Source organism: Somniosus microcephalus, chromosome 5 (assembly GCF_052327205.1).
Source record: "Somniosus microcephalus isolate GS21.2 chromosome 5, FLI_Smic_1.0, whole genome shotgun sequence".
Lineage (NCBI taxonomy): Eukaryota > Metazoa > Chordata > Chondrichthyes > Squaliformes > Somniosidae > Somniosus > Somniosus microcephalus.
In genome coordinates, this window is record NC_140991.1 from 214,946,270 (window position 1) to 215,234,627 (window position 288,358).

Consider the following 288,358-nt stretch of genomic DNA (forward strand, 5'->3'; position numbering starts at 1 on the left):
CACTCGGGAGACGGCCGGCGCTGCAAAGCAGGTCGGCGTTCGGACCTAGCAGAGAGAGTCCGGCAGGAACGAGTCTCCAAATGTAAATACATTTTTTTTTTTTTAAACCCACAGAAAATAGCGTTGTCAGCAGCAGCAGCGGTGGGAAAGTGCGGGAAGCGCCATATCTTTTCTGCAGGAAAGAAAGAAAAGCGCGGGAAGCGCCATTTTTTTTCCAGGATGCCTAAGGCTGGCAATATTGATGCTTTTGATAATGATATAGAGGATTGGACCACATATGTGGAACGAGCGGAGGTATATTGCACCGCAAATGGAATAGAAAATGATAAAAAGGCGTCAGTACTTCTAAATCTAATGGGCGCAAAGACATACGGGCTGTTACGAAACTTAATCACTCCAGCCAAACCAAAGGACAAGAATTTTAAGGAAATTGTTGATACCCTACAGGAGCACTTAAACCCAACACCGCTGCTGATAGCGGAACGATTCAAATTCTTCAAGAGGAATCAACACAAGAATGAAAGTAACGCTGATTACCTCACCGAATTAAGAAAACTATCAAAGCACTGCCAATTCGGGGCAGGACTGGCAGATTATCTTCGAGACAAATTCGTCTGCGGTCTCCTAAGTGAAGGAACACAGAAAAGGCTGCTTTCTGAGAAAGATTTGACACTGGACAAGGCTTTCAGTATGGCTGTATCATACGAAGCAGCCGCAAGAGGAGCTGCAGAGATACAGCAAAAGACACAGGACTTCGGCACCCATGAAATGACACAGGGTTTCGAGAGATGTTATCACTGCGGCAGATCCACCCATGACCAGAGGGACTGCTGGTTCAAGGACAAAGCATGCAGGCAATGCGGAAAGATTAGACACATTGCACGGGTATGCCGATCTGGACAAAAAAAATCCACGGACAGGAAAAAAAAAATCAATAAACAAAAGTACAGAAAGGTACAAATGATGACGGACAGTAGCTCCGAAGACCAGAAGAGCGATAGTGACTCCGGAAACAAGAGACTAAGCTGTCTCAAATTACATAATGTAATTGCCAAAGAAGATTACCAGACCATTTGGGTTACCCTCACGATAGCAGGGTCCCCAGTTAAAATGGAGCTAGATACAGGATCAGCTCTGACCGTCATAAATCGATGGGATTACGAGCGGCTATTCCCGCATATACATTTAAAAGACACATCCATTATCTTGAAAACATATACGGGGCAGAAAGTATACCCCAAAGGAAAAATAAGGGTGCCTGTTGTATACAACGGCAAGGAAATACAGAAGTTGTATTTATACGTTCTACAAGATGGTGGTCCACCGCTGTTGGGACGTGAATGGATCAGGAAGATACGTTTAGACTGGCACTCCATTCAGGCACTGACGGTGACCAGTAAGGAAAAAAATGATGATGACGTCATACCTGAACGATTAAAAGACATCTTGGCCAACGCCAAGGAAATGTTTCAAGAGAAACTAAGAATCTTGAAAGGCATCACCACCTCAATAAAAGTGGAAGATGCTGCAATTCCCAAGTTTTTTAAGGCAAGGCCGGTGCCATACGCAATTCGTCCAGCAGTCGAGGCAGAGCTGGAGAATTTGGAAAAAGCAGGCGTATTATCCAAGATAGATTGGAGCGAGTGGGCAACACCCATCGTCCCGGTCATGAAGAAAACGTTGAATAATGATAAATCTGAAGAACAGAGAAAAATTTGCATCTGTGGAGACTTCAAGGTGACTGTAAACCCGGTCCTTCACATGGTACAGTATCCTCTTCCGAGGATAGAAGATATTTTCGCCTCACTATCCGGAGGGAAACATTTCACCAAAATTGACTTGGCACAGGCATATCTACAGATGGAGGTTGAAGAGGCCTCTAAAAAGTATCTCACGATAAATACACACAAAGGCCTGTACCAGTACAATCAACTGGTTTTCGGAGTAGCATCAGCTCCAGCTATCTGGCAAAGAGCTATGGAGCAAGTCCTCCAAGGGATTCCGGGGACTCAATGCTACCTAGACGACATCCTTGTAACAGGAGAAAACGACAATGAGCACCTTGCCAATTTGGAGCAGGTGCTCACTAGGCTGAGAGAACGGGGCCTACGAGCAAATCGCCCCAAGTGCGAATTTTTCCAGAATCAAATATCATATTGTGGCCACTTAATTAATAATGAAGGATTGCATAGGTCACCTGAAAAATTTGAAGCGGTCATAAAAGCCCCAGCACCTGAAAATGTTTCACAATTAAGGTCGATCCTGGGATTAATAAATTACTATCATAAATTTTTACCGAACTTATCAACTCTTCTGCACTCTCTTAATGAACTGCTACAAACAGGAGTAATTTGGAAATGGAGCGAAGACTGTAAACGTGCCTTCCATAAATGCAAAGACTTAATCACGTCCAAGGAAGTTTTGGCTCATTACAACCCATCACTGCCAATCAGACTGGCGTGCGATGCATCCCCTTACGGCGTAGGAGCGGTATTATCGCATAGATTCCCTGATGGCTCGGAACGGCGATAGCTTTTGCGTCACGCTCATTGAACTCAGCTGAGCGTAACTATGCCCAAATCGACAGGGAAGCACTCAGCCTGGTATGGGGAGTGAAGAAATTCAACCATTACCTACACGTACAAAAATTTACCTTGTTGACTGACCATCAACCCCTCATCTCCATATTCAACCCTAAAAAGGGTGTTCCCATTATGACAGCGCAAAGGCTACAGAGGTGGTCCCTTTTTCTAGGGGCACACCAATATAACATAGAATACAAAGGATCAAAACAGCATGGGAATGCTGCTGGTTTATCGTGCCTACCGTTGCCAAAGGTAGAAGAGGCACCTACAGTAGACCCAGTGGACATGTTCCACTCTACCATAGTCGAATATCTACCAGTAACAAATTCTGCCATTGAAAGGGAAACGAGAAATGACCCAACTCTCTCATGAGTCTATGATTTAACAGTGAAGGGATGGCCAGCACATGGCGAACAACTGTTGCCAGCATTCTCGCAAAGAAGAGAACAGCTGTCAGTGTGCCGAGGAACCTTGATGTGTGGATCCAGAGTGGTGATTCCACCCAAACTCCAGGATAAAGTTCTAAAGGAGCTTCACGAGGGGCATCTGGGTGGAGTGAAGATGAAGAACCTAGCCAGGGCGTTTGTATGGTGGCCAGGTATCGATGGAGACATCGAAGAAATGACCAAGAGCTGCCTAGGATGCCAGAAGGTCCAAAACGCTCCACCACAAGCCCCTCTACATCCATGGGAGTGGCCCTCATCTCCATGGCAAAGGGTACACATCGACTTTGCTGGTCCATTTATGGACTCAATTTTCTTAATCGCGGTTGATGCACACTCCAAGTGGCCGGAGGTAATAAAGATGTCCTCCACCACAACGGAAAAAACCATCACAGTATTAAGGACCATATTTGCCAGGAATGGGCTGCCTGAACAGATCTGTTCTGATAATGGACCGCAATTTGTGTCCGAAGAATTCAGGAAGTTCTTAAAAAACAATGGGGTTAAGCACTACACGTCCGCCCCATACCATCCCGCCACCAATGGATTGGCTGAAAGGTTTGTCCAGACCTTCAAGAAGGCCATAAAGGCCATGGGTAATGAAGACATAAAACTTCAGCATAAGGTGGATAACTTCTTGTTTGCATACAGGAATGCAACACATATGGTTACAAACCAAACTCCCACCATGATGTTCTTCAATAGAAGCCTAAGATGCCGGCTGGATTTGATCAAGCCAAACATCAGAAGGGACGTGGAGAACCAGCAATTTCAAGGCATGAATGAAAGGCCAACTAGAACCTTCCAGATAGGTCAACAAGTTTTGGCCTGGGACTACCGTACCGAGAAATGGCAGCCTGGAACTATTTGCACACGACTAGGACCGCTGATGTATACCGTGGACATTGGAGAAAGCATAATAAGGCGCCATGCTGACCAAATCATAGAGTCATCCGAAAAGGGACAACCTACACCACAACTCTATACGCCTAATGATGAAGTAGAAATACCCATAGTATCTACCTCCAATCCGGTGATACTGGAACCAGATGAACCCAACACTGGCATTCAAGCCGAAGCAGCCTTGCCAAAAGAACCTACTACACCACCAGAAACTACTACACCACCGAGGCGTTATCCGGACCGAGTCAGGAAGCCTCCAGAGAGACTGATTAAAATTGATTAACTGCAGCAATGTGTAGATTATTGTTCTTGTAACATGTAATTAATGATTACTTAAAATATTATGTACTGGTTGGCTTAAAGGGAAGGAATTGTAGTGTATGTGCCTTTAAGAGCCCCCTGTGTACTGTAATGCCGGTAATGGCCACTCGGGCTATATAAGCCTGTATATTGTGTTGTATCAGTTAATTCACCTCCAGACTTTGTTCAGTAAACACCTGTGAAACCAACTCCTGCCTTCAGTGTCTCTATTAACACACGGACACAACAGGTAGTGGAAGAGTTGGCTAAAGCCGACCATACCTGACCTGGTAGCTGTTGAAGGAACAGTTCCTTGAAGAGGAAGCACGGCGTGTGTGTGCCCAGGAGGGCCAGCATGTGGTCCATCAGCTCCGAGGGCTTGGAGTCGCCAAGCCCAGGTAGAGAGAGAAACCGGCGTGCGCGTTCGGCTTCGATGAGTCCGAAATTTGTAAGAGGTGCACTTTCAGTGTATCGTATTTGTTGAGCTCCGGGGGGTTTTTGAGTAGGCTCATGACTCTGGCTGCGGTGGAGCTGCCAAGAGCAGAGACGACGTAGTTGTACCTCGTGTCATCCACGGTGATGCCCCGGAGTGCAAATTGAGCCTCAGCCTGGGCGAACCAAACGGCAGCCTGTCGTTCCCAAAACTCGGGTAATTTGATGGAAACGGCGTTCGTCGCCATTTTGGATGAGGTCTTTGGAATCGTCCAAAAGAGCAGCGGGGTCACCAATGTTGGGATCGATAGAAAACAACAGGCAGAGGCTTTTGTTTAAGCAAAGGCAAAACGTGTCTTACTTTAATCACTCTCCACGAGGTCTGAAGGGCTCAGCCCCGTGCAGGGGCTATGACGCCATCACGCAACCGACGTCATGACATCATCACACTACCGACGCTCTTAAAGGGACACTGCACCGATAACCCAACCCAGCATGTACATATCACAACATTGCTATACATAGTGAATTGTGTTTAGGTACATATAACAGCATTGGCTGTACATTGTGTTATTGTCCTTATGTGGTCTCCGCCACACAATGAGGTTACACTGACATACATCAGAGAATTAAACTGGCCCAAATGGCCTTTTACTCTGAGTTGCACAGTTCTTTCTTTAGCTTCATAAAATATAACTGTCAATACCATGCAAATGCATTTGGGCAGATCAGAGATAGTGAGCGACATTGTGGTTTCTGGACTGACTTCTGACCCACTTTAATACTTTTGCTTGTGGGAAAGAAACATCTAGGGGTGGTCCTCTCTGTCCGTCCTTACTAACATTACAAAATCAAAACAACTTAAGAGGGGTTTCAGAGGACTTCACCAAATGTATTGGCACGCTGCATAGCTAATAGACTTCTTTTGAAGTTGGATAGTACTCAAGAAGGTGATCGCACCATCTGGAATTTCAACAGCATAAGGGAGGAGGATTTGTCTGTATTGTATTTTTTTTGTTACTGGCTTGCAGTCCACTTCTGCCCCCTCCCCCTACTGCTCAAAGCACTATTACAAAAAAAAACTGGAATTTTTTAAAATCTTATTGTTAACATAAGTGTTGTTTCTCTTTAACTACACTGCTAATAGTCTGTAGCCTTAACTGCTATTGTTCAAGTACTCTTCTATGTAATAGTTATATGATTATTTCTTTATTATTGACCTGTCAATATGTTGTAGAATGGTTATCGTTGAGTATTAAGAAAATGGTTCTATAAGCTTTTGTCTGAAAGAGGCTTTGTTGAGGCCTCTTGTCACTGCCACTGCAGTTCAAAGTTCAATAATCAGGTCAGAGTTACATAATGGCCAGTCACGGCAGTGCAGGCTGCTCCTGAACCCTGAAATGACCTTTATGATTGATCATCCATTTGTAATAGCTGGATTGTTGAAGCTCAGGTTTTGAAGCTAACCCGGGGGGCACTGAGAAGTGGACCTACTACATGTTTGTCAAAGAGGTTGACAAAATGTACCTTCTCTAACCGTGTTTGATGTAGGTCAGCATTTGTAGCTTGTCTCCCAATGCAAATTAGCTTTTGCAAGTTTTCTTCTTATATTTGTGTAGTTTTTTCCCCACTCTTCACTGAGTTCTGCCTATGTAGAAATTCTTAGTGCTGGTTACTGAGTCTTTTAGAAGCTCTCAATTAGTTACTGAGCCCTGGTTATGTGGAAGCTCTCAATACTAGTTACTGAGCCCTGGTATGTGGAAGCTCTGAATACTAGTTACTGAGCCCTGGTTATGTGGAAGCTCTGAATACTAGTTACTGAGCCCTGGTTATGTGGAAGCTCTCAATACTAGTTACTGAGCCCTGGTTATGTGGAAGCTCTCAATACTAGTTACTGAGCCCTGGTTATGTGGAAGCTCTCAATACTAGTTGCTGAGCCCTGGTTATGTAGAAGCTCTCAATACTAGTTACTGAGCCCTGGTTATGTAGGAGCTCTCAATACTAGTTACTGAGCCCTGGTTATGTAAGAGCTCTCAATACTAGTTACTGAGCCCTGGTTATGTAGGAGCTCTGAATACTAGTTACTGAGCCCTGGTTATGTAGAAGCTCTCAATACTAGTTACTGAGCCCTGGTTATGTAGAAGCTCTCAATATGAGTTACTGAGCCCTGGTTATGTAGAAGCTCTCAATATGAGTTACTGAGCCCTGGTTATGTAGGAGCTCTCAATATCAGTTACTGAGCCCTGGTTATGTAGGAGCTCTCAATACTAGTTACTGAGCCCTGGTTATGTAGGAGCTCTGAATACTAGTTACTGAGCACTGGTTATGTAGAAGCTCTCAATACTAGTTACTGAGCCCTGGTTATGTAGGAGCTCTCAATACTAGTTACTGAGCCCTGGTTATGTAGAAGCTCTCAATACTAGTTACTGAGCCCTGGTTATGTAGAAGCTCTCAATACTAGTTACTGAGCCCTGGTTATGTAGGAGCTCTCAATACTAGTTACTGAGCCCTGGTTATGTAGAAGCTCTCAATACTAGTTACTGAGCCCTGGTTATGTAGAAGCTCTCAATATGAGTTACTGAGCCCTGGTTATGTAGAAGCTCTCAATATGAGTTACTGAGCCCTGGTTATGTAGGAGCTCTCAATATCAGTTACTGAGCCCTGGTTATGTCGGAGCTCTCAATACTAGTTACTGAGCCCTGGTTATGTAGGAGCTCTGAATACTAGTTACTGAGCACTGGTTATGTAGATGCTCTCAATACTAGTTACTGAACCCTGGTTATGTAGAAGCTCTCAATACTAGTTACTGAGCCCTGGTTCTGTAGAAACTCACTGTACCAGTTATTGATTCCTTATTATGTCGAAGCTCTTATTGCTAATTATTAAGTCCTGGTTGTGCAGAAGGTCTCAATTCTGGCTACTGGTACTGAATTCTGACTAACTCACAAATATTTAATTCACAGATTGCTCTTGGGATGAATTTTGTTGACTAAAGAGAAAGATTATTCTGAATAGTTACCATCATCTAGAAAGCACCATCAATATCAACTGGTCACCCAGCAAAATAATCCACACAGGTTGATGTTTTTGTACCTTCACACTCTTCCCTTGGAGAATGGTGTGAAGTAGTGGAAGGATTTGCAGACTGACTAACAGTCTGACAGGCTCCTTTGATGGCTGTAACCATCTTTTATACCAACCAATAGAATGGTTAGTCCTATATGGTGGAAAGATTTCAAAAATCGAGAACAGGTTTTGCAGGAAGCCGAGTAGCCTAATTTAAATAAATTATTTCCATCTTTGAATGTTCCCGACATGTGCTCCTGCATCACTTTATCCAATATGGCGGCCGGCACATTTCCGCCTGGAAATGTGCACGCGCTTCCTGCTAACCCTATTGGAGGCTTAGGAAGCCATTTGGCGGCCAAATTTCAAAGGTCTCTAATCCAGACTCAACTTGGCAGTTGTACATTGGACAGTATTGTAACGTTATCTTTGGGACTTTTAAGAAAACAGGAAAATCATATACTCCTCTTGATTGAATTTTGTTTCAGTGATTTTATTTTGTTTCTGGCTTCCCAGGAATTACTTTTCCATTTGATTTCTGGATATCACTGGACAAGAGGATAGCTGAAGTGGTTTTGTGAACGTTGGCCTCTACAGACCTTCCCCACCCTTAAGAAGCAACCCACAGTATTAAAGGGGGTGTTTCTACACACACCACCATTACCAGGTGCTTCCAGTCATGCAAAAATTCACTCACCCAACAGTTGCAATGATAGTTAGGAACTAACATCAAATGCACAAAATAACAGCGATTTGAACAATAGGTCCTAACATTTTTTATTTAAATGCAGGGCAACCAAAAGCTAAAATGTATATAAATTAACAATAAAAGGGAGCATCCTTGAATTAATTTGAGTGGCTTGGAAACCCAGTTTACAACTCAGTTCATTTTCTACCTATATTTCCCAAATTTGAGGCTGCTTCAGGCTCTGCAGACCTCACAGCTACTCAGAAGTTTGACAGAGCAATTCACATATTAGAGAAAAGGCAACTTGGCTGCCACTCTATCTGAAGAAAGGTAAAGATCTTGTCAGATCTTAAAATGTGTTGTGTGTGAGCGAGATTTAATCTGTAATTGCTCGTCAAAAGAGGTGAAGTGTATTAGAGTGTGAAGTGAAGAGTAAATGGGTTTTAGACTTAGGCACCTCAAAATCTCTCAAGTAAGCAGAAGCTTATTAACAGACCATCGCTCCCAAACTGCTCAGTAACAATTCATTACCTTCAGCTTCTGTCTGATGGAAAAGCTTTGGCTGGTGCCTGACAGTGAAAGGCAAGTAGATGAAATGATCAAAGTACTTTCCCTGTGAAATAATTTTTCCTCAAATTTTCTCCTTCTAATACAGTGAACATCAGGTTTTTTTCTGTGGCTGGAAGGGCTGACTAGATAGCTACCAAGTTCTCCATGACCATCACCAGTGATTGCCTGATAGAAGGCTTCAGTCAAATGAAGCTGGCTGGATATTATCCGTTTTTTTCAACTGTTCTTTGAGTTCAAACATTTTGCTATTGCACTGCACTCTGAGTACAATTGAGAACAAAACAGGCACACCAGACTGGATTAGAGTGACAGTCAGGTCTGAGACTCAAATGCATGACTTTCTGGTTGGAAGTCCCTAACCTCAGCTCGGTAAGCATTGGCTCAGTGGTAGCACTCTTGCCTTTGAGTCAGAAGGTTGTGTAATTCAAATCCCACCCCAGAGACTGTCAGCACAAAATCTAGACCGATGCTACATTGCAGTACTGAGGGAGTGCTGCACTGTTAGAGGTGCTGTCTTACTGTTGTAATGTATGAGAAACAGCAGCTAATTTGTGTATAGCAAGGGTCCCACAAACAGAAATGAGATAATAACTAGGAAATCTGTTTTTGGTGATGGTGGATGAAGGATAAATGTTGGCTAAGGCACCCAGGAGAACACACCTGCTCTTCTTTAAATAAAGCCATGGGAGCTTTTACGTCCACCTGAGACATCAGACACTTCGGTTTAATATCTCATCCGGGAGACGGCACCTCTGACAGTGCGGCATTCCCTCCGTACCGCACTGGTATGTTTTACGGCCAATTAAGTACTTCACAAGTCAGCATAATTGTCAGCTGTGGCTCAGTGGGTAGCCCACTCGCCTCTGAGTCGGAAGGTTATGGGCTCATAGTCCCACTCTAGTGACTTGAGCACATAAAGCTAGGCTGACACTCCAGTGCAGTGCTGAGGGAGTGCTGCACTGTCGGAGGTGCCGTCTTTCATTTGAGACGTTAAACTGAGGCCCCACCTGCTCTCTCAGGTGGATGTAAAAGATCCCAAGGCACTAATGCGAAGAAGAGCAGGGGAGTTATCCCCGGAGTCCTGGCCAATATTTATCCCTCAATCCATATAACAAAAAAACAGACGATCTGGTCATCATCACATTGCTGTTTGTGGGAGCTTGCTGTGTGCAAATTGGCTGCTGCATTTCCCCCATTACCACAGTGATTACACTCCAAAAGCACTTCATTGGCAGTAAAGCGCTTTGAGATGTCCAGTGGTTGTGAAAGGTGTTATATAAATGCAAGGGCTGTGTAATGCAACACCTTAGCACCGGCTGTTAAGGCCAGTTTCAGCATAAAAATGGCGGCCGCCTCGCTTCTGCCCGCTTCTGACGGGCCATTGCCTGCGTTTGCCAGAAAAAAGCTAATCAGTCAGATTGTGACGTTGATTAGTGTGCAATGCTGATTTGATGCACGACCTGCCATTTTGGATATCGCCGCTCCATACAACACCCTCTCCAAAACACGAACAGCTGACGGTGCATTCAGCTGCACAAGGGACTGCCTACCTGCGTTATTTCGAAGGCTCTGCTTCATCAAGGAGGTGGTCACAGAACTCTGTGAATCATCAACAACTTGCAGGTGACTTGCTTTTTGTTTTCTACTGGCTCTGTGCAACTATTTGGAGCTTTCTACAGTTATTTAAAGTTGGTGAGGTGACAGGAGGTGGTGCTGCAAGTGGAAAAAACCTACCTTTTGATTTCAATGGCTCTGCTCAGACTACTTGCTCCCAGTCATGGGGGCTTTACTTGCGGTCCCCCTCGCGCTGGAGCATGACAGGGAGATGGAGCAGAGGCCGCAAGAGGGAGGAGGAGGAGAGGCAGGAGGGCTCTCAGCAGGAGGCCTTACCCACCTAGGGTCTTCTGAGAGCAATTCTCCTACCTGCACTTATGCCAAGAACAGTGTATTCGGAGGCTCTGCTTCACCAAGGAGGTGGTCACAGAACTCTGGACCTCCTGCAACCAGACCTGCAGCCTTAGAGCAGGGCAATGGCCCTCAAGGTCACCGTGACCTTCAATTTTTTCACCACCAGATCCTTCCAGTCTGGAGCAGGAGACACAGCTAACATCTCCCAGTTTGCAGTCCATTGTTGCATCCGGGATGTCACAGAGGCTCTGAACAGAGAGAAGCAGGACAAGCGTGCATGTGGCTTTGCCAGGATATCGTGCTTCCCCATGATGCAGGGCGCCATCAACTGCACACATGTGGCTTTGCAGGTGCCGCATATCAATCCTGAGATATACCACAACCGCAAAGGCTACCACTCAGTTAATGTGCAGTTGGTGTGCGATCACGTCCAGTGCATCATGATGGTGAATGCCCGGTATCCTGGCAGCAGTCATGATGCCTTCTTCCTGTGCCAGACCAGTGTGCCAGCAATCTTCTGCTACCACGTCAAACCTGAGGGTGGCTGCTCGGACACAATGGCTATCTGCTCTACACCTGGCTGATGAATCCCCTCTGCAACCCCACCACTCGTGGCCAGCAGTCATATAATCAGAGCCACACTGCCACAAGGAACCTCATCGAACAGACCATCGGAGTGCTAAAGGAATTGTTCCACTGCCTTGACCGATTGGGAGGAGCCCTCCAGTACACACTGGAGAGGGTGTCCCATTTTCTGGTGGTCTGCTGCATGCTCTACAACTAGGCCATCATGAGGGCGCAGCCCTTGGCACCATGGATTCCGTGATCACCTCAGGAGGAGGAGGCGGAGGAAGAGGGGCAGGAGGAGAAGGAGAAAGGGAGGAGGCAGGCAGCAGATCCCCATTCCGGATGGGCTGTCTGTGAGTGCCTCATCAGAATCCAGTTCCCCTGAAACCCCAGATCCCCATTGCTCACCACTTCCCCACCTTACTATCCCTCTGTCAGGGAACATTACAGTGTCCACTTGGGCACAAAGCCGAAATGAAAGCCACCACAAAACAAACATTCCAAACATAATTTATAAATTAATCAACCCAAAACTAGATAACAACATCAACTAATCACCCTTGTGCATTCCCTTAGTGTCTGTCTTTCCTGTTTCTTTGCCTATCCTAGTTCTCTTATGCAGTGCTACCCCAGTGGCTGCAGCATGACTGATGGAAGGCTGCTGACCTTCTGTGGAGGAGACTGCAAATGGTCTTGCAGGACGACCTCGAGCAGCTTTTTTAAAAATTCATTTTATGGGATGTAGGCATCGCTGGCAAGGCCAGCATTTATTGCCCATCCCTAATTGCCCTTGAGAAGGTGGTGGTGAGCCACCTTCTTGAACTGCTGCAGTCCGTGTGGTGATGGTACACCCACAGTGCTGTTAGGGTGGAAGTTCCAGGATTTTGACCCAGTATTAGATGAAGGATCAGCGATATACTTCTAAGTCAGGATGGTGTGTGACTTGGAGGGGCATTTGGAGGTGGTGGTGTTCCCATGCGCCTGCTGCCCTTGTCCTTCTAGGTGGAAGAGGTCGTGGGTTTGGGAGTGGCTGCCGAAGAAGCCTTGGCGAGTTGCTGCAGTGCATCTTGTAGATGGTACACACTGCAGCCACAGTACGCCGATGATGGAGGGAGTGGATGTTTAAGGTGGTGGATGGGGTGCCAATCAAATGGGCTGCTTTGTCCTGGATGGTGTCGAGCTTCTTGAGTGTTGTTGCAGCTGCACTCAACCAGGCAAGTGGAGAGTATTCCACCACACTCCTTACTTGTGCCTTTGTAGGGGGGCATCTTTAACTGGTTTAAGGTAATTTACCTGGTCAGGCAGCCTTTGCCTGCACTCTAACCAATTCCAACCTTTTACCTGGTTTACGGTAATTCACCTGGTCAGGCAGCCTTTTGCTGCTACACTGTAAACCAATTCCCAAACAGCGGTTTCGAATCGCTACCCCACCTTCCAGTTCTGACTGGAGGGCTTATAATTAATGATATTAAAACAGACAAATGGTCTGGATGAGAGAAAAATCAAGCTTTATTAACTAAAAGAAACTATACCACACGAACACAGTAATTACAGTAAAATTGCTTAAATGGAGGAAGGCAGATGGCAAAAACGAGGGGTAAGTGGCTACAATGTTGATTTAACAATCTTAGCAATACCCCCTTAATTACCACTCCTAACTCCTTACTAGGTTGCCTTGCTGAGGAGTCAGAAACCCTGCTCATCTGTGGTCCAGCGAAGTAAGAGAGAGATAGCTTCTCAGGAGCTATCTTTATACCCTGGTGATCTCCTGCTGTTTTACTGTCTGCAAAATTTGTGCCCAAAGTTCCAATATACAAGAGAAAAGCTGTGATTGGCTGATTCAAAGTGGTTGGAATGGGTTAATGTGTCTGCACTGTGGGGCCGAAATGTTCCCGCCCACATCCGGAGCTCACCTGGGCTAAAACAAAAGGGAATGCAACTGCCCTATTGTCCAATAATGGGTAATTCAAAAACCCATTCAATTCTTAAACTGTTCCCTTTGAAAAGTCCGTTCCATGGCTTCAGTATCTCCATTGTGTGTGTAAGGGCTATTGAATGGCTGAATTGCTGTGTAAACAGAAGCAGTTTCAATCGACTGTCCTTGCGGTTAGTCTCAGTGGGTTAATCCCTTATGTCAATAAACAACATCGATTACTTAGAAGGGAAGCTCCCTTTGATTGGCAGATCTTACTCACAGCCACTGCTAGATCCTCCCACACATACATACTCCAAGCTGCTAGCTGCTCTTTTAAGCCTATTTGGCCATGCTTTCTGATGGCCATTTTCAAACCTCTTTGAAATATTCAGTTCAAAACTCAGAGGTACCATTTTTAATAAAATGTAATGTCTTAGATCCTGATGTTGCCCAAGTGCTGCTCTGCTCAATGCAGCTTTTCACAATTCTGGGTATGTTTTAAAAACACTGTCCTACCCAGAGGCAATTCAAAACACATGATTCTTCATCCACGATTTGGACCAATATTTTTCAATCTTCAGGGAAAATAGGGGAATTTTGCGAACCCCTACATTCCCCCCTTTTGATACTCCCAGCTTGATTGAAGTATCAACTCGAAGGAGTGAGCAAAATTTTCAGACCCCCTCACAAACAACCATCCCCTGTATTTACCTAATAGCTATCTGCCACTGATCCCCCGGACCATCTATTCCCCTAAAATTCGAGGAAAAAACCGTGGAGGTGAGACACTCACCACAGAATGCCAAGCCTCTGACCTGCTCTTGTTGCCACAGTATTTATGTGGCTGGTCCAGTTAAGTTTCTGGTCAATGGTGACCCCCAGGATGTTGATGGTGGGAGATTTGGCGATGGTAATGCTGTTGAATGTCAAGGGGCAGTGGTTAGACTCTGGCCCTAGAAAGCCGAGCTTTCGACTGCACCTTCCGGCATGGGCAGCAGCAGTCTGGGCTGGCTGGCTGACAGGCAGCAGCAAGGGCACTGGTGGAGTGGCAGGAGTGGGAGTAGGAATGCTGTCATCCTGAGAGAGGACAGCAGGTTCTTGCTCGACGGAGCCACTGCCACACCCCCGGGGCAGTGCCTCAGCATTCCTAGGCATCTGTTGGTGCACAGATTGCTGGACTGCTGTAAGACTCTGCATCCCCTTTCCACACTCGTAAACCCAGCCATGATGGCATCAGTCTGAGCTTGTGTGGCAGCACTCAGACACTGGGTCGCTTCTGCTTGTGCTGGAATGGAAGCTGCGACATCACTCATCACATCCAGCAGCGTGGTTGGGTCCACAAGTTCTCTAATGGAGTTGCCCATCACTTCCAGCCTGGAAATCATGGCTCCAAGCTCCACGCAAAGCCCCGTCCAATGTTGGAGCCGAACTCCTTCATGCTCCTTGACACTGACTAAAGGCTCTCTGGCAGGCCTGCCATTGCACCTAGCATTTACTTGTGCATGCCCATCACCCTTCTTCTGAAGGTCACCCCATCGACTTCATCATCTGAGTCCTGTGCAGCAGAACTCATGCACAAACTCACCCTCCGGGAAGTTGGCACTCAAGCTACCTTTTCCCCCTGGGCTGGCTGCAGCCCACTCCTGCCCGGTGATACACCACGTGCTGATCCCGCCTCTATATTACCCTCTAAAGTGCATGCAGTGCCATTTTCTGAGCTGGTGCCTGGGAGTGTCAGATCGAGTGATGGTGCCTCTTCTTCTCCATCACTCTCCTCCTCTACTTCTTGCTGCACAGGCTGGGCTGTTGGCAGTTCTTGGTTATCTGAAAGGAGAAAGGCACAAGGGTTGGGTCGTGGTGAGGGGAGGGGGGAAGCAAGATGTCCATGCTTACACCATCAGCAGCTTGTGAGAAGTGAGATGTGAGAAGACGGATTAGTTATAAGGGTCCTATCATCAGCAATGCTTTCAACCTCGCCGCTCACCACGGCCTCAGTGACGGCCCCTCCAATTATCTCCAGCACCACCTCCTCCAGCGCAGTGAGGTTCTGAAGACGTGCTTCCCTCTGCCTGTCTGCTGCTATTCACATCTGTTATGCACCACCTTGGCCTGCAAGAGAAAGGGAAGTGTGGCACTGACGGCTTTTGCTATCTCCTCCCACTGCATTCTGGCATTCTGCCTGGAAGGCCTCCTGCCACCCTGTGGGTAGAGGACCTGTCTTCTGTGCACCCGCAAGACCAAGGCCTCCATTGCTGCATCAGAGAATCTCTTTGCCCTTTCTCTTCCCTTTTGAGCCATGGCTGCATGCAGAGTGACAATGATGAGCTTCTGCAACAAAGCACCTCCCCTTTAAGAAGTGTAGAGAGCCTCGGCAAACTTTTGTCGGCCAGTAGACTGCACCTAATATTGACCCCTCTTCAGTGCTAAGCCAACCAACAGCGCGTTTTCGGGCCTAATCGAATTTCACCCCAAGTTCTTTCTTTCCTTCTTTTTACATGCCAGGATCATATTCCACCTGTCTTGGTTAAAGATTCAAAAACAGAATTTTTGGAAATATGCAGCAAGCCTTGTCAGCATCTGAAAAGCAAATGGATAAGTTAGCCCTTTGTGGAAACTGGAAACTGGAAGAAAAGCAAGCCCCTTTATAGGACTAAACAACATAAGGAAGGGAGGAGGGAGAGAGCAACAGGTGAAAGTCAACACCTGTTAGAACAATGCGCTCATGATTAATGTTAAATTACTTTTTTGTTCACCCTTTTTTTCCTTTTTTCCAGACGCTGGCCGACCTGTAGTGTGTTTCCGCCATTTTTTGTTTTGATTTCTGTTTATTCTTTTTATCTCTATGGTTAAAAGTTAGTTCTCTTGTTGTATTCTAGTTCAATAAATGGTGTAACCAAACATTTATCACATAAACAGAAGCTTAATTTAGTTGATATTCTAAACTAATGGTAATTGTTCCTTGTTATTGTTCATTTCAGTTATGAATTTCAGTCTCATGATTATTTTGTGAATGGAAGGGATCAGAATATGTACTAGTAAATAACAGTAACTTTTTTATCAACTAAAATTTAGCTAAATGTTTTTATTCAATCTCTTGTGGCGGAGACCACATAGGGACAGTAACACAAGTCACTATGTATAGCCAATGTTGTTATCGCTCCACGTTATGTACGGAACTTGGTTGGGTTATCAGGGCAGGGTCCCTTTAAGAGTTGTCGCTTGTGTGATGACGTCATAGCCCTGCGACGAGGCTGAGTCCCTCAGCCCATGTGAGGAGTTAATAAAGCTAACACGCATTTTTCTTTGCTGCTATGAGTTTTGGGAACGACAGGCTGCCGCTTGGTTCGCCCAGGCCGAGGCTCAGTTTGCACTCCGGGACATCACCGCGGACGACACAAAGTATTATTATGTTGTCTCTGCTCTTGGCAGCTCCACCGCGGCCAGAGTCATGAGCCTGCTCGAGGACCCCCCGGAGCACCACAAATTTGCGACGCTGAGAACGCACCTCCTGGAGACTTTTGGACTAACTGAACCCAAGCGCGCATGCCAGCTTTTCTCTCTACCCAGGCTTGGCGACTCCAAGCCCTCAGAACTGATGGACCACATGTTAACCCTCCTGGGCAAGCACAAGCCGTGTTTCCTCTTCAGAGAACTGTTCCTACAACAGCTGCCAGGGCAGGTACGGTCGGCTTTAGCCAACTCTCATATTAGTTATTTCCGCGCCCTGGCCAAGGAGGCCGACAAATTTTTCTCCGCCGGGCAACAGTACTGCGCGGCCATGCGGGGCCCTGCCCCCACTGCCACAGCCCAACGGCAGCAGCACCCAAGCATGTGCTTCTACCACGCGCAGTTCGGCCCCAACGCTAAGCAGTGCCGGCCCCCGTGCAGCTTTACCACGTCAGGAAACACAAAGGCCCACTCATTAGTTACCATGGCTGTCGGCTGTTCAGGTAGTCTGTTATTCATTATGGACACTGACTCTGGACGTCGTTTCCTCTGCGACACGGGTGGCCAGGTGAACATCCTACCCACGTCAACCGTAGACATACAGGGGGGGAACCACGACTCCGCCCTCGAAGCCGCCAACGGCAGTTCCATCCGTACTTTCGGGAAACGGAGCGTGGTGCTGTGTTTTGGCGGGCAGCATTTCGCTTGGGACTTCTTTACAGCGAAAGTGTCCACCCCCCTTCTCGGCACTGACTTCCTCTGCACCAATGGCCTTTTGGTGGACATCAAGAACTGACGTCTCGTCAATGCTGAGACTTTCAGTTCACTCCCGTGTTCGCTCAGTGGTTCCGGCACGACGAAGTAGTCCAGCGCACTCTCGGCCTCCGACGAGTTTTCCCGCCTCCTCGCCGGGTTCCCGGACCTCAAGAAGCCCACTTTCTCGTATGCCGCCACCAAACACGGGGAGAACACCACATCCTGACCACCGGTCCGCCTGTCTACGCCCGCGCTCGGCGCCTCGACCTGGGGAAACGCGCCATTGCTAAAGCCGATTTCGACACGATGGAGCACCTCGGCATCATTCGCCGGTCGAACAGTCCGTGGGCCTCGCCCCTCCACATCGCACCGAAACCAGGCGGCGGTTGGCGCCCGTGCGGTGATTACCGGCACCTCAACGACGCTACGACCCCCGACCGCTACCCGATTCCACACATCCAGGAATTTTCCACCCGCCTGGCCGGGAAAGTTGTTTTCTCTAAAGTGGACCTCGTTCGGGGTTACCACCAGGTCCCCGTTCAACCGCAGGACGTCCCGAAAACCGCAGTGATCACCCCATTCGGGCTGTTCGAATTCTTCCGCATGCCATTCGGTCTCAAAAACGCCGCTCAGGCTTTTCAACGCCTAATGGACACTGTGTTACGGGACCTGCCATTCCTGTTCGTCTACCTGGACGACATTCTCATCGCCAGCGCCTCCAGGGCGGAGCATGTGTCCCACCTCCGGACTCTCTTCGAACGCCTCAGCCTTATCGTCAATCCGGCCAAGTGCCAGTTCGGGCTGTCCTCGATCGACTTTCTCGGGCACTGCATCACGAAGGACGGGGCGGTGCCACTGCCATCGAAAGTGGAGGCCACGAAGGATTTTCCACGACCCCTCACCGTGAAGGCCCTGCAAGAGTTTTTGGGCATGGTGAACTTTTATCATCGCTTCATTCCCCGGGCAGCCCAGCTTATGTGGCCCCTTTACGAGGCCCTCAAAGGCAAGCCTGCCAAGCTCGCCATCGACTGGACCGAGGAGATGGCCAATTCTTTCACGGACATGCAAAGGGCCCTGGCTAACGCGACCATGCTAGCGCATCAGTTGCCCGATGCGCCGATCGCTCTCACCACTGACGCTTCGGACTATGCTGTCGGCGCCGTCCACGAACAGTGGGTCAACAGCACTTGGCAGCCGTTCGCCTTCTTCAGCCGGCAGCTCCGCCCCAACGAGCAGAAGTACAGCACCTTCGATTGCGAGCTTCTCGGTCTCTACCTTGCCATCCGACACTTCCGTTTCCTGCTGGAGGCCCGCCCGTTCATGGCGTTTGTGGACCACAAGCCGTTGACCGTCGCCATGGCCAATGTTTCCGAGCCGTAGTCGGCCCATCAGCAGCGCCAGCTTTCCTTCATCTCCGAGTTCACGACGGACATCCAGCATGTGGCTGGGAAAAACAACCCTGTCGCCGACTGTCTCTCCCGGGCTATCGCCAGCGCCGTACACCTCGGCATCAGCTACACCCGCATGGCGGCCGACCAGGCCTCCAACCCAGACGTCCAGCCCTACAGGAAGGCTGTCACGGGCCTTCAGTTAACGGACGTCGCGTTTGACGATGCCGGCACCATGCTCCTGTGCGACGTCTCCGTTGGGCAGCACCGCCCCGTCGTGCCTGATGGGTGGAGATGGCAGGTCTTCGACGCCGTCCATAGCCTTTCCCACCCGGGCAGGAAGCCGTCACAGAAGCTGGTGGCGGCTAAGTTCGTCTGGCACGGACTCAAGAAGGACGTTCACGACTGGGCCAATACCTGCGTGGTATGCCAGCGCTCGAAAGTGCATCTCCATACTAAGGCCCCGTTGGCGCCTTTCGCCGTGCCCGAGAGGCGGTTCGACCATGTTAACGTGGACCTGGTGGGGCCCCTGCCGCCCTCCCACGGGTTCACCCACCTCCTCACGATGGTCGACAGAACCACCCGATGGCCAGAAGCCGTCCCGCTGTCGTCAACAACGTCTGCCGATGTGGCTCGGGCATTCATCAACACTTGGGTCGCCCGGTTCAGCGCCCCATCTGACGTCTCCTCCGACCGGGGGCCACAGTTTACGTCGGAGCTCTGGAACGCTGTCGCCCAAGGCCTCGGGTTGAGACTCCACCGCATATCACCCTCAGGCTAACGGGCTGTGCGAACGGTTTCATCGCTCCATGAAGGCCGTGCTCCGGGCCAGCCTCCGGGATGACAGTTGGATCGACAGACTCCCGTGGGTCATGCTGGGACTCAGGACCGCCCCCAAGGAGGACCTCCAGTCCTCGTCCGCCGAGCTCGTCTACGGGCAGCCGCTGCGGGTTCCCGGGGATTTCGTCCCCAATGCCATGGACCCTTGGTCCGCAGCCCGTCAGTGGTCCGCCCTCCTGGACAACGCCAAGGTTTTCGCGTCGGTGCCCACGTCGCAGCAGGGTCTCCCTCAGTCCCACTTTCTGCCTGACCATCGTGCGGCAGAGTACGTTTTCGTCCACCACGACGCCCACTGGGGACCTCTTCACCCACCCTACGACGGACCATTCCGCGTCCTGGAAGCCAGGGACAAGGCCTTCGTGGTGGATGTCAGCGGTAAGCCGGACTACATTTCCATGGACCGTCTTAAGCCGGCCCACCTGGATCTAGACCGACCCGTTGGGATGGCTCAGCCTCCATGGCGGGGCCGACCTCCGGCTTCTACACCCTCAGTCCACCACCGAGTGCCCGGGGACCCTCCTGCGACCCCCCCGGTCCCCGCCCCGGACTTAAGGAGCCGTTTCGGCCGTGTGATCCGGGCCCCTCAACGACTGACATTGCCAGTTCTAGTGAATTCTGGGGGGACGTATGTGGCGGAGACCACATAGGGACAGTAACACAATTCACTATGTATAGCCAATGTTGTTATCGCTCCACGTTATGTATGGAACTTGGTTGGGTTATCGGGGCAGGGTCTCTTTAAGAGTCGTCGATTGTGTGATGACGTCATAGCCCTGCGATGATGCCGAGTCCCTCAGTCCATGCGAGGAGTTAATAAAGCTAACACGCGTTTTTCTTTGCTGCTATGATAGTCTCGCAGTCTGTTTATTTCCAGCGACTCCTACACTCTACAGATTAGGATCCCTTAAAAATTACCAACAAGGCATGGTTTTAAGTGATATGTATAAAAGTGATTGAATCTTTGCCCTGCTCTGATCTATGTGCATGCTCACTAGCTGTGAAGATACTCAATCCACAGTCAAGAGACAAAGCAGCAATGTGAGGGATGCTGGTACATTACCATCAGCAAATGGGAAAATAGCAGCTTTAGTCAGGAGACTAACCATACCATTGGGTATGTGTGTTTTAATGTGTTTATTGTAATAAGAAAAACATAAAATAAACTAACTTAACTTAAAATAACAAAATATGAAAACTCAAAATAATTATGTGAAAGAAATTTACCCTTGTTCTTGTAAACCTGTGTTGTAAACACTTCATTAAGACAGTCAACAAAATCAGATTGAACCAGTTAAACTAGAACATCTGGTCTGCTTAATGAAAAGAAGTAGTGAATTATTTCAAATGAGTTACATGCTCTTTGAATGCCAGTTTTTCTATTTGCATCACATGACTCCCAGCACCAGTTACCCTGGACTACAAAAACTCCAATAGTATTGGTGCACCAACAAGTACCCTCGACTCAAGTGATTTTTACTTTCCTCAAAATAAATAGATAATATTGAGGTTCACTCAAGTGTGGGTGGTAGAAGCCAGATACCTAAATCAGACTTGGCTGTTCATTCAGAATCAAACCTCTTGTGAGTTATGCAATCTAATGTTACCCAATGGTTTATTTTTTGGTAAACCACAGCACTCACTGTCATTCTTCTATGTCAGTAACTGACGATTGAATCTTTCAGGGGCTGTGCAAAAAGGATGATGTATCAACAATTTCTGTCATGGCTATGTTGGAGTGCTTTGCCTTACAACCTTGTTTCTTTATTTTCACAAAGCATGCACAGTTTCTTTTTCCAAATCTCTCAGCCTGATTTAAATTATCTGCGTTCTTGATTAATGTTAAATAACTTTTTTTGTAAACTTCAGTATTTCCCTGTTTCCTGACATTTGCTTCTGTTATGTGTCTCTCCATATACTGTACCTGCCTGATACCTAAATGCAAGTGAAAGGCCACCTAGTGCACCATAGACAGTATAACACACTGACAGTCCTGTCTTCTGTTACATCTTAATTCAATCAAAAAATCCAGATGCTATTCGGGACTTCTAAAGTTTCATCCTAATTATTCAGTGGGCCAATGCACTCTAGTCAGTGCAGACCAAGAAGATTTCAGACATGCACTCCAGTCTGTGTTGTGTACCTGATCTCATCTACAGGCCCCGATTTTAACTGCGGCCCAGTTTTGGGTGGGTGAGGAGCAGTGCGAGCTAGAAACTCACCCGTTGCTCCAATAAATCCTGCCGGCTGAGTTCCCATCTGTCCCGGGTGGGAAGTGGTAGAAAATCGCACAGCACGGAGGCTGGCAGCTTACAGCAATTAAGTGATGTAATCAGCTGCCGGGCTGTCCTGGGGGTGTCCTGCAATTGGGGAAGAGAGGGGCAAGATTGCAGTAGGGTAGGCATAAGATCTCCTTGTGAGGACAGGAGGAGCAATCCTGCTTCTCCAGGCCCTACAGAGAAAATAAGGAAAAAAAATTAAAACTTATCTTTTTGGACCTGTTCTGGGCAAGATCAACTTTCTTGCTAAATTGGCCTGGTGGGAAACTCGCTATCGCTTCCCGCTCAAACTGCCCAGCAAAAATTGTAGTTGGGCCCCGATGATGTCAGCGGGGCCCAACATGCATACGTTAAGAATGGACCCTGTCAGCTTTCGCCTGAAAATTGCAGCAAGTCAGCTCCTGGCTGCTCCAGAGCGAGTAAGTGACCCAGGCATGTAAAGTTAAAGCCACCCCATAGAGACCAAATATCTTTGGGCTATAGAGTGGAAATATCAACCATGGTTCTACCACCGATTCTTATATGATGAACTTTGCAGCGAAGTGCATTTATATGGGAGCTGGGTAAAGATGGCATAAGGCTTGGGTGTGATGAACCCCACAATGGATAGCCTGCTGATACTCGCAGCTAATCGTCTGCTCGGCTATAACACCAGCAGAAGTCCAGCAGGGTGGGACTTCTGCTGGCCACAAGGATGCACTCCTTTCCCCAGCCAGGTTGCTAGTTGTCGGAGCCATTTAAGTAATTTTGATGGGCGCTGCCCAGGAGTCTGCCTGGGAGTGGCTGGAAATTTGCTGCACAGGCACCTTTTGCTACCCATAACAATGCTGGGTTTAAAATGTTTTTTTTTATTCGTTTATGGGATCTGGGCATCGCTGGCAATGCCAGCATTTATTGCCCATCCCTGGTTGCCCTTGAGAAGGTGGTGGTGAGCCACCTTCTTGAACCGCTGCAGCCCATGTGGTGACGGTACTCCCACAGTGCTGTTAGGTAGGGAGTTCCATGATTTTGACCCAGCGACGATGAAGGATCGGCGATATACTTCTAAGTGAGGATGGTGTGTGACTTGGAGGGGAACTTGGAGGTGGTGGTGTTCCCATGCGCCTGCTGCCCTTGTCCTTCTAGGTGGAAGAGGTTGCGGGTTTGGGAGGTGCTGCCGAAGAAGCCTTGGTGAGTTGCTGCAGTGCATTTTGTAGACGGTACACACTGCAGCCATGGTACGCCGGTGGTGGAGGGAGTGGATGTTTAAGGTGGTGGATGGGGTGCTAACTTTTGTGTATGTACCTTTAAGGGAATAACTGGTCTCAGACTGCAGTACTGGCAGTGACCACCCCTGTATAAAAGGCCCTAGCAGGCTTCTGTAGTTTCAGTTTCCAGGTTGTCTCCATTCAGTAAAGACTTGTTATAATCAACTCCTGCAGTCCGTGTCTCAATTATACACGGACATAATACTGGTGACGAGTAAGAAACGAACTTACCTGCAACTCGGCAGCACCTCAGACGACGTTATTGAAGGTCGAAGCCAGAAGAAAATAAATAAATAAATAATCCAAAGAAACTCGAGAAATGGGCGTCGACCGTGGGCAACCGCCCTCCAAATCATCGAATTGAAAAGTGCAGGAGAGACTGTCGAGAGCCAGGCTTGGTCTCCAGTCTGTGGTTTCCCAGCTAATCGGGCTGGTGGCAGGTAGTGCACTGATCCTTCCTGGGCTGCGGTGGGCTAGAGCTCGATCGGGTGGCTCTGCAACGGGGCCGGGCAGCGAGTCGGGAAGCAAACAGAGAGAGAGAGGGTGGAGCACACAGGGCGCGGCCGGTGCTTCGCAGCCGGGCAGCGTTCGGACCTAAGAAGAGGGAGGGAAGTGTCCCAGAGAGTCCGCTCCATGACGGGAATGGTTCTTCAATTAACGGAGCAAATATTGAAGCGCGATAGAAAAATAAAAATACCGCGGAGAGCGGCGTTGGCAGCAGTGATCGGGGAGGCGCGAAGACCATAGGGCGTTGCCATTACAGGATAGTAAAATAAATATAATCGCCAGCAACAGCGTTGGCAGCAGCGGCAGCGGCGGGAAAGCGCGGGAGGCGCCATTTTAACTCAGCGGGGAAGAAGGAAAAGCGCGGGAGGCACCATTTTGATCCATCGGGGACGAAGGCAAAGCGCGGGAGGCGCCATCTTAGATTTTCAAGATGCCAAAGACTGGCGATATCACTGCCTTCGATAATGCAACAGAAGACTGGAGCACGTATGTGGAAAGAGTCGAGGTATATTGCGAGGCAAACGAAATAGCCGATGAGAAAAAGGCATCGGTATTGCTAAATTTAATGGGCGCAAGAACGTACGGCCTATTGCGGGACCTGATTACTACAGCCAAACCGAAGGCAAAGAGTTTTAACGAAATTGTTGCTATCCTACAGGAACACCTAAATCCTACACCACTGCTGATAGCAGAAAGATTTAAATTCCACAGGAGAAATCAGCATAAAAATGAAAGCAATGCTGATTACCTTACGGAACTACGCAAGCTATCAAAGCACTGCCAGTTTGGAGCAGGACTGGCAGATACCTTACGGGACAAATTTGTCTGTGGACTCCTGAGTGAAGGAACCCAGAAGAGGTTACTCTCAGAGAAAGAGCTGACGCTAGATAAGGCTTTCAGCGTGGCAGTATCGTACGAAGCAGCAGCAAGGGGAGCTGCGGAAATACAACAAAAGCCACAGGAATATGGCACCCACGAAATGACACGGGGATTTGCAAAATGTTATCGCTGCGGCAGAACAAACCATGACCAGGAGGACTGCTGGTCCAAGGACAAAATATGCAGGCAATGCGGAAAGATGGGACACATTGCACGAGTTTGCAGGTCAGGGAAGAAGACCAACGACAACAAAAAGGCTACTAAGGAACCGTACAGGAAAGTACAAAAGATGATGGACAGTAGTTCCGAAGACCAGATGAGCGATAGTGAATCCGGGAACAAGAGACTAAGCTGTCTCAAACTTCACAACGTAATCGCAAAAGAGGATCACCAAACCATTTGGGTCACCCTCACGATAGCAGGGTCCCAAGTCAAAATGGAATTGGATACAGGATCAGCTCTAACCGTCATGAATCGACGAGGCTACGAGCGGCTATTCTCACACATACCCTTGAGAGAGACATCCATTGTCTTGAGGACGTATACGGGGCAAAAAGTATACCCCAGAGGAAAAACAATGGTGCATGTCGAATACAACGGCAAGAAAATACGGAAATTGTATCTCGACATTCTGCAAGATGGTGGACCACCGTTATTGGGACGTGAATGGATCAGAAAGATAAGTTTAGACTGGCACTCCATTCAGGCACTGACGGTGGCTGGTAATAAGGATGACGACGTCACTCCTGGACGATTGTCAACAATCTTAGCTGATGCCAAAGAGGTATTTCAACAAGAACTGGGCACTCTTAAAGGCGTAACCGCCTCGATAAAAATAGAGGAGAATGCAATTCCCAAGTTTTTCAAAGCAAGACCGGTACCAAATGCAATTCGCCCAGCCGTCGAGGCAGAGCTGGAGAATCTGGAGAAGGCAGGCGTGTTATCTAAGGTAGACTGGAGCGAGTGGGCGACACCCATTGTTCCTGTCATGAAGAAAACATTAAACAATAAGTCTGAGGAGCCAAGGAAGGTTCGCATCTGTGGGGACTTCAAGGTGACGGTGAACCCAGTCCTTCACACAGTACAATATCCTCTTCCAAGGATAGAAGATATCTTCGCCTCACTATCTGGAGGGAAGCGTTTTACAAAAATTGACCTAGCTCAAGCATATTTGCAGATGGAGGTTGAAGAATCCTCTAGGAAGTATCTCACGATAAACACTCACAAAGGTCTTTACCAGTATAATCGACTGGTATTCGGAGTAGCATCAGCTCCGGCGATATGGCAAAGAGCGATGGAACAAGTCCTGCAAGGGATTCCGGGGACTCAATGTTACTTGGACGACATCCTAGTGACAGGTGAAGATGACAGTGAACACCTTAACAACCTAGAGCAGGTGCTCACTAGACTACGTGAACATGGGCTACGAGCCAATCGCCCTAAGTGCGAGTTTTTTAAGAAACAGATATCGTATTGTGGCCACGTGATTGATGAAGAGGGGTTGCATAAGTCCCCTGACAAAATTGAAGCGGTAGTTAAGGCTCCAGCGCCTGAAAATGTGTCGCAACTGAGGTCATTCCTCGGATTGGTGAATTACTACCATAAGTTTTTGCCGAATTTGTCCACAATTCTGCATCCACTGAACGCCCTACTACGAACGGGAGTAGCATTGAAATGGAGCGGTGAATGTAAGCAGGCCTTTCAGAAGAGTAAGGACCTAATCACTTCAAGAGAAGTATTGGCTCACTACAACCCATCACTACCGATAAGACTGGCGTGTGATGCGTCTCCGTACGGTGTTGGGGCGGTACTGTCACATAAATTCCTTGATGGTTCAGAGAGGCCGATAGCTTTTGCGTCACGCTCGTTAACTTCAGCCGAGCGTAACTACGCCCAGATTGACAGAGAGGCCCTCAGCCTGGTGTGGGGGGTGAAGAAGTTCAATCACTACCTGCATGGTCAGAAATTTACTCTACTAACTGATCATCAACCTCTCCTCTCCATTTTCAACCCTCAGAAGGGCGTACCGATAATGACGGCACAACGGCTACAGAGGTGGTCCCTTTTCCTCGGGGCACACCAATATGACATCGAGTACAAAGGAACTAAACAGCATGGGAATGCTGATGGATTGTCGTGCCTACCGTTGCCGATGGTGGAAGAAGAACTGGCAATGGATCCAGTGGAGTTATTCCACTCGCCTATAGTCGAATGTCTCCCTGTGACGAATGCAAACATAGAAAAGGAAACACGAAATGTCCCAACACTCTCCTGGGTCTATGATTTAACAGTGAAGGGATAGCCAGCACATGGCGAACCACTGCTGCCAGCATTCTCGCCGAGAAGAGAACAGCTGTCAGTGTGCAGAGGAACCTTGATGTGTGGATCCAGAGTAGTAATTCCACTCAAATTGAAGGATAGAGTGCTCAATGAGCTTCATGAGGGTCATCTGGGAGGGGTAAAAATGAAGAACTTAGCCAGAGCGTTTGTGTGGTGGCCGGGAATCGATAGAGAAATCGAAGAGATGACCAAGAGCTGTACAGGATGCCAGAAGGTCCAAAACGCCCCACCACAAGCCCGTCTACATCCATGGGAGTGGCCCTCATCTCCATGGCAAAGGGTGCACATTGATTTTGCTGGTCCCTTTATGGACTCGATGTTTTTAATTGCGGTGGATGCACATTCAAAGTGGCCAGAGGTAATAAAAATGTCCTCAACCACCACAGAAAAACTATCACAGTCTTACGAACCATATTCGCCAGGAATGAGCTGCCTGAACAGATTTGCTCTGACAATGGACCACAGTTTGTGTCTGAAGAGTTCCGGAGGTTCTTAAAGAACAATGGTGTTGAGCATTACACATCCGCCCCATATCATCCAGCCACTAATGGATTGGCCGAGAGGTTTGTTCAAACATTCAAGAAGGCTATCAAGGCAATGTGTAATGAAGATATACCCCTACAACACAAGGTGGATAACTTCTTGTTTGCCTACCGGAATGCGACACATGCGGTTACCAACCAAGCTCCAGCCATGATGTTCTTCAATCGAAGACTATGATGCCACTTGGATTTGGTTAAGCCAAACGTCAGAAGAGATGTGGAGAACAGGCAGTTTCACAATATGAATGAAAGGCCGACCAGGAGTTTTAAGATAGGTCAACCAGTTTTGGCCCGGGACTACCGCACAGAGAAATGGCAGCCAGGAACGATCTGTACACGGCAAGGACCTCTAATGTATACCATGGATGTTGGAGAGAGCATTGTAAGACACCATGCTGACCAGATTCTAGAGTCACTGGAAAACGGCAACCCCACACCGCGATCTGATACACCTGGCGATGAAACCGAAGTACCAATTGCATCTACCGCAGAATCGGTAATATTGGAAGCAGACGAACCAAACAACGACATTGATCCCGACTCAACCTTGCCAGAAGAACCTGATATCCCAAAGAGGCGTTATCCAGACAGAATCAGGAAGCCTCCTCAAAGGCTGAACTTATAATTGCTTAACTTCAACCAATGTATCTAGCAACCGTAATTGTAATTGTAATTAGTTATTATTTAGTTGTTAAATGAATGTTATGTACTGTTTATTAAAAGGGGAGGAATTGTTGTGTATGTACCTTTAAGGGAATAACTGGTCTCAGACTGCAGTACCGGCAGTGACTACCTCTGTATAAAAAGCCCTAGCAGGCTTCTGTAGTTTCAGTTTCCAGGTTGTCTCCATTCAGTAAAGACTTGTTATAATCAATTCCTGCAGTCCGTGTCTCAATTATACACGGACATAATACTAATCAAGCGGGCTGCTTTGTCCTGGATGGTGTCGAGCTTCTTGAGTGTTGTTGGAGCTGCACACATCCAGGCAAATGGAGAGTATTCCATTACACTCCTTACTTGTGCCTTGTAGATGGTGGAAAGGCTTTGGGGAGTCTGGAGGTGAGACACTCGTCGCAGAAAATCTAGCCTCTGACCTGCTCTTGTTGCCACAATATTTATGTGACTGGTCCAGTTAAGGTTCTGATTAATGGTGACCCCCAGGATGTTGATGGTGGGGGGATTCGGTGATGTTAATGCCATTGAATGTCAAGGGGAGGTGGTTAGACTCTCGCTTGTTGGAGATAGTCATTGACTGGCACTTCTGTGGCGCGAATGTTACCTGCCACTTATCAGCCCAAGCCTGAACGTTGTCCAGGTCTTTTGCTTGCGGGCATGGACTGCTTCATTATCTGTGGAGTTGTGAATGGCACTGAACTCTGTGCAGTCATCAGCAAACATCCCCATTTCTGACCTTATGTTGGAGGGAAGGTCATTGATGAAGCAGCTGAAGATGGTTGGGCCTAGGACACTGCCCTGAGGAACTCCTGCAGCAATGTCCTGGGGTTGTGATGATTGACCTTCAACCACCACAACCATCTTCCTTTGTGCTAGGTATGACTCCAACCAGTGGAGCATTTTTCCCTTGATTCCCATTGACTTCAGTTTTACTAGGACTCCATGATGCCAGACTCGGTTAAATTCTGCCTTGATGTCAAGGGCAGTCACTCTCACCTCACCTCTGGAATTCAGCTCCTTTTTCCATGTTTGGATCAAGGCTGTAATGAGGCCAGTAGCCGAGTGGTCTTGGCGGAACCCAAACTGGGCATCAGTGAGCAGGTTATTTATGAGTAAGTGCCGCTTGATAGCACTGTCGATGACACTTTCCATCACTTTGCTGATGATTGAGAGTAGACTGATGGGGCGGTAATTGGCAGAGTTGGATTTGTCCTGCTTTTTGTGGACAGGACATACCTGGGCAGTTTTCCACATTGTCGGGTAGATGCCAGTGTTGTAACTGTACTGGAACAGCTTGGCGAGAGGCGCGGCTAGTTTTGGAGCACAAGTCTTCAGCACGATAGCCGGGATGTTGTCGGGGCTGTTAGCCTTTGCTGTACCCAGTGCGCTCAGCCATTTCTTGATATCATGTGGAGTGAATCGAATTGGCTGAAGACTGGCTTCTGTGATGGTGGGAACCTCGGGAGTAGGCCAATATGGATCATCCATTCGGCACTTCTGGCTGAAGTTGGTTGCAAATGCTTCAGCCTTGTCTTTTGCACTCACGTACTGGGCTCCACCATCATTGAGGATGGGGATATTCTTGGAGCCTCCTCTTCCCGTTAGTTGTTTAATGGTCCACCACCATTCACGACTGGATGTGGCAGGATTGCAGAGTTTTGATCTGATCCATTGTGGGATCACTTAGCTCTGTCTATAGCATGATGCTTCCGCTTTTTAGCATGCATGTAGTCCTGTGTTGCGGCTTCCCCAGGTTGGCACCTAATTTTTATGTACGCCTGGTGCTGCTCCTTGCATGCTCTTCTACACTCGTTGTTGAACCAGGGTTGGTCCCCTGGCTTGATGGTAATGGTAGAGTGAGGGATATGCCGGGCCATGAAGTTACAGATTGTGGTGGAATACAATTCTGCCGCTGTTGATGGTCCACTGTGCCTATCGGTTGCCCAATTTTGAGCTGCTAGATCTGTTCTGAATCTGTCCCATTTAGCACGGTGGTAGTGCCACACAACACGATGGAGGGTGTTCTCAGTGTGAAGATGGGACTTCGTCTCCACAATGACTGTGCAGTGGTCACTGCTGCCAATTCTGTCATGGACAGATGCATCTGCGACAGGAAGATTGGTGAGGACGAGGTCAAGTAGGTTTTTCCCTCGTGTTGGTTCACTCACCACCTGTTGCAGGCCCAGACTGGCAGTTATGTCCTTAAGGACTTGGCCAGCTCAGTCAGTAGTGGTGCTACCAAGCCACACTTGGTGATGGACATTGAAGTCCCCCACCCAGAGTACATTCTGTGCCCTTGCTACTCTCAGTGTTTCTTCCAAGTGGCGTTCAACATGGAGGAGTACTGATTCATCAGCTCAGGGAGGGCGGTAGGTGGTAATCAGCAGGAGGTTTCCTTGCCCATGCTTGACCTGAAACCATGCGACTTCATGGGGTCCGGAGTCAATGTTGAGAACTCCCAGGGCTACTCCTTCCCGACTGTATACCACTGTGCCACCACCCCTGGTGGTTCTGTCCTGCCGGTGGGACAGGACATACCCAGGAATGGTGATGGAGGAGTTCGGGACATTGGCTGTAAGGTATGATTCTGTGAGTATGACTATGTCAGGATGTTGCTTGACTAGTCTGTGGGACAGCTCTCCCAATTTTGGCACAAGTCCCCAGATGTTGGTGAGGAGGACTTTGCAGGGTTGACTGGGCTGGGTGTGCCATGGCCATGTCCATAGCCAGTGCCGAGGTTGATGCCGGGTGATCCATCCGGTTTTATTCTTATTATTGTGTTTCGTAGCGGTTTGTTACAACTGAATGGCTTGCTCGGCCATTTCAGAGGGCAGTTAAGAGTCAACCACATTGCTGTGGGTCTGGAGTCACATATAGGCCAGACAAGATAAGGACGGCAGATTTCCTTCCCTAAAGGACATTAATGAACCAGATGGGTTTTTACGATGCCAGGGAAGCAGCAGCATTCCTTCTGCACAGCTTTTTTTGTTAAAAAAATTTCAGGGTGTGGGCAATGCTGCCAAAACCGTGTTTATTGCCCATCCCTAATTTCTCTTGAGTAGGTGGTGGTGGGCCTTCTCCTTGTGGCGCTGCAGTCCATGTGGTGATGCAGTTCCTGCGATGGTGTTAGGAAAGGAATTTCATAATATTGGCAAAAGAAAATGAAAATGGACACATCGGCCGTGATTTTGCGTTCAGTGTCAGGATGGGTGCGGGTCAGCTTGTTTTCGAGTTCCGGTCCCGCCCCCAGCTGTCTCCGCTCCACAGGCTGGATTTTCTCTTGATTGACCTTGTTAAGCCCACCCCGTGGGCTTGCCGGCCAATTAACAGGAAGCGGGTTTGATGACATCATTTGATGATGCGTCATCTGCCTGTTTTCTTAAAGGGACCACGCACAACTTTATTTTGACAGTGATTTCTCAGTTTTTGACAGCATTGAGGTGCTGAAAACACTGAATCACTGCACAAAGGTGAACTCTTGCACCCAGGCTCACCAGTGACTCCCTCCACATGCTGGAATAGATGGCAGCTGCAGGTGAGATGACAGAAGCGATCTGTCACTGGTGAGAGAGGTTCTCACAATGAGGTGGCACTGGACATATAGTTGGATTTAAAAACTTGTAAGCTAAAGAAATCTGTATTTGCTTTAAAAATGCAGTAGCCAACATTTTCTTTGCTCTGAAACTCACCATGTGCAACATGGCATCCTTCACACCACTTCTGCAGCTGTCAACTTTTCACAAACATTACACCAGACTCACAACATGCCACACTTCCCTGGTGTGGTGTCTGGATGACGGGAAACCCGACCCAGAAGCGGGAAAATCAAAAAACAGGCTGAAAACTGCTGACAAATACCTGTTAATAGGCAGGTAATTGCCTTCAATCCATTTCCTGCTGCTAGGTGTCGGGTCTATTTGCAAATCGGGGACCCAACACTTGGGAAGGCTGTTTGGAGGCGGGTTGATGTTGGGTTCGGGACCCGCCGTCAATCAAAAGGACTTTAACCTCTGACCCCGCCTCTCTGAGCGTTGGCAAAATCACGGCCATACACTCTATAAATAGAATATTGCCCAGGACGTTATCCAATCGGAAGTTTATTTTACTTGTGTAGGAGACCTATATAACTCATTCCTGACTTTGTGGCTTGTGAGTTATCTACTCTCAGTTCATGGAATAAAAATTAGCCAATAACATCCTACACAGTATCTTCTGTGTCTGTGGAAAGAGTGTCTGAATGGTTCTTTTGTCTGCTTGTGTCATGGATTTTATGAGCAGAAGTTTAAAACTGTAAAGTCTTGATGCTGGATTTTTGATCTCTGTTAAATTTGGGCAAATAGACAGCAGAAACAGAAAGTGAAGCAAATATTTTACATGATACATTTCATGACAATATATTTCATCCTCTCTTGCCATTACTGCAGTTCCTTCAGTCTGTATTTCCATAATGCATACTTTATAGGATGGATTTCTATTGCTTATCTTTCTGTCTTCATCTGTGGCTCTAATAATTTAATCATTTAGCCATCTCAGCATTCCCAGTGTATTCACATAGTAGGCAAACCAATACACTTCTCCAGAGGCGCTGAATGTTCTGGCTTTGCTATAAAGAAAAATAAAACCAAGAAAAATGGGAGTTGAGAATGACCAGAAATTTCACTTTGAATTTATAAGCTCACCAGGGAAAAAAACAATCTGCTCTGGAGAGAACTGTTGAATGTGAAGCCTCACACCGTGGGTCCAATTCTATTGTTTCATGGTGTACTGGCATGCTGTGGCAGGGTGGATACTAACACACCTGTTCTGTGAGGCACAACTTTGGTTATTCCATTTGGTCCTATTTCTATGGCTGGCAATAAGTACAACTTTCTTAATTTGATTGGACTGCAGACATGCACTGGCATCACAACACTGGAACTTCTGAGAAGAGTAGGGGGCAAATCACCTTGCGTGATTTATTACAGGGGTTCTGTGGCCCATTTATAAACAGGTTAGACATCTTTATAATTATATTATCATTGAAATAAAATAGGGGTAAACAAAAACTTTGACCTTATCCAAGGCAGTCATTTTATTCCATTTTTTTGAACTAGTAGTTTGTTTTGGTGATTTATTGTACTCACCAAAGTGAGAAGTGATGGAATAATGCTGAGAATAGAACCCTTTCCACTTTGTCACTCATTGTCAGCATCAGCGGTCAATGACAACAGGCCAGATGCAGAGTGAAACTCCCTTTGCTCCACCCCAATAATATGATCTTCTTGAACAATGGAGAGGAGATAGCTTACAAAGTCACTATTGCGTTATATAGGTCTCCTTCACAAGTGGAATAAACATCCTAATCAACAATGTTCTACGGAATGTTCTACTGACACAGTGTATGTGTTATATTTTCATTTTTTTAATAGAACTTTTTACCGTTTAATGGTGGAGTTTTGTATGGTGTTGAATTTTTTTTCCAGCATTATCGCTAAAGTTACAGGTCACAGTTGCCAGAACTGCAAGCAAACACACACCTGTTTGAATTGATTGCCAACTACCAGTGGTTCAAAGGGAAATAAGTTTTCTCATGTAGGTGGAATGCATTCTACAAGTCATGGATTTGTAACTATTCTTCATATGCAGTTATTGGCCACATATATACATCTTAGCTAGTTAAACACCAGACATATTACCATGCACACTCGGCACCCAAAGTATAAGCTCTCTGGACTTAGGTAAGTGGGATGTGTCCCCATGGGGAGAGAGTGTGCGGCTCATATTAGGCAAACAGAAACTTGACCTATGTGAATTTCTCAGCAGATTGGCTTTTTTATTATTCGCTTATGGGATCTGGGCATCGCTTGCAAGGCCAGCATTTATTGCCCATCCCTAGTTGCTCTTGAGAAGGTGGTGGTGAGCCGCCTTCTTGAATCGCTGCAGTCCGTGTGGTGAAGGTACTCCCACATTGCTGTTAGGTAGGGAGTTCCAGGATTTTGACCCAGCGACATTGAAGGATCGGCGATATACTTCTAAGTCAGGATGGTGTGTGACTTGAAGGGGAACTTGGAGGTGGTGGTGTTCCCATGCGCCTGCTGCCTTTGTCCTTCTAGGTGGAAGAGGTCGTGGGTTTGGGAGGTGTTGCCGAAGAAGCCTTGGCGAGTTGCTGCAGTGCATCTTGTAGATGGTACACACTACAGCCATGGTACGCTGGTGGTGGAGGGAGTGAATGTTTAAGGTGGTGGATGGGGTGCCAATCAAATGAGCTGCTTTGTTCTGGATGGTGTCGAGCTTCTTGAGTGTTGTTGCAGCTGCACTCATCCAGGCAAGTGGAGAGTATTCCATCACACTCCTTACTTATGCCTTGTAGATAGCAGAAAGGCTTTGAGGAGTCAGGAGGTGAGACACTTGTTGCAGAATACCTAGCCTCTGACCTGCTCTTGTTTCCACAGTATTTATGTGGCTGGTCCAGTTAAGTTTCTGGTCAATGGTGACCCCCAGGATGTTGATGGTGGGGGATTCGGCGATGGTAATGCCGTTGAATGTCAAGGGGAGGTGGTTAGACTCTCACTTCTTGGAGATAGTAATTGCCTGGCACTTCTGTGGCACGAATGTTACCTGCCACTTATCAACACAAGCCTGAACATCGTCCAGGTCTTGTTGCTTGCGGGCATGGACCGCTTCATTATCTGAGGAGTTGTGAATGGCGCTGAACACTGTGCAGTCATCAGTGAACATCCACATTTCTGACCTTATGTTGAAGGGAAGGTCATTGATGAAGTAGCTGAAGATGGTTGGGCCTAGGCCACTGCCCTGAGGAACTCCTGCAGCGATGTCCTGGGGCTGTGATGATTGACCTTCAATCACCACAACCATCTTCCTTTGTGCTCGGTATGACTCCAGCCAGTGGCTTGGAGACCTTGACGCATGATGATAAGTTTCTGTGCATCAGAAATCAAGCTGACTAATAAAAAATGTGCCTTAGCCAAACCTCATAAGAGGTCCCCTGCTGTTCTACCATTTTGGATTTGTTCCTGCCACAGCCTTCCTTATGACCTTTCTGAGTCAAATCGGAGAATGTCAATTTGCACTGAGCACAGTTCTGTACTATGGACTTAAACCCACTTGCAACTTAGTTTATATTCATTTCACATAGGAGCTGGTGGTAAAAGAAGACTGGTCTGGATTAGATTTAAATCCAGTTCTAAGCGGTGAAAGGACAGTGAACTAACTACCACAGAACACACTGAAGTCTTTAAAGCAATAAAATAGCTTCAGCAGCACCTGGGCCCCTGAATTAATTCAATACCTGCACCTTCTTTGTGACATTCCAGACATGAGATGCGAGAGAACAAAGGAGGGGGAATAGAATAATTGAAAACATTTGCCTTGTGGTGAAATGTGATGGAGTACAAAGGCAGTGTTGTGTCAGATATGGCAGAGCTTAGATCTGAATGTTGCAGCTATACACCAAACTGCACTTCCATATTTAAGCACAAATATAAGAACATAAGAAGAACATAAGAACTAGGAGCAGGAGTCGGCCAATCGGCCCCTCGAGCCTGCTCCGCCATTCAATAAGATCATGGCTGATCTGATCCTAACCTCAAATCTACTATCACTCTCCATCCCACCCGAACCCATGTGATCTCCCGGGAGAGGCGAAAAACCAGATTAAAAAACCAATGGCCAATTTGGGAGAAAAAAATCTGGGAAATTCCTCTCCGACCCATCTAGGCAATCGAAACTCGTCCAGGAGATCACTCTGTCCCTGTATTTTCTACAGTACTTACCTTCTGTAAAGGCGATCTCGACCCCAGCCAGGAACAGGAATAAAACCATCCCCTGAAATCTAACACAGAATTAGAACACAAGAAGTAGGAGCAGAACCAGGCTACACGGCCCCTGGGCCCACTCCACTACCCACAGGGCCATGACCATTCCGAACCTAGACTCATGTCCAATTTCCTGCCCGCTCCCCGTAACCCTTAATTCCCTTTACTTCTAGGAAACGATCTATTTCTGCTTTAAATTTATTTAATGATGTAGGTTCCACAGCTTTCTGGGGCAGCAAATTCCACAAACCTACCACCCTCTGAGTGAAGAAGTTTCTCCTCATCTCAGTTTTGAAAGAGCAGCCCCTTATTCTAAGATTATGCCCCTTAGTTCTAGTTTCACCCATCATTGGGAACATCCTCACCGCATCCACCCGATCAAGCCCCTTCACAATCTTATATGTTTCAATAAGATCGCCTCTTATTCTTCTGAACTCCAATGAGTAGAGTTCCAATCTACTCAACCTCTCCTCATATGACCACCCCCTCATCCCCGGGATTAACCGAGTGAACCTTCTTTGTACTGACTCGAGAACAAGTATGTCTTTTCTTAAGTATGGACACCAAAACTGTATGCAGTATTCCAGGTGCGGTCTCACCAATACCTTGTACAACTGCAGCAATACCTCCCTGTTTTTATATTCTATCCCCCTAGCAATAAAAGCTAACATTCCATTGGCCTTCTTGATCACTTGCTGCACCTGCATACTAACTTTTTGAGATTCATGCACCAGGACCCCCAGATCCTTTTGTACTACAGTACTTTCCAGTTTCTTGCCATTAAGATAATAACTTGCTCTATGATGTTTCCTGCCAAAGTGCATAACCTCACACTTTCCAGTATTGTATTCCATCTGCCAAATCTCTGCCCACTTACTTAGCCTGTCTATGTCCCTTTGCAGGTTTTTTATGTCCTCCTCACTCACTACTTTCCCTCCCATCTTTGTATCATCTGCAAACTTTGATATGTTACACTCGGTCCCCTCCTCCAAATTGTTAATATAGATTGTAAAGAGTTGGGGACCCAGCACTGACCCCTGCGGAACACCACTAGTTACTGATTGCCAGCCTGAGAATGAACCATTTATCCCAACTCACTGCTTTCTGTTAGAGAGCCAATCCTCCACCCACGCCAGAATATTACCCCCAATCCTGTGATTTTTTATCTTGAGCAATAATCTTTTGTGTGGCACCTTGTCAAATGCCTTTTGGAAGTCTAAATACACTACGTCCACTGGTTCCCCTTTATCCACCCTGTATATTACTTCCTCAAAGAACTCAAGCAAATTTGTCAAACATGACTTCCCCTTCATGAAACCATGCTGAGTTTGTCCTATTAAATTATGTTTATCCAAATGTCCCGTTACTGTCTCCTTAATAATGGACTCTAACATTTTACCAACAACAGAAGTTAGGCTAACAGGTCTATAGTTTCCAGCCTTCTGCCTACTACCCTTTTTAAATAAGGGTGTTACATTAGCAGTTTTCCAATCTGCCGGGACCTTTGCTGAGTCCAGGGAGTTTTGGAAAATCATTACCAATGCATCCACAATCCCTAACGCCACTTCCCTCAAGACCCTAGGATGCAAGCCATCAGGTCCAGGGGATTTATCCGCCTTGAGTCCCATTATTTTACCAAGTACCACTTCCTTAGTGATTTTAATCGTATTTAGCTCCTCCCCCCTTCGAGCCCCCTCTTTGTCCAGTGTTGGGATATTCTTAGTGTCCTCTACCGTAAAGACTGATACAAAATATTTGTTCACCGTTTTTGCCATCTCCATGTTTCCCACCATTAATTTCCCGGCCTCATCCTCTAAGGGACCAACATTTACTTTAGCCACCCTTTTTCTTTTTCTATAACTATAGAAACTTTTGCTATCTGTTTTTATATTTTTTGCTAATTTACTTTCATAATCTATCTTCCATTTCTTGATCAATCTTTTAGTTATTTTTTGCTGTATTTTAAAGACTTCCCAATCTTCTATCCTCCCGCTAGATTTGGCTACCTTATATGCCCTTGTTTTTAGTCGGATACTATCCTTAATTACTTTACTTAGCCACGGATGGCTATCTCTTCTTTTACACCCTTTTTTCCTCAGTGGAATACATTTTTTTTGGAAGTTGTAAAATAACTCCTTAAATGTACTGATCATGTACCATCATACCCTTTAATCTATTTTCCCAGTCCACTCTAATCAATTCTGCTCTCATATCGTCATAGACTCCTTTATTCAAGCTCAGCACGCTTGTTTGAGATCCAACCTTCTCACCCTCTAATTGAATATGGAATTCAACCATGTTATGTTCACTCATTCCAATGGGATCCTTTACTAGGACATTTTTAATTAATCCTGTCTCATTACACAGGACCAAATCGACGGTTGCTTGCCCCCTGGTCGGTTCATTTACATACTGCTCAAGAAACCCATCCCTAATACACTCAATGAACTCATCCTCAAGGCTGCTCTGCCCAATTTGATTTGTCCAGTTAATATGATAGTTAAAATCCCCCATAATTATAGCTGTTCCCTTATTACAAGCCTCAACTATTTCCTGATTAATACTCTGTCCAACAGAGTTGCAACTGTTCGGAGGCCTATAGACTACGCCCACTGGTGTTTTTTTCCCCTTATTATTCCTTATCTCCACCCAAACTGTTTCACTATCCTGCTCCTTTGACCCAATATCATTTCTCTGTATTATAGTGATTCCTTCCTTTATTAACATAGCCACCCCACCTCCCCTCCCTTCCTGCCTGTCCTTCCTGATTGTTAAATAACCTGGTATGTTTAATTCCCAGTCATGGTCACCCTGCAGCCATGTTTCTGTAATGGCTACAAGATCATACCCATATGTAGTTATTTGTGCCGTTAACTCATTCATTTTGTTAAGAATGCTACGTGCATTCAGATAAAGAACTTTCAAATATCACAGAATCACAGAATCACAGAAACCCCACAGTGCAGATAGAGGCCATTTCGGCCCATCGAGCCTGCACCGACACATATCCCACCCGATCCCCGTAACCCCTACACCAACACATATCCCACCCTATCCCCGTAACCCCACGTATTTAATCCCCCTAACACTAAGGGTCAATTTATCATAGCCAATCAACCTAACCCGCACATCTTTGGACTGTGGGAGGAAACCGGAGCACCCGGAGGAAACCCACGCAAACACGGGGAGAATGTGCAAACTCCACACAGACAGTCGCCCGAGGCCGGATTCGAACCCGGGTCCCTGGCGCTGTGAGGCAACAGTGCTAACCACTATGCCACCGTGCTGCCCACAAAAAATATGTTTTGTGACACTTAGTTCCTGTTTTTTCCCCTTGTACTACTTTACCTTTTACTCCATACCTTCTGTCCCTTCCTGACACGTTCTGTTTTTTTATTCCCCCACTGCTACCTAAGTCTATGACCTTCTCCATTGTCATTTCTATTATTTGCTCTCTAGAAACCTCCCCCCCACTAATTAGTTTAAAGCCCTCTCTACAGCCCTAGTTATATGATTCGCCAGGACTCTAGTCCCAGCACTGGCCAAGTGGAGTCCATCCCAACAGAACAGCTCCTTCCTGTCCCAGTACTGGTGCCAGTGTCCCAAGAAGCAAAACCCATTTCTCCCACACCAGTCTTTGAGCCACGCATTTAGCTCTTTAATTTTATTTATCCTAGCCAAATTCGCTCGTGGCTCAGGTAATAACCCAAAGATTATTACCCTTGAGGTTCTGTTTTTTAATTTGACCCCTAGCTGTTCATACTCCTTTAACAGAACCGACTTCCTTGTCCTATCTACGTCGTTTGTACCAACATGGACTATGACAACTGGATCCTCCCCCTCCCACTCCAAGTTTCTTTCCAGCCCAGAAGAGATGTCCTCAACCCTGGCACTGGGCAGGCAACACAGCCTTCAGGACTCCCGCTCTTGACTGCAGAGAACCCTATCTATCCCCCTAATGATGCTATCCCCTACCACTACAACATTTCTTTTTACTCCCTCCACTTGAATGGCCCCCTGTACCATGGTGCTGTGGCCAGGTTGCTCATCCTCCCTGCAGTCCCCGCTCCCGCCCTCACGGGGCGTAAGAACCTCGATCCTGCTTGACAAGAGCAAGGGCTGTGGCTCCTTCAACACTTCCTCCTGGATCCTTGTACCTGCCTCACTCATAGTCACACCGTCCTGTCCCTGACCACAGACTACATCTGCATTAATTAATTTTATAGGTGTGACCACCTCATGAAGCATAGAGTCCAGGAACTTCTCCCCCTCCCTGATGTGTCGCAGTGTCTGAAGCTCAGTCTCAAGCTCTTTAACATGGAGCTTGAGTTCCTCTAGCAGCAAACACTTATCACAAATGTAATCATCGTGAGCCTCAATGGGGTCCACCGGCTCCCACATTTTGCAACAGTGACACATCACCTGTTCACCCATATCTATGTAATTAATTAAATTTCTTATTAGTTATGAAGACCCTCTGCCCCGATATAGATAATATTACACCACTATTCAATAGGACTTACCAACTTAAAGGTATAAAAGAGAAGGAAGAAAACCAACCAACCAGCTGATCGCCAACCTCCTCCTTGAATACTGTCTGTGGGGCCTGTTTGGTCGACTCGTCTCGCTGCTCCGCCTCTGCAGTGCTGTCTGAGCCTGGGAGCGGGGAACAAAACAGAGCAAAAAACATACCCTCAGCTCCCACTTGCCCGAACTCTCCACTTACCAAACTCTCGCAGCACTCAATGCACAGCAATCTGTGCACCAGCACTAGTCCCGCCACTTTTATACCCGGATTCTACTTCCGGTTTAAACTCCCCAGCAGTCTAATATACACTTAAAAAATTAAACTCACTTCAAATAATTAACTTTTTAACACACTAAAATTCACAAAATACACTTAAATGACTTTTCTCCCACTTACCAAACTCTCGCAGCACTCAATGCACAGCACTCCTTTTTAGGACCAAGATTTAGATTTAAGGGATAGAATTGTGTCTTTCCTGTAATATATGTACCTTTAAGGGGGAGAACTACTTTTTACAGCTCATGTATACTGTAGCACCGGCAGTGACCACACCTGTATATAACGTTGAGTAGTAATCTGTACAGTTCAGTTGCAGTCTGAGCCATGTTGAGTAAACACCATTTGTACCGTTCTCCGCAGTCCTTGTCTGATTATACACGGACATAACAGTGGCGACGAGGCAGATTCGAACCTACCTGCAACTCTGCATCACCTCCCAGGGATTCGCTCCTGGAGAACAGTGGTAGAAGGTCGAGTCCAGAAGCACGGGCGTCAACCATGGGCAACTGCCCAGTCATCCAGCGGAGATTTGAGCATCGCAGGGGAGGCTGTCGAGAGCCAGGCTTGGCTTTCCAGTCACGCTGATCCAGCAAAATGGGCTGGCAACAGGTACTGCGCAGACCCTTCCCGGACAGCGGCGGGCTAGAGCCCAACCGAGCGGCACAGAAAAAGGCCGAGCAGCGTCGACAGGGGAGAGAGAGAGGGCAGAGTGCACAGGGCGCAGCCGGTGTTCAGGACCGAGCGGCGTCAACGGGGGAGAGAGATGAGAGAGAGCAGAGCGCAGCCGGTGTTCAAGGGCAGAGCAGCGTCAACGGGGGAGAGAGGCGCGAAGGAAAATGCGAGGCGCTGCCATTGCCACGAGGACCGCAGAGAATGGCGTTGGCAGCAGCGCGGGAGACACAATTTTAAGCCGCAGCGGGGAAGAAAGGAAAGCGCGGGAGACGCCATTTTAAGCCAGTCTAACCACACCCAAAAATGCCGAAGAGTGGCAGTATCACAGCGTTCGACAATGAAGTCGAAGATTGGACGACATATGTCGAACGCATAGAAGTATACTGCAAGGCGAATGAAGTGCCAGATGACAAGAAAGCGCTGGTATTGTTGAATTCAATGGGTGCAAAAACGTATGGCTTACTACGAAACCTAGTAACCCCAGAGAAGCCAGTAGAAAAGGATTTTGAAAACATAGTGTCAATCCTACAGGACCACTTAAACCCCACACCGCTGCTGATAGCAGAAAGATTTAAGTTTCACAAAAGGAACCAGCATAAAGATGAAAGTAATGCTGAGTATTTAACGGAACTGCGCAAGCTATCGAAACACTGCCAGTTTGGAACGGGAATAGCAGCTACTTTAAGGGACAAGTTTGTGTGTGGGCTTCAAAGTGAAGGAACCCAGAAATGGCTTTTATCTGAAAAGGACCTTATGCTGGAAAAGGCTTTCAGCAGTGTGGTATCATATGAAGCAGCAGCACGGGGCGCTGCAGAGATACAACAGAGACTGCAAGAATATGGCACAAACAAAATGTCATATGGAACAGAGAAGTGCTATCGCTGCGGCAGAATAACACATGACCAGAATGATTGCTGGTTCAAAGACAAAGGCCTAGAAATTCAGTTTGGGCCCGCCAGCTCGCTTGCGCCCAGAAGTTACCGCTGCGCGCGGAGCCACTTGCGCCCACCGGAAATTCAGTTTCAGCGCCCCACGTCGAAGCCGGCCGCTATTCAAGGGTTTTGGCGCCCCCGCTTGGGCGCTGAAACTGAATATCGGCGCGCTAGGTGCCGCAGCGCCACCCGCTGCGGAGCGGCAGGCTGCGGTACTGCAGGCCTTCCTCCCTCTCTTAAGGGGGAAGTGCCTGCAACAGCGAGATCGCCACTCGCTAGTGCCGGCAAATGAGCCCGGCACCACGGAGAAGTGTCGGGCTCCCGGAAAACAGCCGGCAATGCCGCGGGGGGGGCGTGGAGGAGGCCAGGGAAGGAGGTGCGGGCAGGCGGCCGCCGAAAAAGCGGCCGGCCACACATCCGCCTTAACTCGCCCCACTAATGCTACAGTACGGCCCCGTTTTCTGATCGCTGCTTGCGACCGCTGCGGAAGAGGCGGCCGCAACTCAATATGGCGGTCGGGCCGGTAGCGGGGCGGTAGCGGGGCACTGCGCACACCGATGACGTCATCGGTGGTGGCGCAGCGCTACTGGCTAACGCCGCCATTACCGCAGCGCTGAATATCGGCAAAAGCTCAGCAAGTGGCGCAAAAGCCCTCTTTGGCCGAAAACTGGGCGCAAAGCCTACTGAATTTCTAGCCCAAAGTGTGCAGACAGTGTGGAAAAGTAGGACACATAGCACGAGTCTGCAGGTCGGGATAGAAAACCAGCAATAAGAAACCGACCAAAGGAAAGTACAAGAAGGTACATAAGATAACAGAGAATAGTTCAGACGAACAAAAGAGTGATAATGATTCCGAAAGCAGGGAACTGAGTTGTCTGAAATTACATAATGTGATCACAACAGCGGATCACCGAACCATTTGAGTCACTCTCAAGATAGCAGGAGCCCAGGTAAAGTTGGAAATGGACACAGGATCAGCCCTAACAGTCATAAACTGACGGGACTACGAGCGGCTATTCTCACACGTACCCTTGAGAGACACAAAAATTATTTTGAAGACGCACACGGGGCAAAAAGTCTACCCCAAAGGAAAAATAAGGGTGACCGTTATATATAACGGTAAGGAAACACCAAAACTAGACATGTATGTATTGCAAGATGGAGGACCACCATTACTGGGACATGAATGGATCCGGAAAATACAACTGGATTGGCATTCCATACAGGCACTGACTGTGGCTGACAAAAAGGATGACGACGTCACACCTGGGCGACTGTCAAAGATCCTAACTGACGCGAAAGAAGTGTTCCAGCAAGGACTCGGAACACTAAAAGGCATGACAGCGACGATTAAAATTGAAGAAAACGCAAGCCCAAAATTTTTTAATGCCAGACCAGTACCTTATGCAATCCGCCCAGCCGTCAAAGCAGAGCTGGAGAGTCTGGAATATTCAGGTGTACTGTCCAAGGTAGGCTGGAGCGAGTGGGCTACACCCATCATCCCTGTGATGAAAAAGTCGTTGAGCAGCACGCCTGGGGAACCAAGGAAGTTCCACATCTGTGGGGACTTTAAGTAACAGTGAACCCAGTCCTTCACACCATACAATATCCACTTCCGTGGATTGAAGCTATTTTCGCCTCACTATCTGGAGGGAAATGCTTCACTAAGATTGATCTGGCCCAGGCGTATCTGCAAATGGAGGTAGAAGAAGCATCAAAAAAATACCTCACAATCAACACCCATAAAGGTCTCTACCAATACAACCGGCTGGTATTCGGGGTAGCATCAGCTCCGGCTATTTGGCAGAGGGCAATGGAACAAGTCCTGCAAGGGATCCCAGGGACCCAGTGTTATTTGGACGACATCCTGGTCACGGGCGAAAATGACAGTGATCACCTTGCCAACCTGGAGCAGGTGCTCACTAGATTGCAGGAATATGGGCTCCGAGCTAACCGCCCCAAATGCGAGTTTTTTAGAAAACTGATCTCGTATTGTGGCCACGTTATCGATAAAGAGGGGTTACATAAGTCCCCAGAGAAGATTGAGGCTGTAGTCAAGGCTCCAGCACCGGAAAATGTGTCACAACTGCGGTCGTTCCTCGGGCTGGTAAACTACTACCATAAGTTCTTGCCAAATTTGTCTACAATACTACACCCACTGAACACCCTACTGCAAACTGGGGTGCCATGGAAGTGGAGTGACGAATGTAGACGAGCTTTCCAGAAGAGCAAAACACTAATCACATCGAAAGAGGTATTGGCCCATTACAACCCGGCATTACCAATTTGGTTGGCATGTGATGCGTCACCCTACGGTATTGGAGCGGTGCTGTCGCACAAATTCTCGGACGGCTCAGAGAGGCCAATAGCCTTTGCGTCAGGATCACTAACCTCAGCCGAGCGTGACTACGCCCAGATTGACAGGGAGGCCCTCAGCCTAGTGTGGGGAGTGAAAAAGTTCAATCACTATCTGCACGGGCAGAAATTCACCTTGCTGACTTATCACCAGCCTCTTGTCCCCATTTTTAATCCAAAGAAGGGCATTCCGGTGATGACTGTGCAACGACTACAAAGATGGTCACTTTTTCTAGGGGCACACCACTATGAGATTGAATATAAGGGCACGAAACAGCATGGAAATGCTGATGGGCTATCACGCTTGCCACTGCCTACTGCGGAGGAAGCACCAGCAGTGGATCCTGTCGAAATATTCCATTCGACTATAGTTGAATACCTACCGGTAACTAACGCTTGTATCGAAAAGGTAACCTGAAATGACCCGACACTGTCTCGGGTATATGATTTGACGGTGAAGGGATGGCCAGCACATGGCGACTCACTGTTGTCAGCATTCTCGACAAGGAGAGAGCAGCTGTCAGTGTGCCGGGGGACCTTGATGTGTGGATCCCGAGTGGTAATTCCACCCAAGTTAAGGGATAGAGTGCTCAATGAGCTTCATGAGGGTCATCTGGGAGGGGTAAAAATGAAAAGCCTAGCCAGGGCTTATGTGTGGTGGCCAGGAATCGATAAACAAATCGAGGACCTGACCAAGAGCTGCTCAGGATGCCAGAAAGTCCAAAATGCACCACCACAGGCCCCTCTACACCCATGGGAGTGGCCCTCATCTCCATGGCAACGGGTGCATATTGATTTTGCTGGTCCATTCATGGACTCAATGTTTTTAATAGCCGTGGATGCGCACTCGAAATGGCCTGAGGTCATCAAAATGTCCTCCACCACCACGGAGATAACTATTGCAGTCCAACAGACCATTTTTGCCAGGAATGGCTTGCCGGAACAGATTTGCTCTGACAACGGACCACAGTTTGTGTCCGAAGAGTTCCGGAGGTTCTTGAAAAAGAATGGGGTAAGGCATTACACATCCGCCCCGTATCATCCAGCCACAAATGGATTGGCTGAGAGGTTCGTACAAACCTTTAAGAAGGCAATAAAGGCTATGTACAATGACAACATTCCGCTGCAATTTCACCAACCAGGCCCCAGCCATGGTGTTCTTTAACCGAAGGTTAAGATCTCACCTGGATTTGCTCAGACCAAACGTACGAAGAGATGTTGAGAGTAAGCAATTCCAGCACATCCATGAGAAGCCAACAAGGAGCTTCAATGTAGGGCAACCAGTCTTGGCCCGCGACTACCGAACAGGAAAATGGCAGCCAGGAACGATATGCACATGGCAGGGCCCACTAATGTACACAGTGGACGTTGGGGAGAGCATCGTGAGACGCCATGCTGACCAGACCCTAGAGGCACAGGAACAAGTCAACCCCATGCCTCGCCCATATGTACCTGGTGATGAACCCGACGTACAGGTAGCATCTACCCCAGAAACAGTAGCATCGGAAGCTGATGAACCAACCAACGACAGGGGGCCAGAATCGCCTCCGCACCAAGAGCAAGACACTCGGGAAAGGCGCTATCCAGAAAGGATCAGGAAGCCTCCCCAAAGACTGAATTTATAAATAGACTGTATTCAGCTAATGTTGCATGTTAAAAGTGTTAATTGTAATTAGTTTGATATTTAATTGTTAAATGAGTGTTATGGTACTGTTAATCTAAAAGTGGAGGAATTGTAATGTATGTACCTTTAAGGGGGAGAACTACTTTTTATGGCTCATGTATACTGTAGTACCGGCAGTGACCACACCTGTCTATAACGTTGAGTAGTAATCTGTACAGTTCAGTTGCAGTCTGAGCCACGTTGAGTAAACATCGTTTGTACCGTTCTCCGCAGTCTGTGTCTGATTATACACAGACATAACATTTCCCTTTTTCATAACATGGCATCAAAAACAGATTCACTGTCTGTGCCAAGCAAAATTGTCAGTGCTATAAAGTCATTTGCATGCACACAGAGAGAAGTTAACTCTAACAAGGTTAGTAATGATTGGGAGGTGTATAGTCAAGTACTCTTCTCCCCTTTACCTCCTTCTCCATCCCCTAAAAAAAATTGTTAATTTATTCATCTTTATTCAGGCTATACAGTACTCAATTAAAATGGCAATTTGGGCTGTTCAGCAAGAAATCGAAACCTATACTGTCCCGGAACTCAGCAACTGTGTATCTGTGCTATAGACTTGGGCTTCTAAAATACAATGGCCCAGAAATTCGGGTCGGGGGCTTCCCGCGGGTGCAAGCCCCCGACCTACACTTACATATCGCGCTGACATTTGAAGACTGGGCCTGCTTGGATTTCCGGTCTGTGGCCCGGTTCAGCTCCCGGCGCGCTGTGCATGCGTGATCCAGCGGCGTACTTAGTGCGATGAGCCGGCTGGGATCACGTGAGCACTGGGCAACCAATGGGAGTTTACAAAAGTCCATTCATGAGTTAGACATAAGACCTGTCAAACTCATGAAAAGTACGGGCACCCAAAACACTACTTAAACTTTAAGTAAAAGTTAAAAAAACATTCCAATAATTAAACTAACTATTAATAACTTTAAAAAACTAATTTAAACAATTATTCAAATTTCTGCCAAAAATTTTTTTTCAGGAAATCAGGTCCAAAAATACACTTACCTTACTGCAAATTCTTTAAAAATAATAAAGCTGTGGAAAAAATTTTCTAACTTTGATTATTAGACCACTTATACCTTATAAAACTAAGTCCTTACGCCTGCTTTTTACATTCGTAAAAAGTGGAGGCCTTCACGCACAGACAAACCTGTCAAAAAAAACGAAGTTCAACGCGTACGCGCTGCCTCAAACGTCGCTAGGGAACCGCCTCTTAACCCCTTGGTTCAGAGGAGAGGAAATGCTGGTTTTCCGCGCATGCGCTGTGCATGCTGAAATCCGGCATTTCCAACGGGCCCATGTGTGAGTACCCCGTCCGTACTCACGCGTTGGGACCAGAATTACTGGGCCATAATAAATCCAGGTTTGAGTTCAGTGGGCTGAGGTTTGCTTGGGTCAGACCCCAACCCAAACATCCAAACTGAAGCAGATTTGTTCAGTCTACTAACCACTCCCTGATCACGGGTAGTCTATTGGTTGGTATGCCCCTCTTATTATAATAGTATAACATATGTGCATCCATTTTCTCTGACGGCATGAGGGAGGAATATTTAATTTTCAACAATTTACTAGTGAATCTACCCTTTTGCTCTCTGTGTAGTGAAGGGATGGCTGATAGGTGGCAAGTATGGGTCCACTTTCCTTGCTAGTGGTAGTGAATGCCAGTGGTATAGAGCTGAATATGTGCTTAATTTCCTGGCTGCTATGGCACGGTACAAGGTTTGTGTTTCATAACAAACCAGGGAGATTGGATTTGTTTTTGTTTAGCATTGCAAGTGGCTGAATATAAAGGCTACAAATTCAAAACTGAAGCCTGAGGAAAGATCTTGAAGCTTCCGAATCAATTCTGCCTAAAATATATACGTAGAATGTTTTGTAGCTTAGAATTCATAATAGCTCTGAAGCTTTAATTGACATAGACACGATAAGGGAGAAGTAAAACTTAAGGGGAGTATCTTCTGTTCAAAGAACTTCCATATCAGTGTTTGGATAAATATCAAGTTAGAAATTACTAATATTAGTGGGTAAACAAATAACTTGTTCATATGCTACCCCAATCTCTGTTGTTTTACTGGAACATTAACATGTTTATTTAACATTAAAATTGCTGACAGAGGAATATCTTATGAACGCATTAAGTATGTACACACTTGCTTATAGTTGCAATAACTTATAATTTACCTGCTAAATGTTTGGCCTTGTAGAATTGCACTATTTTGCTTTCCCTCCACTCCAGTGGTTTCAGTTTTGAGGAGGGCACATTAGTACTCTGAAGTGGCTCAATGAAGACTGGCGCTTTGCAATGGGTCAGGAGCCGATACCGAGCTGCCCAACTCTAGGAAAACATTCCGCCTTCAGGTAGCCATTGTATGCTCAACTGGTATAAAGCTTACTGACATCAGTTGCTCCAGATTGGCTCCCAAGCCAGTCTGAAGTGCCAGTCTGCACGAAAGTGAATGACGCTGTTATAGAATGCATGTGTCACCCACGACCATTATTAATGACACCAGAATGGCTGAGGAAACCCAAATTTGCAGGTTTCTGGAATGTCAGAAAATGAATGATATTTCATGACAGATAAGATATATTATTGTTAGTGTATTTTCTGAAGCACAGATAAGGACAGATGACATTTTCTTAGGCTTCCCTTTCCCTTTAACTGAACATGTGTGTAAGAGAATAAGTGGATTGGTGAGTCAGTTACTGTCGGGGAGGAGGGTTTATATAAGCTGAAACAGCAGTTCATCTGGAAAAAAAATGTAAGTTCTCCTTTTTTAAACATTTACTTCTCTTATTGAGCCAAATGAAAAAAGTTGATGACAGATACAATTAAGTATAAACTTCTTGTGGGAGTCACATTGCAATATATTTGATTCAAAACGACAGTCAATAAATCAAAGAAAAACACTTTACCGGATATATTTTCTGGAGCAAAATTAGACCGTGTGAATGATATATTACTGACAGAAAGATGAGGGAAAGAGGAAACACTTTCATAACAAAATGTATTGAGACCATCTAAAACTTATAACAGAGCCAACCAGTTAGCTAAAGGGACAGCTTTGTAACGTCAACAGGAATCAAATATACTCCCAGTTTCCATTCCAAACTTGATGAAGGGAGCTATGTGATGCTGAAAGCTTAGGAACTAGAAACCTGGCAAGTACAGATCGCATATACTACAATCAAACTTCCATATATTAGTTTGGCTGACAAGATGGGTGGAAGTTTAACCCCAAAAAGCAGGTGAGTTGGGGTCGGGTGGGAGGTTAAAGAGTTAAAAACCTGAATCCTTACTCAAGCCCAGCTCCAACCCGCCCACTTCCTGTTTTAACGAAGGTGGGACAGAGGGGCGGGCAGCCAACCCACTCGCAGGAGGCGGATTGGCACTTTAAATAATATATTGAGGCTCCATGCTTCATGGTTGTGATGAAATATTTCCATTCATCACTGCCTGTGACTGAGATCGGTTTCAGTGTCATTTCCCTTCCCCCAGACCTCATTGTATTGTGTACTGGAATGTGCTGTATTGTATACTGGAATGTGCTGGAATGTGCTGTGTGTAGGGCTCCGCCCATACCTGGCCCCGTTTGTAAGCTAGCTTCAGTCTAGCCCCAATCTCCAGAAGGACGACATCTCTCTCACTTATGTGTTTCGTTCTAAGTTAATAAAAGCCTTGTTTTGTTCTGCTACCTTCGAGTCTCGGAATTATTGAGGCACATCAATTTTATTAACTTATTTTTTCAACACTATGGATCAACTCCTGAAACCCGAACGTTTGGATTTAGATCAACATGCTCCGGACGCATCAGCACGCTTCGGACACTGGTTTGAGTGTATGGAATTCTTCCTGGACAATTCCGCAGCCGTCAAAGACGCTACGGACGCTGCAAGGATGAGACTCGGAATTCTGCGGAATTGGGTAAGCCACCGGGTTTACCCCCTCATCCAAGACGCCGAGACGTACCTGGCCGCCTGTGACATCTTAAAGGCGCATTACCAGCAGCCTACGAATGAGGTGTATGCTAGGCACCTGCTCGCCACCCGCGCACAGCGACCTGGGGAATCGGTGGAGGAGTTCCTAAGCACCCTGAAAATGCTTGGCAAAGACTGCAAGTGCCGAGATGTAAAAGCCGCGGTGTACACTGACGAGCTTGTTCGCGATGCCTTCATCACAGGCCTCAGCTCCACTTACATCCGGCAAAGACTGCTGGAAAAAACGGGGTTGGACCTGAAACAGGCTGCGGACACCGCGCGATCCCTGGATGTGGCCCAGAGAAACTCGGACGCCTACTCTTCAGCCCACGCCGTCCACGCCGCCACGTGTGCACCGAGGGCGCCGCCATCTTGGAAGGCATCTTCCCCGCCCGACAGCCCGACACCGGCTGGGCCCCGCTCTCCCCCCAGAAGCCCTACGACAGCCGCGACGCGTCAGGGACCCAACTGCTACTTCTGCGGGCAGCCAAAGCACACCAGAAACCTGTGCCCGGTGAAAGGCACCACCTGCTTTAAGTGCGGTAAGAAGGGGCACTTCGGGAAGGTGTGCAGAGGGAACCCCGCCGGAAAACCCGCCACCGCCGCGTGTGCGCCGTGGGAGCGGCCATCTTGGACGCCATCTTGCCCGACCTCGTGGGGTCCGCCATCTTGTGAGCAGACAGCGTGGACGCCATCTTGTATCGATCAGGGCCCTACAGTGGCATCGGTCACAGTGGACCAGACCAGGCCGCACCCGCTATCCAGATCAATGGTGGACATCGAGGTAAACGGGTGCCGGGTTAAATGCTTAATTGACAGTGGAAGCACGGAGAGCTTTATCCACCCAGAACTGGCACAACAACTCTCCCTAAAGGTGGTCCCTACTCAGGGTACCATCTCTATGGCTGACAAAACCCAGACATCGACCATTCTGGGTTACTGCACGGTACAATTGTGCGTTAACCGTACTGTATATGATAATTTTAAAGTATTAATCATGAAGAACCTATGTGCGAGCATGATCTTGGGCCTGGATTTCCAGTGCAACCACCAAAGCATCACGCTCAAGTACGGTGGGTCCCAGCCGCCCCTCACAGTGTGCGGTCTGGCTACCCTGAAGGTAAAGCCGCCTTCGCTATTCGCGAACCTTACCCCTAACTGCCGGCCAATAGCGACCAAAAGCAGGAGGTACAGCTGGGAGGACAGGCGGTTTATCGCGACCGAGGTAGACAGGCTCCTGAAAGAGCGCATTATTGAACGCAGCAACAGCCCGTGGCGCGCCCAAGTGGTAGTGGTAAGGGGTAGCGAGAAGGAACGGATGGTGATCGACTATAGTCAAACGATCAACAGGTACACCCTACTAGACGCCTACCCGCTACCCCGCATATCAGAAATGGTGAACCAAATCGCCCAATACCGGGTGTTCTCCACCATCGACCTCAGGTCAGTGTACCACCAGCTCCCTATCAGACTAGAGGACCGCCCGTACACCGCCTTCGAGGCGAACGGACGCCTCTACCAATTCCTCAGAGTCCCCTTTGGGGTGACGAATGGGGTCTCGGTCTTCCAGAGGGAGATGGACCGCATGGTCGATGACCACCACTTGCAGGCAACCTTCCCCTACCTCGACAATGTCACCATCTGCGGTCACAACCAGCAGGATCACGACTCGAACCTCGAGAGGTTCCTGAAAACCGCACAAAAACTCAACCTCACCTACAACGAGGACAAGTGCGTTTACAACACCACGCGCCTCTGCATACTAGGCAGCATGGTGGAGAATGGGGAAATCGGACCAGACCCCGACCGATTGCGCCCCCTACGGGAGCTGCCCCTGCCCAACACTCCCAAAGCCCTGAAAAGATGCCTGGGGTTATTTTCTTATTATTCCCAATGGGTCCCCAACGACTCCGACAAAGCCCGCCCCCTCTTGAAAGCATCCTCTTTCCCGCTCTCTGCTGAGGCCCACGCCGCCTTCAAAAGCATTAAGCAGGATATTGAGCGGGCCACGCTGCAGGCAGTGGACGAGAACACTCCCTTTCAAGTGGAAAGTGATGCGTCTGACTTCGCCTTGGCAGCCACCCTCAACCAGGCGGGGCGGCCCGTAGCTTTCTTCTCGAGGACCCTCCAAGGGCCCGAGATCAGACACTCCTCCGTGGAAAAGGAGGCCCAAGCCATCGTGGAGGCAGTGCGCCACTGGCGCCACTACCTAGCCGGCAAACGCTTCACCCTACCTACCGACCAGCGGTCGGTAGCGTTTATGTTCAATAATAAACAGAGGGGGAAGATTAAAAATGATAAGATTCTTAGGTGGCGGATCGAGCTCTCCACCTTCGAGTACGACATCATTTACCGGCCAGGGGCCCTTAACGAATCCCCTGAGGCCCTCTCACGAGGGATGTGTGCCAGCACCACCGGGGATCGGCTACAGACCCTCCACAACGACCTCTGCCACCCAGGGGTCACGCGGCTGTTCCACTTCATAAAGTCCCGTAACTTACCCTACTCGATTGAGGAAGTTCGGTCCCTGACCAGGAACTGCCGCACTTGCGCTGAGTGCAAGCCTCGGTTCTGCCGCCCAGATAGAGCCCACTTAATCAAAGCTACACGGCCCTTTGAGTGGCTCAGCTTAGATTTCAAGGGCCCCCTCCCGTCCGTCGACCGCAATGTTTACTTCCTGAACATTGTGGACGAATACTCCCGGTTCCCATTCGCCTTCCCCTGCCCAGACATGACCAGCGCCACGGTCATTAAATGCCTCAACAGCCTGTTCTGCCTGTTCGGTATGCCGAGCTACATCCATACGGATAGGGGGGCGTCCTTCATGAGTGAAGAGCTACGCCAGTACATGCTGTCCAGGGGGATCGCCACGAGCCGTACCACCAGCTACAACCCCCGGGGTAACGGCCAAGTGGAGCGAGAGAACGGGACAGTATGGAAAGCAGTCACTCTAGCTCTAAGGACCAAGGGCCTCCCTATCTCCCGCTGGCAGGAAGTCCTCTCGGATGTGCTCCATTCGATACGGTCGCTATTGTGTACGGCCACTAATACCACGCCTCATGAACGAATGTTTGCCTTTCCCCGGAAATCCACCTCGGGCGTATCCATGCCGTCATGGCTCTCCACCCCAGGTCCGGTACTCGTGCGAAGGCATGTGAGGGGCCACAAGACGGACCCTCTCGTGGAGCCAGTACACCTACTCCACGCCAACCCCCAATACGCATATGTCCGGCACGCTGACGGAAGGGAGGACACCGTGTCCATAAAAGACGTCGCCCCAGCCGGCATCGACAACAACCACGGCAATAGCGGCAACGACGATCACAGCAACTCTTACCCACCCACTACTCTTTCATCACCCCCGGAAGAACACCGACCAACGGCACCCCCACCAACTACCCCTTCAACAACCCTGGCGGCACCCCCGGCAGAGACCCAGGAGGCTACCGGGGACACCCAGCCGACACCCGCGGCACCGCAACAGCCACGTCGGTCGCAGAGGACTATCAAACCCCCGAACAGACTAAATCTATAGAAGGGGTGAATGTGATGAAATATTTCCATTCATCACTGCCTGTGACTGAGATCGGTTTCAGTGTCATTTCCCTTCCCCCAGACCTCATTGTATTGTGTACTGGAATTTGCTGTATTGTATACTGGAATGTGCTGGAATGTGCTGTGTGTAGGGCTCCGCCCATACCTGGCCCCGTTTGTAAGCTAGCTTCAGTCTAGCCCCAATCTCCAGAAGGACGACATCTCTCTCACTTACGTGTTTCGTTCTAAGTTAATAAAAGCCTTGTTTTGTTCTGCTACCTTCGAGTCTCGGAATTATTGAGGCACATCAATGGTGAGCCACCATTTTAAATTTAACTCTGCCTTGTTGAGTTTCCCGGTCCTCAGGGAACCCGCCAGCTAAAGGAAGTGCCTTTCCACTTACCTGCTGGATCCAGCATCCCTGCTTCCCTAACACCCCGCGATCAGACACCCCCCGATCTTTCCGATCTCCCCCCCGAGGCCTCTGCCCCCCCACCCCCCTACAAGGCCTCCGATCTGCGTCCCGAGGCCTCCAATCCCCCACCCCCCCACCACCCCACGAGGCCTCCGATCTCCGACCTCTGGTCCCCTCTTCAGGCCTCCGATCTCCGGTCCCTGGTCCCCCCGCCAGCCCCGATACCCCTTCGGCCTTCCGACCTCCCCACTCTGGCTCTGATCACCCTCTGGTCCCTGATCCCCTTCCAACCGCCCCCCTCCAGCCCCTGATCCCCTTCCAACCTCCCCCCTCTGGCCCCTGATTACACTCCAGCCCCCAATCCCCTTCCAACTGCCCCCTTCCGGCCTCCGATCCCCTCCCCGATCCCTCCCTCCCTCCTCTTTGCGGCCTGGTGCTGCAGGCCTACCTGCCCTACAGCCCACTAGCCTCTCCATTTGGCTGGCTGCAAGAGGGAATCAGTGCTTTGAAATGCTAAATTCGGCAGGGCCTGCATGAAACCCATTCTCCTGGGTTTCCCAACCACTTTCCTGTCCACCCGTTCCCTAACCACCTCCAAATTAAAGTTCCGGCCGATATCGCTGATTACAATTAATGAGAATCAAATGGAACTCTCCTATATGCCCTTTAACAGAGTCCTGCTTTATAAAGACGTGCTGTAAAGATTGACTGAACAAGCATAAATAAAATGCGTGAACTGCAGGTGATGTGGAAGTAGTTCTGTTAAAATAAACACTTAGCCCAGTAGGGCAGAAGGAAAAGATGAAGGAAAAGAACTAGTCAAAATGCATTCTGAGATTTCACAAATCTTTTCATGTTCTTGAATAGGTTTTTCCTACATTTCAGTTTTATTTCTTTCAAAACAAATGATCCTCACTCGCTATCAAACAAAAACGATCAAAAGCTTTTTTGAGCTTTTCTAGGCAATGTTCTAAGACATTATGGGGATTTTTTGCTTTGAGTTTGCAGTCCATTGACCCAATTTACATTAACTAACACTTTCAAACCATATCCAGTAAAATATTCTTAAGGATAAGAGCATTAACATGCAAGAGGTTTCCTTTTGAATGGTATCCTTTGAATAAAGTGGCCCTTGCTGTATTTTTAGGAAATCGTTCCAGCACACAAAATGAATGGAGCTAATGGTAACACATAAAGCACATAGGGAGTGAAGTCGCACTGTGCAATATTAGTGCATTTGAATGAAATTTCATTGAAGGTGTCACTGAGTAAACCAGCAAATGTGCTTGTAGTGTTGATGCCTCAGAAAGCCCAACAGCAGTTATGGGTGCAAGTTGTTATGGTTACAGTTAGTGCCAGCATCCAGCTGTTTCATTTTTTATTTAACATCTGGTTGCTCATGGGAAAGTCCTTCTTGTCAGGTTGTTCACTCATGCACATGGAATAAATTCTGGAAGATACATATGCATGTCGAGATAACTATTCATCACTTGATATTGTTGGCTACATCTGTTGTGTAATAACCTTTCCAATACAACGCTTCATATATTGATGATGCTGTATTTTGTTAAAAGAAAATACAATGGGGCTGAAATGTCACGGCTGTTCCACTAGTTTACTGTCGAAACTCTGGCGGGAGACCAGTGGAACTTCAGTCGCAAGTTCTTTCGCTTAGATCAATGAATATTATATACTGGTTATAAGTAAAGGAGATTTAAATGCAGAGTTTCACTTGCATATCAGGATCATGTGTAAGGTTCTCAAAATTCCCACATTCCCCCAAGGTTATTAATAAAAGGAACCCTGTATGGACAATTTAACAAGGGTACCCAAAAGATGGCGTCTGCACCTCGTGACCAAAAGCCTGTAAGATTTTACAAGCTTGGACTCTGCAGCACAGAACAGGCAGCTTTGGGAAATCGAAACTTAAAATGCATTTCTGTGAAAAGGACTTTTGTGTTTGAAGAGCCAGACAGCGAGGCAAACATTGGATATGCATTACATCAGATCAAAACAGGTCAACCCAGTTAGGCCTAAGCATAAGGCCATTAGTTTGTCCACATAAATAATCGGAAACAGCTTAAGGAAGCCATCAAGGCTGCACAGGCCGATTAAAATGCATTAATGACTGTACTGGCCGCGCTAGACGTGCTCCTATCTAGTTATCCAGCAAGTTAAACATTCTATTCAAAATAATTCTTTCTGAAGCCGTTTGCTGTTTTGAAGCTTTTACTTGAACAAATTTGTGAAACTGTAAACAAAGACAAAGTATGTTTTGTACATAAACTGAGTACTACACATTCGATATTACACAAGATATAAACATATTTACAACAGTAGAATAGGCTAATTGTATAACTAACTAACATTTGAACTAACTTCTGTAACTATTAAATATTAACCTTTTACAAACATAGTATTATCAAAATATTACTCTGACAACATTGCTATTATGCTAAGAACTAAAGATACTCACAGATATTGCATTTGGCCTAACATATGAAGTCAGATTACACTGGATTGAATCCCTCATGGAATTCTCCATTACTTAAGTCAGGTTCTTCCTGGTAAAACTGCTTCCTGGGGTCAACAGGAAGAAAGGTAAGAAGGTCAAATGACCTCACACAGGAAGAAAAGTCAGATGACCTTTCCAGCATACAAACTGTTAACACAATAACCGCCACCAGAGGGTGCTATCTACACACATAAAATGTTCAGAATGTCCATCGGTCCAGAACAATGACAATACAGCCCGGACATCGGGCCATCACGTGCGATAAACGGCCATCTAAAACCAGTTAACTTAGATTGGTATAATCGTTTAAAACAGCCCACCAAAAGTTAAACAATGGACTGACCTGATTTGGCGCACAGATAAGGAGTTGAAGAAATGGGTATAATTGTAGGCCCTCAGTAGCAACACGGGCTCTCTTGCTCCCCTCTCTTGACTCTGACCTCTTGTCTGGTCCTGGGCTGCTGCCGCCCGTACTCGTGCCCTGGCCTCGTGGCGGGTTCTCTTCTCGTTCCCCACATTAAGTTGCAACCAAGGACATCCATACCAAGCGCGGGAGGGGAACGAGACCCGAGTCCAAAGTCATACAGGACACACGGGCCACGAAACAAAACGAGATGAAGAAAAAGGTAAAGACCCGACAAGAGCAGAGAAGGGCAGCAGGAGATGCATTGATAAAAACCGGGCGCCTAGTTATAAGCTGGCGCTTGAGGAAGAAAACATATTGTATGGACAGTGAGAACAAGTTGGCTATTGAACTCTGCGTATAAGCTGGCGTTAAACGCGAGTGTCCACGTCCACGACGAATATGCTGGCGCTTGACGCTTGGGTAGTAAAATCTAAGCAGTAAAGACTGCCAACCGTCCCCCGAATGCAACGTTACTGCCGATGACCGCCCGAGGGAGAAGAAGAGAACCTATCGCAACGAGACGACCATGGTAGCTGAGGAGAAGAAAGGTGTGTCACAGTAACAGCTCCAGCATCGCGCCGTGAGACCACGTGGCGACGGAGTACCCCAAAGGACAGAAGCCCAAACCTCAAACTCGCAACTGTTAAAGCAACAGGCTTGGATTTGGTAAGCATGGATTCCTGGCCCCTCATAGCTTAATCTAGTTAGGTATAGGGGTGGGATAAGGATAAGGGGATTGTTAATGTAGTTGTTTTCCCTCGATGTGCCGTGTGTTCCCCATTCCATGTATAAGTATAGTTATTGTTTATGCCTGTAATTTTTATCAGTAATTTCTCATCAGACTGTGTTTTTATTTCTGTTTTTAATAAAATCTTGGTTTTTCTCACACCAAACCACTTGCCTACTCGATTATCTGTATCGCCGCCTGTACCTAAGTCCGGTGTCTAGAACCCAGGGGTGTGGGAGCGATTCGAACCGCTCACAGGCAGTCAGGGGCAGAGCTGACTGGGTGCACGCGCCACCCGCCACCCCCGCCACATGTATCAGAAATTCTGGCATGATCTCCACTCCAGAGTTCCTACCGCGTTATCCCAGTGAGCTCACCGCTAGGAGCGGAAACTTGAAAAATGTAGACTTTGCGTTTGATTAATCAGTTACGTAAGCTTCCTATATTAAAATGAATGGGAGGACAATAGCAGGCTGGCGAGCACAGAAGTGGAAATGCCCGGCCACAATGTCCCAAGGTACTTTACAGAGAATTAGTAAGGACAACAAGACACTGAACCAGCAGGGAGAATTTAGGAGGGGTGATCAAAGGCTTGGGCAAAAAAAAGGCTTTTGCAAAAGTTTTTAAAGGAGAAAAGTGGAGAGGTAGAAGGTTTAGGACCAGAGTTAGAAGATCAAAGGGTATGGGAGGAAAAGTGATTCTGAGGCAGCTGTAGAAAATTTAAGTAAGTTGAGGGAGAGATAGCCAATACAGATCCACAAGGTCAGAGGTACAGTTCAGCCATGATCTCATTGAATCTACTGAATAGTCTACTCCTGTTCCTATGTTCCTAATGGGAGGGTTAAAGCTCAGCTCAGGGTCAAACAGAATGTAAAGCTTTCACATGGTCCAGCTCAGCCAGAGCAAATAGCCAGAGGGAGGCAGAAGCAAGGAAGCAGAGTTTGTGGTGGCTCACAAGGACAGTGGTTTTGAAGGAAGTTGTGACTTATTCATGTCTTGATGTCAGACAGGCAGTCTGACAGCACAGGGATAGACCTGGATGACATCAGCGTAAATATGAAACCTGACCCCGTATCTGAAGATGATGTTGACTTGGGGCAACATATAGCTAAGGAAAAGAAATAAATGACAAAGGGATCTCTTTCTTATTCAACTTCTTCTTATTGAATTTTACAAAACTGGCATTCATTTTGGGTTATACAATAAAGGATACATGGTATGTATTTACAGAAATTGCTACATTTAGAGTGAAACAATTGGATGGTATTACTTGCTGATAGGGCTGAAGCCAATTCATGGCACGGAGCTTAGGTTAATTGGTAGTGGGGGTAATGGTGGGATAGAGTGCTCATTGGACTTCTGGTTTGGGTGATGCATGGTTCCTGTGAGAATTTGGTTGGGCTTGTGTGCTTAAAACTGCCTTGTCCCAGTCTCCCTTCGTCTGTGGGCAGTCAATGGGGACAGGGGCAGCCTTGTAGTGACTTGAGTTGATTATGCTAGAAGGCAACGGCTCATGCGCCTTGGTGCTTTCTGGGCTCAGCCTGTGCATCTAATTTGCAAATATGGTGCATTTGCTATGTTTGCATATTTGTTCCGGCAGGTGTAGAGTTGCATCACAAGCCAGCAGAGAGCAGGCATTCCTTGCCATGCTGATATCAGGCCGACTGGGCATGATGTTGGGTCTGACTCAATCTGCAAGTACTATATCATTTTATCCATATTTGAATAGCCTGCTGACACTCACAGACAAATGGCCACTTAGGTGAACTACCAGACGGATGCCTGTTAGAAAGCACCTTTAACCTACTGATACTTCACCCGAGTGGCAATTTTTGTTTGAACATTAGCAGGCTATTCAGTTAGGGATAAAGTTAAATAATATGCATGGAATGGGCCAGACCCAATCTTATGTCCACTCAGCAGCGTTACTTCCTGCAAGTGTAGGAGGATAGAAAGGGGAATAACATTGGAGGAAAAAATGCTACATCTTGGGAAAGTTGATAAAAATGTGAAATGGATAGCAAGAAATTATTTTATTGCTGCAGTGATGCATTAGAGCTCTCCCTAACCTAATTGAATAGTTTTAAGGAATAGTTAAAAGGGCATTATTTAACTATAACAGGCAGAAACAAAATGAAATACCAAGAACAAACACATAAAGAGCTCACATTCTCAATTTTACATCTACATCTCTTATGATTAGATTCTTGGACTATATCCAATACCTTTTTGGAGAATTATTGATGATTAAAATCAGTTATATCCCATGTGCGAACTGAACTTATAACCCTGCACACAGTGCACTTACAAAACAACTCTTGCACTGGCAGTCACCAAAATCTTTACCTTCTATTATAAATCTAGTAATTTTATATTCCCTTTATTTTGCTAAACGTTCATTCTTTTTCTAAATTCCTTCCATTATTTCTTAGTTCAATTTTTTTATTTCCTCCCTCATCACTGTCAGTTATTTATTTTTCCTGTATCATTGCTGGCTTTCTTTTCATTTTTACATAGATTGCATTACATCTGCTTTCTCACCATTGATTACTTGGTTTTATTTTTCCATTTTCTTTATTTTCATTTTCTCAGTCGTTCTTGCTTGTTTTCATTATTTAATCTCTCAAATTCCTGATACAGTAACTTGCACAGCTACTAGAAGTAGATGAGTCTGTATTTGTACTAGTGTGACTAAATATTTAGGTCTTCAGCATCTTCTTTTTCCTTACCCTGCTTTAATTGATTGTTAGCATTTTCTGCAGATATTAGAATTATTCCTCACGGTTGTAAACCACTTAAGTGATACAGATTGACAATAATCAGTGAAATAATCTACAGTTAGTGATTTTTGATGAGCTTTCCTAAGCTTAGTAGGCAAATGCATCCCCCAGTCTGTTACTCAGCCAGGATGATTCCAAGTTCGATCTCTGATCTGTGCTAAGTTAGCAAATCGCAGCATGAACATGGGCGCTACAGTATAGCCTCAAAGCTCAGCTTAGTAGGAGGGGAGGTGGGGAATCATCCAGGGTTCCCACTTTCAATTGACCCTTGCTGGAATGTGTGTATGTAGGTGTGTGCATGTTTGTGTGTGTGTGGAAATCTTGGGGAATTGCAGTAACCCTACCTTCCTCTCTCCACAGATGCTGCCTGCCCTGCTGAGTGTTGCCAGTATTTTCTATTTTCATCACAGGTCTCCTTATCAGATGAACTGTGGGCCTCAGTTTGCAACAAAGAAACTGACCACTGTACATCTTATTTTAATGCAAATGAGGTTCCCTGCCGAATTTCACATTTCACTGCTCTGCTTCATTCCTAGCTTCCACCTCGCCAAAATAAGATGGCTGCACGACTAATCAACTGGCCGGGCTTTGCAGAAATCGATTCTTAAAACAATGTTATTAGCGCTAAAATTGAAAGTGGGTTCTGTTTTTTCCCATTAATATTCGGTTGCATTTTTCTCTATTCATTACTTTTTGTTGCTGTGGCACGTGCATTGTTGCAAATTTGTTTTTTTTAATTCATTTAGTTGCTGCTATAATTGAGCTTGCATCTAAGTGCCGAGGATGGGAATTCCTTTGTGAGTTCTGAATATGCTGCGTTAGCCAGATCATAGAATCATAGAAATTTACAGCACAGAAGGAGGCAATTCGACCCAACGTGTCTGTGCCGGCCGAAAAAGAGCTATCCAGCCTAATCCCACCTTCCAGTTCTTGGTCCGTAGCCTTGTAGGTTATGGCACTTCAAGTGCATATCCAAGTACTTTTTAAATGTGATGAGTGTTTCTGCTTCTACCACCCCTTCAGGCAGTGAGTTCTAGACTTCCACCACCCTCTAGATGAAAAAGGTTCTCCTCAACTCCCCTCTACTCCTTCTACCAATTACGTTAAATCTATGCCCCCTGGTTATTGGCCTCTCTCTTAGGGGAAATAGGCCCTTCATATCCACTCTATTTAGTCCCCTCATCATTTTATACACATCAATCAAGTCTCCCCTCAGCATCTTCTGTTCCAAAGAAAACAACCCCAGCCTAGCCAATCCTTTCTCATAGCTAAATTTCTTCAGTCCTGGCAACATCCTTGTAAATCTCCTCCGCACCCTCTCGAGTGCAATCACATCTTTCCTGTAATGTGGTGACCAGAACTGTATGCAGTACTCTAGCTGTGGCCTAACTAGTGTTTTATACAGTTCAAGCATAACCTCCTTGCTCTTATATTCTATGCCTCAGCTAATAAAGGAAAGTACCCCACATGCCATCTTAACCACCTTATCTACCTGTCCTGCTACCTTCAGGAATCTGTGGACATGCACTCCAAGGTCCATCTGTTCCTCTGCACTTCTCAGTATCCTAACATTTATTGTCTTGTCTTGTTAGCCCTCCCCAAATGCATTACCTCACACTTCTCTGGATTGAATTTCATTTGCTGCTTTTCTGTCCACCTGACTAGTCCATTGATATCTTCCTGCAGCCTGTAGCTTTCTTTCTCACTATCAACCACACAGCCAATTTTTGCATCATCTGCAAACTTCTTAATCATACCCCCTACATTGAAGCCTAAATCATTGATATATACCACGAAAAGCAAGGGACCTAGTACTGAGCCCTGTGGAACCCCACTGGAAACAGCCTTCCAGTCACAAAAACACCCATCGACCATTACCCTTTGCTTTCTGCCACTAAGCCAATTTTGGATCCAACTTACCATTTTCCCTTGGATCCCATGAGTACTTTTCTGACCAGTCTGCCATGTGGGACCTTGTCAAAAGCCTTTCTAAAATCCATGTAGACTACATCAAACGCCCTACCCTCATCAACCCTCCTTGTTACATCCTCAAAAAATTCAATCATGTTAGTCAGACACGGCCTTCCCTTAACAAATCCATGCTAACTGTCCTTGATTAATCCATGCCTTTTTAAATGACGATTAATACTGTCCCTCAGAATTTTTTCCAACAATTTGCCCACCACCGAGGTTAGACTGACTGGCCTGTAATTACTCGGTCTATCCCTTTCTCCCTTTTTAAACAACGATACAATGTTAGCAGCCCTCCAGTCCTCCAGCAGCACACCTGCAGCCAGAGAGGATTGGAAAATGATGGTCAGAGCCTCCGTTATTTCCTCCCTTGCCTCTCCTAACAGCCTGGGATACATCTCATCTGGGCCTGGCGATTTATCTACTTTCAAAGATGCTAAACCCCTTAATACTTCCCCTCACTATGTTTTTCTCATTTAATATTTCATACTCCTCCCCCTTAACTACAATGTCTGCATCGTCCCTCTCTGTTGTGAAGACAGACGTAAAGTATTCATTAAGAATCATGCCCACGTCTTCCGCCTCCATACACAAGCTTCCTTGTTGATCTCTAATAGGCCTTACTCTTTCTTAAGTTATCCTCTTGATCTTTATGTATTCATAAAACATCTTTGGGTTTTATACAGTTCAAGCATAACCTCCCTGCTCTTATATTCTATGCCTCAGCTAATAAAGGAAAGGAAAAGAAAGACCAAACGCAGATTGTGTGACCGCTTTGCAGAACACCTCCGTTCAGTCTGTAAGGGGGACCCTGAGCTTCCGGTCGCCTGTGACTTTAATTCTCCACTCCACTCCCACTCAGACCTCACTGTCCTCGGCCTCTTGCATTGTTCCACTGAAGCTCAACGTAAGCTCGAGGAACAGCACCTCATCTTTCGATTAGGCACTTTATAGCCTTCTGGACTCAACATAGAGTTCAACAATTTCAGATCATAACCCCGGCCCCTATCATATATATATTTTTTATCCACACTTTTTGTCTGTGTCTTTTTTTCTTCTCTCCCACATGGCAGCTATCTTTCATTCTGCCAGCACAATTTATACTTCATCTAGAGCCATCCTTTGTTTCTTAACCTGTCCTGTTGTGTCTGTGTGTAATAAGACACAGACTGCAGGAGAAATGGTACAGCAGGTGTTTACTGAATGAGGGTTACTCTCGAACTAATTGTACAGATCACTATTCAGGGTTTATATACAGGTGTGGTCACTGCCGGTACTACAGTATACAGGAGCTGTAAAAAGTAGTTCTCTCCCTTAAAGGTACATACATTACAATTCCTCCCCTTTTAGATTAACAGTACCATAACATTCATTTAACAATTAAATATCAAACTAATTACAATTAACACTTTTAACATGCAACATTAGCTGAAAATAGTCTATTTATAAATTCAGTCTTTGGGGAGGCTTCCTGATTCTTTCTGGATAACGCCTTTCCCGAGTGTCTCGCTCTTGGTGCGGAGGCGATTCTAGCACCCTGTCGTCAGTTGATTCATCAGCTTCCAATGCTATTGTTTCTGAGGTAGATGCGACCTGTACGTCGGGTTCCTCACCAGGTACGTATGGCCGAGACATGGGGTTGACTCGTTCCTGTGACTCTAGGATCTGGTCAGCATGGCATCTCACAATGTACCCCCAACATCCACTGTGTACATTAGTGGCCCCTGCCGTGTGCATATCGTTCCTGGTTGCCATTTCTCTGTTCGGTAGTCGCGGTCCAAGACTGGTTGCCCTACATTGAAGCTCCTTGTCGGCTTCTCATTGATGTGCTGGAATTGCTTACTCTCAACATCTCTTCGTACATTTGGTCTGAGCAAATCCAGACGAGATCTCAACCTTCGGTTAAAGAACATCATGGCCGGGGCCTGGTTGGTGACTGCATGTGTCACATTTCTGTAGGCTAACAGGAAATTGTCCACCTTATGCTGCAGTTGAATGTCGTCATCGCACATGGCCTTTACTGCTTTTTTAAAGGTTTGTACGAACCTCTCAGCCAATCCATTTGTGGCTGGATGATACGGGGCAGATGTGTAATCCCTTACCCCATTCCTTTTCATAAATCTTCAAAACTCTTCGGACACAAACTGTGGTCCGTTATCAGAGCAAATCTGCTCTGGCAAGCCGTTCCTGGCAAAAATGGTCCGTAGGACTGCAATAGTTATCTCCGTGGTGGTGGAGGACATTTTGATGACCTCAGGCCATTTCGAGTGCGCATCCACGGCTATTAAAAACATTGGCCTAGAAATTGGGTTTTGGTCTTGCCAGGGCTGTAGCGCCAGAAAGTTTGCGCCAGCGGTAATGCGGCAGCGCGCGACGAAAATTCGGGTGCGCCGGGCCCAAACGGCGGCGGGCGCTAAAACCCTCCTTTAGCGCCTCAAAACGGGCATGAACTTGGGTTTCCCAGCGCTAATCCCCCGCTGCGGCACCCGATGCGGTGCGGCAGGCGGGGGAACTGCAGGCCTCCTCCTCCTGTTAAGGAGGAGCTGCCTGCAGCCGACAACTGTCCGGCGGATTGACCCGACATCTGAGCCCGGCACCTCGGGGAAGTGCCGGGCTCGCATCAGACACTGATCAGGGCCGCAGGGGGGGAATACAGGAGTCCGGGAAGGGAGGTGCGGGCAGGCGGCCGCCGGGAACGCGGCCGGCCGCCGCTCCACCTTTATGCGCCGGCGCACACTGGGGGAAGACTCTGTTGCCAGAGTCTTAGTTGCGCCTGCCACGGGCGAGGCGGGCGCAACTGAATTTCGGCTTGGGGCCGGGTTACCACGGCAACCGGGACGCTGCGCACACCGATGACGTCATCGGTGCCGGCGCAGCGCTACCGGTGCAACACCGATTTAGGGCCCCAGGGAATTTCTCAACTGGCCATAACTCCGGCGCTAGGCCCTCTAGCGCCTCAAATGCGGCGCTAAGCCTACCGAATTTCTAGGCCATTGAGTCCATGAATGGACCAGCAAAATCAATATGCACCCATTGCCATGGAGATGAGGGCCACTCCAATGGGTGTAGAGGGGCATGTGGTGGTGCATTTTGGACTTTCTGGCATCCTGAGCAGCTCTTTGTCAGGGCCTCGATTTGCTGATCGATCCCCGGCCACCACACATAAGCCCTAGCAAGGCTTTTCATTTACACCGCTCCCAGATGACCTTTGTGAAGCTCATTGAGCACTCTCTCCCTTAACTTGGGTGGAATTACCACTCGGGAGCCACACATCAAGGTCCCCTGGCATACTGACAGCTGTTCTCTTCTGGATGAGAATGCTGGCAACAGTGAGTCGCCATGTGCTGGCCATCCCTTCACCGTCAAATCATACACCCGAGACAGGGTCGTGTCATTTCGGGTCTCCTTCTCTATACCAGCATTAGTTACTGGCAAGCATTCAATTATAGTCGAATGAAATATTTCGACAGTATCCACTGCTGGTGCTTCCTCCGCAGTAGGCAGTGGCAGGCGTGATAGCCCATCAGCGTTTCCATGCTGTTTCGTGCCCTTATACTTGATTTCATATTGGTGCGCCCCTAGAAAAAGGGACCATCTTTGTAGCCGTTGCGCAGTCATCACTGGAACGCCCTTCTTTGGATTAAAGATGGAGACAAGTGGTTGGTGGTCAGTCAGCAAGGTGAACTTCTGCCCGTGCAGATAGTGATTGAACTTTTTCACTCCCCACATTAGGCTGAGGGCCTCCCTGTCAATCTGGGCGTAGTTACGCTCAGCTGAGGTTAGTGACCGAGACGCAAAGGCTACTGGCCTCTCCGAGCCGTCCGGGAATTTATGCGACAGCACCGCTCCAATGCCATGGGGTGATGCATCACACGCCAACCGAATTGGTAGTGCTGGGTTGAAATGAGCCAACACCTCTTTTGATGTGATCAAAGCTTTGCTCTTCTGGAAAGCTCGTTTACATTTGTCACTCCACTGCCATGGTACTCCCGTTTGCAGTAGGGTGTTCAGTGGGTGTAGTACGGTAGACAAATTCGGCAAGAATTTATGGTAGTAGTTCACCAGCCCGAGGAACGACCTCAGTTGTGACACATTTTCTGGTGCTGGAGCCTTGACTACTGCCTCAATCTTTTCAGGGGACTTATGTAACCCCTCTTTATCAATAACGTGGCCACAATACGAGATCTGCTTCTGGAAAAACTCGCATTTGTGGCGATTAGCTCGGAGCCCATATTCCTTCAATCTAGTGAGTACCTGCTCCAGGTTGGCAAGGTGATCACTGTCATTTTCGCCCGTGACCAGGATGTCGTCCAAATAACACTGGGTCCCTGGAATCCCTTGCAGGACTTGTTCCATTGCCCTTTGCCAAATAGCCGGAGCTGATGCTACCCCGAACACCAGCCGGTTGTATTGGTCGAGACCTTTATGTGTGTTGATCGTGAGGTACTGTTTCGAGGCTTCTTCTACCTCCATTTGCAGGTACGCCTGGGCCAGATCAATCTTAGTGAAGCGTTTCCCTCCAGATAGCGAGGCGAAAATATCTTCAATCCGTGGAAGCGAATATTTTACAGTGTGAAGGATTGGGTTCACTGTCACCTTAAAGTCCCCACAGATGCGAACCTTCTTTGGTTCCCCAGGCGTATTACTCAACGACCTCTTCATTACAGGAACGATGGGTGTAGCCCACTCACTCCAGTCCACTTTGGACAGTACTCCTGAACGTTCCAAACCTTCCAGCTCTGCTTCAACGGCTGGGCGGATCGCATAAGGTATCGGTCTGGCCTTAAAAAACTTTGGGCTTGCATTTTCCTCTATTTTGATCGTCGCTGTTATGCCTTTTAGTGTTCCGAGTCCCTGCTGGAACACTTCTTATGCATCAGTTAGCATTTTTGACAGTCGTCCAGGTGTGACGTCGTCATCCTTTTTGGCATCTACAGTCAGTGCTTGTATGGAATGCCAATCTAGCTGTATCTTCCGGATCCATTCACGTCCTAGTAGTGGTGGTCCTCCATCTGGCAATACATATAGGTCCATTTTTGGTGTTTCCTTGCCGTTATATATAACGTTCACCCTTATTTTTCCTTTGGGGTAGACTTTTTGCCCCGTGTACGTCTTCAAGACAATGTTTGTATCTCTCAAGGGTATATGTGAGAATAGCCGCTTGTAGTCCCTTCGGTTTATGACTGTTAGCGCTGATCCTGTGTCCAATTCCATTTTCACTTGGACTCCTGCTATCTTGAGCGTGACCCAGATAGTTTGGTGATCCTCCATTTTGATCACATTATGTAGTTTCAGACAACCCAGCTCCTTGCTTCCGGAGTCTGTATCACTTTTCTGTTCGTCTGAACTACTCTCCGCCACCTTATGTACCTTCTTGTACTTCTCCTGTGGAGATTTCTTGCTGCTGGTTTTCTTTCCCGAGCTGCAGACTCTTGCTATGTGTCCTACTTTTCCACACTGTCTGCACACTTTGTCCTTGAACCAGCAATCATTATGATCGTGTGTTGTTCTGCTGCAGTGATAGCACTTCACTTTTCCGTATGACATTTCATTTGTGCCATATTCTTGCGGTCTCCACTGTATCTCTGCAGCGCCCCGTGCTGCTGCTTCGTGTGATACTGCAATGCTGAAAGCCTTGTCCAGCGTAAGATCCTTTTCTGATAGAAGCCGTTTCTGGGTTCCTTCACTTTGAAGCCCACACTCAAACTTGTCCCTTAAAGTATCTGCTAGTCCCGTTCCAAACTGGCAGTGTTTTGATAGCTTGCGCAGTTCCGTTAAATACTCAGCATTACTTTCATCTTTATGCTGGTTCCTTTTGTGAAACTTAAATCTTCCTGCTATCAGCAGCGGTGTGGGGTTTAAGTGGTCCTGTAGGATTCACACTATGTTTTCAAAATCCTTTTCTACTGCCTTTTCTGGGGTTACTAGGTTTCGTAGTAAGCCATACGTTTTTGCACCCATTGAATTCAACAATACCAGCGCTTTCTTGTCATCTGGCACTTCATTCGCCTTGCAGTATACTTCTATGCGTTCGACATATGTCGTCCAATCTTCGACTTCACTGTTGAACGCTGTGATATTGCCACTCTTCGGCATTTTTGGGTGTGGTTAGACTGGCTTAAAATGGCGTCTCCTGCGCTTTCCTTTCTTCCCCGCTGTGGCTTAAAATGGCGTCTCCCGCGCTTTCCTTTCTTCCCCGCTGCGACTTAAAATGGCGTCTCCCGTGCTGCTGCCAACGCCGCTCTCGACGGTCCTCGTGGCAAATGGTGACACACTGTGGGTTTCGTGCGCTGCTCCTGCGCTGCTGCCAATGGTGCTCTCTGCGGTCCTCGTGGCAATGGCAGCGCCTCGCGTTTTCCTGCGCGCCCCTCTCCCCCATTGACGCTGCTCGGCCCTTGAACACCGGCTGCGCTCTGCGCATTTTCCTGCGCGCCTCTCTCCCCCGTTGACGCTGCTCGGCCCTTGAACACCGGCTGCGCTCTGCCCTCCCTCGTCTCTCTCCCCGTTGACGCCGCTCGGTCCTGAACACCAGCTGCGCCCTGTGCGCTCTGCCCTCTCTCTCTCCCCCGTCGACGCTGCTCGGCCTTTTTCTGTGCCGCTCGGTCGGCTCTAGCCACCGCTGTCCGGGAAGGGTCTGCGCAGTACCTGTTGCAAGCCCGTTTCGCTGGACCACCGTGACTGGAAAGCCAAGCCTGGCTCTCGACAGCCTCCCCTGCAATGCTCAAATCTCCGCTGGATGACTGGGTGGTTGCCCGTGGTCGACGCCCATGCTTCTGGACTCGACCTCCTTCCACTGTTCTCCAGCAGCAAATCCCTGGGAGGTGATGCAAAGTTGCAGGTAGGTTCGAATCTGCTCGTCGCCAATGTTGTGTCTGTGTATAATAAGACACAGACTGCAGGAGAAACGGTACAACAGGTGTTTACTGAATGAGGGTTACCCTAGAACTAACTGTACAGATCACTACTCAGGGTTTATATACAGGTGTGGTCACTGCTGGTACTACAGTATACAGGAGCTGTAAAAAGTAGTTCTCTCCCTTAAAGGTACATACATTACATGTCCCATTGCCATCTCCTTTTGCCTTGAATATCTCTTAATGGCCTAGAAATTCGGTTGGTAGCGCCGGCGTTGAGCGCCTAAAGGGACCTAGAATTGGGGTGATACCCTATGTTGGGGCGGTCGCTATGAAGATAGTGACAACTCGCATATTGACTATACATTTAATGCCTGCGCTAAGTGTTTGCGCGCGCCTGCGAGCGCAAGCAGATCATGACGTCATTTCAGTGTGCAACACCTTTTAGGAGCACCTGAGCGCATATTGGGTGGCGCCCGGAGCCTTAACACCTAGCGCTATTAGTGACAGTTCGAGGGAGCGCTAGCAGGCCCTTCTCAGATTAGGGGGGCGCTATTTAAAGGGGACAGCTCTAGTGCAGATGCTTCAGCCACTTGGCCTGCTCATTGCGATCGTTGCTGTAGGGAGTTGGCGAGCTACTGTGGAGCAGAGTTTTGGGAATTTAGCATTACAGTACTTGGGACCTTCAAACCTGTCTGGAGCAGTTGGAGCACTACACCTAACAGCCTTTTGACCAACTGGCATTGGAATGGGAGCTGCTTTGGAGGGCGACAGTCTCATGGCCGAACACTGTGAAGGGGCAGAGAGACGGCGGGAGAGAGGGCCGGGATTGGGCAGAAGGAGGAGCGGCAATGGAGGTCGGCCAATCCGACGGTATGTTGCGAGGGTCTTTAGGCAGCAGGTGTCAAGCCTTGACATGTCGGAGGAGCAGTGTTTGCGAAGGCTCCGAATCGGGAGGGACATTGTTACTGATCTGTGCCACCTGCTTGCTGAGGATCTGCAGCCGCGTGAACGGCGCAGGACCTCTCTGTCCATGTTCGCTAAACTGACTGATGGCCTCAATTTTTATGCCAATGGATCCTTTCAGTCAGCCATTGGGGACATTGCGACTATCGTTCAGGTTGCAGTCCACTGTTGCATCCGGCAAGTTACAGATGCCCTTGATAGGCGAAGGCGTCAATTCATGACCTTCCCTCTGACCCTGCACAAGCAGGCGGAGCGCGCGCAGGGTATCGCTTCTATTGCGGACTTCCCCATGGTGCAGGGGGCGACTGACAGCACACACGTGGCTTTGAGGGTACCATGCCAGCATCCTTAGGACTTCCGCAACCGCAAGGGGTTCCACTCCCTCAACGTGCAGCTGGTCTGTGACCACCACCAAATCATCATGGCAGTCAACGCGCATTTCCCAGGGTGCAGCCACGATGCCTTTATCCTGCGATTGACCTCAGTTTGTTACCTTTTTGAGGGGCTGGCTCGAACACGAGGCTGGCTTACTGGGGACAAGGGCTATCCTCTCTGCCCATGGCTGATGACAACACTCCGTGTGGCCGACACCCCAGCAGAAGAGCTGATCAACAGCGGCCATCAGGCGACCAGGCACAGTGAACAGCACACTATTGGTGCTCTCAAAAAGCATTTCCGATGTCTGGAGCATTCGGGGGGATCCCTGCAGTACTCGCCGGAGCAAGTGGGACACATCGTCGTCGTCTGCTGCATGCTCCACAACTTGCCGATTCGACGCACCCAGCCAATTCCACCTGTCCCTCAACGACCAGCAGAGCAGGCGGAGGAGGAGGAGGATGAGGAGGAGGAGGAGGAGGAAGAGCAGGTGGAGGAGGAGGAGGAGGAGGAAGAGCAGGCGGAGGAGGAGGATGAGGAGGAGGAGGAGGAGGAAGAGCAGGTGGAGGAGGAGGAGGAGGAGGAAGAGCAGGTGGAGGAGGAGGAGGAGGGGGAGGAGGACGAAGAGCAGGCGGAGGAGGAGGATGAGGAGGAGGAGGAGGAAGAGCAGGCAGAGGAGGAGGAGGAGGAGGACGAAGAGCAGGCGGAGGAGGAGGAGGAGGAGGAAGAGCAGGCGGAGGAGGAGGAGGAGGAGGAGAAAGATGGAAGGGCTCCTGAAATTGGAAGGGCCATACGTCAGAGGCTCATCAGGACTCGTTTCGAGACCCCTCTGGCGGAATGATGAGAGTCTTAACTCCTGCGTACTTTGGATGTTTGATGACCTTTGAATGCCAGCATCACTGAAAGTAGTCACGTGTACCATGCCACATTGATACTTCTGTTTATTGTCACAAAAGTCTTTCATTACAGCAAAACAACGTCATGTCAACAGAAACTGTTGTGTATGTACCTTTAAGAGAATAACTGGTCTCAGACTGCAGTACCGGCAGTGACCACCCCTGTATAAAAGGCGCTAGTGAGCCTCTGTGTTTTTAGTTTCACTATTGACTTCCACCAGTAAAGACTTATTTTGTTCACTCCTGCTGTCCGTGTCTCAATTATTCACGGACGTAACACTGGCGACGAGTAAGAAACAAACTTACCTGCAACTCGGCAGCACCTCAGACGACGTTATTGAAGGTCGAAGCCAGAAGAAAGAAAAAAAATTAAATAAAATCCAAAGAAACTCGAGAAACGGGCGTCGATCGTGGGCAACCGCCCTCCAAATCGTCGGATTGAAAACTTGCAGGAGAGACTGTCCAGAGCCAGGCTGGGTTCCTCGGTCTGTGGTTTCCCAGCTAATCGGGCTGGTGGCAGGTAGTGCACTGATCCTTCCTGGGCTGCGGCGGGCTGGAGCTCGATCGGGTGGCTTTTCAACGGGGCCGGGCAGTGAGTCGGGAAGCAAAGAGAGAGAGAGAGGGTGGAGCACACAGGGTGCGGCCGATGCTTCGAATCCAGGCAGCGTTCGGACCTAAGAAGAGGGAGGGAAGTGTCCCAGAGGGTTCGCTCCACGACGGGAAAATAATAAAAGAAAATGAATCAATATTAAACACGCAAGAAACCGTGGAAAGCAGCGCTAACAACAGCGGGGAAGAAGGCAAAGCGCGGGAGGCGCCATTTTGTTAAATCGGGGAAGAAGGCAAAGCGCGGGAGGCGCCATTTTAGATTTGCAAGATGCCGAAGACTGGCTGTATCACTGCTTTTGATAATACATTAGAGGACTGGACCACGTATGTGGAAAGAGTCGAGGTATATTTCGAGGCAAACGAAATAGCGGAGGGGAAAAAGGCATCGATATTGCTAAACTTAATGGGTGCTAGAACGTATGGCCTATTGCGGGACCTGATTACTTCAGCCAAACCGAAGGTGAAGAGTTTTAACGAAATTGTTGCTGTCCTACAGGAACACTTAAACCCTGCACTGCTGTTGATAGCAGAAAGATTTAAATTCCACAGGAGAACTCAGCACAAAGATGAGAGCAATGCTGAGTATCTTACGGAACTACGCAAGCTATCAAAGCACTGCCAGTTCGGAGCAGGACTGGCAGATACCCTACGGGACAAATTTGTCTGTGGACTCCTGAGTGAAGGAACACAGAAGAAGTTACTCTCAGAGAAAGAGCTGACGCTAGATAAGGCTTTTAGCGTGGCAGTATCGTATGAAGCAGCAGCCAGGGGAGCTGCAGAAATTCAACAAAAGCCACAGGAACACGGCACCCACGAAATGACACGGGGATTTGCAAAATGTTATCGCTGCGGCAGAACTAACCATGACCAGAAGGGCTGCTGGTCCAAAGACAAAATATGCAGGCTTTGCGGGAAGATGGGACACATTGCATGAGTTTGCAGGTCAGGGAAGAAGACCAGCGACAACAAAAAGGCTACTAAGGAACCGTACAAGAAAGTACAAAAGATGACGGACAGTAGTTCCGAAGACCAGATGAGCGATAGTGAATCCGGAACAGGAGACTAAGCTGTCTCAAACTTCACAATGTAATCGCAAAAGAGGATCACCGAACCATTTGGGTCACCCTCACGATAGCAGGGTCACAAGTTAAAATGGAATTGGATACAGGATCAGCGCTAACCATCATGAATCGACGAGACTACGAGCGGCTATTTTCACACATACCCTTGAGAGAGACATCCATTGTCTTGACGACGTATACGGGGCAAAAAGTATACCCCAGAGGAAAAATAAGGGTGCCTGTCGAATACAACGGCAAGAAAATACGGAAATTGTATCTCTACATACTGCCAAATGGTGGACCACCGTTATTGGGACGGGAATGGATCAGGAAGATAAACTTAGATTGGCACTCCATTCATGCAATGACGGTGGACGGTAAAAAAGATGAAGACGTCACTCCTGGACGATTGTCAACAATCTTAGCTAACGCCAAAGAGGTATTTCAACAAGAACTGGGCACGCTTAAAGGCATAACCGCCTCGATAAAAATAGAAGAGAATGCAGTTCCCAAGTTTTTCAAAGCAAGACCGGTACCATATGCAATTCGCCCAGCCATCGAGGCAGAGCTGGAGAATCTGGAGAAGGCGGGCGTGTTGTCTAAGGTGGACTGGAGCGAGTGGGCAACACCCATCGTTCCTGTCATGAAGAAAACGTTAAGCAATAAGTCCGGGGAGCCAAGGAAGATTCGCATCTGTGGGGATTTCAAGGTGACGGTGAACCCAGTCCTTCACACAGTACAATATCCTCTTCCAAGGATAGAAGACATCTTCGCCTCACTGTCTGGAGGGAAGCGTTTTACAAAAATTGACCTAGCACAAGCATATTTGCAGATGGAGGTTGAGGAGTCCTCTAGGAAGTATCTCACGATAAACACTCACAAAGGTCTTTACCAGTATCATCGATTGGCATTCGGAATAGCATTGGCTCCGGCGATATGGCAAAGAGCGATGGAACAAGTTCTGCAAGGGATTCCGGGGACTCAGTACTACTTGGACGACATCCTTGTAACAGGTGAAGATGACAGTGAACACCTTAACAACCTAGAACAGGTGCTCACTAGACTACGGGAACATGGGCTGCGAGCCAACCTCCCCAAGTGCGAATTTTTTAAGAAACAGATATCGCATTGTGGCCACGTGATTGATGAAGAGGGGTTACATAAGTCCCCTGACAAAATTGAAGCGGTTGTTAAGGCCCCAGCGCCTGAAAATGTGTCACAACTGAGGTCATTCCTCGGATTGGTGAATTACTATCATAAGTTTTTGCCGAATTTGTCGACAATTCTGCACCCACTGAACGCCCTGCTACGAACGGGGGTAGCATGGAAATGGAGCGATGATTGTAAGGGTGCTTTTCAGAAGAGTAAGGACTTAATCACTTCAAGGGAAGTATTGGCTCACTGCAACCCAGCACTGCCAATCAGGCTGGCGTGTGATGCATCTCCCTACGGCATTGGGGCGGTACTGTCACATAAATTCCTTGATGGTTTAGAGAGGCCGACAGCTTTTGCGTCACGCTCGTTAACTTCTGCCGAGCGTAACTACGCCCAGATTGACAGAGAGGCCCTCAGCCTGGTGTGGGGGGTGAAGAAGTTCAATCACTACCTGCACGGTCAGAAATTTACTCTACTAACCGATCATCAACCTCTTGTCTCCATTTTCAATCCTCAGAAGGGCATACCGATAATGACAGCACAACGGCTGCAGAGATGGTCCCTTTTCCTAGGGGCACACCAATATGACATCGAGTACAAAGGAACTAAACAGCATGGAAATGCTGATGGATTGTCACGTCTACCGTTGCCGACGGTGGAAGAAGAAGACCTTGAATTGGATCCAATGGAGTTATTCCACTCGACCATAGTCGAATGTCTCCCTGTGACGAATGCAAACATAGAAAAGGAAACACGGAATGACCCGACACTATCACGGGTCTATGATTTAACGGTGAAGGGATGGCCAGCACATGGTAAACCACTGCTGCCAGCATTCTCGCCGATAAGAGAACAGCTGTCAGTGTGCAGAGGAACCTTGATATGTGGATCCAGAATAGTAATTCCGCCTAAGTTGATGGATAGAGTGCTCAATGAGCTTCATGGGGGTCATCTGGGTGGGGTAACAATGAAGAGCTTAGCCAGAGCGTTTGTGTGGTGGCCGGGAATCGATAGAGAAATCGAAGAGATGACCAAGAGCTGTGCAGGATGCCAGAAGGTCCAAAATGCCCCACCACAAGCTCCTCTGCATCCATGGGAGTGGCCCTCATCTCCATGGCAAAGGGTGCACATTGATTTTGCTGGTCCCTTCATGGACTCGATGTTTTTAATTGCAGTGGATGCACATTCAAAGTGGCCAGAGGTAATAAAAATGTCCTCAACCACCACGGAAAAAACTATCACAGTTTTACGTACCATATTCGCCAGGAATGGGCTGCCTGAACAGATTTGCTCTGACAATGGACCACAGTTTGTGTCTGAAGAGATCCGGAGGTTCTTAAAGAACAATGGTGGTAAGCATTACACATCTGCCCCATATCATCCAGCCACTAATGGATTGGCCGAGAGGTTTGTCCAAACATTCAAGAAGGCTATCAAGGCAATGTGTAATGAAGATATACCCCTACAACACAAGGTGGACAACTTCTTGTTTGCCTACCGGAATGCGACACATGCGGTTACCAACCAAACTCCAGCCATGATGTTCTTCAATCGAAGACTACGATGCCGCTTGGATTTGTTTAAGCCAAACGTCCGAAGAGATGTGGAGAACAGGCAGTTTCAGAATATGAATGAAAGGCCAACCAGGAGTTTTAAGATCGGTCAACCAGTTTTGGCCCGGGACTACCACACTGAGAAATGGCAGCCAGGAACGATTTGTACACGACAAGGACCTCTCATGTATACTGTGGACGTTGGGGAGAGCATTGTAAGACGCCATGCTGACCAGATTCTAGAGTCACTGGAAAACGTCAACTCCACACCACGATCTGGTACACCTGGTAATGAAATCGACGTTCCAATTGCAGCTACCGCAGAACCGGTAATATTGGAAGCAGATGAACCAAACAATGACATTGATCCCGACTCAACATTGCCAGAAGAACCTGATACCCCAAAGAGGCGTTATCCAGACAGAATCAGGAAGCCTCCTCAAAGACTGAACTTATAATTGCTTAAACTTAACCAATGTATCTAGCAACAGTAATTGTGATTGTAATTAGTTATCATTTAGTTGTTAAATGAATGTTATGTACTGTTTATCTAAAAGGGGAGGAATTGTTGTGTATGTACCTTTAAGAGAATAACTGGTCTCAGACTGCAGTACCGGCAGTGACCACCCCTGTATAAAAGGCGCTAGTGAGCCTCTGTGTTTTTAGTTTCACTATTGACTTCCACCAGTAAAGACTTATTTTGTTCACTCCTGCTGTCCGTGTCTCAATTATTCACGGACGTAACAGAAACCATAACTAACAAAATAACTGTGAACTCTTCGGCAAAGCCGCAAAACTCAACAAACCTTCTGCAAATATAACAACAGGTGAGGGTGTCCTTGAATTTGGACAAAGAAACGTCTCAGCACCTCCCTCTACAACTGGCCCCTTGAGGGAGAACGACTTCTCTTTCCCGGCCGGCACTTTCCCTCCCTGCTGCTCCTACGTAATTGGACACCAGTGGCGGGCTCAAGGCTGGGGGACGCCTGCTGACTGTGTGGAAGCGCAGAAGCCCCTGAGGGACGGCCTGGCCGACCTCTGGGCTTGGAGGGTGCGGACGCAGGATGCTTGATGTGACCATGGCTGGAAGCAGTGTGCCCTGCAGGTGGTAGCAGCTGCACTGCAGACGTCCCAGCGCTGGCATGTGCAATGGTCTCCTGCCGAGAGAGGACACCTGCACCATGGTCGGACGACACACTGGTTATCTGAGGGGACCGGCTTGGCTCATCTGCCACAATCGCATGCTCCACTGATTCCTGGCCTTGTATGGGACTGGAAGGGCCCGGGGTGATCCTAACTGATGCAGAGAGGGTGGCTGCAGTGAGAGATTGCGTTGCCTCAATCTGGGTGTGGACGAGCCCAGCAAGTGACTGCGTGGCAACAGTGAGGACCTGTGTGCCAGGTGCCAGGGCTTCGGAGAAGCCCTGGACAGTTCTTTCCATTGCTTCGGACAAGGCAGGTGCCGACCGCTCCACTGCCTCAGACAAGCCCTGGACAGACCTTTCCAGGGATTGTCCGAAGCCCTGAACAGTCCTTTCCATAGCGGCCTCAAAGCCCTGGACAGTCCTCTCCATTGTTGGGCCGAAGCCCTGGATAGTCCTCTCCATTGTTGGCCTGAAGCCCTGGATAGACCTGTCCATTGTTGCCCCGAAGCCCTGGATAGACCTGTCCATTGTTGCGCCGAAGCCCTGGAGAGTCCTGTCCATTGTTGCCCCAAAGCCCTGGAGAGTCCTCTCCATTGTTGCCCCTAAGTCCAACATACTCTTAGCCAATGTATCTATTGACTGAGGCATCTTCTCCACTGCAGCCATCATCTCCGTGTGCCTGAGCCGGGCCTGTTTGCTCATTTCACCCAGGCGACGCGCCTCCTCTGCACTCTGAGCAGCAGTCATAACTACCTGCCTTGCCCTCCGGGGAGACCGTGGCCGAACTTGCCTATCCCCCTTGCGTTGCTGCATGCCGCTTGTTCCGGCAACTGGTTCATCCTCAGAGCACCCCCCCTCCCCTCCAGGGGACTACTATCCCCAGTCTGTAGATGTGTCTGCTCCCCGGATTCTGCAACGGCTGGTCCGGATTCCTCCTGCTCCTCGCCTCCGGTGGCACTGGCACTGGCAGCTTCAGTGCGTTGAGCCCGAGTTGGTGCTGATTCATCTGAAAGCAGGGAGGTGGAAGAGTGGCTTTAGCAAAAGGACAGGTTTGCGGAAAGGCATGCCAGATTGCGGCAAGGCTCTGACATGGCTGCACACTGAGGATGCATGCTGGCGGGGGGACCAAGTGGAAGGCAACAGGTGAAAAAGGTGAGAGTCTTACCCTCGCTGTCGGAAATGGGGTCGGCAGATGCAGTGGTCACAGGACCAGACAGACGTCCTCCAAGAATCTGGTGCACTCTCTCCTCCAGATCCGTGAGAGAGACCACTTGTGGAGGCCCGCCACCGGTTTGAAAGTGGTCCCCTTGCCTGGCCGCCAGCTTGGCCTGGAGAGGAAAGAAGGGGAAGTTGTGTTACATGAGGCCTTGAGACATCATCGCATGCCCCCCGTGGTGAAAGAGCCCTTACATGAGGCCTTGAGACATCATCGCATGCCCCCCGTGGTGAAAGAGCCCTTACATGAGGCCTTGAGACATCACCGCATGCCCCCCATGGTGAAAGAGCCCTTACATGAGGCCTTGAGACATCATTGCTTGCCCCCCATGGTGAAAGAGCCCTTACATGAGGCCTTGAGACATCATCGCATGCACCCCATGGTGAAAGAGCCCTTACATGAGGCCTTGAGACATCTGTCAATGTGTGTGCCCAGAAAGGGCCATGGGTGCTTGCTGACAGATGGCCATTGGGGCATCATGGCAACAGGGTGCCCGAAGTCAGCTGCAGATGGACGGAATCAGAAGTTTGCTAAACCATCACTCACCCTAACGATCCGTGTGAGGTCGTTGAATTTCTTCCTGCACTGAACAGGGGTCCTGGTCGACATGCTGCTGGAGTTGACCCTCACAGCAACCTCCCTCCAAGATCGTCGGTAAGCCTTCTGATTCGGCCTCTTGCCATTGTCCGGATACAGGACATCTCGACGGCGCTCAACTGCAGCCACCAACTGGTTCAGAGCCTCAGTGCTGAAGCGCTCTGCTCTCTGTCTAACCTTCACCATGCTCAACAAGTTTCTAACGCCAGAGAAGGGCGAGCGCCGATTCTGAGGCCTACAAGGCGTTGGGTGTGGCAGCTCAGACTGACTGACCCACCCCTTTAAGAGCCGGCCAGCGCCTGGAAGTCTCGTGGTTTCCCGTAATTGAGATCACCTGCGCTGCGCCCGTCCGCGTCGATATTGAGTAGCGCCTGAACTTTTGCGCCTTAGGAGCACCGTGCAATGGCTGAATTAGCGCCTCAATCCCCTTTGGGGGCGATGCAACCCAATATCTCGCCAGGCAGCGATAAGTTTCGTCTGGCTATAAATTTTGCGCACCGCCAGTTCTAGCGCCTCAAGCGGGGCTATACCCAATTTCTAGGCCAATGTCTCTTAACCTCTCTTGCCTTCTATACTATCACAGACCTTCCCTTTTGTTCTTTCATTCCCTCCCCCCTTTCCCAGCCCCTACACTTGCTAAAAAGTCTGTTCAATTTCCTGCTTTTTTCCAGTTCTGATGAAAGGTCATCGACCTGAAACGTTGACTCTGCTTCTCTCTTCACAGATGCTGCCTGACCAGCTGAGTATCTCCAGCATTTTCTGTTTTTATTTCAGATTTCCAGCATCTGCAGTATTTTCATTTTGTATTTGGGTTTTGCTTGATTTTACTTGCCAATATTTTTTCATGCCCTCTCTTTGCTTTCCTAATAAGGAAGATGAGTTCATGAGGGGGGCAACAATAACTGAGGTGTTATATCTGTACCCATCAGTACACTAGGATTCACCTTTACAAAACCCACCATCCCTACCTGGACACATTAGGGAAGACCTGTTGTCATTGCCTCCACTTCATAAGAGAGGTTATCACAGAGCTGTCATCTGCTGCAGGCTGACCTGTCCAACTTCTAGAACAAGGCCAGCTATTCTTGTAGCTGTGAAGATTATCACATAATTAAACTATTATGCTATTGGATCCTTCCAAGCCACCACAGTGGACTTCTGACATGGTCAGCCAGTCTACAGTGCTCAGATGTATCAAGTAAGTGGCAGATATTTGCAACATTTTCATTAGTTTCCCTGTGGAAAGGAGGCAGCTACTGGATATGACATAGTGTGGCGGAGCCACCAGGGGGACTTTGATCTAATGTACATAATTATCTTTAACAAATTATTAGCTACAGAATGAATCTGTATCTTTGTTCATATCATTGCATGTACATAGCGCGGTCCCTTTAAGAATGAGACCAAACGCGATGACGTCATCACGTTGATCACGTGATCCTCCAGCGGCGGGAGAATGTGATAACGTCATGACGTCAGGCTGGGGAGCCGTCCTAGCCAGTCCTCGTGGAGCCAGCAAAGAGTACAGACCTGTAATGTAGTTCTCCTGTGTTTTCATTTTAAACTCTGTTGATTAGTATTAAACATCGTTTGTTTGATAGACTGACTCGACCTCAGTCCTTTAGTTAGGAATCTAGCCATTCCTACAGTGGTGACCCCGAATTTTCATGAACAATTTTCGCGGAAGAAGCGAAGCGCAATGAAACATGGAAGCGAACTCCGTGGCTTTGAAGCTCCCACAGTTTTGGGAACAACAGGCGGCCTCCTGGTTCGTCCAAGCAGAGGCACAATTCGATCTCTGAAACATTGTTGCGGATCAGACCCGTTACCTTTACGTGGTCTCTGCACTCGACAGCTCCACGGCCTCACGGATCATCAGCCTGCTCGAAAACCCCCCGGTTGACAGCAAGTATAATACTCTCAAAGCGCAGTTAATACAGGCCTTCGGGCTCACGAAGGCGGAGCGTGCCCGTCGGCTACTCGCTTTGCCCGGGCTTGGCGATTCCAAGCCATCTGAGTTAATGAGCCAGATGCTCACGCTCCTTGGCTCAGAACCACGATGTTTCCTCTTTCGGGAGTTATTCCTGAGTCAACTACCCGAGCAGGTTCAGGCTGCCCTCGCCAGATCGGAAGCCACAGATTGCGCAGCACTTGCTGCAGAAGCAGATACGATTTATGCGGTCACGCAGCAATCCTGTGCCACCACGAGGCACCCCTCCACCGCGAACGCCGCCCCGACGCCTCCATCCCCCGGCTTGTGTTTTTACCATGCCCGTTTCGGCGTGAAAGCCAGAGGCTGCCGCCCTCCCTGCAGTATTGCGCCTAAAAAAAAAAAACGACATCAACACCAGCAGCAACTCCAGAACAGGAGAACCAAGTCTGAGGGACGTTCCGCGCCCGCGATGGCGATTGGAAAGTCTGGGATGCTCCTCTACATTACAGATTCCCTCTCAGGCCGGTGCTTTTTATGCGACACCGGGGTGCAGTGTAGCATCCTTCCTGCCTCAGCACTCGATATTCAGTTTGGGATGCACGGCCCCTCCCTCGTGGCAGCTAATGGCGGGGCCATTCGTTCCTTTGGCAAACGGCGGGTCCAGGTGTGCTTCGGCGGGCAACGGTTTCAGTGGGAATTTATTACAGCCAATGTTTCGCAAGCCATCCTCGGCGCGGATTTCTTATGCGCCAACAGCTTCTTGGTGGATGTAAGAAATCATCGTTTGGTCAATGCGGCCACCTTCCACTCCATCCCTTGCTTCCGCAGCGCCGCAACATCGCACACTGTCTCCTGCGCGTTGCCCTCGCCGGACGAGTTCACTCGCCTATTAGGTGAATTCCCAGAGCTGACCAAGCCCACTTTCTCCTCCTCGGCCACTAAGCATGGTGTCGAACACCACATTACTATGACTGGCTCTCCAGTTTACGCACGAGCTCGGTGCCTGGAGCCCAGCAAGCTCGCGGCTGCGAAGGCAGAGTTTGCCACGATGCAATGGCTGGGGATTATTCGCCGGTCGAATAGTCCCTGGTCCTCGCCTCTCCACATCATCCCGAAGCCCGGCGGTGGATGGCGGCCATGCGGGGACTACCGACGCCTTAATGAAAGCACTACTCCCGATCGGTACCTGTGGTAAACCACTTTTATCGTTCACTATCGTTACACTATAGTTATCACTGTTATATCGTTACACTATGGTTATCACTGTTTACACTGTTGTATCACTACACGAAGTCGCCTCTTGTCACGCTGTTATACCTGGGCTGACCACTGCTGACTCCGCCCATGGCTCCACCTACTTGCCCAGGTATAAAGGTGGTCGACTGGCTGGTATTCCTCCTTGTTGGATCCGATCACCCACGAGGGTGGGCTCTGTTATTTAGCCAATAAAAACCTATAGTTACTGTCTTAACTCGTCGCTTTTCATTGGATGAATTGATAGGTATATCAATTTTATTGGCTAAATTTTGAAATGTCTTTAACGGAGCAGCCAAACGACCAGTCAGACACCCAGCTACAACAGCCACAGCAGCCGGCCTGGCTGCGAGCCCTCCGACCGCCGTACCTGGATCTAAACCCACAGGCAGCAAACTCAGCCCTCGACTTCAAACACTGGCTGAGCTGTTTCGAATCCTACCTGGGAGAATCCGGCGTGCCTCAGAGATCCAAACTAAGAGTTCTGACCGCCCAAGTGAGCCCTAAAGTATTCGCACTCATACAGGACCTTACTACATACGAGGCCGCCATCAACCTGCTGAAACAGCAGTACCGGAGCCCAGTAAATTCTATGTATGCCAGACATCTCCTAAGATCCCGCCCGCAACAGCCAGGAGAGTCTGTAGATGAATTTTTACGGGCGCTACAAACACTCGGCAGGGACTGTGTCTTTAAAGCGGTAACGGCTGCAGAAAATACTGAAGAGAATATCCGCGATGCCTTCGTGAAAGGCCTTCGGTCCGACTACTCACGGCAAAGACTGCTCGAATCAAAGGACCTCGACCTGAACACAGCTGCAGCCCTCGCTCGCTCTCTGGAAGTGGCCCATCGGGACCTCGAGGCGTATTCCAGGTACTGTACTGCGCGACCTTGGGACTCGGGCCCGACCCCGACCGCAATACCCCTCGCACCGCCGCCTCTGGGACCTAACTCAGCGTCGGCGTCCAGGACCCGATCGGGACTGCCACCCCCGGTACCGGCTGCGACATCAGAGCCCCGCGATCGGGCCGCCGGCTGCTTTTTCTGTGGCCAGGCGAAACACCCGAGGGCGCGCTGCCCTGCAAGAAACGCGACCTGCTCCGACTGCCATAAGAAAGGCCACTTCGCGAAGGCCTGCAGGGGGAGAGCCACAGACGCAAGCAATGCCTCATGCGAGTTGTGGGGGCAGCCATCTTTCATCAAGGCCACAGATGCCAGTATCCCCTCGTGTGAGTCGTGGGGGCGGCCATCTTTAATCAAGGCCACCGATGCCAGCAGTGCCTCATGTGAGTTGTGGGGGCGGCCATCTTCTCCGCCATTTTATTCAACCTCGTGGGCGCCGCCATTTTGTCCACCACACTCGACCGCCACCTTGTCGCCAGACCCGACCACCGCCTCACCCGCAGACTACAGCAGCTCGCTCAACCATACACTAGCCTCCGTCACACTGGACCAAGCTCGCCCGCATCACCTGTCCAAGTCCATGATGGACATCAAAGTAAATGGCCACGCCACGACCTGCCTGTTCGACAGCGGAAGCACGGAGAGTTTCATACATCCAGACACGGTGAGCCACTACTCCCTCACTGTCCGGCCAACGCGCAACCGGATCTCGATGGCGTCGAGGTCCCATTCTACAGACATCAGCAGCTACTGTGTTGTGACCCTGTCGGTTAGGGGCATGGAGTATAAAGATTTTAAACTCCTCGTCCTGCCCCAGCTCTGCGCTGCCGTCCTACTAGGGCTGGACTTCCAATCCCACCTGCAAAGTGTCACTTTGGCATACGGTGGACCCCTCCCCCCACTCACAGTCGACAACCAGCAGCCTTTAAACCGCCCACCGCATACCACCTGCGGCCTATCCACCCTCAAGGTCCCACCCCCCTCCCTGTTCGCTAACCTCACCCACGACTGTAAACCCGTCGCCACCAAGAGCAGGCGGTACAGCGCCGGGGACAGAGCTTTTATTAGCTCTGAGGTGCAGCGTCTCCTGAAGGAGGGCATCATCGAGAGGAGCAACAGCCCCTGGCGTGCCCAGGTCGTAGTCGTTAAGACCGGCGATAAAAACCGCCTAGTCATCGACTACAGCCAAACCATAAACCGGTACACCCAGCTGGACGCATACCCCCTCCCCCGCATATCTGATATGGTCAATCAGATTGCACAGTACCGGGTATTCTCCACCATCGACCTTAAGTCGGCCTATCACCAACTCCCTATCCGCCCTGAGGACCGCCAGCATACAGCCTTCGAGGCGAATGGCCGCCTCTACCACTTCCTTAGGGTTCCCTTCGGCGTCACTAACGGGGTTTCGGTCTTCCAAAGGGAGATGGACCGGATGGTTGACCAGAACGGGCTGCGCGCCACGTTCCCCTATCTAGATAACGTCACCATCTGCGGTCGTGACCGGCAGGACCACGATGTTAACCTGGAAAGATTCCTCCGTACGGCCCAACGGCTGAACCTCACCTACAATAAGGAGAAATGTGTGTTTAACACCTCGCGCCTTGCCATCCTCGGCTGCGTAGTAGAGAATGGAGTCATCGGCCCCGACCCCGATAGAATGCGCCCCCTCATGGAGCTTCCCCTCCCCCACTGTCCAAAGGCGCTGAAGAGAACCCTGGGGCTCATCGCCTACTATGCCCAATGGGTGCCAAATTATGCGGACAAAGCCAGACCCCTCATGAAGTCCACCTCCTTCCCCCTGACGGCAGAAGCGTGCGCAGCCTTCTCCCTCATTAAGGGAGACATTGCTAAGGCCACTATGCACGCGGTGGATGAGTCTATCCCTTTCCAAGTGGAGAGCGATGCATCCGACTTCGCCCTAGCCGCAACCCTCAACCAGGAGGGGAGACCAGTGGCCTTCTTCTCAAGGACCCTCCAGGGCCCTGAAATCCGACACTCTTCGGTCGAGAAGGAGGCCCAGGCGATCGTGGAGGCTGTACGACGCTGGAGGCATTACCTGGCAGGCAAACGATTTACCCTCCTCACCGACCAGCGTTCGGTCGCTTTTATGTTTAATAACAAACTGAGGGGCAAAATCAAGAACGACAAGATCTTGAGGTGGAGAATCGAGCTCTCCACCTATGATTATGATATCTTGTACCGGCCTGGTAAACTGAACGAACCCCCAGATGCTCTATCACGAAGTACATGCGCCAACGTGCAAACTGATAGACTGCAGACCCTCCACAACGACCTCTGCCACCCCGGGGTCACCAGACTTTACCACTTCATTAAGGCCCGCAACCTGCCCTACTCCATCGAGGAGGTCAGGACCATGACCAGGAACTGCCAAACCTGTGCCGAATGCAAACTGCATTTCTTTAGGCCGGACAGAGCAAGCCTGATCAAGGCCACCCGCCCCTTCGAGCGCTTGAGCATCGATTTTAAGGGGCCCCTCCCGTCCTCTGACCGCAATGTGTACTTCCTCAACATTATTGATGAGTACTCCCGTTTCCCCTTTGCCTTCCCCTGCCCAGACATGACCAGCACCACGGTCATCAAATGCCTGAACGACCTCTTCGTCTTGTTCGGGTTCCCGAACTATATACATAGTGACCGGGGCTCCTCCTTCATGAGCGAGGAACTTCGCCAGTTCCTATTAGCGAGAGGTATCGCTGCAAGCAGGACCACCAGCTACAACCCCCGAGGGAACGGCCAGGTGGAAAGAGAAAACGCGACTGTCTGGAAGGCCGTTCTCTTAGCCTTAAAGTCTAAGGGCCTCCCAACCTCTCGCTGGCAGGAAGTCCTCCCGGCAGCACTGCATTCCATCCGGTCGCTGCTTTGCACTGCCATTAACGCCACCCCCCATGAACGAATGTTTGTTTTCCCCAGGAAGTCGACTACGGGAACCACGCTGCCAACTTGGCTGACTTCTCCGGGGCCCGTCTTGCTGCGAAAGCATGTGAGGGCCCATAAAACGGACCCCCTGATCGAGAGGGTGGACCTCCTGCACGCCAACCCCCAGTACGCCTATGTGGCATACCCAGACGGGCGGGAGGACACAGTCTCCTTACGAGACCTTGCACCCTCGGGCACCCCTGAGACACCACCGTTACCCCCCACCACCCCCCCAAATCCAGCCCAGGTAGACGGCATGCCGGAACCCCACGAGCCTTCGCCGACCACGCAGACACCAGCATTAACATCGGATACTGCATCACCGCCGCCGCTGCTGCGACGATCGGAAAGGCTTACGAGGCCTCCGGACAGACTGACATACCCGAACTGGTAGTACACTTCACCCCGCCGGACTCAAATCTAAACAAGGGGTGAATGTGGTAAACCACTTTTATCGTTCACTATCGTTACACTATGGTTATCACTGTTATATCGTTACACTATGGTTACCACTGTTTACACTGTTGTATCACTACACGAGGTCGCCTCTTGTCACGCTGTTATACCTGGGCTGACCACTGCTGACTCCGCCCATGGCTCCACCTACTTGCCCAGGTATAAAGGTGGTCGACTGGCTGGTATTCCTCCTTGTTGGATCCGATCACCCACGAGGGTGGGCTCTGTTATTTAGCCAATAAAAACCTATAGTTACTGTCTTAACTCGTCGCTTTTCATTGGATGAATTGATAGGTATATCAGTACCCGATCCCGCATATACAGGATTTCTCCGCCCATCTGGCGGGAAACTCAATCTTCTCCAAGGTCGACCTCGTCTGCGGCTACCACCAAGTTCCCGTACACCCGCAGGATGTCCAGAAAACGGCTGTCATCACTCCCTTTGGACTGTTCGAGTTTCTACAGATGCCATTTGGGCTCAAGAATGCCGCACAGGCTTTTCAACGACTAATGGACTCGGTCCTGCGGGATCTTCCCTTTTGATTTGTCTACCTTGACGACATCCTGATAGCCAGCTCTACCAAAGAGGAACACGTCTGCCATCTCTGCACCCTCTTTCGGCGCCTCAGCCAACATGGCCTCATAATCAACCCGGCCAAGTGTCAGTTCGGCCTACAACAGATTGACATCTTGGGCCACCGCATTACTTCAGAGGGCGCAATTCCGCTGCAGTCAAAGGTCGAAGCAATTACGGCATTCCCAAGGCCGCAGTCCACCAAGCCTCTTCAAGAATTCCTTGGCATGGTGAATTTCTACCACCGCTTTGTGCCCAAGGCAGCACGACTCATGCAGCCCCTCTATGAGGCCCTCAAAGGCAAGGCCGGAAAGGATACAATAGCCTGGACGGTCGAAATGGACAACGCTTTCGACAACACAAAAACCGCTCTAGCCAATGCAACTATGTTGGCGCACCCTCTGCCAGGTGCCAGCATCGCCCTTACCACCGACGCTTCCAACTATGCCATAGGCGCTGTGCAGGAACAGTGGGTCAATGGGACCTGGCAACCACTGGCATGTTTCAGCCACCAACTCCGGCGCAACGAACACAAATACAGCACTTTCGACCGGGAGTTGCTGGCGCTGTTCCTGGCTATCCACCATTTCCGTTTTTTGTTAGAAGGATGTCCCTTCACTGCGTTTGTGGATCACAAACCACTGACCTTCGCCACGGCCAAGACCGCCGAACCGTGGTTGGCTCGACAGCAGCGACAGCTAACTTTCATTTCAGAATTCACGACAGACGTCCAACACATAGCTGGCAAGGACAACTTGGTAGCTGATTGCCTTTCTCGTGCGACCGTACGGGCGATCCAGCTGGGCATTGATTATGCCCTCATGGCTACCGATCAGGCATCCGACCCTGAAACACAGGCGTATCGCACTGACACCTCTAGCCTCCAACCGACCGATGTGCAATTCCACGCTGCAGGCACCTCGTTACTCTGCGATGTCTCCATGGGAGATCCCCGCCCGATCGTTCCAGCTGCCTGGCGCCGCAAAGTTTTCGACGTCATACATGGGCTTTCGCATCCTGGCATGAAGGCATCTCAAAAATTAATGTTGGCTAAGTTCGCCTGAAGAGGAATGCGCAAGGATATCCGCGACTGGGCTAATACCTGCGTCGCTTGTCAACGTCTAAGGTGCAACGTCACGTTAAGGCCCCATTGGCCACGTTCGCAGTACCAGAATGTCGATTCGACCATGTCAACGTGGACCTCGTCGGGTCGCTTCCACCATCGCAGGGGTTCACACACATCCTCGCCATGGTCGATCGTACTACTAGATGGCCAGAGGCAGTTCCTCTGGCGTCTACTACGTCTGCTGATGTCGTCAGAGCATTCCTCTCCTCATGGGTCGCACGTTTCGGCGTTCCGGCGGACATTTCTTCAGACTGCAGTCCACAGTTCTCTTCCGAGCTCTGGAACGCTGTGGCCCAGGGTCTCGGCACCAAGCTTCACCGCACCACGGCCTGTCACCCGCAAGCAAACGGTTTGTGCGAACGTTTCCACAGATCATTAAAGGCATCGCTGAGGGCCAGCCTCCAAGGTGCCGGATGGGTGGATAAGCTTCCGTAGGTCATGTTGGGTCTCCGCACGGCACCCAAAGAGGACCTGCGATCGTCTGCCGCGGAGCTCGTGTACAGCCAGCCACTCCGCGTACCGGGAGATTTCCTGCCGCTTCCAGCTGAGCCGTGGTCCGCAGCCAAACAACTCAGCAGCCACCGGGAAACAGCGAGGGCTTTTGCGCCTATCCCAACTTCGCATCACGGCCTTCCATCTTCACACGTACCAGCGGAGCTAAAGGATGCTGAATTTGTATTAATTCGTCATGATGCCCATAGGGATCCGCTCAAGGCCCCTTACACAGGCCCTTTTCGCGTACTGGAGACAGGCGACAAGAGTTTCTCTGCAGACATCGGTGGTAAACCCGACCACATATCCATTGACCGTCTCAAACTGGCACACCTGGGCATTGACCAGCCAGTAGAGACTGCGCAGCCACCACGACATGGTTGACCTCCCGCTGCAACCACGCCAGACTGAAGGCTTTCATCCGCCGGCCCGCCCGCTGTTCAACAACGTCCACTCCAAGAATACAGGAGTCGCTCTGACAGGCTTGTCAGACCTCCTAGTCGATTGACTTTTGCTGTTAAAGACAATTCTGGGGGGGCGCATGTGGCGGAGCCACCAGGGGGACTCTGATCTAATGTACATGATTATCTTTAACAAATTATTAGCTACAGAATGTGTAAGGGGTTTGTCTCTGCTAGGTCTCTCTCTCTGGTGAGACCTCTCTCTCTTGCACAGTAATTTACTGAGTGGTTCGACCCACTCACCCCTTAGGTTCTGTACACTGGACTTTGAGGCAGGAACTACAATGCAGAGAATACTCTGTAGACCAAGTTTAATGAATCTATTAAATCCGTGTGTTAATGGAGACACGGAATGCAGGAGTTGGTTTAACAAGTCTTTACTGAATGGAGACAATCTGGAAACTGAAACTACAGATGCCTGCCAGGGCCTTTTATACAGGGATGGTCACTGCCGCTACTGCAGTCTGAGACCAGTTATTCCCTTAAAGGGACATACAAAACAATTCCTCCCCTTTTAGATAAACAGTATATAACATTCATTTAACAACTAAATAATAACTAATTACAATTACAATTACGGTTGCTAGATACATTAGTTGAAGTTAAGCAATTATAAGTTCAGTCTTTGAGAAGGCTTCCTGATTCTGTCTGGATAACGCCTCTTTGGGACATCAGGTTCTTCTGGCAAGGTTGAGTCGGGATCAATGTCGTTGATTGGTTCGTCTGCTTCCAATATCACCGATTCTGCGGCAGATGCAATTGGTACTTCGGTTTCATCGCCAGGTGTATCAGATCGTGATGTGGAGTTGGGGTTTTCCAGTGACTCTAGAATCTGGTCAGCATGGCATCTTACAATGCTTTCTCCAATGTCCACGGTATACATTAGAGGTCCTTGCCGTGTACAGATCGTTCCTGGCTGCCATTTCTCTGTGCGGTAGTCCCGGGCCAAAACTGGTTGACCTATCTTAAAACTCCTGGTCGGCCTCTCATTCATATTCTGAAACTGCCTATTCTCCACATCTCTTCTGACGTTAGGCTTAACCAAATCCAAGCAGCATCGTAGTCTTCGATTGAAGAACATCATGGCTGGAGTTTGGTTGGTAACCGCATGTGTCGCATTCCGGTAGGCAAACAAGAAGTTATCCACCTTGTGTTGTAGGGGTATATCTTCATTACACATTGCCTTGATAGCCTTCCTGAATGTTTGAACAAACCTCTCGGCCAATCCATTAGTGGCTGGATGATATGGGGCGGATGTGTAATGCTTAACACCATTGTTCTTTAAGAACCTCTGGAACTCTTCAGACACAAACTGTGGCCCATTGTCAGAGCAAATCTGTTCAGGCAGCCCATTCCTGGCGAATATGGTTCGTAAGACTGTGATAGATTTTCTGTGGTGGTTGAGGACATTTTTATTACCTCTGGCCACTTTGAATGTGCATCCACCGCAATTAAAAACATTGAGTCCATTAAGGGACCAGCAAAATCAATGTGCACCCTTTGCCATGGAGATGAGGGCCACTCCCATGGATGTAGAGGGGCTTGTGGTGGGGCGTTTTGGACCTTCTGGCATCCTATACAGCTCTTGGTCATCTCTTCGATTTCTCTATCGACTCCCGGCCACCACACAAACGCTCTAGCTAAGTTCTTCATTTTTACCCCTCCCAGATGACCCTCATGAAGCACATTGAGCACTCTATCCTTCAATTTTTGTGGAATTACTACTCTGGATCCACACATCAAGGCTCCTCTGCACACTGACAGCTGTTCTCTTCTCAGCGAGAATGCTGGCAGCAGTGGTTCGCCATGTGCTGGCCATCCCTTCACCGTTAAATCATAGACCCAGGAGAGTGTCGGGTCATTTCGTGTTTCCTTTTCTATGTTTGCATTCGTCACAGGGAGACATTCGACAATAGTCAAGTGGAATAACTCCACTGGATCCACTGCCAGTTCTTCATCCACCGTCGGCAATGGTAGGCGCGACAATCCATCAGCATTCCCATGCTGTTTAGTTCCTTTGTACTCGATGTCATATTGGTGTGCCCCTAGGAAAAGAGACCACCTCTGTAGCCGTTGTGCCGTCATTATCGGAACGCCCTTCTGAGGGTTGAAAATGGAGACGAGAGGTTGATGATCAGTTAGTAGAGTAAATTTCTGACCGTGCAGGTAGTGATTGAACTTCTTCACCCCCCACACCAGGCTGAGGGCCTCTCTGTCAATCTGGGCATAGTTACGCTCAGCTGAAGTTAACGAGCGTGACGCAAAAGCTATCGGCCTCTCAGAACCATCAAGGAATTTATGTGACAGTACCGCCCCAATGCCGTAGGGAGACGCATCACACGCCAGCCTTATCAGTAGTGATGGGTTGTAGTGAGCCAATACTTCTCTTGAAGTGATTAGGTCCTTACTCTCCTGAAAGGCCCGCTTACATTCATTGCTCCATTTCCATACTACTCCCGTTCGTAGTAGGGCGTTCAGTGGATGCAGAATTGTGGACAAATTCAGCAAAAACTTATGGTAGTAATTCACCAATCCGAGGAATGACCTCAGTTGTGACACATTTTCAGGCGCTGGAGCCTTAACTACCGCTTCAATTTTGTCAGGGGACTTATGCAACCCCTCTTCATCAATCACGTGGCCACAATACGATATCTGTTTCTTAAAAAACTTGCACTTGGGGCGATTGGCTCTTAGCCCATGTTCACGTAGTCTAGTGAGCACCTGCTCTAGGTTGGCAAGGTGTTCACTGTCATCTTCACCTCTCACTAGGATTTCGTCCAAGTAACACTGAGTCCTCGGAATCCCTTGCAGGACTTGTTCCATCGCTCTTTGCCATATCGCCGGAGCTGTTGCTACTCCGAATACCAGTCGATTATACTGGTAAAGACCTTTGTGAGTGTTTATCGTGAGATACTTCCTAGAGGATTCTTCAACCTCCATCTGCAAATATGCTTGCGCTAGGTCAATTTTTGTAAAGCGCTTCCCTCCGGATAGTGAGGCGAAGATATCTTCTATCCTTGGAAGAGGATATTGTACTGTGTGAAGGATTGGGTTCACTTTCACCTTGAAGTCCCCACAGATGCGAACCTTCCTTGGCTCCTCAGAATTATTGTTTAACGTATTCTTCATGACAGGAACGATGGGTGTCGCCCACTCGCTCCAGTCTACCTTAGATAACACGCCTGCATTCTCCAGATTCTCCAGCTCTGCCTTGACGGCTGGGCGAATTGCAAATGGTAACGGTCTTGCTTTGAAAAACTTGGGAATTGCATTCTCCTCTATTTTTATCGAGGCAGTTACGCCTTTAAGAGTGCCCAGTTCTTGTTGAAATACTTTTTTGGCGTCAGCTAAGATTGTTGACAATCGTCCAGGAGTGACGTCGTCATCCTTTTTACCAGCCACCGTCAGTGCCTGAATGGAGTGCCAGTCTAAACTTATCTTTCTGATCCATTCACGTCCCAATAACGGTGGTCCACCATCTTGCAGAATGTAGAGATACAATTTCCATATTTTCTTGCCGTTGTATTCGACAGGCACCCTTATTTTTCCTCTGGGGTATACTTTTTGCCCCGTATACGTCCTCAAGACAATGGATGTCTCTCTAAAGGGTATGTGTGAGAATAGCCGCTCGTAGTCTCGTCGATTCATGACGGTTAGAGCTGATCCTGTATCCAATTCCATTTTGACTTGAGACCCTGCTATCATGAGGGTGACCCAAATGGTTCGGTGATCCTCTTTTGTGATTACGTTGTGAAGTTTGAGACAGCTTAGTCTCTTGTTCCCGGATTCACTATCGCTCATCTGGTCTTCGGAACTGCCGTCCATCATCTTTTGTACTTTCCTGTACGGTTCCTTAGTAGCCTTTTTATTGCCGTTGGTCTTCTTCTCAGACCTGCAAACTCATGCAATGTGGCCCATCTTTCCGCATTGCCTGCATATTTTGTCCTTGGACCAGCAGTCCTTCTGGTCATGGTTTGTTCTGCCGCAGCGATAACATTTTGCAAATCCCCGTGTCATTTCGTGGGTGCCGTATTCCTATGGCTTTTGTTGTATTTCCGCAGCTCCCCTTGCTGCTGCTTCGTACGATACTGCCACTCTGAAAGACTTATCTAGCGTCAGCTCTTTCTCTGAGAGTAACCTCTTCTGGGTTCCTTCACTCCGGAGGCCACAGACAAATTTGTCCCGTAAGGCATCTGCCAGTCCTGCTCCGAACTGGCAGTGCTTTGATAGCTTGCGTAGTTCCGTAAGGTAATCGGCATTGCTCTCATTTTTATGCTGATTTCTCCTGTGGAATTTAAATCTTTCTGCTGTCAGCAGCGGTGTAGGATTTAGGTGTTCCTGTAGGATAGCAACAATTTCGTTAAAACTCTTCGCCTTCAGTTTGGCTGGAGTAATCAGGTCCCGCAATAGGCCGTACGTTCTTGCGCCCATTAAATTTAGCAATACCGATGCCTTTTCCCCCTCAGCTATTTCGTTTGCCTCGCAATATACCTCGACTCTTTCCACATACGTGTTCCAGTCTTCTATTGCATTATCGAAGGCAGTGCTTTCGCCAGTCTTTGGCATCTTGAAAATCTAAGATGGCGTCTCCCGCACTTTTCCTTCGTCCCCGATGGATCAAAATGGCGCCTCCCGCGCTTTTCCTTCTTCCCCGCTGAGTTAAGATGGCGCCTCCTGGACTTTCCCGCCGCTGCCGCTGCTGTCAACGCTGCTCTCCGCTGTATTTTTATTTTTAACCGTTCCCGTCGTGGAGCGGACCCTCTGGGACACTTCCCTCCCTCTTCTTATGTCCAAACGCTGCCCGGCTGCGAAGCACCAGCCGTGCCCTGTGTGCTCCACCCTCTCTCTCTCTCTGCTTCCCAACTCGCTGCCCGGCCCCGTTGCAGAGCCACCCGATCGAGCTCTAGCCCGCCGCAGCCCAGGAAGGATCAGTGCACTACCTGCCACCAGCCCGATTAGCTGGGAAACCACAGACTGGGGAACCAAGCCTGGCTCTTGACAGTCTCCCCTGCAAGTTTTCAATCCAATGATTTGGAGGGCGGTTACACACGGTCGACGCCCGTTTCTCAAGTTTCTTTAGATTTTTTTTTTTTTCTTTTCTGGCTTCGACCTTCAATAATGTCGTCTGAGGTGCTGCCGAGTTGCAGGTAAGTTCGTTTCTTACTCGTCGCCAGTATTAAATCCGTGTGTTAATGGAGACACGGAATGCAGGAGTTGGTTTAACAAGTCTTTACTGAATGGAGACAATCTGGAAACTGAAACTACAGAAGCCTGCCAGGGCCTTTTATACAGGGATGGTCACTGCCGGTACTGCAGTCTGAGACCAGTTATTCCCTTAAGGGGACATACACAACAGAAACAAAGTGAAATTTTATTGCATAAAGGAACAATTGAATGTAAGCCAAAATAAGTACATGGGAGGGAAAAACAAATCATAATACAGTACTAACCAATATATTCACAGGCATATTATACTTTACAAGGTTCACCATGAAATAGGGAAACACACGGAACATTGAGGGACAACAACTCATTGTTAATTATCCCCAAAAATGCCCATCCCCTAAACCTAGCTAGATTAGATTACGAGGGGCCAGAAACATGCTCACCAGTCCCAGTTAGAAAATAGAGGTTTTGAAGTCTTCGTTTTGGTGCTCTCAGGCGTCCTGTCTCCACGTGGTCAGCGGAACGCAGCGGGCTGCGACACACTCTTTTCTCCCTCGAGGTGATGGACATGGACAGGCTGGATGTTAGCAGGCCTGGACATCGGCGTGGAGAGAGACCAACTGTTTGACCATTTTCATATAGGTTTCCTCTTGGAGGGTCGCCGTCTTTTCGTCTCATCAAATGGCCCAGGGTTTGTCGATGCTCTCCCAATAGCTACCCCGGGTCTGGGTGCTGACTCGATCTTCCCTCTCGAACCTCTCTCTCCGAACTCGAACTCGATCAGCCAACTCGATCCTCTGAACCCGATCCTCTCCGAACTACCCCGGGTCTCCAATTATACTTCTCATCGAGGCCCTTATCTCCCGCCATATCAAGGTTAGTCTTTGTTTAAATTTTGGCGGGCTTGTAGCACAGAGGGGTAGTCATTGTGTTTAAAGTACTTTCGGGATGGCCGGTAACTTCCATCTCTGGTCTGGAATGACCTTGTATTATCTTTAATGGGTCTTGATGTTCCTCTTTGAATTTGAAGCTGTTTCCCTTTGTCTGGGTAAACATTTTGATGGCCTTTATCTACAGGCCGATCTGATTGGATCTGCATCCAATCCATATGTATGGGGTTCTATCTGGTTTTGCATTCTCCAAAATTGCATTCCAGAACTTACTGTGGGCTGAATCCACAAAGCTGTCTGTGGACTGCAGGAACCATTTTAAAATGTCCCAAAAAGCTGGTCACGGGGTCTGGCGGCCATTTTGTGTGCCCCTTTTTCTGGGCTTCTTTTAAAACAGTCTTTAAAATTAAGGCCTTTTCTGCCAATAGACCCTTATAGGACAATGTTCAATTTTGCGAATCCTACAAATGAATCTGTATCTTTGTTCATATCATTGCATGTACATAGCGCGGTCCCTTTAAGATGAGACCAACTGCGATGACGTCATCTGCGATGACGTCATCACGTTGATCACGTGATCCTCCAGTGGCGGGAGAACGTCATGACGTCATGACGTCAGGCTGGGGAGCCACCCTAGCCAGTCCTCGTGGAGCCAGCAAAGAGTACAGACCTGTAATGTAGTTCTCCTGTGTTTTCGTTTTAAACTCTGTTGATTAGTATTAAACATCGTTTGTTTGATAGACTGACTCGACCTCAGTCCTTTAGTTAGGAATCTAGCCATTCCTACAATAGAACTTTAGTTGGGTGACAATGTTCCCAAGAGAACAGGGCATTGTAGCTAGCATTCTGTGGGCCCAACAGTTCAAGGCATCATAGGTGGCACACTGTGGGCATTTGGGCTCCTCACACCAACCCCATGGCCTACATAAACAGGAAAGGCTACCATTCAATTAATTTCCAGGTGGTGTCTAACCACAAAAATATCATAATGTAATTGAGTGCCTATTACCTAAGAAGCAGATGCTATGTCTTCATTATATAGCAGTCCACAGTCCTTCATTACTTGAAGGCTCACATTGATTACATGATGCCTGCTGGGAGACGGGTGCTATCCTCTACAACCATGGCTGCTGATCTCACTGAGAAACCACCTAACAGCAACAGAATGTAGATACAATGAAGCACAGGCTAGAATTACTGTAGAACACACAATTTGGATTCCACTGTTTGGACCACTCAAGCTGCGGGAATCTCTGAAATATATGAAAGCAGGTCATAGGGTGCCACTGTAGAGTATATAGCCTGCTAACATGGATCGCTCAAGTTAATGTTCCAGCTTGTTTAACCTGATACCAACAGACACCTGTAAGTTGGAGCCTGAAAATCTCAATATTTGAACTAATAGTGTACATGAAACAAATTGTACCTGGGGTTGGCTCCTTTCTCCTTGGGGCTCCCTGCTGGTGGCTGTGAAGTTATTATACATATTAAGGGTGCAAGGCAGTTCTAAAAATCCATGATACATTACTGCTGAGAGGTTGGAGGTGTCCTGCCACACATTCCGTAACAACTTTGCAAGGTCTTCATCATTGTTTTAAAAGATATCATGAATACGTTTTGGTCCTCAATTAATTCCCTTCTGAAGACAGGCTTATGAGGGTGCCAATCCCTGGCCCATTCAGGAGAGGAAAGCCCCAGACCAAAGCTCTCCAAAGTTTGCTCTTACTTGCTTGCTACATCTACTTTCTCCTACTCACTTGATCCTCTGTACTTAACCCAGTACGCCCTCCTCAAACTTGTTATGCAAATGCCCCGGGGGGCTTGAATCTGTGATGGTGCTTGTGCCAAGTGAAGTGTGTGATGCAACATGATGTGAAGTACTCAGGCCCAGACTCCCACCAGCTGATGCTGCATCATTTTCAGAAGAACCTGTTGGAAGAAAAGAGGTAGATATGTTACTTTGATTTCAGGATTGAATGCCTTGTAACAGAGTAAGCTGCTAATATTTAGTCATGCCATTATACAATATATATCTCTACTAAGTAAGAGAGTGAGTAAGAGTAACATTGGGACTAATGAAATGAGAATGCCCATTAGGTGGTGGAACCCCACCTCCAAATTCTCCATCCAATACTACTTCCACAGATACCATGCCAAAAATGCTGAGAGCCATTTCATCAACTCCCAGACAGCTCCTTCACATTAGCAGGTCCCCCAGCAGTATTGTGCACTCACATTTCTGTGAACAGGCTTCTCCTGGAAGCACATATAAGACATCATGATGCTTAACACTAGCACAGAGTTGGCCAGTCCACATCCCTTCTTGTGTGAGTACATTCCAATGCATCATGAATGCTGATTCTGATGGCAGACCTGATTCTCAGCACACCTTTGTAAGGCTCGCAAAATTCTACAGATTCCCCCAAACCAAGAAGAGAAGAGATTTTGGACTGTTTTAAAGAATAATGGGCCAGAAAAGGGCTTAAAGTCATAACCCCAGGATTTTGGCTATTTTAAAAAGGCATGTCCAGGCCTGTGGAAGGCTGCAACAAAGGAGTTGGGATGGGGCACTGCAAAACAAGCAGTTTGAGTATTGGCATAGGCCAGGTTGTCTGGGAATGTTCTGGACCATCTCAGTCATTCATACATAATGACAATAGGCCTACGGAAGGACAGTTACAGAGCCATCAAGAATATGAATAATACAGTACATGCCACTGATCAACAAAAGGGACCCTGACCCCAGCAGTCGAAGACAATCGAACAACAGTGTAACCTACTCACAGAGATATCCAAAAACCACTTCACACGCTTCAACCAATTTCGAAACAATCCTGAAACTAGTTAAAAGTCAATTAAAGATAGATGGGACCAGCCCGAAACTCGATAAAGAATTTAAAACTATTAAAGTTAACGAGCCCGCCCAAAATTTAACAATGAACAGGGAAGATTTGGCGGACAGATAAGCAAGGCCTCAAAACAGTATAATTGAGGCCTACTTTTACACACAGACAGTTGTTCAGGCAGAGAATTGAAACAGCAGTCAGTGAATTGAAGTCAGCAGCACAGTTCAGACAGACACAGACAGAGGCACAGCTCATTCGAAAGACATCAGCCTCGGGAGACTCAATCGACGGAAGTACAACAGAAGGAGAATGGAAACAAACAACCAACAATATTACCAACAACTAGGTAATATTGGGCCACCGCGACCAACAAGAAACCAACTCGGAAGAAACCGAAGATCTGCAAGTTTTTCCACTCTACAAACTATTCCTGCGTTTGGTGAGCATTTCCCTGGTCCTCTGGAATCCAACCTAGTTAGTGTAGTGGGATTGGGAGGGGTGAAGTATTTTGTCTATTGTCATTCTCCCTTGTATATTCCGAAGTGTTCCCCCTTTTAGAGTAATAAGATTATTGTGCTGTGTATATTTTCTTGTCTCAAGTAAAAGCCAAAGTTCTTGTATCAAATTCAGTTGTTTGCTGCAATTTCATTATAACCCCCAAATAAGTCCAGGTCTAGAACAAAGGGAGTGGGAGTGATTCGAACCGCTCAGGAGTCAAAGGCAAAGCTGACCACACACACCACCCCTTACACCTTTTAAAACTTATGGGTCACAGTCATAGCTACTTGTGTACCCCACAGAAAATGTGCCCTACAGCTTTTCTTTCCATAACTAAGGGGTGTATCTAAAATGTAACTATTGCACTACATTATGCTTCCCTGGTGGTGCCACGGCTCACCATTTGGGTTGTACCATTCATAAAAGAAAGAGAAAGACTTGCATTTATATAGCAGCTTTCACAACCTCAAAACAGCCCAAAGCGATTTACAGCCAATGAACTACTTTTGAAGTGTAGTCACTGTTGTAATGTAGGAATATACATGTTAGGTCCCAATAATACTAATAATGATAATGATGATGATAATAATAATGCGCGCAAAACTGGGTACACTTATGTTGGCACTCCTTATACCAGAAAACTTCTTCCTCATTTGCAAACAAGTCCTACCAACCTGGCTGACTGTATTAGCTCTCTGGATCTAAACATCATAGCCATTAGCTTTCAAAGGAGTGTGGTCTGTGCCCCAAACAGGGACACCCTCCTTTGCTGCAACTCTTACAGGAGGACCTTCAAGGCCTAATCAGGAAAGAGGACCAGGTGTTCCTCCCATTTTTCCTTGGTTCCAATGTGGTTTTCAACCAAACAAAAAAGCACTTCCTCCTAGCAAGCATCAATGCCCTTTAAGAGCTGCTGCCATACTCAATTTCCTGCTCCTCCCCCACCCAAATGCACTGCTAGTTATGCTCATTGCACCCATTTATTAATGTCCAGGGAGCTTATCAACTGTGAAGGGCAGGCTAGTGTAAGGGGTCGTTTTAACGAGCTTGTGGTGTGCGAGATCGGTTTTTGTTTTCACACTGCTCTTGAGTGGTTCCGAAGCGCTCCCCCCTCACGGGTTCTAGACACTGGGCTTATTGCCAGACCACCTTGATGTGTTGGCCCAACTTGTGACTCGGAAGACAAATGGATCAGGTGAGACAAGGTAAGTTTTAAATCAAAGGTATCTTTATTTTTAAGGAGAATAAAACATAGAGAATGAAGAAACAATGCAGACAAAAATCATGAACACGCCTCTCAATGGGAACTAAAATTTAACACACAAGAATTACTTTGACTATCATAATACATCAATTCTAGATCAGCGACATAGTAAAACGGGGGTGGAGAAAGCACACGGCACAATGAAGGATGAATAACACTCCCGAATTATAAAGCCCTTAATATTAAAAACCCTCCCGTCTCTAAAATATACCTCAACTAGATCAGCTAGGAGGAGTTGGGCCTCTATGCTCACCGGGGTTTTTAAAACTGTCCTTGACCTTGGTGCTCCTGTATTGTCCGGGATCTCCAATCTTCCTTATGGGACCGGCTCCTGAACCTGCTCTCCTGCTCGAACTTGTAGGCCCTCCGTGCTCCTCAAACCTCACCAGGGTTTTAAAACTGTCCTTGACCTTGGTGCTCCTGTATCGTCTGGGATCTCCAATCTTCCTTATGGACCGGCTCCTGAACCTGCTCTCCTGCTCGAACTTGTAGGCCCTCTGTGCTCCTCGAACCTCACCAGGGTTTTAAAACTGTCCTTAACCTTGGTGCTCCTGTATGAAACTGTGTTTTTTTGAATGTCTCTTTTCCCCCAACAGTTATACTGTTTTCTTGCCCTTATCTTGGCGCCAAATCAGGGGTTTTCTTTTGTTAAAGTAATGGGCAGGCTGCTTTGACAAAAGCGAGTACTTTATTTTAATGTCTTGTAAATGAAACTAATGGGATCTGTCCTGTGTCCCTCTGAGTTTGGTACAGATAATAGGTTTTGTCTGTGCTCTGCAATTTCAGAGATGGGTTTGCGTTTTGCTAGCAATTAACACACCTTGAGGTGTAAATACTTTTGTTTTGACTTCGTTATTGCTGTAACCATTTTACCATATCAATTGCAGTCAGTTCTGGAATCTTCTAATCGGTGGCGACTCAGGTTTCTTTAAGATACTGCAGTGGTATGTCCTTCTGAAATGAGTCATGTGATCTGCCAACTCCATCTTGTGTTCATAAAATGTGGCCATTTCAGGGGTTTTACAATGCAGACTGTATTTTCCTGGATTTTTGCGAATCCTACACTAGCCTTGGACAATTTGGTGGTTAACCCATCCTGCTGCCGACCCCAGCACACCTGTGTCATGCACAGTCCCAGATCTGTTCCGTTTTCTGATTTGAAGAACAGTCAGGTGATTCGCTCCTCACCTTTACCAGTGCTGCTCTACGATTGCTTGATGTGCAAGGACTAGCTTGGTTTACCTTCAGAATCTTCCTTCCAATTTTCTATCAATTCCTTCCTTTCCAGACGGTTCTGACATTTGCTTCATAGCTCCTTGATAGGCCAAGTGGGAATGGAAAGTTATCGTGCACTGATTCTTGGCCAAGGAAGATACTAGAACATGAATATCATCAGCATAAAAATGTCTACAGTACGTTGGATTCACATTTAATGATGCACGCATTAATTTGTCACTGGTAAGTGAAGCAACATGTGACTTAAGGTGCACATGCTTTGTGATGGTCAGGGTAATCATTTTAAAAGCTGTGTTTACATAATGGTCATTCATCATTGTATTGTAACAGAGGTACAGAACCATAGAGCAGCTCTAAATTTTAGTTCTTTACCAGGAATAAATTAAAATGTAATCTTATTCTTTTTCTTTTAACTTGGTGTAGAAATGCTTCTGTCATTTAGATTAATGTAAATGCCTGTCCCTCGAACTTTACAGTTATCTCTGGCAGCTAATTCCCAGCTTAATTAAAGGCTTAACATTCAAAAGAATCAGTCCTCTACTTTAAACAGGACTGGTTAATAAGATTGCAGATTAATTTATTACAGAGGGGCTTACATCGTACAGTTCTCCTGGTCTACCAAAATTAAGAAATATCACGACATCTTTGCTGAGTGTGTTGCATGTGATAGAGAAATGGATTTACAACAGCAGACTCTAAGGAGCATGTATCAATCAAGAAGCTGGCTATTGATTGATGTGCCTTAATAGACTAAAAGTATTTAGGCAAAACTACTATTGATCATTTCAAATAGATTGCACAAACTCAGCCACATCATGGGTGTATTTTATTCTGCAGTAAACCATTCCTCTCTGTGAATAAAATTCAGATGATGTCACCCACCAGTTTTCATTCAATAACTCATTCGGTGCTGCAGTTTAATGTCCTTCAGTCTAAACTCAGAACAACTTAAATATGATAAGACTGCTGTTACTAAGAGGAACAGTCCGAATATCAATGGACTTATGTAGATTTACACAAAAATCTAAACGCAGTCAAACCTCTTTATAACAAATGCTGCAGCAGCAAATCTTCTGTTATATTAACTGCATCCTTGCTCTTCTGAGGAAGCATAAATATAATCAGGAGATGGCTTCAATGCTGGATAAGATGAATTCCTGAAAAGAAAACAAACTTTCCAGTCCCTGTGAGTTAGTAATAATGAGGTCTGGTTATGCTGATCTCACAGTCCTGTTAAGGTAAATTTAAGATAATATTCTACAGGGGAGGCAGATACATTAATGCTCACCTGGGTGTGAGTACCAGCCAGCAATCTAATTGAAAAGTACAAATGATGTTAGAAATCACAAGAGTGAAGTTCAAATTGTTTGTGACTGTCATCTCTAGCCTCCGAGGTATCTGTTATTATTCAAGATACGTGCTATTTCAAATTTAGACAGTTTTTTTTTTCTATTTCAGGTCATTCTTTTAAAATTTGGGCAGGGTCTGTCAATGCAGATATCAACTGTTAATGTGATGTATGTCTTTGATGTATGATGGCATTCGCCCAAGAGGATTAAAATTTTATGATGCAGTTACTGCAGGCTTATCTGTGTAAAGTCTGTGGGTATTATGTTGAATTAATACACAGACTACAAGAGTAACTTTAACAGGACTTTACTATTCGAAGGTCAGGGCGAATCTGCCCAATAAATCCTGCCACAGCACTTATATACCGGTGTGGTCACCGTCGGTATTACAGTATACAGCAGCCAAGATCAAATAGTGCCACACCTAAAATAGTTCTCTTAAAGGGGGACGGTTACATACGATAGTTCTCTTAAAGGTAGAACAGTTACATACACTACAATCCTCCCTTTTTAGCTTACAACATACTTATTCCCCATTAAACATAACATCATAACATATATACAACTTATGCAAAACAGTTCACAGATTCAGTCTCTCTGGAGGCTTCCTGACTCTGTCCGGATAACGCCTCGGTGGTGTAGTAGTTTTCGGTGGAGTCGTAGGTTCTTCTGGCAAGGTCGATTCGGTTTGAAAGACAGTGTCAGGTTCATCTGATTCCAGTATTACCGGATCGGAGGTAGGTGCTCTGGGTATCTCTGCTTCAACATTAGACGTGTAAAGTTGTGGAGTAGATTGGCCCTTTGTGGATGACTCTATGATCTGGTCAACATGGTGCCTTATTATGCTTTCACCAATGTCCACTGTATACATCAGCGGTCCTAGCCTTTTCCCAATCGTTCCAGGCTGCCATTTCTCGGTACGGTAGTCTCGGGCCAAAACTTGTTGACCTATCTGAAAGGATCTAGTTGGCCTTTCATTCATGCCCTGAAATTGCCGGTTCTCTACGTCCCTTCTGACGTTTGGCTTTAGCAAATCCAGCCGGCATCTTAATCTTCTATTGAAAAACATCATGGCGGGAGTTTGGTTTGTGACCGCATGTGTTGCATTCCTGTACGCCAACAAGAAGTTATCTACCTTATGTTGTAGGTTTATATCTTCGTTACCCATGGCCTTTATGGCCTTCTTGAAGGTCTGGACAAACCTTTCAGCTAATTCATTGGTGGCGGGATGGTATGGGGCTGACGTGTAGTGCTTGACCCCATTGCCTTTTAAGAACTTCCTGAATTCTTCGGACACAAATTGTGGTCCATTATCAGAACAGATCTGTTCCGGCAGCCCATTCCTGGCAAACATGGTCCTTAATACTGTGATGGTTCTTTCCGTGGTGGTGGAGGACATCTTTATTACCTCCGGCCACTTGGAGTGTGCATCCACCGCGATTAAAAACATTGAGTCCATAAATGGACCAGCAAAGTCGATGTGTACCCTTTGCCATGGAGATGAGGGCCACTCCCATGGATGCAGAGGAGCTTGTGGTGGCGCGTTTTGGACTTGCATGTTCTGCAATCTTGATTTTTGCCTGAATTCCTCTCAGTGTTCCCAGTCCTTGCTGGAATACCTCTTTAGCTTCGTCCAATATTCTGGACAACCGTTCAGGTTTGACATCTTCCTTTCCGGAATCTACCGTCATTGTGTTTAGTGAGTGCCAGTCTATCTTTATTTTCCTGATCCACTCCCGTCCCAGAAGTGGTGGACCTCCCTCGGGTAGCACATACATGTCCATTCCTCGGTGATCTTTGCCCTTGTGTCTCACCTTGACTTTTATCTTTCCGATGGGGTATACTTTATGCCCCGTGTATGTCTGCAATACTATCTCCGTATCCCGTAGGGGAATATGTTTGAACAACTTTTTGTAATCTTGCTTATTCATGACCGTCAACACCGATCCGGTGTCCACTTCCATTTTCACTTGGACTTTTGCAATCTGTAGTGTGACCCAGATAGTTTGTCGGTCAGCTTCTTTACTCACATTGTGAATCCTCAGACTACCCAGTTCCTTGCTGTTGGAGTCTGAATCCGAATTCTGTTCATCTGTACTCTTCCCAGTCACCTTATGTACCTTTCTGTACTTCTTCTGCTGGTCTTCTTTCCTGACCGGCATACTTTAGCTATGTGACCAGGCTTGCCACATTTCCTACATTCCTGGTTTTTAACCCAGCATTGGTTCTGGTCGTGTGTTGTCTTCCCACAACGATAACATTTCGTTGTACCCGAAGTCATTTGATCCACACTGAGTACCGCTGTCTTCCGCTGCATTTCCGCCGTGCCTCTCGCTGCGGCTTCATGCGATGCTGCAATAAGGACAGCCTTCTCAAGTGTAAGATTGTTCTCTTCGAGCAGTCGTTTTTGTGTTCCTTCCTTCGACATTCCGCACACGAACTTGTCTCTCAGTGCCTCTGACAGATTTACCCCAAACTGGCAGCATTTTGCTAGTCTACGCAGTTCAACCAGGTACTCTGTGTTGCTTTCCTCTTTTAGTTGCGTTCTCACGTAAAATTTAGATCGTTCCGCTAACATCAGCGGTGCGGGGTTCAAATGATCCTTCAGGACAGCAACAATATAAGCGAAAGACTGATCCGCCGGTTTAGCTGGTGATAGAAGATGCTTCAATAACCCGTATGTCTTCACACCCATTGAGTTTAGTAAGGTTAGAGATTTATCATAATTTGCTATCTTATTGACCTTACAATATATCTCGATGCGTTCTACATACGTGGTCCAATCTTCCACATCGGAATCAAAGTTGTTGATGTTACCATGCTTAGGCATCTTCACTATCTCTCACTATCTTTCTGCGAAACAACAACGAATTTGTTCGTTAACTTTTTTTTTCCAAAATGGCGGTTTCCCGCGCTTGTCTTCTTCCCCGCCTACTGGCAAAATGGCGGTTTCCCGCGCTTGTCTTCTTCTGGCGGGAGGGTAAGCTTTTTCCCTCGGGCGACGACCGCTGGCTTTCGGGGTTTGCAGCCTGCGCGTCGGCTTCAGTGCGTTCTTTGTTCCCTTTTCTCGGCAGGGCAACCGGCGCTGGGGACAACCCGTTGACAGCGAACAGTTCCAGCCGCGGGCTGGATCTCGCTCAGTCTCCCTCGCTCGGGCTCTGTCTCTCCCGCTCGCTCGGGCTCTGTCTCTCCCGCTCGCTCGGCTCTCGCTCGCTCTCTCTCGGGCTCTGTCTCTCCCGCTCGCGCGGCTCTCCCTCAGCGGCTTTACACGCCTCTCCCAGACCTCCCGCAGTCCGGTCCTTTCCTCCCCCGGCTGCGGCTGAGTTCTCCGCGGTTTATTTATTTTTATTCCTTCCCGCGCCTTACGATCCCGGTCGCAGCGCCTCGCGGCCTCGGTAGCTGCCCGGCCTTTTTCGCCGGTTGCGGTCGAGCTGTCTCACGACGCTGTTGCGTCTCCCAGCCCACTTGTAGCCCGGTCTCTCACCCCGGCTGCGTTCCCGCTTGTACCGCGGCTTCCGTGCTCCACGCTGCCCCAGTCTCAGTGCCTCCGGGCCCGACTTCTGTCCGGCTCCTTTCCCCCGACCGTGGTCCAGTTCACCGCCCTTATCCTCCGTTTATTCTTTTATTTTTCCCCTTACTCACAGTCAACGTGGCCGACTTGCTTCTCTTGGCTGATCGGCTCACTCACCACCGTGGCAGAAGGGACAATCTGTGCCTGTTGCTGATGGAAGGCTTCGTGTCTGAATTCTTCCTTCTTCCTTGCTCTGCAGACTCGAGTTTTTTCTCAGCAGAACGACGAGGGCGGGTGCCTCTTCTCGACGCTCGTAAACTGCTTCGGATGTATCGTTGCCGCAGGGTAAGATCGAACTCGTCGCCACTGTAAAGTCTGTGGGTATTATGTTGAATTAATACACAGACTACAAGAGTAACTTTAACAGGACTTTACTATTCGAAGGTCAGGGCGAATCTGCCCAATAAATCCTGCCACAGCACTTATATACCGGTGTGGTCACCGTCGGTATTACATTATACAGCAGCCAAGATCAAATAGTGCCACACCTAAAATAGTTCTCTTAAAGGGGGATGGTTACATACAATAGTTCTCTTAAAGGTAGAACAGTTACATACACTACAATCTGGGGAAAATATTATAAAATATTATAAACTGCTGTATGAGGAAACATACTGAAACTACATGATCACATGTCACATGATCATGATTACTCCAGGTCAAAGATCATTATAACCACTTAAAGGCGCCACTTAAATTTGATGATAAGAAATACGTACACAAAACATCAAATGGAACCTTTACTTTTAAACAGCAGTACATTAAGATGTAGTCTGGTGTGCCTGCATTGTCTTGTTTTGCACCAGTTAGGAAATATAACAGGGGGAAATACTGACTAACTATATTGAAGAGAAGTTATAGCGGACCTAAGTTCAGTGTAGAGTGCAGCTATTTACAACCACAAGGCAGCATTACCCATCTCACTTGACTATCTAGAATTAAATAGATGAAAGATTATGGCCTAGAAATTGGGTTGGGGCGCCAAAGTGGCGCAAAAGTCACCTGAGCGCAGGATTTAGCGCAGCGATCGGAGTAATTCCGATCGCCAGAAATTCCGTTTCCGTGCCGCTTGAGGGACACCGGGCGAGGCTCGAGGCGCTCCACGTCCCTCTTAGGGCGCTGAAACTGATTACCGCAGCGCAACGTGCCGCAGCGCCACACGCTGCGGCATGGCACGCTGCGGTACTGCAGGCCTTCCTCCCACTGTTAAGGGGGAGGTGCCTGCAACAGCGCGATCCCCGATCGCGAGAGCCGGCAAATGAGCCCGGCACCAAGGAGAAGTGCCGGGCTCTCGGGAAACAGCCGGCAATGCCGCGGGGGGGGGGTGTTTAGGAGGCCGGAGATGGAGGTGCTGGTAGGCGGCCGCCGAAAAAGCGGCCGCCCTGCACCTCCACCTTAACTTGCGCCGCTGCCGGCACAGTAAGGCCCCGTGAACTGGGCGCGGGTAGCGAGTGACGCAACTGCGGCGTTCACTACCAAATATCGCGAACGGGGCACGAATGGGCGCTGCGCACACCGATGATGTCATCGGTGGCGGCGCAGCGCAAAAGCCTAACGCCACCATTAGCGCCCCTACTGAATATCGCAGGAGACGCAGCCAGTGGCGCTACAGCCACTGACTGCCTCTTTAGGCGCTAACAGGTGGCGCTACTCACCCAATTTCTCCCCCAATAAATTATAGACCTACACATAACCACTGGACTGTCATGGGTGAAAAGGAGGTTGACTTTAAATTTAAAACGTGATTAGAAATGTGCTCCATTAATAGCAACAGAAATCAGATCTAGATAAAAATTTAGAAGAAAAATGAATAAGAAAACAAAACTTCTCATTGTCACCATGTCTCCAGCCCCAGACAGAGCAGCACTCACATAATAATCACTATGATGATAGAGAAACGTGTAGCCTGCACAAAGGGACAGAAACGGGCTCGGTAACATTAAAATGCAAGCCGACAAAGAGCAACAGCAGCAGGATAACCAACATTACTGCAAGCCTGCACAGAGGGACAGTAACAAGACAGAGGCCATTACCATAAGCTTCCAGGGAGGGACTTTTAACCTTCTATGCATGGGTGCCAGCACTTTTTCTTAAAAGACAGAAAGGTACAGTGAGCTAATTTGTCTAAACTGGGCCACATTTGATTATTTGCCAAACTGAAGATGATATTTGGGATGACACTTATCTCTAAAATCCTAACTGTAGGGGAAATTTCTAATGGAATGCGCCAGTCGCCCATGTGTGGAGGCAAAGCAACAGAGATAGCTTTTGGGGTTGTATTTGTTACATTTATTTTGGTGCATTTTATTTCTATCTTGCACTTATTTTCTTTTCATTTTTATGTTTTACTTTCTTTTCCACCTACCATTGAAAAGAATTGCAATCTCAATTTAGCACCTGGTACTGGTACGATGGGCATACCTCTGGATATTCCTCTTGCCCTCAGGGAGCTGGAGGATGAGGAGGCTTTCCACGGGAATATGCAGAGGCAAGAGCACCAGCATTTGAGTCTGTCTACCTAGACTCGCTCTTGCTCAAGGAAGTGGGTGCACAGGCCCAACAAAGATACTTAACCATGCCCAAGGAGGCCTGCCTTTTGTTTATTATACTCCATCAGAGAAGTAGGCCCCAGTTCTGTGGGGATTCTGTCGATGTCCTGCTTAAGTCCAGCAGGTCCCCTTGGAGCCCCCAAGGAAAACAATGTGAATGGCTGAAAATGACCTTATTTAAGCCGTTTCTCTGAGAATCCCGCTGGTCTCCCAACAGAGTTATGGCAGAAGACTGCAGAACCCTCACAGACTTTTGGGGCTGTAGTCTCAGAGTTTTGCTGTCTTCCACAGTCTGACCTGCAGACATCATCACCCAGGACAGCCCATGCCGGTGAAAGTCACTACTGGCATTGAACTTCCTTGAAATGTTCTCCTTTCAAACTGAGTCAACTGATCAGGCAGTCTGCAGTGCACTGCTCCAGTTATCAAGTCACTGTTGCCTTGTTTGCCAGGACTAATGACTTTATTACTTTTTCAAAGAAAGTAGCTTTCAACAGGAGAAGGCTTCTGCATTTTTTAAGGAAAGGTGTATTCATACAATCTCCCCCTCCATTAGTCACCTGATTGTCCATCACGATTCTTCACTGCATTCATACTGAGGATACAGAGCTTTGTGCTGAGCCATTGGTTGTGAGATCACTTAGCTCTTTCTACAGCAGGCCGCTATTTTTGCAGGTAGCCCTATGTTGTAGGTTCACTAGGTTGGTGCTTCATTCTAAGGCATGTGTGGTGTTGCTCCTGGAATGCCCTTTCACACTACCCATTGAACCAGGGTTGATCTTCTAACATAGTGGAGATGAGGAACAAGTGATGTCTAGTCATGAGGTTACAGATTGTGGTGGTTTACAACAATTCTGATACTACTGATGTTCCACAGTGGCCCATTGATTTCCAATGTTGGGCTGCTTGATCAGCCTTAATACAGTGGTAGTGCACACTACAGAATGGAGTGTCATCATTGGAAAGACTAGACTTTGTCTACACAAAGACTATATGGTGATCACTCCTACTAATGCTATTGTGGATAGATGTGTCTGCGAAAGCAAATTTTTCTTTCATGTTGTTTCTCTCACCAAATGACATAGGCCCAATCTAGCAGTTTGTCCTTCAGGACTCAGCCAGCTTGATCAGTGGTGGCACTACCAAGCCACTTCTGGTGGTGGACTTTGAAGCCCCCCCCCCCACCAGAGTACATTCTGTGGCCTTGCTTCCTTCAGTGATTCTTACAAGTGGTGTTAAACATGGAGGAGTAATGATTTGTCAGTTGAGAGGGTGTGGTAGGTCATAATCAGTAGAGGACTCTTCAGCCTTGTTTGACCTAACGCCATGAGGCTTCATGGGATCTGGAGTAAATATTGAGGATTCCTAGGGCCACGTCCACCTGACTGTATACCACTAATCCCCCACCTCTGTTGGGTCTATCCAGCCAGTGGGACAGGAGAAAATAGGGATAGTAATAGAGGAGTCTAACCTTTTACCTGAAATATATGATTCGGTGAGATGACTAGTTTAGGCTGTTGTTTGACTAGTCCACTGGCAAATTCTCCCAGCTTGGGCACCAGTCCCCAGATGTTGATGAAGGTCCTTGCAGGATTGCCTTGGGTGGGGATTGCTTCAGTCATGTTCTGATCCAATGCCCGGGTTGTTGCCAACAGATCTGCCCAATATTTCTCTTACTGTTCAGTTTTGCAGTTAATTTTGCAATTAAATTGCTTGTTAGGTCATTTCAGGGGACATTAACACCTGAAATTTACCTTACCCAAGATCCCTCTGAGATGGTGGTAGGTATGTCAAAGTGTGAGTCTGTGCCTTCCATGGCTAATATGCAATGTGATGTGATTATGCATACTCACTGGTGTACCTCAGAGAAAGCCTTGTGGAGGACTTGCTGACAAATATTGGTTATTTTGCTGTTCAGCAGTGGAATCTGGTTAGTATGTAGCATAGTTTTGGTTGTTGCTACTGCCTCCCTCTCACGCATTAGGTTAATACGTAGGCCGGGACTCGCCACCAGTAATGGTGTTGCACTGGGTAAGTATCCTGGGTTGAGGATCATACTGAATGCACTGCGCTTCCTGTTGCCAAGAGGAAGCTCACAACTGCCCACTTGTGGAAACATTGCGGCAGCACCAGAAAAAGCAACCGGCTGTTGCAGGTGCAGAAGTGCCCTGAGGATGGGAATATCAGCTGTCTTGCAGGCCTACACAGTAGGTAAGTGAGAATTGGAATGGAGGGAAAAGATGCAGCTACAAGGCCCTCTCCCAGATAAAAATCTGAAAATTACCATTTATGTTGTTTTTCCGGGTGTTCTGCTTATCTCCTACCCAAGTTACAGCAGGGGATCAGGACCTCCCCAGCAGAATTCAGGATCACTTTTTCTGGGATTTATTGGCAAAATGCTAGCTGTCCTGTCTGGGCATTAGAATTGTAGCTTGAAAACTCCAATAGACTGCTCAATACTGGCTCTCGCGGAAACATGGAACTGATTGGGGTAGATCTTGACTTTGTGCGATATTGTAAATTGGATGATAGTGAGTCGGCAGCCCATTTTACATCTCTCCTGATTTTTATTTCTATTGACATCAATGTTATAATGTCGCGCAAAGTCAAATTCTAATTATTCTTTGAAGAAACAGGTAATCGGCTCCAGGTTTTCTTGGAGGATGCAATGTAAATCTGTCACTGCCTCCTGGAGAAGCAAAGCCTCATGCATCACTCTTCAAAGGACGTCAAGTTTGTTCTTCTTGGTCTTTACACTCGGTTGGCAGGGTAAGGGTGTCTGCTAGCAGACTTCCTTCTACATGCTGGCCCTCCAGCTACATGTCTATATTCTTCCTTCTCATCCTCCTCCTTCTCTTCCTCCTCTTGCTTCCAGCATACTAAATAACGGCGGAGTCCAAGGGGGAAAAATTGGGTTGATTTGCGCCTCTCATTAGCGCCCCCGGCGTCCCCTGACCTAACGCCGGACGATATATCCGACAGGGTCAGGGTGGTGTTTTTGCAGCTGCGGCGACGCTACTTAAAGGGCCGCCACTTTTTTTTGGCCGACGGCCAGCACCTGCCCTGTTCCCCTTTTTTCTTCGGGGTGCCGGCCGCGATCGCTCAGCCTGGCACTCCCCCTTGAGTGCTGGGCTGTTTTCATGGTACCCCCTCCCCGGTGGTCTAGCAGGGCCCCTGTGCACACAGCGCTAGGCCCCACCCTTTTAATCAGGGGAGGGTGGCCTGTAATGACGCAGTGCTACATGCCGACGTGCGTGGCGCTGTTGTACGTAGCGTCGTGATATTCACTGGTAACGCCCCAACTTCTTCCAGTAGCACCCCGCCTCCTGCTTGGGGCACTACTACTGAACTTACCGCACTGGGACGCTAACTTTTCCAAGTTGCTAAAACAAAGGGGGCACCATCAAATTTTCCCCCCCAAGAAAATCTCCCAAGAAGAAAAAGGCTAGACTTCCTGTTAAATTAATGCCTAAAATTCCTGTGTCAAAATCTCTTCATGGATGGAGCCCATATTGTATAACAGAACATTTGTAGAAAGTCCAGAAATCACGTTGAAATCAATACCTGGGATCAGATGCTGGGCTCCATAAATCCTGCTTGAAACTGTTGTCTGACTTGTACTACCGTCCATGGTTTGTGGTTGGGACCAGGAAATTACATTATGGGAGTGGAAAAATCAGAAACTGGCATCAGCATTGTAACGGCATCACGCTGGGCTGATCGAAATGTATTTGCGAGGCTCCCATCTGTTTCAGGTGGGAGCTCTATGAGGATCTAGCCCTGCCCCCAGAAAATTAGGCAGTTACAAAGATGGGCTAAAGCTAACCGTAGCTCCATTAATTTTATCCATCTTGAGGATTACCGGGCCACACAATATTCTATGGGATATCATGTAAATATGAGGCATATCCAGAAAATAATTTTGTGGCTCCACAGTAGAATAGAAATGATTTTAGTATTTTGCATGTTTAATGTTCAGGCCATTTACACTTAGATGGTTTAAAACATGTTAAAATGAGAGAGCTCCAGATATTTATACAGAGTAAAATAGATAAGAAGAAAAGTATTTCATCATGGCAAATGTCTAGTTCTAAGTATTCATTGAAACAATATCTAATATTTTTCATTATTTTTAGGTGTCCAATAGATTTTCATTCATTTAGAGAAAGTATGGACTGCATTGGAAAAAAATTAAACCAAACTGTGTCACAGGGCTGGGGCACACAAGAACTCATAGACGATTGAGAGTGAAGCAAGACCTGTTTGTTAAAGGGGTATCATCAATCGTGGCAAAAAAATATTTCTCCCTACCCTAATCCAGGGGTGCTGAGGCAAATTGTAGCTCCCCTGCTGCCATCCCAGCTGAGATCAGCTAACTCAGCACAGACTGGGGATTGAAACTGGTGTGTATGGTTTAGCTACTTACTGGATAAACTTACTCAGCCATCGGGGAGGCTGCAGAGCCCTTAATTGCCCACAATCTTTTCTTATTCCAGTTTTGTGAAGACAGCTGTGGCTGTGACCTGAAGGGATGAAAGGCTACACTAGCAGTTGCAATGAAACATGTAAAGCAAGTGATATCACGTGACCAGAAGGATAAGTTATAGCGAAACACATTGTCCTATCAACTCCATTAAACATAAAATGTGACATAAAAGTCCCCTTTGCTACTGTGGCTTCACCATTGATTTATCTGCTGTACTTGCACTAAGCTTTTATCAGCTTATGCATACCTCATGCTGAGATTTGTTTAAATAAATATTGTAATAATGTAATTAATATTTTGTAATATGAATTCATAATTAAAATAAATTTGAAAATGTAATAGAAATTTACTGCATCAAAGATTCCAGTTTAGTCTGAGGAAACGACACAATTATTTCAAACCTCTTGTTTTACAGGCAAAAAATGGATAAATGCAACTTATTCTCCCTGTAGCATCCAAAATAAATCTCTTCTGAGACATCAAGTAAAGAAAGTACTGATCTGAGCTGGCAGAAGGATTGAGGAAGCTCATGGTTAGCTGGTTGAATCTTAACTATTAGGTAACCAACAGCGAGCTTTGTGGAGCATATTATGAGAGCACAGTGAACATTTACTGATGACCCATCTGTTCTTTTGAACAGTGGACTGGGAAGGAACATATGAACGATAAAGGCGATGCATCTGCAACTATTATACTCTGGCCGTAGGTCACAACTATGAGCATTAGGGTCAACTGATACCTGGTGTTATCTGCCCTTTCCATGGCGTCTGGTGTCTCTTATGTAAAGAATCCTATTGTTGGAAATCCCTTACCCTTTTCTACTGAGTTTCTACCACTTATTCAGCTGAAGAGTTGCTGACTTTTGCAAGGTTTTTCTCCTTTTAAAAAAAAAACTAGAGAGATAATAGCCATTCCGCACAGGGACAGATTTGCTTGAAAGAGCACTGTTGCTGCCTGGGGCTATAATGAGCCAATTTTGTTCTCTGAAAATGGGAAAAGCGCAGCAGCTGCAATGTTGTCTGGCTTCTGACAAATGATGCTGTCACTCTTCCTAATGATTGGTAATAGGATGGCATTTCACTTTTCACACAGATGAGACCCTGACATTGACAGAAAGTGAATGAAGCCGCCCACCAGTCCTACTGCAATTCTCTCTAATAATTTGGAAAAGGTTCACATTCACTTTGATTTCCTTGTGCTATTATTGTACCTTTTCGCATTCTCACTGATTGTTTAACCTTTGAAAAGATGTATGGGAGCGTGCGAATGTAGACACCAACTATTGCTAGGAAACAACACAGCTAGCTAGACAGCAGAAAGCATAGCGCAGGCCTACCCCGAATCACTTTCTTCAGGTATTTCAATATGTACTAGCACAATGGAGTAGTATTACACAAGGTTCTTGTCTGCAATGTTCCCAGAACCAGAATGTTCCTGACATTAGCTGCAGCCCCTGGTGGGGTAAAGGAAAATGCTTATCGTAATTTTCTGATGTAATGCCTCTGGCGGGGAATCTCGGTCAGGAATTTGTGCCAGTTTACCCCCAAATTACCAATATGCACGCTTGATGAGGAACCTCACAAAGCAGGAAAATCACCTCTGTTGAGCGACGGTGAGATCTTTTCTCCATAGGGAGGAAACAAAGGAGGTAACTTCAGAATGAGCCAATCAAATAACTCCTCAGTGTCTTCTTGGAGTTTAAATACAAAAGGGTACTAGCGGGGCTTTCAGTGAGCAAAGGGGACATGGCACAGGGGTAGCTAATGGATTGGAAGAAAAATAATTACAAAATGGGTGGGGGTCAAAATACCACCCTAGAAAATGGGGCAATAATGGCCTGAAAATTGCCATCGGAGGCTTGCCACCTGCGTACGCTACTGAACCGCAAGAAAACTCTGTACTTACCTGGTGCCTCCAGAGCTTCGGACTCTTGCGGTCCTGGGCCTGCAGGCGTACGTCTGTGTAAAGGCCCACGTATCCCAGGGGTGCATGCGATTTGTAAGCCTCCCTGGGATCACATGGGCCAGGCCAACCAATGACAAAGGGGGGTTCCTATTATACTTATGGGGATTCCATTTATGTAAGGAATCCCCATAAGCATAATAGAAATCACCTAAAAAATACACTTTCACAACACTGTGATAAAAATAAATCATCACATGGCCAATATTAATTCAAATACAATTTAATTAAACATTTAAAATAAAAATTACATTTTTTGAAAAATAAATGTAAACATTTTTAACAGACAAAATTGACCTGAATAAATTTTAAATGTAAGTGAATGTTTAAATTATTAAAAAAAAATTATTTTAACCTTTATTTTATCCCTTATGATGGTAAAAGAATGCCTTACGCCAGCTTTTACCAGGCATAAGGGTTTAGTGGGTATTCGCTGGGCAGCAGTTGGGCAAAGAGCCCAACCCTGCGCCAGCGAAAGTGAATTTACAGCGGAAGGGTAAGATCTGTCAAGGAGAAGCATGCATTTACCATCATAGCCCCGTAAAATCCGGCCCATAGTGTTTGGAAAAAACTTGTTTTCATAGAATTCCATGTAACTTATGTACTTTATGTCTATTTCCAAACTGTTTACAGCCCCACAATATTTCATTCTGAGCTAGACATTGTTTATTTCATCGTGTGGGGCATTTTCCAAATTCTAAATTGTGAATGGTTGCAGTGGGACATAAGTTATCCTTTTCCATGGATTGTCTATGATCTGTGAAGATCATGTCACGCAATTTGATGTTTACTCACTAAACATAATTGTCAACCACCAGTAACTAATGCAAATCATTATTTTCCAAAATAAGACATATGCCATTTCTAATTTAGAAAACAGGAAAATACATTCAAGTTAGAAAAGTTCTAATTTTATCGATAACATCTATATTTTAAGTAATAAATACAACACACAAAAGGTAGTTTTTAATGTTATGTGTGATTGTGTTTGATGTTGATGATAGCCACTAACTTCCATTTTACGTACCCTTCGACCAAATGCTTCAGAACCCTAAGGCTAAAATGTGAAATTTTTCATTTTGCACATTGACTTTTGCACAGAATTCCAGATTCTTCACAACTGTTTCGAATACATAATTGCAATGTAATGCTGAGCTTACCTGGCTTGTTGGATTTGTTTACATTGGTGTATTACATAAATAATCACTCACAGTTTAACTAAAAGTTTCCAGCCAGAGTATTACCATGTTTCATTGTGTTACGATTTGGAAAAGTTCATTACAGCGTTTTACAGAAGTTAAATAATAATTAAAAATAACAACAGAAAATGCTGGAAATACTCACTAGGCCAGGCAGCATCCGTGGAGAGAGAAACAGGGTTAACGTTTCAGGCCTGGGACCCTTCATCAGACCTGAAACGTTAACCCTGTTTCTCTCTCCACGGATGCTGCCTGGCCTGTTGAGTATTTCCAGCATTTTCTGTTGTTATTTCAGATTTCCAGCATCCACAGTATTTTGCTATTATATTAAAAAATAATTATGTTAGCTTGGCTCAGTTGGTAGTTCTCTTGTCTCTGAGGCAGACAGTTGTGGGTTTGAGTTCCAGAGCAAGGTTTTAGCTTCTAATCTAGACTGACACTCCAGTGCACTACTGAGGCAGCAGGTAGTTCAGCCATCAGATCAACCATTGAATGATGGAACAGGCTTGATTAGCTGAATGGCCCACTCCTGTTTCTATATTCCTAGTTGTCAGAGGTGTTGTCCTGCAGGTGAGATGTTAACCAAAAATCCGATCAGCCTCTTCTGTTGGTTCACTTTAATTATTTTTTTAATGGTACTGCAAAGAGATGAACTGGTTATTTATCTCAGTTCTGGTTGTGGAACTCTACTGGATGTACATTGGCTGCTGTATGGACTGCTGGCTGCAGTCCAAAGATGTGCGGGTTAGGTTGATTGGCCATGATAAAAAATTGGCCCTTAGTGTTAGGGGGGATTAAATACGTGGGGTTACGGGGTTACGGGGATAGGGCTTGGGTGGGATGGCTGTCGGTGTAGGGACCGGGTGCTAGGGTTTGGATGATCAGCCATGATCTCGTTGAATGGCGGTGCAGGCTCGAAGGGCCGGATGGCCTACTCCTGCTCCTATCTTCTATGTTTCTATGTTTCTATGTATTTGCCTAGATAGCAGAACTTCAAAGGGCCAGATTTTGCTGAAAAAAATAAGAGTCTGAATGACGCATGCCGTTATTAATATGCAAATCAGCCAGCAATTTTTGGCACGGGAGAGATCCCCTGTGAATTGCGAATCGTCATAAGTTGATGGACAATTTGTGCTGCTCTGCCGTTAGCTTTGCTAAAATGGCATCCTGTCCTTAACCTCCCGGTGAGTTTCATGAAGTTGCTGCATTTGCACATTATTTGCCCATTAAACTCGCCACAGAAAGTTAAGTCGAGTCATTAGCAGCGCAAGTACCCTTTTAACAATGTGTTAATTGTTAATGACTGCCAATGAACCTCTTTTGCTCAGAAAGTGAAGAATTCTATGTGCAGAGTCTCATTCGTTCAGGTTGTGAATTGTTTTAGGAGATTTTTAAAATGTCAACTTTTTAATTTTTAAATGTTTTTTCTTACTTTTCCTTTCTTTTTTCTCTCGTCTTATTCCAGTCTTTCTTTCCTTCTCTTTACTTCTCTTTTGGTACCTGATTTGACATTGAATTCTTCCACTCTGATTCACCCTCCTTCTCAGTCCCTCCTCTTTTTCTTTCTCAATCCTTAAATCTCATTGGTTAAGGAGACACACTGTTGGTCTCAGCGTTCACCAAGGTCCCAGATGCCCTGTTGCCCCTGCCATGCTGTTATCAGCTCGCACTTCCAGGAGCTTTGTGGACAAAAATTGCCCCGCCCCAGCAAAATCTGGCCCATTGTAATTTGTTGTGTGTGTGAGATGTTTTGATGTGATAAGTTGTTATATAAATGCAAATTTTTTGTTATAATTTGCTCTAAAAATACACAGATCCAGTACAATTTTCTATATCAATGGTGTCTTTTGTTTAAAAAAATAAAATAACTGTTAAAGGTTGGCATTAGATTGATAATAACATGCTTAACATTTTCAGCGATTGGTTCAAAAGAATTTGGTCTTCATACTCGATGATAATGATGATGATAATAATGATGATGATGATGACAATGTTGCCATCTCTGTGAAGGAATTTATAAGCCATTAGTGTTTCTCTCAGAAAACTTGATGCAAACTGGAAAGTATTCCAGTAAAACTTGTAGATTCTAGTTTGATTTTTAGTTAATTTGTAAAGTCTGACACCAACTGCATTTACCACTGACTATAGACAAACCAATAATTCAAGGAAATGGTATTTATTTACAGTGAATTGCAATCAATAAATACTTGATAACATGTACACCAGTGCACACATTTTCTGTAGTTTGCAAAAATAATCATTCATGTCAGCTTTAAGTAGAAGAACAGTTTGAAGGAGATAAGGTTAAGTGAGGTCAGCAGTTTGAAATATTTACTGGACAATGAAAGATTGCAGCCTTGTCATATCTGGTTGACAAAATACTAGTGAGGCTCAGAGAAATCAATTTTCTGAAAGTTTCTTACTGTAGCCTGTAATTAATGTACAACTCTCCAGGATTCTGGCATATTTTACAACATGCCATTGCCTATCTGCTGCCAAGAATCAGAACAGCAGCACAATTCAGGGTTACACACCAGAGTTAACAAGCTGGATGTGAATTTTATTGGTCTATTAAATTAGAGATCACTCACACTCCAGTTAAAGTAATCATACAAGAGTATTACTGTGCTTGTGTTTATATATACCCATGCTTTTTTAACCTCAGAGGTCTTTCTTCAAGTAATAAAGTAAGGCTTCACACAAAGGATTTTTGCAAAGTTACAAAGAAACAAAGCAGCTGCCATAGAAACTATGATGACTAATACCAGCTTTTCACTGTCACACAGAGTGCTGAGAGGTTCAAGGCAAATCTCAGAGCAAGCATTACGCACCAGAGACTCCATAACATCAGACTTCTCCATTCTTTTTCACCCCTTAAATGCCAAAAGAGCTTTTCAGTTTAGAGTATTTGAACAACCTGCCTGTCATATAATATCCAAGTGGATAATTTTCTATACATTTCTAGTGCTAAATATTAAAAAGAGACTGTTCCTCCAAATGAACACCACCACATAAAATAATTTTTATCCCATTGTAGGGAAAATTTCTTCTGTTTGCTAGCTGTTATATAATCATAAATTTGTTTGTGAAGAATGCGTTTATGATTTTACCACAACTGACACAAATCTCCTGTAGTCTTTAAATAAATCTGAAAAATTGCACTGCTTTTTAAAAGAATTTGATGTTGTTGAAAAAGTCATCCTCATGTCTTTGGAAGTTAACTCTCAATGGGGAACAATAATTCGTCATGTTTGCAGATGACAGCCTACACCCAATGTTTCTGACTGAATGAAGGGATTGTTCTCAAAGACAATGGCCTGAAATTTGCGGTCGGGATGATGGCGAACTGATAGCGTTTGCTGTCATTCCACCTTTGAAACTGACCGCAACTTCGGGAATGCGCATGCAGAAATCCTGAAGTTGCGGACTGTCAATAACAGCTCTGAAACTGGCTGTGCTGTGTTCCCCCCACCCCCCTCCACCACCCACAGAGCCGGTAATCAGTGAAATCTCGTAAATCATTGAAACTGACAAAAACTTTGGCTCTTCCGCAGTAATTACGCTGTTAAATTCCCCACTAAAAGCTAGACCCAAAAGGATTAGGTTTAACTGGGTTTTTAACAGCGTATTAACTGCTAAACAAATGTTAAGGGCCTGGAAAACTAATTTCAATTTTGTGCAGTGTGAAATTTGTCCATTTTAATAAGAATTTTAATTTTTAAGAAACTTTTCAAACATTTTTTTTTAAGTTTGTCCCTCTTTATTTTAGGTTTGCCTTTTCCCCATATGAGAATCCCAATCTTTCTTTTGCTCTCTCTAACTATTTAAAAAGTTAGAATTTTAAGAGTTTACTCACTTCCGTGTTTGCTGTCTGTGAGAATTCTGCCTTTTGATTGGCTGCTTAGACAGCCCATTGATGTCACAGCACTTCGCACAAGGGGATCCCCATTAAGTTCTGTTGAATTGAATTCAAAGTTGGAGAATCTGAAGTTCTCAACACAGGGATCGTGAGATCCTTCTGTGGAGCATACTTCGGGGCCAGCGGTGAACGTCTTCGCTTAGCTGCTGGTCACAAATTCCGGGCCATTAATTTTTGTATGTGAGCAGGACCAATTTCCTTGCAATTTGTGCCCACATATGTTGTTCTGGAATTTCTCGGGCTTCCCCCAAGATAGGGGTGGCGTGCCTGCATCTGTAGTAGTCGTAGGCAAGGCATTGCCGTGTAATTGAGGCAGAGGGGTACATTCTCATCTCTTCCACCTCATTTTCTTCCACTTTCAGGGGGCACTCAGTGGGTACGTGACCTGCCCCCAGCTGTTTCCCACTCTTCTTGGTGAGAATTATTTTGAAGAACTGCAACAGCAGAATGGCCATAATTATTACGGTCACCCGGGAACTCTCCTTGACAATGACTTTGACAGAAGGAGCCGATGGTAAGATTTACCTGCTCTCCACTGGAAAGTGGCAGAACTGTAGGGTTCTCAAAATTCCCACATTCCCCAAAAGTTACGGATAAAGGGACCCTGTATGGACAAGTTGGTAAAAAGGGTACCCAAAATGGCTTCTGCAACCTCGTGACCAAAAGTACAGGATTTTAAAAGCAAGGCCCTGCAAACAGGCAGGCACCTTTTTCAAACCTGAAACGAAACATAAGATGCATAAATCTGTGAAGAGACTTTGTGGAGCCAGACAGCTAAAGCAAACACAGAATATGCATTCATTTGCCTTGAAACAGATCAGGTTAGAATGGGCCTAAATCTAGGCCATTAGGTTTCTGCATATTTAATCAGTAACAGCTCACAGAAGCCATCAAGTCAGGAAACCCAATTAAGTTTCATAAATAACAAACAACCAGGACATCGAAACCATTAAACACAGAGACAACCACTCCAGAAATCGTTAAAGTAAATGGCTGTAAACATTTTAAACGAGCCCGCCAAAAGTTAGACAAAGGACTGACCTGATTTGGCGCGCAGATAAGGAATGAAGAATCGGGTATAATTGTAGGCCCATTGGTAGTGATAGGTCTCTTATCTCTTGCCTCTCGTTCTCGTGCCATGGCCTCGTGGCGGGCTCTCTTCTCACTCCCCGTGCCGCTCAATGCCAAGGACGCCCATTACTACACCGAGGGCCCAACGCAGGAGGAGAACGAGACCCGAGTTCAAAACCACACAGGACACACAGGCTGCAAATGGGCAGACGAGACGAGACGAAGAATACGGTAAACCGATAAAGGCAGAGAAGGGCAGCGGAAAGACGCGTTGGGAAACAAACACCTAGTTATAAGCTGGCGTTTGGTGAATAAGTTGGCGTTACATGCATGGACAGTAAAACCCCAATTTAAGAATATGCTGGCGTTCAAGGAATGGGTAGCAAAATCAAGACAAACGGCCTAGTTATAAGTTGGCGTTTGTCACATGGACAGTAATAGCCCAGTTGAAGAATAAGCTGGCATTCGAAGCTTGGGTAGGAAAATCATTAAATGGTAAAGACCGCCAACCGACCCCCAACCGCAGCAATACTGTCGGTGACCGCCCGAAGGAGACGAAGGCCCATTCCCATGTAAGCGTATTAACTGTTTATGCCTGTAACTATACCAGTAATTCTCGGTAGTATTGTGTTTTATCCAGCCTTTTAATATAATTTGGTTTTCTTGCACCAAACCACTTGTCTACTCAATTTTCTGTATCGCCGTCTGTACCTAAGTCCAGTGTCTAGAGCCCAGGGGGTGTGGAGCGATTCGAACCGCTCAGAGACAGTCAGGGGCAGAGCTGACTGGGCACACGCCACACACCAAAACTCCCTACAGAACCTAAAAAAAAAGGGTCGGAATCCTAGCGGAACAAAGTTCCACCCCATTTTCTGATCCCTGATTGGCACTGCTGACAGATTTCTTCCTTGCCCCATCTGGAATTTCAGGGCCTAAGTATTTTGCCCAAAATTCTCTCTCTTTGATCTGTTGATACTGCAATGATTTTCATTGATTTTTTCTCTCTCTCTTAGACTCTTATGAATGGTTAATTACATCATAATAAATAGTCTGCTACTGGAAAAGAATTGATCAGCTGTCCATTGTGAATTGCCAGAGAGCCTGCATTATTCTGAGCTCTGAAAAATGGACTGAAAGATAGATGAGGGTTTGACCCAAGTGCCTGTGACACTGATAATGATCTGAGGGTAAACATTCCTGCACTCAATACCAGTGATACAGACAAGGGCTTATAACCAGCTCCCTACCCATTGACCTCTTAACTAATGGCTACAACTCAAGAGCGTGAAATAACAAAGCCAGGAAGATGTAGACACAGAACAAGTATGAGATTGTTAACCACACAGTGAAACTTAGATGAACGAGCAAGCTAGGGCTAGCTAATGGGAAGAGCAAACAATATGGGAGGTATGCATATAATCCAAGCAGAGTCTGGGATATGGTGTCAGTTCCCCCACCAGACTTCCCCTAGTGCTAGTGAAAGGGATAAGGAAGGGTCAAAGCATTAACTTGATCCAGACAGCACTGGAGTGCAACCTGTTATCCCAATCAAAACATTCGCTTTTCAAGGATTTTAATTTTAGCTGTTTCATGATATATCACAGTATCCTTAGACAATCTCAAGCCTATCTGCTCTAAAGCCCATGAGCTGGTCTGTCAGATTCTTTATTACAGTAAGTTCTAAATATAATATTGTTTATTCTACAGTTATACTTACCTCAACTAAGTTACTCCTCTTTTTAACTTTTTGAAATTGTAAAATCCTCTCCTACAGATGAGACACTAAACCAGAGTCCCATCTGCTTGTTCAGGAGACAGTGAACATCCCATGTCACTATTCAAAGAAGAGCAGATGGTTCTTCCAGAGTCCTGGCGACTATTGCTCCCTCAAAAAACCCCCACTAAAAACAGACTGCCCAGTCATTCATCTCATTGCTGTTGGTGGGACCTTGCCAGTATCGAATGGCTGCCACATCTGCTACATAATAAAAGCCATTGCGCTCCAACAATGATTCATTTTGTGAAGTGCCTGGAGACATTTTAACAATGTGATAAAATGTTATATAAATGCAGGCATCTCTGTCTTTTATTATATATGCAAACAAATTGAATTTATTTCAACTGATAATGCAGACTAAAGGTGTGAGATACTTCACAGGAAGCAAGTGGCCATTGCCTGTTTTTCCATTAACTGTACATGGTAAACATGTTGCATTGTGTATTTCTTTATTGTGGCAAATGGGAATCAAGTCACCAAAGAGGGCAATTCTGCTCCCATTTGTTACCAAAAATAAATTGCTTTATTTTGAATTTTTATTTTGAATCTAATGCTGACTAGCCAGCTTGCTTTCTGTGCTCTTGTGTATTGATTAACCACTTTCATCTGAAATTGATATTTTCTTTTGCCCATCTTAACATTGCACTAAAACTGAGTAGAAATTTATGCACTTGCAGTCTCTTGTCATATAACCATTTTCAGAAAATACCTAACTATATAAAAGTTTTGCGTGTCTATCATGCACCAAATGTCACATTTTGCCAGAAAACAGATCACAACTGTCCATTCTTTTAAAAAAATATAATAGTTATATGAAAAGAGAAAGAAAACTAGTCATTACTGCTTTTTTTGTCTGATCTTGAATTATCAAGGAGAGGAGCCAATCTACAAATCTCCAACAATCGAGAGAACTACTTTCACCAGGTTCTCCCAAAATCCTGCCTAGACTTTGGTGGAAAATCCTGGCAAAAGGGTGTCAATAGCCGTTTTCAGCCATTTACTGTTTCCTCAGGGGTTCTGTCGATCTCTCACTGGAGAACCAGTAATTCCAGTCCTTATTGATTCTTACTGGACTGAGGACCATATTGCATCCACTTCCCTACATGGACTATCTGAAAAAGACCATTTACACCATTTTTGTGAGTTTCTGTCAAAGGTATGGCGGAGGATTGGCGGAAATTACTGGCAATGGTTATAAAGCTGTAGATAAAATATAACAGTTAATTTGCCTTTAAAGTCCTGGGGGTGAATTTCCAAGTGGTGAGTTGTGCCACTGTAACACCGATGAAAAAAGAGTTGCAGTGTTTGTGGTTAGGAGAAGAATCTACACAATGATTTCAGGGGTCAGCTCATTCGCATACCCATCGGAGTAGTGATTGGCGTAAACCTCGTGTGATACAGGTATGATTTACTGGAGTGCATGGAACTTTGAGTGCAGTCTTAAAAAGGCTCTTTAGCCTGGAGCAACTACCATGAGAGGTGGGCCACCTCAGTCTCATGACCCTTTTTATGACCCGTTTGTGGTTTTATGAAAGGCAAATCGTGTTTGACAAATCTATTATAGAGTTCTTTGAGGAGGTAACGAGCAGGGTGGATAAAGGGGAACCAGTAGATGTAGTGTATTTGGATTTCCAAAAGTCATTTGACAAGGTGCCACAAGATGGCACCCAAGACGGTCCGGTGCTAGCGCGCTCTCCCTGCTTTGGGCGGCCCGCTCTCGCCGCTCGCTCCCACAACCGGAGCGAGGTATTCAGCGAGTTGGGCGGAGGCAGCACAGCGCAGCAAGCAGCAGCAGCCACGTCGACCCGCTAGGGCACGTCGGCCGGCCGCTCCTCAGCGGGAAGGGGTTCCAACCGGGAGGAGGGGAGCTGAGCATGGCGGCCAGAGGCTGGACCGGAAGCAGGAGAAGCAGGCCTGGGCCGTCGGACCGTGGAGCCGGCGACGGTGAGGTGGAGGCCGCGGCGACCGGAGGATGTGTTTGGCGAGTCGGGCGGAGGAGCGCAGCGCATCGGGACGCAGCAGCAGACTCGACGACTCGCAGTCCGACTGGGAGGAGGGGAGCTGGGAATGGTGGCCAGAGGGTGAGCAGGAGAAGCAGGCCACCGCACGTTGAGCCGAGCCGGCAACAGTGGGGAGGACGGAGCGGCTGAGGGGCATCGTGCTCCCACTGCCACTGGATGCCAAAGAATTGACTTTCTGAACACGGCGCTGTAAAAATAGCTGACGTGTCTCTGTGAGCTCCCACAGCTTTATTGTGGGAGCGATTGGGGAGTAAGCATTCCATTGTACTCGTTACATATGGCAAATAAAGAATCTTGAATCTTGAATCTTGAAAAGGTTACTGCATAAGATAGGAGCTCACGGTGTTGGGGGTAATAAAATGGATTGGATAGAGGATTGGCTAACTAACAGAAAACAGAGAGTCAGGCCAAATGGATCATTTTCAGGATGGCAATCTGTAACTAGTGGGGTGCCACACGGATCAGTGCTGGGGCCTCAACTATTTTCAATCTATATTAATGACTTGGATGAAGGAAGCGAGTGTACTGTAGCCAAATTTGCGGACGATACAAAGATAGGTGGGAAAGCAAGTTGTGAGGAGGACACAAAGGGCTGGATTTTACCAGCCCTGAGGAGGCGGGGTTGGAGGTGGGACTGCTGGGAAAATCACCTCCAATCAATCTTCCTGGGAGCCAGGTCCCCGATTTGTGCAGTGACCCGACTCCTAGCAGCGGGAAGAGGATTATAGCCGCTTAACTGCCTGTTAACAGGTAGTTAACAGGCAGTTAAGAAGCTTTTTCCCATTTTCAGACTTCTGCTGCAGGCTTCCCGACATCGGGGAACCCTGCCAGGGTAAGTGAGGCATGCTGTGGGTCTGTTGTAATGTTTGTGTATAGATGAGAGCTGCAGGAGTGGTGTGAAGGATGCAATGGGACACTGGTGAGTATCAGAGGTAAGGAAATGTTGGGAAAGTCATTTTTAATGTGTTTAGATTTTTCAGTAGGCGACAAGTTTTGAAATGTTTGTGTGGCTTCACCTCATTGGGAGAAGTGGCAGATCACTTCTTTACACTCACCTGCAGCTGCCATAGGTTTTATCCTAAGGAGAGAGTCATTAGAAAGCCTGGGTGCAAGGGCTCACCTTTGTACAGTGATTGTCAGTGTTTGACAGCACCTCAATGCTATCAAACACTGTCAAATCATCTGTCAAAAATAAATGTTTCATATCCCTTTATGAAAACCGTCAGATGAAGCGTCATCAACTGACGTCATACATAGAAAACATAGAAGATAGGAGCAGGAGTAGGCCATTCGGCCTTTCGAGCCTGCTCCGTCATTCAATGAGATCATGGCTGATCATCCAAATTCAGTACCCTGTCCCTGCCTTCTCCCCATATCCCTTGATCCCTTTAGCCTCAAGAAATATATCCAACTCTTTCTTGAATATATTTAATGAACTGGCCTCCACTGCCCTCTGTGGCAGAGAATTCCACAGGTTCACCACTCTCTGGGTGAGGAAATTCCTCCTCATTTCAGTCCTAAATGGCTTACTCCTTATCCTTAGACTATGACCCCTGGTTCTGGACTCCCCGGCCATCAGAAACATCCTTCCTGCATCTAGTCTGTCCAGGCCTGACAGAATTTTATAGGTTTCGATGAGATCCCCTCTCAATCTTCTAAACTCCAGTAAGTATAAGCCCAATCGACACAATCTCTCCTCATACGTCATTCCTGCCATCCCAGGTATCAGCCTGGTGAATCTTCGCTGCACTCGCTCCATGGCAAGAACGTCCTTCCTCAGGTAAGGTGACCAAAACTGCACACAATACTCAAGGTGCGGTCTCACCAAGGCCCTGTACAACTGTAGCAAGACATCCTTGTTCCTGTACTCGAACCCTCTTGCTACGAAGGCCAACATACCATTTGCCTTCTTAACCACCTGCTGCACCTGCATGCTTACCTTCAGCGACTGGTGCACAATAACACCCAGGTCTCTTTGCACTTCCCCTTCTCCCAATCTATTGCCATTCAAATAATAATCTGCCTTCCTGTTTTTGCCACCAAAGTGGATAACCTCACATTTATCCACATTATAGTGCATTTGCCATGTTTCTACCCAATCACCCAACCTGTCCAAATCGTTCTGGAGTTTCACGACATCCTCCTCACAGCTTACCCTCCCACCCAGCTTTGTGTCGTCTGCAAATTTGGAGATATTACATCCAATTCCCTCGTCCAGATCATTAATATATATTGTGAACAGCTGGGGTCCTAGGACCGATCCTTGCGGTACCCCACTAGTCACTGCCTGCCACTCGGAAAATGACCCGTTTATTCAAACTCTTTGCTTTCTGTCCACCAACCAGTTCTCTATCCAAGTCAATACCTTGCCCCCAATCCCATGTGCCTTAATTTTGCACGCTAATCTCTTATGTGGGACCTTATCGAAAGCCTTCTGAAAGTCCAATTACACCACATCCACTGGTTCTCCCTTATCTATTTTACCAGTTACTTCCTCAAAAAATTCCAGTAGATTAGTCAAGCATGATTTACCTTTTGTAAATCCATGTTGACTTTGTCTGATCCTGTCACTGCTTTCCAAGTGCTCTGCTATTACATCTTTTACCAGCTGAAGTGCCCGGCGGTGCCGAGGGTCTTTTGAGGGCATGTTGTTGTTGGAAGAGAGAGAGAGAGCGACTGGGGGGAAGAGAGAGAGTGACTGGGGGAAGAGAGAGAGTGACTGGGGGGAAGAGAGAGCGAGAGACTGGGGGGAAGAGAGAGAGTGACTGGGGGAAAGAGAGAGAGCGACTGGGGAGAAGAGAGAGAGCGACTGGGGGGAAGAGAGAGAGCGACTGGGGGGAAGCGAGAAAGCGACTGGGGGGAAGAGAGAGCGACTGGGGGGAAGGGGGAGGCGGGGAGGAAAGGAGGAGGGGGGAGGAAAGGGGGAGGAAAGGGGAGGGGAGGGGGGAGGAAAGGGGGAGGGGGAGGAAAGGGGGGGAGGGGGGAGGAAAGGGGGGGAAGGAAAGGGGGAGGGGAGGGGGAGGAAAAGGGGAGGGGAGGAAAGGGGGAGGGGAGGGGGGTGGGAAAGGGGGAGGGGGAGGAAAGGGGGGAGGGGGAGGAAAGGGGAGGGGGGAGGGGAGAGGGGGAGGGGAGGGGGGAAGGAAGGGGGGGAGGGGAGGGGGAGGGGAGGGAAGGGGGAGGGGAGGGGGGAGGGGAGGGGAGGGGGGAGGGAAGGGAGGGGAGTGGGGGGAGGGAAGGGGGGAGGAAGTGGGGAGGGGAGGAGGGGGAGGGAGGAAATGGGGAGGGGGAGGGGGTAAGAAGGGGAGGGGGAGAGGGGGAGAAGAGGAGAGGGGGGAAGAAGGGGGAGGGGGAGGGGGGAAGAAGGGGCAGAGGGGGGAAGAAAGGGGGGGAAGAAGGGGGAGAGGGGGGAAGAAAGGGGAGGGGGGAAGGAGGGGGAGGGGGAAGGGGGGGAGAGGGGGGAGGGGAGCGCCCCGTCAGCCCGAGCCCCACCCCCCGATCTTCCGAGCCCCGCCCCCCGCCCTCCCGAGGCCCGATTTCCCGATGCCCGCCCCCCGATCTCCCGAGCCCTGATCTCCCGAGGCCCGATTTCCCGAGCCCCGCCCCCGATCTCCCGAGCCCCGCCCCCCGATCTCCCGAGGCTCGCCCCCCCCCGATCTCCCGAGGCCTGATCTCCCGAGCCCCGCCCCCCCTCCGAGCCCCGATCTGCCGAACCCCGATCTCCCGAGCCCCGCCCGAGCCGGCTTCAAGAGCAGAGAGAGAGACGTCACCGCGCAACCTACCGCGTGAGGCCCGGCCAGACTCAAGTTGCGCGCACTGACTCCTGCCCCACCCGCCTTTACTAAGATGGCGGCGGTGGCGACGCTCGGCTCAGGCCCGCTCCCTCCAGCCTTCACAAAGATGGCGGCGATCACGAGCCGCTTGTTGAGCGCAACAGGAGGTGCCTAGCTCGGGTGTGGCTGGGCAACAGAGGCCCAGGCTTACAAGCCTGGAAAAACGGTGAAAGGTAGGAAAATTCTAGATGTTAGAGGAAAGATTTACAAATTAATTAACTTTTTTTAAAAACAATTTGTGTTTTAAAAGCAACTTTTTTTTTGCTGGAAATGTAGATTTGAAAAGAAACATGCAGAAAGAGAGAAAAAGAATTGAACAGTTTGGAATCAAGATGGCGGCCACTCACCTCGGTTCAGAATGATAAGGCCCGCCCACACACGCACCGATTGGTCAACCATCAGGTCACTGAACTGTAGGATTGGTCAATCATCACGTCACTCAACTGTAGGATGGCCCGCCCACCCCCACTCGATGCAAATGAGCGGATAATGAGTGGAAATTTGAACGTTTTTTGGATACCGTTGGCTCAATTTTTGTCTGAGCAAAAAGTAAATACACCTACAAGAGTCCCCTAATGATGAGCTTTATTTTGATATAACATATGTGTAGGTACGCTCTATAACTTTTGATTGTATAGCCGGACAGAGAGACAGACAGAGAGACAGACAGACAGACATACCCTTTGATATATATAGATAATAGACTCTAGCATTGTCCCCACTACCGATGTCAGGCTTATCGGTCTATAATTCCCCGCTTTTTCTCTACCACCTTTTTTGAATAGTGGGCTAACATTAGCTACCCTCCAATCCATGGGTACCGTTCCAGAGTCTATCGAGTTCTGGAAGATGGCCAGCAGTGCATCCACTATCTCTAGGGCCACTTCCTTACGTATCCTGGGATGTAGATCATCAGGCCCTGGGGATTTATCGGCCTTCAGTCCCATCAATTTTCCAACACCGGCTTTCCCTTAATTGGCCAGCAAACCCGCAGGGTGGGCTGAACAAGGCCAATCAGGGAAAAATAGTGTCTGTGCTTCGGACATCGCTGGGGGCGGGTCTAGAACCCAGAAGGCAGCAGTCCAGCCCCCAACTCATCTCGGTAAGTAAACCCAGCCCAAAGAGTTTGCAAAGGGATATCGATAGGTTAAGTGAGTTGGCAGATGGAGTATAATGTGGGAAAATGTGAGGTTATCCACTTTGGTAGGAAGAATAGAAAAGAAAAATATAATTTAAATGGAGAAAGACTACAGAATGCTGCGGTACAGAAGGATTTGGGTGTCCTCGTACATGAAACACAAAAAGTTAACATGCAGGTGCAGCAAGTAATTAGGAAGGCAAATGAAATGTTGGTCTTTATTGCAAGGGAATAGAATATAAAAGTAGGGAAGTCTTTCTACAACTTTACAGGGCACTGGTGAGACCACACCTAGGCCTAGAAATTCAGTTTGGGCCCGCCAGCTGGCTAGCGCCCAAAAGTTAGCGCTGGGCGCGGAGCCAGTTGCGACCGTCAGAAATTCAGTTTTAGCGCCCCAAGTCGGAACCGGGCGCTATTCCAGGGTGTGCCCGCCCCCGCTTGGGGAGCTGAAACTGAATTTCAGCGCACTAGCTGCTGCTGCGCCACCCGATGCGGTGCGGCAGGCTGCGGTACTGCAGGCCTCCTCCTTCTCTTAAGGAGGAGGTGCCTGCAACGGCCGGAGCCCCGATCGCGAGTGCCGGCAAAAGAGCCCGGCACAACGGAGAAGTGCCGGGCTCCACGGAAACCAGCCGGCAATGCCGCGGGGGGGGGGGTGGGGTGGAGGAGGCCGGGGAAGGAGGTGCGGGCAGGCAGCCGCCGAAAAAGCGGCCGGCCGCACCTCCACCTTAAAGCGCCCCGCTAAGGCTGCAGTAAGTACCCGGTCTCCCGATATTGTTAGCGGCCGCCACGGAAGAGGCAGCCGCTACTGAAGATGGGGGTCGGGGCGGTAGCGGGGCGGAACCGGGGCACTGCGCACACCGATGACGTCATCGGTGCCGGCGCAGCGCTACCGGCTACCGCCGCCATTACCGCGGCCCTCAAAATCAGCGCTACCACCCCTACTGGCGCAGAAGCCCTCTTTGGGCTGTAACTGGGCGCAAAGCCCACCGAATTTCTAGGCCCTAGAGTACTACGTACAGTTTTGGTCCCCTTATTTAAGGAGGGATATACTTGCATTGGAGGCAGTTCAGAGAAGGTTGACTCCTGGGATGGAAGAGTTGTCTTATGAGGAAAGGTTGAGCAGGTTGGAGTTTAGAAGAATGAGAGGTGATCTTATTGAAACATATAAGATTCTGAGGGGCCTTGACAGGGTAGATGCGGAGATGATGTTTCCCCTCATGGGGGAATCTAGAACGAGGGGGCACAGTCTCAGAATAAGGGGTCGCCCATTTAAGACGGAGATGAGGAGCAATTTCTTCTCTCAGAGGGTCGTGAATCTTTGGAATTCTTTACCCTAGAGAGCTGGAAGCTGGGTCATTGACTATATTCAAGGCTGAGACAGACAGATTTTTGAGCAACAGGGGAGTCAAGGGTTATGGGGAGCGGGCAGGAAAGTGGAGTTTAGGCCAAAATTGAATCAGCCATGATCTCATTAAATGGCGGAGCAGGCTCGAGGGGCCAAATGGCCTGCTCCTGCTCCTATTTCTTATGTTCTTATGTTTTGTAGAGCATGTGCAGCCAACTACCGCCCACAATACTGGCCCTCAGGCTGCACCTAGAAGTAGCACTAGAATAGGTGATGTAAAGGCACATGATGGCACTCAGGGCAACATGGGAAGCACAATGCTAGTAAGGAGTAATTCGTCTTGTGTACACTTTGGACTGCATTGTATTAAAATAAAATGTACACTGACATTGTACTTTGTTATTCATTGATGTTAGAGTCATCCAGGAAAGGGTGGACTTATTTAATGCTGACTCATTCACTCAGGTGATGATTAGTGATACGGTCATTTAGGGACAAAGAAGGCTGATGTGTTGTTATGTTGTAGGATGGGTAGTGGATTGAAGGAATATCCCTTTATTGGAATGTTGAAAAGAAGGAGGTAAGGGGGCAGTAGAAGGTAGATTATGTTACACAGAAGAGAAGACTTCAGTGATAAGATGTTCCCTGATGCCCCTTGCAACAATCACTGGGGAGTCCTCTGAGTGCAAGTTATTGCGAAGCTCTCCACCATGTCGCTCTGACTTCAATGAAGCCAGTGCCTCCTCGCCAACAATGTCAAGGTCCAGTCTTTTTTGAATGCCAGAGTTGCAAAGGGCACAGCAGGCTATAGCTACTTGTAACACATACTCTGGAGCAATCTTCAGAACCCCTCCTGACCTATCCAAGCCATAAAAATGTTCCTTTAAGATCCCAATGGTCCTCTGAATGACCAATCTAGAAGAGGCATGTGCCCTGTTGTAGCGCTTCTGGAGTTCAGGAAACTCAGGGTGAGGCCATTATCCATAGGAGGAGGGAGTAGGCTTTGTCACCCAGAAGCCATCCATTGATGCAATTTTCTTCACTGAAGAGGTTGAGGAGACTCAAACTTAAATGGATGAAGATGTTGTGAGAACTTCCAGCATATTGGTCTTTGAAATGGAGGAACCTCTGCATGTTGTCACACACAATCTATACATTGAGGGAGGGGATGTACTTTGTGTTGAAGTCATTGAGGAACTGTTCTGGAAGAGCACAAAAAGCAACATGAGCACCGTCGATTGCAGCTTGGACCATAGGGAAGCCAGGAAGCCATCAATCCCATAATGCACAACTTCTCAGTAAGGTCCTTATATAACCTGTGCTTCCTGTTCAATCTATGGAGAAGAGGATAGTAGTTAGAAGGCTGCTTCCTCCTTAAGTGCTGCGTAACTCTCCTTTGCTCCATCTTGTGCTATTCCTCCGTCTTCATGATAATGGTGTACAGGAATATACCCACAGGGTATGCCATGTCTGCCCCTGAGAAGCCGTCATTGGGGTAGAGGGTTTGGGAAGCCCAACATCTGTTGGTGGTCTGACCCTGTCAGAAGCAGTGAGAAGAAAGCGCAGGTGTCTGTAGGCAGAATGACAAAATAAAATGCTGTAAAAGTGTTTTGCAGCTGCAAAAATCACTAAGGAAACTCTCCAGACTCTTCAGGCTCAGAAGCTCCTCACTTCAGCTGGTATCAGTGGACCCTGGCAGCAGCTGCGCCTTATAAATCTCAGTCTAAGTTACCCTGGGGGTAATCTTGACTTCGTGCGATAGTACAAAATGGGTGATAGCAAATTGGCAGCCTGTTTTACATCGCTCCAGATTTTTATTTCCATTGACTTCAATCAGGAGAGACGTAAAATTGGCTGCCAACTCACTATCGTCCATTTTACACTATTGCACCAAGTCAAAACTGCTTCTGCCCAATTGTCCTGCCAGAAAGATTTTTCTGTGCCAGTTCTACACCGTTAATATGCCAAAAAAGGGATAGAAATTCTGCACCACCTGTTAGCCAACTAGCCATTTTAGGCATGTGCACAGTACCTAGATCAGCCTAGAAGCATCAGGGCTGTGTTCCTTAGTTACAGCTTTCAAATAGTATCATCTGTGTGATAAACACGCCCCTGGGCATGCATGGACATTAACAGAATGATATTGCTGTTCAGTGATGACATAGAAACATAGAAACATAGAAGATAGGAGTAGGAGTAGGCCATTCAGCCCTTCAAGCCTGCTCCGCCATTCAACGAGATCATGGCTGATCATCCAAACCCTAGCACCCGGTCCCTACACCGACAGCCATCCCACCCAAACCCTATCCCCGTAACCCCATGTATTTAATCCCCCCTAACACTAAGGGCCAATTTTTTTTATCATGGCCAATCAACCTATCCCGCACATCATTATGCTAGATTGTTCGTTGCACCTACTGGCATCTGGCACCAATGACACTTTGCTGAATGCAAGCATAATATTTGTACGTGAGTTTCCTGCCTCCTCAAACTCTGGTAAAACTGATACATGGTGAATGCAATACTTTGTTTAAAAATGTTATTGTTTCGCAAATAAACAGGCTATAGGCTCGCTAGGTTATTAAAAATCACCACACCGCCAGGCTAAGGGAATTGGCATATCAGTGATGCTGCGCAAAAACTGGGTCCGAGGTCCCAACTCCAGGAACTGGAGTCCCCTGGTACACCAGAATGATGCAACACATCTGCCTTGGCTGTGAGCTTAGACTGATGAGTTTGACATTTGAAGAAGCCTTTCATCACTAAATGTCCAGGGAGACTCAATTATTTGCCTGATTGTGCTTCTACACTAATGTACTTACTCCTTTGGTTTTACGCGAGCCAGGAACTGGAGCCAAGGTAATCATGAGTGCAGAATGATGTTGAGTAAAAAGGTGCAGAATTACAACTACTTTTCAGCATAATGCTTCACATTAGGTATGAAGCTTTGTTAGTGGTGCTGAGCCTGATGATAGACACATATGTTTACATTGCCATAACTACTCTTAAACTTGTTTTGGAATTTAGTTTTGGTAAGAAATTGTACTGCTGCAGAATGAGAACATTTTTGCTTTGTTTTTCCTTTGAATTCTAGGATAGTAACACACACTGGTTAATTCACTGTGGCATGGGATGGTTTAGCACTCCAGTAATCATGCTTGATTCAGCCTCTACATTCTTCTTAAAATCCACCTTGACCTTAAAACATTTTCTTGACCTGTTCTGAGTCCCAGGCATTTATGTGTTGTGACTGCAGAGTGCAGACCACCACTGAGATCAGTGCCAGAGTTTGAGTGGTTTTGGATCAAGTGCATGTTTCTACTTGGAATGTTGTGGATGCTGACTGACTTCAAATCAATTCATTTTGTAGCAGCAGACAGCCGTCAGTAGGCTGAGGCCCTGGTGTTCTTTGTCTGAACATGGATCACACACTGTCTTCAGGAGTAAAAAGCAGGAAAGGAAACTACAGCACATTTACACAAATACCACACACTCTTTTAAATTCAATGATAGATGTTACTTTTTCACTTTCCATTGGCTGCCTATTCAGTAGTTCAGAATAACTCATGTCATGATTCCGTAACACTCCCACTGTCACCAACATAAACATTTCTTGTGCATACAGTCATATATTCAGTCTTCCATTTCCATACTCCAAAAGTTCAGAATGGAAAATGAAAACTCTTTAAATGGTATTTGAAGTCTTTGTAATTCTTGGTACCCTATGGATAAAAAGTAACACACAGCTCCTACATAACACACATTAACAAAATAAAAAAAACACAGGACATACAGAGACTTATGACATCAGTCAATCTGATAATCTCTACAAAACACAAGACAGCAATTCTGGCTTTTGTGTGTGTGGGGGGGGGGGTTCAGCGGGCATGATTGGTAACTGGTCGGGTGGGAAAGTGTTTTTTCCCCCCAACGGGTCGTGACCCCGCTGTGAACCCACCACCACGCGCCTTTCCCAAATGTCGGGTCTGTCAGCATTGAGCAGACCCGACACGCAGAGGCGGGTTCACAGCGGGGGACCCAATTCAGGTCATTAGTGGCTTGATTAGAGTCACTCAAGAATGAATTTCAGCCCACCTTTTGCATTTGACAGCTTACCCACAGGGTCCACGCTGATCGTGGACCACATCTGTCAAGCTGAGGTGGGAGTTCAGTGGCCATTGAATCGGCTGTTGAGTTGACAGCTTCAAATGTACAGTAACAGCTATAGAGATATCTTCCCTCAGCCACAAATTCTTCCTCACTGCATTTCCACAACAGATTCAGGACGCTGCAAGCCTTTACACAAGTCTCCATCCAATCTGACCTCATTACCTCTCCCAGCATTGACAGATTGCTTCTGTCATCTCTACTTCACCCACCATCTATTCCAGCAGCATTGGTGCCCTTTATACTCTCTCACCTTGGTCCTCAGAATCCCACCACGATCAGCCCCAACACCAGCAGCACCAGGCACACCAGCAGCACCAACAACACCACCAACCTTCTCCACAATCACCTGATGCTGCACAGGACATCATTCCTGACCACATTGCTGCACGGGAGTCCAGGAAAGGCCTCACCATGGCCAGATTTACTTCACTTGACGCTATACACCCTGGCTGCCACATGATGCGCTAGGTTGGCACCACCCCACACCAACACCATAAAGCATCCCTACAATGACCAAAACATTCCTTTCACACCCATGACCATTGCGGCGGCTACCATTATGTCTCACCATTCACTGCAACTCACTAAGCCACTTCCAAAGGTGCACTCAAAGCTGTCCAAGAATGCAAAGTGTTGAAAATAAAGGTTTCAATGTTTGACACCACATTAACAGAAACTTTACATGAACATTGCATAAAACACCCAAGTGCCTACTGTAGTGTATGTACCTTTAAGACAGAACTACTTTTACAGCTCCTGTATACTGTAGTACCGGCAGTGACCACACCTGTATATAAGCCTTGCGCATGCCTCTGTACCCCCAGTCTTGAGACTACCCTCCTCCAGTAAATACCTGTTTATTGTTAAGTTACAGTATCCGTGTGGTTATTGAAGAACAACATACTCTCAGAATCACGGATCTAACAGTGGCGACGAGTGTCGATTCGAATCTACCTGCAACTCTGCATTTCCCTTCGAGGATTCGCTCCGGGAGGGCGGTGTAAGAAAGTCGAGGCCAGGAACACGGGCGTCGACCACGAGCAACCGCCAAGTCGTCCGGCAGGGAGTGAACATCGCAGGGGAGGCTGTGGAGAGCTGGGCTTGGTTCCCCAGCCACGACGATCAGCAAGAGACTGACGACAGGTCCAGCGCAGACACTTCCCGGACAGTGGCGGCTGGAGCCGACCGACAGCGGAGAGAAAGCTGAGCAGCGTCGACGGGGTAAGACAGAGGGTGAAGCGCACAGGGCGCAGCCGAGGGTTGAAAACCGAGCGGCGTCGAGAGAAAAAAAAAAAACTGGAGAGAGAGAGGGTAAAGCAACAGCCGGGTTCAGGACCGAGCGGCGTCGAGAAAAAAAAAAAGAACGCGCAGAGCACAGCCAGGGCTCAAGGGCTGAACAGTGTCCGCGGGGAGAAGAAGGGAGAGCGCGGGAGACGCCATTGAGCCGCGGAGAAGAAGGAAGAGCGCGGGAGACGCCATTTTTAGAAGCCGCAGCGGAGAAGAAGGGCGAGCGCGGGAAGGAAGGAAAGCGCGGGAGACATCATTTTGTGCCAGCGGAGATGAAGGGGAAGCGTGGGAGACGCCATTTTGACAGTTAAATCACACCCAGGGATGCCGAAGAGTGGCAGTATCTCTATATTCGACAATGAAGTCGAAGATTGCGCGACATATGTGGAACGTATTGAGGTGTACTGCAGGGCGAATGAAGTGCCAGATGCTAGGAAAGCACTGGTTTTGTTAAATTCCATGAGTGCAAAAACTTATGGGTTACTGCAAAATCTAATAACCCCAGAGAAGCCGGTGAACAAGAATTTCGAAAGCATAGTAGAAATCCTACAGGACCACTTAAACCCCACACCGCTGCTAATAGCAGAATGATTTAAGTTCCATAAAAGGAACCAACACAAAGACGAAAGCAATGCTGAGTACCTAATGGAACTGCACAAGCTATCGAAACACTGCCAGTTTGGAGCGGGACTAGCAGATATGTTAAGGGACAGGTTTGTGTGTGGGCTACAAAGTGAAAGAACCCAGAAACGGCTTCTATCAGAAAAGGATCTTACGCTGGACAAGGCTTTCAGCATGGCAGTATCACAGGAAGCAGCCGCAAGGGGCGCTGCAGAGATACAACGGAGACCGCAAGAATATGGCACCAATAAAATGTCCTATGGAACAGGGAAGTGCTATCGCTGCGGCAGAACAACACATGACCAGAAGGATTGTTGGTTCAAGGACCAAGTGTGCAGACAGTGTGGAAAAGCAGGACACATAGCAAGAGTCTGCAGGTCTGGGAAGAAAACCAACAGTAAGAAATCTCCACAGGAGAAGTACAAAAAGGTACACCAGGTGATGGACAGTGGTTCAGATGAACAGAAAAGTGACACAGACTCCGGAAGCAAGGAGCTGGGTTGTCTGAAACTACATAAGGTAACCAAAATGGAGGATCACCAGACTATCTGGGTTACACTCAAGATAGACGGAGTCCAAGTGAAAATGGAATTGGACACAGGATCAGCCTAACAATCATAAACCAAAGGGACTACAAGCGGCTATTTTCACATGTACCCTTGAAAGCTACAGAGATTGTCTTGAAGACGTACACGGGGCAAAAAGTCTACCCCAAAGGAAAAATAAGGGTGAAAGTGATATATAAAGGCCAGGAAATACCTAAAATGGATATATATGTATTGCCAGATGGAGGACCACCACTGCTAGGACGTGAATGGCTCCAGAAGATCCAATTAGATTGGCATTCCATACAGGCACTGAAGGTTGAGGCCAAAAAGGATGACGACGTCACACCTGGACGACTGTCAAAAATGCTAACTGACGCAAAAGAAGTGTTCCAGGAGGGACTCGGAACACTAAAAGGCATAACAGCAATGATTAAAATAGAGGAAAATGCAAGCCCAAAGTTTCTTAAGGCCAGACCAGTGCCTTATGCGATCAGACCAGCTGTCGAAGCAGAGCTGGAAGGGTTGGAACGTTCAGGAGTACTGTCCAAAGTGGACTGGAGTGAGTGGGCTACACCCATCGTTCCTGTAATGAAGAGGTCGTTGAGTAATACGCCTGGGGAACCAAAGAAGGTCCGCATCTGTGGGGATTTTAAGGTGACAGGGAAACCAGTCCTTCACACGGTACAATATCCGCTTCCACGAATTGAGGATATTTTCGCCTCGCTATCTGGAGGTAAATGCTTCACCAAAATTGATCTAGCCCAGGCGTACTTGCAAATGGAGGTAGAAGAAGCTTCGAAACAATACCTTACGATTAAAACTCATAAAGGTCTCTATCAATACAACCGGCTGGTGTTCGGGGTAGCCTCGTCTCCGGCTATCTGGCAAAGGGCAATGGATCAAGTCCTGCAAGGGATTCCAGGGACCCAGTGTTATTTGGACGACATCCTGGTCACGGGCAAAAATGACAGTGATCACCTCGCCAACTTGGAGAAGGTGCTCACCAGATTAGAGGAGTATGGGCTACGAGCTAATCGCCACAAGTGCGAGTTTTTCCAGAAACAGATCTCGCATTGTGGCCACGTCATCGATGAAGAGGGGTTACATAAGTCCCTTGAAAAGATTGAAGCAGTAGTCAAGACTCCAGCACCGGAAAATGTGTCACAACTGAGGTCATTCCTCAGGCTGGTAAACTACTACCACAAGTTCGTACCAAATTTTCCACGGTATTACACCCACTGAACACCCTACTGCAAACAGGGGTACCATGGAAGTGGAATGACGAATGTAGACGAGCTTTCCAGAAGTGTAAAGAATTGATCACATGAAAAGAGGTGTTGGCCCATTTCAACCCAGCACTACCAATTCATTTGGCATGTGATGCATCACCCTATGGTTTTGGAGCGGTGCTGTCGCACAAATTCCCGGACGGGTTGCAGAGGCCAGTAGCCTTTGCGTCTCGGTCACTAACCTCAGCCGAGCGCAACTACGCCCAGATTGACAGGGAGGCCCTCAGCCTAGTATGGGGAGTAAAAAAATTCAACCACTATCTGCATGGGCAGAAGTTCACCTTGCTGACTGACCACCAACCACTTGTCTCCATCTTTAATCCTAAGAAGGGCGTTCCAGTGATGACTGCACAATGGTTACAAAGATGGTCCCTGTTTCTAGGGGAGAATCAATATGAAATAAAATATAAAGGCACGAAACAGCATGGGAACGCTGATGGGCTATCGCGCCTGTCACTGCCTACTGTGGAGGAAGCACCAGCAGTGGACCCTATCGAGATATTTTATTCATCAATAATTGAACGATTGCCAGTAACGAACGCAGATATAGAGAAGGAGACCCGCAATGATCCGACGCTGTCTCGGGTATATGATTTGACGGTGAGGGGATGGCCAACACATGACGACTCACTGTTGTCAGCATTCTCATCCAGCAGAGAACAGCTGTCAGTATGCCAGGTGACAGTGATGTGTGGATCCAGAGTGTTGATTCCACCCAAGTTAAGGGAGAGAGTGCTAAATGAGCTACATGAAAGTCATCTGGGGGGAATGAAAATGAAAAGCCTTGCTAGGGCTTATGTGTGGTGGCCGGGAATCGATCAACAAATCGAAGACCTAACTAAGAGCTGCTCAGGATGCCAGAAGGTCCAAAATGCACCACCACATGCCCCTCTACACCCATGGGAGTGGCCCTCCTCTCCATGGCAACGGGTGCATATTGATTTCGCTGGTCCATTCAAGGACTCAATGTTCTTAATAGCAGTGGATGCTCATTCGTAGTGGCCTGAGGTGATAAAAATGTCCTCAACCACTACAGAGAAAATGATTGCAGTCCTACGGACCATATTTGCCAGAAACGGTTTGCCAGAGCAGATTTGCTCTGATAATGGACCACAGTTTGTGTCCGAAGAGTTTTGAAAATTTATGAGAAGGAATGGGGTAAGGCATTACACATCCGCCCCGTATCATCCATCCACAAATGGATTGGCTGAGAGGTTCGTACAAGCCTTTAAGAAGGCGATAAAGGCCATGGGCGAAGTTGAAATTCCACTACAGCATAAGGTGGACAATTTCTTATTAGCCTACCGAAACGCGACACATGCAGTTACCAACCAAACACCGGCCATGATGTTCTTTAACCGAAGGTTGAGATCTCGTCTGGACTTGCTCAGACCAAATGTGCGAAGAAATGTTGAGGACAAACAATTCCAGCACATCAATGAGAAGCCGACAAGGGGCTTCAATGTAGGACAACCAGTCTTGGCCCGTGACTATCGAACAGAGAAATGGCAATCCGGAGCGATATGCACAAGGCAGGGGCCATTAATGTACACAGTGGATGTCGGGGAGAACATTGTGAGACGCCACGTCGATCAGATCTTAGCGTCACAGGAACGAGTCAACCCCATGTCTCGAGTACCTGGGGAATGAACCCGACATACCGGTAGCATCTACCTCAGAACCAGTAGCAGTGGAACCCGTTGAACTACCCGATGAAAAGGGGCCAGAATCGCCTCTGCACCAAGAACAAGAACCTCAGGAAAGGCGCTATCCCGAAAGGGTCAGGAAGCCGCCCCAAAGACTGAAACTATAAATGGACTATTGTTGTTTAATGTACATGTTAAAGTGTTAATTGTTATTTGAATATTAGGGGTACTACTAATCTAAAAGGGGAAGAATTGTAGTGTATGTACCTTTAAGACAGAACTACTTTTACAGCTCCTGTATACTGTAGTACCGGCAGTGACCACACCTGTATATAAGCCTTGCGCATGCCTCTGTACCCCCAGTCTTGAGACTACCCTCCTCCAGTAAATACCTGTTTATTGTTAAGTTACAGTATCCATGTGGTTATTGAAGAACATCATACTCTCAGAATCACGGATTTAACACCTACTCTTGTGTGTTGTTTGTTGGTATGATTGCACGAGGGTGAGGATGAGTGTGAGGAGAAGTGATAATGTAGATAGAGAGAGAGGGATGGGTGGAGGTGCAAGGTAAGTTGGTGTGAGTAAGAATGTGCAGGAGTATGTTGTGTATGTACCTTTAAGGGAATAACTGGTCTTAGACTGCAGTACCGGCAGTGACCACCCCTGTATAAAAGGCCCTAGCAGGCTTCTGTAGTTTCAGTATCAAGCTGCCTCTTGTTCAGTAAAGTACCTGTTAAACTGTTCTCCCGAAGTCCGTGTATGATTGAGGCGCGGACTTTACAGTGGCGACGAGTAAGTTCGAACTCACCTGCAGTGTGGCATCAACTCACGGGGATCTCGCCTGAAAGGAAGGTCCTGGAAGGTCGTAGTCTGAGCAACGGGCGTCGACCGAGGGCAACCGCCCAAAGAATCCATCGGTGTTTGGAGAATTGCGGGAGAGACTGTGGTTCCAGCAAATCGTGCTGGTAGCAGGTAGAGCGCTGACCCTTCCGGACTACGGCAGGCTCAAGCTCGATCGAGCGGCTCTACAAATCGAGCCGCGCAGCGTCGCCGGGAAAAGAAAACAAGAGAGAGAGGGTGGAGCGCACAGGGCGCGGTCGGTGCTCGAGAACAGGACAGCGGAGAGAAACTAAATGGGGGGGAAGGAAAGCGAGACGCGCCGAAGCTGCGGGTCGCCGCCATTACCCCGTAGAATGCTAGGAGCAGCGTGGCAGTAAGGGGAAGAAGCAAAAGTGCGGGAGGCACCATTTTATCCCGTCGGGGAAGAAGCAAAAGCGCAGGAGGCGCCATTTTATTCCATTGGGGGAGAAGCAAAAGCGCGGGAAGTGCCATTTTAAATCGCCCAAGATGCCGAAAAGTGGCAGTATCACTGCTTTCGACAACGAGGTAGAAGACTGGACCACGTATGTGGAAAGAATTGAAGTGTACTGCAAGGCAAATGAGGTGGCTGATGGAAAGAGGGCATCGGTATTATTAAATCTGATGGGTGCGAGTACGTACGGCCTATTGCGGAATTTAATTACCCCAGCTAAACCAATGGAGAAAAGTTTTGAGGAGATTGTTCATATCTTACAGGAACATCTAAGCCCTGCACCACTGCTGATAGCAGAAAGATTCAAGTTCCATAAAAGAAACTAGCACAAAGATGAGAGCAATGCTGACTATCTTACGGAACTACGCAAGTTATCAAAGCACTGCCAGTTCGGAGCAGGATGGCAGAAACCTTACGGGATAAGTTTGTCTGCGGGCTGCAGAGTGAAGGAACCCAGAAACGACTACTTTCAAAATAGGACCTGACGCTAGAACAGGCTTTCAGCGTGGCAGTATCCTACGAAGCAGCAGCACGGGGAGCTGCGGAAATACAACAGAAACCACAAGAATACAGCGCTAACGAAATGGCGTATGGAGCCGAAAAGTGCTATCGCTGCGGCAGAACAACCCATGAGCAGAAGGACTGCTGGTTTAAAGACAAAATATGCAGGCAATGCGGGAAAATGGGACATATAGCAAGAGTCTGCAGGTCGGGAAAGAAGACCAACATGACAAGAACTACTAAGGAACAGTACAGGAAAGTAAAGAAACTGACAGATAGTAGTTCAGAAGATCAGGAGAGTGATAAGGACTCCGGGAGCAGGCGACTAAGTTGTTTAAAGTTACACAACGTGATCGCAAAAGAAGATCACCGAGCCATTTGGGTCACCCTCATGATAGCAGGGTCCCCAGTGAAGATGGAATTGGACACAGGATCAGCCCTAACTGTCATGAATCGACGAGACTATGAGCGGCTATTTTCACACATACCCTTAAAGGACACGTCCATTGTATTGAAGACATACACAGGGCAAAAGGTTTACCCCAGAGGAAAAATAAGGGTGCCAGTTGAATATAACGGAAAGGAAACACAGAAACTATACATGTATATACTACGAGATGGAGGACCACCATTATTGGGACGTGAATGGATCCGAAGACTACAATTGGATTGGCATTCCATTCTGGCACTAACTGTGACTGACAAAAAAGATGATGACGTCGCACCTGGACGTCTGTCACAAATTCTATCTGACGCGGAAGAGGTGTTCCAACAAGGACTTGGGACTCTAAAAGGAGTAAAGGCAACCATCAAGATTGAGGATAACGCAACCCCAAAATTTTTCAAGGCCAGACCGGTGCCATACGCGATATGCCCAGCTGTGGAAGCTGAACTGGAGAGTCTGGAGCGTTCCAGGGTGCTGTCTAAGGTGGACTGGAGTGAGTGGGCCACACCCATCGTTCCTGTAATGAAGAAAGCATTGAGCAGCACGCCTGGGGAGCCAAGGAAGGTTCGCATCTGTGGGGACTTCAAGGTGACTGTGAACCCAGTCCTGCACACAGTACAGTATCCGCTTCCGCGGATAGAAGATATTTTCGCCTCGCTATCAGGAGGGAAACGTTTTACAAAGATTGACCTGGCTCAAGCGTATCTACAAATGGAGGTGGAAGAAGCATCTAGGAAATACCTCATGATAAACACTCACAAAGGCCTTTACCAGTACAATCGACTGGTATTTGGGGTAGCATCGGCCCCGGCTATGTGGCAGAGGGCAATGGAACAAGTCCTGCAAGGGATCCCGGGGACCCAGTGTTATTTGGACGACATCCTGGTTACGGGCGAAAATGACAATGAACACCTTGCCAACCTGGAACAGGTGCTCACGAGATTGCAGGAATATGGGCTACGAGCCAACCGTCCCAAATGCGAGTTCTTCAAGAGACAAATCTCGTATTGTGGCCACATGATTGATGAGGAAGGGTTGCATAAGTCGCCGGACAAGATTGAGGTTGTAGTCAAGGCTCCAGCACCAGAAAATGTGTCGCAACTGAGGTCGTTCCTCGGGTTGGTGAACTACTACCATAAGTTCTTGCCGAATTTATCTACAATTCTGCATCCACTGAAAGCCCTCCTTCCAACTGGTGTAACATGGAAATGGAGTGATGAGTGTAAGCGTGCCTTTCAGGAATGTAAATGCCAAATCACTTCAAAAGAAGTATTGGCCCACTACAACCCAACACTACCGATTCGGTTGGCATGTGATGCGTCACCTTACGGCATTGGAGCGGTGCTGTCACACAAATTCCCTGACAGTTCAGAGAGGCCAATAGCCTTTGCGTCACGCTCGCTAACCTCAGCCGAGCGTAACTATGCCCAGATTGACAGGGAGGCCCTCAGCCTGGTGTGGGGGGTGAAGAAGTTCAATCACTATCTGCACGGGCAGAAATTCACCCTACTGACTGATCATCAACCCCTGGTCTCAATTTTTAACCCAAAGAAGGGCGTTCCAGTGATGACGGCGCAACGGCTGCAAAGATGGTCACTTTTTCTAGGGGCACATCAGTATGACATAGAGTACAAAGGTACGAAACAACATGGAAACGCAATGGGCTGTCGCGCCTACCGTTGCCTACGGCGGAAGAAGCAGCTGCAGTGGACCCTGTGGAGATATTCCATGTGACCATAGTCGAATGTTTGCCTGTTACAAATGCAAGTATTGAGAAGGAAACCCGAAATGACCCAACACTCTCTCGGGTCTATGATTTGACGGTGAAGGGATGGACAGCATATGGCGACTCACTGTTGCCAGCATTCTCGCCAAGGAGGGAACAGCTGTCAGTGTGCCGGGGAACCTTGATGTGTGGATCCCGAGTGGTAATTCCACCCAAGTTGAGAGATAGAGTACTCAATGAGCTTCACGAGGGTCATCTGGGAGGGGTAAAAATGAAAAGCCTAGCCAGGGCGTTTGTGTGGTGGCCGGGAATCGATAAAGAAATCGAGGATATGACCAAGAGGTGCACAGGATGCCAGAAGGTCCAAAACGCTCCACCACAGGCCCCGCTACATCCATGGGAGTGGCCCTCATCTCCATGGCAACGGGTACACATTGATTTCGCTGGTCCATTTATGGACTCAATGTTTCTAATTGCTGTGGACGCCCATTCGAAATGGCCAGAGGTCATTAAAATGTCCTCCACCACCACGGAGAAAACTATTGCAGTCCTAAGAACCATCTTCACCAGGAATGGGTTGCCAGAACAGATCTGTTCCGACAATGGCCCACAGTTTGTGTCTGAGGATTTCCGGCGGTTCCTGAAGGACAATGGGGTGAAACATTACACATCTGCCCCATATCATCCAGCCACAAATGGATTGGCTGAGAGGTTTGTTCAGACCTTTAAAAAGGCCATAAAGGCAATGTATAATGATGACATACCACTACAACACATGGTGGATAACTTCCTGTTTGCTTACCGGAATGCAACACATGCAGTAACCATCCAAACTCCAGCCGTCCTGTTTTTTAACCGGAGGCTAAGATGTCGCTTGGATTTGCTCAAACCAAACATAAGACGAGATGTTGAGGATAAGCAGTTCCAGCACATAAATGAGAAGCCAACCAGCAGCTTCAAGATAGGGCTTACCAGCCTTGGCCCGCGACTACCGAACAGAAAAATGGCAGCCAGGCACGATATGCACACAGCAGGGACCACTAATGTACACAGTGGACGTTGGAGAGAGCATCGTGAGACGCCATGCTGACCAGATTCTAGAGTCACAGGAACAAGCCAAACCTGTACCAGAAGCATGTGCACCTGGTAATGAGCCCGAAGTACAGATTGCGTCTACCTCAGAAGCAGGGGTATTGGAAGCTGACGAACCAACCAATGACAATGAGCCAGAATTGACTCCACCGCCAGAACAGGATACTCGAGAAAGGCGCTATCCAGTCCGGATCAGGAAGCCTCCTCAAAGACTGAACTTATAAATGACTATTTCAGTTGATGTATATATTACTGAGAAAATTGTAATTGTAATTAGTTATTATTTAGTTGTTAAATGAATGTTATGTACTGTTTATCTAAAAGGGGAGGAATTGTTGTGTATGTACCTTTAAGGGAATAACTGGTCTTAGACTGCAGTACCGGCAGTGACCACCCCTGTATAAAAGACCCTAGCAGGCTTCTGTAGTTTCAGTTTCAAGCTGCCTCTTGTTCAGTAAAGTACCTGTTAAACTGTTCTCCCGAAGTCCGTGTATGATTGAGGCGCGGACTTTACAGAGTAGGGTAGGGAAGGCAGAGTGATGGGGATGTGATGAGAGGTACAGCAGGATGAAGTTGTGTGGCTTTGTACTAACGTTTCATGATCTACAGAGATCATTGAAACGTTTGCGGCACTGCATCCTGGTCCTCCTAACCACATCCCTGTTTCTGCCCTCCTGTGCAATGTGCAACTAGGCTGTGTTGATCTCCTGGGGAGGCCTCTTCCGCCCATGCGAAGGGAAGAGGACCTCCCTGTGTGCTGTGACTCCCTCCATAAGCATATGGAGGGAGTCATGGGTGAGCCTGGGTGCAGCCCTGCACCTCTGTGCAGTGCTTGTCAGTGTTTGCAACACCTCAATGGTGTAGAACACTGACAGCACAAATGCCAAAACAAAGTTGGCCATTGTCCCTTTAAGGAATAAAAACAGAAAATGCTGGAAATACTCAGCAGGACAGGCAGCATCTGTGGAGAGAGAAACAGAGTTAACATTTCAGGTCAATGACCCTTCATCAGAACTGGAAGAAGCTGGAGATGTAACAGATTTTAAGCAAGTGTAGGGGCAGGGGGGAGGGGAGGGAAGAACAAAAGGGAAGGTCTGTGATAGGATGGAAGGCAGGAGAGATTAAGAGACATTAAGAGAGATTAAGAGATGGTGCAAGGCAAAAGGAGGTGGTAATGGGACAAGTTAAACAAAAGATGGCTCTAGATGAAGTGTAAATGGCACTGGCAGAATGAAAGACAGCTGCCATGTGGGAGAGAGAAAAAAAATAATTGGAAAAAAAAGGATAGGGGCAAAGGTTATGGTCTGAAATTGTTGAACTCTATGTTGAGTACAGAAGGCTATAAAGTGCCTAATCGAAAGATGAGGTGCTGTTCCTCGAGCTTACGCAGAGCTTCATTGCAACAGTGTAAGAGGCCGAGAACAGTGAGGACTGAGTGGGAGTGGAGCGGAGAAGTAAAGTGACAGGTGACCGGAAGCTCGGGGTTACCCTTATGGACTGAATGGAGGTGTTCCGCAAAGCGGTCACCCAATCTGCATTTGGTCTCCCCAATGTAGAGGAGACCGCATCGTGAGCAGTGAATACAGTATACTAGATTGCAAGAAGTACAAGTAAATCGCTGTTTCACCTGGAAGGAGTGTTTGGGGCCCTGGACAGTGGGAAGGGTGGAGGTAAATGGGCATGTGTTGCATCTCCAGAGCTTGCACGGGAAGGTGCCGGGCGAAGGGGAAGGGGTGTTGGGGGCAATAGAGGAGTGAACCAAGGTGTCGCGGAGGGAGCGGTCCTTTCAGAATGCTGAAAGGGGAGGTGAGGATAAGATATGTTTGGTGGTGGGATCACGCTGGAGGTGGCAGAAATGGCGGAGGATGATCCGTTGAATGTGGAGGCTGGTGGGGTGAAAGGTGAGGACAAGGGGAATCCTATTGTGGTTCCAGGAGGGAGGGGAAGGGGTGAGAGCGGTCAAGGGCCGTGTCAACCACAGTAGAGGGGAATCCTCGGTTGAGGAAAAAGGAAGACATGTCGGAAGCACTAATATGGAAGGTGACATCGTCAGAGCAGATGTGGAGGAGACGGAGAAACTGGGAGAATGGAATCGAGTCCTTACAGGAAGCGGGGTGGGAGGAAGTGTAGTCCAGGTAGCTGTGGGAGTCAGTGGGCTTGTAGTGAATGTTTGTCAATAGCCTGTCCCCAGAGATGGAGACAGAGAAGAAGAGGAAGGGAAGAGTTGGAGATGGACCATGTGAAGGTGAGGGAAGGGTGGAAATTGGAACACACTTTCTGGGTTTCATGCACGTTTTAGAAGAGGAACTCATTTGATGAAGATCTTCCAGATGTGTGCTTTTTATTCCAGAGTGACATGCTTTGCTATTTATATGAAATGAAGGCAAAGTCACCCGTATTTTCTTTCAAAACATATTTGGAAAAAAAAACAAGTTTTGTTAAGTAGGAAGAAATATTAATGGCCCAGAAATTCGTGTCTCCACGGGTGAGTACGCACGGGATACTCACCCGTGGGCCCAACGGAAGTGCCGGTTTCCTGCATGCACTGCGCATGCGCGGGAAACCGGCACTTCTGTTCCCTTGAAAGCAGGGGTTCAGAGGTCGAACGCGTGCGCGGTGGAGGCTGTGCGTGCGCATCGAACCTTTTTTTTTATTACAGGTTTTCCCGGGAAGGTAAGTCTGCAGAAGTTAGAAATGTAAAAAGCAGGCGTAAGGCCTGCTTTTTACAAGGTAAGTGGTGAATTAATTAAAATTAAGACATTTTTCCACAGGTTTATTATTTTTAAATACTTTAAAGCAAGGTAAGTTTATTTTTAGCCCCGTTAGAAAATAAAATAATATTTTTCAAAAATTTAAATTATTGTTTAAAATAGTTATTTCATGTAATTTATAGTTTATTTAAAAATGTGATTTTTTAAAACATTTATTTGAAGATTTAGTGATGTTTTGTAAGAAGAAGGGGCCCGTAGTATTTCTAAGTTTGACAGCTCTTCCTGTCACACTTGTGAATGGAGCATTCCCTGCTCTGATTGGCTCACAATGGCCCACGTGATCCCAGGGGACGCATCGAACTAACTGCGCCCCTGGGATACGCAAGCACAGCGCGCCAGCAGCTGGAGCAGGCCCCGGATCAGAATTCCACGGGGCCCACAGCTCAACGGCCGGCGCGCAAGGTAAGTGCAGGTTGGGGGCTTGCACCCGCAGGAAGCCCCCGACCCGAATTTCTGGGTCATTAAGTGTCCTAACATAATTTCTTGTCCTGTGAATTTGTATACAATTGGGTGCATTAGTCTAGTGGTTAAGATACTGGACCAGCAACCCAGAGATCGTGGCTGGAACTTTCCCGCTGCCGGGCGTGCGGGTTCAGAAGCAGGTCGACAGTAAAAGATGCAGAAAATGTGAGCGCATCAGGAATGTGCTGTCATCCCACCTCCTCGCGCCTCTAACTCGGCCGGGTTTGCCAGCATGCCACAGGATCGAACGGCAGAAGTAGGCAATCTAATTAAAGTCATTGAATCCTTGTTGTGAGACCCTTAACAGGGATTTTAGCCAGACCTTTTGATTTTTACTGAATGACCACAGGAATCACGCAGCTCGGGAACCATATCTGTCAACGTGAGGCAGAAGCTCAGTTGCCATTGAGTGAGGTCATTAATGGAGAGCATGGAAATCCAAATAAATACTCCCACCTGACACCTCAATACTTCCTAAGGGAAAGGCTCTTGCTGAATGCATTTTGAGCACAGATTTAGGTGTCTAGAGATTGCAGGTCTTTTCTGCAACCTCAGAAGCCACTCATAGAAACATAGAAACATAGAAACATAGAAGATAGGAGCAGGAGTCGGCCATTCGGCCCCTCGAGCCTGCTCCGCCATTCAATGAGATCATGGCTGATCATCCAAATTCAGTACCCTGTCCCTGCCTTCTCTCCATATCCCTTGATCCCTTTAGCCTTAAGAAATATATCTAGCTCCTTCTTGAATATATTTAATGAATTGGCCCCTACAGCCTTCTGTGGTAGAGAATTCCACAGGTTCACCACACTCTGGGTGAAGAAATTCCTCCTCATCTCTGTCCTAAATGGCTTACCCCTTATCCTTAGACTGTGACCCTTGGTTCTGGACTTCCCGACCATCGGGAACATCCTTCCCGCATCTAGTCTGTTTAGTCCTGTTAGAATTTTATAAGTTTCAATGAGATCCCCTCTCATTCTTCTAAACTCCAGTGAGTATAAGCCCAATCGACCCAATCTCTCCTCATATGTCATTCCTGCCATCCCAGGTATCAGCCTGGTGAATCTTCGCTGCACTCCCTCCATGGCAAGAACATCCTTCCTCAGATAAGGCGACCAAAACTGCACACAATATTCAAGATGTGGTCTCACCAAGGCCCTGTACAACTGCAGCAAGACATCCTTGTTCCTGTACTCAAACCCTCTCGCTACGCAGGCCAACATACCATTTGCCTTCTTAACTGTCTGCTGCACCTGCATGCTTACCTTCAGCGACTGGTGCACAAGGACACCTAGGTCTCGTTGCACTTCCCCTTCTCCCAATCTATTGCCATTCAGATAATAATCTGCCTTCCTGTTTTTGACACCAAAGTGGATAACCTCACATTTATCCACGTTATATTGCATCTGCCATGCTTCTGCCCAATCACCCAACCTGTCCAAACCATACTGGAGTTTCTCTGCATCCTCCTCACAGCACACACGCCCACCCAGCTTTGTGTCGTCTGCAAACTTGGAGATATTACATCTAGTTCTCTCGTCTAGATCATTAATATATATTGTGAATAGCTGGAGTCCAAGGACCGATCCCTGCGTACCCCACTAGTCACTGCCTGCCACTCGGAAAAAGACCCATTTATTCCAACTCTTTGCTTTCTGTCTGCCAACCAGTTCTCTATCCAAGTCAATACCTTGCCCCCAATCCTATGTGCCTTAACTTTACACGCTAATCTCTTATGCAGGACCTTATCAAACGCCTTTTGAAAGTCCAAATACACCATATCCACTGGTTCTCCCTTATCTATTTTACCAGTTACATTCTCAAAAAATTCCAGTAGATTAGTCAAGTATGATTTACCTTTTGTAAATCCATGTTGACTTTGTCTGATCCGGTCACTGTTTTCCAAGTGCTCTGCTATTACATCTTTTATAATGGACTCTAGCATTTTACCCACTACCGATGTCAGGCTTACCGGTCTGTAATTCCCCGTTTTCTCTCTGCCACCTTTTTTGCATAGTGGGGTAACATTAGCTACCCTCCAATCCGTGGGTACTGTTCCAGAGTCACTCTCACCACATTGCTAGTAACTATCACAACATTGACAGATTGCTCATCTGATCTCTACTTGACCTGCCATCTATTACATCAGCATGGTTGCCATTTATAATGTCTCACCTTGGTCCTCACAATCGGACCAGCATGAGCCCCACCACCAGCAGTAACAACACCACCAAACTTCTCCTCAACGACCTGATGCTCCACAGGAGAGAGGGATTCAGCGCAGGGCTGCACTGCGCTGGAGGCGATACCCCCAACACAGGGTATACAGGCAGAGGATGAGCTTCCTCAACATGACTGAGCAGCAGTGCCAAAGGAGGCTCAGGCTATCATGCCAGGTCATCGCAAACATTTGTAGCCGGCTGGAGCAAGACCTGCAGCCCAGAGGACCTGGTGGACACTCCTTACCAGTGGCTGTCAATGTCACCAGCGTCCTCAACTTCTTCACCTCAGGTTTCTTCCAGGGATCTGCAGCAGAAATTTGCAGCATCTCCCAGTCGGCCGCCCACAGACGCATCACCCAGGTGATCGATGGATACCCTATTTAACAAGTCAGCCAATTATGTGAACTTTGCCACTGATGAAGCCAGTGTTAGTGAGTGGGCACTCAGCTTTGCTGCTCTGGCTGGCTTCCCACGGGTGCAAGGCATCATCGGCTGCACACATGTGGCTATCAGGGCACCCCCACTTCACCCAGCAGTGTTTGTGAACCACAAGGGCTTCCACTCCCTCAATGTGCAGCTCGGCTGCAACCATAGGAAGATCATCATGCATGTCTGTGCCAAATTCCCTGGCAGCTGTCATGACTCTATCGTCCTGTGCCAGTCCACCCTCCTTCAGCTCTTCGCACCACCAAACACACTTACCAGCTGGCTGCTTGGAAACAAGGGCTATCCACTGAAGACATGGCTCATGATACCCTTAAGGAGGCCAAGCAATGAGGCAGGGGAGCATTGTAATGAAAGCCACATGTCCATCAGATGTGTCATAGAGCAAACAATAGGCATGCTGAAGATGCGCTTCAGATGCCTTGACAGATCTGGAGGAGCCCTTCAGTACTCACCAGCCAGGGTCTCCAGAATCATCGTCATATGCTGCGCCCTGCACAACGTTGCACAGCTGCGAGGATTAGAGCTGCATGAGGAGCAAGGCACTGAGTGCACAGCCTCTTCAGAGGAGGAGGAGGAGGAGCATCAACTGGAAGACAAGGAGGAGGAGCAGGAGGAACCTGAGGTCCAGATGCCACCAGCACCGGAGCATATTGCCGCATGGGAGGGAAGGGATGGCCTCATCATGGCCAGATTCACTTAACTTCCTGCAGTGCACCCATATGGCTGCCACATGCTGTGCCAAGCTCCTCCCTGCCCCAAACAACACCATAAAGCTTCCCTACAATGAACAAGCCATTCCTTTCACACTGACCCCTTGCTGGAAGTAACGTTATGCCTCACCATTCACTCCAACTCACAAAGCCACTTCCAAAGTAGCAGACAAAAATGGGCATGACCTGAAAGTGATGAAAGTAAATAGATTTATATGTGTGATAACAGTAATGGAACCTTAACAATAACATGTCTTTATACACCCATGTGCTTATCCTTGTGCATCTACTTCCATGTCATTTATCTTTTATGTGTGCCTCTATGAGGTGCAACCCCTGTGGCTTCTGCAGAGGCAGAGGCAGGCTGCTCACTTCCCTGCTACGACTGCTTTTACACTTTTGGTGATGTCCTCTGGGTTTTGGAGCATGTGATGGCCCCACCAAAATCTGCTCCTCCTGCGACTGTGCAGGGGCAGATTCGGCCATCATGATCCCAGGAGGCATCTGGGGCTATGACTGAGGCGGTGGGAGGGAGGGGGGGAATGGGGGAGAAGTGGGAGCGCATTGAGAGGAGCCCCCACTTCCATGTCCCCTCTCACCATCACCCCTCTCATGGGTCACCCACACTTCCCTGCTAGCAAGGAGCTGGAGAGCACCTTGCTGCACAACAGTGGGGCCATGAGGACACAAATCTACCTTTAGATCCCTCCTAGAGAGGAGGTCTATGAGCCTCTGCCATCTGTTCTCCACAGCTAGCCTGTGCTCATGTGAGTGGCACATTAGCTGCTCCATGCAGGTGGCCATGCTTTCCATGGAAGAGCATATCATCGCCTGCGCCTGCGACATGGTGGTGCTCATGTCGGAGATGGACTCCTCCATTCTCTGAACATTTGCAGACATCGTGGCTACAAAACCTGCCAGAGCCTCCTGCAGTTCTTGCAGCCCCTCTAGGATCACCCGCTTTCTCGATGGCCCCCGAGGCTCAGCGTCTGCATGCAGCTTAGCAGAACTTGCAGCATCCTGCATCCTCCAGTGAGGAGTCGCCACTGCTGTTCCTGTCAACACTATCTGCTCTTGCTCACTGGTGAAGTGTGAGACACCAGGTGACAAAACTACTCTATCTCGCACAGGACCCACCGAGGTGTGTGTATCTGCATTGGTGCTGGGTGCGGTTGGGTCTGCTGACGGTGCACCCTCAGAGGCTGGAGGGCCCTCTGAGGAGTCGTCTCCTCTTCCACCTGGACAGTGAGGGGGGATCTTGATGGACCTGAGGGAGAGTAAAGAGATGATTTAGATATGTTATATTAAGAATAGGTAATGTTACCAATATGCACATAAGAACATAAGAACAGAAGAAATAGGAGCAGGAGTAGGCCATACGGCCCCTCGGGCCTGCTCCGCCATTCAATAGGATCATGGCTGATCTGAATCTAGACTCACGTCCACTTCCCTGCCCTCTCCCCGTAACCCCTAATTCCCTTATCTGCTAGGACAATGTCTATCTCCATTTTAAATTTATTTAATGTTGCAGCTTCCACAGCTCTCTGGGGTAGCAAATTCCATAGATTTACTACCCTCTGAGTGAAGAAGTTTCTCCTCATCTCAGTTTTGAAAGGGCAGCCCCTTATTCTAAGATTATGCCCCCTAGTTCTAGTCTCACCCATCAGTGGAAACATCCTCACCGCATCCACCCGATCAAGCCCCCTCACAATCTTATATGTTTCGATAAGATCGCCTCTCATTCTTCTGAACTCCAATGAGTAGAGTCCCAACCTATTCAACCTTTCCTCATACGTCAACCCCCTCATCTCTGGAATCAACCGAGTGAACCTTCTCTGAACCGCCTCGAGAGCAAGTATATCCTTTCTTAAATATGGAAACCAAAACTGCATGCAGTATTCCAGGTGTGGCCTCACCAATACCCTGTATAACTGCAGCAAGACTTCCCTGTTTTTATACTCCATCCCCCTTGCAATAAAAGCCAAGATTCCATTGGCCTTCCTGATCACCTGCTGCCTGCATACTAACTTTTTGTATTTCATGTACCAGGACCCCCAGATCCCTTTGTACTGTAGCACTTTGCAGTTTCTCTCCATTTAGACAATAACTTGCTCTTTGATTTTTTCTGCCAAAGTGCATAACCTCATGCTTTCCAACATTATATTGCATCTGCCAAATCTCTGCCCACTCACTTAGCCTGTCTATGTCCTTTTGCAGGTTTTTTATGTCCTCCTCACTCACTGCTTTCCCTCCCATCTTTGTATCATCGGCAAACTTGGATATGTTGCACTCGGTCCCTTCCTCCAAATCGTTAATATAGATTGTAAAGAGTTGGGGTCCCAGCACTGATCCCTGTGGGACACCACTAGTTACTGATTGCCAGCCTGAGAATGAACCATTTATCCCAACTCTTTGTTTTCTGTTAGATAGCCAATCTTCCACCCATGCCAGTATATTACCCCCAATCCCGTGATGTTTTATCTTGATCAGTAATCTTTTGTGTGGAACCTTGTCAAATGCCTTTTGGAAGTCCAAATACACTACATCCACTGGTTCCCCTTTATCCACCCTGTATGTTACATCCTCAAAGAATTCGAGCAAATTTGTCAAACAGGACTTCCCCTTCGTAAAACCATGCTGACTCTGTCCTATTAAATTATGTTTATCCAAATGCTCTGATACTGTTTCCTTAATAATGGACTCCAACATTTTGCCAACCACAGATGTTAGGCTAACTGGTCTATAGTTTCCAGCTTTTTGTCTACTTCCCATCTTAAATAAGGGTGTTACACTAGCAGTTTTCCAATCTGCCGGGGCCTTTCCTGAGTCCAGGGAGTTCTGGAAAATGATCGCCAATGCATCCACAATCCCTACCACCACTTCTCTCAAGACCCTAGGATGTAGGCCATCAGGTCCGGGGGATTTATCCACCTTAAGTCCCATTATTTTACTGAGTACAGGTAGACTATCCTTTATCCGAAAACCTCGGGACCAGCCGTGTTTCGGTTTTCGGAGAATTTCGGATTTCGGAAGGTGGGTCGGCGGGGGTCCGTGGGGGGGGTCGGCGGGGGTCCACGGGGGGGTCGGCGGGGGTCAGGGCCGGCGGGGGTTGGTGGGGGGGTCGGCGGGGGTCGGGGCCGGCGGGGGTCCGCGGGCGGTTCGGCGGGGGGGGGTCGGGGCCGGCGGGGTCCGCGGGGGGGTCGGCGGGGGTCGGGGTCGGCGGGGGGTCGGCGGGGGTCCGCGGGGGGGTCCACAGGGGGTCGTGCGCACGACTTACGCTGACGCTCAGCGTAAGTCGGCGGGGGTCGGGGTCCGCGGGGGGGCTGGCGGGAGTCGGGGCTGGCGGGGGGGTCGGCGGGGGTCCGCGGGGGGTCGTGCACACGAATTACGCTGACGCTCAGCATAAGTCGGCGGGGGTTGGGGTCGGCGGGGGTCTGCGGGGGGTTCGCCGGGGGTCGGGGCCGGCGGGGGTCCGCGGGGGGTCCGCGGGGGGGTCGGCGGGGGTCGGGGTCGGCGGGGGGGTCGGCGGGGGTCCGCGGGGGGGTCCGCGGGGGGTCGTGCGCACAACTTACGCTGAACGAAAAAACCTTCGGTTTTTAGAGGGTTTCGGTTTTTGGAAGTTCGGATAAAGGGTAGTCTACCTGTACCACCTCTTTAGTGATTTTAATCGTGTTTAGCTCCTCCCCCCCAATTGCCCCCTGTTTGTCCAGTGTTGGGGTATTTTTAGTGTCCTCTACTGTAAAGACTGATACAAAATATTTGTTCAGCGTCTTTGCCATCTCCATGTTCCCCACCACTAGTTTTCCGGTCCCATCCTCTAAGGGACCAACGTTCACTTTAGCCACCCTTTTTCTTTTTATATAGCTGTAGAAACTCTTGCTATCTGTTTTTATATTTTTTGCTAGTTTACTTTCATAATCTATCTTCCCTTTCTTAATTAATCTTTTAGTTATTGTTTGCTGGCTTTTAAATGCTTCCCAATCTTCTATCCTCCCACTAGATTTGGCTAATTTATATGCCCTTGTTTTCAGTCGAATACTATCCTTTATTACTTTACTAAGCCATGGATGGCTGTCTTTTCTTTTACTCCCCTTTTTCCTCAGTGGAATATATTTATCTTGAAAGATGTGAAATATCTCCTTGAATGTAGACCACTGCTCTTGTACCGTCTTACACTTTAATCTGTTTTCCCAGTCCACTTTAGTCAATTCTACTCTCATACCTTCATAGTCTCCTTTATTTAAGCTTAGTACGCTGGTTTGAGATCCAACTCTCTCACCCTCAAACTGAATTTGGAATTCAACCATATTATGGTCACTCATTCCAAGGGGATCCTTTACTAGGACATTTTTTATTAATCCTGTCTCATTACACAGGACCAGATCTAAGATTGCCTGCCCCCTGGTTGGTTCAGTTACATACTGCTCAAGGAACCCGTCCCTAATACACTCTATGAACTCGTCCTCAATGCTGCCATGCCCAATTTGATTAGTCCAGTCAATATGAAAGTCAAAATCCCCCATGATTATAGCTGCTCCCTTATTACAAGCCCCAACTATTTCCTGATTTATACTCCGACCAACAGAGTTGCAACTGTTAGGAGGCCTATAGACTACACCCACTGGTGACTTTTTCCGCTTATTATTCCTTATCTCCACCCAAACTGTTTCACTATCCCTATCCTTTGACCCAATATCATTTCTGACTATTGCAGTGATTCCATCCTTGATTAACAGAGCAACCCCACCTCCCTTTCATGATGAACATTCACTGGCTGCTGACATCAGTCACTATATGAGTGACTGCTGTATGCCATGTGGCTGTATGAGATGTAATTCTGTCACCAGGTTGCTGAGATGTCCCCCCCTCTCCGTCTCCCACCACTAGCAGCTCTGCAACACTTGAGACCTCCGGAGCCTCCTCCTTTGCTGCAGTAAAGTACTTTAGACTGGAGGGCCACCTCCGGTTCTCTCTCTCTCTCTGTTGTTGTGGGCTCTCTTCTCTTGCAAGGAGGGAAAGAAGAGAAGTTTGAGTGAGAGTGATGGAATGACTGTAAGGAATGTGTGGGGTACATCTGCGGAGGGTAACTATGAGGGAGTGGGATGCCAATGCCAAATGGCCTCCTTCTATGGTGTTAGTTGGTATGATTACATTAGGATGAGGGTGAGTGTGAGAGGGGGATGGGTGGACGTGCAAGGAATGTTGGTGTGAGGAATGATTGAGTACGCTTGGGAAGGCAGAGTGATGGGGATGTGGTGACAGGCACATCAGGATGAAGGTGAGTGTGGCTTTGCACTCACCTTTCCTGATCTCATCATATCATAGGCCTAGAAATTCAGTTGTTAGCGCCAGCCGCTAGCGCCTTAGGAGGAGGAGAAGTGGGGCGCTAAGCGGCTAGCGCCCGGGCGCGGCACGATCTGCGCCTCTCGCAAACTTCACTGAAGATTTAGTGGTGGCACAAAACCGCAGTGCCCGCTCAGCTGCGCGCACAGATCCTGATGTCATTTCATGGTGCAACGCCCTTGGTGCACCCCGAACCGGAACTTCAGTGGCGCCGCCCTTCTGTGCGCCTGGCATCCCCAGCGACTGGTAGAGGGGAACGGTTCCCAGTCGCTGTGGGGCGCGGGGGGCACTATTTAAAAGGGAGTCCTCCTGCATTATAAGTGGCAGCCATTTTGTGGCAACCCTTCTGTGTGAGAGACGGATATTTGGAGAGAGACAAAGGGAGAGAGCTTTCTGCTTTGACTCAGTGCTCGCACAGGTACTTCTGGCTTCAGGCCAGAGCTTTGCACTTGGATTTAACTTTCAGTGCCATAGCCTTGAGTCACCACATATAATGGGGGCTGCAATGGGTGGAAACGTTGGCTTACTGCATTGCATTCAAAGGGCTCAGAGACGCCGTGAGAGAGTGCCAGTCATGGCCAGATGGAGAAGGGCCAACAGGTGTCAGCACAGGAGGCCTTACCCACCCAGGGTATACCGCCAGCAGTTCTCATATCTGAACATGTCTGAGGAGCAGTGTGTTCAGTGGCTGCGATTCAGAAGGGAGGTGGTCACTGAGATCCGCCACCTGCTTCGCAGAGATCTGCAGCCACAGCTGAGGAGCAGGACGTCTCTGTCGGTGGCAGTGAAGGTGACGGTGGCTCTCAACTTCTATGCCACCGGCTCCTTCCAATTCGCTACTGGGGACATTGCCAACATCTCCCAGTTCGCGGTACATTGCTGCATCCGCCAGGTGACCAAGGCCTTTTTCAGAAGGAGACGTCAGTACATCTCCTTCCCCATGACCCTGGACAAGCAGCAAGAGCGTGTAATGGGATTTGGAGGAATAGCGGGCTTCCCCATGGTCCAGGGCACCATTGACTGCACGCATGTGTCTTTGCGGGCACCTCGAGAGAATGCCGAGGATTACCGCAACCGGAAGGGCTACCATTCGCTCAACGTCCAGTTGGTATGTGACCACAGGCAGCTCATACTAGCTGTCAATGCCCGCTTTCCAGGCAGCAGCCATGATGCCTTCATCCTGCACCAGACTTCTGTGGCAGACATTTTCGAAGCCCAGGCTCACCCATGAGGATGGCTTCTCGGGGACAAAGGCTATCCTTTGTGCACCTGGCTGATGACCCCACTCCGTGCGCCCAGCACCCCTGCTGAAGAGCGATAAAATGACAGCCATCAAGCTACCAGGAACATCATTGAGCACACAGTCGGCGTGCTCAAGCAACGGTTCCACTGTCTGGATCGTTCTGGAGGAGCCCTACAGTACTCGCCTGAGCGAGTCTCCCATTTCGTTGTAGTGTGCTGCATGCTGCACAATCTGGCTATCCTCAGGACTCAGCCACTGCCACCAGAGTAGGAGGAGGAGGAGGAGGAGGAGGAGGAGCACCAAGACGGGAGGGAGGCACAAAGTGCAAGGGCCGTCCATCGGCGGCTTATTGCAACTCGGTTCTAGGCCCCCTCTCAGGGAATGGCTTGTGCCAATGAAAGAACATGAATGGAGCCGCTCCGCAAGCCCTCAGCCGGTCAAGGCAACAAATAGTTCAAAGTGCAAACATGGACAATGTGATTAAAGAAATTTTTTTACTGTGCAAACTCTGTGCCCTTCCTGCATGACAAACTAATTCAGATAAACCCCCCCCAAAAACAGTCAGAGACATAACTGGCTCTCACAACCTTCAGAAAATGAAAAAAACAGTTAAACAAAAATGACCATGATCTTTGGCCTTCATATAAAAAACAAACACAACAGTCTTGGCCTTCATATATAAAAAAAACATTCTCGGCCTTCATATATAAACACAACATTTGGCCACACCTTCTACTTTTTCCCCTGTGAGGGTGATCCGCCTCGCTTCCGCGAATGGCCCCTTCCCGCCCTGCAACTCCTCCTCAATGGGACCCCAGTGGTTGCAGCAAGGCTGGGGGAAGTATGCTGAGGGTCAGATGGTGAGACACCAGATGCCCTTGGGGATGGCCTGGACCAGCTCTGGGCCTGGAGGGCCCGGCTGCTGACTGCTCCAACTCTACTTTGGCGGCAGCAGTCTGTCCTACGGGTGGTGGCAGCTGCAGTGGAGGAGTGACAGTGTTGGCTGCAGGAATGCTGCCAACCTGACAGAGCACAGGCACTCCCTGGTCAGCTGATACACTGGCACTCGCACGGGCCAGCACTGCAGCATGCGCAGCAATCTGTTTAAGTGCAGACTGCTGGGCTGCTGCGGCGCGGCGAGGGCATCAGCGATGCCTGGACGATCCAGCAAGGGTGGCAGCAGTTAGTGCCCGTGTGGCCCTGATCTGTGTCTGCATCAGGCCAGCCAGTGAATGCATGGCACGACTGAGCACTTGGCTGGAAGCCGCCTGTGATGCAGCGAAGTCCTGTTGACTCCTAGCCTGTGCTGCCTCGAAGTCCTGCAGGCTCCTTGCCTGTGCTGCACTGAATTCTTACAGACTCCTGGCCTGTGCTGCCCCGAATTCCTGAGCACTCCTTGCCAGTGAATCTATGGAGTCAGGCATCCTTGCCACTGTAGCCATGAGCTCAGTGTGCCTGTGCTCAGCCTGGGCGCCCATTTCACCAAGGAGCCGCACCTCCTCTGCGCTCACTGTAGCAGGACTGGAGGCCGCACTCACCCTCCGGGGAGAAGGCCGCCGAGCTTCCCCACCCCTCCTGCATTGCTGCAGCCCGCTGGGCCCCGGAGCTTCACTCTCCTCAGACCCTTCCCCCCTGCTCCCCTCCAGGGAAGACGTGTCCCCATCATGGCCATGGGCTGCCTCGGCTGAGGGTGGCACTGATGAGCCGGCTTCCTCTTCCTCCTCCTCGAATTCAGAATCACCTGGCGAATCAGCATCTGAAAGCAGGGAGGCACAAGAGTTGCTTTAGAGTGAGGACAGGGCGGCAGCGAGGGAGGCATGAGTGCTGCTATGCACTGCATTGGTTCGATAGTGGCAAAGGATGCTGGTGTGAGGCACAAATGGAAAGAGAGATGTCAAAAAGGTGATGACCTTACCATTGCTGTCCAGAACAGGGTCAGCATCTCCACTGGCGATGGGGCCAATCAGCCGGCCTGCCATAATGCGCTCCACACGCTGCTCCAGGTCGCTGAGCTCTTTGAGGTCAGGACGGCCTCCCCCGGTCCGTCGCTGCTGCCTGCAATTGTGGGCCAGCTTGCCCTGCAAGAGAAAGGATGGCCTTTAAGTACAGTGTCAAGCCCTGATCTTGCCTGCACTGCCTCCCATGGTGGAATAGCCCTGACAGTGTCAAGCCCTGATCTTGCCTGCACTGCCTCCCATGGTGGAATAGCCCTGACAGTGTCAAGCCCTCATCTTGCCTGCACTGCCTCCCATGGTGGAATAGCCCTGACAGTGTCAAGCCCTGATCTTGCCTGAACTGCCTCCCATGGTGGAAAAGCCCTGACAGTGTCAAGCCCTGATCTTGCCTGCACTGCCTCCCATGGTGGAATAGCCCTGACAGTGTCAAGCCCTCATCTTGCCTGCACTGCCTCCCATGGTGGAATAGCCCTGACAGTGTGTAAAGTGCTGAATGTGCAAGTGGTTTTATGAGAGCCCCATAGCTCTTGGATGAGGGCTGGGCATTGGGGCTTTCAGGTCCCTTTGGCCAGAAACCGAGGTGCACATGCAGGGATGAACAGGATAGTGGAAAGGGTACTCACCCTGACAACCCGAGTGAGGTCGTTGAACTTTTTCCTGCATTGAAGTGGAGTCCTGGCAACCATGCTGTTGGTGGTCACCCTGTTTGCCACCTCCCTCCAGGCTTTTCGGTATTCGCTGGGAAGCGGCCTCCTCCCACTGTCAGGGAAGAGGACAGGTCGCCTGCACTCTAGTGCGCCAACCAGTAGCCTCAGGGCACCCTCGCTGAAGTGCTCCGCTCGCTCCCTAGCCTTCTGCATGGTCCTGGGCGTAGAAATGATGATCCAGCAATGGTCAGGCCTTGCTTCAGGGCTGCAGTGTGCAGGGCGTGGCAGCCAAACAAGTCCACCCTCCCCCTTTAAGAGCTGACCGGTGCCAGCGTGTCTGCCTTCAATCAGCAACTCGCCGCACCTGCGCTGCGCCCGCCCTTGGTGTTAGCGCCTCGGCTCGCCGGCTTAGCGCCTTATGATAGTCGTGCATCGCCTGCTTTAGCAGAGCAGCAACCTCTTGGGGTGATGCAACTCAATTTCGCCGAAGGTGGCGCTAAGTTGCGCCGGGCGCTAAATTTAGTGAAAGCCCGGCTGTAGCGCCCCAAACGTGGCGATACTGAATTTCTAGGCCATAGTATCTCTTCTTGCACTGCACCCATGTCCTCCTGACGACATCCCTGCTGTTGACCTCTTCAGCAATTTGGAGCCAGGCTCTTTTGGTCTCTTGGGGAGGTCTCTTCCACCCTTCAGCAGGGAAGAGGATCTCCCTGCTTGCTCTGACTCCCTCCACAAGAATACATAGCGATTCATTGGAACAGCGGGGTGCAGCCCTCTGTCTTTGTGAAGTCATTTTTCTATTTATCACCAAGAACCCACTCCTCTCCAATCCTCCCTCCACACTCCTACATGAACCTTCAAATGCGATGTGGCCAAGGCTGCTTTAATATCCCAGCTGGGAATGAGTCATCGATGACAGCATCAGACCCGCACCATTTAATAGGGCCGGGAAATGCGCATGTCTGCCTTAATCGGGGCCATTGCGCTAAACTTGCTCTGAAGAGCGAGCTGATCAATACATCGTGGTACCGACCCACTACGCAGCCCGCACGCACCCGATCTGACTCAACTCGGTAGGGAAAATTCCGGCCAGTGATTTCAAATCCCACCATGGCAAGTTGTGAAATTGAATGCAATAAATCTGGGAATTTTTAGGTTAATATTAAAAAACTAAACATGAAATCATCTGGATTGATATAAAAACTTTACTGGTTCACCAATGTCCTATAGGGAAGAGAACCTGCCACTGCTGGCCTACATGGGATTCCAGTCCCACACTCGGTGGTGAACACCTACCGCCCTCTGCAGTGACCCAGCAAGCCATCCAATAATAAAAAATTGTTACAAAGTTCAAGAAGAAGATTGTCAGATGGACATTTATGCAATGGCCCAGGCAGAAGACAAAGGCAATGTCAACCCTGAAAAGACCTCCACAATAGCATCTGGTGACTGGAGCCCAAGTTGAGAAAGTTGTCCCACAAGACTAGTCAATCAACAACCATCAATAGATGTAAATTTTCTGCAGGGGTTCTCCAATTGGCAGAAAGCCTGGAGAAACGTCTGCTGAAGTTATAGTGGGAGGGTAGGAGAACTTCTGCTGGAAATTACTGGTGATAAGTCATACTCACAGAATCATATCTATCAGCCAACATCTCAGACTCCTCTATCACCATCCCAAGCTATGTCTTATACCACCAGTGGTGCGACACAGTGATATAAAGTCAGATGGAAGTGGCCCTGGGAATGCTCAGTATTGACTTTTGATCACATGATGTCTCATGGCTTCAGGTCAAACAAGCTAATGGAAAGCTCTGCTGATCAACATTGACTGCACCATCTCCCCTGAGGAATCATTAGTTCTCATGTTACCCATCACTTGGATAAAGTTCTGACAGAAGCAAGAGCACAGAATTTACTTGGATAGGGGACTTCAATGTCCACCACAAAGAGTGACGTCGTAGTATCACCATTGGTTGTGCTGGCAGAATCCAGAGATACATAGTTGCCAGTCTGTGCCAGTGAGGGAACCATCACAAGGAAGTAACCTACTTCACCTCATCCTCACCAGCCTACTTATCGCAGATATATTTGTCAACGGTAGTATTGACGAAAGTAACCACTGCACAGTCTTTGTGAGGACAAAGCCGCATCTCCACCATGAGGACATCCTCTGTCATGTAGTGTGCCACTACCTTCATGTCAAGTGGATCAGACCAACCATAACAACACAGTAGTTTCAGGAGCAGGTCAGAGCCTGGGTACTTTGCAATGAATGGCTCACCTCTTTACCCTTAAAGCCACTCCACAATCAACAAGACTTAAGTCAGAGTGTGATCGAATACTCTACACTTGCCTTGATTTGTGAAGCTACAACAACACTCAAGAAGCTCAACACTATCCATGACATAACAGTTTGTTTGATCAGTGCTCCTGCCACTGGGCTCACTATCAACCCCATCCACCACTATTGCATTGTGGTTGCAATATGTACTATCTACAGGATGCACTGCAACAACTCACTAAGATTACTTCGCCAGAACTTCCCTCCCATGTGACCTCTACCATCAAGAAGGACAAGAGAAGCAACATTGTGGGAACACCATCACCTCCAAGTTCCCCTCCATCCTGGCCTGGACATATATTGCTGTTCCTTCATTGTCACTGGGTCATATTTCTGCCGGTTTTCTTCCCCAAAATTGTTGCACTGCCATTACAGGTCAGGTGTGGGGCTTTTTGACAGTAGATGCACCAATGCTGCTGGGAGCTTGTTATCATGGAAATGACCTGCACCGTAGGACTGCCCAAATCCCATGATGAACATCCCTACTGCACAAAGCATAATTCACAATGAGATAAAAGAGGTGCTTCTATTCCTAACATCGGCTGATACTGGCAGAAGTGCTTTACTTATAACCAACATGCTGGAGAAAATTTCAAAAGTGATTGCTGGCCTTACAAGAGAGTTTTTGAAACAGAGTTTTTTTTGCAGAATTGACCTTGACTCTGACAGCCTGAGAGCCTGTGAGACTACTGGGAAATGTTTTCACCCCCGCAGAATCACAGTTATGGGATTCCCAACGTTCCCCGTGTTTGTTATTTTAATGGAGGAGGAGTAGAAGCAGTACTAGATGGAGGCAAGGAAGGTGAGCAGCATTTGAGGCAGATGTGCCCTACAAAGTATCAGCCCTGCCCCCCAAAGAATTTACAGGCCACATCACTCATATGAAGACCTTAATGTGGAGCTCTGTGTGAGAAGCATGTACATCACCATAGAGGCTACAGAGGAGCTCTACCACCTTCTGTCTGAAGATCTACAACCAAGATCATCTGTTCAGGCATCTGTGCCTGTGGCAATAAAAGTTACCTGGCATTCAACTTTTATAACACAGTCTCATAAGAACATAAGAAATAGGAGCAGGGGTAGGCCAATCGGCCCCTCGAGCCTGCTCCACCATTCAATAAGATCATGGCTGATCTGGTCCTAACCTCAAATCTGCTATCACTCTACATCCCTCCCGAACCCATGTGATCTCCTGGGAGAGGCGAAAAACCAGATAAAAAACCCAATGGCCAATTTGGGAGAAAAAAATCTAGGAAATTCCTCTCCGACCCATCTAGGCGATCGAAACTCGTCCAGGAGATCACTGTCCCTATATTTTCTACAGTACTTACCTTCTGTAAAAGGTGATCTCCACCCCAGCCAGGAACAGGAATAGAACCATCTCCTGAAATCTAACACATAATTAGAACACAAGAAGTAGGAGCAGAATCAGGCCACACGGCCCCTGGGTCCGCTCCGTTACCCACAAGGCCATGACCGTTCCGAACATAGACTCATGTCCAATTTCCTGCCCGCTCCCCGTAACCCCTAGTTCCCTTTACTTCTAAGAAACTGTCTATTTCTGTTTTAAATTTATTTAATGATGTAGCTTCCACAGCTTTCTGGGGCAGCAAAATCCACAGACCTACTTGTAATGATATCAGCAAATAGTGATGATATTTGTCTGTGTTTGATTACTTATGCCTTACAGCATATTTGTCTGTGTTTTTGATTACTTGTGCCTGACCAGCAGAGGTCATGTGAGAGACAAGCAGTCCAGAGGAGTTTTACTTTCAGTTTCATTCTAGATGCATCACAGCATAGTGTGTTCTGTAAAAAGCTATAGAAAGTCTTGAACAAGACTTTAGATTAAACAACATTCTCTTTCAGAAATGAGTCTTTATTGAACCCAAAAAGAAATCAAAACACTACTATCCTCTGAGTGAAGAAGTTTCTCCTCATCTCAGTTTTGAAAGAGCAGCCCCTTATTCTAAGATTATGCCCCCTAGTTCTAGTTTCACCCATCATTGGGAACATCCTCACCACATCCACCCGATCAAGCCCCTTCACAATTTTATATGTTTCAATAAGATCGCCTCTCATTCTTCTGAACTCCAATGAGTAGAGTCCCAATCTACTCAACCTCTCCTCATATGTCCACCCCCTCATCCCCAGGATTAACCGAGTGAACCTTCTTTGTACTGACTCGAGAGCAAGTGTGTCTTTTCTTAAGTATGGACATCAAAACTGTATGCAGTATTGCAGGTGCGGTCTCACCAATACCTTGTACAACTGCAACAATACCTCCCTGTTTTTATATTCTATCCCCCTAGCAATAAAAGCCAACATTCCATTAGCCTTCTTGATCACTTGCTGCACCTGCATACTAACTTTTTGAGTTTTGTGCACCAGGACCCCCAGATCCCTCTGTACTACAGTACTTCCAGTTTCTTGCCATTAAGATAATAACTTGCTCTATGATTTTTCCTGCCAAAGTGCATAACCTCATACTTTCCAGTATTGTATTCCATCTGCCAAATCTCTGCCCACTTACTTAGCCTGTCTATGTCACTTTGCAGGTTTTTTATGTCCTCCTCACTCACTACTTTCCTTCCCATCTTTGAATCATCTGCAAACTTTGATATGTTACACTCGGTCCCCTCCTCCAAATCATTAATATAGATTGTAAAGAGTTGGGGACCCAGCACTGACCCCTGCGGAACACTACTAGTTACTGATTGCCAGTCTGAGAACGAACCATTTATCCCAACTCTCTGCTTTCTGTTAGACAGCCAATCCGCCACCCATGCCAGAATATTACCACCAATCCCATGATTTTTTTTATCTTGAGCAATAATCTTTTGTGTGGCACCTTGTCAAATGCCTTTTGGAAGTCTAAATACACTACGTCCACTGTTTCCCCTTTATCCACCCTGTATGATACTTCCTCAAAGAACTCAAGCAAATTTGTCAAACATGACTTCCCCTTCATAAAACCATGCTGACTTTGTCCTATTAAATTGTGTTTATCCAAATGTCCCATTACTGTCTCCTTAATAATGGACTCTAAAATTTTACCAACCACAGATGTTAGGCTAACAGGTCTATAGTTTCCAGCCTTCTGCCTACTACCCTTTTTAAATAAGGGTGTTACATTAGCAGTTTTCCAGTCTGCCGGGACCTTTGCTGAGTACAGGGAGTTTTGGAAAATTATTACCAATACATCCACAATCCCTACTGCCACTTCCCTCAAGACCCTAGGATGTAAGCCATCAGGTCCAGGGGATTTATCCGCCTTGAGTCCCATTATTTTACCAAGTACCACTTCCTTCGTGATTTTAATCGTATTTAGCTCCTCCCCCCCTAGAGCCCCCTGTTTGTCCAGTGTTGGGATATTCTTAGTGTCCTCTACCGTAAAGACTGACACAAAATAATTGTTCAGCTTTTTTGCCATCTCCATGTTTCCCACCATTAATTTCCCGGTCTCATCCTCTAAGGGACCAACATTTACTTTAGCCACCCTTTTTCTTTTTATATAACTATAGAAACTTTTGCTATCTGTTTTTATATTTTTTGCTAATTTACTTTCATAACCTATCTTCCCTTTCTTAATCAATCTTTTAGTTATTTTTTGCTGTCTTTTAAAGACTTCCTAATCTTCTATCCTCCCACCAGATTTGGCTACCTTATATGCCCTTGTTTTTCGTCGGATACTATCCTTAATTACTTTACTTAGCCACGGATGGCTATCTTTTCTTTTACACCCTTTTTTCCTCAGTGGAATATATATTTTTTGGAAGTTGTAAAATAACTCCTTAAATGTACACCACTGATCATATACTGCCTTACCCTTTAATCTATTTTCCCAGTCCACTCTAATCAATTCCGCTCTCATACCTTCATAGTCTCCTTTATTCAAGCTCAGCACGCTTGTTTGAGATCCAACCTTCTCACCCTCTAATTGAATATGGAATTCAACCATGTTATGGTCACTCATTCCAAGGGGATCCTTTACTAGGACATTTTTAATTAATCCTGTCTCATTACACAGGACCAAATCTAAGGTTGCTTGCCCCCTGGTCGGTTCAGTTACATACTGCTCAAGAAACCCATCCCTAGTACACTCAATGAACTCATCCTCAAGGCTGCCCTGCCCAATTTGATTTGTCCAGTTAATATGATAGTTAAAATCCCCCATAATTATAGCTGTTCCCTTATTACAAGCCTCAACTATTTCCTGATTAATACTCCGTCCAACAGATTTGCAACTGTTCGGAGGCCTATAGACTACGCCCACTAGTGTTTTTTTCCCCTTATTATTCCGTATCTCCACCCAAACTGTTTCACTATCCTGATCCTTTGACCCAATATCATTTCTCTGTATTACAGTGATTCCTTCCTTTAATAACATAGCCACCCCACCTCCCCTTCCTTCCTGCCTGTCCTTCCTGATTGTTAAATAACCTGGTATATTTAATTCCCAGTCATGGTCACCCTGCAGCCATGTTTCTGTATTGGCCACAAGGCATACCCACATGTAGTTATTTGTGCCGTTAACTCGTCCATTTTGTTAAGAATGCTACATGCATTCAGATAAAGAACTTTCAAATATGTTTTGTGACACTTAGTTCCTGCTTTTTCCCCTTTTACTACTTTACCTTTTACTCCATACCTTCTGTCCCTTCCTGACATGCTCTGTTTTTTAATCCCCCACTGCTACCTAAGTCTATGACCTTCTCCATTGTCATTTTTATTATTTGCTCTCTAGAAACATCCCCCCCCCCCACTAATTAGTTTAAAGCCCTCTCTACAGCCCTAGTTATATGATTCACCAGGATTCTAGTCCCAGCACTGGCCAAGTGAAGTCCGTCCCAACGGAACAGCTCCCTCTTGTCCCAGTTCTGGTGCCAGTGTCCCAAGAAGCAAAACCCATTTTTCCCACACCAGTCTTGGAGCCACGCATTTAACTCTCTAATTTTATTTATCCTAGCCAAATTCGCTCGTGGCTCAGGTAATAACCCAGAGATTATTACCCTTGAGGTTCTGTTTTTTAATTTGACCCCTAGCTGTTCATACTCCTTTAACAGAACCTTCTTCCTTGTCCTATCTACGTCATTTGTACCAACATGGACCACGACAACTGGATCCTCCCCCTCCCGCTCCAAGTTTCTTTCCAGCCCAGAAGAGATGTCCTTAACCCTGGCACCGGGCAGACAACACAGCCTTCGCGACTCCTGCTCTCGACTGCAGAGAACCCTATCTATCCCCCTAATGATGCTATCCCCTACCACTACAACATTTCTTTTTACTCCTCCCACTTGTATGGCCCCCTGTTCCACGGTGCTGTGGCCAGGTTGCTCATACTCCCTGCAGTCCCTGCTCCCGCCCTCACAAGGAGAAAGAATCTCGAAACTGTTTGACAAGAGCAAGGGCTGCGGCTCCTCCAACACTACCTCCTGGTTCCCCGTACCTGCCTCACTCATAGTCACACCGTCCTGTCCCTGACCACGGACTGCATCTGAATTAATTAATTTCATAGATGTGACTACCTCCTGAAACATAGAGTCCAGGAACTTCTCCCCCTCCCTGATGTGTCGCAGTGTCTGAAGCTCGGTCTCAAGCACTTCAATACGGAGCCGGAGTTCCTCTAGCAGCAGACACTTGTCGCAGATGTAATCACCATGAGCCTCAATGGGGTCCACCGGCTCCCACATCTCGCAACAGTAACACATCACCTGCTCCATTCTATATACTTAATTAAATTTCTTATTATTAGTTATGAAGACCCTGCCCAGATATAGATGATAATATCACACCACTATTCAATAGGACTTGCCAACTTATAAAGGTGCCATCTAGGCATGCACATCTGTCAGGTCACTGATACCATTCTTAGGATAATGGGGAGTTCATTCAGGTTGGCACGAAAACCAGGCAGATGTGTGACAGAGCCATTAACTGCCTGTTAACAGGTAGTTAACAGGCAGTTTTTAGCCTAATCCCTATTTTTAATGTTGAAGTGTGGGATTCCCGACGGCTCCAAACCACACCAAGTTAGAGGAGGCGGAGCGTCGGGATGAAGGGCTTGGAGGGATCGAGATGTCCGGTGTTCAGGTGAGTGATGGGTGAATGAGTGCAAAGGTCAATGTGTTTGGTGTGTGTAAAGTGTTTAAAGAAGTTTTACATACCTTTACTTACCTTTACAGCCTTCCTTCAGGTCTCAGGAGTCCCTCATCTCACCGGCACAGAAAGCAGGATGGCCGCGATCTGTCAAAAATTGCAGTATTCAGTTTTCTGTTCCGGGGAGATCTCTAAATCATCCTGAGAGGAAGGAATTAACTTAGAATACAGATTGTCAGTGTTTGACAGCTTCAAACAGCTGTGAAACGCTGATATTTCATCTGTCAAAAGGTCTTGACAGATGAAATATCAATCTGTGACGTCACCTGTTGCCGGGTGGCCCTTAATTGGCCCGCTGAGCCCGCTGGGCGGGCTCAACAAGGTCAATCAAGTCAAAATTGCGTGGGCTGGCTACAACTCGATGGAGGCGGGATGACAACCCCGAAAGTTGAAGTCCCGCCTCCTACCCGACTCGCCAATGAAAGTCCAGCCCATATAGTTCGATCAAGTTGTTGGGTCCTGTTCTCATGATCTCTTAAAGAAGATTCTGAAGTAACAGCTTGGTGGAGACAAAGGGCTGGATTTTAATTCAGGGACGGGTTGGGGATCGTGTAACTTGCATTTCATGTTATCCACACGAATCTAAATCGATGTGGGAGATTGATGCGATTTTAACTTAATTGGCCAATTGAGTTCCAACGTGTGGGAACCCATGGCAAATGAGTTTTTCCAGTCTGAAAGTCGCATCCGATGACATCATTATTGCTGCTGCTCCATTTAAGGTCTGCAACAAGCCTTGCTTCTTCTGCAGACTGCCAACCTTTCGCCTTTGCTGCTACAGGGACCTGGAGGCAGAATGGCCAGTGAAAGACCTAGGTCTGCTCCAAGATTTGACGACGCTGCCCTGCAGGCTTTAGCGGAAGGAGCAAGAGCTCATAAGGAGGTGCTCTTCCCTTCATCAGGGAGGAAGAAGCCTCCCAAGCAGACCAAGGCTGTGTGGCTGCAAGTGGCAGAGGAGGTCAACTCCTTATCGGTAACCCGCAGAACCTGGGTACAGTGCAAGAAGAGATTTTATGACCTTCAGCGCACTAGAAAAGTGAGTGTGAATTTCCCATCACCCTCAATCTGATCCCCATTGTCTCTCCTCACCAGCACTCAGCTTTGACAACCTCTTCCTCCACATCCCACTTGACACTGATATCCATGCACCCTTACCCATTCCCTCTCTCTCTATGGTCACATTCACCTAACCATTCGACTGTGCAGCCCTCACACTCCTTCTCACTCTGATGCTATGAAATCAACTGACAACACACAGGGAGGGCCCTTGGTCTTGCCACCTGACTCCATCTTTGTCTCCTTCTAAGCATCTATGCTATGGATTCTCTACACTCACTCCTTCATTCTCACTCAAACGCCACTTGTCTCCCTCATTGCAGGAAAAGAGTGCTCACAATAAAAGGGAAAGAGCGAGGACAGGAGGAGGGCCACCCTCAGTAGCCCACCTCACCTCCTGGGAGGTGGCGGTCCTGGAGATCGTAGGACTGGAGGACGATGCGCAAGTGGGGGATGGACAGATGGGTGCATCACAGCAAGCTGGTGACAGAATAGTTTTCCATCTCTCTCATTGACATTGCATGAGTCGCTGATAATGAGTCTGAAGCTCTAACAGATGGACTTATGATCATTTGCAATATGCAATGTGCATGTTACCTTGGTCTCACATCTCTGATTCTTTCCTTTACTCCCCCACAGGTCCATTGCAAGCACCTGTCCCCACTAGCCAGGAAGAACAGCCTGAGCCTCCAGACTCCTCAGAGGAAGCTGCAACCTCTGAGGGTGCAGCGTCAGCAGAATTCAGCTCACCCAGCACCAGCTCAAACACGCACACCTCGGTGAGACCTTCTGGACATAGAGTAGTGTTGTCACCTGTTGTATCACAGCTCACAAGTGAACATCAGCAGATTGTGGAGACAGGAGCAGCAGTGGAGAATCCTAGTCAGAGGGTGCAGGACTCTGCCAGCTCAGCTCAGCTGCATGTCAACCCTCTGTCTCTGGGTCCATCCATAAGATCAACGGTGCTGGAACTCCAGGAACAGATGCAGGAGTCTCTGGCAGGTTTTGTCTCCAGGGTCGCTGCGAGTGTGGAGCGAATGGAGGAGTCCATAGCGAACATAAGCAGAGCCTTTGTGGAGTCATTGGCGCATGAACGCATCACCATGGAAAGGATGGCAACCTCCATGGAAGTGATAAGTTGCCAGAGTGCAGAAAACATGGTGAGTGTTCAGAATAGAATGACATCTCTGGTGGAGCGATGGGCATCTATGGAACAGAGGAACCAGACCTTCATGGAAGTGCTTCTGAGTAGGACTGCCAGTGCAGATACGGGTCCCCATGGCCCTCCTAATGTGCAGCAAGGTGCTCTCAAGCCACTTGCAAGCGCTGAGGGGGACCTGACTCATGAGAGGGAAGTTGGTGGCAGACATCAAGGAAGTGGGGGCTCCTCTCCAAGCACTCACACTTCCATGCCATTGCAGAGCCCTCGGTCAGAGCCCCACCAGAGTCCACACCCAGCTGAGATCGACGTCTCAACCCCTGCACAGCCGCAGGAGCAGTAGTCTGTTGATGAGCCCTCACAGGTTCACCACCCCAGAGGACGCCCGCCAAAGGTGTCGAGACAGGAGCAGCAGGAAAGTGAGCAAGGGGCCTCCACATCTGCTGAAGCCACAGGGGAAGCACCACGTAGGAGCATGCGTAAGAGAAAAATAATGCACAAATAGTCACAAGGGTAGTCACTTGGGTGAAATTTGATGTTTTATGTGAAAAAACCATCAGATAAATAATGTAAATAAAAAATCTGATGGCTACTGCTGCAGTAGTGGTGTGTGTGATTTTGCGAATGGGACTTTCACATTGAGGGCTTAGGATTATTGCAATTGTCAGTATGGTGGTCAAATTGCTAGGAATCCACTGGTCCTTGGCCATTGTTGATGCTCAGGTAAGAAGCTGCAAGGCAAAAGTGCTTGATTGGCTAGGCTAAGCAAATCTGGCCAAGATGAATGCGTTCATTGCATCCCAGGCAGCAATGTGGTCACGCGCTGGCGCCTTCTGGCCTGTGCAGCTTCAGGTGGGTGAGCCGCAGCTTGGTGCTCCTGCTGTTGCTGCTGCTGTTGGTGGTGCTGTTGTTCCTGGTTCTGTTGGTGCCGCGGCTGGTCTTCGTCCGAATCTGATGTCCAGGAGGAAAGGAAATAAATGGCTCCCATGCTTCTGGTATCTGCTTCAGTTGAGGAAGCGCTCAGTGAAGGTGGCGAGAGGGGTTTCCCAGGAGGTCACACTGGAGATGGGTGTCAGGCTCCAAACTTCCACAGCTGTGGTTATGCCTTCTAAAAATTCCCCCAGACCTGAGACAACAAAGTCCTGCCACCTGCAAATGATGGCTGATCAAATCTCCTCTTTAATGGTTGACCTGCGGCTGATAGTCAGCAATCCAATTGTGCTCCCGCCAGGTTTCACCGTCGTGTTTCAGAACAGGCGTGTTTCATGTGGGAAAAGGGTTAAAATCGCAAAGGCCTTTCAAAATGGCATTATAGAGGCAATTTAGTGCCTGTTAAGGGCCTTAACGGCCTATCCCGCCTCTTGGAGGCGGGACGGAGACGGGACCATTAGACACAAATTAATGAAAATTGCGTGGAGGCGGGATGGAGGTGGGGTTGAGCCCGCCCGCCAGTTTTTGCAATTTTAACCCCCCACACACCTCCAATCCCACCTCCATGGCCCAATGAAAATCCAGCCCAAAGTGTACCCCCTGGATCTTGAGCCCTCAACAGCAGTTGAGAATGCTGTAATGAAGCACATACTTCTACAAGCTTTCATTGAGAAAGCTACAAAGGGTCTTAAAGTGATCCCACCACCAAATGCATCTTCCCCTCCCCTCCCCTTTCAGCATTCCGTAGGGACCGCTCCCTCCGAGACACCCTAGTCCACTCCTCTATCACCCTCAACAGCCCTTCCCCTTCGCCTGGCACCTTCCCGTGCAAGCGCAGGAGATGTAAAACCTGCCCCTATACCTCCCCCCTTCCCACTGTCCAGGGCCCCAAACACCTCTTCCAGGTGAAACAGTGATTTACTTGTACTTCTTGCAATCTAGTATAATGTATTCGCTGCTCACGATGCGGTCTCCTCTACATTGGGGAGACCAAATGCAGATTGGGTGACCCCTTTGCGGAACGCCTCCGTTCAGTCTGTAAGGGTGACCCCGAGCTTCCGGTCGCCTGTCCTTTTAATTCACCGCTCCATTCCCACTCGGACCTCACCGTCCTTGGCCTCTTGCATTGTTCCACGGAAGCTCAACGTAAACTCGAGGAACAGCACCTCATCTTCCAATTAGGCACTTTGCAGCCTTCCGGACTCAATATCGAGTTCAACAATTTCAGATCATAACCTCGGCCCCTATTACATTTTTACTTATACTTTTTTCCACCCCTTTGTTTTGGGTCTTCCCTTCCCCCACCCCCCCTTTTCCTTTTTTTTCTCTCTCCCACATGGCAGCTCTGTCTCATCCTGCCAGTACACTTCACACCTAATCTCAGCCGTCTTTTGTCTCCACTTGTCCTATTAACATTTTGTCTGGTTTTGAATACCTCTTAATGTCTCTTTTACTTCTTTTGTTCTATCGCAGCCCTGCCTTCGATCTATTTTATTTCCTTTCCAGTTTTGAAAAAGGGTTTCGACCCGAAACGTCAACTCTAATTTCCCTCCACGGATGTTGCCTGGCCTGCTGAGTTTTTCCAGCATTTTCTGTTGTTATTAAGGGTCTTAAAGGGATGCCTTAGCTGTCTGAATATATCTACAGTATGAAATATGTTCCGAGCGGGTATTCCACATAATAATAGCTTGCTGTACCCTGCATAGCTTTGCGGTCCAAAAAGGCTTGGACATGGAGTTCCTGGAAAGGTGGCTCCAGGCGCTTTGGAAGCAAAGGAGCATGGAGTAGATTGGCATTTGGAGGATTCATCAGTAACAGCTGCAATAAGCACCAGATCTCAAATAATTAAAGAAGTATTCTCCCCTCTTTAAGTGTCTTAGTACTCCACTTCTTCCGGTCAAGTCAAAATCATTCAATATAAAACACATCTAGGAACATCACCCTACTTCAGATATTTCTAGCCCTACCAGACCCTGCAATTCCTAACATGTTCCATGAATAATTGAGCACAATGTAAGTGTATATAGGTTATTTTGGTGAAAGGGTGAAAACAGGCACAGAAGGGGTGCTGTGCTAATAAGAAACAGTTATTGGAAAGTATAGATTTAGCACACAATTTTCAGGCTAATTGATGATTACCATGATGTGAATGTGCCTGCAGGCGCTGAAACCGACACCAGCACTTATAGCACTCAATTGCTGATTGGTGCAATTTTCTTGGAGCTGTATATGTAGCCTGTGCACACCCACTTCCACTGAAGGTGTGGAGTGTGCTGGCTGGGACAGAAGCCAATGTTGAAGGATGGCTCAGGGACTGAGAGAGGGCACCCAGGTTCTTGGACATGACACTGGAGGTCCTTGTGAAGGAGGTCCAAAGGAGGAGGGATGTCCTGTACCCACAGCGGGGCAAGAGACCACAGAGGCCGCTAATATGGAAGGAGATCACCCGGGAGGCCACAGCCAGGAGCCCTGGCCCCAGGTCTAGTGCCGCAAATATATAATGACTTCATACAAGTGATCAAGGTAAGATCCCATCTCACAAACACACTTCTCAATAACTGCACCACCAGCATCACAGCCTCAACACACTGCATCCACCATCTAACGATACACTGACATTCACACATCCAACACTATTGCATCTTTCACAGGCACTACTCACACCTCAGACACATCTCACAGCTCTTCAATCATGCGAGGCATCACACACACACCTGCCAATACACTCATTCACAATCACCACTCTTTCTCTTCCAGGGCAAGATAGCATATAACAGGCAGCAGCAGGACCTGACTGGGAGAGGGGAAGCATGCCTGCATGACATCACTCCCCTTGAGGAGGCAATGCTGGCCATGATCGGGAGGGGAATGGGACACGCTGTGGCCAGAGGCAGAGCAGGGGGCATATTGCCTAGAGGTATGTTTCCACTGCAGCTTCCTTACAGATGTACAATTATTCTTGATCCCTAATCACCCAAACTATCCTCAGTCCCAAGCTCTATATGGTCCCATCACACACATCCTCCTATAGTGGCCACACACGCTGCCCCCTAACCCTTCTAGCTTTATCATTGCAGGCTCCCTGGAGCAAGATCCACCTCCCCCTGGAGCAAGTGTAAGACAAGCAAGAGTCATCTCGCACCCCCAGAGGAAGAGGAGGAGGAGGAGGAGAGCGAGGAGGAGAGCGAGGAGGAGGAGGAGGAGGAGGAGGAGAGTGAGGAAGAAGGCTCTGCATCAATGGCTACCACTGTCACAGGCACCAGCTCAGCGACCGACACCGAACATAACTTAGAGGCTAAGTTAGAAAAGGGATCCTCACCAGATAGCTGGCATCAGCCATGCTGGGTGGAAGGGACACCACAGGTGCCACCTTGCTGGGGGGGCAAGGTCGCATACTAGTTCTGCTGTAGAGGAGTCAGATGGGAACTCGCAGGGCCAAGCTTCAGAAAAATGCTGGTGGTTGTGACAAACCAAATGCTTGGTGAAATGGAGAGCCTGCCTGAAAGCCTACGGGTCATGGCTAGGGGGATGGAGGAGTCCGCCTTCAGCTTGGCCCGTGGCTTGACGGAGAGCCTGTAACCCATCTTCTCCAGCGTGGAGTGGCTGGCCAATTCCAGCCAACAACCTGTGGAGCCCAACATCATGCAGCGTCTGATGACTGAGGTCGCAGCTTCCACTGCAGTCATAGCAGCTTCCATGGAGTGGCAAACTGCTACAATGGAAGCTCAGGCAGCTGCTATGGTGGCTCTGGGCTCCTCGGCTGAAAGGGTCTTATAGAGTGTCTCCTATGGCCAGAGATCTGTCCTCCACCGGATCATTGGGCTGACTGAACAGAGGCCCCAAGGTAATGGTGTGGGAATCCCCCGCCACTCCACCATTGCCCTTGCAGTTGCCTGTCAGCCAGGTGGCCCAGACTGCTGAAGTCCATGCTGAGATGGTGCAGTCTGAGGCGTGGCCATCATGGCATTGCAGGAGGACATCTGAATGGCCCTCTTCAGATATCAGCAGCCGTCCAGCTCGCCTGCTGCTGCCACTGGGGTTCTGGTAAAAGCACTAGATTAGGCAAGAGCACTTATAGGATAGCCACTAAGGGTAAGCACCAGGGTTAATAGTTTAATATTTGTTAGTTGTGTGATGTTTCCATTGTTTAATTGCAGATAAAGATTGATTATGGTAATTGGGTAGTCATGGAATTGGTGGCCTTATTATTGTGGTCTTCATGGGGAAGGGTTTGAAAGGATTGAGTGCAGATGGTGGAATTCTTGATGGCTCCTCAGCCGGGGAAGGTAAGGCCTGTGGCAACAGTGCTCCGGAGTCCGATGGTGGACATCTCTCAAAATTGCTCTTCAATTAAATGGCGGCAAGCATCCCTCCCAGGTGCGGGCCGTCTACCAGGAACCCTCTAGTGCTCCACCTGGACCCCTCCTCTTCATCCTCCTCTCCTTTCTCCTCTCCTTCCTCCTCTCCTTCCTCCTTCTCCTCTTGTGGTTCCTCAGATTGACCCTCTGGCAGAATTGCTGGTGGTAATGGCTGGTCTCTCATGATCACCAGATTGTGGAGCATGCAGCAAGTCATCACAAATCTGGAGACAGTCTTGCCGAGTGCTGCAGGGCACCTCCTGACCGGTCAAGGCATCTAAACCTTAGCTTGAAGACCCCAAGGCGGAAAAATTTGGTTGCTTTGCGCCTCCCTAAGAGGGTGCTAATGGACACAAAGCAATTAGCACCCGGGCACGGCACCGACAACGCCTCCCGCAAAATTCAGCCGGAGGTTAGTGGTGGCGGTAACCGGTAGCGCCCGCGGCGCTGCGCCGCCTGTGGTGACGTCATCGCCATGCGAAGCTCCCCGCTCGCGCCCCGGCTGCGATCTTCGGGAGCTCCCCCTGACTTACTGCCGGACGCTATGTCCAACGGGGTCAGGGGGGTCTACCTGCGGCCGAGGCGGCGATATTTAAAGGCGAGGTGCGGGGCAGCCATTTTTGTTGCTGGCTACCTGCCAGCATCTACTTCTGGTCCCGTCCCCAGCCGCCTTACCTGTCCCCCTGCGGAGTGCCGGCTGCGCTCCATGAGCCCAGCACTTCTCTTGAATGCCGGGCTCTTTTGCCGGTGCTCCCGATCCCCGGGCGCCCAGCTGGGCCCCAGGTCATGCTGCGCAAGGCCCCTCCCCTTTAAGAAGGGGAGGAAGGCCTGCAATACTGCAGCGTGTAGCGGCGTGATATTCCCTCGCAGCGCCCCAAGAGGGAGGCGGACCGCTTCCCTCTTGGGGCGCTACCATTCAATTTCCATCGCGGGGGTGCTAATTTTTCCGGGGCGCTAAAAGTAGCGCAAAGTTAGCGCCGGGGCACTACTTAATTTTTAGCCCCAATAATCTGCTCAATGATATTCCTGGTGGCTCAGTAACTTTCTTTGTATGAGTGCTCAGCTGGTGTCTGGGGGTTCCTCAAGGCAGTCATTAGCCATGGCATCAAAGGGTATCACTTGTCACCTAGTAGCCAGCCATGCACATTGCGTTGGGAGCTGAAGGATCTGTGGGACGGATGACTCTCTCATTATAAGTGAATCATAGAATGGTTACAGCACAGAAGGAGGCCATTTGGCTCATCGAGCCCATGCCAGCTCTCTGCAAAAGCACTTCAGCTAGACCCACTCCCCCGCCCTTTCCCCGAAGCCATGCAAATTTTTTTGTTCAGGTACTTATCCAATTCCCTTTTGAAAGCCATGATTGAATCTGCCTCCACCACCCTTTCAGGCAGTGTATTCCAGATCATAACCACTCGTTGCGTAAAAAAGTTTTTCCTCATGTCGCCTTTGGTCCTTCTGCCAATCACCTTAAATCTGTGTCCTCGGGTTCTTGACCCTTCCGCCAATGGGAACAGTTTCTCTCTATTTACTCTGTCTAGACCCCTCATGATTTTGAACACCTCTATCAAATCTCCTCTCAACCTTCTCTGTTCGAAGGAGAACAACCCAAGCTTCTCCAGTAACTGAAGTCCCTCATCCCTGGAACCATTCTTGTAAATCTTTTCTGCACCCTCTCTAAGGCCTTCACATCCTTCCTAAAATGCAATGCCCAGAATTGGACACAAAACTCCAGTTGAGGCTGAACCAGTGTTTTATACAGGTTTGTGGCGGAGCCACCAAGGGTCTCCGAACAATTGGTAATAATCCCTTTAACTACAGTGTAGTGCAACCGAGGACTGCACCTTTAAACTGTACTGTATTGTGTTTTCCTGCACTCCACGTGATGACGTCATGACGTCGATCACGTGACCACCAGTGGCGCGAAGAACGCGATGACGTCATGACGTCAGCTTCCAGAATTTTCCAGTAGTCGTCGAGTGCCCAGCAAGCTGTATAGACCTGTGTACCATTTCTCCTGTAGTTTCCCCGTTAACTTCGTTGTTCATTAAAACCTGTTGATTTGATTCATCGAGTCGAATACCTTATTCAGATAGGAACCTCCGTTCCTATATTGGTGACCCCGATCTCGTCGGACAACTTTCGTCAAGGATGAATACGAACGCCGTCGCCCTTAAACTGCCGCAGTTCTGGGAACAGCAGCCAGCAGCATGGTTTTTCCAGGCAGAAGCACAGTTCGCTCTCCGGGTGGTCACAGCGGATGCGACCCGTTATTATTACGTGGTTGCCGCTCTCGACAGTGCCACGGACTCGCGGGTCGTCAGCATCCTTGGAAGCCCACCGGAGGAGGGCAAGTACGAAGCTCTTAAAGCCCGTTTGCTACAGGTATTTGATCTTAATAAGTCGGAGCGGGCACGCAAGCTTATTTCCATGCCCGGCCTCGGGGACTCAAAACCATCAGAGCTGATGAGTCAAATGCTCACGCTGTTGGGTGCGGAACCCCAATGCTTTTTATTCCGTGAGCTTTTCCTCTGCCAGCTACCCGAACCGGTGCAGGCAGCCTTGGCCAACACTGCCATCACAGACAGTGCTGAACTCGCTGCAGAGGCAGACAAGATATTTACTGTTACTCAGCAATGTTGTGCAGCCACGAGGCGCCTTTCCCCCACGCGAGCGAAGCCCAGCCCTCCCCCAGCAGGATGGTGCGCGTACCACGCCCGTTTTGGCGCCAAAGCTCGATGCTGCCGGCCTCCTTGCAGTTTCCCTCAAGAAAAAAAAACTCCAACAAGCCCGCGTCCTACCGGACGGACGACACGGTCTAGAAAGCACAGCAAGTTAGCTATGGCGGCGGGCTCAGCGGGCAAACTCATTTACGTTACGGATTCCATTACGGGCCGACGATTCCTGTGCGACACTGGTTCCCAGTGCAGCATCCGCCCTGCTTCAAAGCTGGACCTACTATCCGGCGGCCAGAGGCCTTCCCTCATGGCAGTAAATGGCGCTGCCATGCGTACGTTCGGGAAACGGACGGTAAACTTAACCTTCGCCGGTCAGCATTTTGTCTGCGACTTCATTACAGCTAAGGTCTCACAGGCCATCCTGGGTGCCGATTTTTTCTGTGCAAGTGGTCTGCTGGTCGACGTCCAACACTGCCGATTCATTAATGCGTCCACTTTCCACGCAGTGCCCTGCCACCGCAGCACTGCCGTGTCCTGGTTGGTGGCCTGTGCGGTTCCATCACAAGACGGGTTTACGTGCCTGCTCGGCGAATTCCTGGATCTCACCAGGCCTACTTTTTCGGCTGCAAGCACACGGCACGGGGTGGAGCACTATATCTCCACGACCGGTGCACCCGTTTACGCGCGGGCGCGGCGATTAGAAGCCGGCAAGCTGGCAGCCGCAAAGGCTGAGTTCCAGACCATGGAGCACCTCGGGATCATCCGGCGTTCGGACAGCCCTTGGTTCTCCCCACTGCATATAGTACCCAAACCAGGTGGCGGATGGCGACCGTGCGGGGATTACAGACGCTTAAACGACGCCACGACACCGGACAGGTATCCTATTCCCCACATCCAAGATTTTTCGGCACATCTGGCTGGCAACGCTATATTTTCTAAAGTGGATCTCGTTCGTGGATATCATCAAGTTCCGGTGCACGCTCCAGACGTCCCCAAAACGGCAGTCATCACTCCGTTCGGCCTTTTCAAGTTCCTCCGCATGCCATTCGGTCTAAAAAACGCAGCGCAAGCATTCCAGCGGTTGATGGACTCTGTCTTACGGGACCTGCCCTTCATTTTTGTATAGTTGGACGACATCCTAATAGCCAGCAAGGATACGACGGCTCATATGGCCCATTTACGTACACTTTTCGCCCGACTCAGCCAACACGGCCTTATTGTCAATCCGGCTAAATGCACATTTGGCGTATCCAGCATTGATTTCCTGGGACACAGGATTACCCCAGAAGGCGCCGTCCCGCTAGCCACCCAGGTAGAGGCAGTTACCGCATTCCCGCGGCCTCACACGGTCAAACCCTTACAAGAGTTCTTGGGGATGGTAAATTTTTATCATCGTTTTGTCCCCAAGGCGGCCCGGTTAATGCAACCTCTGTACGAAGCACTAAAAGGGAAGTCGGGCAAGGATGTTCTCGCTTGGACACCGCAAATGGACCAGGCATTCCGTGATACCAAGGCGGCGTTGGCGGATGCAACTATGCGAGCACACCCACTCCCGGGCGCGACTGATGCCCTCACCACGGACGCCTCCGACTACGCCATTAGTGCGGTTCAAGGGCAGTGGGTCAACGGGGGTTGGCAGCCGTTAGCCTTTTTCAGCCGCCAACTGCGCAAGAACGAGCGAAAGTATAGCACTTTTGACAGAGAGTTGCTAGCCCTGTTTTTGCCCATCCGGCATTTCCGTTTCCTGCTAGAAGGCCGTCCGTTCACTGCATTCATGGACCACAAGCCGCTCACCTTTGCCATGGCCAAAACGGCAGAACCTTGGTCAGCTCGGCAGCAGCGCCACCTCACGTTTATATCCGAATTCACAACGGATTTGCGGCACGTGTCAGGCAAGGATAATCTCGTGGCAGATTGCCTTTCCCGGGTTCCAGTCCAGGCAGTCCACCTGGGTATCGATTTCGTCGGACTGGCAGACCCAGAGGTACAAGCGTTTAGGACCACGCCTTCCAGTTGGCAGGTTGCAGACGTGCCGTTTCAAGTGGCAGGAACCACGCTCTTGTGCGACACATCCATGGGAGTGCCCCGGCCCATTGTGCCGGTCGAATGGCGCAAGAAGGTATTCCAGGCAATCCACGGGTTATCTCACGCGGGGATGCGGGCTTCTCAACGGCTACTTTCCCGCAAATTCATTTGGAAAGGCATGCATTTGGACATCCGGGACTGGACAAACAATTGCGTCGATTGCCAAAAATCCAAAGTCAACCGTCACGTCAAGGCTCCGGTGGCCAACTTCCTGGTGCCTGAGTGCCGTTTCGACCACGTTCACGTGGATTTAGTAGGTCCCCTTCCCGGGTCGCATGGATTCACACACTTCCTGACGGTGGTAGACCGGACCACCAGGTGGCCAGAGGCGATTCCCTTGGCCGCTACCACCACAGCAGACGTCGCCAGGGCATTTCTTTCGGCGTGGGTGGCTCGGTTCGGGGTGCCATTGGACATCTCCTCGGACCGCGGTCCGCAATTCACATCAGAGCTGTGGAACACAGTGGCACAAGGCCTGGGAACCAAGCTGCACCATACCACCGCGTACCATCCGCAGGCGAATGGCCTGTGCAGAAGGTTCCATCGGTCTCTCAAAGCGTCCCTCCGTGCCAGCTTGAGGGGACCCAACTGGGTGGACAGGCTCCCATGGGTGTTGCTAGGCCTCCGGACAGCACCAAAGGAGGATCTTCAGTCTTCATTGGCTGAGCTGGTTTATGGCCAGACACTCAGAGTACCAGGTGACTTTCTCCCTCCACACACCGAACCATGGTCTGCAGCTCAACAGCTCCTACTTCATCAGGAGGCGGCTAGGAATTTCCTGCCCATCCCAACCTCGCACCATGACCTGCAGAGGCCTCACGTCCCGGCAGAGCTCATGAGTTCGGATTATGTCTTTATTCGACAAGACGGTCACAGAGACCCACTCAAGCCACCGTGTCATCGCACCAGGGGAAAAGTTTTTCACAGTCGAAGTCGGTGGAAAGTCTGATACCGTCTCTATCGACCGGCTCAAACCAGCCCACCTGGATCGGAGTGAGCCTGTCGTGGCTGCCCAACCGCCTCGCCGCGGCCGACCGCCGTTAGCCGCCAGACCAGCCGTGCACCAGCCCACCGTCGAACAGCCCGATTCGGCCTCTGACGCGCCTGCACGTCTGACTACCATTTCTGCCTCACCCGAGACGCTGCTTCTGCCACAATCTGGCACTGGTCCTTCCACTAATACCCCGTTTCCGCTGCCTGAATTTCGTCGCCGTTCGGCCAGGATCATTAAGCCTCCTACTCGGTTGACAATGTCCGTTAAAGTGGATTCTGGGGGGCGCCTGTGGCGGAGCCACCAAGGGTCTCAGAACAATTGGTAATAATCCCTTTAACTACAGTGTAGTGCAACCGAGGACTGCACCTTTAAACTGTACTGTATTGTGTTTTCCTGCACTCCACGTGATGACGTCATGACGTCGATCACGTGACCACCAGTGGCGCGAAGAACGGGATGACGTCATGATGTCAGCTTCCAGAATCTTCCAGTAGTCGTCGAGTGCCCAGCAAGCTGTATAGACCTGTGTACCATTTCTCCTGTAGTTTCCCTGTTAACTTCGTTGTTCATTAAAACCTGTTGATTTGATTCGAGTCGAATACCTTATTCAGATAGGAACCTCCGTTCCTACAGGTTCATCATAAGTTCCTTGCTTTTGTACTCTATGGCCTAGAAATTCAGTATAGCCACTTTTGGGGCGGTAAAGTCGGGCGGCCGCTAAAGTTTGCGCCCGGCGCAAAGCCGAGGCCACTTCGCCGATATTCAGTAGCATCGCCCTAAGAGGTTGCTGCAGCGCTAAAACTGGCGATGCACGACTATCTTTAGGCGCTAAGCCGGCGGTGCTGAGTGATACCGCCGAGGCCGGGCGCAGCGCAGGTGCGGTGATTTCTTCATTGACGGCAGACACGCTGGCGCCGGCCATCTCTTAAAGGGGGAAGGGTCCATTTGTTTGGCTGCCACGCCCTGGACACTGCAGCCCTCCACCTAGGCCTGAGCAGTGCTGCTGCAACTGTTTACCGCCCAGGACGATGCAGAAGGCCCGGGAGAGAGCGCTGCGCTTTAGCGAAGGTGACCTGAGGCTGCTGGTTAGCGCAGTGGAGCGAAGACGCCATGTTTTGTTTCCTGACAGTGGCAAGAAGCCGGTGCCCAGCATCTACCGCAAAGCCTGGAGGGAGGTCTCCAACAGGGTGACATCCAACAGTGTGGTTGCCAGGAATCCTGTACAATGCAGGAAAAAGTTCAACGAGCTCACTCGGATTGTCAGGGTGAGTACCCTTTCCAGTGTCCTCCTCATCCTTGCATGTGCACCTCACATTATGGACAAAGGGACCTGAAAGCCCTAATGGCCAGCCCTCATCCAGCAGCTATGGGACTGGCATGAACATCAATTGCACATTCTGCACTTTACACACTGTCCAAGCTATTCGACCATGGGAGGCAGTGCAGACAAGATCAGGGCTACACAATGTCCAAGCTATTCGACCATGGGAGGCAGTGCAGACAAGATCAGGGCTACACACCGTACTTAGAGGCTGTCCTTTCTCTTGCAGGCCAAGCTGGCTAACAACAAGCGTAGCCAGATTGCGACCGGGGGAGGCCGACCTCAGCACCAAGAGCTCACCGACCTAGACCAGCGCATGGAGCGCATTATGGGAGTCCGTGTGATTGGCCCCGTTGCCACTGGAGATGCCGACCCTGTTCTGGGCACCAATGGTAAGGACATCACCTTTTGGACCTCTCTCGTTCCACTTGCGCATCAGATCAACATCCTTTGCCACTGTCCGACCAATGCGGTGAATGGCACCACTCATGCCTCCCTCGCTGACGCCCTGTCCTCACTGTAAAGCTACTCTTGTGCCTTCCTGCTTTCAGATGGTGAATCGCCAGGTGAGGAGGCGGCCCCTGAAGCTGCCAGTGACAGCCCCTCGGAAGAGGAGGAGGAGGAGGAGGAAGAGGCAGCCGGCCCATCAGTGCCACCCTCAGCCGCGACAGCCCATGGCGATGTAGGGGACATGGCTTCCCTGGAGGGGAGCCTGGGGGAAGGGTCGGAGGAGAGTCAAGTTCCTGGGCCCAGCGGCCTGCAGCAACGCGGGAGGGGTGGGGAAGCTCGGCGGCCTTCTCCCCAGAGGGTGAGTGCGGCCTCCAGTCCTGCGACGGTCAGCGCAGAGGAGGTGCGCCTCCTAGAGGAAATGGCCGTCGACTCGGAGCGCAGGCACACGGAGCTCATGGGGGTAGTGGCACGGATGCCTGACTCCATACAGTCACTGGCTCGAAGTGTGGAGGAATTCGGGGCAGCACAGTCGGCGAGTACCCAAGTGCTCAGTCGTGCCGTCCAGTCACTGGCTGGGAGTGTGGAGGAATTCGGGGCAGCACAGTCGGCGAGTACCCAAGTGCTCAGTCGTGCCGTCCAGTCACTGGCTGGTCTTATGCGGTCACAGACCAGGGCACCACGGGCACTAACTGGTGCCACACTGGCTGCATCAGCCAGGCAGCGCCAGGGCACCCGCCGCGCTGCAGCAGCCCAGCAGGCTGTCCTTCAGCAGTTTGCTGCGCATGCTGCAGTGCTGGCCCGGGTGACTGCCACTGTATCAGGCGACCAGCGAGTGCCTGCCATCAGCCAGCTTGCCCCCATTCCTGCAGCCGACACTGCCACTCCACCAGTGCAGCTGCCACCAGCTGCTGGACACACTGATGCCGCCCAGCCACAGCTGCAGCAGTCACCAGCCGGCCCCTCGAGGGCCAGAGCTCATACAGGCCAACCTCCAAGGGCATCTGCTGTCTCGCCATGTGCCCCTCAGGAGCCTTCCCCCAGCCTTGCTGCAGCCACTGGGCTCCAATTGAGGAGGAGCAGCAGGGCGGGCAGGGGCCACACAAGTATGCGCAAGGCATCGCCCTCGCGGGCCAAAAAGTAGAAGGTGTGGGCAAATGTTTTGTTTTTATGAAGGCCGAGGATGTTGTGTTTGTTTTTTACGAAGGCCGAGGATGACGGTCATTTTTGTTTCACTGTTTTGTTAATCCTCTCCAGGTTGTGGGAGCGAGTTATGTGTCTGACTGTTTTTGGTTTTTTTTTTCTGTTTTTGTTTGTCATGTGGGAAGGGCACAGAGTTTGTGGAATAAACAATTTTCTTTATTCAGATTGTCCATGTTTGAACTTTGAAGTTTTTGTTGCCTTGACCGGCTGAGGGCTTGCGGAGCGACTGCATTCATGTTCTTTCATTGGCACAAGCCATTCCCTGAGAGGGGGCCTAGAACCTACGTTCAATAAGCCGCAGACGGGCAGCCCTTGCACCTTGTGCCTCCCCCCTGTGCTGGTCCTCCTCCTCCTGCTCCTCCTCCTGAGGTGGTGCTCCAATCTGTGGTGGCAGTGCCTGAGTCCTGCAGATAGCCAGGTTGTGCAGCATGCAGCAAACGACCACAAAATGGGAGACTCACTCCGGAGAATACTGCAGGGCTCCGCCGGAACGATCCAGGCAGCGGAACCGTTGCTTCAGGACGCCGATTGTTTGTTCGATGATATTCCTGGTCGCTTGATGGCCCTCGTTGTATGCCTCTTCAGCAGGGGTCCTGGGCGCGCGGAGCGGGGTCATGAGCCAGGTACACAAAGGATAGCCTTTGTCCCCGATAAGCCATCCTCGTGGCTGAGGCTGTGCCTGGAACATGTCAGCCACAGTAGTCTGTCGCAGGATGAAGGCATCGTGGCTGCTGCCTGGAAAGCGGGCATTGACAGCTAGGATGAGCTGCCTGTGGTCACACACCAGCTGCACGTTCAGCGAATGGTAGCCCTTCCGGTTGCGGTAATCCTCGGCATTCTCCACAGGTGCCCGCAAAGCCACATGCGTGCAGTCAATGGCGCCCTGCACCATGGGGAAGCCCGCTATTCTTCCAAATCCCATTGCACGCTGTTGCTGCTTGTCCAGGGTCATGGGGAAGGAGATGAACTGACGTCTCCTTCTGAAAAGGGCATTGGTCACCTGGCGGATGCAGCAATGCACGGCGAACTGGGAGATGTTAGCAATGTCCCCAGCAGCGGATTGGAAGGAGCCGGTGGCATAGAAGTTGAGAGCCACCGTCACCTTCACTGCCACCGATAGGCGTCCTGCACCTCAGCTGTGGCTGCAGATCTCTCTGAAGCAGCTGGCAGATCTCTGTGACCACCTCCCTTCGGAATCGCAGCCTCCTAACACACTGCTCGTCAGACATGTTGAGATAGGAGAACTGCTGGTGGTAGACGTCTGTGAGCCCTTTGGATGTAATTGTGAAAGCCAGCGTTGACGCCCATTGCAGCCCCCATAATATGCTGGCAAACAATGAGATATCAATGAGGCCAAAAACAATTGCAAAGCTGTGGCCTGAAGCCAGAAGTACCTGTCCTAGTGTTTGGCCAAAGCAGTAAGCTCTCTACCTTGGTCTCTCTCCAAAGATTAGTTTCACAAGAATGAGTGCTGCAAAATGGCAGCCTTTTATAGTGCAGGGGAAGTGCCCTTTAATTTGTGCTCCCCGCGGCCCGCATCGGCTGAGCACCGTTCCACTCAACAGTCGCTAGGGCCGCCAGGCGCACAATGGGCCGGCGCGACTGAAGATCCGGTTGGGGACGCACAAAGGGCGTTGCACGAGGAAATGACGTCATGATCTGTGCGCGCAGCTGAGTGCGCGCAAAGACTTTGCGCTGGCACTAAATGTCTACTGAAGTTGGGGCGAGGCGCAGATCACGCTACGCCCGGGCGCTAAGCGCCTAGCGCTCGACATCTACTCCTCCTAAGGTGCTAACGGCTGGCGCAACCAACTGAATTTCTAGCCCTATGCCTCTATGAAGCTCAGGATCCCGTATGCTTTTTGAACCGCTTTCTCAACCTGCCCTGCCACCTTCAACAATTTGTGCACATATACCCCCAGGTCTCTCTGTTCTAGCCAAGCTGGCCTATGTTGTTGACTTTTAATGCCCTTTGAACATCTATGGATGGACTAAATGTGACCTTGCCAGTGTCGCGCGCATTCCAAGAACAAATATAAAAGACATTTGAGGTAGGAGGGCCAGAAATGCTCCCACCCACCTTATTTTCACAACAATGCTTGGCCTGCACTCATTAGGAAAAGCCCCAGAAATCCCTGGACAGTGTAACGGGGGCGATTGTATCTAAACCAATGTGTTCAGGTGAAGGGAGAAAATTAGTAAGCAATATAAAGAAACAGAGTCTACTGTTGAGTACCTGTAGGAATTTTATTTCCTTTTATTTAACTTTCCAAATTACCATATTAGAATGCAGGCTGGCACCAACTAAAATAGCCATGAAAGCTGCCGGATTGTCGTAAAAACCCTGGATGGAAGGACACCCCGGGAAATTAGTATTGGAATATGCCATGAGTATTTTTTATATAAATTGTCACTATTCTTTGCTAACATGACCTGTACTATCTGATAAAATTTGTAAAAATTAATTAATAGAGCCAGCACTCTCAGAAAATTAGAATAATTTTAGTTTGGTAGTTTCAACTAAGCCATTTTCTACTTTAATTCCTTTATATTTCTGTTATGTCATTCAGAATTCTGCCTCGTCCACAATTTTAAGTTTAACTGAACCACAGTCACTTCTGTGGTGTAAGGATGTTTGGGTCACACTCTTGGTATGCCAGTAAAGGATATCTAATCTCATGGGTCCAGTCTAGGACTGAGAAGAGAACAGCTTAAAGACAGTGCCATCAGACAGGAGGAAAAGAGGCAGACTCCTCAGACAGGTCGCATCACTTATATGGAATGTTCAGGCCAGAATTGGATATTTATAGAATAGAAGAGGAGCAGTGGGATACAGGCCTCGAAAATTTGTGGGACTACATTTGCAGTGAGTGCCCACTGGAGACCTTCACTCCTGACCTGTCAAAGTATCTGCGGTCAGACGAAGGTTACCTCAACTGCATATTGGAGATGGGCGTCCACACCAGTGAGTGCATCTTGGACACCAACCAGAAGTGTGGGTGGGTAAAGTGGCCCTGAGCAGCCACTCATAGGCCTGCTGGAGCCCCGGCGTATACAGATCCGAGGCCCATTTCCGGGATCTCTGCTGCACTTCAGGCAGACTTACGCCAGAACTGGGAGAGGGGCAGTGGATTTACTACCTCATAATTTATATCTCATGGATGGGCTGGCCTGATTCCTCATGAAGGAGCCAAGTCACAAATGAATTATGGCTAGTCCAGGAATGACATATCAATCACATCCATGGCACTTCCTCATCCATTCTATTTATATCACACATTTAAGTAAATGGTGGCAATGTTTAAATGAAAATGCTACTTTGATTGAAATAAATTAATTTAAACTACAAACTATATTGCTGCATGGACTGTGGATTGATTCTGATTCCATCACTGTGATTATACTGTGGCATTCAGGAAAGATTATATTTCACAGATTATATCGCTATGTTTTACACAATGAGCGCAGTGCCATAAAGCAATTAAAAGCTAATAAGAATTCAATTTATTAAGAGAATGAAAAATGTATCAGTTAAAAAGACAGGAGCTAAGGATTAAATAATTACATTTGATTAATAAATCCTTATTTAGTTTCAAATTTCATGGTGTATATCCCCTTTGGACTCTTTGGGTTGTGCTGATCCAAACATTATTTGCTATTAATAGATGAACATTGTTTATAACTATACATACACAGCCCACCTCCTCCTTACTCTGATGAATTTAAAATCTTTCCCCTCTCCCCCCCCACCTCCCCACCCCACCAAGAAATATAATGGAGGACTGTAAGGGGTTTTAGATCGCAGAGGTTTCTCTCTCTAGAGGCCTCTCTCTCTTGCACAGGAAAACCGTGAGCGGTTCGACCCACTCGCCCCTTAGATTCTGTCCTCTGGACTTAGGGGCAGGAACTACAATGTAGAGAAAACTCTTATAGACCAAGTTTGATGAAACGAAATGGAATTTTATTGCATAATGTAAAACAAATCAAAATGCAAGCAAATAAGAGGGTACATGGGAGGGGAAAACACAAACGAATCATAATGACACAATACTAACTAAGGCAAATACAGGCATATTATACTCTACAAAGATCATCATGAAATGGGGAAAACACACGGAACATCGAGGGACAACAACTCATGTTAATTATACCCTTAAATGTCCACCCTCTTAAACCTATCTAGATCTGATTATGAAGGGCCAGAAACATGCTCACCAATCCAACTAGGAAGTGTAAGGTTTTGAAACAGGTCTGCGTTTGATCCTTTCAGGCGTCTTGTCTCCACGTGGTTGGTGGAGCCCCAGCGAGCTGCGCCACACCTCTCTCCTGAGGTGGGGGTCGGGGACGGCTGGACACCAGCTGGTCTGGATGTCGGCGGGGTCGGGGATCGTCTGCTCGACCCCGGTCAGAGGAGCCTCGGGCTGGCCCCCATCGTTTCTTCTGTCGTTTTTTATTATCTCTTCTCCCGAGCCAGAGTGGGTCGATGGCCTCCCGTTTCGTCAATGGCCCGGGGTTGGTCGATGATCTCCCAATGTTTTACCCCGGGGCGGGACGCCGGCTTGAACCGTCTTCTTCTCCTTCTTCTAGCGATGATGCCACCGATACGAGGGTAGCACCATGATGGCCGCTTTTTTCTTTCTACCCCTGGGTTCCCAGATATACTTCTCATCAGAAGCCCTTATCTCGCGCCAAATCAGGTTAGTCTTTTGTTTTAATTTTGGCGGGCTGGGAGCACAACGGGGTAGTTATTATATTTTAAACTGTTCTTGGATGGCCGGTAACGGGCCATCTCTGGTCTGGAATGACCTTCATTGTTTTTAATGTCCTGGTGATGTCCTTAACGGGTCCTTGATGCTCTCCTCATGAATATGAAACTGTTCCCTTTTGTCTGGTTAAACATTTAGATGGCCTTTATCTACAGGCCGATCTTGACTGGATCTGCATCCAATCTATATGTATATGTGGGTGTCTGGTTTCGTTCTCTCAGAAACGGCTTCCAGAACATACTGTGGGCTGAATCCACAAAGCTGTCTGAGGACTGCAGGAACCATTTTAAAGTTTCCCAATAAGTTGGTCATGGGGTCTGGCGGCCATTTTGAATGCCCTTTTTTCCTAGGCTTCTTTTAAAACAGTCTTTAAAATCATGGCCTCTTCTGCTATTCGACCCTTTATAATATAAAGTTCAATTTTGCGAATCCTACAGACAATACAAAACCCCCATACAAATAGATCATAGTACCTTGCAGGGTTTTCACCCCAATACCCATTGATTTTCGCTACATGTTCTAAATTCATCATTGAATTCATATTATAAGGATGTCCACAATTAAATAAAAGCTGCATAAAGTGTTTAATAAATAAAAGGACTGGTATAATAACGATTTAATATATCTAGATTTTAGAAGATACAAATTTCCAAATTGAGGATATTTGACTTAATAAATCAAGATTATGCATATAATGATTTAACCTACCGAAAATGTAATATCTATATTTGAGAGATTTATAAATAGTTGAACATGAAAGTGTTGTGTCCGAGAGTAATAAGACACAAGACGGCAGGGGAACGGTACAACAGGTGTTTACTCAACGTGGCTCACTCTGGAACTGAACTGTACAGATTACTACTCAGTGCTATATACAGGTGTGGTTACTGCCGGTACTGCAGTATACATGAGCTGTAAAAAGTAGTTCCCCCCTTAAAGGTATATACATTACAGAAAGGGTTCTGTGAATGGAGGCTTATATGGATTTAAAAACGCAAGTTGCTTGAAGAGAGATTGTAAATGTTAAGGGGGTGAATTTGGGTGCCTTTGCGCCTCCTGTTAGCGCCCCCGGGGGGTGCTAATGGGGCGCAAATGGCTTTGCGACTGGGAGCAGCACTGACATCAACTCCCACCATATTCGGCTGGAGTTTTGCGGTGGCGCTACGGAATTGCACCCCAATCCCCTTTGCCCGGACCCGAAATTGACTCACCACCCGCAGCAGCGCCGGTTGAAAACACTGACAGCTGCAGGAGGCATGCATCGGGTGGGCAGCCACTTTGGGGGCGATGATTAAAGGCGAGGTGGCTGAGGTAAGTGGGGGAAAAAAGAATTACTGTTCCTGTTCTAGGTTTTTTTCACGGTTTCCTGCCCGTGATCAATCAGTCCGGCACTCTGCTTGAGTTCCGGGCTGACCATGCGGGATCGCGGCTGCTTTGGTGGTCCAGGTAGGTACTTTTAAAATTGCAGAGCCTGCAGCAATGACCCTTCCTTTTAACAGAGGGAAGGATCCTTTGAACGTGGCAGCGCTGCACGGCCCAGTGTGCAGCGCTGCTGAAGTCTCTGCCCCGCTCTCCGATGGTAGCACCCTAAGAAGGAAATGGAGTGCTTGATTTAGCGCTCCACTTCCCTCTTGGGGCGCTAAAACTCAATTTTGTGGTCGCTGGTGCTAATTAGCGGCGGGTGCTAAAGTTAGCGCCCAGGCAATGTTAGCGCCCCAAAATGGTCGATACCAAATTTTCCCCCCAAAGTCTACTGAAGTGCCTAATTTACACTACCTGGGACGCCAAAATAAAGGGCCCCATCAATTTAGCAGTGGGACCAACACCTGTGCAAATTGGGCGCAGGCCGTCCCACTATTAAATTGATATGCTTTGTGCCTGTTGTACACCCGAAAAATGAGCACAACACATAAATGTCTACCCATCACTTTTGTTCCTAACATGACACACTGTGATTTCAAACATGAGCATCATTGCAACAAATATTTTTTATAGAAACTGAAAAGGTCTTGAAGTAACTAAAGTAGGAAAGCAACTTGTTTTTTTTTCTCTAAGGTTAAATGTACTTTGATGATGCTAAAGTACATTCTAATAGCTTCTCTTGTATTACAATTGGTATGCTTTGCGCCTATTTTACACGCGAAACAGCTGAGACCAGTGTCCTTGTGGCGGTGGCGGGGTGGGGGTGGTGGTTGCTGGTGCTGTTGGGGAGGGTTCAAACCAATTTGGCAGAGGGATGGGCACCAGGATGTAGCATTAGAAAGGAGAAACAAGGTGCACAAAGGATTGGGAGAGACAGATAGCACTAGTCTAAGAAATAGTACGGTATTAGGTGGGGTCAGACTAAGAGAGAATACAAGAATGTCTAAGATAGGTTTACAGTGCATGTGTGTGAAAGCACGAAATGTGGTAAATAAGGTTGGTGACACATGGGAATATGAGTCGTGATGATAACCGAGACCTGGCTCAAAAGAGTGCAGGATTGGGTACTAAATATTCCTGGATATAAGGGCCTAGAAATTGAGTTTGCGCTGCACCAGGGCTTTAGCGCCGGAAGTTAGCGCCGGCGCTAAGTCCCTTTGCGCGCGCCAAAAATTCAGTAGCGCCGCGCCCAAACGGCTGCCGGCGCTACTGAAGGGTTTTAGCGCCTGAAAACTGGCGCAACGCGCCGCATTGCGGCGCTATTCCGGCGCTGCGGCGCCCGCTGCGGTGCGGCAGGCTCGGGAAGTGCAGGCCTCCTCCTTCCGTTAAGGAGGAGCTGCCTGCACCCGGCCGCGGCCCGCGCAAATCTCTTCAAAAATGAGCCCGGCACCTCGGACAAGTGCCGGGCTTGCATCTGTTCCGGGGGGGGGGCGGGGAGAAGTCCGGGGAGGGAGCTGCGGGCAGGCGGCCGGCGGGAAAGCGGCCGGCCGCCGCGGGGCCTTTAATGCGCCGGCGCAAACACATGTTGGACTCTGTTGCCAGAGTCTTAGTTGCGGCTGCCACGGGCGAGGCGGCCGCAACTGAATTTCGGCGCTGGGGCCCGTCGGCATGGCAACCGGGACGCTGCGCACACCGATGACGTCATCGGTGCCGGCGCAGCGCTACCGGTGCAACGCCGCTTTAGGGCCCCAGGGAATTTTTGAACTGGCCATAACTCTGGCGCTAGTCCCTCTAGCGCCTCAAAAGCGGCGCTAAGGCTAGTGAATTTCTAGGCCAAGGTGTTAAGATAGGGAAGGAAAGAAGGGAGGTGGGGTGGCATTATTGGTTAAGGAGAATGTTACAGTGCTGGAGCGAGAGGATGTCCTGGAGGGGTCAAGGACAGAATCTATTTGGTTAGAGTTGAGAAACAAGAGCCGCCATTACACTACTAGGTGTATTCTCTCGGCCACCAACTAGTGGGCAGGATATAGAGCAGCAAATTTGCAGGGAAATTACAGAGAGGTGCAAGAACTATAGAGTAGTGAAAATGGGGGACTTCAACTATCCTAATATAGACTGGGATAGTAATAGTGTAAAGGGCAGAGAGGGGGAAGAAGTTCTGAAGTGTGTTCAGGAGAACTTTCTCGATCAGTATGTTTCTGGCCCAATGAGGAAGGAGGCATTGCTGGATCTGGTTCTGGGGAATGAGGTGGGTCAGGTAGAGCAAGTGTCAGTAGGAGAGCATTTAGGGAACAGTGATCACAGTATCATAAGGTTTAGACAGCTATGGAAAAGGACAGGGAGCAATCTAGAGTAAAAATCCTTAATTGGAGGAAGGCCAATTTCAGTGGATTGAGAATGGATCTGGCCCGGGTAAATTGGAATCAGAGAGTGGTGAACCTGTGGAATTCTCTGCCACAGAGGGCGGTGGAGGCCAGTTCATTAAATATATTCAAGAAAGAATTGGATATATTTCTTGAGGCTAAAGGGATCAAGGGATATGGGGAGAAGGCAGGAACAGGGTACTGAATTTGGATGATCAGCCATGATCTCATTGAATGGCGGAGCAGGCTCGAAGGGCCGAATGGCCTACTCCTGCTCCTATCTTCTATGTTTCTATATGTTTCTAAAACTGTAATCGAACAATGGGCTGCCTTTAAAGAGGAGATGGTTCGGGTGCAGTCGAGGTGCATTCCCACGAGGCGGAAAGGTAGGGCAACCAAAGCCAGAGCTCCCTGGATGATGAAAGAGATAGAGAGTAAGATAATGCAAAAAAAGGGGGCGTATGACAGATGTCAAGTTGAGAATACAAGTGAGAACCAGGCTGAATGTAGAAAGTTCAAAGAGGAACTGAAAAATGAAATAAGAGGAGCAAAGAGAGAGTATGAGAATAGATTGGCAGCTAACATAAAAGGGAATCCAAAAGTCTTCTATAGGCATATAAATAGTAAACGGGTAGTAAGAGGAGGGGTGGGGCCGATTATGGACCAAAATGGAGACCTACGCATGGAGGCAGAGGGCATGGCTGAGGTACTAAATGAGCATTTTGCATCTGTCTTTACCAAAGAAGAAGATGCTGTCAAAGTCATAGTGAAAGAGGAGGTAGTTGAGATACTGGATGGGATAAAAATGGAAAAGGAGGAGGTACTAGAAAGATTGGCTGTACTTAAAGTAGATAAGTCCCCAGGATCGGATGGGATGCATCCTAGGATGTTAAGGGAAGTAAAGGTGGAAATTGTGGAGGTACTGGCTATAATCTTCCAATCCTCCTTAGATACAGGGCTGGTGCCAGAGGACTGGAGAATTGCAAATATTACACCATTGTTCAAAAAAGGGTGTAAGGATAAACCCAGCAACTATAGGCCAGTCAGTTTAACCTCAGTAGTGGGGAAGTTTTTAGAAATGATAATCCAGGACAAAATTAACAGTCACTTGGATAAGTATGGATTAATTAAGGAAAGCCAGCACATATTTGTTAAAGGAAAACCGTGTTTAAATAACTTGATCGAGTTTTTTGATGAGGTAATGGAGAGGGTTGATGAAGGCAATGCAGTTGATGTGGTGTACATGGACTTCCAAAAGGCACTTCATAAAGTGTCACATAATAGGCTTGCTAGAAAAGTTGAAGCCCATGGAATAAAAGGGACAGTGGCAGCATGGATATGAAATTGGCTAACTGACAGGAAACAGAGCGTAGTGGTGAATGGTTGTTTTTCGGACTGAGGAAGGTATACAGTGGTGTTCCCCAGGGGTCAATACTAGGGCCATTGCTTTTCTTGATACATATTAATGACTTGGACATGGGTATACAGGGCACAATTTCAAAATTTGCAGATGACACAAAACTTGGAAGTATAGTTAACAGTGAGGAGGATAGTGATAGACTTCAAGAGGACAGACTGGCTGGTGGAGTGGGCGGACACGTGGCAGATGAAATTTAACGCAGAAAAGTGCGAAGTGATACATTTTGGTAGGAAGAATGAGGAGAGGTAATATAAACTGAAGGGTACAATTCTAAAGGGGGTGCATGAACAGAGAGACTTGGGGGTATATGTGCACAAATCATTGAAGGTGGCAGGGCAGGTTGAGAAAGCGGTTAAAACAGCATATGGGCTCCTGGGCTTCATAAACAGAGGCATAGAGTACAAAAGCAAGGAAGTTATGATGAACCTTTATAAAACACTGGTTCGGCCTCAACTGGAGTATTGTGTCCAATTCTGGGCACCGCACTTTAGGAAGGATGTGAAGGCCTTAGCGAGGGTGTAGAAAAGATTTACAAGAATGGTTCCAGGGATGAGGGACTTCAGTTACGTGGATAGACTGGAGAAGCTGGGGTTGTTCTCCTTAGAGCAGAGAAGGTTGAGAGGAGATTTGATAGAGTTGTTCAAAATCATGAGGGGTCAAGACAGAGTAGATAAAGAGAAACTGTTCCCTTTGGTGGAGGATTGAGAACAAGAGGACACAGATTTAAGGTGATTGGCAGAAGAACATGAGGAAAAAACTTTTTTACGCAGTGAGTGGTTATGATCTGAAATGCACTGCCTGAAAGGGTGATGGAGGCAGATTCAATTGTTGCTTTCAAAAGGGAATTGCATAAGTACCTGAATGGGGGAAAAAAATTGCAGAGCTACGGGGAAATGGTGGGGAGTGGTACTAGCTGACGTGCTCTTGCAGAGAGCCGGCATGGGCTCGACGGGCTGAATGGACTCCATCTGTGCTGTAACCATTCTATGATTCTAATTAATACTTATTGACATATCATGCTTAACCAGAAAAGGTACCCTTGGTGCTAAGTATTTTAATTGCTGAGTAGATCCATAAAACCACAGAAGTTTACAATTCAAAAATAGGTCTTTCAGTTCATCATGTCTGTGCCAGCTCTTTGCTACAGAAATTCAAAACTAATCCCACTCTACTGCTCTTTCCCCATAGCCCAATATCTTCCTCTGCTTCATAGACTCATCCGATTTCCCTTTAAAGATGCAACGGTCTCTGCCTCAACCACTCTCTGTGGTAAAGCATCCCATTCGACAATGTTCTATAGAATCTGGTGTATAAGCCACAATGGTATATGCCCTCCTTTTCTTGCTTTGCAGAAAATATTTTTGCATTTTGTTTAAATCAGGGGTCACTACTTAAAAAAAAAAATTCTGTTTTGCATGTTATGCTGGCAGTACAGAATCAGAGACAAAAAGGGAAGCTTGGCTGTGCAGCAACTGTTTGTTGTGTTGGATGCCTCTCTGTCTCCCTTTGTTTCTGTTTCTGGCTGATTTCTGTTTTCTGCTGTCTGTGGGGAGGATGTCCTTTGTACGATATACATACATATATATATAGTGAAGTCGTAAATTTGTACATTCACAATTTCTCTACACTGAGCACACAGAGGAACTCTGCACCCTATGTCTGCTTCTACTTTTAAAATCAAGAATGCGACAACACAGGTACAAGAACATATTTATTTCCAACAAGGATTATGATGGGTTTGGATAGGGTAGGCAAAGAAAGGCTTTTCCCATTAGCTGATGGTACAAGGACTAGGGGACACAGTTTTAAGGTTTTGGGCAAGAGATACAGGGGTGATGTGAGGAAGAACATTTTTACGCAGTGACTGGTAATGACCTGGAGCTTGCTGCTGACAAGGGTGGTGGAAGTGGAGACGATCAAAGATTTCAACAGGAAATTGGATAGGCACTTAAGGGAAATAAACTTGCAGGGCTACGGGGATAGAGCGCGGGAATATGACTGACTGGATTGCTCTACAGAGAGCTGGCACGGACTCAATGGGCCGAATGGCCTCCTTCTGTGCCATAATGACTCTATGGCCGCGATCTTACCTTTCGGTGCGAGTTGGGAGCAGGTCAGCTGCCTTCCGGGTTCTGATTCCGCCCCCAATGACGCCCGATGCACAGATGTCATTTTACATCAGTTGGCCTTGTTAAGCACGCTCTGCGGGCTTGCCAGCCAATTAAGAGAAAGCTGGTGTCAGATGACGTCAGTTGATGCGGCGTCATCTGCCGCTTTTCTTAAAGGGGACACGTACATTTTTTTTTGACAGGTGATTTTACAGTGTTTGACAGCATTGAGGTGCTGCAAACACTGCCATTCACTGTATAAAAGTGAACCCTTTCACCCAGGCTCTCCAGTGACTTCCCCCTTAGGATAAAACTGATGGCAGCTGCAGGTGAGATTACAGAAGCGATCTCTCACTGGTGAGAGAGGTTCTCCCAATGAGGTGGGACTACACAAACACTTCAAACCTTGTTACCTACAGAAAAGTCTAGGGGGAGAAATTTGGTTTCACCCCATTTGGGGAGCAATTATCGTCCGGGTGCAAAGTTTAGCACCTGGTGCTAATTATCGCCCCCAACTGCAACCTTGGCTTCTATCGCCCTTGGAGGTGATTGGAGCGCTAAATCAGGTGCTACACACCTCTCAAGGCACTAATGCTGAGGAGTGAGGCACTATCAGAGTGTTGGCGAAGCTCATGTGATGTCATTCAGCAATGGAACACAGACACACTGGCGCCGGCCAGTTCTTAAAGTGGAGGGTCGATGTTGCTCTCCATCCACACCCTGCTCATTGCAGCCTTGAATCTAGGCCTGGAGAGACCTGTACATCAAATCTGCTGGAAAGAACAATGGAGAGGCCCAGGGAAAGAGCTCAGAGTGCAGCCCTCATAGTCTCTTCTAAATCAATGCAGGTTCATTTTGATTTGACCTTCCTTGCAAAGTGCTGCTCAGTACCCAAAACTCCTTCACACAGTGTTGAATCTCTCCAGAAGTCTCTCTCTCTCTCTCTCTCAGAATGCGTGGTGCAAAAATGTCGCCAGCAAAAAAAGGCAGGAAGCGGTCGCATTTAAATAGCGCTCCCCCGTCCCTTCCCAACTGCAAAACGTTCCCCTCAACCTGTCGTTGCTAGCGGCAGGCGGAAAGGCAGGGGGCACCACTGAATATCTGGTCCAGGGCGCTACCGGAGCGTTGCACGCTCGACTGACGTCATGATCTGCGGGCGCAGGAGATCGTGACGGTAGTATTTAGCGCTGCCACTAAATGTCTGGTCAATTTTGCGAGCGGCGCAAACTTCACCGATCCTGGGCGCTAGTTGCTTTGCACACCGTTAGTGCCCTAGTACACTAATGGGAGGCGCAAAGCAACCGAATTTCCCCCCCTAAATACATTAAAAATGATTTCCCAGCATTTTCTTACCTCTGAAATTCACCAGTATACCATTGGATCCTTCACACCACTTCTGCAGCTGTCATCAATGCACAAACCTTACAGTAGACCCACAGCACACCACACTTAGCCTGGCATGGTGTCCGGACGTTGGGAAGCCAGCAGTCGACCTGTCAAAATTGAAAAAAGCCTCTTAACTGCCTGTTAACAACCTGTTAACAGGCAGTTAAGTGCCTATAATCCTCTTCCCGCCGCTAGGTGTCAGGTCCCTGTGCAAATTACGGACCCAACACTTGGGAAGATTGTATGGAGGTGGGTTGACAGCGAGTTCGAGACCCACTGTCAATCTTTGCAATTTTGCCAGCAGTCCCACCTCCAAACCTGCCCCCTGAGCACTGGCAAAATTCCCCCCTATGATTCTGACAAGACAATACCATTTTCATAAAGCAAGTACCCACCTTTTTACCGTATCCCTCAATCCCTTCACTTTCCAGAAATGCATCTTTTGAACCCATTTATACTGTTCACTTCAACAGTATTCCCCAGTGACTTATTCCGTAAATCTATTATCCCAAGTGAAAGAATTTCTGCCAGACTTCTCTCCTTATTACTAACTTGCTAATTTTTTATTTTTGTCCCCTGTAACTTAAACCCTTCATTAGGAATACCACCGCAGTGGACATTTGGGCTGGATCAGTTTAGTGAATTGTCTTCAGAATTTTAATTCAATCACCATGAGATCTCCTCTTTTCCAAAGAAAAGCCCAATTTCTTTAAATATTTCTCATACCTCAAATTCTTCATATCCAGAATCATCTTTGCTGTTAGCCTATGTGTTCTTCCAAAAGCAATAGTATCTTTCCTGTAATAACAGCAGAAAATGCTGGAAACACTCAGGAGGTCAGGCAGCATCCGTGGAGAGAGAAAGAGAGTTAACCTTTTAGGTCTGTGACCCTTCGTCAGAACTGGAAAAAGTTAGAGATTTTAAGGAGGGAGGGAAGGAAAGAACAAAAGGGACGGTCAGTTCTGACAAAGGGTCATCGACCTAAAACGTTAACTCTGCTTCTCTCTCTATGATGCTGCCTGACCTGCTTAGTGCTTCCAACATTTTCTGCTGTTGTTTCAGATTCCCAGCATCTGCAGTATTTTGCTATTGTATCTTTTCTGTGTTTAGGTGACCAGAACTCCACGCAGTACTCCAGACCAACGCCTTCTTAAGCAACGATAGAATTTCATTTGATTTGTACTGTTTCCACTGCTGAAGCTTGTTTGCCCTTTTCACTGCAATTAATCACTCTGTTGATAGCATGAATGTGTGTATTGCTTAGAAATTAAGATAAGGTTAGTAGCTTTGCAAATGTTTTGAGGAGATGATTCTATGGACCCTTCTCCATATATTGCTACACTTCTCCACACTGTAACCTCATCTTAATTGTCTTATAATCTTAAATGTGCCACATATAACATTAGACCTTTTTCACAGCTAAACAGAAACAACAGCTTTGGCCTTTCAAATATTCACGTCTTGGCCAACTCATATTGAGCCACACCTTGCCTATCCTTGATTGCTACTTCCCCTGCCCCCTCCCTCCAGACATTCAAAGTTGTCCTCGGTAAAAGTAAATCCATAGCTGAGTTAGCTAATGTCAGCCAGGAGGTACTACAAGTAGCCTCAGTGTCCTCAGCTAGAAGAAAGGAAAATTCAGCCAGGTTTCAAAGTCCTGATTGCTAACAAGTTACACCTGTTGGGACAGTATGAGGGAGTAATTCGACTTGTACCCAAAACGGACCCCATTTGAAGCAGTGAGCTGCGGGCACCAAGCAAGCATCCAGATGCAGCTTGCTAGTCGGGGCCTGACTGAGCCGGCTCCAACTCCAACTCCAAGCCAGCCCACATGTAGGTCCTGGAAGTTGGGGGGAGAGAACAGGTTTGGCTTCGATTGTGATGCCCTCCATGGTGAAATATCCTGCTGACACTCAATATCTAGGATTAAGCACAAAGAATTTGTACTTGTGTAAAGTAGGCACTTGGAACATTACCAGATGCCCATGAAACCATTCCCAGTAAGAGTCAGCACCTTCTGGAGAGGAGGAGAGAAAAGGACAAAATCTGGAAAAGACACTGGGCTATAGGGAGAGAACATTTTGATCCAAAGTACACCACATAGACACTGCTATCAATTCTAGGAAGTAGACAGACTCACAGAGGCTCAGAATATCATCTCACCATTTCATTTAAGATTTAACACAGTTAGATGTTTATATAACTACACACATTCATGAATTAAAAACATAAATAAAGTATGTCCCTGTAGCGATTCGTGTGCATCGCCACTAAATAATCGAGTTCAACTTCGACGAACTATAAATAAGTTGTTTATTTACAGGAACTGGTTAAATACAACAGGTAAGGTAGCAGGTAAGATGGCTGACTGTAAGAGCACTGTGGTGTAGGTCTTTCCCCAGCGGGGACGCCACGAGGACTAACTAGAAGTTTCCGAGCTCAACTGCTAGCAGGTTCCGAGCTCAACTGCCAGCAGGTTCCGAGCTCAACTGCCAGCAGGTTCCGAGCTCTACTGCCAGAAGGTTCCAAGCTCTGACGTCATGACGTCATCACGCAGAGTACAGGAATGAAGCCTGAGTGCAGTAACAGATACATATAAAGGTAAGTTAAAGGGAATTATGTATCTCAATGTAAGGGACAACCAGTGATACCGCCACATAGGCCCCCCCAGAATTCGCTTTAACGAAAGTCCAAGGATGAGATGGTCTGACGAGCTGGTGGTCTCGGCGGTCATGCTGTCTCGACTTGGCGGGCGAGGTAAGCTGATCCTTATGCACGTCGTGGTGAATAAAACGTATCCATCACGTGAAGGAACATGGAAACATGCGAAACAGCAGGCCTTGTCAGAGTGACGCTCAGGTTGGGCGGACGCGGACGATCGCTCTGTTGATGTTGGAACAAGTCCTTATTCTGACGAACCCTACCGGAAAGCCAAATGAGCGATCCAGAAGGACTTGACAGGCGAGGTCGATGAACTCGCCGACAGGTGAGCGAACTCTTCGGGAGGCTGGAACGCACGGAACAGTACGTGCCATAGTGCTACGGCGTGAACACAACAGAGGGTGAAGAGTTGCTGTGTTTATCAGTGATCGGTGAGGCCAGCAACTTTCACGTGGCTGATCGTGGCCGCAGGATGCCTGTTGGGCCCGTCCTCGATGTGTGCAGCGTCAGTAGAGGCTTGCGTTTGTTAAAGGGAAAACTGGAGAAAGGGCGGCAATGGTCCGGGTTGTTGTTGCTTTCAGGAGGGGTCAACTCTGCCTGGAGGGCGGCAACACTTGTAACTGTTGTAGATTTAGGAGAAAACAGCCGTGAGGGTGGCAACGCTTTTCGTTCGCGCCGAAACGTGTAGTAGGTAACACAACCAGCAAGCTGAAGGGCTGGTGCATCGTCGTCGGAGAAGGAGTCGTCATTTTTCATGAGGGATAGGTCCTCATGGTTTGCGAGGGATGGGTCCTCGTGCGCGAGGAGTGCGTCCTCGTTTTTCGTAGGGGTGAGTCCTCGTGGTATCCCCGCAGGGTGCGCTCCAATTTTGTGGGCCTGAACATGCTGTAACCCACGCTTGGAGAGATGTATACTTGCTGTTGCTTTGGACGTAGAGGCGGACGATCCGTGTGGCGGTAGGAAAGATGAGTACGGGGACCGTAAGCAAGTGCGTGGTCGGTGCCACATCGATGTTCTCGTTGAACGGGGCTACTACCTTTATAAAGCATGAGGGAGACTGTGGCTCCCTGGATTGTGGTAGCGACAGCAAAACGGCTGGTGCTTCCATGGCGTGCTTCTTTTGTGAAAATTGCTCACAAAAAAAAACGGGGTCCGGTTGAGTTTTGTCCGTGTCAAACGGGATCTGCTCCATGTATTGATTTGTATGTGGGTTCAATGACGACACATTCATTGAAAGAGAATGTCTTTTAATCTAAAGTTTGTTCATCTAATTTAACAGCATTACAGGAGACACCATCTTAGAGATCCATCTAAAACGAAACTAAAACTAAACTAAACTGCCTCTCTCACATGCCCTCTGCTGGTCAGGCATAAATAATCAATACATGCAATTATGCTGGTAAGGCATCATAATCAAACAGGCAAATACCATCACTATTTGCTGATATCATTACATCTCCCTTTCTTAAAACAAAAGTATTTTACTTTTATCTAACAACATGTTTTCTTTGTATTACTCTGCATTTTAACTGTAACACTTAATGAACTTACATTATCATTATCATTATCAAGGTTTTTTAACCTTGTTTTGTGTGTTCACATGAAATATGTAAATACACTAAAACTTGAAGAGAGAATAAGATAACATTACTTCCTTCTATAACAAGAGTCCTTAAATTTGCTCAATGAGTCTCTCAGGAGGCAACACGTGTCTTGAGGATTTTCTGATTGATTGTCCTTGAATCTGAGTTGTTGCCTCAGATGATGGTTTCTCAGCTGTGTGATCAGGTTGTTCAACAGTATCAGTCTCTTGACCTGCTGTGTGATCAGGCTGTTCAACAGTATCAGTCTTTTGACCTGCTGTGGCTGGTCCCATGAGAAGATCCCGACGATTTCTTCTCAGAACAGCACCCTCATCTGTCTGAATGGTGTATGATCTTGGTTGAACTTCACTCAGAACAGTTCCCTTCTGAGTCCATATGTTTGTTTTGTCTTTGAACCTTACTTGGTCACCAGTGTAGAGTTCAGGTAGGTTTTGTGTTCCTCTGTCATAGTAGTACTTTTGCTTTTCTTTCTGTTGTTCTTTGAACTTCCTCACTTTCTCCCCCTCTTTTGTTTTCAGGAGGTTCTCCGGGATGGGTAGGTTTGACCTTAGCAGACGTCCCATAAGGATTTGGGCTGGTGACATACCACACTCGAGCGGCGTTGTGCGGTATACAAGCATGCTCTGGTAGAAGTCAGTTCCACTGTCTTTTGCCTTGTACATCAGTCTTTTCACTGTCTGGACCGATTTTTCCACTAGTCCATTGGACTGTGGAAAGTGAGGACTTGACGTTGTGTGGACAAAGTCCCACTCTTTGCAAAGTGTCAGAAACTTGCATTGTAAAACTGGGGTCCGTTGTCTGTGAAGACCTCGCTTGCCACGCCATGTCTGGAGAATATGGCTTTCATACATCTTATCACAGCATCTGCAGTGGTGGTGTACAGTCTACAGGGAGTAATAGTCTGTGACTACAAGATAGTCCTTCCCTTGACATACGAATAGGTCAGCGCCTACCTTCTGGTAAGGTCTGTCAGGCGCTGGGTGTGGCTTTAGTGGTTCTACCGGATTGCTTGCTCGATATTTCAGGCATATTGTGCAGTTTGACACCTCATTTGTCACATCTTGGTTGATTCGTGGCCAGTACATCACCTCTCGTGCTCTTTTCTTACACTTTTCGATTCCCAGATGTCCTCCATGGATCCTTTTTAGCATCTCTTTTCTCAGACTCTTTGGGATAACTATTTTACTTCCTTTGTAGATGATGTCTTCGACCACTGATAGTTCCGCCCTGCAGTTCCAGTACTCTGCCATGTCAGGTGAGCAGTCTTGCTTCATGTTGGGCCATCCATCCAAGATGCTTTTCCTCAGTCGTCTCATTGTTTCACCTTTGTTTGTCTCAGTCTTTATGAGCTCCATTTTTGCATCTGCTATGGGCAGTGCACTTGTGATCATGTCCACATAGGTGTTCACTTTTTCATCAATTTTGGTGTTCACGGGCTCTCTTGGGTCTACAGCTCTGGACAACGTGTTGCTGTATACATCAGCTTACCCGGGGTGTACGCAACATTCAGTGTATAGCGTTGCAGCCTGATCATCATTCTTTGTATTCTAAGCAGACAGCTATTTAGTGGCTTTTGAAACAATGCAATCAAGGGCTTATGGTCAGTCTCTACACTGATTGCTTGTCCTGACACAAACTGGTGAAATCTTTCACAGGCGTATGTAATGCTGAGCAGCTCCTTTTCTATTTGAGCATATCGCGTCTCCACGTCTGTCATTGAGCGCGATGCATATGCAATAGGTTGCCAGTAGTCATATTTTTGCAGAAGAACGGCACCGAGCCCACTCTGTGATGCATCTGATGATATCTTGATGGGTCTCGCTGGGTCATAAAACCTCAGAACTGGTTCCTCTGCGAGCAGTTTCTTTAGATCGCTCCATGATTTCTCATGCTCATGATTCCATTCCCATTCTATGTTCTTTTCAGATAGTCTTCTCAGTGGCGCCATCTTTTCTGAGAGGTTGGATACGAATTTACCCATGTAGTTGATCATTCCATTAAACCTCTGCACGTCCTTTTTTGCATTGTGGCTTTGACATATTCTCAATGGCGGACACCTTTCTGGGATCTGGTCTGATGCCCTCACTGCTAAGGATATCTCCCACGAATGTCAGTTCTGTCACCCCGAGCTGGCATTTCTCTCTATTCAGCTTCAGGTTTGTTTTCCTTGTTGCTTCCAGCACTTTTTTCAGTCTCTCGTCACGCTCAGTTCTCGTGGTTCCCCATACTATGATGTCATCCATTGATGTATCAACTCCCTCCAGGTGCTCATAGATCATATGGATAGTTTTGTGATACACTTCAGGAGCTGAGGCAATGCCAAATGGTAACCTTAGGAATCTGTATCTGCCAAATGGACTGTTGAACGTGCACAGTCTTGAACTTGCCTCGTCCAATTTCATCTGCCAAAATCCTGATGATGCATCTAACTTGCTGAAATACTTTGCATTTGCAAACTGTGACATGATTTCCTCACGTGTAGGAAGCTTGAAGTGCTCTCTCTTTATTGCTCTGTTTAGACCTCTTGGATCCAGGCAAATTCTGAGCTTTCCATTCTTTTTGTCCACAACGACGAGGGAACTCACCCACTCAGTTGGCTCATCTATTTTTGAATCACGTTCAGGCTTTCCATCCTGTCCAATTCTGCCTTCAGTTGCTTTTGAAGAGCAAACGGAACTTTTCTGCATGGATGTATGACCGTTGGCATACTTTTATCTACTCTGATCGTGTGTTCTCCTGGAAGGCAGCCTAGACCCTGAAATAGGTCATTGTACTCTTTCATGAGTTCATCATAGACTGTCTCTCCTTCGCTTTCCACAACGAGGACTCTCTTTACCAGGTTCAGTCTCTCACAGGCTTTTAAACCTAGTATGGCTTGCACATCCTTTGGCACCACGATTAATGCTAGCGTGTGCTCCCTGTCGTTGTGTGTCACTTTGACAATGCATCTTCCTTTCACTGGTATATCAGTACCTGAGTATCCTGTCACTTTCACTTTTATTCCATGTATCTTTGGTCTGGGTCTAATTTTCTTAAAATCAGTCTCTGATATCACATTAACTTGTGCTCCAGTATCCAATTTAAATGGAATGTGTATGTCATTCACTTTTAGTGTCAACATCCAGTCTCTTTTTTCTTTTTTGTTTTCAGACACGACATCCACATAGAACTCCTCTATCTCGCTTTCATCTACTGCATGGACCTTGCTTTGTTGCGCTTGGTTCTTGCAGCAACGGGCATAATGGTTGTTTTTGTTGCAACTATTGCATGTTTTACCATATGCTGGACACTTTTTTGGTGTATGCTGTGTACCGCATCGACTACATGACTTTCGATTGCCCCTTTCATTTTTGTTCGCTGGCCACGCCTCTTTTTTCACATTGGCACTCTTTTTGTTAAACGGTTTGTGTCCGTTCTTTCTCACTGCATCCACGTTGCAGCTACTGTCACTGAACAGCTCCTTTGCCTGCGACTTCACAGTCTCTGTAGCCCTACACAGTGCTATGGCTTTTCCCAGGTCTAGATCTTGCTCTCTTAGCAGTCTTTCCCTTAGACCATTATCTGGAATACCACACACCAGTCTGTCTTTTATCAGCGAGTCTGTCAGTCCCCCAAATTCACATGTTTTGCTTCTGTTTCTCAGTTCAGTCACATACTGATCAATAGTCTCTCCCGTTTTCTGTACACATGTGAAAAATCTGTGCCTCTCAAACGTCACGTTATGTTTAGGTATGCAGTAGGCCTCAAACTGTTCCATTATTTTATCCAGTTTCATTTTTTCTCCATCAGCAGCGAATGTGAAGTTATTATACACCTCCAGCACTTCATCACCCACGACATGTAAGAACACTGACGCTTTCATTTTATCACTTTTCTCGTCAGCTCCGATTGCCGCTAAATACAACTCCAAATGTTGTTTGAATCTCCTCCAATTTTCAGCCACATTACCTGTCAACTGAAGCTTCGCCGGTGGGTGTAAACCTTCCATTTTTCACTTCGTTAGCTATTCTCCAATGGTAAGTAACGATGTTCTCTTCTGGCTTGCTAATTTGTGGAGAGCTGATTTAACTTCAGATTTTTCCTCTTCATCTCTTTCAATCACTTCTGACACCATGTATTGATTTGTATGTGGGTTCAATGACGACACATTCATTGAAAGAGAATGGGCTAGATTTTCAGTATAGACAGTTTTGGGGCGCTAAGCTTAGCGCCCGCCCGAAGTTATCGCCCGCCCCAAAGTAGCGCCCCGTTGCCGGAAATTCAGTGGCTTCGCCTGAAGAGGTTGGTGGAGCGCTAAAAGAGGCGTTCCACTAGTATCTTTAGGCGCTAAGCCGGCGGTGCAGAGCGCAACACCCGAGCTCGGGCGCAGCGCACGGCAGACACTCTGGTGCCAGTGAGCTCTTAAAGGGGAAGGGTGCATGTATTTTTTTCAAATGCAAAGTCTGGGGAGAAACGGGGAGGAGGAGGAGGAGGAGGAGGAGGAGGAGGAGGAGGAGGAGGAGGAGGAGGAGGAATTGGTGCCCGGAAACATAAATAGACCGTTCAGAACAACACACAGCTTACTTCCACACAACACATGCAGAGTGCCTTTTGTACGAGTGCCCTTTAATTTGCGCTCCCCAGGGTGTGTTGCGTTCCATTTTACAAACGCTCTGGACGCCAGGCGCACAATGGGGCGGTCCGACTGAAGTTTGGATTCGGGGCGGCCAAAGGGCGTTGCACGAGGATGTGACATCATTTTCTGCGCGCGCATCCAGGCGGCCACTAAACTTTGCGCCGGCGCTAACGGGCAACTTAATTTGGGGCGGGGCGCAAACTGCGCTGCGCCCAGGCGCTACACGCATAGCGCCCGAAAATCACTTCTCTTAAGGCGCTAACTGCTGGCGCAAGCAACTGAAAATCTAGCCCAATGTCTTTTAATCTAAAGTTTGTTCATCTAATTTAACAGCATTACAGGAGACACCATCTTAGAGATCCATCTAAAACGAAACTAAAACTAAACTAAACTGCCTCTCTCACATGCCCTCTGCTGGTCAGGCATAAATAATCAATACATGCAATTATGCTGGTAAGGCATCATAATCAAACAGGCAAATACCATCACTATTTGCTGATATCATTACACTCCAGACTGCGCTTACCTTGCAAATACATTCGCAAAGACGGGGTTGCCTTTGGAGGAATCGGTGTTAGGTGGTTGCTGTTCCGTGGTTGTTCGTCAGTTGTGCGTCGGTCGTCTTGTGGGAAGACGAGGTTCAGGCGCGCGTTGCTACCGTGAAAGTCGTTCACGGATACGGGTTCACCAATTGTAGTGTTGGAATTGATGAGCTCCCGTACTCACGTCGTCGGGGTTACCAATGTAGCGATTCGTGTGCATCGCCACTAAATAATCGAGTTTGACTTCGACGAACTATAAATAAGTTGTTTATTTACAGGAACTGGTTAAATACAACAGGTAAGGTAGCAGGTAAGATGGCTGACTGTAGGAGCACCGTGGTGTAGGTCTTTCCCCAGCGGGGATGCCACGAGGACTAACTAGAAGTTTCCGAGCTCAACTGCTAGCAGGTTCTGAGCTCAACTGCCAGCAGATTCTGAGCTCAACTGCCAGCAGGTTCCGAGCTCAACTGCCAGCAGGTTCCGAGCTCTACTGCCAGAAGGTTCCAAGCTCTGACGTCATGACGTCATCACGCAGAGTACAGGAATGAAGCCTGAGTGCAGTAACAGATACATTTAAAGGTAAGTTAAAGGGAATTATGTATCTCAATGTAAGGGACAACCGGTGATACCGCCACATCCCCATAGTTTTTTTTCTCTAGCAAGAGCTTTGTTGGCTGCAGGACTCTCACAGAACACTTCAACCAGGTTTAAAAACAAAGGTGTGATTAATGGCAAGATAGGTGATAGTGTCAACATAGGTGAACTAATTGCTTCTATCCAAATAATTCCTTTAATGTTTTTTAAAAAATAACTAGTGGATCTCCTGTGGCATTATTGATGGTAATGTGGTTGGTACATTGTTTTATAATGACAGAAACACTATCTTCTTCTTAGGCAGTCCCTCGGAACCAAGGATGACTTGCTTCCACACTAAAAATGAGTTCTCAGGTGACTGATGAGTCCAATGCGGGACCTACAGTCTCTGTCACAGGTGGGGCAGACGGTGGTTGAAGGGGCGGGTGGGTGGGGTTCTTGGGTTGACGTGCGCTCCTTCCGCTGTTTGCGCTTGGCTTCTGCTTGCTCCTGGCGAAGCGACTCGAGGTGTTCGGCTCCTTCCAAGATGTTTCTCCTCCACTTTGTGCAGTCTTGGGTCAGGGGTTCCCAGGCGTCGGTGGGGATGTTGCACTTTTTGAAGTAGGCTTTGAGTGTGTCCTTGAAGTGTTTCCTCTGCCCACCTGGGGCTCTCTTGCCGTGTCGGAGCTCCGAGTAGAGCGCTTGTTTTGGGAGTCTCGTATCGGGCATCGGAGATGATCGAGCATGGTCAAAGCTTCGCTGCTGGGGATGTTGGCCTGAGCAAGAACACTGATGTTGGTGCGCCTAACCTGCCAATAGATTTGCAGGATCTTGCGGAGGCAGCGTTGGTGGTACCGCTCCAGTGCTTTGAGGTGCCTGCTGTACATGGTCCATGTCTCTGAAGCATACAGGAGGGCGGGTATCACTACTGCTCTGTAGACCATGAGATTGGTGCTGGGTTTGAGGTCCTGGTCTTCAAACACTCTCTTCCTCAGGCGAACGAAGGCTGCACTGGTACACTGAAAGCAGTATTGGACTTCGTCATCAACGTCTGCCCTTGTTGACAGTAGGCTCCCGAGGTATGGAAAGTAGTGATACCGTGTAACGCACTGTGTATTATTATAGCTACTAAGATGGGGCAACGTTTCAGCTGACCTCTCCCTAAAAGGCCAGTCGGAAGATGATGCCTGCCACACCATGAACAGAGATTCCTCAAGAGCATTCTCCACCCAATTACCTGGCTCCTGATTCCTATTCCACTCCTGTGCCATCAGCCAGGGTGACTGGAAAATTGGCTCTCTTGTCAATAATAAAAAATGTGCACATTGTCCTGGCCCCATTCTAATTCATTGCCAAGCAGTAATTCCTGATAAGCTGTTTATTAAATTTTACTGCACTGTAATAGTGGGTGAAGCAGCTGGTAATGTTTACAGGAGTGAAGTCCCACATGATACCAAAGTTCAATTAGATACAGCACAGAAGGAGCTTTAACCTGCTGGCTGTTATAAAAGATCTGTGCAATGTTTTATACTTGGTAATGATTTCAGATGCAATCTGAACAGTCTACTATTTTTGGTCTGTGTCGGTTGAGTTGCTTTGTTTAAAAAGCCTTTGGTAACTTCACAAATGAGACATCATTCAGATCAAATCATCAACTTTTTATGAACATTGATAAAAAGCCTCACTGGCTTTTAAATTAAACGTTCTTCCTCTAATCAACAAAAACATTAATAAGTGCTCACTATGTAACTACATACACTTTTCATTCAAATATTTCATTCTACAAGCACATTTATTGCAGGGATTATTGTAGGGGGTGGTGGGGTTGGCGCATGTGCCCAGTCAGTTATGCCTCTGACTGTGAGCGGTTCAAATCGCTCCCACGCCCCTGGGTTCTAGACACCGGATTAGGTACAGGCGGCGATACAGAAAAGACTCGAGTAGACAGGTGGTTTGGATGCAAGCAAAACCAAGATTTTACTGAAAAAGAAATTAACACAATCTTATGAGAAGTTACTAGTATAAAATTACAGGCAAATACAAAATAACTATACTTATACAGGGAATGGGGAAAACATGGCACATCAAGGGAAAACAACTATCTGAACAATCCCCTTATCCTTATCCCACCCCCTATACCTAACTAGATTAAGCTATGAGGGGCCAGAATTCATGCTCACCAATCAAAAGTCTGCTGAATTCAAACAACGTTGGGGCTTGGGGTTCGCTCTTTGTGCTCTCTGGGGCCTGCCGTCATCACATGGTCTCGGGGCGCTGCAAGGGCGTCGTCCAGGTACAAGTACCCCAAGGTTAAAGTCTTTGCTTGGGTACTTTACCTCGCAGGGATGATGGTTCCTCTTCCTCGGGCGGCAGTTGGAGTTTGCATGAAGATACTCGCAGGTCGGCTGGATTGAAGGCTGGATTATTCAAAGTGTTTCTTCAATCATCTTCCCATTCGTCTTCCCAATTCATCTCGCCTCCTCACCTCGTCTCGTCCCGCCTCGGCTGGCCTGGTTTGTCCATGTCCGCCTGGTGCAATGCCAGGCGTTCCTGATGGGACGGGGAAAGGCACGGGCGGTGGCCAGGCGGTAAGCGTGGGACGGGGGAAGAGCAGCAGCCACGAGGGCGAGGAGCAGGAGCAGAGAGCAAGAGCCAGAGAGAGAGATTGCTACCCGGGGCTTTCAGTTATACTCCTTCGGATGGCCCTTATCTGTGCGCCAAATCAGGTTTGTTCATTGTCCCAATCTTGGCGGGCTAGTTTAAATAATGGTAGCAATCTAAACTAGCTGTTTTTAGATGGCCGGTAATCGCATCTACTGGCCTGATGTCTGAGCTGTATTGTTATTAATGCATCTTAATTGGCCTGTCCAGCCTCGATGGCTTCCTTAAGCTGTTTCCGATTATTTATGCAAACTGCTTGATGGCCTTAAGTATAGGCCTAACTGGTTTTGATCTGTCTCCGATTTGGCTTAATACATATTCAAAGTCCTGCTGTCTGCTTTTCAAAATACAAAAGCCCTTCTTCACAGAAACTGCATTTTAGGTTTTGATTTCTCCACAAGCTGCTTGTGCCACAGAGTCCAAGCTTTTAAAATCTTACAGGCTTTCGGCCATGAGGTGCGGACACCATCTTTGGGTACCCTTTTTAAATTGTCCACGCAGGGTCCCTTTTATTAATAATAACCTTGGGGAAATGTGGAAATTTTGCGAATCCTGCACTCCGCCCTGTGATACTAAAACTTGCTTGAAGTATCATTCTTACAAGGTGAGCAAAATTTTTCTGACCCTCCGTAGTTAACCTTACCCTGTAATTACCTATCTAATATACCCACGACACATGCACTTCCCATTCCATGAAAATGAAGTGTACATCAGCATACAGAGAGTAAATTACAGGCTTTAACACACATCCAAGCATGGAGGGGTCCAACACCCCTGCACCACTTGGTACATATACATCTTTATTAAACGCGTCGCAAAAAAAAAAAACAACAGAAAAACCTTTATTAAAAACATCAAATACAAAAAAACAACAATCTTTAATCAAAAATACAAGGAGAAAGGCTTAAACAGGCGTAGCTCCCTCCACCTTCACAAAATGTTCCTTCCAGATCTTCTGGTTTCGGAATTCTAACAACTGACCCTTTCCCTTACACTGAATGCAAACTAGATACAACACTATCCCTAACTGGCAGACCACGAGAATGTGGGAAGCCAGTCTGATCCACGAAGGGACCTCTATGTTATTGAAAATGTCCCACCAGGGTGGAACCACAATATCCAATATCTTAGTCCCTATCTCTACTGTTTTCTGCTCTAGAGTGTAAAAATGTTTCTGCAAAACTATAATGGCTTTGAGTATTTTGGTAAGGTGTTCAGGGAGAGGGGGAATTTCGTAGCCAAAGCGCGCTACGTACTTCTGCAAATTCGTAAAATTCTCCTTCACAGTGAGGTGAACAGTGGAGGGTTCAGGAATGGGAACAATTCGCTCCTGGGCCACTTGAACTTCTGCCTCAGGTTTAAAACAGAAGCTGCTGTCACTGACCGGACACCAGCTATGCTGTCCATGCTGGTAGTGGGACGCGCCGGTAGTGACACAATATGTCCCACCTCCTATATATGCTACCTGCGGGGGAACATGGCCTTGTGCCATTGCCTCCATGGTACAATTTACAGGTTTTGCGCCAGCAGCTCTGAACCCACACTGCGGTTTTGAATAGGCATTCAAGTGCTGGGGACACAGGATTACGTGTGCTCCCCGGCTCCGGCACCCTGAGAGGTCAGTACCTGTCATAGCGTGGAGCCATATGGGTGGAGCTTAAAAACAAGAAGGGGGCAAGCACTTTGCTGGGAGTGTACTATAGGCCTCCAAACAGTCAGGGGGAGATAGAGGAACAGATATGTAGGCAAATCTCAGAGAAATGTGCAAATAATAGGGTAATAATAATGGGGGATTTCAACTTCCCCAATATTAACTGGGATAGTCAGAGTGTGAAAGGCACAGAGGGTGTAGAATTCTTAAAGTGCATCCAGGAGAGCTTTTTGAGCCAGCATGTAGAAGGTCCTACAAGAGAGGGGGCAGTACTGGACCTAATTCTAGGGAATGTGGCCGGCCAAGTGGAAGAAGTGCTAGTAGGTGAGCACTTTGGTGACAGTGACCATAATATGGTGAGATTTAAGGTGGTCATAGAAAAGGACAGGGATGGGCCGGAAATAAAGGTTCTAAATTGGGGGAAGGCCGATTTTAATAGGATAAGGCAGGATCTGGCCAAAATGGACTGGGATCAGCTACTTGTAGGAAAATCCGCATCGGAGCAATGGGAGGCTTTCAGAAGGGAGATTGAGATCATACAATGGCAACATGTTCCCGTAAAGGTCAAGGGTGGTTCCAAAAACCACAGGGAACCTTGGATGTCAGGGGATATACGAGAATGGATTAGAAAAAAAAGGAGGGCTTTTGGCAGATACAAAAGGCTAAAGACGGAGGAAGCCCTAGAGGAGTACAAAAAGTGCAGGGGGATACTTAAAAAAGAAATTAGGAGATCAAGGAGGGGCCATGAAATAACACTGGCGAGCAAAATAAAGGAAAATCCTAAGATGTTTTATAAGTATATTAAGGGTAAGAGGATAACTAGGGAAAAAATAGGGCCCATTAGGGACAAAAGTGGCAATCTGTGTGTGCAGCCGGAAGATGTAGGAGGGGTTCTAAATGAATTTTTTGCATCTGTTTTCACTATGGAGAGGGACGATGTAGACATAGAAATAGGGCGGGGGGACTGTGATATGCTCGAACACATTAACATCGAGAGGGAGGAGGTATTGGCAGTTTTAGCAGGCCTAAAAATGGATAAATCCCCAGACCCGGACGAAATGTATCCCAGGCTGCTGTGTGAGGCAAAGGAAGAGATTGCGGGGGCTCTAACACACATATTCAGAACCTCTCTGGCCACAGGGGATGTGCCAGAGGACTGGAGAACCGCTAATGTAGTTCCATTATTCAAGAAGGGGAGTAGGGAAAAACCGGGGAACTACAGGCCAGTGAGCCTAACATCAGTGGTGGGAAAATTATTGGAAAAAATTCTGAGGGACAAAATCAGTCTCCACTTGGAGAGGCAAGGATTAATCAGGGATAGTCAACATGGCTTTGTCAAGGGAAGATCATGTCTGACTAATTTGATTGAATTTTTTGAGGGGGTGACTAGGTGTGTGGATGAGGGCAACGCAGTGGATGTGGTATACATGGATTTCAGTAAGGCCTTCGATAAAGTCCCACACAGGAGACTGGTCAAGAAGGTAAGAGCCCATGGAATCCAGGGTGCCTTTGCACGTTGGATAAAAAACTGGCTTAGTGGCAGAAGGCAGAGGGTGATGGTCGAAGGTTGTTTTTGTGACTGGAAGCCTGTGGCCAGTGGGGTTCCACAGGGATCGGTGTTGGGTCCCTTGCTGTTTGTGGTCTATATTAATGACTTGGATATGAATGTAAAAGGTATGATCAGTAAGTTCGCGGATGATACAAAAATTGGTAGGGTGGTAAATAGCGAGGAGGGTAGTCTCAGTCTGCAGGACGATATCGATGGGTTGGTCAGATGGGCGGAACAGTGGCAAATGGAATTTAACCCGGAAAAGTGCGAGGTGATGCACTTTGGGGGGACTAACAAGGCAAGGGAATACACAATGAATGGTAAGACCCTAGGCAAGACGGAGGGTCAGAGGGATCTGGGTGTGCAAGTACTCAGATCCCTGAAGGTGGCGGAACAGGTGGATAAGGTGGTAAAAAAGGCATATGGGATACTTGCCTTCATTAGCCGAGGCATAGAATATAAGAGCAAGGAGGTTATGATGGAGCTGTATAAAACACTGGTTAGGCCACAGCTGGAATACTGTGTGCAGTTCTGGTCGCCACACTACAGGAAGGATGTGATCGCTTTGGAGAGGGTGCAGAGGAGATTCACCAGGATGCTACCAGGGCTGGAACGCTTCAGCTATGAAGAGAGACTGGGCAGATTGGGTTTGTTTTCCTTGGAGCAGAGGAGACTGAGGGGGGACATGATTGAGGTGTACAAAATTATGAGGGGCATAGATAGGATGGATACTAAGGAGCTTTTTCCCTTAGTAGAAGGGTCAATAACTAGGGGGCATAGATTCAAGGTAAAGGGCGGGAGGTTTAGAGGGGACTTGAGAAAGAACTTTTTCACCCAGAGGGTGGTTGGAGTCTGGAACTCACTGCCCGAAAGGGTTGTGGAGGCTGGAACCCTCACAACATTCAAGAAGCATTTGGATGAGCACTTGAAATGCCATAGCATACAAGGCTATGGACCAAATGCTGGAATATGGGATTAGATTAGACAGGGCGTGATGGCCGGCGCGGACACGATGGGCCGAAGGGCCTCTATCCGTGCTGTATAACTCTATGACTCTATGAGCGTGCTCCAACTTTATGATGTAAGGCGGGACCGCTGTGAAACGAATGTGTGCACCCCCTTTAATGGCTCCAATGTTCTCAACCCTGTATACCGGTGCGGGTCGGGCTGTCCTACCCATGACCGGCATCCTAACTACTACTCCCATGATTGTGTGGTTGGACCGCCCACAGTCCACGGGGACTGGGTAGGCTTCGGAAGTTAGCCGGAGTTGGCACGGGCTTAATGCATTCTCAAATGGGTGGAGGGCTGTGAGGTGCTTGTTGCTAAACCAGGAGGGGACTAAACCCTGTTTTAAATCCTCCAGATTACTGCGGCCCTCGCCCAGTAACCACGCCCCATATAGCACGCACACCTCATTCTGCGCAGTCTGGTCAGAAGAATTTCTGTCCTCCCTTATGAGGGCATTTACCGTCTTTGCGTGCTTCTCCAACTCGGCTATGATTTCCTTTAAATGGACCGTCATGGCCTGGTACTCATGCAACTCCGAGCCCACTACCTTGCTCTCATCCAGTAATATTTTCTTTAACTGTGTTTTTAAGCCGTTTATCTGGGTCTGCAACTCTATGTCATCCAAACTATTGATGACAGAGGACCCAGTGTTAAACGCAGTAAAAACACCATTCCATACTCCCCTTCTTTGCCTCCCTGCATTACCCAAAAACTCTCTGTGTGTGGTGTACAGTTCGGTTTTGTCCACGTGGGCAAAATCGAACTCATAAAACTTCTTGAACATGTCCTTTAATAGGGCCTGGTATAGCTGCTCTGTTTCTTTGGGACACCACTCCGGTAAATGTTCCTCGGTGAGATTTAAAATCACGGAGGCTACCGCGTAGTGTACCCGCTGGTACAGCATCTGATCGGTGGGGACTAGTACCAACCTGTTAAGTCTGTGAGTTGTTCAAGTAATTAATACTCAGACTTAATCAGTAACAATAAAACAGGTCTTTACTGGTTGGAGGTAGGGACTACACTGAATACAAGATTACTGCACAGTGCTTATATACCGGTGTGTTCACCCCCGGTATTACGTCTACAGCAGCCTGAGAAAGTAGTACATCTCTTAAGGTGGAACAGGCTTAAGCTCTCTTAAGGTGGAACAGGTTACATACACAACACAACCCATTCCCTGGTCCCTTGGTGGTGGTGGGGCACCCTTCCCTGGATAACCTCGCCGACTGCGCCATGGGCGGGGGCTTACGGGGGCGGGTTACAAGCTCAGTGGCATTGACTGGGATCGGGGAGAATGGGACTGCGCACACTTTCCAGCTGGCACCCCACCTCATCCCCTTCCCGGTGTCATGCCACTGCCGGTGGAAAACAATGGATATGCCTGCGGGGCAGACCTCCTCTGACCCCCACACACAGTTATAAATCCCTTGGTCCGGTTCCCACCACTTGTCCCAACACACACTTAATCCTCCATGAGTCCCTGTAATCGTCCGGTGGGTATTGTTCCCCAACCGTTCCCACTCGACTTCGGGGTTCCTCATGTCTTTGCTCAGCTTTCTGAGCCACCAGCACCTATCCAGAGGAATGTGTCCTTTACATGTAAAACATATTCGCTTTCCAACGGTGACAATGACCCTCGTGGTAACGGCCCGTACCCTGGGGCACAGGAGGGAGGCCTCCCCGTACATGAATCTGGTTTGGCTGGGGTACTGAGACGAATTGGACCCCAGCCATCCTGGCCACCTTCCCTCGTGGACGTAGACGGCGGTCTCCTCCGCATCCCGTTCACCGCTTCCATCGGTCGCTATAGGCGTCCTGTCTCCCGAGCACCCGTAGATGTGGGTATCCTGTACGTCGCCTCATCTTCCGACGCTCATCCCAATCAGGGCAAATAGGATCACGATCCCCTCCATCCCGAAAGTCTTTCTGCAAAAAGATGTAAAAACATGCAGCCAGGTCCCCAAGAGATTCTCTGGCTTGGTGAAGCATGGTCGGGTCCTGCGACCTCGACCCAAATATACACACTCTCAGCAGATTACTTACTTAAAACTACCCATCACCTTATTTAACCTAAACTAAACACCCAAACTTAAGCTAAATAATTAAACTTAACAACAAACAAAACTTAAACTACCTAAACTATATATATCCGCCGCCCATCTCCGGGCGGCCAGGCTAATCCCTGGTTGGACTGCGGCTCACCGCTACCACCAGCGTGGCCGCACCGTCCTGCACTGTTGGTCCCTCGCAGCCCGTGGCTGTTGGCTGAGGACCTCTGTCCTTGGACCTCTCCCTGACTCGAGGGGCGGCCCTTGGTAACTGGAGAGCTGGTGACCATGGCTTTCTCGGCTGGGGCGTCTGTGGGGACCTTCTAGGGACTTTGGCGGGTGGGGCTTTCTTGGCTGGTGGGCCTTTAACCCAAACCGCTGCTCCCTCAGGCTTGACCTCTCCCGAACCTGGGCTAGGGTCAGGTAACTCTTCGCAGCCTGCTGCTGCTAGCTGAGAGTCTCTGCCCCCAGGTCCCATGGCTGGGTCCGGGGCTGGGTTTATGCCCTCAGGTCCCTCCCCCTCGTCTGGATCCCAGAAGAGTGGGGGAGTGTCCCAATCGATGGGCGGGATGGCCCCTCCCTTCAAGCAAGCCACAGCGCCTGCCTGTGCAGTCTGTGAACTCGCTCCTGCTGCAGGCTGAGGATCTTTATCCTCAGACCTTACCCCAACTGGCTGTTTTCCCCTTTTAGGTGTAAACAGCTTACACTGGTTGATATGAAACCATTTTGTACGCCGGGGCATCTTCATGGCGTAAACCATGGGGCTGGCTTTATCTACAATGCTGTAGGGCCCCATGTACAATGGCTCCAAACTTCCTACTCGGGCATAGTTTCTCACCATAACCTGATCTCCTATCTCCCACTCGTGGTGCTTTCTCGATTCGAGCAGCAATCGGTTACTCCGATGCTGCCTTCCCATGTTCCCAGCTGCCTGCTCATGGACCTGCTTCAGGTGCTCAAAGAGGTTTTGGGCTAACCTGTCCCGGTTTACTTCTCTGAGCTGACACTCCGTGAGCACCGGGGCTAGTACATGGGTGGGGGTCCGCATAACCCTGCCAGTCATTAGCTCATACGGGGAGTACCCCGTGCTTTTAGACCGGCTGGCCCGGATCCCCATCAAAACCAATGGTAGGACTTCGGCCCAATTACGGGGCGAGTCAACTGTCTCCTTCCTTAACCTTTCCTTTAGTGTCCGATTCATATGTTCTACAATCCCCGATGACTGGGGGTTGTGTGCCACGTGCCATTTCCCTTCAATGCCTAACAGCATGACGGTGTTCTGCATCACCTGTCCGGTGAAGTGACTCCCTTGGACGGACTCCACATACTGTGGTAGTCCCCACCTCAAGAACACTTCCCGGACCAGGATCCTGGCAGTACTTATTGTTACGTCCGTGTATAATCAGACACAGACTGCGGAGAACGGTACAAACGGTGTTTACTCAACGTGGCTCAGACTGCAACTGATCTGTACAGATTACTACTCAACGTTATATACAGGTGTGGTCACTGCCGGTACTTACAGTATACATGAGCTGTAAAAAGTAGTTCTCCCCCTTAAAGGTACATACATTACAATTCCTCCCCTTTTAGATTAACAGTACCATAACACTCATTTAACAATTAAATATCAAACTAATTACAATTAACACTTTTAACATGCAACATTAGCTGAAAATAGTCTATTTATAAATTCAGTCTTTGGGGAGGCTTCCTGATCCTTTCTGGATAGCGCCTTTTCCGAGTGTCTTGCTCTTGGTGCGGAGGTGATTCTGGCCCCCTGTCGTCGGTTGGTTCATCAGCTTCCGATGCTACTGTTTCTGGGGTAGATGCTACCTGCACGTCGAGTTCATCACCAGGCACGTATGGGTGAGGCATGGGGTTGACTTGTTCCTGTGACTCTAGGATCTGGTCAGCATGGCGTCTCACGATGCTCTCCCCAATGTCCACTGTGTACATTAGTGGGCCCTGCCGTGTGCATATCGTTCCTGGCTGCCATTTTTCTGTTCGGTAGTCGCGGGCCAAGACTGGTTGCCCTAAATTGAAGCTCCTTGTTGGCTTCTCATGGATGTGCTGGAATTGCTTACTCTCAACATCTCTTCGTACGTTTGGTCTGAGCAAATCCAGGCGAGATCTTAACCTTCGGTTAAAGAACATCATGGCTGGGGCCTGGTTGGTGACTGCATGTGTCGCATTCCGGTAGGCGAACAGGAAATTGTCCACCTTGTGCTGCAGCAGAATGTTGTCATTGTACATAGCCTTTATTGCCTTCTTAAAGGTTTGTACAAACCTCTCAGCCAATCCATTTGTGGCTGGATGATACGGGGCGGATGTGTAATGCCTAACCTCATTCTTTTTCTAGAACCTCCAGAACTCTTCGGACACAAACTGTGGTCCGTTGTCGGAACAAATCTGTTCTGGCAAGCCATTCCTGGCAAAAATGGTCCGTAGGACTGCAATCGTTTTCTCCGTGGTGGTGGAGGACATTTTGATGACCTCAGGCCATTTCGAGTGCGCATCCACGGCTATTAAAAACATTGAGTCCATGAATGGACCAGCAAAATCAATATGCACCCGTTGCCATGGAGATGAGGGCCACTCCCATGGGTGTAGAGGGGCCTGTGGTGGTGCATTTTGGACTTTCTGGCATCCTGAGCAGCTCTTGGTCAGGTCCTCGATTTGTTTATCGATTCCCGGCCACCACACATAAGCCCTGGCTAGGCTTTTCATTTTTACCCCTCCCAGATGAAGCTCCTTGAGCACTCTATCCCTTAACTTGGGTGGAATTACCACTCGGGATCCACACATCAAGGTCCCCCGGCACACTGACAGCTGCTCTCTCCTTGTCGAGAATGCTGGCAACAGTGAGTCGCCATGTGCTGGCCATCCCTTCACCGTCAAATCATATACCCGAGACAGTGTCAGGTCATTTCGGGTTTCCTTTTCGATACAAGCGTTAGTTACCGGGAGGTATTCAACTATAGTCGAATGGAATATTTTGACAGGATCCACTGCTGGTGCTTCCTCTGCAGTAGGCAGTGGCAGGCGTGATAGCCCATCAGCATTTCCATGCTGTTTCGTGCCATTATATTCAATCTTATAGTGGTGCGCCCCTAGAAAGAGTGACCATCTTTGTAGTCGTTGCGCAGTCTATCACCGGAATGCCCTTCTTTGGATTAAAAATGGAGACAAGAGGCTGGTGATCAGTCAGCAAGGTGAATTTCTGCCCGTGCAGATAGTGATTGAACTTTTTCACTCCCCACACTATGCTGAGGGCCTCCCTGTCAATCTGGGCGTAGTTACGCTCGGTTGAGGTTAGTGATCGTGACACAAAGGCTATTGGCCTCTCTGAGCCATCCGAGAATTTGTGCGACAGCACCGCTCCAATGCCGTAGGGTGACGCATCGCATGCCAACCAAATTGCTAATGCTGGGTTGTAATGGGCCAATACCTCTTTCGATGTGATTAGTGTTTTGCTCTTCTGGAAAGCTCGTCTACATTCGTCACTCCACTTCCATGGCACCCCAGTTTGCAGTAGGGTGTTCAGTGGGTGTAGTATTGTAGACAAATTCGGCAAGAACTTATGGTAGTAGTTTACCAGCCCGAGGAGCGACCTCAGTTGTGACACATTTTCTGGTGCTGGAGCCTTGACTACTGCCTCAATCTTCCCTGGGGACTTATGTAACCCCTCTTTATCGATAACGTGGCCACAATACGAGATCTGTTTTCTAAAATACTTGCATTTGGGGCGGTTAGCTCGGAGCCCATATTCCTGCAATCTAGAGAGCACCTGCTCCAGGTTGGCAAGGTGATCACTGTCATTTTCGCCTGTGACCAGGATGTCATCCAAATAACACTGGGTCCCTGGGATCCCTTGCAGGACTTGTTCCATTGCCCTCTGCCAAATAGCCGGAGCTGATGCTACCCCAAATACCAGCCGGTTGTATTGGTAGAGTCCTTTATGGGTGTTGATTGTGAGGTATTTTTTTGATGCTTCTTCTACCTCCATTTGCAGATACGCCTGGGCCAGATCAATCTTAGTGAAACGTTTCCCTCCAGATAGCGAGGCGAAAATATCTTCAATCCGCGGAAGTGGATATTGTATGGTGTGAAGGACTGGGTTCACTGTTACCTTAAAGTCCCCACAGATGCGAACCTTCCTTGGTTCCCCAGGCGTGCTGCTCAACAACTTTTTCATCACAGGGATGATGGGTGTAGCCCACTCGCTCCAGTCTACCTAGGACCTGAACGTTCCAGACTCTCCAGCTCTGCTTCGACGGCTGGGCGGATCACATAAGGTACCGGTCTGGCCTTAAAACATTTTGGGCTTGCGTTTTCTTCAATTTTAATCGTCGCTGTCATGTCTTTTACTGTTCCGAGTCCTTGCTGGAACATTTCTTTCGCATCAGTTAGGATCTTTGACAGTCGCCCAGGTGTGATGTCGTCATCCTTTTTGTCAGCCACAGTCAGTGCCTGTATGGAATGCCAATCAGTTGTATTTTCCGGATCCATTCACGTCCCAGTAATGGTGGTCCTCCATCTTGCAATACATACAGGTCTAGTTTTGGTGTTTCCTTACCGTTATATATAACGGTCACCCTTATTTTTCCTTTGGGGTAGACTTTTTGCCCCGTGTATGTCTTCAAAATAATTTTTGTGTCTCTCAAGGGTATGTGTGAGAATAGCTGCTCGTAGTCCCGTCGGTTTATGACTGTTAGGGCTGATCCTGTGTCCAATTCCATCTTTACCTGGACTCCTGCTATCTTGAGAGTGACCCAAATGGTTCGGTGATCCTCTGTTGTGATCACATTATGTCGTTTCAGACAACTCAGTTCCCTGCTTTCGAAGTCGTTATCACTCTTTTGTTTGTCTGAACTATTCTCCGTTATCTTATGTACCTTCTTGTACTTTCCTTTGGTCGGTTTCTTATTACTGGTTTTCTTTCCCGACCTGCAGACTCGTGCTATGTGTCCTACTTTTCCACACTGTCTGCACACTTTGTCTTTGAACCAGCAATCATTCTGGTCATGTGTTGTTCTGCCGCAGCGATAGCACTTCTCTGTTCCATATGACATTTCGTTTGTGCCATATTCTTGCGGTCTCTGTTGTATCTCTGCAGCGCCCCGTGCTGCTGCTTCATATGATACCACAATGCTGAAAGCCTTTTCCAGCGTAAGGTCCTTTTCAGATAAAAGCCGTTTCTGGGTTCCTTCACTTTGAAGCCCACACACAAACTTGTCCCTTAAGGTATCTGCCAGTCCCGCTCCAAACTGGCAGTGTTTCGATAGTTTGCGCAGTTCTGTTAAATAATCAGCATTGCTTTCATCCTTATGCTGGTTCCGTTTGTGAAACTTGAATCTTTCTGCTATCAGCAGCGGTGTGGGGTTTAAATGTTCCTTTAGTATCATTACTATGTCTTCAAAACTCTTTTCCATTGGCTTCGTTGGGGTTACTAGATTTCGCAATAACCCATACGTCTTTGCACCCATTAAATTCAACAATACCGATGCTTTCTTGTCATCTGACACCTCATTTGCCTTGCAGTACACCTCTATTCGTTCGACATATGTAGTCCAATCTTCGACTTCATTGTCAAATGCGGTGATACTGCCACTCTTCGGCATTTTGGATGTGGTTTAAAATGGCGTCTCCCAATGGCTTAAAATGGCGTCTCCCGCGCTTTCCTTCCTCCCCCGCTGCTGCCGGTTCTCGTGGCAATGGCGGCGCCCTGTAGGTTTCACGCGCTTCTCCTGCGCTGCTGCCAACGCCGCTCTCGGCGGTCCTCATGTCAATGGCGGAGCCTCGCAGGTTTCTGCGCGTCTCTCTCTCCCTCTCTCCAACGCTGCTCAGCCGCTGAACACCGGCTGCGCCCTGTGTGCTCTGCCCTCTCTCTTTCTCCCCCGTCGACGCTGCTCGGCCCTTTGCTATGCCGCTCGGTCGTGCTCTAACCCGCCGCTGTCCGGGAAGGGTCTGCGCACTACCTGTTGCCAGCCCGTTTCGCTGGACCACCTTGACTGGAAAGCCAAGCCTGGCTCTCGACAGCCTCCCCGCAATTCTCGAGTCTCTGGCCTTGACCTCCAATCCACTGATCTTCAGGTACGAATCCCCAGGAGGTGATGCAGAGTTGCAGGTAGGTTCGAACCTGCCTCGTCGCCAATGTTACGTCCGTGTATAATCAGACACAGACTGTGGAGAATGCTACAAACGGTGTTTACTCAATGTGGCTCAGACTGCAACTGATCTGTACAGATTACTACTCAACGTTATATACAAGTGTGGTCACTGCCGGTACTACAGTATACATGAGCTGTAAAATGTAGTTCTCCCCCTTAAAGGTACATACATTACACTTATAGCCTCCCTGGGCGGTGGGCAGGGGCCTGATGTAGTCGACTTGTATCGACTGCCATGGTTCCTCTACCCTCCTGAGGTGTCCCATAGGTACCTTCCTTTTGTGGGGGTCAGGGTTATTTGCAGCACACACAAGACAGCCTGCACAGAACTCGCGGACATCGTCCCTGAGTCCCAACCACCATCCCGCGTGTTCCACCTGCTGCCAGGTGGTCTCAGGCCCGGGGTGTCTCGCTCCTGGACCCTCATGGGCCAGTTGAAGGAATTCCCTCTGGTGCTGCTGTGGCACAACCCACTGTTCCCCCCAGAACAGCATACCCTCTTTAACGGAGAGGGTCGCTGTGCCATACGGACCCTCTACTCCCTTTCCTTCAGCTACAGCGCTGAGGACTGCTTTGAGGACGGGGTCTTGGGCTTGGACCGTCTTAAGGTCCAGGGCTAACGCTACCCCTACACTCCCTTGGGTCCCGTCCCTACCTCTGACCGCCGCCATGGGTCTGGACCAAAATGGGTCCCCGAAAGTGCCTATGCGGGCACCCTCCTTGGCGAGCAAGTCAGCCTGCTGGTTGCCTTGGCCGCGGGGTTCTGTGGAGGAATGGGCTTTCACCTTGTGGATCAAAACCTCCCCTTCCTCCCCCACTGCTGCCAGGATCTTTTCCAGCAGGGGTTTTACTGTGAGGGGTCTTCCGTCAGCAGAGGTGTATCCGCGGCGGGACCAGATGGCTAGGTACTCCGTACACGAATGGCACATGACCATGCTGTCCGAGCTAATCGTATAGTGGGTGGGGAAGATTTCGGGGTGTGTAACAACGTACACCACCGCGTACAGTTCAGCCTGCTGGGCGCTCGTGGTGCTGGGCAGCTTAATTGCCAGGGCAATGTTTGCCGCTGAGTCGCAAACTCCACACCCCGTTAGACGCTTGCCAGCAGATACCGTGCATAGACCTCGCGGCCTGTGGGATGTATCCCGGCCCGTAAACCTATGTTTACTTCCCAAACCCCTTCTATGGAACACCGGTGGGCTGTTCCAGGATATACCAGGTTGGCTGCAAGCTTTGGCTCACAGAGACCCTTCACCTTCACATCAATCTGTGAGAGGAGCAAGGTCCAGTGAGCAATGCGGGCACTGCTCACTGTTCCATCCTTGATCCTCCCATCCAGAAGCATCTGGGTGGGTGTGTGATGGGTGAGGAGGGTGATGGGAGAGGTGCCTGTGAAGATCAGTGATCTTTTCACAGTCCAATGTGTGGCCAAAAGATGCCGCTCACAGTTGGAGTAGCTCCTCTCCACATCTGTGAGTATCCTGGAGGAGTAGACCACTGGCCGCAGCCGGCCATGCCGCTCTTGGAGCAGCACAACACTCAGGGTGTTCCCGCTGGCTGCTACCTCCAGGAAAAACTCTTTCCCCCCATCTATGGCCCCTAGAGCTGGCGCTGTCTGCAAGTCTTTCTTCAGCTTGACAAATGCTGCCTGGCAACCCTCATCCCAGAGCCACTCCACTCCCCTGTGTAGGAGTCGGAGCAGAGGGGCTGCGGTGGCTGCATAGTCCTCAGTAAAGTCTCTACAGTACCCGGTTAGCCCTAGAAATGACCTCACACCCGTTACTGTGTTGGGGACCGGTAGTTCTTGTACCGCCTCCCTCCTAGCCTTCTCTATGGCCCTTTCTCCAGCGCGCACGGTCAGCCCGAGGAATTTCACCTCCTGCTGGCCGATCTGCGCTTTCTTGGGGTTTATTTTGAAACCCTTCTGCCCTAGCAACTCCAGCAGTTCGGCCAATAGTGGGCCATGCTCCTCTTTCGAATCAGTGAACAGGAGCAGGTCATCCACATATTGGACCAACTGTCTGGGCTGGCTAAAATCCCTTAAACTGTTGGCCATGCACTGGTGGAAAATGCTGGGGCTGTTGTGGAAGCCCTGCGGCAAGCAATTCCACGTGTACTGTTGCCCTTTAAACGTAAAGGCAAACTTGTACTGATCCTCCCTCCTTACAGGGATGGACCAAAACCCATTGGAAATATCCAGCACCATGAAAGTGGTCGCGGATGCTGGAATACTCCCTATGAGGTCGGCAACTGCTGCTACTGTGGGTGCATGGGCTGGGATGTTGCTACTGAGCACCCGATAGTCCACCGTGGCCCTCCAGGAATTGTCTGGCTTTCTGACCGGCCATAATGGAGAATTCACGTGGGTAGCTATCGATCTCAGAACTCCCTGCTGCACTAATGAGGACATGGCTGCTTCCATGTCCGGCTCTGCTTCCCTGGGAAAGTTATACTGCTTCTGTGGTCGGGCCATGGGGTCCCCGTCTATGCTGACCTCAAACCTTGTGACACTCCCGCAGTCATGTTTGTGAGTGGCAAATGTGGCCAGGTGGGCCTGCACAAATGCCTGGAACTCCTGTGGGGTGTTGCTGACCATGAGCCCGAGGTTATAATCCTCTTTGGGCTTCATGGTGCAGAGGGTCCTCTTCCCTTCCTTTCCTGGGATTACTACTACCTCTCCGTTCTTTACTTTACCTGCCCCCCAAAGGCAGTGATTCCTCAAATCGACTAGGATCCCATGGCCTACAATAAAGTCGGCCCCCAGGACCCCTCTTCCACCCTCCACTTCCCATTTCATCAGGACACAGGTCCACTTGGAGCGGAGCAGTCCTAACTGAATGGCGAGCGGGATGGAAAACATACCAGCCTGTTCTCTACCCGTGAACCCCGATAGACTCTATGGGACCCCGTTAGAGAGAGGTGAGGTGGTGGGGTTAGCTGAGTAGACCACGGTGCATGATGCCCCCGTGTCTAACAGATAGGTCCCCGTCACCTTTTCCACCTCCATCTCCAAAAGAGGTCTTTTCCACTCATCATACCGGAGAGAACACAGGTAAACAGGTTGCGCTGGCTCTAGTCATGGCTGTGGGCTGGATGGGGCTGACGGCGTGAGAGCACCGGTGGCGGCTGCTACTCTCCCCTGGCCAGTCAATAAGGACCTCATTGTGTCCAAAAGTGACTCGACGTCTGCGGAAGGAATCCCTGCCCCCGCCTTTTGGGCTGCGGCTGTGGAATGCTTTCCCTTGTTATCTTTCCAAGGGTTTTTGCACTCCTTCTGCCAGTGACCATCCTTCCCGCACCCGTAACAATTGGTCTTTGTGTCGGGGGGGTTACTCCCTTCCTGGTGCCACTCTTTCCTACTTAGTCCGGGTTTTACCTCATGCACCTTTCCCTTGGGTGGGTGTGCATCGGCTCCCCTACCGTTTTTATAGGCCGGAGTGAACTGCCTAATCACCGTGGGTTCGGTGGTCTGGGGATTTTTGGGGTCGAACCAGGCTTCTGCCTTGGCCCGGACCTGTGGCAAGCGGTTCGCCACAAGGCAACGGAGCCAATGGGCCAGGAGATCCCTGTTCAGGAACGCTCGGTCCGGCGTCCCCGGGCAGGCCCTCTGGTACACCGGCCACAGCCGGTCCGCAAATGCCTGCGGGGTTTCCCCTGGGAGCTGGATCGTCTTCTCCACACGGGAGAAAGGACTTCCCTCATATATCCCCATGGCTTCCAGAACCACATCTCTAAGCTCCTCGTACCCGCTCTGCCCCCTTTTACACTCATCAGAGAGGGATTGGAGGAGACTACCCTCCAAGGAGAATAGCAGCATCTTGGCCTTCTCAGCGTCATCGCAGTCGTTGACGCTGGCTGCCTGCTCTAATTCCCTGAAGTGGATCGAGGGATCTCCCTTTTCGGAGATCCTCAGGATATGGTTGACCATAGCCCTAAGCTGTTGGGTATTAAAGGGTAATACGAACTGGTTTTGGAGGGGTCCCTCATTGTCGCCATTGGTGGGTGGGCCGAACCTCCGATGCCGTGCTGGGCACATCAGTCCCGCCTCCGACCTCTCGGGCGGGGGTTGCTTTACCTCCGCTCCCACCTCTGGCTCCACCCCCCCTTGTTGCCAAACCTCGCTGAAACTTGGCGCTACGGGTGGTGGTCGTGAGATCTCCTCTCTCTCAACCGGGTCGTCCCTAGGCACTACCGGTGACGTTGGAACTGTCCTCCCCTCGTTCCCCATAAAATCTGCCTGGCCTGCCTTTGGGCTTATGAGGCATACCATGCCTTTTGCCTTCCGGAGGGCTCGGCTTAGATTTTCTATCCTCTCTTTACAGGGGCCGTGGTCTGCCTCCTCAAACCCCTGTTCACTCGCTAGCTTGTACGCTGCTTTTACCTCCTGTACTTTCTCTTCCTGTTCCCTAATCTGCCTTGCCAAGCGGGCATTTTTCTCCTGCAACCTTAACTCATTTCCTTTGGCCTCGGTGACTTAGCACCGTAGGTATTCCAACTGGGCCTTGTGTTCTCCCATTAAGTGCACTCTCTCCTGATTCAAAGCCTGCAAAGCTACTAATAACTTTTATCTCTACAAGAGCTTTATCCTGGATCTCCAGGGCTGACTCCCTTAACTCGACTGCCTGTGCTGCAACGAGCCTGTCCAACAGCTGAACCTGCTTCTTAAAACACATCAGCCAAACTGCCTTCTCTAAGGACTTCTTGTGTTCCTTTCCCTCTGTACACTTAGCTGCAGCATCTACCGGACGCCAGCCTTTAACAGAGTGGTGATCCACTTCTTAGTGATATTCACCTTGCTAAACACATAATCAGAAATCCTTTCCTCCATCATGGTTTGCTCATCCGAACCATTGTCTACTGTATCGCAACCCTGTTGCCGGTGCCCTGCCGCAGTCGCCATTTCTGTAGGGGGTGGTGGGGTTGGTGCGTGCGCCCAGTCAGTTATGCCTCTGACTGTTTGTGAGCAGTTCGAATCGCTCCCACGCCCCTGAGTTCTAGACACAGGATTTAGGTACAGGCGGCGATACAGAAAAGACTCGAGTAGACAGGTGGTTTGGATGTAAGCAAAACCAAGATTTTATTGAAAAAGAAATTAACACAATCTTATGAGAAGTTACTAGTATAAAATTACAGGCAAATACAAAATAACTATACTTATACAGGGAATGGGGAAAACACAGCACATCGAGGGAAAACAACTATCTGAACAATCCCCTTATCCTTATCCCACCCCCTATACCTAACTAGATTAAGCTATGAGGGGCCAGAATTCATGCTCACCAATCAAAAGTCTGCTGAATTCAAACAAGGTTGGGGCTTGGGGTTCGCTCTTTGTGCTCTCTGGGGCCTGCCGTCATCACATGGTCTCGGGGCGCTGCAAGGGCGTTGTCCAGGTACAAGTACCCCAAGGTTAAAGTCTTTGCTTGGGTACTTTACCTCACAGGGATGATGGTTCCTCTTCCTCAGGCGGCAGTTGGAGTTTGCATGAAGATACTTGCAGGTCGGCTGGATTGAAGGCCGGATTATTCGAAGCGTTTCTTCAATCGTCTTCCCATTCATCTTCCCAATTCATCTCGCCTCCTCACCTCGTCTCATCCCGCCTCGCCTGGCCTGGTTTGTCCGTGTCCGCCTGGTGCAATGCCGGGCATTCCTGATGGGTTGGGGAAAGGCACGGGCGGTGGCCAGGTGGTAAGCGTGGGATGGGGGAAGAGCAGCAGCCACGAGGGCAAGGAGCAGAGAGCGAGAGCCAGAGAGAGAGATTGCTACCCGGGGCCTTCAATTATACTCCTTCGGATGGCCCTTACCTGTGCGCCAAATCAAGTTTGTTCATTGTCCCAATCTTGGCGGGCTAGTTTAAATAATAGTAGCAATCTAAACTGACTGTTTTTAGATGGCCGGTAATCGCATCTACTGGGCCTGATGTCTGAGCTGTATTGTTATTAATGCATCTTAATCGACCTGTCCAGCCTCGATGGCTTCCCTTAGCTGTTTCAGATTATTTATGATGTAGGAATTAACGAATTCCTACGAATAACGGAGATCGATACAAGAGAACAATTAAACAGGTCTTTACTCAACGGAGATGCCACGAGGACTGCCTGGGCAGCCCCGTGGTTTGCGATGTGACGTCATCGCGTTTACCCGCGTTTTCCCGCGCTTTTAAAGGGGCCACGCCCCGTACATGCAAACTCTATATACAAAACACAGTAATGCCTAACACAATGGTACAGGTTTAGGCTGGTGTTAGAACATCGTTAAAGAGAATTATATACAGTTAGCCAGAGTCATTCAGTGGTACTGCCACAATGCAAACTGCTTGATGGCCTTAAGTATAGGCCTAACTGGTTTTGATCTGTCTCTGATTTGGCTTAATACCTATTCAAAGTCCTGCTGTCTGCTTTTCAAAATACAAAAGCCCTTCTTCACAGAAACTGCATTTTAGGTTTCAATTTCTCCACAAGCTGCTTGTGCCAGAGTCCAAGCTTTTAAAATCTTATAGGCTTTCGGCCACGAGGTGTGGACGCGATCTTTGGGTACCCTTTTTTTTTAAATGTCCACGCAGGGTCCCTTTTATTAATAATAACCTTGGGGAAATTTGGAAATTTTGCAAATCCTACATTATGGCGGCTTTGCTCTTACTAATTGTGACTAAAAATTGTCACGTGCTTTATGAATAGTGCCCGCAGGTTATACGATGAACCAGAAAATTAATTAGCTTTTTAATAAGAGTTCACACATCTGATTTAGAGAATGCGATTTTGTAATTTTCTTTTGTCTTCAACCTCACGAAATGCTTTTTGAACCTTGCTGTTCAAGAAGATTTTGAGGTGGAATTCCACATAAAATGTCTGCTCCCATGATGCCTCTAACCAGCAGCTCTAAAACATGACACTGGGGAATGAAGACAAAATATTAGAACATTTAGAATTAAGTTATAGTTTGATAGAATTCATTTCCCCTTTAGCTGGAAGCTGTCAATGTCTTTTTGATCCTAACCAAGAAATGCTACCATTATTAATGATGGATACAAATAAAATGCACATCATGGACTTTGCATTGATGTTTACCAAGGAAGAGGAATTTGCCAAAGCTACAATAAATGAGGAGGTTGTTGGGATATTGGATGAAATAAAAATAGATAAAGAGGAGGCACTAGACAGCTGGCAGTACTTAAAGTGGATAAATCACCCAGTCCATATGGGGTGCATCCTAGGTTGCTAAGGGAAGTTACGGTATAAATTGCAGAGGTGCTGGCCACAATCTTCCAATCCTCCTTAGATACAGGGGCGATTCCAGAGGACTGGAGAATTGTAAATGTTACACCATTGTTCAAAAAAAGGGGAGAAGGATAAACCTGGAAATTACAGGCCAGTAAGTTTAATGTCGGTGGTGGGGAAGCTTTTAAAAACCATAATCTGGGAGAAAATTAACAGCCACTTGGACAAGCATGGACTCATAAAGGAGAGCCAGCATGAATTTGTTAAGGGAAAATCATGTTCGACTAACTTGATTGAGTTTTTTTTTGTGAGGTAACAGAGAGGGTGGATGAGGTGTAGGGGGTGGCCTGTGGGGTGGCACGTGCGCCCAGTCAGTTATGCCTCTGACTGTTTATGAGCGGTTCGAATCGCTCCCACGCCCCTGGGTTCTAGACACCGGACTTAGGTACAAGGCGGTGGTACAGAGAAGACTCGAGTTGACAGGTGGTTGGATGTAAACAAAAAACAAGATTTTATTGAAGAGGAAAAATGGATACAATCTTATGGAAAATTACTAGTGTACACTTCTACAGGCAAAAAATACAAAAGAATAACTATACTTATAGAGGGAATGGGGACCACATGGCACATCGCGGAAAAACAACTATCTTAACAATCCCCTTATCCTTATCCCACCCCCTATACCTAATTAGGTTCAGCTATGAGGGGTCAGAACTTCATGCTCACCAATCAAAAGGGTTTGTTGGACTCAAAACAGCAGTGGGGTTCGGGGTTCGCTCTTGGTGCTCTCTGGAGCCTGCCATCATCACGTGGTCTCCGGGCGCTGCAAGGGCGTTGTCCAGGTTCGAGTACCCTAAAGTTAAAGTCTCTGTTTGGGTACTTTAACTTGCAGGGATGATTCTTCATCGCCAGCCGAAAGTTTGAGTTGGTGTGCAGATATTCGCAGGTCGGCCAAGGCTGAAGGCCCGATAAATCGAAGCCTACCCTCAGCCAGTCTCCTCAGTTCGCCTCCTCAGTTGGTCTTCCTCAGGTGGTCTTCCCTCCTCCCCTCGTCGCGTCCCGCCTCGCCTGGCCTGAATTGTCCGTGTCCGCCCGATACGGTGCCGGGGCGATTCCAGATGGAATGGCAAAAGGCACGGGAAAAGGCCAGGGGGTAAGTGCGGGACGGGGAAAGAGCGACAGCCATGAGGGCGAGGGGCCGAAGAGTGGAGAGAGAAGAGAAGAGAGCGACTGCTACCCAGGGGCCTTCAATTATACTCTTTTCGAAAACCCTTATCTGCACGCCAAATCAGGTTAGTTCTTTGTCTCAATCTTGGCGGGCTATTTTAAATAATGGTAGCAATCCATACTAATTGTTTTTAGATGGCCGGTAATCACATCTACCGGCCCGATAATCGACTTGTATTGTCATGAAAGTTCCTTGATGGGCCTGTCCAGCCTCGATGGCTCTCTTAATCTGTTTCCGATTATATATGTTCCGATTGATGGCCTTAACTATAGGCCTAAAACTGAATTTAGATTTGTCTCCAATTCGGTCTAATGCATAATTCAGAGTCCTGTCTGGTTTCAAAATACAAAGTCTCTCTTCACAGACACTGCAGCTTTGGTTTCAATCCACAAGCTGCCTGCGTTGCAGAGCCCATTTTAAAATCTCACAGGCTTTCTGCCACGAGGCACGGACACCATCTTGGGTACCCTTTTTGATTTAAAATGTCCACGCAGGGTCCCGTTTATTAATAACAACCTTTGGGGAAATGTAGAAATTTTGCAAGTCTTACACTCCCCCCGTGATACTAAAACTTGCTTGAAGTATCATACTTTTAAGGTGAGCAAAATTTTTCTGACCCTCCATAGTCAACCTTCCCCTGTAATTACCTATCTAATATACCCACGACACATGCACTTCCCATTCCTCGAAAATGCAGTGTACATCAGCATACAGAGAGTAAAATTACAGACTTTACACACATCCAAGCATGGAGGGGGTCCAACACCCCTGCACCACTTGGTACACATATCTTTATTAAACTGCGTCGCAAAAAAAACAAGAAAAGAAAAACCTTTATTAAAAATAACAAACACAAAGAAACAACAATTTATTCAACATACAGGGAAAGGACTTAAACCGGCGTATCTCCCTCCACCTTTACATAGTGTTCCTTCCAAAATCTCTGGTTTCGGAATTCTGACCACCGACCTTTTCCCTTACACTGGATACAAACCAAACACAACACAATCGCTAACTGGCAAACCACGAGAATGTGGGAAGCCAGTCTGATCCACGAAGGGACCTCTATTATTGAACACCCAAACTTAAGCTAAATAATTATACTTTACCTAAAACTTAAACTTAAACTAAAACTATATACATGCGCCGCCCGTCTCCGGGCAGCCAGGCTAATCCCTGGTCGGACTGCGGCTCGCCGCTACCCCCGGCATGACCGCACCATCCTTCGCTGTTGGTCCCTCGCAGCCCGTGGCTGCTGGCTGAGGACCTCTTTCCTGGAACCTCTCCCTGGCTCGGGGGGCGGCCCTTGGTAACTGGAGGGCTGGTGACCATGGCTTTCTCGGCTGGGGCGTCCATGGTGAGCTTTTAGGGGCTTTGACGCGTGGGGCTTTCTTGACCGATGGGCCTTTTACCCGAACCGCTGCTCCCCCAGGCTTGACCCCTCCCGAACCTGGGCTGGGGGCAGGTAACTTTTCGCAGCCTACTGCAGCGAGCTGAGAGTCTCCGCCCCCAGGTCCCATGGCTGGGTCCGGGGAGGGGTTTTCGACCTCCGGTCCCTCCCTCTCTACACCTGGGTTAGGGGCAGGGTTTTCGCCCTCAGGTACCTCCCCCTCGCCTGGATCCCAGAAGAGTGGGGGAGTGTCCCGATCGATGGGCGGGATGGTCCCTTCCTTCAAGCAAGCCACAGCACCTGCCTGTGCAGTCTGTGAACTCGCTCCAGCTGCAGGCTGAGGATCTTTATCCTCAGACCTTTCCCCAGCTGGCTGCTTTCCCCTTTCAGGTGTAAACAGCTTACACTGGTTGATATGGAACCATTTTGTACACCGGGGCATCTTCACGGCGTATGCCATGGGGCTGGCTTTATCTACAATACTGTAGGGCCCCATGGACAATGGTTCCAAACTACCTACTCGGGCATAATTTCTGACCATAACCTGATCTCCTACCTGCCACTCGTGGTGCTTTCTTGGTTCGAGCAGCAATCGGTTACTCCGATGCTGCCTTCCCATGTTCCCAGCTGCCCGCTCGTGGACCTGCTTCAGGTGCCCAAAGAGGTTCCGGGCAAACCTGTCCCGGTTTACCTCTCTGAGCTGACCCTCCGTGAGCACTGGGGCTAGTACATGGGTGGGGGTCCGCATAACCCTGCCAGTCATTAGCTTGTATGGGGAATACCCTGTGCTCTTAGACTGGCTGGCTCGGATCCCCATCAAAACCAACACTTATGGGGCTAGTCCACCGTTTCCTTTCTTAACCTTTCTTTCAGTGTCCGATTCATGTGTTCTACAATCCCCGATGACTGGGGGTTGTGGGCTACGTGCCATTTCCCTTCGATGCCTAGCAGCATCAGGGTGCTGTGCATCACCTGTCCGGTGAAGTGGTTCCCTTGGTCGGACTCCACAAACTGTGGTAGTCCCCACCTTGAGAACACTTCCCGGACCAGGATCCTGGCAGTACCCAGAGCTGTGGCAGTTCTGCAGGGAAAAGCCGCTGCCCACTTGGTAAACACGTCCACCAGGACCAGGCAGTACTTATAGCCTCCCTGGGCGGTGGGCAGGGGCCCGATGTAGTCGACTTGTATCGACTGCCATGGTCCCGCTACCCTCCTGAGGTGTCCCATAGGGACCTTCCTTTTGTAGGGGTCAGGGTTATTTGCAGCGCACACAAGAGAGCCTGCACAGAACTCGCGGACATCGTCCCTGAGTCCCGGCCACCATCCCGCCTGTTCCACACGTTGCTAGGTGGTCTAAGGCCCGGGGTGTCCTGCTCCTGGACCCTCATGGGCCAGTTGAAGGAATTCTCTCCGGTGCTGCTGCGGCACAACCCACTGTTCCCCCCGGAACAGCATACCCTCTTTAACAGAGAGAGTCACTGTGCTGTACGGACCTTCTATTCCCTTTCCCTCAACTATGATGCTGAGGACTGCTTTGAGGACGGGGTCTTGGGCTTGGACCGTCTTAAGGTCCGGGGCAAACGCTACTCCTACACTCCCTTGGGTCCCGTCCCTACCTCTGACCGTCACCATGGGTCTGGACCCAAATGGGTCCCAGAAAGTGCCTGTGTGGGCACCCTCCTTGGTGAGCAAGTCAGCCTGCTGGTTGCCTTGGCCGCGGGGTTCTGTGGAGAAATGGGCTTTCACCTTATGGATGAAAACCTCCCCTTCCTCCCCCACTGCTACCAGGATCTTTTCCAGCAGGTGTTTTACTGTGAGGGGTCTCCCGTCAGCGGAGCTATATCCGCGGCGGGACCAGATGGCTAGGTACTCCGTACACGAATTGAACGTAAACATGCTGTCCGAGCAAATCGTGTAGGGGGTGTGGAAGATTTCGGGGTGTGTAACAACATACACTACCGCGGACAGTTCAGCCTGCTGGGCGCTCATGGTGCTGGGGAGCTTAATCGCCAGGGCAACGTTTGCCGCTGGGTCGTAAACTCCACACCCCGTGAGAAGCTCGCCAGCAGATACCGTGCTGAAACCGTCAACATAGATCTCACGGCCTGTGGGATGTATCCTGGCCTGTAAACCTATGTTTACTTCCCAAACCCCTTCAATGGAACACCGATGAGCTGTTCCAGGATATACCATGTTGGCTGCGAGCTTTGGCTCACAGAGACCCTTCATCTTCAGATCCATCTGTGAGAGGAGCAAGGTCCAGCGGGCACTGCTCGCTGTTCCATCCTTGATCCTCCCGTCCAGAAGCATCTGGGTGGGTGTGTGATGGGTGAGGAGGGTGATGGGAGAGGTGCCTGTGAAGATCAATGATCTTTTCACAGCCCAATGTGTGGCCAAAAGATGCCACTCACAATTGGAATAGCTCCTTTCCACATCTGTGAGTATCCTGGAGAAGTAGACCACCGGCCTCAGCCAGCCATGCCGCTCTTGGAGCAGCACAACACTGAGGCTGTCCCCACTGGCTGCTACCTCCAGGAAAAACTCTTTCCCCCCATCTATGGCCCCTAAAGCTGGCGCGGTCTGCAAGTCCTTCTTGAGCTTGACAAATGCTGCCTGGCAACCTTCATCCCAAAGCCACTCCACTCCCTTGTGTAGGAGTCGGAGCAGAGGGGCTGCGGTGGCTGCATAGTCCTCAGTAAAGTCTCTACAGTACCCGGTTAGCCCTAGGAATGACCTCACACCCATTACTGTGTTAGGGACCAGTAGTTCTTGTACCGCCTCCCTCCTAGCCTTATCTATGGCCCTTTCTCCAGCATGCACGGTCAGACCGAGGAATTTCACCACCTGCTGGCCGATCTGCGCTTTCTTGGGATTTACCTTGAAACCCTTCTGTCCTAACAGCTCCAGCAGTTCGGCCAATAGCGAGTCATGCTCCTCTTTCGAATCAGTGAACAGGAGCAGGTCATCCACATATTGAACCAACTGTCTGGGCTGGCTAAAATCCTTCAAACTGTCAGCCATACACTGATGGAAAATGCTGTGGCTGTTGTGGAAGCCCTGTGGCAAACAGTTCCACGTGTACTGTTGCCCTTTAAACGTAAAGGCAAACTTGTACTGATCCTCTCTCCTTACAGGGATGGACCAAAACCCATTTGAAATATCCAGCACCGTGAAAGTGGTCGCGGATGCTGGAATACTCCCGATGAGGTCAGCAACTGCTGCTACTGTGGGTGCGCAGGCTGGGATGTTGCTATTGAGCACCCGATAGTCCACCGTGGCCCTCCAGGAATTGTCCGGCTTTCTGACCGGCCATAATGGAGAATTCACGTGGGTCTCTATCGGTCTCAGAACTCCCTGCTGCACTAACGAGGACATGGCTGCTTCCATGTCCAGCTCTGCTTCCCTGGGGAAGTTATACTGTTTCTGTGTTCGGGCCATGGGGTCCCCGTCTACGCTGACCTCAAACCCTGGGACCCTCCCGCAGTCATGTTTGTGAGTGGCATATGTGGCCAGGTGGGCCTGCACAAATGCCTGGAACTCCGGTGGGGTATTGCTGACCATGAGCCTGAGGTTATAATCCTCTTTGGGCTTCATGGTGCAGAGGGTCCCCTTCCCTTCCTTTCCCGGGATTACTACGACTTCTCCGTTCTTTACTCTACTTGCCCCCCAAAGGCAGTGATTCCTCAAATCTACTAGAATCCCGTGGCCTACAATAAAATCGGCTCCCAGGACCCCTCTTCCACCCTCCATGTCCCATTTCATCAGGACGCACGTCCACTTGGAGCGGAGTGGTCCTATCCGAATGGCAAGCGGGATGGAAAACGAGCCAGCCTGTTCTCTACCCGTGAACCCCGATAGACTGCATGGGACCCCGCTGGAGAGCGGTAAGGCGATGGGGTTAGCTGAGTAGACCACGGTGCATGATGCCCCCGTGTCTAACAGATAGGTCCTCATCACCTTCTTCACCTCCATCTCCAAAAGGGGTCTTTTCCACTCATCGTATCGGAGAGAACACAGATAAACAGGCTGCGCTGGCTCTAGTCATGGCTGTGGGCTGGATGGGGCTGACGGGGTGAGAGCACCGGCAGTGGCTGCTACTCTCCCCTGGCCAGTCAGTAAGGACCTCATGGTGTCCAAAAGTGACTCGACCTCTGCGGAAGGGGTCCCTACCCCCGCCTTTTGGGCTGGGGCTGTGGGCTGCTTTTCCTTGTTATCCTTCCAAGGGTTTTTGCACTCCTTCCGCCAGTGACCATCCTTTCCACACCCGTAACAATTGGTCTTTGCGTGGAGAGGGTGATTCCCTTCCTGATGCCATTCCTTTCTGCTCTGCACCTGGTTTTACCTCATGCACCTTCCCTTTTGTTCGGTGTGCATCGGTTCCCCTGCCGTTTTTGTAGGCTAGGGTTAGCTGCCTAATTACCGTGAGTACTGTGGTCTAGGGATCTTTTGGGTCGAACCAGGCTTCTGCCTTGGCCCGGACCTGTGGCAAGCTGTTCACCACCAGGCAACGGAGCCAATGCATCAGGGAATCCCCATTCAGGAACGCCCGGCCCGGCGTCCCCGGGCAAGCCTTCCGGTACACCGGCCACAACCGGTCCGCAAAAGCCTGCGGGGTTTCCCCAGAAAGCTGGATCGTCTTCTCCATGCGGGAGAAGGGACTTCCCTCATCCATCCCCATGGCCTCTAGAACCGCATCTCTAAGCTCCTCATACCCGCTCTGCCTCCTTTTACACTCGTCAGAGAGGGATTGGAGGAGAATAGCTGTATTTTGGCCTTCTCAGCGTCATCGCAGTCATTGACGCTGGTGGTCTGCTCTATTTCCCTGAAGTGGATTGAGGGGTCTCCTTTTGTGGAAAGCTTCGGGATATGGTTGACCATAACCCTGAGCTGTTGGGTGTTAAAGGGTAATACGAACTGGTTTTGGAGGGGTCCCTCAATGTCGCCATTAGCAGGTGGGTCGAACATCCGATACCGCGCTGGGCACATCGGTCCTAGCTCCGGCCTCTCGGGCGGGGGTTGCTCTACCTCAGCCTCCACTTCAGGTTCCACCCCCGGCTCCACCCCTCCACTGCTGCCAAACCTCGCTGAAACTTGGCACTACGGGTGGTGGTCGTGAGACCTCCTCTCTCTCAACCGGGCCGTCCCTGGGCACCACCGGTGACGTTGGAACTGTCCTCCCCTCGTTCCCCATAAAATCTGCCTGGCCTGCCTTTGGGCTTATGAGGCATACCATGCCTTTTGCCTTCCGGAGGGCCCGGCTCAGATTTTCTATCCTCTCTTTACAGGGGCCGTGGTCTGCCTCCTCTAACCCCTGTTCACTTGCTAGCTTGTTAGCGGCTTTTACCTCCTGCACTCTCTCTTCCTGTTCCCTAATCTGCCTTGCCAAGTGGGCGTTTTTCTCCCGCAGCCTTAACTCATTTCCCTTGGCCTCGGTGACTTGGCACCATAGGTATTCCAACTGGGCCTTGTGTTCTCCCACTAAATGCACTCTGTCTTGGTTCAAAGCCTGCAAAGCTACTAATAACTTCTCCCCGGCGAGAGCCTTTTCCTGGATTTCCAGGGCTGACTCCCTTATCTCATCTGCCTGTGCTGCAACGAGCCCATCCAAGAGCTGGACCTGCTTTTTAAAGCACATCAGCCAAACTGCCTTCTCTAAGGACTTCTTGTGTTCCTTTCCCTCTGTCCACTTAGCTGCTGCATCTATCGGACACCCAGCCCTTAACAGAGTGGTGATCCACTTCTTAGTGATATTCACCTTGCTAAACACGTAATCAGAAATCTGTTCCTCCATCATGGTTCGCTCATCCGAACCACTGTCCACTGCATCGCAATCTTGTTGCCAGTGTCCTGCCGCGGTCGCCATTTCTGTAGGCGGTGGCCTGTGGGGTGGCGCGTGCACCCAGTCAGTTATGCCTCTGACTGTTTATGAGTGGTTCGAAATGCTCCCACGCCCCTGGGTTCTAGACACAGGACTTAGGTACGCGGCGGCGGTACAGAGAAGACTTGAGTAGACAGGTGGTTGGATGTAAACAAAAACCAAGATTTTATTGAAGAAGAAAAATGGATACAATCTTATAGAAAATTACTAGTGTACACTTCTACAGGCAAAAAACACAAAAGAATAACTATTATACTTATAAAGGGAATGGGGACCACATGGCACATCGAGGGGAAACAACTATCTTAACAATCCCCTTATCCTTATCCCACCCCCTATACCTAACTAGGTTCAGCTATGAGGGGTCAGAACTTCATGCTCACCAATCAAAAGGGTTTGTTGGACTCAAAACAGCGGCGGGGTTCGGGGTTCGCTCTTGGTGCTCTCTGGAGCCTGCCATCATCACGTGGTCTCCGGGCACTGCAAGGGCATTGTCCGGGTTCGAGTACCTCAAAGTTAAAGTCTCTGTTTGGGTACTTTCCCTTGCAGGGATGATTCTTCGTCGCCAGCCGACAGTTTGAGTTGGTGTGCAGATATTTGCAGGTCGGCCAAGGGTGAAGGCCCGATAATTCAAAACCTACCCTCAGCCCGTCTCCTCAGTTGGTCTCCTCAGTTGGTCTTCCTCAGGTGGTCTTCCCTCCTCCCCTCGTCGCGTCCCACCTCGTCTGGCCTGAATTGTCCGTGTCCGCCTGATATGGTGCCGGGGCGATTCCAGATGGAGTGTGGAAAGGCACGGGCAAAGGCCAGGGGGTAAGCACGGGACGGGGAAAGAGCGACAGCCATGAGGGCGAGGGGCCGATGAGCGGAGAGAGAAGAGAAGAGAGCAATTGCTACCCGATGCCTTCAATTATACTCTTTTCGAAAAACCTTATCTGCGCGCCAAATCAGGTTAGTTCTTTGTCTCAATCTTGGCGGGCTATTTTAAATAATGGTAGCAATCCATACTAACTGTTTTTAGATGGCCGGTAATCGCATCTGCCGGCCCGATAATCGACTTGTATTGTCATGAAAGTTCCTTGATAGGCCTGTCCAGCCTCGATGGCTCTCTTAATCTGTTTCCAATTATATATGTAGACTGCCTGATGGCCTTAACTATAGGCCTAAACTGAATTTAGATTGTCTCCAATTCGGTCTAATGCATAATTCAGAGTCCTGTCTGGTTTCAAAAAAAATCCCTCTTCATAGACACTGCAGCTTTGGTTTCGATCCACAAGCTGTCTGCATTGCAGAGTCCATTTAAAAATCTCACAGGCTTTCTGCCACGAAGCACGGACACCATCTTGGGTACCCTTTTTGATTTAAAATGTCCACGCAGGGTCCCGTTTATTAATAACAACCTTCGGGGAAATGTAGAAATTTTGCAAATCTTACAGAGGGCAGTGCAGTTGACATTATGTATATAGACTTTCAAAAGGCATTTGATAAAGTACCACATATTAGGCTTGTTGGCAAAATTGAAGCCCATGGGATAAAAAGGGAAGTAGCAGCATGGAAACAAAATTGGTTAAGGGGTAGAAAACAGAGAGTGGTGGTGAATGGCTGTTTTTCGGACTGGAAGGAGGTATACAGTGGAGTTCCCCAAGGTTCAGTACTAGGGCCTCTGTTGTTTTTTGATATACATTAATGACTTGGACTTGGGAGTACAGGGCACAATTTTGAAATTTGCAGATGGCAGATGAAACTTCAAGAGGACATAGACAGGCTGGTGGAATGGGTGGACACATAGCATATGAAATTCAATGCAGAAAAGTGTGAGGTGATACATATTAGTGGGAAGAATGAGGAGAGACAAAACATGTAAAACGTACAATTTTAAAGGGGGTGCAAGAACAGAGATCTGGGGGGGGGTGCACAAATATTTGAAGGTTGCAGGACAGGTTAACAAATCAGTTAATAAATCATATGGTTCTTTTATAAGTAGAGGCATAGAGTACAAAAGCCAGAGGTTATGCTAAGCCTGTATAAAACACTAGTTCGGCCCCAGCTAGAGTACTGTGCCCAATTCTGGGCACCACACTTTAGGAAGGACGTGAAGGATTTGGAGAGGTTACAGAAGAGATTTACGAGAATGATTCCAGGGATGAGGGATTACAGTTACGTGGATAGACTGGAGAAGCTGGGGTTGTTCTCCTTAGAGCAGCGAAGGCTAAGAGGGAAATTTCATAGAGGTGTTTAAGATCATGACGTAATTAGACAGAGTAAATAAAGAGAAACTGTTTCCAATGGCTGAAGGGCTGATAACCAGAGGACAAAGGTTTAAGGTGATTGGCAAAAGAACCAGAGGGGACATGAGGAAAATTTTATTTATGCAATGAGTTAGGTATTGGAATGCACTGCCTGATAGAATAGTAGCATTTAAAAGTGAATTGGATAAATACTTGAAAGAGAAAAAATTGCAGCGATTTGCAGAAAGAACGGGGGAGTGGGACTAACTGCAATGCTCTTCGAAAGAGCCAGTGCAGATTCGATGAGTCGAATGGCCTCCCTCTGTGTTGTACAATTCTATGATTCTATGGCTAGAATTTTCTTGGTGTCGAGCGTGTGGGTTTGGGGGTGGGTCAGCAGTTAAATTCGCTGAAATTAACAGCACGTTGGAAACCCGCCGTCATCCCGTCGACTTCCGCATTTAACTTGGGCGCATTTCGAGGTGCGCCATGGACTCGCTCGGGAGAGGTGGGCGCCCTCATTGAGGTCATTAACTGCTTGTTGAGAGACCCTTAACTTCCTTTTTAACATCAAGTTTTGGCTTTAACTTGTTGCGCACAGGATTCTCGCACCTCAGGAACTCGCCTGTGAAGGGGAGGCAGGAGCTCAGTGGCCATTGTGCGACTTCATTAGTGACAACTGGCAAGAACACATAACTACTCACACATTACACCAGCTTCCTTGCCTAAGGGAAAGGCTCTTGCTAACTCCACTTTGCGCAGAGATTTAGCTGTCGGGGTTTGCAGGTCATTTCTGAAACCTCGAAGCCACTCTCACCACATTGCTAGTCACTAGCCGAACATTGAGGGATTGGGCCTCTGATTTCCACTTTACCTGCCATCTATTACATCAGCATGGGTGCCGCTTATGCTGTCTCACCTTGGACCTCAGAATCAGACCAAGATGAGCCCCAGCACCAACAACACCAGCCACACGAGCAGCAGCAGCCACAACAGCAGCCTTCTCCTCAATGACCTGATGCTCCACAGGAGAGAGGGGGTCAGCGCAGGGCTGCACCGTGCTGGAAGCAATACCCCCAATACAGGGTATACAGGCAGAGGATGAGCTTCCTCAACATAACTGAACAGCAGTGCTTCAGGAGGCTCAGACTATCACGCGAGGTCGTCGCAGACATTTGTAACTTGCTGGAACAAGACCTGTTGCCCAGAGGAACTGGTGGACACGCCTTACCAATGGCTGTCAAATTTACCACTGCCCTCAACTTCTTCATCTCAGGCTTCTTCCAGGGATCTGCAGAAGACATTTGCAGAATCTTACAGTCGGCCAACCACAGATGCATCACCCAGGTGAACGATGCCATGTTTCACAAGTCAGCCACATACGTGAACTTCGCCACTGATGAGGCCAGTGTTACTGAGCGGACGCTCGGCTTTGCTATCTGGCTGACTTCCCACAGGTGCAGGGCACCATTGACTGTCCACATGTGGCCATCATGGCACCCTCACATCACCCAGGAGTGTTTGTGAACCGGAAGGGCTTACCAATCTCACAGACCGGCGGCGGCGTTCCAGAGCCACGTTACGATTCAAAACGTGATGCGGGCAGGAGGAAGCAGCTGATTGGGTGAGCACGGTCAGGTGAGTATTTATACTACTCTATAGTTTGACAGTTAAGGTTCATAGTTGATAAAGTTTAGAAGGTATTAATTTTGTGGTTATAGTTTCTAAGGTCTCTCTTGTGTAGCGGGCAGTGCTAGGAAACAAGGGCCCCTGAGTATATCATTTAATTGTAGTATAATTGATGGTATTGATTTAATTTAATTTAATTAAAGGGTAAGTCATGGCAGCAAAGCTCGGCCCAGTGATATGCTCCTCCTGCACTATGTGGGAAATTAGGGACACTTCCTGTGTCCCTGACGACCATGTGTGTGGGAAGTGTATCCAGCTGCAGCTATTGGCAGACCGCATTGCGGCGCTGGAGCTGCAAATGGATACATACTGGAGCACTCGTGATGCTGAGGACGTCGCGGATATCACGTTTAATCAGTTGGTCACACCGCAGGTAAAGGCTGCACAGGCAAGAAGAGAATGGGTGACCGCCAGGCAGAGTAGTAGGTGCAGTCAGGTAGTGCAGGGGTCCCCTGTGGCCAACCCCCTCTCAAACAGATATACCATTTTGGATATTGTTGGGGAGGATGGATTATCGGGAGAAAGCAACAGCAGCCAACTTCCTGGCACCATGGGTAGTTCTGCTGCACAGGACAGGAGGAAAAAGAGGGAGAGAGCTATAGTGATAGGGGATTCTATTGTAAGGGGAATAGATAGGAGTTTCTGCTCCAGGATGGTATGTTGCCTCCCTGGTGCAAGGGTCAAGGATGTCTCGGAGTGGCTGCAGGGCATTCTGGAGGGGGAGGGTGAACAGCTAGTTGTCGTGGTGCATATATGTACCAACGATAAAAGTAAAAAATGGGATGAGGTCCTAAAAACTGAATATAGGGAGTTAGGAGGTAAATTAAAAAATAGGACCTCAAAGGTAGTAATCTCAGGATTGCTACCAGTGCCACGTGCTAGTCAGAGTAGAAATAGAAGGATATTTCAGATGAATACGTGGCTAGAGGAATGGAGCAAGGGGAGGGATTCAAATTCCTGGGACATTGGAAACGGTTCTGGGGGAGATGGGAATAGTACAAACTGGATGGTTTGCACCTGGGCAGGACTGGGACCGATGTCCTAGGGGGAGTGTTTGCTAGTGCTATTGGGGAGGGTTTAAACTAAAATGGCAGAGGGTTGGGAACCTGTGCAGGAAGACAGAGGAAAGGGAAACAAGGATAGAAGCAAAAGACAGGAAGGAGAAAAGCTAAAGTGGAAGGCAGAGAAATCAAGGGTGTAAATCAAACATGGCCACAGTAAACAATAATTCTAAAAGATCTAAGAGTGTTAAAAAAACAAGCCTGAAGGCTTTGTGTCTTAATGCGAGGAGCATTCGTAATAAGGTGGATGAATTAGCTGCGCAAATAGATGTAAACGGATATGATATAATTGGGATTACGGAGACATGGCTCCAGGGTCACCAAAGCTGGGAATTCAACATCCAGGGGTATTCAATATTCAGGAAGGACAGGCAAAAAGGAGAAGGTGGTGGGGTAGCATTGCTGGTTAAAGAGGCGATTAACACAATAGTAAGGAAGGATATGAGCTCTGATGATGTGGAATCTGTACGGGTAGAGCTGAGAAATACCAAGGGGCAGAAAATGTTAGTGGGAATTGTATATAGACCCCCAAACAGTAATGCTGAGGTTGGGGATGGCATTAAACAGGAAATTAGAGATGCGTGCAATAAAGGCACAGCAGTTATCATGGGTGACTTTAATGTACATATAGATTGGTCTAACCAAATTAGTGACAATACTGTGGAAGAGGAATTCCTAGAGTGTATACGGGATGGTTTCCTGGACCAGTATGTCGAGGAACCAACTAGAGATCAGGCCATCTTAGACTGGGTATTATATAATGAGAAAGGATTAATTAGCAATCATGTTCTGCAAGGCCCCTTGGGGAGGAGCAATCATAATATGATAGAATTCTTCATTAAGATGGAGAGTGAAGTAATTGATTCAGAGACTTGGCTACTGAATTTAAATAAAGGAAACTATGATGGTATGAGGCGTGAGTTGGCTAAGATGGATTGGGGAATGTTACTTAAAGGGTTGACGGTGAATAGGCAATGGCAAACATTTAAAGATCGCATGGATGAACTACAGAATTTGTTCATCCTTGTTTGGCATAAAAATAAAACAAAAAAGGTGACTCAACATTGGCTAACAAGGGAAATTAGGGATAGCATAAGGTCCAAGTAGAGGACATATAAATTGGCCAGAAAAAGCAGCAAACCTGAGGATTGGGAGCAGTTTAGGATTCAGCAAAGGAGGACAAAGGGATTAATTAAGAGGGGGGAAATAGAGTATGAGAGTAAGCTATCAGGGAACATAAAAACTGGCTGTAAAAGCTTCTATAGATATGTGAAGAGAAAAAGATTTGTAAAGACAAGCGTAGGTCCCTTGCAGTCAGAATCAGGGGAATTTATAATGGGGAACAAAGACATGGCTGACCAATTAAATACATACTTTGGTTCTGTCTTCACAAAGGAGGACACAAATAACCTCCCAGAGGTATTGGGGAACATAGGGTCTAATGAGAGGGAGGAACTGAATGAAATCAGTATTTGTAGGGAAATGGTGTTACGGAAATTGACGGGATTGAAGGCCGATAAATCCCCAGGGCCTGATAATCTACATCCTAGGGTACTTAAGGAAGTGGCCCTAGAAATAGTAGATGCGTTGCTGGTCATCTTCCAAAATTCTATAGACTCTGGAACAGTACCCATGGATTGGAGGGTAGCTAATGTAACCCCACTATTCAAAAAAGGAGGTAGAGAGAAAACGGGGAATTATAGACCGGTAAGTCTGACATCGGTAGTGGGGAAAATGGTACAGTCCATTGTAATTGATGTAATAGCAGAGCACTTTGAAAACAGTGACAGGATCGGACAAAGTCAACATGGATTTACAAAAGGTAAATCATGCTTGACTAATCTACTGGAATTTTTTGAGGATGTAACTGGTAGAATAGATAAGGGAGAACCAGTGGATGTGGTGTATTTGGACTTTCAGAAGGCTTTCGATAAGGTCCTGCATAAGAGACTAGCGTGCAAAGTTAAAGCACATGGGATTGGAGGCAAGGTACTGAATTAGTTAGAGAACTGGTTGGCAGACAGGAAGCAAAGAGTTGGAATAAATGGGTCTTTTTCCGAGTGGAAGGCAGCGACTAATGGGGTACGCAGGGATCGATGCTAGGACCCCAGCTATTCACAATATATATTAATGATCTAGACGAGGGAACTAGATGTAATATCTCCAAGTTTGCAGATGACACAAAGCTGGGTGTGCGTGTGTGCTGTGAGAAGGATGCAGAGAAACTCCTGTATGATTTGGACAGGTTGGGCGATTGGGCAGATGCATGGCAGATGCAGTATAATGTGGATAAATGCCAGATTATCCACTTTGGTGGCAAAAACAGGAAGGCAGATTATTATCTGAATAGCAATAGATTGGGAGAAGGGGAAGTGCAATGAGACCTGGGTGTCCTTGTTCACCAGTCACTGAAGGTAAGCATGCAGGTGCAGCAGGCGGTTAAGAAGGCAAATGGTATGCTGGCCTTCATAACAAGAGGTTTCGAGTACAGGAGCAAGGATGTCTTGCTGCAGTTGTACAGGGCCTTGGTGAGACCATACCTTGAGTATTGTGTGCAGTTTTGGTCGCCTTATCTGAGGAAGGATGTTCTTGCCATGGAGGGAGTGCAGCGAAGATTCACCAGACTGATACCTGGGATGGCAGGAATGACGTATGAAGAGAGATTGGGTCGATTAGGCTTATATTCGCTGGAGGTTAGAAGAATGAAAGAGGAGCTCATTGAAACTTATAAAATTCTAACAGGACTAAACAGACTAGATGCAGGAAGGCTGTTCCCGTTGGCGGGGGAGTCCAGAACCAGGGGTCACAATCTGAGGATAAGGGCCATGGTGTGGAGATGCCAGTGTTGCACTGGGGTGGACAAATGTAAGAAGTCACACAACACCAGGTTATAGTCCAACAGTTTTATTTGAAATCACAAGCTTTCGGAGTGCTGCTCCTTCATCAGGTGAAGTGGAGAGATGCATAAAGACACAGCTTATATAGTCAGAGAATAATGCCAGATGATTACAGGTAATCTTTCTAACTGCCATTTATCACACCTCGGCAGAGAGATAATCACAGCAATCAAAGGTGTGAATGGTGTCCAAACAGGTTAGTCAGGAAAACATTACATCAAAGAACAATGAGGTAGGGTCACAAGGGGTCAAATGTTGCAGATGCTGGGGTCTGTATGAAAAACAAAAAACAGACAAAAAAACATTTTTTTTGCTGAAAATCACAGCAGGTCCGGCCGAATCTGTGTAGAGAGAACAAGCCAATGACAACTCGAGTCTGGATGACCCTATGTCAGGTGGGGTTATATGTAGCGTGACATGAACCCAAGATCCCAGTTAAGGCCGTCCTCATGAGTGCGGAACTTGGCTATCAGTTTCTGCTCTACGATTTTGCGTTGTCGTGTGTCTCGAAGGCCGCCTTGGAGAATGCTTACCCGAAGATCGGAGGCTGAATGTCCTTGACTGCTGAAGTGTTCCCCGACTGGGAGGGAACACTCCAGCCTGGCGATTGCTGTGCGGTGTCCGTTCATCCGTTGTCGCAGTGTCTACATGGTCTCGCCGATGTACCATGCTCCGCGGCATCCTTTCCTGCAACGTATGAGGTAGACATCGTTGGCCGAGTCACATGAGTATGTACCCTGTACCTGGTGGGTGGTGTCCTCACGTGTGATGATGGTATCTGTGTTGATGATCTGGCATGTCTTGCAGAGGTAGCCGTGGCAGGGTTGTTTGGTGTCGTGGTCGCTGTTCTCCTGAAAGCTGGGTAATTTGCTGCGAACGATGGTCTGTTTGAGGTTAGGCGGCTGTTTGAAGGTGAGTAGTGGAGGCATGGGGATGGCCTTAGCGAGGTGTTCGTCGTCATCAATGACATGTTGAAGGCTGCGAAGAACATGGCGTAGTTTCTCCGCTCCGGGGATGTACTGGACGACGAAGGGTACTCTGTTGGTTGTGTCCCGTGTTTGTCTTCTGAGGAGGTCTATGCAATTTTTTGCTGTGGCCCATCGGAACTGTCGATCGATGAGTCGAGCGTCATACCCCATTCTTACGTGGGCGTCTTTCAGCGTCTGTAGGTGTCCATTGCGTTCCTCCTCATCTGAGCAGATCCTGTGTATTCGCAGGGCTTGTCCATAGGGGATGGCTTCTTTAATGTGGTTAGGGTGGAAGCTAGAGAAGTGGAGCACGCTGAGGTTGTCCGTGTGCTTGCGGTAGAGTGAAGTGCTGAGGTGTCCGTCTTTGATAGAGATTCGTGTGTCCAAGAATGAAACCGATTCTGAGTAGTCCATGGTGAGTTTGATGGTGGGATGGAACTTGTTGATGTTATCGTGTAGTCTTTTAAGTGATTCTTCGCCGTGGGTCCATAGGAAGAAAATGTCGTTGATGTATCTGATGTATAGCGTTGGTTGGAGGTCCTGTGCAGTGAAGAAGTCTTGCCCGAACTTGTGCATGAAGATGTTGGTGTATTGGGATGCGAATCTGGTCCCCATGGCTGTTCCGTGTGTTTGGGTAAAGAACTGGTTGTCGAAGGTGAAGACATTGTGGTGAAGGATGAAGCGGATGAGTTGTAGGATGGCGTCTGGAGATTGGCTGTTGTTTGTGTTGAGTACTGAGGCTGTCGCAGCGATGTCGTCATCGTGGGGGATACTGGTGTAGAATGCCGAGACGTCCATCGTGGCGAGGAGTGTTCCTGGTTCAACTGGTCCGTGGGTGCTGAGTTTCTGTAAGAAGTCTGTAGTGTCGCGACAGAAACTGGGGGTTCCCTGTACGATGGGTTTCAGGATGCCCTCGACGTATCCAGAGAGGTTCTCACACAGGGTTCCGTTGCCTGATACGATAGGACGTCCGGGTGTGTTGGCTTTGTGTATCTTTGGGAGGCAGTGGAAGTCTCCCACGCGGGGAGTACGTGGGATGAGAGCGCGTAGGATGCTTTGAAGGTCTGGATCGAAGGTCTTGATCAGTCTGTTGAGTTGGCGGGTGTGTTCTTTGGTCGGATCTGCAGGTAACTGTCTGTAGTGTTCCTGATTGTCCAGTTGTCAGTATGCTTCTTTGCAATAGTCCGTTCTGTTCTGTGTGACAATGGCTCCTCCTTTGTCTGCTGGTTTGATGACGATGTTGCGGTTGGTCTTGAGAGTGTGGATGGCATTGCGTTGTGCTCGGGTGACATTCTGGACTATCTTGTGAGTGCGGCTGATGAATCTGGCGTTGATGCATTCGCACCCCAATACACCAACATTTTCATGCACAAGTTCGAGCAAGACTTCTTCACTGCACAGGACCTCCAACCAACGCTATACACCAGATATATCGATGACATTTTCTTCCTATGGACCCACGGCGAAGAATCACTGAAAAGACTACACGATAACATCAACAAGTTCCATCCCACCATCAAACTCACCATGGACTACTCCTCAGAATCGGTTTCATTCTTGGACACACGAATCTCCATCAAAGACGGACACCTCAGCACTTCACTCTACCACAAGCCCACGGACAACCTCAGGATGCTCCACTTCTCCAGCTTCCACCCTAACCACGTTAAAGAAGCTATCCCCTATGGACAAGCCCTGCGAATACACAGGATCTGCTCAGACGAGGAGGAACGCGATGGACACCTACAGACGCTGAAAGACGCCCTCATAAGAGTGGGATATGATGCTTGACTCGTCGATCTACAATTCCGATGGGCCACAGCAAAAAATCGCATAGACCTCCTCAGAAGACAAACACGGGACACAACCAACAGAGTACCCTTCGTCGTCCAGTACTTCCCCAGAGTGGAGAAACTACGCCATGTTCTTCACAGCCTTCAGCATGTCATCGATGACGACGAACACCTTGCTAAGGCCATCCCCACACCTTCACTACTCGCCTTCAAACAGCTGCCTAACCTCAAACAGACCATCGTTCGCAGCAAATTACCCAGCTTTCAGGAGAACAGCGACCACGACACCACACAACCTTGCCACGGCAACCTCTGCAAGACATGCCAGATCATCAACACAGATACCATCATCACACGTGAGAACACCATCCACCAGGTACATGGTACATACTCATGTGACTCGGCCAACGTTGTCTACCTCATACGTTGCAGGAAAGGATGCCCCGGAGTATGGTACATCGGCGAGACCATGCAGACACTGCGACAACGGATGAACGGACACCGCGCAACAATCGCCAGGCAGGAGTGTTCCCTCCCAGTTGGGGAACACTTCAGCAGTCAAGGACATTCAGCCTCCGATCTTCGGGTAAGCATTCTCCAAGGCGGCCTTTGAGACACACGACAACGCAAAATCGTAGAGCAGAAACTGATAGCCAAATTCCGCACTCATGAGGACGGCCTCAACTGGGATCTTGGGTTCATGTCACGCTACATGTAACCCCACCTGACGTATGGTCATCCAGACTCAAGTCATCGTTGGCTTGTTCTCTCTACACAGATGCGGCCGGACCTGCTGTGATTTCCAGCAAAAAAAATTTTTTTTGTCTGTTTTTTGTTTTTCATACAGACCCCAGCATCTGCAACATTTGACCCCTTGTGACCCCACCTCATCATTCGTTGATTTAATGTTTTCCTGACTGACCTGTTTGGACACCATTCACACCTTTGATTGCTGTGATTATCTCTCTGCCGAGGTGTGATAAATGGCAGTTAGAAAGATTACCTTTAATCATCTGGCATTATTCTCTGACTATATAAGTTGTGTCTTTATGCATCTGTCCACTTCACCTGATGAAGGAGCAGCGCTCCGAAAGCTTGTGATTTCAAATAAAACTGTTGGACTATAACCTGGTGTTGTGTGACTTCTTACATTTGAGGATAAGCGGTAAGTCATTTAGGACTGAGATGAGGAGGAATTTCTTCACCCAGAGAGTGGTGAACCTGTGGAATTATCTACCACAGAAGACAGTTGTGGCCAATTCATTAAATATATTCAAGAAGGATTTAGATATATTTCTTAAGGTTAAGGGGATCAAGGGATATGGGGAGAAAGCAGGGACAGGGTACTGAATTAGGCTGATCAGCCATGATCGCATTGAATGGTGGAGCAGGCTCAAGGGGCCGAATGCCCTACTCCTGCTCCTATCTTCTATGTTTCTATGTTTCTATGTTTCACCCCTTCAATGTGCAGCTCGTCTGCAACCATAAAAAGATGATTATGCATGTGTGCGCCAGATTCCCTGGCAACTGTCATTACTTTTTCATCCTGCGCCAGTCCACCCTCCCTCAGCTCTTCGCCCCTCCAAACATATTTACCGGCTGGCTGCTTGGAGACAAGGGCTAGCCACTAAAGACATGGCTGATGACACCCTTGAGGCGGCCAAGCAATGAGGCCGAGGAGCATTATAATGACAGCCACATGCCTACCAGATGTATCATAGATCAAACAATTGGTATGATGAAGATACGCTTCAGATGCCTTAACAGATCTGGAGGAGCCCTTCAGGACGCAGCAGCCAGGGTCTCCAGAATCATCATCGTTTGTTGCGCACTGCACAGCATAGCACAGCAGCAAGGATTGGAGCTGCAGGAGGAGGAGGAGGAGGAACAGGTGGCGATGGCAGCAGCAGCGGTGCACATTGCTGCCCGGGAGGCCCAGGATGGCCTCATAATGGCCAGATTTACTTAACTTGCACCAGTGCACTCATATGGCTGCCAGATGCTGTACCAACTCCCCCACTCCCCACCACCCCAACAACACCACAAAGCAGTCCTACAATGACCAAACCATTCCTGTCACCCAAACCCCCATTGCTCCAGGTTAAGTCATGTCTCACCATTCACTTCAAGTTAGCAGGTAAAATTGAACAAGATGGGAGCGTTGTGCAAAGAAATAAATTTATGTGCGTCATAATTAGAACTGAAACTTAACATTAACATTTTTTCATACACCCATATGCATACCCTTGTACATCTAGGATTGTGTCTTTTTCCTTTTCCGAGTGCTTCTATGAGGTGCAACCCCTATGACTTCAGCAGAGGTAGAGGCAGGCTGCTCACATCCCTGCTCTGACTGCTTTGACACTTTGGCGGGTGTCCTCTGGGTTTTGGAGCCGGTGATGGCCCCGCCAGCGACTGCTCCAGCTGCAACCGTGCAGGGGCAGACTTGGCCATCGGGATCTGAGGCAGCATTTGGGGCTCTGACTGAGGGGGAGGCAATGGAGTAGAAGTGTGAGCACTTTGAGAGGAGGCCCCACTTCCATGTCCCTTCTCAGCATCATCCCTCTCATGGGCCACCCGCACTTCCCTGCTAGCAAGGAGCGGGAGAGCACCTTGCTATACAGCAGTGGGGTGATGAACGTCCAAGTTTAGGTTAATGTTCCTCCTCGAAATGAGGTCAATGTCCGTCTGCAACCTGTTGTTCACAGCAAGCATGTTCTCGTTGGACTGGCGCATTTTCTGCTCCATGCAGGTGGCCATCCTTTCCATGGAACAGCACATCGTCGCCATCACCTGTGATATGGTGGTGTTCATGTTGGAGATGGACTTCTCTATTCTCTATACATTTACACACATTGCGGCTGCAAAAGATGCCAGAGCCTCCTGCAATTGTTGCTGCCCCTTCAAGATCACCCTTTTTCTCGATGACCCCCGAGGCTCAGCATCTGCATGCTGCTCAGCAGAGCTTGGGGTGCCCTGTATCCTCCGGCAAGGAATCTCCACTGCTGTCCCTGTCAACACCATCTGCTCTTGCTCACTTGTGAAGTGTGAGACACCAGGTGACAACACTACTCTATCTTGCACAAGACCCACCGAAGTGTGCGTATCTGTGCTGGTGTTGGGTGCCCTTGGGTCTGCTGATGGTGCACCCTCAGAGGCTGGAGTTTCCGCTGAGGAGTCGTCTTCCTCCTCCAGCTGGACAGTGGCGGGGGGGGGAGGGCGTCTGTTGATGGACCTGTGGGAGAGTAAAGTGATGAATTAGAAGTCTTATGATAAGAATGGATAACATTACCATTATGCACATGATAATATTTCACTGGCTGCTGACATCAGTCACCATATGAGTGACTGCTGTATGCCATGTGGCTGTATGAGATGTGATTCTGTCACCAGGTTGCTGGGGTGTCCCCCTCTCTCCATCTCCCACTGCCAACAGCTCTGCAACTGCAGAGGTCTCTAGGGCCTCCTCCTCTGCTGGAGTCAAATTTGTGAAGAATGGGGGGCCACCTCCAATTCATTGCCTCTCCCTGTTGTTCTGGGCTCTCTTACCCTGCAAGGAGGGAAAGAAGAGAACTTTGAGTGAGAGTGATGGAATGAGTGTAAGGGATGTATGGGCTACATCTGTAGAGGGTGACTATGAGTGAGTAGCGTGACATTGCCAAATGGCGGCCTTCAGTGATGTTACTTGCTATGATTGCATTAGGATGAGGGTGAATGTCAGTGGTGAATAGTCAAATGTGGATGTGAGTATGAGACAGAGAGGGATGGGTGCACCTGCAAGGTAGGTTGGTGTGAGGAGTGATGTGCAGGAGTAGGCTTGGGAAGGCAGAGTGATGGGAATGTGGTGACACACACATCAGGATGTAGGTGAGTGTGGCATTGCACTCATCTTTCCTGATCTCATGAGATCATTGAATCTCTGCAGCACTGGATCCATGTTCTCCTCACCCCATCCCTGCTGCTGACCTCCTCTGTGATGTTTAGCCATGCCGTCTTTGTCTCTTTCGCTGGTCTTTTCTGCCATCCGCAGGGAAGAGGACCTCCCTGCATGCTCTTGCTCTCCAGACTAGTACTTCTAGTGAGACATCTGGGAATCTTGGGGCTGCCGTCTGCCTTTGTGTCTCCATGACCCACAGAATTGTCAATGTTATTCAGTAGTTTAGAGCTCTGGAAATCATATTCAACATTCCTACAGCAATCTTCAAATGAGATGTGTGCAAGGCTGCTTTAAATATCTGTCCTAAAAATGAGTCATTGGTGACGTCATCAGACCCACTCCATTTAATTGGACCGGGAAATGTGCATTAGTCTTTTAATTGGTGCCATTGAGTTAAATGCGCAGTGCAGAACGTGCAGTTCAAATCTTCGGGAGGACGACCCGCTACGCGGCCTGCACGCACCCGACCCAACTCCAAGGTAAAGATTCTGGCCTATGATTCTATCTAAAAGCTGCCAACTGATGGCTCAGTGAATTAATGCAGCATTCAGTGTAGTACTAAGCCACACAGAGCAGGAAGTTCTTAAGTTCAATGCATGGTCTGCGCTGAGTTAACTGATCTCAGTCAGCACAGCAATGTTGAGCCTGAAGTTATCCTCAATGTTCCCAGGCTAGGGGTGAAAAGCTAGCTAGAATTCCTACTGCTGATCCCCCTTCAATGGCTAATGCTGTAAAATATGCATTTGTGAACATCAAGTGAGGATAGTCAGGCTTCTCTGTGATGGCCCCATGGGCAGGGTTCTTTGTGATGCCCCCATGGGTTGTGTTTCACTGTGATGCCCCCATGGGTTGGGTTTTGCTGTGATGCCCCCATGGGTTGGGTTTTGCTGTGATGCCCCCATGGGTTGGGTTTCGCTATGATGCCCCCATGGGTAGGTTTCGCTGTGGTGCCCAGTGATAAAATAACTTTCCAAAATTCACAATTGTGATTCACACATTAAGAATTGTGACATTTGGTCGGCTCGTAGGGGGAATTTGGATCCACTGAGCTGTGAATCACTGACTTTAGAAAAGGAGGTAAAAAATTGGGGTGGGAGGAATCTATTGCAGTTTGACATAATTACAGCAAAATATTAGAAACATGTGCTGTACAGGTGTATAATCACAAATATAATACGACAAGTGATGACAGTTCAAGATACTGGACAAAAGCCCCCAAAGTAAATGTTTGTCTTTACCACCTGGGCTTTGCCTGAGCATAGCACAGAGTGGAAAATCAGGTGGTGAGGATCACATGCACATAACAGATCCTGCCCGATTTTCATCTCTGTGCTCCACCCAGACGGTAAAAACAAAAACGTTCCCTAATGTGTTTTAACAAAACTGAAACCACAACAGTTGGATAGCTATTCAGATAGATATATAGGGCCAATTTTAACAATGCCCGTCCATTAGGAACGGGGATGGTGGGTACTTAAAATGGCAATTAGGCACTTCCCGCTGTATGCCTGACATATTTGCGCCCGTAGTCACTTTAACTTCATGTTTTGGGCAGTGTGGGGACATCTGCTGCAGGCAGGAGGGGCCTCAGCAATATTTAAAATTCAGAGCCCGATGATGTAATTCAGACCCCAACTCAATTTTAACTCTGGGTCGTGCAAGTGCTGAACCCACCAGTGCAACCTGGTGACAGACAGGATCAGGGCTAGAAGAGGCCCAGGGAAGTTAGAAGTTTTAATTTTTTTAGTGTTTCCCTGTAGGCCAGGAAGAACGGGAGTGCTTCTCGGGGACCCATAAGGAAAGCTGTGATGGACATCCCCTCCTGCCATGGACTTCTCGACCCTTTGCCTGACTGCTATTGCCTCTGCACTGTCCCCCTCAACACTTGCTTTATGCCGGGGACCATTCTCTCGGGCCTCTGGCAGCAGCCTCCTGCCACACAGACTCCTGCTCCAGCCCACCGGCCACCTAATCATTCCTGCCGGCTTCAGGCAGGAGTACTTCCTCCTAAATGGTAATGAGGCCTGGGAATTAAAATAGATAGATAGATAGATAGATAGACAGACAGACAGACAGACAAATAGACAGACAGATAGACAGACAGAGAGACAGACAGACAGAAATGGTCAAACACATACTGAAATCTGGTATCTCATTCTTCTGCCTGAATACAATTATGATTGATAGTAATAGGTTTCTTTGCACACTGAGATTTCTTTATGATTCCAAAGCCAGAAGTGATGTAATAATAAAAGCACACAGATATAGATTAATAACACAGCAAAGGGAGAAAAAGCTACCTAGCAAAACTGGAAACAGTATTATCAAATGCAACAAAATATATGGACAAAAACTCTAAACATTTTCAAAAATCGGAGAAATAATTATCTATTAATAATTATCTATATATACAGTGAACAGTGAACTTGGTCATAGAGTATAATCAGAAAATGACACTGTGCAGGTAGATTTCAGTCAGCTTCCTTCTAATATAGGGAAATCCAGCTGTATTGACATCTTTGTCATTGCAAACAAGATTTCACTGTAAAAAAATCTATATTGTGTGGATGCATATATTCTTTCCATATAATGTATATCTTTTTCATTTCCGAAATAGTTTTAAGATGTTTTATGTGTAAAAACGTCCAATGTGTCAAGTACCAGGCAGTGTGCTTCTCGCTGAGGCACCACAGTTGAGAGGAAACAGATGAAGCTGCCAGATTCATTTACAGGAACAAATCTTCATTCAGAATAGAAATGTCATTCACTGACACTGTCATTTCTTCGTTCCCCATAAACAAACATCGCATTAGTCGATTGCTATGGCAACATCCTGATTTATCTGGAGCATGGCGAGAAGCTTGGTGCACAGGCTGTGTAATCAGAGGCTCTGAACAATCCTCAGAAATGACATTTCATGTTAGTTCTTCTCTGCTGGCCTTCTACAAATGTTACTGCATTTCTATTTGTTTTCAGAAGGGCATATTTGATTGCATTAGAGGAAGTATTTTTGGTATCTTAGAGATCCAGCTGTCACATCGGTGGAAGGAATTCAGCCTACTCCTCATCTTTTGAGACATTTGGCTGCATTTGCTGAGAAATAACCGTTTTCTTCACACTTTGTCAAACATGTTCCCATGAGCTTTGTTAACTGACTTGTCTCCAGTATTGTAAGCTGGCTAAAAATTACTTCATCTTCCAGATCCTTGGAGACATTCAAAGCGTTACTTCATGTTCTCAGTAAGTAACTTAATGATGTCTCAAACAAATAAACACATGAACTCATCAAGTCCAATCATTCATCATTTTGTCCTGTAATTTTCTTTTATTATTCAACACCTTCATTCCTACTTTGATTCAGTAATGGTTTAAATGCTGCAGATACTTTATTGACTAGATGCCAGTAATATTGAGTGTCTCCTTCAGTTATAATATGTTGATAGACTATATCATACATCTTACTCACAACTCTCAGTTCTCCAAATCAAGTGAACCTTTATTCAACCTGTTTATATCGAGACTCAACTTGATTATCTCTTGTCATATTTAATGTTAACTAGTTAGACATTAAAAACATGAAAAGGTCAGTACAAAGAATTTAAAATGATGGCCAAAAGATCTAATTTTACATTGTATTAGTCTGAACAGCTTCTATTTAAACCATATATCACAAAAGCAAGATTGTTTCAACTTTGTGGCATCTTCAGTTTAGCTTTTCATATATCTAAAATATGAGGTAGTAACACAGATAGCATGATTACCTTTTCTACGTCACATTCCAGTCACACACAGACTATTTAACTAACGGTACTCTAGTAGAGAATAGTGTGCAAAATATAGGGTATGATCTTGTAATATGCAGAAGATAGGCAATATGTTGGTTTCAAAAAATAGGCTAGATTATCACAATGATTGGCAGTAAGGGGGTTTGCTGCAAGGAACACTAGTGGGAAACTCAATATTTTATGATTTAATGAGTTTCTCTTCATGTGGTAAAAGCCAATAGCCAGAGGATTTGATGCATTTTGGCAGCTATAGTTGTTGGCTGTTGAAGGGATGTGTGGTCATTTTTTAAAGAACATGCAGCAAAATCAGCCTGGAGTGCCGTGCTACTAATGACGTGACTCCAGCTGTATAGCAGTCAATATTCAGCCAAGTTAGGATACCAGCAGTTGTGGCAGGGACAAAACAAAGTTTTTATTCGTTCATGGGATGTGGGTATTGCTGGTAAGGCCAACATTTATTGCCCATCCCTAATTGCCCTTGAGAAGGTGGTGGTGAGCCGCCTTCTTGAACCACTGCAGTCCATGTGGTGAAGGTACTCCCACAGTGCTCTTAGGGAGGGAGTTCCATGAATTTGACACAGTGATGATGAAGGAACGGCGATATACTTCCAAGTCTGTCCGGTTTTATGGCAGAAACAGCCAAAGACAAAAATTAAATCACATATCACTATTACCATTGATTTGCACAACCTGGTGACGAGCTCAGTTCCATACCTCCCTCCTGACCTACTGCCAGTTCCAGAGACAGGATGACAATTCAAATCAGCCAAAACTCAATGGCCTAGAAATTCAGTGGCCTGCGCCACCAGTTTGCGCCCAAAGAGGGCTTTTGCGCCACTGTGCAAACCTACCGCGATATTTAGCGGGGCGCTAATGGTGGCGTTAGCCAGTGGTGCTGCGCCGCCACCGATGATGTCATCGGTGTGCGCAGCACCCCGCTATCGCCCCGCTGGCCATATTTGGTTGCTGCCGCCTCCCCCGCGCCGGCCGCAAACAGCGACCGGTACACGGGGCCTACCTGTGCCAGTAGTGGGGCGAGATAAGGTGGAGGTGTGGCCGGCCGCTTTTTCGGCGGCCGCCTGCCCGCACCTCCGTCCCCGGCCTCCTTCACCACCCCCCCGCGGCATTGCCGGCTGTTTCCAGAGAGCCCGGCACTTCTCCTTGGTGCCGGGCTCATTTGCCGGCACTCGCGAGCGGGGATCGCGCTGTTGCAGGCACCTCCCCCTTAAGACTGAGAGGAAGGCCTGCAGTACCGCAGGCTGCCGTGCCGCAGCGGGTGGCGCTGCGGCACTTTGCACGCCGATATTCAGTTTCAGCGCCCCAAGCGGGGCGCTGAAACCCTTGTTTAGCAGCCGGCTTCCATTTGGGGCGCTGAAACTGAATATCCCGCTGGCGCAAGTGGCTCCACATGCAGCGGTAATTCCGGCGCCCAGGTGAGCTGGGCGCCCCAACTGAATTTCTAGGCCAATGTTTTCTGACTGCCAGTATAAAATATTTACTACATGTTGGAACTTTCAGCATTAATATTAGTCAAATTTGTCTTAATACCTACATTACTGTTACTGGGAGCAATTCAGAATAAATCTGTACAGATTTGGGAAGCTTTCCCTGGGTCTTTTCAATTTCTATTCTCCACTGCTGCTGTAAAGTTTGCTGTCATTTTTCCTCTTGGAATGAATGGAAGTATGAAATGGACTGAGAAGAAGTTTATGGAATGTACTCGGTCTGAAATCCTTGGGACCACATTTTTCGACCATTCTGCCGAACGCCAGCTATAACCTCAGCGACAGTCTGGAAGAATGGCTCAGAAAATGCTAGGACCTGGATGTGCCAGATCTTACCCTTGGTTAGGAATTCCTGCTGGTCCTTGAAAGGGGCAAAGCCTCCACCCATCCCTAACATGGCCAATGACACAGAGGGGATGGGACCGGGGCAAGGCCTCCACCCATCCCTAACATGGCCAATGACACAGAGGAGATGGGAAGAGGGCAAAGGCTCCACACGTGGAAGCTCCCACTTGTCTGGCCCATAAAGGATGCAGCAAAGTTTTTTTTTAACAAACAACATATTTAGATTTGCCCTCTTACACAGGAGGCTGAGGGATTTTAGGCACCCCACTGATAGTGACTAGGTGCCAGAGTTTCCAGCAGCATGGGGATGCACCCATAGTGGTGCGGGTACCCATCAGTCCCATGCAAATGACTTGCCCTCCTGGTAACCTCTCCATCACAAACTCCGCCTACGTCCACCTCTGTAATATCATCCACCTTCATCTCCAACTGAAATCCTCATCCAAGCGTTTATCACCTTCAGACTCAACTATTCCAATGGCCTCCTGGCCAGCCTCCCATCCTTCACCCTCCATAAACTTCTGTTCATCCAAACCTTTGCTGCCTGTATTCCTACACAGAGTTCCACTTGCCCATCGCCTCTGACCGCACTGACCTACATTAGCTCCCCATCTCCCAATACCTCAAATTTAAAATTCTCATCATTGTGTTAAAATCCCTCCATGGCCTCACTCCTCCCCATGTCTGATAAGTTCCTCCAGTGCTACAATCCCTCCAGCCCACAAATTCCCTGTTCCTCGGATTCTTTATCTCTTGGGCATGCCCTCTCCTTTTGCTCCACCATTCATGGTCGAGCCTTGAACAGCCAAGACCCCACGTCTAGAATTCTCTCTCTAAACCTCTCCGCCTCGCCACCTCTCCCTCCTCCTTTAAGAGTCTCCTTAAAACCCACTTCTTTGACCAAGTTTTTGATCACCCTTCCTGATTTCTTCTTCTTTATTTTGGCATCCATTTTTATTATACATTTGTGAAGCATCTTCAGACATTTTTCTCCTTTAAAGTTGCTATATAAATGTGACTTGTATGATTTTTTTTACATCAGTTACACATAACAATGTAATGTGCATATTGGGTTAATCAATTCTGCAGATGATTCTGCAGATTTTGATTGTTTGAATTGATCCATTGATTCATTGAGATCAAAATGATAGAATACCCCTTACTTTGGCAATCTCATTCAACTATTAATTACATGTCCCTCCACTCATATATCTATGTGTTTCAGGCTTCTCAAGTCTTTGGACCCATTGTGCAGAATGTTTGATTCCCATCCACCATCTGTATCATTGTTGAGCAGCTGTTTGGGATCTGGGGAATTCGGATTATACACAGGCAGCTCAACAGTTCACCTTTTTCCCTAAGAATTGCTTTCTTCCATTTAGTTAGTCAGCACTTTAACGGCCTTTTTGTCTGTTTTGGGTTTGTCAGTCGTCGAACGCATCCACTTATTAAACATAATTAACTATAGTTTTGCGCATTTAGTTATAGAAATGATGGCAACAGACAAATCAATTTTACAAATGTGTTATAGTAAACATGATTAGTAAACAGTCACCATGGTCAACTATTTTCAATATTCCAGCTTTTGCTGTCCCACTATTGCTTATTTTTATCACCAAATGCTGACTGTCTGCCCGATAATGTTTCTGGTGGAAGCATGGCTCTCATTGGTAGCCACCTTTGCAGCTGTGCACAGCTTCCTGACAGGAGTCATGAGTCAAGTCTGAAGAGAATAGCCCTTGTCACCCAGTAACCAGCCTGTAATCTGATGGCCTGGTTGGAATAAAGGCATCTCAGAGGATTGGCGCAGGCTGAAAGTATCATGACTGCTGCCAGGAAACTGGGCATAGACCTGCATGATGCGTTGCCTGTGGTCACAAATAAGCTAGACAATGAGGGAGTGGAATCCTTTTTATTTAGAAAGATGTCAAGATGGTGATGTGGACCACGCAAGGCAATGTGGGTGCAGTCTATGGCACCTTGCTCTCTGGGGAACCCTGCAATGTGGGCAAAGCCTAGTTATCTCTCATCCTGCTTTGCTCTGTACTTTGGGAAGGTGATGTTTGTGTCCCTCCTGGCGTGGACAGCCTCTGTGACTTCCCTGATACAATGGTGGATTGCAAACTGGGAGATGTCAAAGATGTCACCTGCTGTAGCTTTGAAGCAGCCCGTTGTATGAAAGTTAAGGACCTTGACAGCAATAGGAAGTGCTGTACATGCCCTGGTTCGAGGCTCGGGTTGTGGCTGCAGTAGGTGACATAGCTCAGTGATAGCCTCGTTGTTGAAGAAAAGGCATCTAACACATTGCACCTCAGTAAGGTTGAGGTAGGAGAAATACTCCCCGAAGACCCGCTGTGCGCATGGCGTCCTGCACAGGGTCCTCCTCCTCCCTCTTCTACCAGTTGCTCCTGCTCTCTCCTGTTTTCTTCGCTGTTCCCCCTCCTTCACCAGCCCTAAAGGCAGACCTACTAGACTACCCATGACAGCATTAAAACTATGTTCAAGGCAGATAAAATCAGTCCAGCACCAGCAAAAAGTTGCTGGCCGAAATCAAATTTCAGTTGTAGAGGTCATAAAATAGGCAGAAAATGCCCAGAAGTTAACCAGCAGCCTAAAAGGACAAACCAGCAACTAATCTGTATGTAGTGGATGAGCCCTTTAAATAATGCATCTGTCGGGTCCTTACTGCCTGTTAGTGCCATGAGTTGCTGAGCGAATTTATCATGTGGCAAGTCAGGCACTGGGGAAGATCAATTTCACTAAATGGTCCTACAAAAAGCATAGGACCCTTATTTAAATATTATGAGCGCTTTTAATTCTCCTGGCATCATTCTGGATGCCTACGGAGGAGCCCAATCCAAAATGCCAGGCGGCGCACATGCGGCTGGAATGAGCGCACGTACACCACCTGCCATATTGGGCCCATTAGGCACCCTGTTTACACCTGTAAAATGGGCACAGCGCAATCGAATTTCTAGGCCACTATTCAATACTGTCTCATGAGGCTTTACTCAGGGTTTCGAATACACGAACATACGAACAATGACAGACAGGTAAAGACCCTCTGGTCCATCGAGCCTGTTCCACACAATTGTGATACCTTGTGTATCACAATATATACACTCCACCCCACCCAAAACCATGTGATCTCCTGGGAGAGGCAAAATACCAGGTAAAAAACCCAGGCCAATATGGGGAAAAAAATCTGGGAAATTCCTCTCCAACCCGTCTAGGTGATCAAAACCAGTCCAGGAGATCACACTGGTCCTGAATTCCCTGCAGTACCTACCTTCTGTTAGAGGTGATCTCCGCCCCAGCCAGAAACAGGTCCAGCTTTCATTACCTGTAAGACATGCTGTCAGCTTCACTTGTGAAAGCAAAATCCATACATCTAGGAGGTACATCACTGTAGGTAAGATAATACAATTCAATTTATTCAAAATTATATTTAGTATAAAATCATGACAGACTCAATCAGTCTAGTACAATTTTTGCGGTAATTAAATAAACAGTTTTATCAGCAACAAGGTCCTGACGTTTAGCTGTGTTTTGCTTTATTTAATTATGTTTTTCCTTATGGGTAAGAAAATAGGTAATTCCAGATTAATAACAAGAGAGTTATCATTTGGACGTATCTGAGTTTAACCATATTCTGTTATGAGTCACGTTAAAAAAAAGCTTTAACTGGGGCACATTTCTATTGGGCATACAACTCACCTAACTCTTTGATGACTGAACCTACTTCGCAGTTGATAAAATTATGTTTGTTTTTGTTTCCTTCCATAAGAGATCTGTGAGACTGGTGTTTTCTTTAAATCGCAAAGATTGTTAATTGTAAAGAAGAATTTAACATGTGAAGTGAATCCTAAAACATTCTGGAATCCAGTTATTCTCCGCAGAAACAGAATTCTTGTTCTGCTGATTGATTTAAAATGTAGCTCCGTTGGTGAACACAATGTGAGTGATAAACTAGGCTGCACAGACCAGCAAGGTCCTAGGTTTGATATATATTCTGTACCATTTCATATAAGGTAATGCTTGTTCATCAAAATGTTGAAATTAATCTTATCACAATTCTTTATTTAAGATATAGATATGTATGCTTCAGTAATGATGCGCAATAGTACCATGCTTATTTTCAGCTTTTTTATAAGTACATTTATTTGTAAGATATTATAATGTGTGGTCAGTAGAACAATAGAAGCAGTGGGTTGTGCTTTATAACTACAAGCGAGTAAGTGGAGAGCCAGCCACTCCAATGCGACCTGAACTCTAACAGCTTAAGCTCCCTTCGATGTTGAATGGTACTTGGGAATCGAGTTTGCAGCCAGCAATAGTTTGATGTGTAGTGAAGGCTTCAATTTATCCTAAAATGCTAGCATAATGAACATTTTGACTTTAATTTGACCAACCTCCTCCCAGCTAAAAAAAAATGCATTTTACTTTGGACTATGGAAGGGCTAAGGAAACTGAATAGCAACTGAATCCCAAACAATCTAGCACAGGCAAGAAAGGCCAGTGCACAACAATAAAGGTATTATAGATCATAAAAATGTAACACCATGCTATTTTTATTAGTCAGTTGGGTATATAAAAAAGATCTGACATCTGTACATGTATTTCAGTCCATGCCAGTTATATTAATCTGGAGGGCAGCAGCTGGGGAAGCTTGGGTGATGTAGTTCTCTATAATTATGATGTTCATTGTGAACTACAGTTCCCAAGGTTCATTCCTAATGGCACACTTGTGCAACATTTAACAGTTTGAAGATAGCACTGCACCAGTTAACAGCCGACAAATGAGCTGTTTAGTTTAGTTGACTGGAGTGAAAGTAAGAGATACACTTTCTCTGCCAGTTTTCTGATTTAATTGTTGGTTGCTCATGTTATGCTTTCTTGTATAAAACTCATGGAACCAGTCTCCAATCTAACCAGACTCTACAATAAATGTTCAAGGTAACACCGCATAAACAAGTCAAAAACAAATGTGGGTATTATTTAACAATGCTTTTACTGTTCAATTAGTTTCTGTTTCAATCGTAGTTTGATAGAAACTTGTCTTATTCATTTGATGACCAAATTTGGGAACGATCTGTGGGATAGGCAATCGTGAAGGTGCTGAGTGGGGACTGGCAATGGTCGTTAGGACTGCTGTGGCATCGAGAGGAACACTGCTGCTTCTCCCGACTTCACATTCAGGTAAGTATTTTTTTTAACTTACCTTCTTGGTGGCAGCCTCCAGCGGCCCCTTTAAGGATGGCTGGTTAGGCTGCGTGCTGACATGGTTATCCCGAATGCAGCAGGACTGGCGCCAGCTGTGTGCAGGGCAGCCCAATTTTGGGAAGGGGGCTTCAAACAGCTGTTAGGCACCAATTTGCATATGCAAAGGGCCTAATGCCTGTTTCAGGCACAGGAACCTTTACCAATATGGTGAGCTACGCACTTTCGCCTGTAAAATGGGTGCGGCGTAAATGAATTTCTAGGCCTTGTTATCACTGACTTTGATGCAGTTATAGAGGAATGTTAGAATTTTAAGCAATTTTTTTTACAAACTAGCTAGAATAATTACTGTTCATATAATTAATATATATCTAATAAGATAATATTTATATAACAATACTATGGTAGTGCAAAAATAAAAAATATATTATCCCTTCTTCCGAAATCTGTGTTTTTGCTTGTCTCCCACTCTAATACTTTGTATCTTCTTTGTCTTTCTGTTTATCTACATTCATTTTCTATCTTTTTGTAAGCCTCTCACACTCTTTCACAATTCTTTGTATTTCTGTTCATCTGTGAGCCTGCTTCTCTGACTCGTTCTGCAAGTCTCCTCTTCTTTCTGTTCCCTCTTTCCTCTATATGTCTACCACTGTCTCTATGTACCTGTCACACTTGATTCTTTATTGATTTACTCATTTGTCAAGTTGGGAACTGGGGCCAGGTGCAGAACAACTGGGGCCTGGTAGGGAGAGGCCATCTGGGAGCTACTGCAATATACATCAGTGAGCAAGAAATTGTTGGCTGTCCTGAGCTGCAGAGGAATCAGATGGACCAATCTAGGACACAGCAGAAGGTTGGGATTTGACGGGTATCTGGTGGCCTAGGTAGCCTGGGAGGAAGTGGGGCCAAAGTGTTTGGTGCCTGGTAACCACATGACAATGAACACATTAATGATTGGATGGTTATCATGGATCAATGAGATGTCTAGAAATGGATTTACACAAACTTTCTCCATACCTAGATAGGTAGACAAATAAAATGTATATCAGTAGGTTGATATTAGAAACAACCTGTTCTGCTAACTGTACCCAGTGAACCTAAATACTGAAATGCAAGGATATAATGTCCTTATGCAGCTGGTAAGTTATCCTACACGTATTCAGACATTTCTGTGCTCTGAACCCTCAAGATCTCGTCTCTTGCTGCCTCAAGGTCAAGGTGTGGATAAGGGGTACATTTATTTGACTGGGGTATCCCATCATGAATTCCAGGTTTAATGAAGGAAAATCTCATCTTTTTTGGAGTGGTCTTATGAAGGGTCCTGCAAGTGAGATGCTATTCTTCAGGCTTTCTTATTTTGCTTCAGTTGCATTATATCTCCTCAGATATTGGAAGGTATTCCACATTATCGCTGGCACTCTGCTTTTCTTTTCACCTGCTTTTCTTCCTCAGCTTCATTCTCCTGCTCACACAAAATTACATGTTTTTCAAATGAATTACTGTGGATTGAGAACCTGTCTACCCACAAATATATGATTTAGATTTATGAATATATCATCTGAGAAGGGATTTTTCTTTTGCAAGGGATTATAGATTATAGGACTGATGTCCCTGATCTGATAGTCCAGGTACAGAGTTGTGCTTGCAGCAAACATTAGTTGAGAAATTGTTTGCCTATAGCCCCTGATTTTCCATCAATTAATTTAAATGGATGTAAAATCAGCCACTGTAGGTCTGTGTTATACAACTAGTGTCCCTGTGAGCGCTGTTTCATGCTAGAAGTGCCCGATTGAGGAATCAACCTGTATACGCTGATTCATAAAACCTTAGGGAATGCTGGTTAAAGTGGACAATATATATATATTGACCCAGATTTTGCAGTCAGTGGTAAAGGAACGGTGCTTGCCGTTCACATTGAAAAAAGCTGCCCACAAATTTTTAGCGGGTTCTAGAGTGCAGACTTCCCCTTTTCCAATATCAGTTTGAGTTCAATGCCTTCTACAGTGAATCTGTGGCGTCAGTGAACTATGCAAGCAGCATTGAGGCTGATCAACCAATCAGATTGAAGAATCCTCACAAGAAGTAAAAAACAGGAAATAAAAATTACATTTAAATCATTGTACAGAAAGTGAAATAAAGATTGGGACATACACGTAGGATTAAGGGAGAAACTTAAATAGGAAAACACAAACGTCAAAAAAAAATTAAATTTTTTTTTTTTTAAATCTGCAACAATTAATTTTCTTCTGAGGAATGAGACTCTACACTTGTAAAATTAATTTTTCAGGGCCAGAGAGGTTGTTCAGCAGTAATTATGAGTTACTATGCCGTTAAAATCTCAGTTACTCCTGACTGAACAAGGCTTAAGTTTTTCATTAATACAAAAGCAAAATACTGTGGATGCTGGAAATCTGAAATAAAAACAGAATATGCTGGAAATACTCAGCAGGTCAGGCAGCATCTGTAGAGAGAGAAACAGAGTTAACATTTCAGATTGATGACATTTTGTCAGAACTCTGACGAAAGTTCATCGACCTGAAACTTTAACTCTGTTTCTCTCTCCATAGATGTTGCTTGACCTGTTGAGTATTTCTAGCATTTTCTGTTTTTATTTAAGTTTTTCATCGGTCTTTAGTCTGATAATAGTGGGTAATTAGCCTAAGTTCACGCCATTACAGTGATGTCTGTACAGATTCCATTGGCGAAGACTGCAACAGTGCAGCCTGTGGAGGAGCAGGGTATCACTGACAGCCACTTCCGGATTTCCGCGTTTAACTGCGCATGTGCGGACGCCAGAAATTGCTGTCAGTTTTACCCAGTAATAACGGTGAGCGCTGACATTGTTATTACTACAGCAAATTCTGGGCCATAGTTATGCTGTGTAATTACTATTGGCATCCATATCAGCTTAGCCTACATCCTATAAAGTTGCCAGAAAAAGTAGCAAGCCTGAGGATTGGGAGCAGTTTAGAGTTCAGCAAAAAAGGACCAAGAGATTGATTAAGAGGGGAAAAATAGAGCATGAGAGTAAACTTGCAAGGAACATAAAAGCGGATTGTAAAAGCTTCTACAAGTATGTAAAAAGAAAAAGATTAGTGAAGACAAATATAGGCCCCTTACTGTCAGAAACGAGATAATTTATAATGGGGAACAAGGAAATGACAGAGCAATTAAACAAATACTTTGGTTCTGTCTTCACGGAAAATGACACAAATAACTTCCCAAAAATGCTAGTGAACCAAGAGTCTAGTGAGAAGAAGGAATTAAAGGAAATTAGTATTAGTAAAAAAATAGTGCTGGAGAAATTAATGGGACTGAAAGCTGATAAATCCCCAGGGCCTGATAATCTGCATCCCAGAGTACTAAAAGATGTAGCCATGGAAATAGTGGATGCATTGGTTGTCATCTTCCAAAATTCTATAGATTATGGAACAGTTCCTGCAGATTGGAGGGTGGCAAATTTAATTTAAAAAGGAGGGAGAGAGAAAACAGGGAACGACAGACTGGTTAACCTAACATCAGTAGTAGGGAAAATGCTAGAGTCTATTATAAAGGATGTGCTAACAGGACACTTAGAAAATATCAACAGGATTAGACAAAGTCAACATGGATTTATGAAAGGGAAATCGTGTTTGACAAACCTACTGGAGTTTTTTGATGATGTAACTGGTAGAATAGATAAGGGAGAACCAGTGGATGTGGTGTATTTGGATTTTCAGGAGGCCTTTGATAAAGTCCCACATAAGTGTGCAAAATTAAAGCACATGGGATTGGGGGTGATATACTGGCATGGATTGAAAATTGGTTAACAGACAGGAAACAAAGAGTAGGAATAAATTAGTCTTTTTCGGGGTGGCAGGCAGTAAATAGTGGGGTACCGCAGGGATCAGTGCTTGGGCCCCAGCTATTCACAATATATATCAATGATTTGGATGAGGGAACTAAATGTAATATTTCAAAGTTTGCTGATGACATGAAACTAGGTGAGATTGTAAGTTGTGAGGAGGATGCAAAAAGGCTTCAAGGCGATTTAGACAAGTTGAGTGGGTGGGCAAATACATGGCAGGTGCAGTATAATATGGATAAATGTGAAGTTATCCGCTTCGGTAGGAAAAACAGAAAGGTAGAGTATTATTTAAATGGTGATAGATTGGGAAAAGCTGATGTACAAAGGGACCTGGGTGTCCTTGTACACCAGTCACTGAAAGCAAACATGCAGGTGCAGCAAGCAGTTAGGAAGGCAAATAGTATGTTGGCCTTCATTGCAAGAGGATTTGAGTACAGGAGTAAGGATGTCTTACTACAGTTATACAGGGCCTTGGTGAGACCACACCTGGAGTAGTGTGTGCAGTTTTGGTCTCCTTACCTAAGAAAGGATATACTTGCCATAGAGGGAGTGCAGCAAAGGTTCACCAGACTGATTCCTGGGATGGCAGGACTGTCATATGAGGAGAAATTGCGTCGGCTAGGCCTGTATTCACTAGAGTTCAGAAGAATGAGAGGGGATCTCATTGAAACATATAAAATTCTGACAGGGCTAGACAGACTGGATGCAGGGAGGATGTTTTCCATGGCTGGGGGGTCTAGAACGAGGGGTCACAGTCGCAGGATACGGGGTAGGACATTTAGGACTGAGATGAGGAGAAATTTCTTCACTCAGAGGGTGGTGAACCTGTGGAATTCTCTAACACAGAAGGCTGTGGAGGCCAATCACTGAATATATTTAAGAAGGAGATAGATAGATTTCTAGACACAAAAGGCATCAAGGGGTATGGGGAGAGAGCAGGAATATGGTATTGAGATACAGGATCAGCCATGATCATATTGAATGGCGAGCAGGCTCAAAGGGCCGAATGGCCTACTCCTGCTCCTATTTTCCTATGTTTCTATGTTATAGGGCCAATTCCACATTTCTGCTTTCCCAGCATGGAGCACATCACAGGAAACTGTGGACACATATCTTGTGTTTTTCCATCCATGTATTTTAATGGGCGGAAAATCACAGGCTGTGCACCCATGATTCCCAATGATGCGCTTCCTGTAAGGACCACTCCCCACAGAACTGACCTTTATCTCACATGATAAATGCAGATAATGGAAGCCATTCAATCTGTTTTAGCTCATTCATCCAAAAAGAAACCCTTATAGGCCCCTCGGCATGTCGCCCAACTGTATTTTGAATGAGTCTGCCTCCACTACTTGAACTGGAAGAAAGTTTTAATCACTCTTTGCGTGAAGAAGCTCTTCCTGTCATCTAATGTAAATTGTCCTCTCACCAATCTTATCCTTGTTTAAATGGCCTGGTTTACTTTAAGATAATGTTCTGGGTTTCCCTTAGCTATACTATTTAATATCTTGTATATTTTGAGTTCTCCTCTCAGCCACTTCTTTGCAACTGTACAGTTTTAGCATAATGTCTTCTGACTCACACTCTGCTGACCCAGCGGTATAATTCAGTGTTGTTTATTGCTGCTCCATAGTGATTTGACGTGTTAAGTGCCAAATCTACTGTTACCTTCATATTCCTTTCTGCTTCAGCTTTAACTATTTCTACACCAACCATGGTGTACCTATGACCTTACAATGTGCAGTACCTTGTATTTATCTATATTTAATTTCATATGCCGCTGCTCTGTACATTTATAGATGTTATTTCATGCCTTTTTTAGGTCCTTGACTACTTCCTCTGCCTCAACTTCTTCATGCACCCCTAGTGTGCTGTAAATGTGACCAGTTTGCATTGGCTGTTGAATTGAATTAAACTACTAATGTGCATTTGGAACAGTAGGGGCTCCAATAGTGAATGCCCCATCATGACATCACTACCCTAGCAAGTACCCTACTTCTTTCTTACCTTCAGCCAATTTCTTATCCACATCCAGACTTTATCTTGAATCCCTCCTATTTTCAGTTTTCTTTCATGAAGAATATCAAAGACTTTTTTTGCACATCTTAGTAGACCACACTATACAGTTTTACATGGTTGATATTTTTATATAGCGAGTGACTTCATAGTTATATTAAACTTACAGCAGTCAGAGGGGACTTGTGGATGTGTTCTCCACTCATGATGTGATAAACGTTTTGTCCATTTCTCTTTTAACTGATGTATCTCCACATTTGCCCTAGTAGTCCTATCTGTCCATTTTCATTTTTGAAATCTCATTTATTTGGGAGGATATTTTTTAGGCTTTGCAATTTTAAGCCCATTTTCTGCAACAAAATTGATTTTATTAAGTTCCTACAGTTCTTTTTTGCTGAAATGAATTCCTTCACTCAAATAGGCAGCTTATACTGATCTGCTTAAACACAGGTCGCACTTAGTGCAGGTTTTAGCTACTATGTGGCTCAGAATAAGATACGTTTTTTAGGAAAGGTCAAGTAGGTCATTTCTGCATTATTGAGTTGTTTAATGTTCCATTGGATGGTTTTCATTATCATTAGCAGTAAATTAACATGCAAAAAAGCAAAAATTGGCATTTTAACGGTTGGTTGGTATCTGCTCAGAATTACCCTGCATTTACTGTGGAGAGAGAGCCTGAACAGCTGCAGATAGGATGGTCCCTCTGCAGCTACATTAAGCAAGTTATTGTACAATAAATGCTACAGAACCTCATGAGTCCAAATAATGTTTTCTGGAAGAGAAATCATTCCATCCTGGTCAGGGCTTTAGGCTCCTCCAATACTTATTTTTTATTTTGTTTGATTTTTCAAATGAAAATGTTTGGTGTTAATGAATATATTTTTAAATATTGAACTAAATTCAGATTTAAAATGACATTTTTAAATTGCAGATATGGATTATTTAGGGAATAAAACTTGTTTCTACATTTTTGTTGATGTTCATTATTGGTTTGTCAGATCGTCGGGGAGGCATATCGTTCGACTGATATATTTTGCTTTTTCCTACTTAGCCTGGCACAAGCTAGAGGAATGACAATGCCACAAAACCAGAGTCCCCATAAAGCTTATATTGCACTCTTGTGGTCATAAAATTAGAATTATGCCATGAATTAGTATGTGGCGCGCAGCATTACATAGCAATGCTCTCTCGCCATGATCACAGCTGCTTCCTTCTATATCGGAGAGACATCTCAGTAAGGTTGAAGCATTTCTCTTCAAGTTGTGAAAATGTCTGGAAAGATGTACTTTCAAATGATTGTATTAAATGTATGAAACACAAGTCTCTTTTTAAACATTGCCCTAAGTGGCACTAATAACTGAAGGCTAAAATCCTTTCTTTTTAAAAAAAAATGTATTTGTCAGAGGTACTGGGAAAGTAATCAACCGAGGTTTATCAATCAATACATTCACCGTGACTATTTTATAATCCTTCATGGTGGATGTTATCATGTAGCGACTTGCTGGAGCATTCCTGGCAACAACCATGAAATCCACTTGCAGCAAAAATAAGGTGCTGAAACAGAACACATTTGTTCTGTAGAACTCTGATATATATAATTTTTCATCTCAGGGTAAAATCATGCTTATGAATTTCCTGAGATTTCTTGTCTTCTTTTATGTTGTCTTCTGAACCCCTTAAAGAAAATACAACCTTTTAATCAATGCAGGCTATGGACTATTCTCTTTTTTTTATATTGCATCTTTACAAGAAATAGTTGTTTTTATATAACATTATTATATTGTGTCTCTCAGAAATGTCTCAAGGTGCACCAAATACAGTGAATTACTTTAAAGAGCAGTGATTGTTGTCACAAGGTGTAATGTAAGTACTTGAATGAAAACATAATGATGTTGCTGGCACACTGAGGCATCATGTTGTCACTTACTTCATTAGAGTCACACAAACTTGCATTTATATAGCACCTTTCACAACATCAAGACATCCCAAAGTGTTTCACAGTCAATGAAGTACTTTTGAAATGTAATCACTGTTGTAATGTAGGGAAACGTGGCAGTTAATTTACGCTTAGCAAGGTCACGCACACAGCAATCAGATAGCCACCAGTTAATCTGTTTTTGATTATGTTGGTTGAAGGATAAATGTTGGTTTGGACACTGGCAGAGCCTCCCTGCTCTTCTTCAAATAGTGGCCAAGGATCTTTTACATCCAATTGAGAGGGCAAATGGGACCTCGCTTTAACATCTCATCTGAAAGTCATCTATTTGTCTAGCATCCTCCTTCTATGTAGATCGAATTAAGTTTGTGAGGTTCTTCTCCTGGTGTGGAGCCTTGCTCAATGGAATTCATGGTGCTCCCAATTCTAATGATTAAATTTGTCCTATTAAAAAGGCCTGGTGCTTTTCAGGATTCTATTAATAGTAATTTTTAATTTTAAAAAGTAGCTTAAAAAGCATCAGCAGCAAAATAAGTTTTATAATCAGTCAGCTCTGAACTCTGAGTTATCATCACATTGTCATAAATTTTAGCATTCATTTTTGAGGACTAGTTAAAAATATATTTAGTGTGAATGTAACAATTAGGCCAAATCAAATGTCACAGGTTTACATAAACCTTCTGTGAGTAAGTTTCTGCCTATTTTAGAGCAGGTAGATGACTGTTCCTAAACCAGATGGCTGCTGCTTTCAACTATCCAATAGTAATTGTTCTGTGGGCAATCTTTACCCCAGTCTTTCCTCCTTGGTGAAGCACACTGTAGGTCTTTTAGCAAATGGCCTGGCTGAGATTTTGAACTCACCATGGATGGGGTGAAGTTGCTGCAGTGTGCTAGCAATTGGGCTGTCACCTCTGAAATCTAGCATAGACTGATAGAATGAATTGCATCTGTGCATTGGCTGTAAGGGTCTGATGTGAAGTAGGTTCTGGGTGTTTGCCCAGTGCACAGAATCTGCAATCAGATTCAGAAAGTTTAAAGGATGATGTCAGCTGTGGCTCAGTGGGTAACACACTCGCCTCTGAGTCAGAAGGTTGTGGGTTCAAGTCTCCCTCCTGGGGCTTGAGACATAAAGCTAGGCTGACACTCCAGTGCAGTGCTGTTGGAGATGCCATCTTATGGATGAGACGTTAAGCTGAGGCCCTGTCTATTCTCTCAGGTGGACGGTAAAGATCCCATGGTACTATTTCAAAGAAGAGTAGGGGAGTTATCCCCGGTGTCCTGGCCAATATTTATCCCTTAACCAACATAACAAAAACAGATTATCTGGTCATTATCACATTGCTGTTTTTGTGCAAATTGGCTGATGCATGTCCCACATTACAACAGTGACTACACTTCAAAAGTACTTAATTGACTGTAAAGCGCTTTGAGATGTCCGGTGGTCGTGAAAGGTGCTATATAAATGCAAGTCTTTCTTTTATGTTTTGGAGTTCGGCTAAGGCAAGTTGTTGTGCAGCATACAGGGAGCTTTCCCCTGCTCCTATCTATACTATACTAGCCCTGCTAGTGCATAATATTGATACTAGGGACCTACAATGGGAAGATGTTCTGTTTACTCATTTACCTTAATCAAAACAAATGCCATCACTTTTTTAAACAAAGAAATAAACTCTGCACCTTAACCATTCCAAGGACCATTAGTATACCAACCTGTTGTGCCATTTACCTCCCAATGGAAAAAAAATATTTTTAACAATTAAGTTATTAATGCTATACATGTGGCTGACTGCAGAGATTGATCACAATTTGTGCTTGCAAAGTTGAAAATTCGTAGTTTTTTGTAATTTTGGTTCTGCAAGTAGCAGTGAAAGTTAAATAAACCCACCAAAATGCTTATCATTTGAAATCTGAATCTCATTTGTCCCACAACCTTGTATATTTGCTATTTGGTTTGAACACATGTGCCAAAGTACACTAAATTCCCAAACTGTTGTGATAAAAAAGGTAATATATTTTTCTGACATACATGTAAAATATTTTTTTATTTGTTCCTGGGATGTGGGCGTCGCTGGCAAAGCCAACATTTATTGCCCATCCCTAATTGCCCTTGAGAAGGTGGTGGGAGCCGCCTTCTTGAACCGCTGCAGTCTGTGTGGTGAAGGTACGGCCACAGTGCTGTTAGGTAGGGAGTTCCAGGATTTTGACCCAGCGACGATGAAGGAACAGCAATATAATTCCAAGTCAGGATGGTGTGTAACTTGAAGGGGAACTTGGAGGTGATAGTGTTCCCATGCACATGCTGCCCTTCTCCTTCTAGGTGGTAGAGGTTGCGGGTTTGGGAGGTGCTGTCGAAGAAGCCTTGGCGAGATCCTACGGTGCATCTTGTAGATGGTACACACTGCAACCACGTTGCATCGGTGGTGGAGAGAGTGAATGTTTAAGGTGGTGGATGGGCTGCCAATCAAGCGGGCTGCTTTGTCCTGGATGATGTCGAGCTTCTTGAGTGTTGTTGGAGCTGCACTCATCCAGGCAAGTAGAGAGTATTCCATCACACTCCTTATATGTGCATTATAGATGATGGAAAGGCTTTAGGGAGTCAGGAGGTGAGTCCCTCGCCGCAGAATATCTAGCCTGCTCTTGTAGCCACAGGCCTAGAAATTGAGTGCCCTTAGCGCCGATTTTGCGGCGCTAGAGGGCCTAGCGCTGCATTTGGCGCCGGCGCCGAAATTGCCTGGGGCCCTTACGCCGCGGTAGACCGGTAGCGCTGCGCCGGCACCGATGACGTCATCGGTGTGCGCAGCGTCCCGGTTGCCATGCCGACGGGCCCCAGCGCCGAAATTCAGTTGCGGCCGCCTCGCCCGTGACAGCCGCAACTAAGACTCTGGCAACAGAGTCTTACGAGTCTTTGTGCCGGCGCATTAAAGGCCCCGCGGCGGCCGGCCGCTTTCCCGCCGGCCGCCTGGCCACAGCTCCCTCCCCGGACTTCCCCCCCCCCCCCCCCCCGGAACAGAAGCAAGCCCGGCACTTGTCCGAGGTGCCGGGCTCATTTTTTAAAAGATTTTCGCGGGCCGCGATCGGGTGCAGGCAGCTCCTCCTTAAGGGAAGGAGGAGGCCTGCACTTCCCGAGCCTGCCGCACCGCATCGGGTGCCGCAGCGCCGGAATTGCGGCGCGAAACGGCAGTTAGCGCCGATTTACCGCCGCAAAGACCCTTCAGTAGCGCCGGCAGCCGTTTGGGCGCGGCCCTGCTGAATTTTTGGCGCGCGCAGGGGGACTTAGCGCCGGCACTAACTTCCGGCGCTAAAGCCCTGGCTAAGCCAAAACTCAATTTCGAGGCCACAGTATTTATGTCCAGTTAAGTTTCTGATCAATGGTAACCTCCAGGATGTTGATGGTGGGGGAATTTGGCGATGGTAATGCCATTGAATGCAGGGCTATGGACCAAGAGCTGGGAAGTGGGATTAGGCTGGATAGCTCTTTGTTGGCCGGCGCGGACACAATAGGCTGAAATGTTACTTTCTATGATTCTATGATTCTTTCTTTTTCACCAAAGTTTGGAATTCTGACATGAATTTATCTGACACAGCGCATCTTAGTGCAGCTTCTCGGTTTTTGTTGTGATACTTTGACTTCATCAGAGTGATTGCTGAGAATATTGACCCGCCCAAGATGTGCCAGACCTGCCCTTGCTCTCCATTTAGAATGCAATTGATGCTTCTTCCCCTTTGCCATGACGTGCCATGTTGGATCTACTCGTTATTGGTCAGTCTCGCTTTCTTCTGCTGGCCTGGAGCAGTTACTCCAATTGATTGAGCTGACCACAATAGCAGCTTCCCTTTCCATACAGTCTTGCTGGTGCTTCTGTGGTGCTGAAGTCTGGGATTTTCACCCATGTTATGCACCATTTTAATAGATAACCAATAAGCAGTAACCAAGGAAGTAAAGCACACACAACGTTCAAAAAACACTTGCATAATCTGCTTTTTGCCTTATCTATTTACCAACAAACACACAAAAAGGGTTAAGTACGCATGCATATGCCATGCGAATATGAGTATTGAGATCACATGTCTATTACTCAATTTTTATTTACTAATCGGAAATGCAATTAGCCACATCTGGATGCCCAATTGGCTAATGGTCTTGTAACAAAGTTGTTTCACTATAACTCTATACTATCTTTATAAGACAAGTATTTAATTAAAACCCATTGACTAGCAATATAATTTGTTAGTGTGATTTGAATTATCCGCTTACAGGATGCAAGATCTTCACTCTGATCTGAGAATAATTCAATATGGCAACAGTTAAAATGACATTTTCCCCCATCTGTTACATCATTCCTGACCTGAACTGTTACTTTGATCACATGGTACTTTGTTTGGTTGTGCACAATTGTGAAACAATATGCATTTTCATTTGAAGCTGTAGTTTCTATTCTGTCGGACTATAGGGAACGAGGTCAATGTAAATATACATGTAGAGGAAACAACTGCCCTTTGAAGCAACAGCCCTGTGTGAGATGCCATTAATTAATCATAGTCTCATTCAGTGTTAATTCAAGTTACATAAACCAGGAACAGAATCTGTGACTGACTTGTTCACATTAAACATGTATTTGAATAAATATATTCTAAAATGTAGCTGCATCCAATTTCATGCTGTAGAGTGAATATGTACAGTGCAAATACAGTGAGTATAAAATGTCCAGTCAAGACTTATAAAAGGATTGAGACATTCACAATGACACACAGCCTCCCCAAATCATAAACATTCCTTACTCAGATAAAATGAGAGAAAGAAAAATGTTATTGTCTCAATTTGATTTCTTTGAAAGAAATAGTTTAGTAGCTGTCAATATTCATTTGTCACAGACTTTCAAGTTTTTCACACATGCTCTTAAAAGCACCCTTCCTCCAGTTTATTACACGGTAATGCTTTTATGTTGTAGCTCTTCACCTCTTCCAGTTAACAGTTGTGTTCCACAATGACATGCATAATAGTGATTACATGCTTTCCTCAGTGCGTTTCAGTGCTCAATTATATCAATCATAGCAGTTATGGCATTTGTTTACACAGTGGTTCGAGTATTCCAGATTTACAATAATTACACTCGTCTATTCTACAGAACCAGTCTAAAATTGTTTTGTAGCTATCTCGTAAACCAAAAGGAACGTGTGTTGAGTGTGAGTCTGACTGGTTCACACTATACGGGCTGGATATTTCCAACCTCGGCGGGTCCGGGGTGGGCAAAGTCTGTGGCGGGTGGGGCATCTGTCTGGATCCCAGCCTCCAACAAGATTTTCCGTAGATTGGCCTTGTTAAGCCCGCCCTGAAAGGTTCCCGGCCAATTAATAGGAAGCGTGTCTGATGACACCATTTGATGACATATCATCAGCCGGTTTCCTTAAAGGGACCGTGTTCACAATCATTTTGACAGTTGTTCTGTCAGTCTTCTACAGCATTGAGGTTGGTTTGGGGTTTGTGTCTGGTCAGTCAGTCGTGTGCCTGAGCTGCCCCAGCCCCATGCGGTTTGAATCGCTTCCCCTTTGGTTCTGACCACCGGACTTATTTACAAGTAGTGATATAGACAAATGAGACCAGTGCATTGGTGCAAAGAAAACCAATGTTTATTAAAATAGAGAACAGTTACTATACAGAGAAAATCACTATGGATGCAGCACAATTACACTTAATGGGGGAGGAGAAATGGACACATCGAGGGAAAATGACTAGAATGACACTTTAGCATTTCCCCTTAACTCCCACCCTTTACACCTATCTAGGTTATCTTGTGATGGGCCAGAAAATTGATGCTCACCAGTCTAGGATGTTGAAATGCCTGCTCTGTGCCCTGTTGCCTGCCGATGTCCTAGGTTTTCACCGCCCCAAAGCAGAGATACCCCAGTAATTTAAATGTAACTGCGGGTAGTCTACTTCCTTGGACGGGCTCTTCGTCGACGGTCCTTTTTGCTGGGTTGATGGTAAGGCAGGGCACCGGAGGCGAGGCAGGAGAGAGAGAGAGAGAAATGGCCTCACGAGGGACTAGTTATACCCTTCCTGGTAGCCCTTATCTCCCGCCAGATCAGCTCATTTCTTTTGTCTAATCTGGACGTATTGAAACTCATACAAAAGGTACCAATCTGGGCCCATCGACCTGGATGGCCGGTAATCGGTTTTAAACGCCTCATCAGTGTTCCCCTTTGTCCAACTGGTTTCATGATGGGGCCATTCCAGTCTGAATGCCCCGTTGATTGTTTTGAAGCAATTGGGTAAACAATGTTGACGTCCTCTAAACAAAGGCCTGAATGCAGCTGAGCTTGTCCCACTATATAATTGAATAGGCCTTGTCTGCTCTTGATTGTTTGTGCAAACAACCTTGATGGCTTTTAATCAGAGGCCCGAATGCCACTGAGTTTGTTTCTCATGCATAAATGCAGAAGATCTGTCTGCATTCAAGTTCTGCAAAGTTCCTTCTCACAGTCATCAGAATACAAGCTTGTCAGTCCAAACTGAAACTTACAGGCTTTGGCCATGAGGCTGACCGCAGCCATCTTGTTGAGCCCTGGATTCCAAACTTAGTCCAACCAGGGCTTCTTTAATAAACCAAAAGTAAATCCTTGGGAGAGACATGAAATTTGCGAATCCTTTCAGCAAACACTGACAAGCACGGCACAAAGGTGCACGGCTGCACCCAGGCTCTCCCATTACTCCCTCCATATGCTTATGGAGAGAGTCACAGCACGCAGAAAGGTTCTCCTCCCTTCCAATGAGTGGAAGAGACCTCCCCAGGAGATCAATGCAGCCTGGTTGCACATTGCACAGGAGGACACAAGCAGGGATGTGGTCAGGAGGACCAGGCTGCAGTGGTGCAAACCTTTCAATGATCTCAGTAGATCATGAAATGTTACTGCAAAGCCACACTCAACCTTATCCTGCTGTGCCACTCATCACATCCCTATCACTCTGCCTTCCCTACCCTACTCCTGCACATGCTTACTCACACCAACTTACCTTGCACCTCCACCCATCCCTCTCTATCTACATTATCACTTCCCCATTTCACTAGCCACCCCTCACACTCACCCTCATCCTAGTCCAATCATGCCAACTAACAATACACAAGGGTAGGCAGTTGGGTGTTATCACCAATGTTCATGTAAAGTTTCTGTTAATGTGTTGTCAGACATTCAAATCTTTATTTTCAACACTTTGCCTTCTTGGACAGATCTGTGTGCACCTTTGGAAGTGGTTTAGTGAGTTGCAATGAATGGTGAGACATAACGGTACCCACCCCAATGGTGATGAGTGTGAAAGGAATGGCTTGGTCATTGTAGGGATGCTTTATGGTGTTGGTGTGGGGTGGTGCCAACCTGGCGCATCATGTGTCAGTCAGGGTGTACAGTGTCAAGTGAAGTAAATCTGGCCATGGTGATACCATCACTGGCATCCTGGGCAGCAATGTGGTCGGGTGCTGATGCCCTGGGCCTGTGCAGCATCAGGTGATTGCAGAGAAGGTTGGTGTTGTTGTTGGTGCTGCTGGTGTACCTGGTGATGTTGGTGTTGGGGCTGACCGTGGTGAGATTCTGAGGACCAAGGTGAGACTTTTTCAAGGGCACCGATGCTGATGGAATAGATGGTAGCTGAAGTTGAGTTGACAGAAGCGATCTGTCAATGGTGAGAGAGGTTGCTCCAAGGAGGTGACACTGGATAGAGAGTTGGTGCAAACACTTCAAACCTCCATATAGCTGAAAAGTGTATTCCAAATCCTGAAGGCTCCAGCCTCTAAGATTGAAAATTGAACAGCTGTGAAATGGTAGCTTTTTTACCACTTTTGCAGCTGTCAGCTATTCACAGCAATGCAGAGTCATTGAGAACCCGACACACATACCTCACGTGAGTCCCGAGTGCCGAGAGCCTTGTTAAAAAAACATGGAAAAATCGTGAGGGCCTGGTAAAATGCTGCTTAAATACATTTAAGCAGCTTCTTAAGTATCTCAATTGCCTGACCCGCCGCTTAGTGCTGGGTCTACAAACCGCAGGCAGTACCGGCACTTGGGAAATTAACAAGGAGGCGGGTTCAGAGCGGACTTCCGCTCCGCTGTCAATCACTGCCATTTTGACAGCGGACCCGCCTCCGAACCCGCCCTCTGAGCGCCGGCAAAATTCAGCCCATCACCTTTGCTCTGGTTGGCCAGCAGTTTTCCAGGGAACTCGCACTGCACCCCAAAAATAGCATTAAAATTTCACAACAATGTTGCAATGCTATTTTCAAAGGTTTTGCTGTCCATTTGTTCTTTTTCTACATTAATTCGTTGATTTTGATTTTTTAATTACAGCCAATGCTATATTATCAACGGGATAAAAAGAGTCTTCTGTTTATTGTACTATGCAATACTGTCATTCAGTCCTATTGCAGATCGACATCACTGTGAACAGTCTATTCTCCAGCCTGGATATGAAAGATGTAGCATTCGTGAATACCACCACTTCAGTGTGAGTGTCAAAGCATTTTTTTGATTAGTTGCTTTTTAGTGAACATATGAGCAGATCACCATTATTCATGCCCCACAAATATGTCAGACACTTTGCCTTGTAGGCACATCACCCAACTAGCAGGAGTTGGATACAAAACTTTTAATTATGTAGATTAAAGAGGTGGTATTCATTTTGTTTGTGTAAGCAGGTCCCATCTATTAAGGCTACAAACTAGAGGGGGTTGCCTTCTATATTTCCATACAGGAAGAAAGAATGTGCATTTATTAGTGCCTTAGCATGTCCAAGGCAGTTAACAACAAATAAATGGGCCCTGAAATTGTGGTCGGATGCGTAGCTAAGGAGTAGGCCGCTGACCTCCAAACAAAATCCACACTTACCTCGTGCGAAGCCCCAAGCGAAAAATTTGCTTTGAAATGCTGCAGAGTTGTGCAAAGCCTAGTGGCCCAAAGATCCTAGGGGCGCACCGTTGTGTGCAAGCGTACCTGGGATCACATGGTGTGGTGCTCCTTTCATTAGCCAATCAGGAAACCCGGAAAGCCCTGTGTATTACAACTTGTAAATTAAATGGTGTGGATACTAATTATATTTGACAAGTACAGTACTTGGCTTTAAAAAGTATAGGGAGCAAGTGCAGTTATTTACTGGAAGACTCTGCAAGATTTTTTAAAAATATTAAAACAATCTCTTCCCTCAAACTGAGCCTTTACAGCTGCCTGTTAGGTTCTCTTACATGTTCCTTTTTAATTATTATACAATTTTCTCATCTTCTCTCCCCTTACACTGTGCAAGTAAGCTCCTGCGTCTGTTTGCACCAGCTGTAAAATTTTCCAGCGTAATTGATGCGCAGAACCTTTCGATTTCAATGAGGGCTTGAAAGTCACAGCGGCTCATCTGAGTATTGACAGATCGCAAGTTTGGGATTTAGCACATGTGCTTAATCCCGAACTTGCAGTCAATTTCAAAGGCGGTATGACGGGGTAATAATAGTAGGGGATTTCAACGTCCCCAATATTAACTGGGATAGTCAGAGTGTGAAAGGCTTAGAGGGTGCGGAATTCTTAAAGTGCATCCAGGAGAGCTTTTTGAGCCAGCATGTAGAAAGTCCTACAAAAGAGGGGGCAGTACTGGACCTAATTCTAGGGAATGTAGCCGGGCAAGTGGTAGCAGTGTCAGTAGGAGAACATTTTGGTGTCAGTGACCATAATTCGGTGAGATTTAAGGTAGTCATGGAAAAGGACAAAGATGGACCGGAAATAAAGGATCTAAATTGGGGGAAGGCTGATTTTAATATTATAGTAATCTGGGATGTAATGTTTAAGTTATCCACCAGATGGAGCCAAATATTAAGGGTTCACATTCACCAGTATTTAAGGTAATGCGTCATGTATTCAATGTCCTGGTACAGCAGTTTATACGGTAATGTGGCATTGCATTATGGGTATGACTCAGAGGTTCATCCTCCATCTTGGCTCGTGCAGTAAGAATTATGTGCCTGGCTTCCAGCTGGTAAGAGCTATGTCTCTCTGCTTTACCGTGTAAATAAACAGTTGGGTTTTGTTCCTAATATCTCGCTTCTCTCAGTTTCTGACCTTACCACTCGGATATCACACATTGTCGATGAGGATAAACAGATCACATCGTGATGAAGAAAAAAAAAGAAAAGGAACACTGAATAACGGATCATGGCTGCTACGGTAGGAAAGATCTCTGCTTTTGATGTTCAGACGCAGACCTGGGATGAATACTGCGAGCTGTTGATGCATTTCTTTGAAGCAAATGATATAGATGATGTCGGAAAAAGGAGAGCTATTTTGCTCACTTCCATGGGAAGTCAGACATATAGTTTAATGAGAAACTTATGCAGTCCTGCAAAGCCTGGAGACAGATCATTTGCTGACTTAGTGGCCTTGCTAAAGGACCATTTCAATCCCAGACCGAGTGAGATTGTACAGCGTTTCAAATTTAATTCACGGAACAGAAAACCGGGAGAGACTGTATTGGATTATGTAGCGGTGTTGAGGAAATTGGCACATGATTGCAATTACGGCAACAACGTGCTGAGAGATAGGCTAGTTTGCGGGATAATGGATGATCGAATGCAGCGGAGATTATTGTCCGAGACTGGGCTTACGTATGAAAAAGCGTTGGAACTTGCTCAAGCCATAGAGACAGCGAACCGAGATGTAAAAGAAATACAAGGTTCAGACTGGGCTACTACAAAGCAAGTTGCAGGTCAGGTTATTGTGCACAAGTTGAACATGCGTCAGAAAGCACAACGTGCGCATGTAAAGGCATGCTATAGATGCAATGGCGATCACCTGGCGAGGGAATGCAGGTTTCTGGAGGAAAAGTGCCACAAGTGTGGGAAAAAAGGGCACATAAAACGTGCATGCAGGGCAAAAGCAATCGTGGAGGAATACAAACCAAAAGGGGGAGGAAAGCAAAACCTAGGAAGAGAAGTGAAAAAACAGGGAGCACATCACATCAGCGGAGAAGCTGAGAAAGAAGACGATATGTTCGTAATGCATAGTATGGTAGAGAACATTCCAAAAGTGGATCCTATCACTTCGCAACTGACAGTAAATGACTCTAGGGTCAACTTTGAAGTGGATACAGGATGCGGCGTAACCATAATGAACAAGGAGGAGTACTCAAAGTTGTGGAACCGTGCAAAAGTTCCAGAGTTAAAGTCTTGCTCTATGCAGCTTAAAACATATACCGGTGAACGAGTGGCAACATTGGGTACAGCTACTGTAACTGTGCAACACAGGGACACCGTGGAACAGCTACCTGTAGTTGTAGTATCGGGTTCCGGACCAAACCTGTTAGGTCGAGGCTGGATACAAGAACTTAAATTAGATTGGGGAGCAATGAATCAAATAGAAGGAGGCAAACAGTTGTCTTTGCAAGAAGTGTTGATTGAACATGAGAACGTTTTCAAGGAAGAACTTGGCACATTTAATGGCCCCCCAGCTAAGATTTATGTAGACAAGGAGGCACTGCCAAGGTTTTTTAAACAACGACCTGTGCCGTATGCCATGAAACCGAAGGTAGAGGTTGAGCTGGATCGTCTTTTGAGAGAGAACATACTGCAACCCGTGAAATGTTCAGAATGGGCAGCTCCCATTGTACCTGTTTTAAAACCGGACAATTCGGTAAGACTCTGTGGAAATTATAAATTGACAGTAAATAGGGTGTCTAAACTAGAACAATATCCTATTCCCAAAACAGAGGATCTCTTTGCAAACCTGGCTGGAGGGAAGAAATTCACGAAGCTGGATATGAGTCATGCATACTTGCAGACTACACTAGATGAGGAATCCAAGAAGTATGTAACCATAAATACACACAAGGGTTTGTTTACCTATAATCGCTTACCATTCGGTGTCTCATCTAGTCCAGCTATTTTCCAGAGGACTATCGAGGGTGTACTGCAAGGGATCCCACATGTTTCAATCTATCTGGATGACATTCTGGTGACGGGAATAACCGACCAGGAGCATCTGAGCACTCTGAGAGAGGTACTACAAAGATTGGATAAGGCTGGGTTACGGCTCAAGAGGAGTAAGTGCACTTTCCTGGGGAATGAGGCCGTGTTCCTGGGACACAGAGTGGATGCCACCGGGCTCCATCCAATCAAGGAGAAGGTACAAGCGCTGCAGGAGGCCCCAGCTCCTACCAATGTGACTGAGTTAAAAGCTTACCTGGGACTGCTAAACTATTATAACAGATTTTTACCAAACTTGGCAACAGTGTTAGCACCTCTTCACAAACTTCTGCGCAAGGAGACACAGTGGCAGTAGGAAGAGGAACAGAGGGTATCATTTGAACGGTCCAAGAAACTGATGCTGTCCTCGGATGTGCTGGTTCACTACAATGCAGAGAAAGACATCATTCTCTCTTGTGATGCTTCACCTTACGGGGTGGGGGTGGTTCTTTCACACAGCTTGGAAGATGGAACAGAAAGACCAATAGGGTTTATGTCTCGAACTCTGACACCAGCGGAAAAAACTATTCCCAGTTAGATAAAGAGGGGTTAGCAGTAATGTTTGGGTTACAGAGGTTTCACAAGTACATATATGGCAGGAAATTCACCATATGCACCGATCATAAGCCTCTTCTATCTCTTTTTAATGAAATGAAAGCAGTACCACAGATGGTGTCACCCCGGATCCAGAGGTGGGCAGTGACGTTGAGGGCATATGAGTATGTCATCGTTTACAAGGCAGGCAAGTACCATGGGAACACAGATGCCTTCAGCCATCTTCCACTGCCAGGTACACCTATCCGTGCAGCTCCAGAGGACAGAGTTTTGATGTTGGAGGACACGGACACGGCAATTGTGACCGCTGAACAAGTAAGGACATGGACCGGTAAAGATCCAGTACTGTCTAGAGTCCAAGAATATGTGATGAGGGGTTGGCCACAGCATCCGGAAGGGACTGATTTCATACCTTACAGTGTCAGGAAGACAGAGCTGGGTGTGCAGGATGGTTGCGTGTTGTGGGGAGCACGAGTGATTATTCCACAGCCAGCACGACAGTCTATCCTAGGGCAACTACATTAGTGTCATCCTGGAGTTTCGCATATGAAAGCCTTGGCAAGGAGTTACTGGTGGTGGCCAAAGCTAGATGAGGAGATAGAAAATCTAGTCAAGACATGCAACACTTGTCAAGTACACAGGAAGGCACCGGCAGCGGCTGCTCTCCACCCCTGGGAGTGGCCGGATAAACCATGGAGAAGATTACATGTAGATTATGCGGGTCCATTCATGGGAAAGATGTTCCTCATAATCATTGATGCCCATTCCAAATGGATGGATGTTTATCCTGTAAATTCTGCTTCATCTACTGTTACTATAGACTGCCTGCATAGGAGTTTTAGTAATCAAGGGCTACCGGAGATCGTAGTAAGTGACAATGCCACGTGTTTTGTGAGTACAGAAGCAGAAGAGTTCATGAGAAACAATGTCATAGTGCACGTGACCGCAGCTCCATATCATCCATCTTCAAATGGCCTTGCGGAGAGAGCCGTACAAACATTTAAGGAGATGATGAAAAAAAGTGCAGAAGGGAGTTTGGCAGCCAAGGTGTCACGAGTTCTGTTCAGCTACAGAATAACACCTCAATCTACCACAGGACTCTCTCCTGCTGAGCTGTTGTTAGGACGTCGACTGCGCTCCACTCTTGACCTGGTTCACCCAGATCTAAAAAGGAAGGTGGAAAACCGACAAATCAAACAAAAGGAGAACCATGACAGAAGGACAAAGAGCTGCAGTTTTGGAGAAGGAGATGCGGTCCTTACCAGGAATTTCAGTTATGGTCCAAAATGGATTCCTGGCATCATAGACTCAATGACCGGTCCAGTATCATATACGGTCATGGTGGGAACTGGTCAGGTAGTACGCAGACATGTAGATCAGATACTGACCAGACCAGGGGAAATCGAACTGGAGGTTCCAGAGGAGATGTCGGAGGACAAGTTGACCCCCAGTTATCCAAATGCATCTGTGGTACCACCACCACAAACAGAGCCAGTTCCACCTGGACCCCTTCGTCAAGAGGAAACCATCGTAGCAGAGTCAGATACTCTGAGTACTGCTCAGGAGCAGCAGGTGGCTCTACCACAACCAAACAGGGACTTGACTGTAAGACGTTCACCAAGGACTCACAAGGTGCCAGAGAGATTGATAACGACCTGCTAGATTTGTTCAGTATGGACT